Source organism: Malaclemys terrapin, chromosome 6 (genome assembly GCF_027887155.1).
Source record: "Malaclemys terrapin pileata isolate rMalTer1 chromosome 6, rMalTer1.hap1, whole genome shotgun sequence".
Lineage (NCBI taxonomy): Eukaryota > Metazoa > Chordata > Testudines > Emydidae > Malaclemys > Malaclemys terrapin.
In genome coordinates, this window is record NC_071510.1 from 7,355,957 (window position 1) to 7,644,314 (window position 288,358).

Here is a 288,358-nt window from a genome sequence, read left to right on the forward strand (position 1 = left end):
AGAGCCCTTTAGTACCCGGTCACGCTTAGTTCCTATTAGGATTTCCATTCTCCTTATTTCACAGAAGGTAGGCACAGCCTCACCCCTCAGGCCAGTTTAATCCAGTTTTCATGTAAATGAGGCATGTCAGAAACTTCTCTTTAATTGCACATTTTCCTATTTAGCCTAAACTATTCAGTATCCCTAGTTTCATAAAAAAAATCCTATTAATTTCAAAGGGAATGTCGCCTTATAAAGGACGGCTGGATGAGTCACACTGTAGACATATCACTATTTATTTCTTACAACTTTACTGTGCCACTGGGAAATCCCCATGGGGACCTGATCTGCCTCTCACTGGCCCCCGTGTAAATTAAGAGTAACTTGGAGTAAATCCAGTTACACCATGTAAGTGAGTGGAGGCCCATGCACTTTTAGGTTAGATTATCAAAAAAAAATCACTTTTGACTTTCATGCACTGGCTGAAGGTGGAAATATATTTAACTTTCAAATTATTACTGTGGAGGTTTCTATTCTAGATTCAACAAGTTCTCCTGGGATATTAAAGAAACAGGTTCAAAGAAAGTATCACCAATACTCAGTGAATTAATTGTTGATTTTTATTAAAAGCTTGGAAGAGGTCACATGGGGGTAAGAAATTTGGGGGCAGAACAAAGATAGAGTCAAAAAAAGAATATTAGAAAAAATTCATACTCAGTGAATCTTGGAAGGATGAGAAACATTTTATGAACTAATATAATAATGAATAATGTTCATTGTTCAGAGATATGTATCCAAAGTGGGGTAAGATTTAGATGTACAGTTAACAATATATATTTTTAAAAACTAAGTCTAATTCACTGAAGTCCCAACGCTATCATCCATACTCCTAGTGGGTGATACCTTATCCTGTTAGCGGACTCACTGATTTCAGTAGGACTACTGGCAAAGTAAAACTACCATTCAACATGAGTAAGGGGTGGCAGAATCAGATCCTAAAGATATACTGTACCATTACGACAATAGACTTAGTGGAAGCATACAACGATGACACAAATATATGAAAAGATGCTGCATACGAGTAGCTAAGGTTGCAGAAAACCGACTGCATTGCATTATTTATGAAGTAGTGTGTGATTGCACAATTAGAAGCAAATCCTACCTCTCCGCACTGTGCCGTTTTGCTGCATAGGAAGAGGACAGGGTGGATGAGGTCTGTGCAGGAAATGTGCATCCTCGGTATGGAGCAGAGTTCAACTTCAGCTCTTCCCTGCATGCTCTAATCTCAGCTAGGACCGAGCTGACCATTCCACAACCACCTTGGCTGCTGGTTACAGTGTTAATTAAGAACCTGATCCCATTGCAGTTGAGAAGAGTCTTTTCCATCCGTTTTAATAAGTGCTAAATCAGGCCCGGAATGTGCTGAATGTTGCAAGTTTTGTCATATTATTTTCCTTATTTTTTCTTGTTACGCTATAAATCCTTTATTTCTTGCGCTGCCCTCGCTGACTTCTGAAAATAATTGGTCCCTTTCTTTCATCTTTGTAACGGCCTTTTAGATATCTGTAAACAGGGACTTCTCCCCTCCCTTTCCTTTTCAGCAGACTGAACACATCCAGCACTTCCAACCTTTCCCCATTGGTCTTATTTGCCAAACGTCTGTCATGTTACAGCTCCCTCTGAACTGGCTCCAATTGTCTCTCTTTCCTAACAAGTGGTGCCCAATACAGAACTCCAGCTGAGGTTTGACCTGCGTGGGGGATTTGTTCATGTCATCCTCCTGTTGATACCTCCTAAAGCCCCATCTGTCTGTTTTGCAGCATTGTCAGTTCATGTTCCAGTTATTTCCCACTTTGACCCCCACATCCTGCATTGTCCTATTATGCTCAAGACAGCTTTCCCCTAGGCTGTGGGCCTGATTCTGAGGGTACGTTGGCTTGTGGTTCCATGCTGCACTCAGGATCAGGCTGGGTATCAGTGCACGTAACAACTTCTTATGGAGCTTGTGTACAGAACAAAGAATCATCGAATGGAGTGAGACGGGTAGGAAAGGAAATTCCCTGCCTCCGAATTCCTTTTCTAGAGGGCTCCAGCCTCGAACCAGCCACCACCAGCTGTAGCTGCTTGCCAGGAGGTAAGTCAAGGCCTTCTACCCACAACCTGCCCCACAACCACTGACCCAGAGAGACCTGGCACCAGGCCCACCAATGCCCCTTCCTCTTCTCCACATGGAGAACACAACAGGAATCAGAGGGAGCTTGCAGGGACCAATGACATAAATCCTCCAACCTTCACCGCTCCTTGGCCAAAGCTCTCAGCACCAAATCCAACCAAGGACACAGGGGGCAGCGTACCCCCACCACTGGATCCAGGGGGACCCACCCCCAAGTTACTGGGCCCTGTAGCCTTCCCCGCCGTTCTCCGCATGGGAACAGCAGCAGCTGCGAGGAGCAGCTTTCCCAGCCTCCTGACACCATTCGTTCATCACCAAAACCAGGACTCTGGGAACGAAATCCTGGCCCCACTGAAGGCAGGGGCAAAACTTCCATTCACTTCACCCTGAACATTTTCTCAAAGGCTGTTACACCCCTGATTTCTGGCCCTTCCTCCTACCCCAGCAACCCCTCAGCTGCCAATCCCCCTCTCCCTGCCTATGGTGGCTTCACGCTCCCCTTTCCGCCTCCCTCCTTTGTAAGTTCTCTCTCTTTGTATCCACTGCCCTGCCTCCGCCCCCATTTCAACCCCAGCCCTTGGAGAAATGAACGCTGCATGTTTATCCTTTAACTCCGACAAATACACAATCCCCTTTATTTCAACGGATCCAACCAACCACGTACTCGGCACCCTAAGCACTGCTCAGATCTCCTATTTCTTTCCTCTTCTCCCTCTCTGGGTTTTTGCCTTTTTAGATGGCAAGCTTCTCAGGGCAGAATTCTGCCTGTTTATACCGTGAGTAGCAGCCTGGCATAAAATAATATCATAAATAATTAGGAAACAAGTGTTGTGAGAAAGACTCAGGGTCTGAGCCAAAGCCCATCGGACTGAATGAAAACATGGCTTTTGATCAGGTCACTGTTTGATCAGCCCCTCAAAGAGACAGTGTTTCACGTGTCAGTTCAGCCCCCTCTTATTTATCGTCGGGTTTTATAATACTGCCGCCCATTACCATAGGATCTGCCTGCCTGCCAGGCAAAATCAATAGAAATAGCCCAGGCCCTAGTAGACTTCAAGCGGTCTCTAGTTTCTCTCCCCCTTTCCAGAGTCACAACCACTTGGGGTAAGATAGTTTGGTTTAAAGAAGAACAGGAGTACTTGTGGCACCTTAGAGACTAACAAATTTATTAGAGCATAAGCTTTCATGGACTACAGCCCACTTCTTCGGGTTTGTTTCCGATTTTTTAGGGCAGGGCAGTTGAGTAGGTGGGATGTGGCCTTGCTATGGAAGAAAGCTCTTCCAGTCTACAGAGAGAAAAGGTGTGGATTTGACCTTTATGCAACTAGTTGATGCCGTCTTAGAGAAAACAATGGCATGTCTGTAGTGCCTGACTGCTTACACATGGGTACACTACATGACAAACCATGGGGAGAAAACACTCTCCTTTAAAAAAAACAAAAAAAACCCTACACTTCCATTGTTAGGAATCATTGGAGAGGAAAGAACAGCACATATAACATCCGCTATTTAAAAGCCCTCGTGTAGATTGCCCAGCTGGTGAGAGGAATGGGGAAAGTAACCACATGTGACAGATGCTACTTCTACGGGGTTAATTCACTGCTGCAATGTGATCTGGTGCTACAGTGATGGATGTGTTAAAAGAACCAGCGCAGGCTAGAAACACAAACCCGTCTGGGGAGGGGGAAAAGTCTCCAGAGCAAGGCTTATATCAAAGCTAAAGTAATGATCATCCGTTATCTTCAACGCACGGTTTTAGAAAGAGAACAGAGGGCATAGGTACACGTCTGTATTTTTGCTCAAGAGATGGTCAATCTGGCTCTAGGAACACCAGCAGATGCACACATGATCTGAAGAGTGTGTGGATGCCACATCACCAGCAGTGCCAAAATGTAGGAGCACGTTAGCTGCATGAGAAGAAGATCTATAGCGGCAGGTGAAACGTGCCAAAGCTGACCACGATTATCTCCTTTGGCTCAATATGCACCCAGGCCTGAGAGAGCGATTTGGAGGATTACTATGAAGTACTTCTCACGCGAGCATTCAGAGGAGATGTCTGACTCTCAGAGTGTTTTCTCCTCTTTTGCTGCTCAGGTCACAGGGGTGGGCTCAGTTCTGCAACAGTCACGAGCAACAGTTATTTCAAGTTGGGCCTCTCTGCCACGATCATAGGGTTGCCAGGCGTCCGGTTTTCGACCAGAACGCCCAATCGAAATGGGACCCTGGCGGCTCCGCTCAGCATGGCTGTCTGGGCCAGTTAAAAGTCCAGTCAGTAGCACAGTGGGACTAAGGCGGGCTCCCTGGCTGTCCTGGTTCTGTGCAGCTCCCCGGAAGTGGCCAACATGTCCCTGCGGCCCCTAGGCACAGGGGCGACCAGGGAAGCTCCATGTGCTGCTCCTGCCCCCAGCGCCGGCTCCGCAGCTCCCATTAGCCGGGAACTGCACCCTGACCCATACCCCAACCCCCTGCCCCAGGTCAGAACACCCCGCCCCGCACTCAACCCCCTCCCAGACCTCACACCCCCTCCCGCACCCGAACTCCCTCCTGAAGCCCACATCCTGCACCCGCCTCTGCACTCCAATCCCTGCTCCAGCCCTGAGCCGCCTCCCACACTCCAAACCCCTCAGCCCCATCCTGGAGTCCCCTCCTGCACCCCAAACCCCTCAGCCCCAGCCCCACCCCACAGCCCGCACCCCCAGCCAGAGCCCTCGCCCCTCCCGTACCCCACCCCCCTGCGCCAGCCCAGTGAAAGTGAGTGAGGGTTGTGGAGAGCGAGTGACAGAGGGAGGGGGGCAGGAGTGAGTGGGAGCGGGGCCTCAGCGAAGGGGCGAGGCCTTGGGGAAAGGGCAGGGCAGTGGGGGGGAAAGGGTGTTCAGTTTTGTGCAATTAGAAAGTTGAAACCCTACACAATCACCATCACAAATAATACCTATATTACCTGTTCCAGGTATCCCTTGGGATGGCACTTCTGCTTCTACTCCATCCATGGATGGAGTTACATAGACACCCACCGCCCCAAAATGGCTCCAAAAGTCCAGTTACCCCATGTCTGCACAGACCTAAGTAAACAGGTGAGCCATCCTGCCGGTCCAGGGGCGATCGCCCCAGTGACGTCACAGGGCCCGGGGGAACCGAGCCCTCCTGCCGGTCCAGGGGCGATCGCCCCAGTGACGTCACAGGGCCCGGGGGAACCGAGCCCTCCTGCCGGTCCAGGGGCGATCGCCCCAGTGACGTCACAGGGCCCGGGGGAACCGAGCCCTCCTGCCGGTCCAGGGGCGATCGCCCCAGTGACGTCACAGGGCCCGGGGGAACCGAGCCCTCCTGTCGGTCCAGGGGCGATCGCCCCAGTGACGTCACAGGGCCCGGGGGAACCGAGCCCTCCTGCCGGTCCAGGGGCGATCGCCCCAGTGACGTCACAGGGCCCGGGGGAACCGAGCCCTCCTGCCGGTCCAGGGGCGATCGCCCCAGTGACGTCACAGGGCCCGGGGGAACCGAGCCCTCCTGCCGGTCCAGGGGCGATCGCCCCAGTGACGTCACAGGGCCCGGGGGAACCGAGCCCTCCTGCCGGTCCAGGGGCGATCGCCCCAGTGACGTCACAGGGCCCGGGGGAACCGAGCCCTCCTGCCGGTCCAGGGGCGATCGCCCCAGTGACGTCACAGGGCCCGGGGGTACCGAGCCATCCTGCCGGTCCAGGGGCGATCGCCCCAGTGACGTCACAGGGCCCGGGGGAACCGAACCCTCCTGCCGGTACAGGGGCGATCGCCCCAGTGACGTCACAGGGCCCGGGGGAACCGAGCCGTCCTGCCGGTCCAGGGGCGATCGCCCCAGTGACGTCACAGGGCCCGGGGGAACCGAACCCTCCTGCCGGTACAGGGGCGATCGCCCCAGTGATGTCACAGGGCCTGGGGGAACCGAGCCGTCCTGCCGGTACAGGGGTGATCACACCAGCAAACCCCCAAAGGCCATCGTTCCTTGGGAACATATTTCTGTGGCTGGGCAGTTCCCCACACCAGGCTGGATGCTCAGCTCTTGCCATAGCATGGCACATAAGGATTATGACTGAAGTTTAACAGAGTTTTGGACCCAAACAGAATCTATTTTTGCCTGGTCAGTGCAGAGACCACAGAGATTTTCATTCTAGAATCTCTTTCTCTTTTTGCCCACATAAACTTGACTATCTGTTAAAAGATCAGATCCTCGCGTGTACCAGAGCTCTGCTTGACACAGCGGAGGGTCCGTCTGCATTGCAAGTGAAAGTGCACCTGTAGGCACAGGTAGTGTACACCTGGTGGCACAGGCTTTACCCCAAACTAGACCCAGGCTCCCCAGCAGGCTTGTCCTTCACACCTTCGCCTGCAGCACAGACAGGTTATGGGCTGTTCAGGAAGGACAGGCAGGGCAGAAAAGGTGAGGGAGTTGCGTTGTATGTAAGAGAGGTGTATGACTGCTCAGAGCTCCGGTATGAAACTGCAGAAAAACCTGAGAGTCTCTGGATAAAGTTGAGAAGTGGGAGCAACAAGGGTGATGTCGTGGTGGGAATCTGCTATAGACCACCAGACCAGGGGGATGAGGTGGACAAGGCTTTCTTCCGGCAACTAGCAGAAGTTACTAGATCGCAGGCCCTGGTTCTCATGGGAGACTTTAATCACCCTGATATCTGCTGGGAGAGCAATACAGCAGTGCACAGACAATCCAGGAAGTTTTTGGAAAGTGTAGGGGACAATTTCCTGGTGCAAGTGCTGGAGGAACCAACTAGGGCAGAGCTCTTCTAGACCTGCTGCTCACAAACAGGGAAGAATTAGTAGGGGAAGCAAAAGTGGATGGGAACCTGGGAGGCAGTGACCATGAGATGGTCGAGTTCAGGATCCTGACACAAGGAAGAAAGGCGAGCAGCAGAATACAGACCCTGGACTTCAGAAAAGCAGACTCCCTCAGGGAACAGGTGGGCAGGATCCACTGGGAGAATAACATGAGGGGGAAAGGAGTCCAGGAGAGCTGGCTGTATTTTAAAGAATCCTTATTACGGTTGCAGGAACAAACCATCCCGATGTGCAGAAAGAATAGTAAATATGGCAGGCGACCAGCTTGGCTTAACAGTGAAATCCTTGCTGACCTTAAACGCGAAAAAGAAGCTTACCAGAAGTGGAAGACTGGACAAATGACCAGGGAGGAGTATAAAAATATTGCTCAGGCATGCAAGAGTGAAATCAGGAAGGCAAAATCGCACTTGGAGTTGCAGCTAGCAAGAGATGTTAAGAGTAACAAGAAGGGTTTCTTCAGGTATGTTAGCAACAAGAAGAAAGTCTAGGAAAGTGTGGGCCCCTTACTGAATGAGGGAGGCAACCTAGTGACAGAGGATGTGGAAAAAGCTAATGTACTCAATGCTTTTTTTGCCTCTGTCTTCACAAACAAGGTCAGCTCCCAGACTGCTGGACTGGGCAGCACAGTATGGGGAGGAGGTGACCAGCCCACTGTGGAGAAAGAAGTGGTTTGGGACTATTTAGAAAAACTGGATGAGCACAAATCCATGGGGCCGGATGCGCTGCATCCAAGGGTGCTAAAGGAGTTGGCGGTTGTGATTGCGGAGCCATCATCTTTGAAAACTCATGGCGATCGGGGGAGGTCCCAGATGACTGGAAAAAGGCTAATGTAGTGCCCATCTTTAAAAAAGGGAAGAAGGAGGATCCGGGGAACTACAGGCCAGTCGCCTCATTCGACATAGGTGAGGCCTCATCTGGAGTACTGTGTCCAGTTTTGGGCCCCACACTATAAGAAGGATGTGGAAAAATTGGAAAGAGTCCAGCGGAGGGCAACAAAAATGATTAGGGATCTGGAGCACATGACTTATGAGGAGAGGCTGAGGGAACTGGGATTGTTTAGTGTCCAGAAGAGAAGAATGAGGGGGGATTTGATAGCTGCTTTCAACTACCTGAAGGGGGGTTCCAAAGAGGATGGAGCTCGGCTGTTCTCAGTGGTGGCAGATGACAGAACAAGGAGTAATGGTCTCAAGTTGCAGTGGGGGAGGTCTAGGTTGGATATTAGGAAACACTATTTCACTAGGAGGGTGGTGAAGCACTGGAATGCGTTACCTAGGGAGGTGGTGGAATCTCCTTCCTTGGAGGTTTTTAAGGCCCAGCTTGACAAAGCCCTGGCTGGGATGATTTAGTTGGGAATTGGTCCTGCTTTGAGCAGGGGGTTGGACTAGATGACCTCCTGAGGTCCCTTCCAACCCTGATATTCTATGCTTCTATGACTTACCCTGAAAGGGAGGCGAAGGGGGCTTTAAGCCACGTTCGCTGTCCTCAACCCCCAGAACTGACTAGGGCTGACTTTACCCCCAGCAAAACTTGGACCCGCAGATGTAATGGCCCCTAAAGATGGCTGGAGTGAAGTTGTATTCCTCCCCCCGCAGCCCATCCCACGACACACCACCTAGGTGGACATTCTCTCCCCCCATTATGGCTTTACGGCTGCTGTGGGCCACTAACACAGAGCAGCCTGATTTGGGCCCACGACCTGGCCCAATTACGCCTGCCATAGTTAGTATATTACATTTTTCTCACTCTGATCTGCACACGGCACGTGAGTGCATTCATCCATAACACTCGGATGCTCTACGACATACAAGTAAATTAAAACAATAAATAAAAGATGATAAAAGGACTAATTTCGCCACTTTTATTAACGTGCCTAATGTTACTCTTGACTCCCCTTTAGGAAGTCTTCCTTACCCTTCAGCTGTACATTCTCCCCGGCAAAGTCACAAGAGAGGTGACTTTTGCAGATTGCACTGCTAATGAGAAAATTGTTTGTTTTTATGGTAAGATGATTTATATAAATATTCCCCACATGATAAGACTCTTGAAAAAACAAGTCTCGTTTTGAAAAGTGTCCTGGGACACAGCAGGAAACAACAAACAAATTCATTCATAAAAACTTGACATTTAGAAAACATTTGAAGAACGGGGCTTCACTCTTAACACGCCCAGTTCAAAAAGTCCTTGCACTGGTTGGCATTCATTTTATTTCAGAGGGAAATTATTATTAATATTATTTTTTTGCTGTGCCCGTGATGGGCGAGGTATTTTCCATGCATTCAAGGCTATGAATTTAAGGCACAATTTAAAGACACCTAAATGGAGGGGAACAACAGATAGGGAATTTCCATACTACTCAGCTTCATTATAGGCAACCCAACTGAGAAACGGGGCCCTGCAGATGGGCTCGGGGGAGGGGGGCAAGGTTGTACCATGTTTAGAAGACTCTATGGAAGAAGGTACAGCGGGGACTTTTCAAGAACCTGACAAAGACAGACAAGACCCAGGAATGTTAGCAGAGCGAAGGGCACAGAATAATGTGAATCTTGGCAAGGAGGATAACCAGGAAGGGGCAGAGATAGGTACAGCTTTAATTTGATGTGCTGGCAGATAGGGAGTGAGGGTTTCAAAGACAGGAGTGATGTGATCAAATCAAGAGGCACGGAAGATGACTTTATGCACTGAATAGAACCCATTACAGCATATACTGAAGGCAGACAATATCCCATCCCATCTCCTAGAACTGGAAGGGACCTTGAAAGGTCATCGAGTCCAGCCCCCTGCCCTCACTAGCAGGACAAAGTACTGATTTTGCCCCAGATCCCCAAGTGGCCCCCTCAAGGATTGAACTCACAACCCTGGGTTTAGCAGGCCAATGCTCAAACCACTGAGCTATCCCTCCCCCCCCTATTATCTGATATAAAAGCTACCAGCTATATAGACAACATGGGAGGAATACTGGACACATGTTTTTCCAGGATTTGGATGAACATGTCCACAGCAGATTGGCTAAAACTGCTGATGACACAAGGTGCTTTACTTTCTGACAGCTGTTGAGGATTTTCAGACACTCCCAGTAGATCTAAGCAAACTGGGGTATTTAGCAAAGTGAGTAAGGATTACATTTAATTAGGAAAAAGGCAAGGCAATGGCCAAAAATAGTCCCAACTTTTATATAAGCAGATTGGCTGTGAATGAACTTTGAGGACTCACGGAGGGAAAGACCTTTGGGTCAATGTGGATAACTCAGTGGAGCTGTCTGCCCAGTAGCAGATAAAACAGATATTTGTGTGTTAGAAGAACATGGAAATGAAATTTTCTGGAACAACTGTGGGAGCCCAGCTGAAGTGATGTGAACAGCCAACAGCAGTCTCAGACTGGCAATTTGAGCCCCAAATTCCTCCCTACATCAGTGCAGAGCCCGGCACAGGGATGGGGAGGGGCTGCTAGGGACCAGTCTGGACCCTAGTAATATTTAGGGCAGCCCTCAGTGCTACCCTAATTTGGGAGCCAGCTGCCCAAGGCCTCTGTGGCATTTATCAGCAGTGAAAAGGCCCTGCCTACCCCTATGCCCCCCAGGAATAGCCCCTGTGCTAGCAGTTTTCATGACCCAAGACTACTCAATTGTCACATACTTGCCCATGAAAGTCAAGGGTACATTTAGCAAATGGAGCGGGATTTCATGTGATCTCAATTACAGGCAGCATTTTCCAAAGCACTCAGCTTTGGCCCACCTCTGCTCCTACTGAAGTCAAAGGTAGAATTCCCATTGCCTTCAGGAGATGCAGAGTTAGGCCAGGCTGAGCACTTCTGAAAAATCCTGCCTTACGTAGGCGTTAAGCCTTGAACACTTAGGCAAGTGAGCCCCTTTCTGACAGGTGAGTAGTGCTGAGTCAATATTAACCGGGCAGAATTTCTTATTTAAACAAACTATAAAAGCTAAAAGAAATCTCTAAGCTTCATAACTGAATACTGAATGCATGAACACTAATGAGCACAATAAAAAACCTAGGGCCTGTCTGAGCCAAGGCCCATTAAAGTCAATGAGAGTCTTTGATTAGTCCCTGAGAGAGACTACCTCCATGCAGCCTTGTAAAATGAAGGCGTGATATCACTGTTCCATAGGTGTCTGTGGTGGGGCGGCTGCCCCACGCACGGAGAGTGTGGGCTGGGGCAGGCCAGGGTGCCTGCATGTCCCGGCAACCAATAAGGGAAAGGCTTGCTGCGAGCCAATCAGGGCCCAGGTTGGGGACGGTCAATCAGGGCCCAGATTGGGGACGGCCAATCAGGGTCAAGCTCAGCCATATAGAAGACTGCTCAGGGCGAGAGCAGTCAGTCTGTCCCAGCCTTCAGAGGGGAAGGTCTGTCTCCAGAGCTGGGAGGCCAGCACCATGGACAGCACAGTGCAGACCAGCCTTAGGCTAGGTCTACACTACCCGCCTGAATCGGCGGGTAGAAATCGACCTCTCGGGGATTGATTTATTGCGTCCCGTCGGGACGTGACAATCGATCCCTGAATCGACGCTCTTACTCCACCAGCGGAGATGGGAGTAAGCGCCATCGACGGGAAGCAGCAGAGGTCGATTTTGCCGCCGTCCCTACAGCGGGGTAAGTCGGCTGCGATACGTCGAATTCAGCTACGCTATTCGCGTATCTTAAATCGACCCCCCCCCCACTCCGGTAGTGAAGACCTGCCCTTAGAGAGCGGGAGAAGGTCCTACTCCGTAGCCTGCCAGGCGGCAGGCCTGGAAGGAGAAGGCCTAGCGGGGAGAAGGGCTGTTGGGGAAGCGGTCCAGAGGAGTAGTCAGAGGAGGAAGGAGAAGGAGGACAGCAAGGCTGTCGCTAGAGGGCCTCTGAACCATGACTCAGAGTAGTGGGCAGGCCTGGGTCCCCCCCGCTTCCCTCCTTTTTGTTCCCTTTGGCCATACGCTCAGCCATAGGCCGCAGGGAGCGGCCAGCCGGAACCACGCCAGATCCTGGACTGTAGGGAGCGGACTTAAAGGTGTGGGACTGTTGATCACCCCCCTCCCCCGGAAGGGGGTGCAAACGGGCCGAAGGACACTGTCGGAGGGCAGTGTTCCAGGAAGAGAACCCTGTGCGTCGGGAGCACAGCGGGTCCACACGCCAACCCCTGGCAGGACGACAGACAGGACACCATCAGAAGGAGGCGCTCTACTGGATCGAACCGATTCCCCAAGACGACCAGTAGGAGACGCTGTGGTGGTGAGTCCCAACCCTGTCACAGTGTCCAAAAGCTATTTTGCACTGAGCACTACCGCTTTGTTGAAATCATCAAAATACAACACCAAAACCAAATTCAGGAGCAGTGTACTTTCAACACCACTTTATAGTGCAGAATGCTAGGGAATGAGAAAGTATGACACGTCCAAACTGTCTTCATTCCCTACAACCTCCCTCAGAAAAATCCTCCGTATCTTTTGGCCCAGAACAATCTCAAACCGAGATCTATTGACACAGTGCAGCCAAGAGGATCTGAGCACCGTCACTGCCAGGAGGTGTCGGAGATGGATCGGTCATGTGCTTCAGAGGGAAATTGATTCCATCACCAGAGTAGCAATAAGATGGATGCCTGAAGGCAAGTGAAAACGAGGCCTCCCGAAAACAACCTGGCGAAGAGCTGTGGAAGCTGAGCTGAAAAACCTGGGGCACAGCTGGGGAACCATTGAAAGACTCGCCAGAAATAGACAAGAGTGAAGGAGCTTCGTCACTGCCCTAAACGCCAGTGACATAATAGGAACATGATGATGATGACGACTACCGCTTTGTAAACATCAGCATTTCTGCTGCTTATTCTGATTCTACTCTCCATTGTTCATTAACTGGACAAAACAAATTGTTGTTCCAGGGTAAAGCTTACAACATAAACTAGCAGCATTGTCACCTCCTGTTCCTCACTGTGAGACAGTGATTTGAGAGATGAGGTGGCCAGGTTCAACAGGACCAAGAAGAACTGTCAAGCTCTGGGCTAAGCTGAGAAGAGAAACCGGATTCTTTTCAAGGAGATCTGTAATGCCTGGCCCTAAAGACTTCCATGAGACTAGTTAGTGTTCAATCAGTCGCCCATTCCAGCCAAGCTGTATTCGAATCTTTTCCTTGCTGCTAGATCCAGTTTATCTTTCAATCAGTCGCCTTGTTGTAGATAAATCCTGTAACGTGTGGCCCTCAGAGTACTTTTCAATAACAAAAAAATTAAAACAAATACTAAAAGAAAAAGAGGAATTTTTTTTTAAAAAAAAGCATTAGCTAAGATCTTAAATGACCTGAGTGTAGTGGCACTTACTGTGCCCTGTGTTTAGAGACCTGCTTGGTCCTGCCTGTTGAGTAATTAGCAAACCGGGTTGTTTTGACCCCACGGTGCTCGTATGACTCCTTCACATCAAGTTTGTTGTGCAGAGGACAGAGCACATGGATTCTACATTCTCAGTAGGAGGGAACCCTACAGAAGGTGAGTCAATTAGGCAAATAACTGAGCACCAAGTGATTTCATTCAAATGTACAGCACTATTTAAATACACTAGGGGAAACCTGGAAACGGCATGAGTCCGTATATCACTACCCTTCAAACATGAGCTTGTTAATCACAAAGCCTATTTAATCCAGCTTCAAAATATGGCAATGGAAGTGTTGCAAAATTTAATATGGTTAATTTGAGTTAATTATGCCTAATTATACATGTGCCATATTGCAGAGTTATCTAGAAACAAGTGTGTTTACTAGCTACAAACAGTAAGTATAATATTGAGCTCTATGATGAAACTTTAGATGCAAAATATATTCAAATACGCACAAAAGCAAAAACGGTGCCAACTGCTGAAAAGCAGCACTGTCTTGTGAGACCTCTAAGTCAACTCTTGCTATGGGCCACAGGAGACCTTGATTTTCTCTGTGTGTGTGTGTGTGTGTGTGTGTGTGTGTGTTTGCGCAAGCACTTGTCTTTCTACTTCCATCTCAGCCATCTGTCACAGAGACTGCTGCCCCTTTAAGGTCAGGCCCTTGTCCAATACATCCCTGATACAAATTCTGGTCTTTCAAGGATAGGCATTCTGGGAATTGTAGTCTCCCCAGGATCGTGTGACTGCAGGCTACCACAAGGCCATCTGGGCAAGGTGGGGCAGGCTGTCAACAAGAGTCAGACCAGGAAAGAAGTGGGGCCTGATGCAGGGCACTCCACTGAGGGAAAGCTGAAGAAGCAGCAGCAGCTTGCTACTGAAAACTCTTGAGTACCCTGTGTCTGTGGAGAGGGTGTCAGGGAAGGAGCCATGGAGAAGCTTGGTAAGGGAGTGCTGGGAAGAGACCAAAAGCTGGGAATGGGCGACAGGGGATGGATCACTTGATGATTCCCTGTTCTGTTCACTCCCTCTGAAGCACCTGGCACTGGCCACTGTCAGAAGACAGGATACTGGGCTGGATGGACCATTGGTCTGTCCCAGTATGGCTGTTCTTAAGCCAAGGAGAAGGCATAAACGCAGGCCAGCACCATAAGTGGTGGCCCTGGGAAGCACCTTTACTGATGGTGAAGGACTGTGCAGTTTGTTATTATTTGTGGCTTGTTTTCCCTGGAAGAAGGGGAGTCTGGCTTGGCCGGAGAGTCCAGTCACTAAATTCACAGAAGCACCAATTCAAAGCAGCATACATTTTACCCCTGAACAAGTCAGGTCTTTCGAAAGGGTATTTCTGGCTCTTTTTTTATGGATTTCCTTGAATGACACAAAAGTTCTAAGCCCAGAATGCCTCCTGAAGGTAATGACAGAAGAAACAGAATTAGCTAGAGTATGGAAAGCATTCTTACTGCATGCCTGGGTAAGTCTTGTCCCTCTGAAATGGCAGTCTTTGTAGCCTAAAAGTGAAAATAAGGGAGAAAATCAGCTATAATTTGGAGGATCTTATTGTACAGATGGAAGTTGCACCACCTCATCAATGCCGCCTAGTTGGCAATTTTCACAGACAAGGTGGCCAAGGAGTAAGATCTATTTCTCATGTAATATACCATAACTTCTATGGTTTTTAGGTTGGAGAATCATCTTGGAAGACCAACCCATCCTACACCTTTCAGAGGCAGCAGAAAACACCAAGGAAGGATCCCGGACAATAGATATGGACGTGATACACAAGGATTGTTTTCTAAGCTGCAGAGGAATCAAGGGCAGTGTGTTGCCAGATCTCCTCAGCTGGATCCATTATCCCCTCCTTTATTGGTAGGGCCATCTCTCCTTAATCCTTTGTCTCCATGACATCAAATATCTTGTGCATCTTTTCATGAAGTATAGCAACTGGAATGTGAAAGGCCAGAGTTAGTGTCCAGCCATCTCCTGGATGGCCTGACTGTCCTCAAGAGCAGAATGCAACTACAGAGTAATTCTGTGCAATCTTGTAGATGAGTCAGACTCCTTCTTCCTCAGCTGGTCCCCCAGTTAAACAAGACCCACTGCTATGGAAGCATGCCCCTCTCTTCCTCTCTCCTGCCCAAAGCTTTCTATATCTCTCTGAGAGTCCTTCCCGAGTCATCCATCTCTGTGGTTTTGGAAGGCTAGCATCAACACCTTGGTTTCTTGGTTCTGCCACTGGAGATTATCCACTCTCCAAACCCCAGCCCCAGACAGGGAAGTTGGAGAGAACTGGTTTCCCTTAGGATGAAATTACCCTTTTGTTCTCCCCAGGTAAGATCTGTGCAGGCTACTGCTAGTCCTTAACAATCAGCCTGTTGGTGGACAGAAATGTCAGTGCTATCCCCTGTCTCCTTAGTACAAAGAGCATGGGGCAACACATATTAAAAGAGCTTCATAAGACTTAATAGAGACAGTTCATAAGATCAAACTGTAATTCATAAGTTGTATATAGACAGATTCCCCAAATTGTCACAGCAGCTCTGCTAAGGAAGCAGAGATCTGTCTGGGTGCCTTAATAATGGAAACAAAAGGTTGCCACCGAGCTGACTGCCCCCTACCCCAAACAGACAGGCAGGAACTCCACGTACCAGTCCCTCCAAACCAAAGAGGTTGTATACACTGGACCCACCCTAGCCCACAGGCTCTGATGGCATGGGCACAGAAAGAACTGATTTCCCTCCTAAAGAATGAGAAACGGGTTCCATGCCTTTCATATAGGAGCGACGTTTGTTAACCTCTCTTTAAGCGTTGCAGCAACTTGGAATCATCACACAGGACTCCTACTAATTCACCGTGTGCAGAGCCCAGGCACAAAGCCCATATATTACTTAAGTGCCACTCAAGGCCTCCTTTGAAGGGCTAAGTGGAATTTAAGTGGTGCATAAGCCTCTGCACAGGGGTGATGTTCAAGGCTAATGCATTAAATCAAATATTAGTGCAAACAGACACATTGTGAAAACCCGAAGCCCTGAAAGAAAGGATATTGAGAGTTTTATGGGCTTGGTAAGAGGATTCATTAGACATTTATTCATTAACTTGGTACTTTGCCAGAATGTGTAGAATCAACCATTGTCCAGTTCCACCATTAGGATAGCATCAGGCACATTTATGAAATCTGATCATTTTTGAATGGCTTTCTGGGTGACAAGTACAAGAAAGATGTCATGTCTTTTACATAATGTATCAAATAATATCAAGTAACTAATGTTAAACACAAAAGCAAATATCTGATCTTTCCCCATGAGAGTCTGTATCACACTGTATAGTCTTGTAATGTAAAATAAATTCTTATATAATTAGTGATACATTTATAAGCTGAACTGAACAGAGAAGACATCCTTTTTTATTCTAATCCTAAATCATTCTTTAAAATTCTGTTCACAGGTCCCTCCACAACTCCTCACTCCTTGGGGAGTGCATGTTAGCAATGGGGAGAGCGAGGGAAGCTGGTGAAAATGCCGGTACGATCAACAAAAGAGTGAAATCTGCTGCTGCTACAAACGGCATTAAACTCTTGCTGCAGGCTACAGCCTCGCCGTGGAAGGAGAGTAGCTGACGAGTGCCTGAGACAGCCAATGGTAGCATAGCTCTGAGGCTGATAAATATAGATAAATAAGGGCATGGCTATACTACGAAATTAGGTTGATTTTTATAGCAGTTGATCTCTAATAAGCAATTTTATACAGTCCATCTCACATGTCCCCACTAAGTGCAGTAGGTCGGCGGAGTGCATCCTCAATACCGTGGCTAGCATCGACTCACAGAGTGGTGTACTGTGGGTAGCTATCCCACAGTCCCAGCTGCTCATTGGAATTCTGGGTTAAGCTCCCAATGCCTGATGGGGCAAAAATATTGTCGCAGGCGGTTTGGGGTTCATGTCGTCAGTCTCCCCTCCCTCCCTCCTTGAAAGCAACGGCAAACAATCATTTTGCACCCTTTTTCTTGAGTTATCTGTGCAGACGCCATAGCACAGCGGCAAGCATGGAGCCCGGTCAGCTGCACACTGCTTTTGTGAGCATTGTAAACACCTCACACATCATCCCGCAGTATGTGCAGAGCCTGTTTAGGAGACGCCAGCACGAGGAGATTGTGAGGAGGACATGGACACAGACGTTCCTGAAAGCACGGGATGTGGCAATTGGGATGTTATGGTGTCATTGGGGCTGGTTGATACAGTGGAATGCCGATTCTGGGCCTGGCAAACTAGCACAGACTGGTGGGACCGCATAGTGTGGCAGGTATGGGATGATTCCCAGTGGCTGCGAAACTTTCGCATGCGTAAGGCCACTTTCCTTGAACTTTCTGAGTTACTTCCCCCTGTCCTGAAGCACAGGAATACCAAGATGAGAGCTGCCCTGACAGTTGAGAAGCGAGTGGCGATAGTCCTGTGGAAGTTTGCAGTGCCTGACTGCTACCAGTCAGTCAGGAATCACTTCGGAGTGAGGAAATCTACCGTGGGAGCTTCTGTGATTCAAGAAGCCAAGACAATCAATACCCTTCTGTTAAGAAGGGTAGTGACTCTGGGAAATGTGCAGGTCATACTGGATGGCTTTGCTGCAATGGGATTCCCTAACTGTGGGGGGGTGATAGACGGAACGCATATCCCTGGTTGGCACAAGACCACCTTGCCAACCAGTACATAAACTGCAAAGGGTACTTCTCAATGGTGTTGCAGCCACGGGTGGATCACAAGGGCCGTTTCACCGACATCAGCGTGGGATGGTCGGGAAAGGTATATGATGCTCGCATCTTTCGGAACTCTGGGCTGTTCGGAAAGCTGCAAGAAGGGACTTTCTTCCCAGACCAGAAAATTACCATTGGGGATGTTGAAATGCCTTGGGGACCCAGCCTACCCCTTGCTCTCATGTCTCATGAAGCCATACACAGGCAGCCTGGACATCAGTAAGGAGCAGTTCAACTATAGGCTGAGCAAGTGCAGAATGGTGGTAGAATGTGCCTTTGGACGTTTAAAAGGGCGGTGGCACTGTTTGCTGACTAGGTTAGACCTCAGTGAAAGCAATATTCCCATTGTTATTGCTGCTTGCTGTGTGCTCCATAATATCTATGAGAGTACAGGGGAGACGTTTATGGCGGGATGGGAGGTTGAGGCAAATCGCCTGGTGGCCAATTTTGAACAGCCAGACACCGGGGCGATTAGAAGAACACACCGACGTTCGCTGCACATTAGAGAGGCTTTGAAAAACAGTTTCATGACTGACCAGGCTACAGTGTGACAGTTGTGTGTGTTTATCCTTGAGGCAAAGCCACCCCTTTGGTAAATGTACTTCCCTGTAAGCCAATCCTCCTGCCCCCCTTTGACCAGAGCTGGCACAGGAAATAAAGTTCCTATTGTTCTGAATCCATTCATTCTTTATTTATTTAAAAAAAACTTGAGATCACTGACAACGCTGACTAGTAAAAGGTAGCCCGGGTGTACAAAGGGTTTGATAACGGGGTGGGGTGGGGGAGGAGGGAAGGACAAGGCCACATTGCTTATTGTAGCCACACTACAAATCAAAGATGTTTGAATGACAGCCTTCTGTTGCTTGAGCCATCCCCTGAAATTGAGTGGCAGGGTGCCCAGAGCCTCCCCCACTGCATTCTTGGGCGTCTGGGTGAGGAGGATGTGGAACTTGGTGAGGAGGGCAGGCGGTTACACAATGGATGCAGCGGGGGTCTGTACTCTACTTGCCTTTCCTGCAGCTCCACCAGACGCTTCATCATGTCCATTTGCTCCCCCATTAGCCTCAGCATCTCCTCCTGCGTGTTCCGATCATGCTCAGTGTATGCTTTCCTTGCCTCTGCCACCTAATGCCTCCATGCATTCAGCTGTGCCCTATCAGTGCGGGAGGACTGCATGAGCTCTGAAAACATGTCATTGCAAGTGCGTTTTTTTCACCTTCTAATCTGCGATAACCTCAGGGACAGAGTTGATGTGGGGAGCATAGAAATATTTGCAGCTGCGGGGGGGGGGGCGGGGAAAGGAAGAGTAGATTTTAAGAAGATATATTTCTGTGAACAAAAGGGAGACTCTTTCACAGTGAATCAAGCAATTCACAGCAGACAGCACATGTGTTTTAGGTACAAGGTCGCATTTTGCCTTTTATATTGAGCGCCTGCTGGTACGGTGACACATCACACACGGCTGGGCAACAGAATTTAGTTTCCAGGCAGCCATGGTAAGCACAGGGAACGTGGGGTTGGCTTCTTCCGCATTCATAACATGTGGGAATGATTTCAAACTGCAGCGCCCTCCTTTCCCATAGCAACCAATGCCAGTTGGGTTTGCCATTTAAAAGGAGGGGCTGCGGTTTTAGGGTGGATGTGCAGCACACCCCACCCTCACCCCCCACCTGGCTATTCTCCGGGATGATCCCTTTTAGCCAAGTGCAAACAGCCCAGCATGACCGGGGTCTAATGTGTCGTGGATCACCAAACAGAGGGGATTACTGTTCCCTTACAAAAATTCCCCTATTTCAACCAGGTGACCATGAATGATATCACTCTCCTGAGGCTGACACAGAAAGATAAAGACCAAATATTGCATGAATGCAACCAAAACCCAGGACCATTCACTGCCATGCTTTCTGCTGCAATGATTCCAGACCACTTGCTACTGGCTTAGCGTGGTAAAGTGTCCTACCATGGAGGACAAAATAAGGCAGCCCTCCCCAGAAACTTTCTGCAAAGGCTTTCAGAATACCTCCAGGAGAGCTTCATGGAGATGTTCCTGGAGGATTCCTGCTCCATCCCCAGACACATAAAAAGACTTTTCCAGTAGCTGTACTGGCCACGAATGCATCCCAATTGTTCAGGGCAAATCAAACATAAAACACAATTGCTTTTAACCCCTGTAGTGTCGTTACAAATGTGCACTCACCAGAGGTGCCTTCTCTGCCTTCAAGGTCCGGGAACAATATGCCCTGGGAGAGTATTGGCTCCAGGGTGAGGAAAAGGTCCTGGCTGCCGGGGAGAACGGATTCTCCACTTGCCTGCTGCACATTCTCCTCCTCTTCCTCTTCTTCATCCACAAAATCCTCATCCGTGTTGCGTGAGGCTGCCACCTTGCAGGTGTCCATGGAGAGTGTTGGGGTATTGGTAGGGTCCCCCCGCTCCTTAGAATCGCATCCAGCTGATCATAGAAATGGCATGTCTGGGGCTCTGACCCAGAGCGACCGTTTGCCTCCTTTGTCTTGTAGTAGGCTTGCCTGAGCTCCTTAATTTTCATGTGGCACTGCTGTGTGTCCCTGGTGTAGCCTCTGTCCACCATGCCCTGTGCGATTTTGGCATCTATATCAGCATTTTTTTCTGCTGGATCAGAGTTCTGCCTGCACAGATTCTTCTCCCCATACAGCAATCAGATCCAGTGTTTCCAGTTCACTCCATGCTGGAGCTCGTTTGCGATTCTGGGGGGACTGCGTGGTCACCTGTGCTGCTGAGCTCGCCACGCTGACCAAACAGGAAATGAAATTCAAAAGTTCCTGGGGCTTTTCCTGTGTACCTGGCTAGTGCATCGGAGTTGAAAGTGTTGTCCAGAGCAGTCACATTGGAGCAGGGCCGGCTTTAGCAAGAGCGGGGCCCGATTCCTGGGGGCGGGGCTTGCTGCAAGCCCCGCCCCCAGGAATCGAGCCGCACTCCGGCCGTGTTCGCTGGGCTTGGGTCTGGCCCAGAGCCCCTTGGCGGCCGGACCCAAAGCCGCGCCGCGGGGGCCGGGCTGGGGGGCCGGACCCGAAGCCGCGCTGTGGAGGCCAGGCCGGGCGGCCGGATCCAAAGCCGCGCCACGGGGGTCAGGCCAGGGGGCCGAAGCCGCGCCGCGGGGGCCGGAGCCGAAGCCACGCCGTGGGTTGGGCTGGAGCCGCGCCACGGGCCGGCGCACTCGGCCGGAACTGGGGCCGGACTAGGCCGTGCCTCCCCGGAGCCCTTCTCGCGCCCCCCACCATCCCGGGTTATCTGGTGCTGCCTGCCCCCCCCCTGCTTCTTTTCAGACTTCCCGCGAACCTCTGATTCACGGGAAGCAGGGGAGGGGGAGGAGCAGGGGGCGGAGCATTCAGGGGAGGGGAGTGGAGAGCTGTGGCGCGGGGCCCTCTTAGTGCAGGGCCCAATTCAGCTGAATCGGCTGAATCAGCCTAAAGCCGGCCCTGCATTGGAGCACTCTGGGATAGCTCCTGGAGTTACAGATTGTTGTAATTTATTACAAGTGTCTTTATTAAGTCCATGATTTCTGATGTCTAGCAGAATTATGAATTTAAGTTCCCAGGCCTTCAAAGTGCTTAAACACGTGCTTATCTTCAAGCATGTTGTGTAGTCCCACTGCAGCCAATAGGATTTAGCCATGTGCTTACGTGTTTTCATGAATAGGTCTGAACCTGGACCAAAATAACCACAAAAGGTAGAGGGTAGAATACAGGATAAAATCTGTTGTCCTAATAATGTACAGAATCCCCAAAGAAAGTGTGGTATTAAGTCATTTTCCACAGGACAGGAATACATCCCTGTGAGTATTACCTGATGTTCAGCACTTCAACAACAATCAGGGCACAGTCCCTAGATTAATGAAGATCAGCTAAAGCGCATAATGACATCACAGCCATAAATATGGTTCATTTTTATAACTCAGGGCTGCGATAGCATACCTCGAATTAGGAATCATTTTTGCCTGGGATTCCGTGCATATAACCATGTTTTTAAAGGGTAGAAGAGCAGGCAGGCTTCTACCCAGGAGGCTGGAACATGTAAGGGAGAGAGGCCCAGAATGAGAAGCAGTGGGTTCCATTTGCAGAGTTTAAAGAACAAAATGAGCTGTATCATTGATGGATACAAATGGGACATCATAAAACGTTTAATGTTTCTAAGGTGTGCTTAGTCATAGGACATACAAATTGTTTTTAAATAGAAGGTTTTACAGTTAACAATGTCCCTTTTGGAACCAGAAAATAAGAACCAGGAGACAGAGTAAGCTAAGGGCAGTTATATATCCATCATGACTGGAGGTATTCAAAGCTGACACCCATTTATCAGAGATGGCTTAGAAATAATGAGATACATCTTGCTATAATGCAGTGTGTGTGGCGAGGCAGACAATAAAATAATGTAATGCGTCGCACTTAGATGGCATAGTCTGGGGCTCTCAAGATGCATTACACACATCAGTGAGGTTAGTCTCACCACATTGACGTGAAAGAGCATTGTCACGTCCTTTCTGCAGCTGAGTCACAGAGAAACTTAGGGTTTGCCTAGATGGAGAGTTAGTGTGCAGCAAGCCAGGGTGTGCACTAGTGTGCTGTGCACTAATTGGCCATATGGACCCTACTGCTGTGCACCAAAAGTTTCCTTGTGCTCTTTGATCTACACCAGGGGTGGGCAAACATTTTAAGCCATCCCTCAAGCTTCCACTGGGGAGCGTGGTCTGGAGCTTGCCCCCCTCTGGCGCTCCAGCCGGGGAGCAGTCAGGGCCGCTCCAGGTGGCTCCGGGAAGCCGCAGCATGGACCCCCCCCCCAGCACTCCAGCCGGGGAGCAGGGTCAGGGGCCGCTCCAGGTGGCTCCGGGAAGCCGCTGCGTGGCCCCCCTCCAGCGCTCCAGCCGGGGAGCAAGGTCAGGGGCCACTTCATGTGACTTCCAGAAGCAGCGACATGGCCCCCATCCAGCTCCTACGCGCTCCAATGGCCCCATTCCAATGGCCCCCTCCGGCGCTCCCCTGGGAACTGCAGGGGTGGTGCCTGTGGACAGGGCAGTGTGCAGAGCCACCTGGCCGCGCCGCCATGTAGGACCTGGAGAAGGGACATGGCTGCTGCTTCCAGGAGCCGCTTGAGGTAAGCGCCGCCCAGAGCCTGCACCCCTGAGCCTCTCCCCACACCCCAGCCCCCTGCCCCAGACCTGATCCCCCTCCCGCCCTCCGAATCCCACCCAGAGCACCCTCCTGCACCCCAAACCCCTCATCCCCAGCCCCACCCAGAGCCTGCACCCCCAGTCGGTGCCCTCACCCCCCCACACACACACACATATTCCCCTGCCCCAATCCGGAGCCCCTCCCACACCCTGAACTCCTCATTTTTGGCCCCACCCCCAACCCAAGCCCCCACCTCCACCCGCACCCCAACCCCAATTTTGTGAGCAAGGCATCCTTCCTTTGCAAAACTGAATACTGATTCTGCTGCCAGGAACTGGACCTGAAGGGAAAGGTAGGGGCAGAATTTGACCCTAAATAACGTGCCCTATGAGTACATAGAAAACCTGTTGCGTAGCTGGACCAGCACCCATATTTCCTATCTCCAAGTCCTATTTCTAACCACAAGACCATCCTTTCACCAATGGACCTGATCTAAGCCCAATAAAGTCAATGAGAGTTTTTCCATTTACTTTCGTGTACCATCTAGGTACCAGGCCTAGATGATCCAACTGTGGTCCTTCAGTCCCAAAGCAGTCTGTAACTATTCCACCTCCTCCTAGGTTAGTAGCATCCCAGGGTTTGTTTGCTTTCCTAGTGACGCCCAGGAGTAAGAGGGGGCAATGGGCCAATGTAAGGTACCGATTTGGGGGCTATTTGTGCAGTGCTTTGAAAAAGTAAAGTACTAGGTCTTATTGCTAGTATTAATTGAATAATATTATTACTGCATTCCCAGAGATTTAACCCAAAGAGAGTTGAATAGAAGATGGGGAGTACCTATTAATGACCTTACTGTATGTATTATCTCCTCTAGCTGCATGTGTGTTAAACTGTAGAGTGCTAAATAACTAGAAGGGAAACTCTGCTAACACAGAGTGACGCTGAAACCCTAGAGACTGGTGAATAATAAAGTAAGCATTTGTTCTTTTGGTAGGGGAATGCCTAGCCTTGCCTATTGAGTCTGGTGCTTGGAAGGTCCCCAGACATTTCGGAGAGGATTCGACAGGGACCATGTGGGAGAAGGTCAGTAGTAGCCAATTGCCCAGCGGGAAATAGATGCATTACCAACGTTATTAATGCCCATCTTAAACTTGTGCTTGTCAGTCCTGCCTCATGCCCAATTATGATTCTGAAATATGCAATGTGGAATGGGTGCCAGTGGAGATCGGGGCCCCAGTGTGCTAGGCGTAGCACAAACACATAGCGAGAGATTGTCCCTTCCCGGAAAAGTTTACAGTCTAAACCAACACGACAGAAAGGGTGGGATGGCCCAAGAAACACAGGAATTACCAGATCAACTGCCCCTTATCTTGTCTCTGACAGTGGCTAGAACCAGATGCTTTAGAAGGTACAAGAAACGCCAATGTGTCTCTAGTGGCAGGTTCTTCCCTAAGCATAATTTTTGTATTCTATCTACTGTAACTGTGGATTAATATGAACAGCTGACCCTTTACTGAATCTGGTTAAGCTCTTAACAATAAGATACAAATTCTATATTTCTGTCCTATTTAAATAGGAATATTTGTCCATTCTAAGTGTAATTAGTTCATTGGGTGATGAATTCCTACTAGATGCAGTTCCTTTCCCACACACAGAGAGACCAGTTCCAAGGGCCTGTCTGCTGGATGGATGGGGAGTTAAGGCTTCACCGGACACAAGGGCCCAGCTCTTGAAAAGTATTTAGGTCCCTCACTCCTGTTGATTTCAATGGGTGGTAGGCACTCAAATCCCTTTGACAGTCTGGGTAGGGACCTCAGCAGTTGTGTAATATTGTGCAGGTAGTGTGCTTTGCCATTTTAGGAGATGGGAAGATATAGGGTGCGCTTCTCCAAGGTATTTACATGCCTAAGGACGCAGCAGGTGCCTAGAGGGATTTCAGTTGGTTTTAGACACCTCCCTCCCGCTTTTGCAAACCCCACTAGGTACCTTGCTGCTTTTAGGTGCCTAAACCCCTTTGGAAATCTGGCCCTAAGTAATTTAGGAGTACGAGTCCCACTGAAAATTAATTAGGGGCTTTTGGACCACCCCTTCCCCCGCCCCCACTAAAGTGTTGTTAATATTTTAAAGGTAGGGGGCGCTCTCAAAGTGCCATGAGAACAAATCCAAACCCAAACCTTGCACAATCGCTATTCCTGGAAAGTCACCAAAATGAAAAACAAAACGCAAGACAGCAGACCAGGCTAGCTGAGGGCACCCATCAGCCAGGCAAAGCGGTGTATTTTAGCAGCTTGCACCGTGCTGGGGAACACACACACATTTAAAAAAAAATCACACCAATCTTTTGGGGCTCACATGAGGGGCCTGAGGTTGCCTGCAGAACGGCTGACTTCGACCTCCTCCCCTCTCTCTGGTGCGTCTCACTGGAAAGGAGAGGCGCATCGCCACCCCCTGCCTCTGATCACACCGGGCTGGGCAGTCTGTCTGCGCCTGGCAAAGCTGCATGGAGCGACGTGTTTCACTGCCACGGGGCTGGCAAAATGCAGCCTCCGGCTCAGCTGGGGGGCAGCACCGCCCCAACACACCCGGGGCTGCTGGGGAGCCAGAGGGCGAGGCCGTGCGTGTGCCCGGCGGAGAATGGGCACGCAGATGGTTTGCGCATCGCCCGCTGTCCAGTGAGCGCAGCAGGTGCCTCATCCGGCGGCGGGGGCTGGAGCTGGTTAATCCGCAGCGCGATGCGGAGCGCAGCGGGCCGGAGCTGTCGGCGGACAGAACTTTGGCTTCCCAGGCGTGCGCGTGTGAACACCAGGGCAGCCTCGGAAACACACTTCGGTGCAATCGTCCCAAGCGCCGGTCCGGCCCCGGCCCCGCTCCCCTCCCACACCCACTCAGCTCCTCTCCCACGCCTCCTGCCTTGGGGCCCGAGTCCCGAGTCCCACAGGCGCAGCCCGCTGCTGGGAGCGGGCAGGCAGGTCGGGAGCGGCTGGAGGAAGAGGCGTGCAAGCAGCACACATTGCTATTCTCCGCAGCTCCTCAGCCCTCCACCCACCCGCTCGGCACGTCTCCAAGCCAGCGCTCCCGGGCTGTGCCGGACCGGCTGTGGCCAGCTCTTCGGGGAGCGGATCGCTTGACTATGTCGTGGGGAGGGGCGAGTCGTGTAGCCGGGCCCCTGTACTGTAGGACCGCCTAAAATAATCCGCGCTGGTTATAAAACAGGTCTGCGCGTATTTCGCTGGCAGCAGAGCAAAGGCGCGTCCAGCCAAAGGACCAAGCACACCACATCACTCCGAGCGGACCCTGCAGCGCAGGCAATCCGGGTGTCTAACTCCCAGCTGGGTCCCAGGTGCTCAGTTCCTCCGATGCGGAGGGGGGTCCGCAGCAATTACAGACGGGAGCTGGGCGCAGCTTGAAAGCGTGTCTCTCGCCCCCGCAGACGTTGGTCCAGTACAAGCTGGGTCCAAGCAAAACCTCACCCACCTTGACTCACAGAGCTACACCCCACTGCTCCGTGTCAATGGCCGGTGTATCAGCACCACCGGCGCATGAGAGCGGCTCCCCGCTCTGCATTCCCTTTCCCTCGGGGCTGGGTTTGAGTTCATGCCTTCGTCCCCGAAGCCTGTCAGAGGCCGGAGATAGGATGCGCGAGCACGGGCACAGTTAAGTCATGGTACCCCCGTGCTAAACTTTCCAATAATGCAAACCCACCTGGAGTCTCTCCCCACCCCACTCCATCCCTTTAACTACTCTTCGGAGAGGCTTCCATGATCCAACCTCGCTCGTGAAACCCCCTTCCCCTGGTCGTGGATTCTGTACTAAAAATGACAGTGGCGTGTATGAAAATAACGTGCACCATGCAGTGAGATCCCCTGAAACCATCCCGGGGAGCTAATCCCTCCTTCCCCTCCACGAGCAGGTAAGAGGAAGGAATTTAAGGAACCTGCCAATATTAGCAGCAAGGAGGGAGGGATGATAAATCACGGTTGCCAGCTCCTGGGGTTTTCCCCTTCTCTCCGCTTTGCTGCAAGGACCCGTAGGGCCGCCCTCTGGGGCAGGGCAGCCTTGGCACCACCATGGGGGGAGCTAGTCGGGGCACTGCAGCGGGAGCCGCCAGGGCAGAGCAGTGCCACTGCGGGGGTGATGCCCCGTTCCTTCCCCTCTGCAGGTGGCCTCGGCGGCAGAGTGGGGCAGGGCGAGTTGAAGACTAAGCCCCCGCCCTCCCCATCTCATCCCTCCGAGTCCTGCCATTGTCCCTGGCCAGTCCTTCCCCCGTCCCCCTGCTGCCGGTGCCCTGTGCCCGCCGGGCCGGGTCTCGCAGCTCGCCCGGCTGAACAGCAAGAGGTCACCCGCCCGCCCGAGCCCGGCTGCGCTCCTCGCCCCTGCTCCGGCAGCCGGGCTGTTGCCATCAATTATTAATCGGCTCCCAGCAGCCGCGGCGGGGAGCGGGAGCAGCCGCGCTAAGGGAGGGCGGCAGGGAGGGCGGGCAGGAGGAGGGGAGAGTGTGTGCGAGCTGCGCCTGGCTCACTGAGGCCGGCGGCTGCCTGCGGAGCGGAGCCCGGCAGCGGCGGCGCGTTTGGAGAGCTGCGGGTCCCCCTCGCCACCATGTCCCCGCGCTGCGCGGCGGCCGCCTCGCCGGGAAGGGCCGCCGCCCCGGAGGACACGGGAGGATGAGGCGGAGGCGGCGCCGGGAGGAGGAGGAGGAGGAGGCGGAGGAGGCGGCGGCGAGGCAGGCAGGGGGAGGCCGGAGGAGGCGGAGGGGCAGCGGAGGATGAAGTGGAGTGTCCGGGGAGCCTGCGCCGCGCTCTCCAGCTGCCTCCTGCTCGCCTGCGCGCTCAGCGCCGCCGCCGTGGGCCTCAAGTGCTTCTCGCTGGGCTCGGAGCTCAAGGGGGAGCCCTTCCGCCTGGGCACCGCCGCCGGCGCCTTCTACTCGGGGCTGCTGCTGGCCGCCGGCCTCTCGCTGCTGGGCTCGGCGCTGCTCTGCTGCCGCCCGCCGGAGGGGGAGGCGGCGGCCGGGGGGCAGCAGCCCGCGGCGGGGGGCGGCGAGGCGCCGCCCGGGGGCCGGCAGAACTTCCTGCTGCTGGGCGTGCTGGTCTTCATGCTGGGCGTGCTGAGCGCCTTCGCCGGGGCCGTCATCGACGGCGACACGGTGTCGCTGGTGGAGAGGAAGTACTCGCACTACTGCGGCCCGGCCCCGGGCGGCGGCGGGGGCCCGCGGGCGGCGGCGGGCGCGGCGCTGCGCTGTCAGAAGCTGCGGGACTACCAGCGGGGCTTGGTGCTCTCCACCGTCTTCAACGCGCTCGAGTGCCTGCTGGGCCTGCTCAGCCTGCTGCTCGTGCGCAACTACAAGGCGGCCCAGCAGCGCGGGCTCCGCCGGCAGCGCCGCCGCCAGCAGCGGCCGGCCCCGGGCGGGAGGCGGCGGAGGCGGCGGCGGGGCGGCGGCGGAGGAGCGGGCGGGCGGCGGGCGCCGCGGCCGAGCCAGGGCTCCATCTTCTCCAGCGAGGAGCCCGAGCTGTCCCCCGCCGACTGCCCCTTCCAGGCCGTCTCCTACATCAACGTGGGCGTCTTCCACGTGTTCGACGAGGCCGGCGTGGAGGTGCACTGCGGCGGGCACCCCTCGCTGGAGCTGCCCGGCTACTCGCCCATGGACCCCGAGCTCAACCCCTCCTACCCCTACTGCTACCCGCTGCCCCACGAGCAGCCCCCGGCCTACGAAGAGATCTACCCGGGGGAGCCCAGCGCCAACAGCAGCTAGCGAGGGGCCGGCCCCGGGGACCCGCACCTGCGCTGACAATCAGCCGCTAGCACCAGGCGGCCCCTGCCCTAGCTTGGGGGGACATACCCGCTGGCAGCAGCATCCCGTCGGCTCACCGCACCGGCCCGCGCAAAAAGCGCGCAGCCCTGGTCTCGCCGCGCTAGCGCCCGCTGGGGCGAGGCTGAGGCAAAACGCTTGCAAAAGATCAACCTCTGGCTCCATCACCGCACGTGGTGAGACCCCCGCCAGAGCCCCACGGGGGGTGACTGAGTGAGCCCACTAGGACATTTTTCACGATCATGGTTCTGTCTGATGGAGTTTTTCATCTGTCGTGTCTGTTAAATATCAAGATTGAGTTTTAAAAGGCTGGACCAGAACCGTTTAGGAGTTGGTTCTTCCCGCCCTGATGTCTCTTGGGCCAATTTTTTTTTTAAGTGAATCATCATCATAGTCTTTTCTTCAGCTTTAACGGTACAAAAGTATACCATTTATGATAACCAGCCCGGGTAAGGGGAAAAGTGTAATAAAGCTTCTTTACCTCTCAAGCAGAGAAATTTTTAACAACGAAAAGACGTTCCTATAGTGTTTACCACAGCTGTTTGGGGAAATTCTTATGTTTACACTTTCTTGAAGATTTAAATTCTATTTAAAATTTAGTGAGAGTTAAAACCTGTGTTGGGTCTGGTAGGATGCACATTAAACCCCCCTGCACTTTCAGAGAAAAAAGGAAAAGGAAACAGCAACATTTTTGTACACTAATGTGCCTGCTTTTGTTAACTTCTTACTGTAAAAGCTTTGGAACGTCTATAATGAAAAGGTTTGGTAGATTCCTTGCAATCTAAAATTAATCACCAGTTCCTTTACTAAAATAACTGAGTTGTTATTAGGATATAGCAATTAAAAGGCAGTCCAAATGTCACCTACATTCCTTTTTGTAAACAGGTTCTGTGTTTTTAATGCAAGGCAGGGCTCATTTTTGTTTTACACAAGTTTAATTTTGTACAACTCTATAGTTTCTCTTGTAAAGAATCTCATCTTATTGTTATCAATTCATCAATCTGGTAAGCTTGAATATTAAAGTTTATTTTAAAATATATACTTTAAACAGCCTTAATTGATGTAATTGTCACAGTTCTAAAGGAGAAGTTGTACAAACACACCTTCCATACTTAAAATTCCCACTAAACCAGGAGAATAAAAAAGTTGAAAGCGTAATTTAATGCACAGAAAACAAAGAAAAAAATCAGACTGTATTTGCTAACTTTTGTAAATTAGACATATTAAAAAGGATTCCAGCCCAAAGTAAGAAACTATTAATCTTCATTTAGCAGCCTGCTGTGGGATGTCAGTTTATCAGATAGCGTGAGAAAGTAATAATTAAGGGAAACAACTACAGTGTATTTTTATGCTGCACAGAAAAGGTGAAGGTTTAAGTAATGTTGCCCAAAGAGCAAAAAAGCCACACTTCAGAGGGTGGTGGTCCACCTCTTTCTTTAATTAGCATGTATTAAAATGGAATCCTATACAAATAGGAACCCTTCTGTTAATCCTCATTTTGGAACCTACTGTGTAATGTCAGTGTATTAGATAGGAGGAAGAAGAGGTAGTTGTGGGAAATCAGAATTATGGCATATTTTTGTGGGGGACAGAAAATTATTTTTAAATTTTAAGGCGCCAGGAGAAAAAGTAATTTACAGCCTTAGAATCAGTAAAAGAACATTTTAGCCTAAAAACGTTGCTGCCTCTCTGCACTATTTTGTTTTCTAAAGTGTTTTGATTTGCACACTTTGTATAGCCTAAAATGCAGAATGCCTTAGAAGTCTTTTTAAAATAAACTTTATCTATGAAACACATAACAAATCTTTAATCTAGATATGGGATCAAATGCAGTTATTCCAAGTTTGCCAAGTAGTTCCAAATTGTGGAAGTCTAGAGATACAGTGCTGTTTATTTGGCTGAGATTTTATCCTGTGGAGAAGGCCAGCAGAAAGCCCTGTTTAAGTCCTACTTAAGTCTTCAAAATAGGCTTTATGCTGGCCCTCTGCACAAGGGGAAAATTTCACCCTCTTTAAACCCAATCCTGTAGTCTTTACATACAGTGCTGATTTAGGCAAAAAAATCATATTTTATATAATAGAGAGAGCCAAGGTTGTGGGATTTGGTTTTTTGCTTTTGGTGGTGGTTTATTTTTAATTTTTTTTTTCTCAAAATGGGTAACTGAAGGAAGGATGCTAAATCCTTATTTAGGCTCCTGAATAAGTGGCTTGATTAGCAAAAATGCTGAGCCCCCAGCCACTCACTGAATTTAAAGGGGAATTGTTGGGTGCTGAGTACTTTTAAAAGTCAGGCCATTACTTGAAATGGCTAAATAAAGATTTAGAAGGCTAACGACAGGTGTCTATTTTTAAAATCTTGGCTATACAACGGAATTTTTTAAAAACTTTAATAAAGAAATTGATTTTTAACAGGAAATACCAATATTTTAGGGTTCATAAAATTAGATAAGTCTGAAACTCCAGTTGTTCCAAAGACCAGTGCTCAGGGAAATAAATGGAAAGTCAAGAACGCTACCTATTACACTCAAGTTTAAATATAGAATAACTTTAAAGTCAAAATTTTAAAAGATTGTTAAATTCATAGCACTTTTTTGTTGTGTTATTTAAATATCTTTTCAGAATGCCATTATGTTTAAACATTGTTTGTGGATCAGCTAATTCCTAAATTCATATCTTCACTTGGGCTTTTTTTCCCTACTAACAGTTTAATTTAGTGATGGAAAACATGCCGGAAAAACAATCTAAATCCAACTACAACTGAAGTTAATGGGCGTTTTGTCATTGACCTCAGTGGGAGTAGGAGTCAGCACAAATGATTCTAGCTACTATACATAATACATGTGTAAAACAATATATTAGTCTTCTGGCACAACAGATAAGATGCAGCATGAAATATTAGCGCTCAGATATGTATTATTTGTATCACCAGAAGTGTGAAGAAGGTAACATGGTGTCACACACTTTTTAATTGATATAACATTAGGCAGGCAAATTGACCAAACAAGCCATGTTTTCTTAAAGATGGTATACAAATGTTTCAGGTATCAGGTGACTAACTTTTACGGTAAAACGCAAGTGTATTTATTTCTCAGTGAGAAGAAACTTACAAATACAAAGTACAAGAAGAAGCTTCACAAGCGTGATCCAAGTGTCATGGAGCCATTTTTAGTCATTTTGAAAATCGTTACTACATAGATTGAGCAATAATGTTAGAGTGTATATATGGTACTATGCCCAAATTGAAAATAGGCTGGTGTAGTATTAGAATTTTAGGTTAATTACATTGGATAGCATGAGCCCTCTAATCTTTTTTAAATTATATGTCATGTGAGTAAATGCAAAAGCAAATTTGATATAGGTCACGGGGGGGGGGGAGGGGGAGGGCCTAAACTACCTTACAGGATTTTATTCCATAAACATAATAAAACAAGGGGGGAAAACAACGAAAATATTGTTAAGATGTGTATCCCTACATACACACTCATTTAGGTCTCTGTCTTGCTTTAATTGAAGACCACGGCAACACTCCCATTGGGCCTGATCAGCCACCGCTTTGCACTTTGTTTAGTCACATCTGTGCAAAGGTACTATAAAGTGGGTTACCGACCTTGCAGCATTTCACCTCCATTTTCCAATTCCTTTTCACAGCTGTAAGTGACAAGACAGTGGAGAATCAGGCCCATTGTCTTCGGCCAGAGCAGAATTGGACCTCTATGTGGGGGGAAAAAATGCCACCAGCCTATTAGCAATTCAGATGAGTGATTTTCACACACTCCAACATCTTGCTTAATTAAGTTACTATATTTTGCATTGTAATTGACAGACAGGATAAATGTAAATTAAAAAAGAGCATTTGATGCTAAAAGAAAATTGTATTAAACTAGTACAGTTCATACTCTAAGTTTGATTTCACTATAGGACTTCTTTGGTTCACCAAAAAGCACTGTGGTGACTGGTATAACTTAGATATATTTCAAATGTCATGTTTAATCATCAGAAAAGGTTTCTAAAAAAAAAAAAAAAAGTTAATGTGATGAGGGCAATCTGTTTCTGCGTTTGGACTTAGTACATATGAAAACCTTTTCTCCATTTTGCCATTTAATCTGAGATTGATCCTCAACAAAAATGTCAATAATTGATATTGTAATTTTAGGATCAATAAAATATGTTTCAAAGCACAGCATATCCTATGAGAAAAGCCTAATGCTCTTCATTTCATCTTTCCTTCTTGTCTTATAGTTATACCTAACAGTGCTACTCAAAATAAGATTTAGTTGCAATTTCCAGGACAAAAATATGTTTTCAGGGATATATACTAAGCATGAGATGGAAAAGTGGCATTAAATTTATTAGCCCAGCTGTGAATTAAAATCTACTTAAGTAAGTTAAGCAATATTTTTAGTTATAGAGCATTCAGAGGTTTTTGGATGCCTTTTTAGTTATTTAAATACCCAATCGAGTTTTGTTTTGTTTTAATTTTATCTAATGAAATTCTTCAAGCACAATTGAGGTCTCTCTCCTTAATTCAGGCTATTAACTCCTTTTAAATTTAGTATGGGAGAATAAGATTGAATCCTTACTGTAGACTCGCCATTTTAAAACTTTGTTTTTCTAAATGGCCATTTAACCTCAAAAAGCTGCTATTGTACCTGACTAAACACAATCTACAGAATCACTGTGGTACTCATAGTTTAGCAGCTATAAAATGGAGTACAGAAAGACCAGTGCAGTGTTATGTAAAATTCCCCATCTAATGAATATGTTGCAATTTAAACTGAATTGTTGCACTGAGTTCAGAAAGAGCCCCCGAACCAACACACTGTCACCGAGAGGAATAAGAGCACTTCATTCGCTTGCATTGCTTTGGTATCAAGGTGTAAACTGTTGTGTTGCCTAACCATCTACGGATGAAATTGACCAAAGTGCAGAGGGACAAACGCAAGAACCTATGCACAACTTATGCTCTCAAAATAGGGTTTAAGTAGTGCCTGTGGTCCTCTGCGCAGGGATACATTTCACTCTGTGTTCAGACAGAGCAAATCATGTAATGGTGAACTAAGAGGCTATATACAGAGTTCTAATGATGTGATAACCCTGAGACTGAAGCATGAGGGTTTTGGATGCTGTAAGTGCCCTGTAATGGGTGCATCTCTCATTTACAACAGACCAAATCCTGAAGTCCCCTTTTCATTCCCTTCTTCAGGCCAAATCCCCATTGACTTCAATGGGTTTATCCTGGAATAATGATTAAAGACTTAAAGATTTGGCCCAATAGTCCTATGCTGAGTTTCAGATATTTGAAAGATCTCACCAGATTTATAGAAGAAAAATATGTTTCTGTTAAAGTATCACTGGCGGCATGCTGCCTATTTGTAAGCTTATATGTATGATGGTGTAGATGGCCCAAAAGACCGGATTGCCTCAAGGGATTGATCATAGAAATAGCTGGTGTTTCACTTCCAGATTTGATTCTATGGTGATCCAGTCTGGTAATGTCTAGTAGTTGGGTTTTTTTATGTCTGACGGTCTTTGTGAATAAGTCAGTGGTCTTAGTCCTGTTCCTAGGGGACAGATGTCTACTGAACACCATAAAAGTCACCACCGTTGTCAATCTTGTTGCTATTCTTATCGGAGGTCAAGGTTTGAAAGGCATGAAGGCTGAAATAGTCTTATATGTGGTCCCTCTAGAACACAGTTAAGGCATAAGGGTGGGGGTGAAGAGGGGAACTTGTACTGATATTTCTGGATAAAGAGGACTTCATGCCCTAGATCCATCATGGTGTTTAAGTGAGAATCTGCATTAGATATAGGGAAATATATCCAAGAGAGAGATTTTCAGCACACACTTTCGAAATCTTTTCAAAAACCATAATACTTTATTTTAGAGAAGGTGCTAGAAGTCTTTGCATTTTCCCCTTAGCCACCTTTAAATCCTAGTTCAGTTCACTAAAGCCTAATTAAATCCGCAGTAGTTTGAATTATTAAACTTAGGGGAAAGTATTTAAATTTAGGGAAAATATTAGCGTAATCCTGCCAGATACTGAGTGCACTTAATTCCTACGGAGGTCATAGGAGGAACTCAGCACCTTGCAGGATCAGGCCTGATGTGGCCCAAATTGTGGCAGTCACTCCCTCCCTGGGAAGGGAGTAGTGCTGAGCTGCACCACGTGGTGCAAGAGACAGTTCTTTCCAAAGCAGCACGGGCTCCCTGCAGGCATGTCTGAGGTGCATTTAATCATATATTCATGATTAAAATGTATAACCTTACAAAGATGTCCATAGGGGAATGTAGGATTTGAGTAGATGCATGTATTTTCAGCTCATTTATACATATATTTTGAACCAAACTACTACTAAAAAAAAGAGAGAGAGAAAATACTGCAAAAAGGGGATTGTGCTCCCACAAAAAAAAAAAAAAATCCATATGGAATTTCTGCCATGCTGCTGCCGCTCCAAATATCTGACAGTTCCTGGATTACCATGAAGTTGCTAGAACAGACCAAGGATGCTCTAGCTAAAGTCCTGGAGAAGGGATGAAACTGAAGTGCAAATATGTTGAAAGCTGTTAAATGTTTCCAGGATGTTTTGATTATCCCTGAGTGCTCTCACGAGCTGCATATGTGCTAGGAACAGCAAATTCTGTAATTTTCAGAAACAGATCAAGCGGTTGGAAGATCTACTTTTATGATGCTGAGGAGGGGAAATATTTGCAAATGAAGATATACAGGTGCTAAATGGGACAACTTTTCTGAAAGACAAAACTAGAAGATTTAGAGAACCAGAGGTGATTTTCCAATCTGTGTTTCGTGGGCATTCGAAATGAAGAGAAGGCTGTTGAGATGATTGATAGCTCTTGCAACTGACAGTAGAAAAGGTCCGGGCCCAGAAATAGAAAGCACACTTGTTGTTCTTAGGCCCAAGCCGAAGACCAGCTAAAAGTTCTTGCACTTCACCAGCAGAAGTGATTTTGCAAGAAATCCCAGAACTGCAACTTTGGTGGACATTGATCAACAGATTTGCACCAATCCTGATACTAACATTGAAACTAACTCTGAGACATGACTTCTGATTGTTGCTGAGAAATCACATTCTGCCTCTGACATAGTATGTTGCCATCTGAAGGGAACAGAAAGGGATTTCTGCTAACACTGTGAAACTGGATTATTTCATTTAAAAGAGTTTGACTGGAATGGCATCTTCCCCTTCTACATCACCAAGAAATCCCGGATCATTACCCTGAGCAGTCTAGAGATAGTTTGCACTAAGTTTTATCCTGAACATTGCTTTAATGTACAATGATTTCATGTTCCTATACATACTGTATAACATACGGTACTGCTGTGGCTACATACTCATGACATTTATATGCTCGCATCTGGTATGTAAGTACATTGAGCAGGCCAAGCGTAGGGACTGCCTGCTGCTATGCCCATGATGGTTTGGTTTTGCGTATCTAGTAAGTGGTGGTGGGCCAGGAAATAGCACTGCAAATTGGATCAGATCCTGGCCCTGCTTTATGTAACAGTAAGAAGAGTGTTATCCCCTTACTGCCAAGGTTCTACACTTGACTCATCAATCTTGAGGGCAGGTAGACCTGGTGAAGAAGGGAAACTTGTCCTTCTTCCTTGTACTGGGGCCATGGAGATTTCTACAAAACTACTATGTGGGAGTGAGGAAAGGCCCACCCCAAGCCCAATGAACGGTAGATAGGATGGGTGGGTAGGATACTGTCCTCATCTCCCTGTGAGCTAGGTATTCTAACCCCTGTGTTCCTTCCAAACGGACGGCTCTCTTTGAGAGTTATTAGTCAGGAGACCTGTCTTGATCCACAATGTCTATTCAATCTCCCCCAGCCAAGTGACTGCCAGAGCGGAATTCCCTACACATATGGAGTCAAGACAACACGGTGCTTGTGCATTGCCTCTCCTGTGCTCAGGGGGGAGAATGCTATGGTATATTAAATTATTAGATCAGTCGGGGGTACAATAAATAGAAAAGAGGAAGGAGACATGAGAAAGCATTGCTAGTATCCTGCAGTTATACAGGGTTTTTTTGTTTTGTTTTTTAAACAAAAAACCTATCTACAAACATCCATTGTCTCACGTATCCCCCTGAAGTCAGTAGGAGGTTTACCTGCATCAGGTCTGCAAGATCAGACGTTCTCAGTCTGAATAATGCTGTTGAAAAGTCCCACATGCTGGTTTACCTCAAAAGCAGTGCTGGCCTTGTTCCAACAAATGCATCCATGCATGAAAAGCACAAACAGGGCTGAGACTACGGGAGTCCATTACTCTTTTGACAACAGCAGTAAAATAGATAAAAACACTATTTAAAGTAGCAACATCTCAGATTCAAAAATGCTTCATTACAGGGAACATGGACCTGGCCAGAGTGAGAATGGCTTTGGCAAGGCATCTATGCACCACAGGAAAAATGGGTCTTTTCTTCCACAATATTTTCCTGACAACTATTGGGAACATATGCGGAAAGCTAACAGCAGCAGGGGATTTCAACTTACTGTCACATGTACTACCAGAACTGGTTTTCTGTTGTACAATGTTTTCAGGACTTCACCTGATGTCTGATTGACTCTAAACTTGCAATTTTTTCCTGGCAGATATCATATTCATGCACACACATTTTTTAAAAACATATTCAGGGCTAACCTACAGTACTCTCACTCATATGGTGTAGTACGTTGTTCCAAGTGATGTTCCTGTGAACTCAACCCAGCTGTTCACGGAGTAAGGGCTTACCAAACATGAGCAAGCGTATCCCAATCTAGCCCATGGTAAAAGAAGGGTCATAAGCTCTATTGTCATCTCTGACCAGACTCTTGTTCCCTAAAGGTAAGCCAGGCTATTTGTTAGACGGGTCAGTGGAATGTTGCCTCGGGATCCCTTTAGGCTCTATGGAGGGTGTAACTGTGCGGCCAGTGCAGGGGAATAAGGGGGTACAAGGAATCCTCTTCAATGAATGGGCTCCCCACATTGCCGCCACCTGTGCAATCTGGAGCAAGGACTGGGCAGAGGTTTGGCTCCACTCACCGCAATGCAGTTGTATCAGTGTGGGAAAGCGGGAATAAATTATACAAGACAAAGAGCTTGTGCAACTTACTTCTCGCCAGGGCTATCAGGGACTGATTCATGAGTGAGTCACAACTCAGTCCCTATCCTCCTCTGGGGGCAGCACAGCTCTGTGCCGTCCCTAACATGGCCTGGATTGCAAGGTGCCTATGTAGCCCTTGATAATGTCATAAAGTACGAGGCCAGAATTAACTGCAGTCTTCAAAATGACACTCCACAGATAAGGCCTGGGTAAATGATACTTCTCTGGTGGAAATGTCTCAGTTGACGCTTGGTAGATAAAAGAAAGCCTCTGACACCACAATGAATGGTGTGCCACTTCCAAAGAAGCTCATCATAAAAGAAAAATCGGGATACCCAAGCCAACTAGCGGAGATAGTTAAATCAGAAGGGAAGTAAATCCAACCGAGAGCCACAAAACAGAGATCTTTGACCATTTCCTCTTTTTTCATCCTTGACAGTCATTTCAACTTGTTCATGTTTTCAGTGCTAGCTCTCAAAGAGTATAAAAGCGGGTAGAAGTAACACCAGCAAAGCATCCGGTAAAGGAGAACCGTTTTTACATTTCTGCTCTGAACAAGTGTGGACCATATTCTAGCCTGCAAGCTTAGAAAGCAAAAGCAGAAATGATTAATTACTCTAATTAGGGCTCTAAATGGGGAAAAGCCAGCTCCCTCGAGCAAAAGCACACTGAATTTCCTCATTTATGTGCAATTGTATTGCTCAGAGGAAGAAGCCATCAAAGTGCATCTCCAAAACAAACATTTTCCGACTTTAATTTAAAAACACATTCAGGCCCTCAAAACTGAAATAACTAATGCTGAGATGCAAGCGGCTATCTAGCCCCTGGCCAACACCGCTCAGCTGAAGCAAGCTTTTTCCCTGTGGAACTCTTATAAAAACCAGTGCATGGAACAACAATCATCTTTATGTCAGAAGTGTATAACTGAGTCCTGAGAGATGGCAGAGCAGGGGGACTGATTCAGACCTCTGTGATGAGAATCAGAAAGAAACCAGAAACCGTCCCATTGTACCAAAAAGAGAGCAGCCCATGAAAGGAATGTGTATGTTATTGACCACTAGCTCTGCCCAATGCTAAACAGAAAATCCCAGCAAAGTTTCTTGGTGACAGATGTTATGGAAAAAACCTTTTAGTTGGATTCTCAATTTGCTCCACTCAATCCAGTCACAGACCAATGTAGCAATATTCTTTCCTTGTACAGGATTCATTCCTATCCCAGTAGCCTAATAATGAATCATTATGCTAAATTTTGCTCGCGTTTTATAATGGATGCGAACTACACAATAGTCACAAATTGGGGAAACACTGACTCATCTCTAAATGACTGAGCACAAGAAGCGGGGATGCTTTGATCAGGGTGAAATTAACTTGCTCCTTAAACAGTTAATATTGAAGTTAATGAGCTACATGCTTCACATTTCTTAATGAAAATGAAGAAATGAAGGTTACTTACCAGGGACTGCAGCTGTTCGAGATGAGCGTCTGTACATTCACCCCACTGGGGGATGCGTCGGTGATAAGAATTTTCTTCTCACTTGGCTAGAACGCACTGAGGAACTGTGAAATCCCTGCGTATGGAAGATCCTTCCTTCCTTTATTCCCAGGAGAACCACTAATCTCAGCTGAAGGAAAAGGCAACCGTGCATATTCCAACGTTTTACAATCTTATGGTGCACTCTGGAGCATAATCCATAGAGTTAAGCTCACAGTGATTTACACATTCTAAAGAGGCAACATCCAGCAAAGGTGTTACTTGGTCTTACCAGAACAAGTGAGCAGGATGCCTGGACATTCCCAGAAGATGATGCCTGGAATGGGCTGAAGACATCAAGAACCAGATGAGGAAAGGAAGCTTCCCAGGTTTCTCTGGAGATGATATCCCACTTCTGGAGGGTTAGCAGATTGCAAGGCTGACGGCATCAGAAGTAAGGTAGAGCGAGGGCCTGTGGGGAGATAGTGGTTCTAGGGTAAGGGTTTCAGGGTTTGGTGGGGCCAGGTCTTAAAGTTTGGGAAAATTCCAATCAACTTCTGACTTGCTGAGGTTTATTCAGCTGAATCCAAGGGCCTAAACCTTTTTTCAGGCATCGCTAATCTCACATAAAAATAATATTGTAAATTACAGTAATCCCTAGGAATTTAGGCCTCACATTCCCTTCTCTGCTTCTCCCTTGCTCCTGGAGTGTGTGTGTGTGTGTAGTAATTTGCTGTTAGTTTATGCTAATATGTTGGGGACAGATTTAAGGCTCTGCTCACTCCCCATCTATATGCTCTACTGGGGAGTAGTAGATGCACAGCACTCAATACTGCTACACAGGGATATCACCAAAGTCACAATCCAGACCAATGAGACTTCTTGTATAGTAAGGGTGGCAGAACCCAGCTCTTAGATATTAGGTACCACAATTGTTCTTTAAATGGAACATGAGATGTAAAGTCCATTCTGTTACAGTGCATTTTCAGAAAACGTGTATTAGGTGAACAGCTGAACTAATTTCAGATCAAGAGGAAATCAGTGATTTGCGAAGGTCACATTAAAATCAAGCGATAGGGAGATGTACATAAATAAAAATATAAACATTATAAACCTCACATCAGAATCGCAAGGCAGCATTACACATGGAGCCAGTTGTCTCTGAGGTTAGTGGTGTGCCAATCCCTGAGGGCCCTTAAATATAAAAAGACAAATGCATTTAGTACCTGCAATTAGCTTGTCACAGAAGGGCCACATTTTGTCATTATTGCTGTCTGCAAATGAAAGCTTTTCCATCAAGAAAGTGTTGGCCATTTAAGAAAGCCAATCCTCATGGGGCAGACAGGTCATCCTTTTCCATTTTCTCAGAGTGACCCTCTTACCGGAGAGCAGTAAGAGATCCATTTAGAAGCAAACGGAGTGAGATTTAGCCTGTGATCTTCAAAACAGAATACAAAATTCAGCTGATGGAATAATTAAAGGAACATCAAAGAGGGGGAAAGAACCCTGCAGCGTTTGATTCATGGGGGTTGCATGAACTTCACTCATAAGCTCCCTTCGCAGTCATCTTCAGTAGGCGAACGTCTGTAAGTTCACCTGGAGACTGAGATGAACATCCAGATGGAACATTCACAGTCCTCAGTCCACTGCTACTCCCCATTTTTTCTTGGGAACCAGGGACCTTAGCCCCCCCTCCCCCACATTGCTGCAGATGGAGAAAACACCTTCTGTCTGATGACAGTCACTGCTAGACCGAGACACAGGCAGATAGCATCAACATAGGCCATCGCAGCTACACTCTAGGAATTAAGGGGCTTTGTTTCCCTGGTGCAGGGTTGCTAGAGAGCTGCTGAAGTTTCTCTGGATAGCATGAAAGGGATAACGTGGCCCTACCTACCTCTCCCTATGTGGAACAGTGGCTGCAGCCAGAGGGGGAATATTTCCTCTCTTATGCTCCTCTATGAGGGTTCACGCTGCTCTTGCCTCCTGGAGACCCTGATGGATTAGAAGGTGATGGCCCTCACTTAAAGCCCATCCCAAAGCAACAGGATGAGGGAGCCTCTGGACTTCCTTTAACACAGGTTAGTTAGGGGATCTCTAGGCATTACAGGAGCTTCTGGGGGGAAGAGGGACCTGAGATGTACGCTGCGGTAATAGGGTTGCCAACTTTCTAATTGCTGAAAACCGGACACCCCCTGTCCAACCCCTCCCCCCCAGAGGTCCCCCCCCACCTCTTCTCCAGGCCCTGCCCCCCATTCACTCCTCTCCCCATCGCCCTCCATCATTCGCTCCCCCTCCACCCTGTCACTCGCACTCTCCTGTCCCAGGACTCACCTGCCACCTGCAGAGCTGGGTGGGGAGGAGCTGACGGGGAGCCTGCCTGCCTCCCCAATCGGGGCACAGCAGGGTGGAGGAGGGAGTCGGCTCCTGGAGCGAGGGGCTGAGACAGGGGCACAGTAGTGGGCGGGGGGCTGGTCCCCGGAGCAAGGGGCAGGGACAGGAACACAGTGGGGCAGGGGTGGGGTGGACAGGATCCCCCCCTCCCAGGCAGAGGTAGCGCTGGGGCCTACCTCTCTGCCGGAGACGCTGAAGCTGGGTCTGGTAGCCAGACAGCCACTTCTCTCCCTCAGCAACTGAGCAGAAAGCAGCTCCTCCAGGCTCGAGCAGCAACTGCTGCTCTTCCTGCCCTCTTGGCAGGGAGCCTGATGGCGGTTACTCTGGTAACTGCCAGGTCCCCTTTATGACCGAACTTTCCGGTCAAAAACCGAACACTTGGCAACCCTATCCACGGTAACGGCATTATACCAGGCACAACCAACCTTGTGTATCAGAGCTGAGATAGGTGCCGTCACATTAGAACCTCAACTTCATCCTGCTACAGATGGGTTTCAAGGCTCTAATCAAACCTTATTGATTAACATATCCTCATGTTAAAGACTGAGTCAATACTTCTGCAAACTTTCTCAACCTTACACGAGACAGGCTTGCCACATTTCCCTGAATCAGATATCAGAAGCATGACCTGTGCTCCAGGCCTTGTCCACAGCTGACTGAGAAATCTTCCACCAATGTACCAGCATCAGTTGCAGCTTCTCGGATGGTAGCCATGGTATGGGTGTTAGTAGTCAAGGCTTTTTACCACCATTTCTAGACCTGTTTTGAGCAGGATTAGCTAAAAACAGTGGCAAAAGCCCTCCCACCATGGCTACCACCAGAGGAGCTACAGTAATGGAAGTGCAATGGTGAGCGATTTCCCAGAGCAGTTATGCATAGACACAGCTTTGAAGATTTTCAGGTACCCAACAAAACCAGGAGGACGTTATTCTGGAAGAATCTCTAAAGGCACGGAGCAGGCCCATTGCCAGCCAAAATAGGAGAGAATGGAGAAAACTGTGTGGAAACTTTGAAAGAAACTGGGTCTGAGTCTCCTCCCGCAGAACAATTTGGAAAAGATGGTGCATTTCCTGGATAGTTTGTTTCAAGGATCCCATGGGAGTTAGGCAGCCAAATCCTATTTAAAGTCAGTTCTCAGTTCCCTTAGGCTCCTTGGAAATCCCAGCCTAAGACTTTTTTTAAAAATTGCAAGCCAAAAGTGAACCCCCTGGTGTTTATCTGTCTAAGTGAATAACTTGCCTCTTTGCAAAAATTTCCTCCTGTAAAATGCCGCAAAACGAAGCCACAACCTTCAAGACCCACAAAGCTTCCCATCAGTTGCACACAGGAACAGCCCAAGATGATATTCAAAAACCCAGCATCACTGCAAATAGCTCCACAAAACAGCTCAGAAACACCTAGTATGCTCCCATATGTGATACCAGCGCTTCTCTGAAGCTACTATCTTGTTCTCCAGAAGCTCAAGTTTTCATTAACAAAAAATGAAAAGCACAAAAATGTGAATCGAGTAATCAAAGCAGAGACAACTCTGCGGCGAGCCTGGCACAATCGCTCGGAGACGTGTAAACTTCCCCCATGCATCTCACTGAGGGGTTAACTCAGATGCCCAGTGAGGATAGTTTAAAGTATCACTGTTAACTACTTCATCCCTCATGTAAGAAAGCGAGGGAGGGGCTGTAGGGCTGCACCATTTACTGGGAGTGAGGGATAATAGGCTCCTATATAAGAAAAAGCCCCAAATATTGGGACTGTCCCTATAAAATTAGGACATCTGGTCACACTAGACCCTCCTCCTTACACAATCCTGGCACCAGAGGTTCCCTGCTAGCTATAATCTAAGGCCGGGCATGTTTTTAGGTAGCATTTTCATTTCCACCTTTAAAAAAAAAAAAATCTCTTGGGGGAAAAAGCGCAGCCAAGCAGCCCTGGGTTCCGCTTCCCCTTGCAGAGGCACTGGTTTCCATGGCTGGCCACCCCCTTCATTCCTACACAGCGAAGACACCACGGTGAGTAGGTCTAAGTACGTCGACTTCAGCTACGTTATTCGTGTAGCTGAAGTTGCGTAACTTAGATCGATCCCCCCCAGGCCTAGGACAGAGAGTGGAGAATAAGGCCTGGTCTACACTGGGGTGGGGGCGTGTCGATCTAAGTTACACAACTTCAGCTACGTGAATAATGTAGAGTAGCTGAAGTTGACGTACTTAGACCTAGTCACCGTGGTGTCTTCACTGCGGTGAGTTGACGGCTGCCGCTCCCCCGTCGACTCCGCCTGCACCTCTCGCGGCGCTGGAGTACACAAGTCGACATGAGAGCGCTCGGGGGTCGATTTATCGCGTCTAGACTAGATGTGCTAAATCGACCCCCGCTGGATCGATCGCTGCCCGCCGATCCAGCCGGTAGTGTAGACACCCTAAGAAAGCAAGAAAAGGGGCATCCCCTGCCAAGGGCCTGTGTCCCTGAAAGGTGAGGGCAGTTTATACAAGCCCATTCACACACGCATGCTGCCAGCCCCTCAAAAGCAAGTTTTAGTCCGTGGAGGCAGTGCCAGCAACATCCTCACAGCTTCCATCTGGGCCAACCCAGGCAAATCAGGGTGGGGTTAGGGAACAGCAGTGGGAGGAGAGGACTCACAGGGGTCCATGGATGGAGCAGAGTCCAGCCAATCACCCCAAGTAGGTGAGCTGACCAACTCCACCCCCAGCTCATTTAGAGTTCCCTGGCAATCGGGGAAGGCTCACATACATGTGGGACCAATAGCCAGCAGTGAGTGGGGGACAGCCACCCGTATGTAGGCAGTGACAAGGCCCAACCCTTGGAGGGGATTAGCACAGGTACTGCTGGGGTCTCCCTGCTGTGCTGCTGCTCGATGCACAGGGCAGTTCTGCAGATGCCAGGGCAGGGACGTGTCGCTGTTGCCCCCTGTCCTGTGGACACTAACTCCTCCAAGTTCTTAGAAGGTAAGTTGCCCATGCACAAAGCAGCCAGTCCTGGCTGCCTCACAGAGCATTCAAGTTCCCCTCAAGCCTCCCCCAAGAGATAGAGGCTCCTATGGGAACGGGAAGTGGCTGCCGTCTATCGACATGCAGCACTCCTGGGATACCACACAGGCACCAGGGATGTATAAACCCACAGATCTTAAAGGGGGCTCAGTGGGACACCAGGCAGCTTTGTAAGGTCAGAACACAGAGTAAGCCCAAGGTCCCACTCACTGTATCAGATCCAGTTGAGAGGAAGACACCCTAACAGCAATTAATTATTTAATTCGATTTCAATAACAATACAAAGACTCAAACCCAAAGCTCTAAAGAGGCTCTAGCTATCGTATCATTAACACCACACAATCCCAGCAGCATTAAAATAATCATTTCAAACAGGAACTCAGCCAGCTGCCCACCTTTGTGCCCTTTCCTTGTTCCTGGAGCACACCCACCACCCTCTCCAAACACCAAGCAAGTAGACATCCCACTAGATGATGGGAGACACATGGCTTATCCCTGGGGCAGATCCCCACTGTGGAACTGAGTCCCCAGACTCCCAACCGGGGGAGCTGAGCTGCTGTTGGAACTCCTCCCCCTTCTGGAGAGGGATAGCATGACACCTCTTGTACTGGCCGCCCCCGGCCTCTCTTGCACAGTCAGAGTTGGAGAACATGCAGGCCCAAACTGTGCATCCAAAAAATGGAAGAGTGCCAAGTAGGAGGGGCTCAGCATGCAAATGAGCATATTAGCACCTCCTCATCTGCATGCACTTGCAAAAATCTGTGACCTTCACAGGAAAGTCCCCTGAGAGTCTCCACTCCCAGCACATGCAGCCGAGGAACTGACCCAGTATGTTGGCTGGGATTAACACTTGAGCCCAGTCACTGCCTCACAGCACGACTCGGACACACAGCAGCAGCTAGGCCAAAGCACCTGAATCCAACCTTTTAGGAGTTATTAAAAAACAATTCCTCCTGGGCCTGCTCTGGCCATGGCCCCATTTAGAGATGGGACAAGTGTGAAATAAGACGGTTTCCAAACCTTCACACTGACACCATCCCTTTAATAAAAACAACACTAAACAGCTAATGCTCATAGCGGTAACAAGCAGTTAATGGTTATCACTTAACAATGCTAACAGCAGCAATTCTCAACAGCTAATCATAATGGCAACATTAACAAAAACAGTGTCCTTACAAATAAATAATAGTAATCATTAGTTAATAGTAATAATGAGAAGAGTGAAAAACCATTCTAGAATTGAAAGGTCCATCAGGGACTCCTCTGCAGAGAGTTACAAAGGGATCTCACAAAACTGGGTGACTGGGCAACAAAATGGCAGATGAAATTCAATGCTGATAAATGCACAGTAATGCACATTGGAAAATATAATTCCAGCTATATAGACAAAATGATGGGGTCTATGCTAGCAGTTACCACTCAAGAAATATTTTTGAGTCATTGTGGATAGTTTTCTGAGAACATCCGCTCAATATGTAGCAGCAGTCAAAAACACGAACAGAACTTTAGGGACCATTAGGAAAGGGATAGATAAAACAGAAAATATCATAATGGCACTATATAAAACCACAGTACACCCACACCTTGAATACTGCGTGCAGTTCTGGTCGCCCCATCTTAAAAAAAGATACATTAGAATTAGAGAAGGTACAGAGAAGGACAACAAAAATGATTAGGGGTATGGAAGTTGTGTCACATTTTTTGCCTGCCATCTGGTTTTTGAGTTGGTAGTGGAGGCTACGTTGTCCCTTTTTGCTCCCTACATTCCTCTGCACACACCCCTCGGTCTCATCACCCTTCCTAAATTGACTTGGATTGTCAGCATTACTTATTTCGCCCACCATGAGCCCTCTCGCACTGCACTGACTGAACTTCACCCAGCCAAATTAGCCACTTGGGATCCTCCTCCCACCACTGAGGAGGTGTGACACTCTGTACCTCAAAATAGCACCCTGGAACCCTTATGTTCACCACTGTGATACTGTGATACGTTTTGAACAAAGTATGCCTTGTGAGATATCATTGTGTAAGTCTTGATCTGTTGAACAATAATAACCTGTTGGATTGTATGTACTATCATAGTATGTGAAGTTATGAAGTATTACTCTATGTGTTACTGAAATATGTTGTGAGGTTGGGAATGCCCACAACCAGCCTTTCAGTTACAACAAAGGAGTAGCCATCAGTAGCCAGACAGTGTTAATGGCTCATGAACACACCATCCACTATCCCAGAGACTTCTCAGAGAAGGCACGTACGCCAGGGGGCGGACTAACTCACCTCACAGCAAACATCTTTCCAGCAAGCAGGCAGAAAGTATAAACAAGAGACAGTGACATCATTGCTTGGCCTCTCTCCCCTCAAACTCAACACCTGGAGGAACGTCTGGAGGACAAAGACTTTGAACTGGGGAAGTTTGGTCCCAGGCTGCAAGGCAGTGCCAGCCTGTCTACTGAGGAACTGTAACCTGCTTGTACCCTCAGTCAGGGTGAGAAAAGCTGTTTGATTCAACATTTGCTTAGACTAAAAGTTTAGGCTTTAGAATCTGTGTTTCTATTTTTATTTCTTAAGGTAAGTATCTCTGACCTTTATGTCTCCTACTTATAATCACTTAAAATCTATTTTTCTGCAGTTAATAAAGTTATTTTAACATTTTATCCTTCCCAGCGAGTTTGTCTAAAGTGTTTGGGAAATCTCTGGTCAGGTTACAGAAGCTGGTGCATGTCCATATGGAGAAGTGGCAAACTAAGTAATGAAAGTACCCTGGACAGGCTTCTGACCAGTGCAAGACGGTACAGTTCTGGGGTGCAAGACTGAGGAGCTGGGGGGAACTGGCTGGAGCCTCTCTAGTTATGGTTCATGAGTGGCTGGGAGATCATTCATGTAACACTGCTGGGTGTGTCCCTGCCTGTGGATGGCTGTGTAAGTGCAGTGCCTATCAGAGGTTTGTAGCTTGACATCAGCATCACAGTGTGAGAGGCAACCCAGGTTGGTGGGTTTGGAGAGCTCAGCGGTTCCACAGTCCAGGTTGCACCACGCAGACCCTGTCACAGGATTTCCCCTCTTCTAGATCAGAGTCTCTCAACCTTTCCAGACTACTGTACCCCGTTCAGGAGTGTGATTTGTCTTGTGTACCCTCAAGTTCCACCTCACTTCAAAACTTACAAAGGCATAAAAATACAAAAGTGTCACAGCCACACTATTACTGAAAAATTGCTGCCTTTCTCATTTTTACCATGTAATTATAAAATAAATCAATTGGTATATAAATATTGTGCTTACATTTCAGTGTATAGTACACAGAGCAGTATAAAAAAGTCATTGTCTGTATGCAATTTTAGTTTGTACTGACTTCGCTAGTGAATTTTATGTAGCCTGTTGTAAAACTAGGCAAATATCTAGATGAGCTGATGTACCTGTGATGTTGCATTCTATATGATTTTATGAAAATATGCTAATGAGTGTGAATATAATGTAACTGGAATATGCTTCATGGAAAAGGTCTCTTATAAGGTATCATTACAAAGCTTATAATCTACTGAATATGGTCATCCTATTTGTATGTATGTATCATTCTTGTATCTGAAACTAGAAATATGAAATATAACTCTGAGGGCCTATTGTAGTTATACAAGGTGTGGGCCATTAATGGTGGTTTGGAATCTTGATGGCTCCCATCAACCAGGACAATTGACTGTAGATGGCTCTGTTTGCTTGCAGGCCATCCTGTGAGTCAGGCTGGGAAGAATGAAGACTTGGGGTCTCCTGGGACATGTGACTATGTCACCTGGTACTGGAAATCCATCTTAAACCTGGTGCTTTTCCATTTAGAAGGAGGGGTGGGAACCCAGAGACAAAAGATTCCCACCTTGTACCAAAGATATATAAGAGGGTGGAACAGAACAAAGGGGGCTGCAATCATGAGAAATCCCCTAGTTACCACCTAAGCTGGAACAAGGGCTGTATTGGGGAAAGGAATGTGTCCAGACTAGGAAGGCATCCAGTCTTTGATAGAAGCTTATTGAAACATTTGAGGGTGAGATTTTATCTGTATTCAATTTTCTTACTGTACTAGGTTTAGACTTGCATTTTTTATTTTATTTTGCTTGGTAATTCACTTTGTTCTGTCTGTTATTACTTGGAACCACTTAAATCCTACTTTTTGTATTTAATAAAATCACTTTTTACTTATTAATTAACCCAGAGTATGTGGGGGGGGGGACAGCTGTGCATATCTCTCTATCAGTGTTACAGAGGGTGAACAATTTATGAGTTTACCCTGTACACATTTTATACAGGGTAAAACGGATTTATTTGGGGTTTGGACCCCATTGGGAGCTGGGCATCTGAGTGTTGGAGACAGGAACACTTCTTAAGCTGTTTTCAGTTAAGCCTGAAGCTTGTGTGGGACATGGTTCAGACCTGGGTCTATGTTGCAGCAGGCTAGTGTGTCTGGCTCAAACCAGGCAGGGCACTGAAGTCCCAAGCTGACAGGGAAAACAAACTCAAGGGTAGTCAAAGCACATCAGGTGGCAGTCCCAAGGGGTACATTTCTGTGATCCAACCCGTCACAGTACCCCCTGGAAGACCTCTGTGTACCCCCAGGGGTACATGTACCCTTGAGTATCAGAGGGGTAGCCGTGTTAGTCTGAATCTGTAAAAAGCAACAGAGGGTCCTGTGGCACCTTTGAGACTAACAGAACTTCTGTTAGTCTCAAAGGTGCCACAGGACCCTCTGTTGCTATGTACCCTTGAGTGAGAATCACTGTTCTAGAAGTGTAGATGTTTCCCCTTGTGGTATCCTGGAGTGCTGTGGTACCACTCTGTATTGACACAACCTGTGGTAGCACGCCAAATGCACAATGACTGAGGCAAGCACTGTAGGTGCTTCACCTGCTAAGGCGCTTGTCACAACCTTGGATTTCCCATGGCCAAGGCTTGGGTAACTCCTGCCGCCACCAAATTTTGCATTTGGAAATTTTATACTGTCTCACCCCTCTCTCTGCTCCCTTATTGCAAAGGCGCTGGTCCCAGGAGCAGGTGCTCATTGATAAATACAGTAGGCGCTCTTCAAGGGAGACTGCAGGAAAACACAGGCACCACAGCTCCACTCCAGACTGGATTAACAAACGCGTACCTTATTAATTACAAGTAAACCCATGAATAAACTAATTTAGAGTCTCTTCTGGGCACCTCCAGCCTTGCCCCAGAAAAACTCACCTCCAGCTGGCCAGCCTCAAATCCCCTCCCCGGGGTCCTTGCGTGCTGCTGGAATTTGAACTAACACTCCATGGTGACTCTTAGCAACCTGAAAGGATTTGCAGAGTCCTCAATTGTAATGTCCCTGTTCCCTGTCCAACCATAGCTTTTGTTTCCCACCAAGCCCAAATGTAAAATAACATCAACGGAACACATTACCTCACATTCTCCACAGCTGTGAGAAACCACTCGCCTGTTAGTCCCAGAGTCCCAATACGCTTCCCAACTGCCACCACACCACACTCCCCCGTGGCCGCCCGTGTTCATGTAGATGGAATACATGGGCCCAAGAGTCAATGGTGTCCCAGGTCCCCACCCACTCTGTCTTCGCTGACCACCCCCCAAAACCCATCTGCACACCCCAGCACCATGCTCCTCCCATAGACCCAGCTCCCTTGACATCGCCACCACCCAGTGGTTCCCCCAGCACTACACTCCTTCCACAGTCCCAGTCCCACAGCCTCCCTGACAATCCTCCTTCCCAATTGCCCCCCTGCATTACACACTTCCCAGGAGCCCAGGCATTGGCCTCTCTGGTGCACAGACCCTGCATTAAAATACTACCTCTAGTTACACCATCACATGCCCTACGTTATCCTGTGCAAAGAAGAGTAAGTAGTAGAATTCCACTGGTAGCATAAGAATTTTACCCATGAAGGCCTTTGCAACAAGCTTAATCTTATTATACTTGCTCTCTTTCCCCAGTGGGGACATAGCAGCAGAAGAAACCTGTGCCAGTTGGCCTCCCCACACACCCATGCCTCCACCAGAAGCAGCCAGGGAGGAACATCAAGTCACTTTTGGAGATTTGGGAATGAGAAAACGAGAGAAAGAGAGAGTTAGTTTTTCTAAAGTTTGGAAGGCAGGCTGCACCTCCTCTCCCAGGAACATCCCACTGGGGCAAGGTGCCCACAGACTCTGCCTCTCGTGAGGAAGCAGCCCGGCTTCTCCAGTCTTCCCCACCATCTGGAGGTCTGGAGGACATTTTACAGCCATAACACACACTGCTGAAGACTAAGTCCTAACTCCTTTCCTCTCCCCCAGAGCAAGGGAGGGCAGCAGGGGTGCCATGACAAAGTATTTCCATGAAATAAACTGCCTGGCGCCATGAACAGCCTCCTTTTTTGTTGTGCTCAATCCTACCTATTGTTATTGTCGCTGTTATGCCACTGTACTTACAGTACACCCACAATTACACTCCGCCCATTCCTGGGATTCAACCAGGTATAGTGCTAAAAAGGGGCCCAACAGACCTGTCTTGCCCATTGCATTTGGCAAACCAGACAACCGTTCCTCTACTTAGACGATCCCATGACACAAACCCCTACTTCACCGAACACAGTCCAAATGGGGAGGGACTGTCCAAGGAAACTGCAGACATAGGAAGTCAGATACCAGACACCTATTGTGTATGCACTGCACCGGATTATTACCTGGGCACAAGCCTGAAGCAGACAGCTCTAAAGCTACACAAATGAAAACTGGTGCTGATCAATGCAAGATTAATTGCCCACACACTATACATTCCCTTATCAGTTATGAAGCACCCAGAACAGCTTGCATCACAGAGACCTGGCTGGATGCTACCAAAACCCCTGTGCTAGCCCGCTTGTCTCCTCGGGCTACTCTGTCCATCACAGACCCAGACAGGACAAGGCAGCAGACAGCACTGCATTCACCTGCTCATCAATCATCGTGTCCTAGAGAGGTGCCTCGGGTAAGAAAAGTTAATTTGAATTCATTCATCTAATAGAAACCAGAGCCAACGCTGACAGACTTTACGCTTATCTTCAGACTACCACATACTCAAGGGTACATAAAGGACCTCACATGTGTCTTGTCAGCTATGGTGGCAAAATACGCCAGAGATTTATCATCCTGGGAGAAGTATGTGACGCCTTCTCAGAATCTCAGTTCAAGACCTGTGAATCTGACCCATTCCTTTCCTGGCTGGTGAAAGAGTCATGAGTAACTGGGGGCCACTAATGACTAAACTAGCCAATGCCTCATTCAGAGACGGAATCTTTCTTTCCTTCTTCAAGCACACAATTGTCTGATCAAATCTACTCGGGATGCATTGGTTCTAGCCCACTGTCACCCAGTATCAAGCCTCCTGTCCCTGAGAAAGCTCATAGAGAAGCTAGTCAAAAGCTGACAAACAAGCTCATCTAATTGAAATAATATCCTAGGCCAGCACTGTCCAGATTCAGATCAGGACATGGGACAGAAATAGATCGCCCAAAACTCCAGGTTGAGGACCGCAGAACAAACTCCTACAGGAACTAAGAGTCATCACAAACTTCCTCACCTTCTGCTCCAAGTGCAAGGTGCAATTCTTTGACCTGCTTTTTCCAATATAAACTTCCCCCCCACACAAAAAACAAACCAGTATATTGCACACACAATTCTCCCCCTGGACAGAAGATAACAAACCACGCATGACAGATGTCGGCCATACTGCTTAATGCGCATCTGGAAAGTGCTGCAATACTATAGTGATGCGGACAGCATAAGAACCTATAGAAAATAGAATAGAATTTATTTCTTGCCAATGCTCTACTTTTTATGAGTGGCCACACATCTGGGAGGTGGAAACCAGAAGACTTCTGACCTCTTTTCTGGTGGATTTAATGAATAAATTCACAACAGAAAAAAATCTCAATATATCCTCTCGCATCTGAAATCCAAGCTCAATGGAAGAATGAACTCCAAGGTTATCCATAGCCTTGCGGCATATACAAAGTGGGTGTGAAATGACAGTAGCCTTTTACGCCCAGTTGGTGAGGGAGGGGAGAATCAGGCCCAAGTGTCCCTGTCTGTAAAGAACAGGACAAGATCTGGTTCTGTCAAGGGAATGACTAACTTCCTACCAGACCCATCTCCATGGGGAAGCTAGAGGGGCACCACCTGCTCTCCTCACAGACTCTCCATTCCTACCTCCAGCTTCCCACTCCCTCACCCCCCCCATATTCATCTGCTCCTCAGTCGCATTCTTTGCCTACTGACCGCACAGGTCTGGCCCTGCTCTCCAGGCTCATCAGGAAAGCCGTGTCCCTTTCCACCAGCCCCAGTAAAATCATGAGATAACAACCCCCCACAACTTCTGTAATGTGTTCAGTCTTCTGATTGCTTACCCTGTTGCACAGTGTGCAAGATCACATCAGGCTGAACATTCAACCTTAAACGCATATGCAGATGCCTGGCCTTCCCCATGGCTGCTCAGTGGGGCTCTCCACTTACCCTCTTCTCAGGGGTTACAGTAAGGAGTACAGCACCCCTGCTCCGCTAAGAGCAGAGTGAGCTCCTCCCCCGCCCCTGGCTTAGGTAAGCAGCACTTTACCCCACAGCCCCCCTCCCCCATCCTCGTTGGGAGGTGAAGTGAGAGCTCCCCGTTTTGTTTCAAACTGTCTCCCTTAGCTCCTGCAGAGAGTGCTGTTAATGCCCCGCTCTGCCCATCTTCCATCCACAACTTCCCACCCTCTCCCCTCAGTCTCCTGCCTCCATCTGCTCCTTTCTGCCCCAGCCCACCCCTCCTACAGTCTTCCCTTTCGCTGCAGTCTGTTGTCATTGCACACTATACCCTTCCTGCCTCCTTAACCATATTCCCCCCTCCAGTACCCATTCCCACCCCCAGCTCCTCGCCCCCCACCCCGATATTCATCTGCTCCTCAGTCACACTCTTTGCCTAACGACCGCTCAGTGTTCAGCCATTTTCACTGAGGGCAGCCTGGTTTCAGTTCAGTCCAGGCAAGTAACAGCCATCTTTGCTCCTAGTCACCTGCAAACATTAGAAAAATGGTGGCGTTAATTTAACGGAGAGGAATCTGGCTTTCATTCCCCTAAGAGCAGGGGGGGGGGGAAGGGAAATTAGCCATTTTGAAAAAGAGCAACTCTTCACAAGCTTGTCCTGACTGGTTGCCAACTCTCGTGATATTTGGAGTGCTTTTTTCAAGGCATCTCATAGCTTTCATTTTGGGGGAGTTTAAAATGTAGCCTTTTCGGATAAAGGCAACACTAACTCCTGTTCCTACTATCAATGGGACTGAAGCCACAGGCTGCCGTCAGCCAAGAGAGTCACTCTTTCTCTACAGCCTTTGCAGGTGCAAATGAGGAGGTTGCCAGTAAAGATGGTCGCCAGCTCCCATTGTTTCTAAGGAAGCTGAAGCCCGGCTGCCCTCCGAGAAGATGATGGCCCCAGCCATGGTCACCAGGCACAGGCAGGAGCACTGGAACGGGAGAAGAGACCCATGTGAGCGGGGGTCGGGGCCACGGTTCAGGTGCTGGTGGCACCCCCCCTTTTAGGAAGCTTCTGCTGCCGCTGGGCACAGGCAACCTAATTCTGGTATTTTCTGACATCTGAGTGATTGACTTTGCCACTTTATCTGTTTCAAACGTAATACATATGAAAACAATTACCACCATTTTGAGCATATATTCACGGACATTGAAAGAAGTAAGGTCACAGCCTGGTCCTCCTCTGCCAATTGGGCGATTCTCTGAAAAAGAGCACCCCTCACAAGCAAATACAGATTTGCAGAGGCACTGTGATGTCTTGGGACAGATTCTTTTCTCATTTATACTGGTGTACATCTGGAGTTACTTCACTTAAATCCATGGAGGTACTCAGGGGATTGAGACCAACGTAAATGAGATCAGATTTATCTTCATTTTTCACCACGTCTGTATTTAAATGGTTCCTTTTTATTTGCAACGATAACGCACATAACTATAGGAGCTGTTACAGTGGATTAGCCCAGTGGTGATCCAGGCTAGCATCCTGTCCTCAACAGTGGCCAGTGGCAGCTATTGCAGAGGAAGAAGCAAGAAACCCTGCGCTTTAGACGGTTATGAAATAACCTGCCCTCAGAGGAAATTTCTTCTGAACCTCCATTAATTGGTGGTTGGCTTATGCCTCAAGGCATGCACAACACTGGAAAAAGCCATTACTATTTCAGTACAATTAAGCATTTTATGTAACTAAACTGATATGCACTTTTTGGCCCTCATTAAAAGAGTGATTATTTCATGGGCTCACCTATAAGGATTATCTGTGTACTTACATGGTCCCTGTCGCTACAGTATCTGAGCACCTGTACTATCCATCAGTCCGAACTAGAAAATGCCAGGGAAAGCCATACGGAGGTTTCATTGTCTTTAGCATTCCGTAGGTGGAGATTTGTAGGTTAATTCATACCTTCAGGAGCCATTTTTAGTGATGCAGGGAGTCAGGTTCCAAAGCTGGCAGGCAGTTTCTAGAAGCAGAAATGGAGACTCTAATCTATTGATTACTTTCAGGGAGAGGAATGAAGTCTTTAAAAGTTGATGAACAACCAAATGCTTGTCAAAGCAATGCTATGTGAAGACAAATGGCAGGTTCTTATGTTCGTTGCACCCCAGGTAATTCTTCTGAAATCAGTTGAGTTCCTCTGTAATTAAAGTGGTGCAACAGAGATCAGACTCCAGCCAATAGCCATAGTCAGAAATCACTGAAAATCCAATGAGAACCAGGAGTTATTCTGGTCTAAGCGAGAGGTAAATCAGGCCCATTACGGAGAATAGCCATTCTGGAGAGTGCAAAGCAATGAATCTCCCCAGCTTCAGATACCAAAAGCCCCATGGACCACTCAGTACATAGCCACAGAGCCGGCTGAGATGGAAGTGTTATCTTACAGGTGGCTGAGCAATTCTCATCCCTTTCCAGGATCTCCATGCAGTCTGATGGCCATATACAGCATGTGACAAATAATATGGAGTAGTTTCTTCCCTACTCAATGAGGAAGGATTTTTCTGTGTTAATTTAGTGATGGTGAAAAGAGCCAGTAACCAAAATCATGGAGTCCAGTGCCCCCGTTAGATGCAGAACAGGTGCACCATGGATAGTGGCAGATGCGTGTCCCAACATTGCCTCATCCCTGACTGGAGGAAATGCCCTTAGGAATAAGATAATTCACTTTTTGCGTCTCTACTGAGACTGCCAATTAATGCCAGTTGCGACGGTGTTTTTTGTGATATGGGTAACTGTCCATTGGCAACAGGACTAAGATTAAACAGGTAACAGATGGAATCACTTTTGGCCACTGCTGAACTGAATTCACATGGTAACCCAGAGGGGATTCACAAAGGAGAGAAATCCTGAGAATCCAGTTTCCAGCAGCGAAATCAAAAGGCCAAAATAATGGGGTTTCTCCTGGATGGTAGGTACAGTTCAGTGGGCAGCCATGCACAGAGATGACATGGAAGAGAAGTCCTTGCACCCAGAAAAATATCACATCCATCACCCCAAGCTCACTGGAAAGCAAACCAACAGGGAGGGAAAGAAAGACAACCCCCTCCAAAACAAAGGAAATTGGCAGTCTGGTTTTGTTTTGGTTTTTGGTCAAGCTATTGTATTTCTAGGGACTTATCCCGTGATCGGGAAGAGAACTCACGATTGCTCCATTGTCTGAACACAGCAAATCTAAGAATATTTGTGGTGTTCACTAAAGGGCTCCGCTTTGTGATGAGATGTGTGACACGTTTATGATTTCACATGAGCGAAGAGCTGACAGCAGCCTCTTCTGCTTCAGATGTGACTCAGCCACCCTCCCCCACGCCCCAAGACTGTATATCTAAAATCCTGAAGATCCCTTGTGTCTGTAATGTGAGTGCCCTGGAAACAGTTTAAATACAGAGATGTTATATACAAATTCTAGTCACTTACAAACATAGGTCTGGGAAATGGGCTAATGTAAGTTCAGTGGTGGCTGCTGCATAGCTGTGTAGATTTTTAATATAATAGTTTAAGTATGTAAAGCATTTTGGGATCCCTCAGTATAAAAGCTAATATTGGCTAAAGCAGCATTGTAGGTTGTACTCACATCTGCAAGAAGAGTGAGCGAATTACAGGCACTTACATCAGAGCCACCACTTATGGCTTTTCATAAGGACAAAGTAGTAGCATGTCATCCCAAAGTGGTCACAGATTTTCACATTAGTCAGTCAGTAAATCTACCCATTTAGCCATATAAGGGTGAAGCCAAACCGCATATGTTAGATGTAAGGGGAACTTTAGTTTACTATTTAGACAGGGCTAAAGAGTTCTGGCATTCTCCAAATCTGTACAGCTCCTATGCTCATAATAAAAAAGGGGCAGGCTATATCTTCATAGACATTATCCAGATGGTTTAAGCTCTGTATACAAGAGGCCTAAACTTTGGCTGGCATCCTGGTTCCTCTGGATAATCTCCCACTCTACTACAGCTCAGGTGGCCTCAATGGCATGCCTTAAACCAGTGGTCCCCAAACTGGGACATGCTCCATAGGAGGGCATAGAGGAACGTTCGGGGGCACGGGTCAGCCCCCACGGGGGGGTGGGAAGGGAGCGCCACCTAGCCCTGCTCTGCCCCCAGCTCTGCTCTGGCCCCAACCGCGGCCCTGGCCTTGGCCCCTGGCCCAGTCTGGCCATGGCTCCGGCACCAGCCTCAGCCCCTGACCCTTGCCACAGCTCTGGCCACGGCCCTGTTCCCAGCCCAGACTCCCAACCGCAGCTCCTGAGGGTGTGTGTGCAGACAGCGGTAATGGGGGGCATGAGGTAAAAAATTTGGGGATCACTGCTTTAGACACATACTAATTGTAGAAATCTGTAAAGCCCCAAACACACTTTTACAAGATATTACTCTCTGGATCTAGTGTCTGGATCTAGCTGTATGAGAACTAAATTCAGATCCCATGAAGGTATAGGGCAGGGATTTCAAACTCAATTTACCTTAGGGCCAGGGCCAGTCCTCAAACCCTCCCAGCGGGCCAACAATGTCACTGAAGATGGTGGTCTGAAAAGAAAATGTTTATATTGTAATTTTTTATTTTGAATTTCTTAGAAATAATAAAACTGTCATACAACTTTATACAACTCTTCGCCTGCCAGAGCGTTTTTAGTGTTTGCCAGACACCTGGGAACGCTTCAATTCTGTCAGTTTGTTGATGTTTGGCCTCCGTGACTGAGCAGTTGAAACCTTCAGGATTGCAGCAAGGTGTGCGTCAGATAGTTGTGTTCGGGATTTTGACTTGTTTATATTCATTGTGGAAAAAAGTGACCCTGCCTCCATGGCTGACTCTGCCCGGCAACTAATGAGGATCTCTCTGTCCGTCTTCCCCCAGCCAATGGGAGCTGCTGGGGGCGGCGCCTGCAGCAGACATTGCCTGCCGACAGCGGGGCTGCCTGTGTCTCCTCCACGGGCCGCAGTGGGGAGGTTCTCAGGCCGCAGATGGCCCATGGGCCGGGACTTTGAGACCCCTGGTATAAGGCTTCTGATAGGAGAGTAGATACTGAAACCTTCTTGAAATGTTTTAATCATGTCATGGGCACACATTGATTTATTGTTAATGAATGAATGGAAAGCAGATATTGCTGATAGATGAACTTTAATCAATGATGGCAACAGGCCCAAAAGTTTATACTGCAACAAATCCTCAAATATGGAACGGATTGGAGCCGTGGTCGGGTGTATACTGCTGGGATCTGCCCACTTATGAATCTTTTCCATTTTAAATTGTAACACTTCTAAGACATTTTGAACAAGATAGTTCCAACTCCATTAATGAGCTATCACCCCACAGTGGAGTGAAAGGAGTCCAGGCTTGGATAATAAACTTGATCATTTTGAGTGGTTGGTGGATCCCTGCCGAGAGGTGAAGCAAGTTTGGGAACCATTGCTGTGTGCTTAAAATCTTGTCCTGTTTTTTCTTTCTTCTGACCTCCTATATGAGGGAAAGGGAGGAAAAGCATCAAGAAGCCCTTGGCTCCCAGGTTAGGAGGAATGCATCTGAAATAGAATGATTGTCCCTCCCTGCTCTTGAACAAATTTCACATTCTGTTTGGTTGTGAAGAGGTCCTTGTCTGGGTGGCTCCAGCAGCCGAAGATCTCCTTTAGTACTGATGTTTTCAGTGACCACTCATGAATGTCCATCATATTTCTCCTTAATTGGCCTACCAGATTGCTCTCTTTCCCTGCCAGGTTCAAGGCTATTGGATACATATTGTGGAGAATGCACCATTCCCACAGATCTATTGCCTCCCTCCAAAGCTGTATGGAGTGGGCACCTCCCTGTTTGATTATACAAAACATCGCTGTGGTGTTGCCCTGAACAACTTGGTGCTGGAGAGGAGGCAGAAAAGCTTTTAATGGCCAACACGTTGCACTAACCATGCGAAGGCTGATCTATAACTTCATTATTAGGGGAGTCCAAAGTCCCTGCACTGTCAAATTGTTGTGGTGAGTTCCCCAACCTGTGCTGGACGCATCTGTGGTCACAGCTGTAAACCAAGCTGGATAGTTGAAAGCTATCCTTTGAGGCTGTTGTAAGGCTGAGTCCAATACTTCAGAGACAGAAGTACCGTTTTCAGAGTGGTCAGCTTTTGACACATGCTGTCTGTACCATGTCTGTAGTTGCCTGCCAGTCAGTGTTGAAGGGGTCTCATTTTGAGATGTGCATAAGGAATGAAGTAAGGTGCTGAACTGTAAATCCCATCAATCTGACGTAGAGTATGACTGAGGCACTACCAAATTCACGGCCATGAAAAACACGTCACGGTCCATGAAATCTGGACTTTTGTGTGCTTTTACCCTATACTATACGGATTTCAGAGGGGAAATCAGGGTTTCTCAAATTCAGGGTCTGGACCCATAAGGGAGTTGCATGGGGGTCACAAGGTTATTTTAGGGGGGACAGCCAGAGAGCGGCGGCTGTTGGCCGGCCACCCAGCTCTGAAGGCAGAACCACCGCCAGCAGCAGTGCAGAAGTAAGGGTGGCAATACCATACCAGGCCATCCTTACTTCTGCGCTGTGGCCTTCAGAGCTGGGCGGCCGGAGAGTGGCAGCTGCTGACTGAGGGCCCAGCTCTGCAGGCTGCAGCGCAGAAGTAAGGGGGCAATACCATACCAGGCCGTCCTTCTGCTGGCGGCGGCTCTGCCTTCAGAGCTGGGCTCCCGGCCAGCAGCCGCCGCTCTCCAGCTGCCCAGCTCTGAAGACAGCGCTGCCAATCATAGCAGTGCAGAAGTAAGGTAGCAGTACCGCAACCCCCCCCCCCACCCGTACAATAACCTTGCGACCCGCCCATGACTCCTTTTTGGGTCAGGACCCCTACAATTACAACACCATTAAATGTCATATTTAAATAGCTGAAATAATGAAATTTACAATTTTTACAATCCTATGACCGTGAAATTGCACAAAATGGACCATGAATTTGGTAGGGTGCTAAGTCTGACCCTTTGGCAAGGCGATAAGGTGCAGAGTGTCTATTGCTGCCCGGCTCTTCAGAAATCTCTCAAGGACAAAACACTCTGCCCATGTGAGAGTCTAAGATAGCACATGTGAAGGGAACACCCTGAAAGGGTCGCAAAAGAGTTAATTTTTTCAATTTATCACAAGACCTAGCCTCTCAAAGAGAGTGCATGTGCAGGAGATGGTGCAGTAAAGGTCTTCCTCTGATGGTACCTTCATTAACGAATTGTCCAAATAAGAGTAAATGTGTAACCCTTAAGTATCAGAGGGGTAGCCGTGTTAGTCTGGATCTGTAAAAAGGAACAGAGAGTCCTGTGGCACCTTAAAGACTAACAGATGTATTGGAGCATAAGCTTTCATGGGTGAATACCCACTTCGTCAGCCCCTTAAGTGAGCACCTACTGCAGATGTACATTTTGTAAACACTCCTGGGGGAAGTAGAAAGGCCAAAAGGGAGGACCTTGTACTGAAAATGATCCTTCCTCCTAGTGATGTGGAGGTATTTGCGATGAGAGCATCTTATGGAAATAGGTGTCCTAACTCGACAGTTGGAAACAAACCTTTTGGAGAAAGGATGAGTATGATAGAGACTAGGATTAGCATTCCAAAACAGAATCTTCTGATGCAAGTACAGAGCTTTTTGAGGTCCAGTATACAGCACAGATCTCCATCCTTCTTTGGAACCAGGAAGCATTTTGAATAAGATTCTCTGCCTCTGTACCTCTGCTATAGCCCAAGAACCTCTGATCTCAACAGGCTGTCATGAGAGGGGACCCCGAATAGGGATGGGAGAGAAAGCTGGAAGGAGGAATGGTTCAAATTGTATCAGAGACCCATGTGAATGCTTTCTAAAATCCACTTGTCTCTGGTTATAGATACTCAGTACTGGAAGAAGTGACACACACAGTCCATGAGGGGTAAGGAGGGCAAATGGATTAAAATTGGACTGCAGTTCTCAGGCATTATATCAAACTTGGGACGTAAGGCCCAACACAGATGTTGAAGATGATTTACCTCTTTTTCACAATTTGAAACACCTTCTCCTTTGCTGAGAAAGCTATTAAAGGAGGATTTGCAGAAGTTATCATTATCTTCTTTATCAAGTGAGAAATGGAGAAAGATGATGGATTTTGCCATCTCTAGGACTTGAAAACCAGATATTCCAGGTCTTTTCCTGGACTGCTGAGGAACACCCAGTGTGTCTCATCTCCTCTTTTTGAGGACATCTTCCATCATAGTGCTACACCCTCCTACTTCCACAAAGGAGAGATCCTCAAACTTGGATTTAGAACTTCAGAGCTCCCTCCAGAAACCTCAGCCTAGCATATCTTCTGATGGAGATCGCAGAAACAATGGCTTAAACAGAAGCACCTGAAGAAACAAATGTTGCTCTTACAGCATATTTTGCTACCTGCTGCAATGAGGGCATTTGCAACCTTTGTCTGGTCATTTGGCAAAGACTTGGCAAAACACCAACCTTTTCTCCCAGAGCTGGTATTGGTAGTGTGCCACTCTGACTTGATAATTTGCGACACTCTAGCCTAGAGTTGAGGAGATGAGTTTCCTCTTCCAAAAACATCCATTTCCTTTCTATCCCTATCTGAAGGAGTAGAATGCACCTATCCTCTTTTAGATCTTTGAACACCCACCAGGGAGTTTGGGGCCAGGTGTGTGTGGAAATATGAGAAACCCTCTTGGGGAAGCTGATGTAATTTGTCTCCTTTTTTAAACATCACCTGAACAGAAACTGGATTTGACCAGATGAATTTCACACATTTCAAAAGTCTATCTAAGACAGACAGTGAAACTCTACTAAAACAATGGAGAATCAAACTTATTACATTTATGTCATGCTTTTTCATGCCAATCTCATGATTTGGGGGTGGGGGGGAGCTGGCTCATATTTGAACACTTACGACTGGCAATTTCCTAAAAACTGTTTTCCTAAAAATATCCTCAGCTATATTGCTGGTAACACTAAAACTTACATCAGATGGTGATAGTCTGGGCTAGTAAAGATTCTCTACAATGAAAGATACCAGAACATTTAAATTAGCCTGAAAACGTCAAATTGAGATAATTTTCTCCAATTAACTATTCCACTCTATTCCTAAATTAATCCCCCCAGTAACAGCGAGACAGAGTTTCCTTTTTAATTTTGCAAACATGTTATAAAACACAATTCTGTGTGCATTTTTATGCCATATTTTGCTGCTACAGTGAAGCTAATAAATCATTTGACTTCCAGGAAAGGAAAGTTACTTTAAACTTCATAGAAATTCAGTGGGATTTTCAGAAACACTAAGTGTCAGCTTCACTCTCCTCCCACTGAAATCAGTGGCATCGGTGTCAATGGGCATGCAGAGCGCTTCGGAAAATCCCACCCTTTAAAGCACAATTTTTTTCCTGAAAAGCAGAATTGTTTGAAAGGTCAGTTCATCTCCTGAGGGTGGGGCTGGGGCCCAGAAGTGCCTGAATTCTAACCCTGGCTGCTATTCACGGCCATAATAACGAGTAGGTCCATGAGGCGGAGGCCTACGATGCAATGATTTTGGAGGCAATGCTTTGAAGAGCCAGATAAGGGAGATATAATAGTAGCAAATCTGGCTAGGCAAAGGGCCCTAACAAGCAGGTGACCAGCCAGTGTGCATTCAACACTTACTGGACACTGCTTGACAAAATACCAATTCATTTACCTTACTCTAGAAATTCATCCTACTCACGTTCTGCTCAACATTGATCAGCTAAGGGCTAATAAATCTGGTTGTTCCAAAACAATTCACTCACTTGAAATTTTTAGCATCATCAGAGAGCTGGAAAACATTAGGCATAAGGCCTTAGAGCTCACAACCTTTATACCAGAACACGTGGTTGCTTTGTAGTTTGGATCCATTCATTTTCTATACATGTGTGTATCTGTTACTATAGACCTGTCCAATGCCATTATGATTTGGGGGTAGGGGCGGGTGCAGGGAAGAGGGAGGTACTGGTTTTGTCTGACTTTATATAGTTGAGCCTAAAGTTGAGCTGTTAAAAAAACCTTCTGGTGTGGCTTGTGAGGGATCTTAGCTGGATCAACATTGTGAAGACGAACTGGCTCCCAATAAGTTTTTCTGGTGGAAACATTTTAATTATTATTCTGTCTGCTGCACACGCCTTGACCTGGCCCATCCAATCAGAGCTGAAGTCTCCCGCTCTGGCCATCCATTACACCAGAAATCAAGTCTCCTTGCCCATTAATAGAGGGTGCTGTGTGAAGAAGAAAGGAAGCGAGATGGAATCTCTCCTATTTCTTTCCTACTAAGAGATTAGCTATGTGCTCCCCCCTGACCATCCACCCCCATCACTCCTCTCAGGGCACGATCCAAACCCCTTGGAAATCAGCCAGAAAAAAATCTTCTCCCTTGGCTCAAGCCCTCAGCGCTCCTGCTGCCTCATATTCCTAGGAGACGGATTTGCCATTATTGCTAGTCTGAACTAGCGTGGGCTCTGCATTGCCTAGAGGGCCTGTGAAATCAATAAAGGAAAGCGCTACACGTTCCTGGGGACTCACTTTATTAAATCCCTCCTTGACTGCTCATTACACAATGCAGGCGGGGGGAGAACCCAGAGGGAAAGGAAACTGTTCCACAGAGAATGCCCACGGCCAGAAGATAAAAGGAAAAAGGAGAACACAACGGATACGACTAAGCTCCCCAAAGCCCTGGACTTTAGGAACGTGGAAAATATGCAGACTGACATTTTCACTGTCCTTAAAAACCATCAGAAGACAGAAGTCTGTCACTGTTGTTGCCTGATTTAGGAGGTTAATATTTATGAATTTGGATAGTATGGGTTATAGGCTCACCAATCAATTTGATCAGAAGATAAGAAGGTTCTTGTCCCAGAATCAAGCTATAAAGAACATGCAAAAGGTCCCCTGGGGGTATGATAGGATGCTCACACTGATACCAATAGAGTCTTAAAGACTTTTATTGAGATAAATGGAATTATAATCAACTAGTAAAATAATCAGAGTTACAAATGCAATATTATTAGTCTAAAGATACATATGATATTATATACTATGAAGCCTTTCATTAATATACTCACACCCTTCCTTGATGACCTGGTAATAAGAGAGAAAGGACCAGCCTTGCCTTGGGTTCCTCAGTTCTTGAGTGGGAGGTGCAGAGCTTCGAAGAAGCGAGAGAGCTAAGAGCTATTGAAGCTAATTTAGAATTTCACTTAACTAACAGACTAATAAACTAAGAAAGACGCTTGGAGCTTAGAAACGTCGATGCCTAGCTTTTTTAGGTGCTTAGATGCTTAGACGCATCCTTGGTATGGTGGGTCACCCCTCTTATAGGGCATGGGTGCTTGAGCCCTCCCTCTATGTCCCAACTTAGTTTCCTCACCCACCAAAATGTTGAGGTTCACTTACTCCATAGGCTGGTAGGTTTGTACGTATTGATGATATACATACACATGTTCATGACATTAGATCGGGGTTCTCAAACTTCATTGCACCGCGACCTCCTTCTGACAACAAAAATTACGACACTACCCCGAAAGAGGGGGAATGATGCCTGAGCCCCGCTGCCCCAGCTGGGGTGAGAGGCAAAGCCAAAGCCCAAGTCCCACTGCCCCAGACGGGGATGGTCAAACCAAAGCCCAAGGGATTCAGCCCCATGCACGGGGGCCTGTAACGTGAGCCCTGGTGCCCAGGAGTGAAGCCCTCTGGCTTTGGCATTGGCCCGGACAGTGGGGCTTGGGCTTTGTCCCTGGGCCCCAGCAAGTCTAAGCCAGCCCTGGCGACCCCATTAAAATGGGGTCCCGACCCACAGTTTGAGAACCGCAGCATTAGATCATTCTCACATTTGTTATTTTTGTCCTCCCGATTCTTTCCTTGTGTTGTACCTGTTTACAAAGGACATGAGCTTCGGAAAGCCCCCTAAGCCAACCTGCTTCAATGCATCCTTTATCTATCCAAGTTAGGGGTCACTGCCATCTATGGACCTTATGCTTTAACTTATCACTATCTATCTGGGTGAAAGGTCCCAGATATATGTATGCTAACTTTGCCTTAGGTTAACACACAGGATATGGCCTGTAGGTCCCTTGTGTTATAGCCAAACTATTTTAATATAACCCTATAAACCTATTATAATAAAACAATCAATCAAAACCATAAGAAAATAAGAAACCTATATGAAAAGATATATAGGCAAGCAAGGAGGCTAGCCCTAGAGGCTACGCTGTATATCTTGGGGACAACTGGACATACACACACAACCCTGGTCTACACTACGAGTTTAGGTCGAATTTAGCAGCGTTAGATCGATTTAATCCTGCACCCGTCCACACGACGAAGCCATTTTTGTCAACTTAAAGGGCTCTTAAAATCAATTTCTGTACTCCTCCCCGACGAGGGGATTAGCACTGAAATTGACCCTGCTGGGTCGAATTTGGGGTAGTGTGGATGCAATTTGACGGTATTGGCCTCCGGGAACTATCCCAGAGTGCTCCATTGTGACCGCTCTGGACAGCACTCTCAACAGAGGGTGTTGTTTTCAGGCTCTACTGTCTTGGATGCAGCTTCTAGCCCAGGCTGGGTGTGGCCAGGAGGAGGCCAGAGTTAGATAACTCAGGAGCAGCACAACACCATCAAATCTTTAGACAGGCAAGGGTTCCTTTACTGTGAACTGTATCAGGTACCTTAGCAAAGATGCGGGAGAGAAATTGGCTGTGACAGAGGGCACGTCTGATGCATGCTGTTCTCCTCCCTATAAAGGAGCAGAAAGCTGGCATGGTCCAGTTGACTTACCCTCCTTCCCAGCATGCAGGGTGTGTCTCCCATATGGGAATTCAATGTTTCTCCCTGGAGCGCACACTGCAGAGCAACAGAGGGTCCTGTGGCACCTTTAAGACTAACAGAAGTATTGGGAGCATAAGCTTTTGTGGGTAAGAACCTCACTTCTTACTCACGAAAGCTTATGCTCCCGATACTTCTGTTAGTCTTAAAGGTGCCACAGGACCCTCTGTTGCTTTTTACAGATTCAGACTAACACGGCTACCCCTCTGATACTTCACTGCAGAGCAGGCTACCCACCGCCATCTGCAAAGAAGAGAAGCTCTAGGTGGACAGGATGATCCATGTGCCATATGCTTCCCTGCAAAATACAGCAGCCTACAGAAAACGATGATGCTTATTGTCACCAACTAAGATTAAAAGCTGGGTCCTTCGATTAGGGAGTCATACGAGCCCCTGGGAGAAGAGACTGGCTGCTGGGCTAGGGTGTGAGCAGCAAGAGGGACTGACAGAGGTTAGAGGGCCTGAGCTACCTCTCCAGGGTACAATTAAAATCTGTCAGGCTAGCAAACGAACTGAAAAGCACTGCTGAATCCTTCAGCCAGGTCCTGTACTGCTGCGGCAAGAGAATAAAGCAGCAACCGTGGGCTCGCTGTGCCAGGAATAGACAGGCAGATTGGAGGAGCAGCATCTAGGTAGCAGGAAGGGGAAGCATTGAGCTAGAAGCAGAGACTGATTGGAACAGCTGTGAAAGGGATGGGAACAAAGATCACAGCAAAGCAGTGGCTTCCCCTCTGTATTAATAATGCATCCAAACCTGGATGTTCATAGAAAGTTAAGGTTGCAAAGTCGAGCACTCAGCTATTAGGAAATGCCAGAATTAAGGTAGCCTGTGCAGGCCTAATTTAGCCCATTTGTGCCCTTGCTTTATGATGCCATCTCTAATTACATGATCACATACTGTCTGTTCCAGAGGGCCCCGTTTCATTCATATATATATATATATATATATATATATATATATATATATATATATATATATATATATATATTTTTGTGGGGCAGGGAATGGTGAGAGAACAGCAATAGGGATTAGACAACATGCCCAGGCTATGTGATGAATCAGTAGCAGGACCCACCCTACTAATCTACCTCTCCTCTCTTATCTCTTGGATTGTGCGAGTTCAGTGGCACAAAGGGATGGTAAAGGCCAAATTAACCAACTGTCCATGAATGGCTCCAATTTAGGGGGAAGAGTGAACAAAGCAGCGGTATGCCACTCCACGTGCAGTCCCTGGTGTCGGGGGCACGGTGTGGGGGAAAGGGGTATTATGCTCTGGCTAGTCTTGGCTGTTGGCATTGTCCCTTGGAGCTGTTTTCAGCCATACATAGGTCAGAACAACCCTAAGGCTGATGCCACTGACACTGGGATGGTTGACTTTCATAGATTCATAGATTCTAGGACTGGAAGGGACCTCGAGAGGTCATCGAGTCCAGTCCCCTGCCCGCATGGCAGGACCAAATACTGCCTAGACCATCCCTAGTAGACATTTATCTAACCTACCCTTAAATATCTCCAGAGACGGAGATTCCACAACCTCCCTAGGCAATTTGTTCCAGTGTTTAACCACCCTGACAGTTAGGAACTTTTTCCTAATGTCCAATCTAGACCTCCCTTGCTGCAGTTTAAACCCATTGTTTCTGGTTCTATCCTTAGAGGCTAAGGTGAACAAGTTCTCTCCCTCCTCCTTATGACACCCTTTTATATACCTGAAAACTGCTATCATGTCCCCTCTCAGTCTTCTCTTTTCCAAACTAAACAAACCCAATTCTTTCAGCCTTCCTTCATAGGTCATGTTCTCAAGACCTTTAATCATTCTTGTTGCTCTTCTTTGGACCCTTTCCAGTTTCTCCACATCTTTTTTAACCTGACCTCTGCCCACCCAAAACTGGGAGGAAGCCAAATTGCCTCCCCTTCGGGTTCTGTGTTTAATACAGCATGGCTGGATGCAAGAAGCAGGACCCACATGTGACAGTGTTACACAGGGTGTTGGAACAATTTGTATAGTGGAGGTGCTGAGAGCCATTGAACCAAACTGTAAAACCACTTCAAGCCAGGGGGTGCTGCCGTACTCCTAGCTCCAGCACCCCTGGGGCTACATCTGAAAAACTGAGCTGAACACTTGAAACTACTAAAGGATTTTAATCACTTTAATATTTATATTGCTGCTAGCACCCAGAGGCCCCAGGGAGTATCAAGGCCTCAATGCACTAGGCACTGCACAAACAGGAAGGGAAGGTACCTGCCTCAAAGATCTTACACTAGCTTCTTGCACTAAGTTTCTCTTGCTCATCTAGTATTTTAACTATAACTCTTATTTCCAGTGTTTCTTCTTGACTTCCTCACCTGAGCAGTTATAGAGGTTACATTCTGCTTGACTCATTAGTGAATAGAAAGTTCTCTCAAATACATTTGTAGATCTGGGCCAAAAAGCCAATTATTTTTGTGGGAAATTGTAAGTTTTTCTAAATGTTCTGCGGCATTTTTTTTTTATTTTTGAAGACCATTTTTGATAAAAATAACTGGTTTTCAGGAACAGTTATTCATTTGCAAAAACCGAAGAGATGGACTTTTTCTTTCTTAACCAAATTTTTACTTTCTATTTTTTCGTCAAAAACGTGTTTTGATGAAAAAATTCCAGTCAGCGATTCTACTTCTTCTCCTTGGAGAAAGGCCCCCGGCATGTTCCAGGTGACAGTCTGGAGCACAAATGTTTCCAGGTTTCTTTATTTTTAAGCGCCATTCAAATAGGTGTTAATGATAAGATTTTTTTTTTATTAATATGGCTGCCAACTTGACCTTTAACACAATATATAATTTATTCTAACATATCTCAAAGGCTGTATAGCTCTACAATAAGTTAATTGCAGACATTAAAAAAATCTAATACCTCCACCTAATGTACTACTATAAACATGTGAAGAGTGTTTACATTTGATAACTTAATTCTTTAAGAAGCATTGTTGAGACGCTTTGTTGCAGCACACAGGGAAGATTAGAACATGAAGCAACTGATAACACTTAGTAATCTTGTGTCAACATAAAACCCCAAACCAAGATGTTGTTGCAACTTCTAAATCAATTGAACTACAGTATTAGCATACTGCATAATGTTGTAAGCAGTGTTAGTGTAGCCATGTTGGATTTGAGAGAGAAAGTGAGTGATGGACCATCATCTTTTGTGGAGAATGACAAGTTTGGAAGCTTACACAGAGTGTAACACTCTGAGTACATTTCCCAGAGCAGAAGAAGAGCTCCGTGTAAGCTCAAAAGTTTGTCACTCTCACCAACAGAAGGTCCAATAAAAGGTATTACCTCACCCACCTTCTCTAGTATACTGCATAAGGCGGGGGTGGGGTGAGAAATCACTAAACTCTATGGTCTTAGGGTCAGTTCTTAAACTACGACTGAAATTGTGGTGTGAGATCCATATGGGTTTGAACAGCCAGCCAGAGCTACTAGATGGCATAATTCCTGTAGCTATTTACTCCAGTTGCTACTATATAACGCTAATTTTGTGCAAGCAGCAGTCACAAAATGGCAGCGTGAGGACAATTTGGCTTCCCTTTGATTCTTGTCTTTTGGAATAATTTATTTAGACTTTTGCCAACCTCGCAAGTTCAAAAATCATGAGGCAGACAAAAAGAAAGAAATCATGATTTTAAGCCAAACTTTTTTTCTCTCTGTTTTAGGACGTTTGAGCTGCTGCGGGAATAAATTGTTCTGTTGGTGCGTGTTTCAGGAAACTCAGCCAGGACTGGGCCACACTAAAAGCAACAACAGAAAAGAGAAGGTCCGTAGACGTGATGGGAAAATGGGAATGGTCTCTATTGTAGCCTACGGGCCTTCCCCCTTCCATCATAGCCCATTTAATACGTCCCCCAGCCACACACAAAAACACGGCTACTAGTCTGAGGAAGTTGACACATCCCTTTTACATTTGACTGGCCCCTGTCCGCCAGCACTCTCCCTGCTGCATTCTAAACTCTGCCCAGCTCCCTCCCGGGGACTCTGCCCCCACCCCTTGGCTCATGTCCCAGTCCAGCTGCCCTGCCCTCGCTCAGCACCTGTCCCTTTCCCCAGGCCCTCAGCCTGAAGGGGCAGGCCACAACCTAGGCTGCCATGACAGGCATCTGCTGGCTGAAGCGGGAAGAGAAACACCAGCTCCAGCTGAGTTACAAATCCCCGAGTTGCCAGGAGAAGCAAGTAAAAAGTGCTCCCAAAAAAAATCACAAGATTCCTGCGCGGAGCTGGCAACGCTGCCTTCAGTAGAATTGTGTTTGTGCTCAGCTTTCTTTTAGCACTGGACGGCTCTGAGTCCTGTGCTGTCCCCTTCGCAAAGCAAGACGTGAGACACGATTACTTGCCCAGCTGCGTGTGGTAGCACTCACTATTTCTCCAGTTGAGGCGAAGTCTCCTGCTAACTAACAACAGAGAGAGACAATAAAACCAAACAGCTGTACAGTACCAAACCTTATTTTCTTTGAAATCGGTTTAATCCGCAGACAAGTTCGCAGACGACAGAAGCAAGTTCCCAGAATCAATAGCTTTAAAACCAATTATATATGGATGGGAATTAACACTTCAGCAATCTGCTGTGAGAATGCACAGAGAAACACTGGTGCTAATCATTCTTTGCACATACACGGCCAATCCTATCCTTTCGTACTTGATATCTTTCAACTGCAGAAATCCCATTATGATCACTTCAAACCCTAGGTATCTTAATGTGGAAATAATCACTTCAAAAGATGATAAAGCTCTAAGCATCCCACACAGAACTGATTGCACTGAGATCTCTATTCTTTTTAGCACCGTAAATGCATACTTAATATTTTCCAGTAGCTACTAAGAAATTGAAGACAGAAAAGGCTTCTAAAAGAACACATACTATTTTAAGAGGATCCAATTTAAATAAGCACCAACCAAAATGCTCCTAGGTTGAAAAGTTTTCTATAGCAACTTGTGAATGCAAAAGCAACAATCTCCAGCACACTCCTAGGTAGTGTATCTTTCCATCACAAGCCAACACTACAATATAGAAAAATGGGCAGGTGGGGCTGGGTTTCATTGCAAATATTTTAATAAAGTTACAGTAAGTCACAACTTATTGGGAAGGTTGTAAAGAAAAGTAAATTACCCACCAAAACCAAACAAATACTTCCCTGGGTTAAGGCACCAATAATCAGAAACTAGAGGAAATTAATAAGCAATAGAACTGCAATGCCTGGGCTAGCATTTGCTGGCCAGGATCCTTCATGGGTTCAGACTGCAGGAGCAGGGCCCATAGATGTCCACGCAAAATTTCCCTTGGATTTCAATGGCTCAGACTGCAAATCCCAGGCAGCCTGCTGCAGGATTGGGCTCTTAGAGTCACACGTCTCAACTATTGATTTTTTTTGAGATTCCATTTCAGTAAGAGAAGATACAGAAGTTGGGCCAAGATTTTAAAAACACAGGAGCCTAAAGTTAGGTGCCCAAAGCAGACGGCTGGTTTTCAAGAGTGCTGAACACCCAACAGCCCCTGTTGATGCCTTTGGGGACAGCAGTGTTCTCAACATGCTGGAAAGTCAGATGACATATTTATGCAGCTCGCACCAGGCAGCTACTTCTGAAAATACCGGCTGCAGCTCAGCTCTTGACACAAGGCCGCCGCCTTTGTAGTTCACTGAAAGCTGTCAGCAGCATGGCCAACCCCGTCCTTTCAAAAATCATGAATCAGACCTCCAAAAATAATGAGTTCAGGGGGTTATTATAAAAAAAAAATACAACGTGGGGGCTTTTCATTTGCCTTCTGGTTTCTGAGCCTTCAGGACCGAGGCAGGTCACATTGTAAAGCTTTCCTCCACAACCATGAGAGCTAGAATGGTCAGTTTTTCAACAAAAGCGGAAATTCTCATGTAATCACTTGACTCCAGGAGCTAGGGCCATAAGAGAAACAGCAAATATCTTGAGTCTCAATAAAGGCACATGAGCTGGCCACACTCTCAGTAACACAGCCTGGGTCTTACCCACAGCCTGAGTCACCTACTAGGCTGCGGAAGCCCTCACAGCCTCCTGCATAGTGGTGGAGCTAATGAGGGACCAGGGAAGCAACTGCCCCCTCCCCTGGCAGTCTTCAGGTGTATCTGTGGTGCCTTTTGGAGCCAATGGGTATAACTGAATGTGGCCCCGCCAATGACCCATCGACCCTCAGGCTCCACCACTGCTCCCGCACACGTCTTTGTCAGTGGTGAAAGTGCCGCTGCTGAGCTGACCCGGCATTCCGCCTGCCGTTAAATGAGTGTGTCAGCTTGCGGGATTGCTGCCCTTTCATGGACCGCTTGCAATTACTCCGGGAGATGCTGCTTAACTAACCTTGACTTTCTCAATCCATTCACTCCCGGTCTTCTTTGACTGTTCGGCTGCAATTAACTTGCTCCTTAATGTAGCCCTTCCAACTGGCTGAATGTTTGCTGCTGCCTGTAAGTTCATCGCTAGCTCTCTCCTTCTTGCTGCTACTTAATACAAACTCAGCAACTGCTCTAACATTGCCTTTCCTACTCACCGGCTTCTGCCAGGCTCAGCGTCCTTGCTCTCACGGAGCGGTCCCCTCCCCCACACCTTTCCCCTGTCTGCTTTATTTCACTCGGCCTCTTGCCCACTTTGTTCTCCAATGCCCCCTAGTGTATTAAAAAGAACGTGGAAATCCAACCTTGCTGCCAAAGCCACCATGTAATTAAGTGCTAAAATAGAAGGAAACATGATGCTTAGGTGGACAAACAAGAAATCACAAGATCATATTTTTTCCTTTCCCCCCCGCACCTTATCACTTATTTGTATTTGCAGTAGCGCCTAGAGGCTTTTAGCAAAGCTCAGGGCTCCGCTACATCCTGTGCGGTAAATAAGAGTAAAAGACCATGTCTGCCCAACAAAGCTTACGAGGCGCCATTTCTCCCCCCTAGCAGGACATGTCCACTGCTCCCCTCTCTACACGATGCCCAACCACTGCCTCTATCTTCCACCAATCCCAGCCCCAAAGCTTTGGCCGGCCGAGCGTGCCGCACATGGCTACAATACTCACCCATCTTTAAGACTGGCTCTGTATCTACAGGGAAGCAGAGGCCTGATACCAGTTCCAGCCCTGAGATGCCCATCCTGCTCCCTCCCTGGGGGAATACAGGCTCCCAAGTTCTCTACAGCATTGCCTGTCCACAGAGCACAGAATCCAGCACACATGGAGACCTTAACGCCATCAGAAAAGCAAGGAAAATCCAGCAGGGTTTGTTGAATCACAGCAGAGCAGCCCGACAATGAAAGACCAGGGATGCACATGCATACACCAGAATAGATTGCTACTGCCTCTGTTTTCTCCTCAGAGAGAGAGCATTAACCATGGTGCCTGTTCAAACATTGCTGTTTGAAATAGCAGTTATTCCCACTAGTCCACGAACTCAACAGTGAAACACAAGGAGGAAAGTTGTGATAACCTCTAAATCCCAAATTAATTCATTCTGATCACGGCTGTCAAATTATTTTAAGTGGATTAATAGTGACAGATACAGTCGACGGAGTATCAAAACTGTTTGGGAAGGTTTCGTGTTTGACAACACATCTCAAGACAGGCCCCACACAGGGAATTTGAATCTCTATAACCTAAATCATCTTTTACTATATGCTACAAAGATCACTGATCAAGAAAGCTGGGGCCCCAAGTCAGCAAGGTACTTAAACACGTGTCTAACTTTAAGACCACGAGCAGTTCTACTGAGATCAACCCAGTTACTCCTGTGGGGAAGCACCTTTCTGAATCAGGGCCTGAGTGCATAGATTCACTCCTAAGCCCACATTTCCATGAGATTTGTGGGTGGTTCCGCATCTTGGAAAGGCCCATCGTTGTTATTTAGGTATGTAAATATGGACTCTGAAACTTAACTTCAGGTTCCCAGTTGTGGAGAAGTTGGATTCTTTTTTCCAGACACTTATAAACAGGCTGCTCGGTTACTGTATGTTCTGGTTCCAGGTGATGATTCAAAATCTATGAGATAAGTTTGAAAATTGATGTTTGTGAGAAAAAGCCAAAATGCCGATGAGAGGATCCTGTCACCTGGCTTTTACCGTTGCGGTTTGATTTCAGAATCAGTTAGCGCACTGATGTCTTAAAATATTGACAACGAAATGCCTGTGATCAAATTGGAGCTTTTACAGCTTGAAAAATCATTGACAGTTTCCCCCCTTGTATTGCCTCTGCAGCAAAAATCAACCAAAGAACTTCTGAGCTTCCTGACCCAACAGGCCAAGGGTGTTCTTATGATTTATTTTTATTTTGTGTTCCTGCCTTTTCATTCCCTAGTCCTTCAATTCCTTACATTTATCGTCAGCTCCAATTGCCTTCCCAAGTAACTTATTCATCTCCTTAGAACCCTCTTGGTAAAACCCTTCCCCCAGAGCTCCTAATTTAGGCTGTTTCCTCACTGTTAGATCACGTGCCTGAGTTTTTGATCATCTTGCAGCTTGTGTCTTCGAATACAAGTACATCCAATTACAGCTCCATCCTACTCCTCTTTTAGGCCTTTGCTGCTGGAACAGACATCTCCCGGCTGACTGTAAAGTCACGGCTAAGGAAAGATTTTTGTGTTCCCTTTAATGTCTCATAAAAGACTCTTGTTTGAATTCAGTAAAAGGCTCCAAATCACTCACTATACAGTGCAGTGTTGACATAGCATATAGCCGTGGTTCTCAACCAGGGATCTGAGGGCCCCTGGGAGGCCGCGAGCAGGTTTCAGGGGATCCACCAAGCAGGGCCAGCATCAGACTCACTGGGGCCCAGGGCAGAAAGTTGAAGCCCCACCGCCTGGGGCTGAAGCCCAGGACCCTGATCCCCGCCACCCAGGGCTGAAGCCGAAGCCTGAGCAGTGTAGCGGGGGGGGGGGGGGGGCTGTGGCATGGGGCCCCAGGCAATTGCCCTTCTTGCTACCCCTTGGCTTTTATATGCACAAAACCAGTTCTTGTGGCACAGGTGGGCCGTGGAGTTTTTATAGCATGTTGGCGGGAAGGCGGGGACTCAAAGATAAAGGTTGAGAACCTCTAGAATATATGACAAGGGGCAACATTTTCCCTAAGAGCTCAGCTCCCCTTTAGGCATTTACATGACACTGCCGGATTTCCAAAAACGCTCAGTACCCAACTCTGAACTGGAGATGCTGGGTGCTCAGCTCGTTAGGAAGTCTGGCTCTAACTATTCCCTGAATCTGAACTAGCCCTTATTCAAGGCCAGGACGTCCTGCGTAGTGCACCTCTGTGTGTTCTGCTCAAGCTCCCCTGTGGGACTGCTGCTTTCATAGCTTGACACCGTTCACTACAGAATGACGGCCCCTGAAGACGGAATAACCTGTTAGGTTTAACAATCCAAGCTCCAGTCAATGCAGAATTGGTCCCTAAAGTGGTATATTGAGTTTTGTCCAGTCTGTTTTTAAATAATTTGAGCAACTGGGCTTCCACCACTTTCCTGTGGAGACAATATTCCCCACCTACAAAATGGCACACATCACTAGTAGGAATTTCTCCTTAACAAGATATTCGGTTTTCCTTAGCACAATTATATTCCATTGCTCTTCATTATACACTCACCAAACATGCTGAACCATCCCACTCCTGTGGCAGAAATACCTTTAAAATGCTTCTTACTGGTCATCCCATTGAATCACCATTTAGCGGAGTTACACACCCTGCAAAGACATACCCATGAGGCCCCCCACACCCCACATAAAGCTCTGCAGAAGTCAGTGGGGCTCCGTGCTGGCATTGGGGTCCGCCTGCATGCAGCTCTTTGCAGAACAGGGGTCTTACAAGTTAGCATCTTCAGCCCTTTAAACATCGGTCTAGTCAGAATTCTTTCCAGCTTGTCAACACGATGCTGTTGCTGTGGGCAGACCTCAACAGAGTAGCCTATCGCAAGACAAAAAAACTATATTAAAATGGAGTTGCCGTTGAGAGTCCATATTGCTGGCATAAGAGTAAAAATGTTACAGGGGTGTGTAACTATCCCTAAAACAAGCATTACAGCCTCAAGAAATTCAGGGCTAAGGTTACACTTAAAATGAATCAACCATGATAAGATATGGAGACGCACAGTTAAGACACCCACATCAGTGACACCGTGCCATTATGATTAAGATGTTTTAGTGATTTTGTTCCAGGTTAAAGTAATTTTTAAGATGTTTTTCCCCCTGTGACGGGGCGCCTGCCCAACACTGGGCTCTAAGGGGTTAATAGAGCCCTAGAGAGGTTGTGCAGGATGCAGCCGATCAGAGATGGGCTGAGAGGAGCAGCCAATCAGGGCCAGGCAGGCCCATATCAGTAGCTGACTGGAGCTCCAGGGGAGAAGACCAGGCTCCCAGCAGGAGGAAGGAGTGTCAGCACCTTGGACAAAGCAGTGCTGCAAGCAGCGACTGAGGGAGCTACAGCTCCTGGATGGCTGCTCAGGCCTGCAGGCTGAGGTCCTGGGGTAAGGGCAGAGGAGGGCGCTGGAGCTGCGTGGGAAGTGGCCCCGGGACAATGGACGGCAGTTGCCACGGAGGGAGTGGCTGGACAGAGATTGCAGGTCCCCCAGAAGGGGGGAAACACAGAATGTGGCACAGCTGGGGGTCCATGTCACTGAAGAGGATGCCACAGTCCTGGGAGTGGCGCAGGTTCTGGAACAAAAGTGCCGGGGGCGAGACACCACCAGAGGAGGGCGCCCTGGCGAGCAGAGCTAATTCCCATGACAGCCCACAGGAGGCGCCAGAGTGGTGAGTGAACCCTGTCACACCCCCCTAATTCTTGTCACTACATCACACTTCTGACAGTAGCCATGCTCACCCTAGACAGTCCAAAAACCAGAGTGACTTTTTCTAGCCATATCGCATCACAAAATCATTGCTCATTTATTGGCCACTATGAAACCCATGTCTCTTCCAGAACTACTGCTTTCTATATCCCAAACAACAAAAAAACTGTTTCCAAAACCAGCCAAGGCCACTAGATAAGAGTTTACTTACCTGTCACGTGGTTTATGGAATTCAAGCATTTAAAAATTAATAGTTATTAATAGTTAAGTACAAGAACGCTTATGCTGCCAACTTGGCATTCTTATCGGTTACAACAAAAACATGCTCCATTACAACACATTTCATCATAGGCTGGTAGGGTTTTTAAAAAATGAATGGTTACCTCAAATTCAGTATCTAACGATCCTCTTAAAGGACTATCAGTCAAGTGGGCAGTATCAGGTATTATAATTTTGAATTATGTACAAGAGCCATTGTGACAGGTTGGATCCCCCTTCTGGGAAGCCACCTGATGTACTGGGATGTCACTGAGCCTCTCCTGCTCCACCAGCCTGGGTCCCCACTCCGTTTTGCTGAATTAGGCTCTCCTGCCTCTTGTAGCACCCACACAAAGGGAGGGCCACACCCACCTGCAGCCACAGACCGAAATCAGCTCTGTGTGAGAGGAATCCCCCAGCACTCAGGTGCCCACCCCTTTTGGGAGATAAACCCCAAATAATACTGTCTTGCATTGTATAGAAAAATCTGCACAGCACACGCTCATAAAAATCCACCCTCTTCCTCAGTGTGAAGAGAGATGTGCATGACTTCCTCCCTCCTCTTAGAAATTACATAAACTGGGTTTAATAAACAAAATAAATGTATTAACTACATATATATAAAAATCAGGCAGTCCCCTCTCCCCATCCCCTCTGGATTGGAGTCAGGTCTCTTCCTCCCTCCTGCTCCATGGGAACTAATGAGGGGGCATTGATAGCACAGGAGAGAGCCTGTTTCCCTGCTCTCAGTTCTGGTGCCTTGGGTCAGTGTAACCCCTAGCAGCCAGGAGAAGTAATTGCAGAAAGTGTCCGGTTCCAGCCCCTGCAATCCTGGGATGGAGCACGCTCAATTGTTCTGTTGGGAGGGCACATGAACAGGCTGGTCACACGTCGGAGCTGGGAGCCACTGGAGCATGCCCAGTGTGGGTGAAATATTCAGAGAAAAATGCTGCCAACTTCTAACCAATCTCTACTGAGCACATCCAAATCCCAACTTTCCTAAGGCTTAGAACTTGTCTGAATTTGCGCAGATTTTCATGGGGTCAGCAAAAGGCACACACCTGACACCAGGGCAACCTCTTGTCAAATTTAAAGTTCCTGCTCCTAAGTATGGGGGCACTAGAACTGCTCAACAAAACAGTTGTAATTTTAAAAGTTTTATTATGAAACATGGGCTGCTTTTGAGTCATTTTCACTTAGTGCCTTTTATAGCTAGTTTGGGCCTAATCTAGCTTTCATTAATTCAATGGGAGCTGGACTGGATCCTAAAGTAGTTGTTTTTTTCCTGCTTATGTGGGTGTTTTACATAGCAACAGGATTGCAAAAATGTGTTAAAAAAGGAACATGTGAACGAACATGTGCCACAGAAATTGACAAGAGGCTTCAAGGCCGGGAGTAGGACCTGAAACCTCTTAGAACCGGCTACGGCTAGGTTTCAGTTCGACATTAGTCGTCTGAAATAAAGGCAGTGTATGAAAATAGAGGCTTGAGTGTATGCTTTATAAAAAGTTGTGTGCATCCTTGAAAATATATGCAGCATTTATCTACATACAGCTGACTTACATGCAGCTAGGTGATGGAAGGAATTTATAACCTGAGAGGAAAGGCAAGAGAGCTTGGAAGGTGTGTAGGTAAAATTACTTTGGAGCAAGAAATACTGTCAAATGCATATAGTAAATTGGAAAGATGGGGGGGGGGGGAGAACCCTCTAATCTTCCAGTTACGGTAATAACCGGTTACAGTAATGATGTTAGTTCTAGCAATAGTAGCTACATTTTCAAAGAGGGTGTTTTTTTTCATTACTATTCCCTTAAGACAATTTCCCCTCCCCCAAATTTAGCCAAACAGTCTCTTCAAAAAGGATTAGTTCCCTGTCATGTTTAGGCCTTTTGAGTTATCCATTGAAAAAATATTTAAAGAAAAAAGTTATTTTCTCTTCATTCACAAACATCTGAAAGAATTTTGCTCAAAATTTACAGAGAACAAGTATGGAAAATTACAGCCCCAAAGACGAAAGTTTCATAATCTTGGGTATGCGAAAACAGGGGATTATGGAAACTGTTCTGTAATATTTACTAAAGTGATGTGAATTCTAGGCATATGCACACACTGGATTCACAGTTCTTCCCATTATTCTAGCTCTTCAATTGCTCTCTGCTGTGGCACTGATCAGTGTGAAGTATTAACTGTTCTCAGGTCTTGCCATACTAACACGGTTTATCTTCAGGGGGACTGTTCATAGAAAGCACATCATAAGAGGACACAGTGAGGGGTCCCTAAAGAGCAGAAAGTAAAGGGCAGTTTGCTAAAAGCATGAAAGCCTGAATTGATAACACAGTAAAAAATCCACTTTGATCAGTATTGCTGTTACATTGATCTCCTTTCCTGAACCACCACCATCCTGCTTCTTTTTCTCTGCCCAAGCCAGCCTCCCAATCACACCCTTTGGGCTGGTCTACACTGGGGAGGTGGGGGGAGAGAATCAATCTAAGATACGCAACTTCAGCTACGAGAATAGCGTAGCTGAAGTCGACATATCTTAGATCGATTTACCTCGGGTCCTCACGGCACGGGATCAACGGCCGTGGCTCCCCGTCGACTCCCCTTCCACCTCTTGCTCTGGTGGAGTTCCGGAACCAATGGGGAGCATGTTCGGGGAATCGATTTATCATGTCTAGACGAGACGCGATAAATCGATTCCCGATTGATCGATTACTACCCGCCGAGCCGGCGGGTTGTGAAGACGTACCCTTTGTATCCTTCTCCCTTGTTATCTTAATGCTCTTACTCATAGTTGAACTGGGCAAATCAAGCACAGGAAACCTATTTGCAAGTTATTTGTGAACAGACGTCAACCGTCTACTAATTTGGTCATTAGTCAATGACTGCTTTCTGCAAGCAAGCAACAGGCTGAAATGTGCCTATGGGCTTTGATCATTGCTTCAAGCATTAACTGCTCTTGAGTGGCTATTTGCTCTGTGCTTCCCTTGGTCACATGTTTATGTCCCCGGACTGGATAACTCAAAGTGCGTCCAACAAGCCCATGCAGATTCCTGCTGCCCTTCTCCATACTGCCCCTTATGTTTACAATACTGTTCTTATTCCTCTTGGGAACTCATTTGTCTTTGCAAAGACTCTCTCTCTCTCTCTCTGTGTGTGCCATCAGGGATTAGACCTTCCAATATGCTGCAGCTGGATTCAGTCTGCCTAACTGAGGCCCCAACCCTGTGAATGCATACATGTAGATCCTTCACTGGAAGGATCTCCATGTGCCTAAGGGTTTGCAGGGCTGGGGCCTTTGATTTTGGGATCCTTGGGACAGGGAACCTGTTTTCTACTTTGTATGTTCACCACTACTTAGAACAATTGTGCTCTAATTCTATTGTTATTCAACATTTATAAGCTCACATAAATGAGCCCAGCAGTCACATGATCAGATACACCAGCAAATTGCTGCAGCCTTTACTGCAAGGGCTGAAAGAAGTTTTACGCAACACAGTATCAGACAAGAAAAGGACTTTAAGGAGAGGGTTAAGAAGCATGCTTGGTGTCTCGCCGCTCCCACTGACATCACTGGTAAAACTCCTTTGGACCTCGCTGGGAGTGGAATTAGGCCAGAACGCAGTGCTTTAGAACACTCCACTCTAAAAATACACAAATGTTTGGTATTTGTATTTTAGTTGAATGGTGTGTTTCAGAATAAATTAACATGTTTCAAGAAAATTAACTGAACCAATGAAGAGTATTTTAATTTAAACATTCAGCAACATGTAAAACATTAACAGAGAAGCCAAGTTTCCTTTATACTTAACAAGAGCATTTTTCAGTTGCCTACCGAAATGAATTCTATAATGCTTTGCATCAAACAAATAGGAATACTATGTGATCTCAGTGCCTTTGTTTTAGATAATTTACATTTGCTGCACTCCATACAAATGAGCACATTTACTGGAAACTAAGTGATTTCACATTGCTAATCTACAATTGTATTATCAAAATTGTAGTCTTTAAATAACTCGTGTACACTACGCATGTTCCCTAGCTATACCATCTTGTGCTGGGACCACATCAGTTCTTCCAAACACTCCAGCGTCAAGGTGGGTTAGCACTTACGTTGAAGATTTCCAAGTACTTCAAGAAGAAATGCTGGCAGTTCAGCAGTTGGCACTGCTCTTCCTGTATCTGTCCTGATCCCCTCTCTCTGAAAGGTAGTGGCAGGGCACTCTGCTGCTGAAGGTGGATGAAAAGTCTGGACCCTCTCTAGATGGTGTCTATGGGAGGGCTTTGGCTTCCTTGACTATGGGATGCTGCTCTAGGAAGGAGTACTGCAGGGAAGAGATGGGGTCCATGTGACCAAGAACAGGAAGAGTATCTTTGGACACAAACTCACCAAATTAGTGAAGAGGGCTTTAAACTAGGTTCCAAAAGGGTAGGTGACAAAAGCCAATAGGTATGTATAAAAAAAGGTGACATTAATAGAGGACTTTCTGTTGTGGGGGAACGGAAAACTACAATAGGGTCATAGGAGCAACAAGAAGGAAATCATTGGAGAAATCTGCTCAACATAGTTGTCTATATGCAAATGCAAGAAGTATGGGGAAAAACAGGAAGAACTGGAAGTGTTAATACATAAGAGAAATTATGACTCAATTGGGATTACAGACACCAAGAGCATGGGGTTGCGTCCCTGACTATCTTGGCTAATAGCCATTGATGGACCTATCTTCCATGAACTTATCTAATACTTTTCTGAATCCAGTTACTGAAAGGAAGGAGTGAGAGCTACAGAATAAGGACAATGGACTTCGAAAAAGCAGTCTCCAACAAACTCAGAACTGGTAGATATGGTCCCAAGGGAAGAAAATCTAAGGGGAAAAAAGTTTGAGAGTGCTGTTTCTCAGAGACAGTGTAAAGAGTAAAAATGTTACGGGGTGTGTAACTATCCCTAAAATAATGTTAGTTTCTCAGAGACAATATTAAAGGCACAATAACAGAGTATCCTAATGCAAAGGAAAGATAGTATGAGGCCAATATGGCTCCACTAGGAGCTCTTTAGTAACCTGAAAATCAAAAAAAGTGGAAATATGGACAAACTGGCAAGGATGAGTATAAAAGAATAGCACAAGCATGAAGGGACAAAATCAGACAGGCTAAGGCACAAAATGAGTTACACCTAGCAAGGGATATAAAAGGCAATACGAGGTTCTTTAAATACATTAGGAGCAAGAGAAAGGCAAAGAAAAGTGTAAGTCCTCTACTTAGTGGGGAAAAAGAGCTAATAGCTGATGACATCAAGAAGTCTGAGATGTTTAATGCCTATTTTGCTTCAACCTTCATTAAAAAGGTTAATTGTGACTAGATACTCAACATCTAAAATCAACAAAGGTGAAGGAACATAAGCCAAAATCTGGAAAGAGCAGTTTAAAGAATATTTAAGTCAGTGACACATATTCAATTTGGCATTTTCTGATGAAATTCATCCTAGCTACTTAAGGAACTGGCTGAAGCAATCTCTGAATTGTTAGCGATTATCTTCAAGAACTCATGGAGGCTGGGTGAGGTCCCTGAAGACTAGAAAAGGGCAAACATAGTACCTATCTTTAAAAAGGGGAACAAAAAAGATCCAGATTAAACCTAAATTCAATATCTAGAACACCCTAGGGGTCGGCAACCTTTCAGAAGTGGTGTGCTGAGTCTTCATTTATTCACTCCAATTTAAGGTTTCACGTGCCAGTAATACATTTTAATGTTTTTAGGTGGTCTCTTTCTACAAGCCTATAATATACAACTAAACTATTGTTGTATGTAAAGTAAATAAGGTTTTTAAAATGTTTAAGAAGCTTCTTTTAAAATTAAATTAAAATGCAGAGCCCCCTGGACCGGTGGCCAGGAGCCGGGCAGTCTGAGTGCCACTGAAAATCAGCTCGCGTGCCGCCTTCGGCACGCGTGCCATAGGTTGCCTACCCCTGTACTAGAAGAAATGATTAAACAATAAGTTTATAAGCACCTCTTAGAGGATAATATGCTACACCTCTACCTCAATATAATGCGACCTGATATAACACGAATTTGGATAGAACGCGGTAAAGCGGTGCTCCGGGGGGGAGGGGAGGCTGCGCACTCTGGCGGATCAAAGCAAGTTCAATATAACGCGGTTTCACCTATAACACAGTAAGATTTTTTGGCTCCCAAGGACAGCATTATATCGGGATAGAGGTGTAATATATAATAGCTAACATGGTTTTGTCAAGAACAAATCATGCCAAACCAACCTAATTTCCTCCTTTGACAGGATTACTGGCCTAGTGGATGGGGGAAGCTGTAGATGTGGATACATCTTGATTTTAGTAAGGCTTTTGACAGTCCCACATGACATTCTCACAAGCAAACTAGGGAACTGTGGTCTAACTGAAATTACTATAAGGTGGGTGGCACAACTGGTAGAAAGATCATACTCAGATCATCAATGCTTCACTTTCAAACAGAGAGGGCGTATCTACTGGGGTCCTTTAGGGGTCAGTCCTTGGTCAAGTACAAATCAAGCTAGGAGGGGTTGTAAGCACTTTGGAGGACAGGATTAGAATTCAAAACAACCTTGATAATTAGTCTAAAAATCAACAACATGAAATTCAATAAAGAAGTGCTAAGTACATCACTTAGGTATGAAAAATCAAATGCACAAATACAAAATAGGGAACAGCTGGCTAGGTGGCAGTACCACTGAACAGGATCTGGGGGTTAGAGTGGATCGCTAATTGAATACGAGTCAACAACATGATGCAGTTGCAAAAAAGACACATATTCTGGGGTGTATTAAAAGGATTAACTCCTCCTGGACTAACAGGAGTGTTGCATGTAGAAGGGAAGGTAATTATTCCACTCTATTCAGCATTGGGGAGGCCTCAGTTGGAGTCATGTGTTCTGTTTTGGACGCTACACTTTAGGAAATATGTGGACAATTGGAGACAGTCCAGAGGAGAGCAACAAAAATGATAAAAGGTTTGAAAAAACAGACCTTTCAGGGAAAGGTTAAAGAAACTGTTTAGTCTTCAAAAGAAAGACTGAGGGATGACCTGGTAACAGTCTTCAAATATGTTAAGGGAGGTTATAAAAAGGAAATTGATTGATTGTTCTTCATGACCACTGAAGGTAGATCAAGAAATAATCAGCTTAATCTTCAGCAAAGGAGATTTATGTTAGATATTAGGAAAAACTGTCTAACTATAAGTGTAGTTAAACTCTGGAATAGGTTTTCAATCAAGATTGTTTGGGGAAGACACCAGTGAAATATATTGTGTCAGGCTTAAACCAGAAGGGGAAGGCAGCAGAATAATTACATGTAGAAATGTAGGGCTGGAAGGGACCTCAAGAGGTGCTCTATTCCATCCCCTGAGGCAGATTCAAGTAAACCTAGACTATATCTGACAGCAGTTTGTCTAACCTGTTCTTACAAACCTCTAGTGATGGGGATTACACAATCATGTAGTATTGCTGTATGCTGTTAAGCAGAGAAGGGTGAAGTAGCCTCACAATGGTACTTGGAGACCACACCAGTACAACTGCGCAACAAAAGACATTAAGGCAAAGTTAAGGTTTCAGACACTGCCAGTGGTTTGAGTGTGAGAGCTAGAAAATGAAAAATTCAGGAAAAATAGGTTAATATTTCATCTCTCAAACATGGCACTTTAATAACTTCTTTCCGTCCTGTGACAGCCAACAATCATCCCTTCTTTAGGTGCAGAACACTGAAAATGTGCACCACGCAATATTGGTTTTGTAGTTAGCTTCATACATACACACCTCCGATACAATCGATTGGGCCCCCTGTTCGGAAAGTAGATGGTCTGCTGGAAGTAGCACTACCATGTAGGGTACTCTTTGAATAGGTTCTTCTAGAAAAGTTAATAAAATAATTCAGATGAAAACATTAATCCACACGAGTAAGCTTGCCAGATCTCAGCATTCACTTTAAAGCTAATGCTCGTTGTCGGTCTCGTTGAACCTATCTTGAAGAAAATCAACCTGGTAGTCACTGGTTTTGGTTTACCTGTATCTGATGAGGACATCCAGTCTAGATAACTTATTTCTCATACAAGATCATCACAAAATGCTGCCATTTTGTTCAAACTTAATTTTTGCCTACATGCAGCAATGGTTTTTTAAGAGCTCTCTTCTCGGGGCCCTGCCCACTAGGAGAACCAAGATGAAAACCTTCCTGAACAGCAGCCACTTCCCTCCCTACTGCTATTGTTTTCTTGTTTCTCTCTGTCCCTGTTCTTCACCTCACTTTCACCTTCTATAATTTGCTTTCCCCTGTTGCTCCTCTGACAGTTCTTAACATGTATAACACCCGACACCCTTCTGAAGGGTCATCATGCCTCTCACAGCACTTTCCTCAGCTCTCCATCTGCCCAGACTGCATAGAACCTTCTGGCTTACACATTCCATCCTCTTAAAGGGACATCCCTTGAAACATTCTTCTTGCTGGCTGAATAGCAGTATAGAGGACAGTATTGCTTCATTTACAGTGTAGTCCTGTTATCACACTTAACTCACCTGCTGCATGTTTTTTGTAAGCCACACAATTCTGTACCCATCTACCATTGCTCATAGTCAGGAAAGACGCATGTCACCTCAACTACGATCCTATAAAGTGCACTATACTGCACTCTCCCTGCTGGTATGTTCATATTTGCTTGCACTGGTGCTCTGCCACTTGATAGGTTCTGAGCCAGTGGGAAACTTAAGGTTTGTCTTCTTTGCCTGCAGTCTCATGGGTATTGGTAGGAACTGGATTGGGAAACCATGGAAGGGATTTTTTTTTTTTTTTTTTAAACAGACGTACAAAAGAAGGTGGAAATAAACTAGCCAATTTCAGAATGTCATCATTAGAGGCACGAGCAGAAGAATACTGCCTACAATCGAATCTCTTGCTGGGACGTCTTCAATACTCTTGTCCAGTATTTGATTTAATGAGGACATGAATAGCCGGGGGGCAATAACCCTTCCCACCCCTGCATAAAGGTTGCCTGATTGCAACAACACACGGATGACATTTAGTAACTAGAATAATTCTACCAGCAGTATGAAGTTACACAAGAAGTTTTAATTTATAACAGAATTCAGTTACTTCAGTCAATTCACGGTATTGGTTTAATTTTGAACCCACCAATACCTTTAGTCACCTGAACATCGTAATGGCCACCCAGCAGCAGAGCCCAATGAAGGCAATCTGGGGTCCCCAGGCACACCACAGGGTTTCAACCCTTGCACCATGGCCCCAGTTGGTACTTGAAGTGGCAATATCCTGGGTCCCCCCGTTCCTTCCCAGAGAGACAAGGGCAGCTGTATGGGCCCGTCCACCCCGACAGGATTGGCAGTAGGAACTCCCATTGATCAGGAGCAGCAGCGGAGGTCCCTTTCCCCGCTGGAGCAGCAGGGTTGGCAGACATTCAGGCCCATTACATACCTCAGCAGCCAGGGTGTCTCTGCTTGGATGGGGACGCAGGAGCACAGGGCTCTGCCCTTCCTGCCTTGCAGAGACCTGTGCTGGGCAGGACTAGCAAAGACCCCACCGCAGTGGGTCATGGACTTAACATTCCATCAAGGTGCATGGGGCTGTTCACACATCTCCAGTCTACGGTTCCAGGTTCTCTGCAGACTTGGTTACTTCACTGTGTTGGTTACACTTGAGTCATGTTTTCAAGCATTACTCAAAAGCATACAAGGTAGGAACTTTGTTTTTAAAGCAGGCGGAGATAGGCACGAGCCTGCTGTGTCCGTGCCTTAATCCAGCCACATTAACAAGTTGTGAGTAAACGGAGCTCACTAACAGCATTGAACTAAGGGTAACAAATCAGATTTGCCAAACCAGTAAGTCTAATGCCTTCCCATCCCATTACCACATCTGGGAATAGACCCTCAACCTTCTCCAAACACCCTACCAAATAAATGGCTTTTGCAGCCTGCCTAGGTTATCAAGTTTGGTCTACTTCAGATCAAAGAGGGGACCCAAGACCCTCAGTGAGTATCCTGCCAGCAGCCCCCTCCCTTTTTTAATTAAAAAGGGGGTCCACTTTGAGCACTCCCACTCACCTCAGCTGTTGCAGTATGGTAGGGAAAGTGCTCTCAAGTTGGCAGTGCCATGCTGTTTAGAGCTTTTTAGGGAAAACATCCCCTTAAATTCCACCTGGAGACCAATAAGGAGCCAGCACAGACCCTAGCATCATGTGTTGTCGGGGAGATGCTCTACTCACTAAGAGCTGCGTCACTTTCTGCACCAGCTTTTGTCTCCAAAAATGGCAGTCAGGTTCACTCCAGGTAGACCATATTGCAATAGTTTAACCTTGAGGCGCTAAAGGGGTGAACAACAGTGGCAAGGTCACATCTGAACAGAAGGTCACAACCTCGGGGCCAAGTGCAGATGATAAAAAGGATGACAGGGTTATAGCTGTAATATCATCCAGTAGCACAGCTGAGGTCCAAAAAGCACTACAATGGCTATGTCTACACTATCGCGGTAAGTTGATCTACACGATGCAACTCGACATACCTTAGGTCAGGTTACCGCGGGATCTACAGCGCAGGGGAGCAACGGGAGAAAATCTCCCATTGACTTACCTTACTCTTCTCATCGGGGGAGGGGAGGTAGAGTACAGGGGTCGACTGGAGAGCGATCTGCAGTCGATTTGGTGGGTCTTTACTAGACCCGCTAAATCGACTGCTGGTGGATTGATCTCAGAGCGTCAATCCCGGCTGTAGTGTAGACCTGCTTTAAGTTGCAAACTCTGGTGACCAATGGCAGACACTCCTTCAGAACAAGTGAGATTATCTTGGCTATCTCCTCAGGCTGTTTTCCCCAACATCCCCTCCATCTTGTCTGGGTTGAGCTCTAGCCAGCACACTCGCATCCAGGCCCCAATCTCAATTTGAGATTGGCTGAGGTGTTGAGCTGCATCCTTCTCCAAGCTGGATGAGCGGATGAGACGCACACATTTGGGTGTCGTCAGCATACCAAAACACACCATAACCAATACCTCCTTACGAATCCTCCTCAGGACCCCATGTGCATGTTGAACAGGAGAGTAACAGAATAACACCGTTAGGTCCCACACCAGAGAGCTTTTCAGGAAGAGAAGCTATTGCACACAGCTACCCAGTGTTCTCTCAAAGGAAAGAACAAAACCACCCAAAAGCAGTCAAGGTCAGCAGGTGAGTCAACAAAACTTCACGATCAACAATATTTAAGGGATTGTACAGATCTTATACCAGTATAAATGGGCTGTAGTAGTTTTGGGCCGAGGTTCGGCCCTCAGCAGGGCTGTGGGGTATCCCACCATCTTGCTCTGGTCCGGCGGCAGTCGGGAACCGCAGACCCACAGTTAGGGGCTCAGGCCCGTGAGCAGGGGCTGAACCAAGAGGTCCGAACACAGGCCCTTAAGCAAGGGCTGAGGCAAAGTCTATAGCAGCCCAGGCCCTAGGTCAGGGACTGGGTCAGTAGCAAATAGTTAATCAGAGGCCCAGGCCCTTAAGCAAGGGCTGGGTCAGTTTGTGGCAGCCCAGGCCCTAGGTCAGGACGGGGCAGCAAGCAAATAGTCACCTAGGTACCCAGCCTCTCTAGGCCAGGGGAAAAGGGGAGTCTGCCCCCCAAGGAGTGGGTGGCAGGGGGGACGCAGGCCTTCCCACTCCACTGCGTCCCAGCCCGGGGCCCTAGCAGCAGCGGAAACTCGCTGCTGTCAGTGGGGATCCTGGCCGCAACACACTGACATTGGCTCTGGCAGTGCAGCAGCCAGACTGGGGTCGGCTGCCCCCGGGCTACTTCCACACTCCCCCTCGTATGGTACCTGGGCCGTCTTAGTGTCGTCGGTGCTCTCCACCAGCATCGGCTCCTCGGGGTAGCTGGCACGGGGCAGGCTCGGCTCCTCCTTGGGGTAGCTGGCATGGGGCAGGCTTGGCCAGTCCTCCTTGGGGTACCTGGCATGGGGCAGGCTTGGCCAGTCCTCCTCAGGGTACCGGGCGAGAGGTAGGCTCGACAGGCCTGATAAGTCAGCAGGCCGGTCGCGGCCTGCGGTTGTCTCCCACGCGGGAGCTCGGCCACGGACATCTGCTCTCTCCGCCGGCATGGGCTCCACTGAGCTCTGCAGGTGGGCTTTTATACTTCCAGGTCAGGGCCGTGACCTCGGAGGGGTGGGGGCTGGACCCGGTGGCTCCGCCCACGTTGGTATTAGGGGAGGTTCGGCCCTCAGCGTGGCTGTGGGGTATCCCACCGCCTCGCTACATGGGCCAATTGAGACTCTCTACTGACGCTAGACTTATATTCACATTGACAAGGGTCAAGGACATCAGAAGCATCTAGAAACAGTGAGTTGTCCTGTTACAGCTTCTCTACAATCACATCCATTCCCCCTCTAACAAAGGGCAGGCTTGCCTACGGATAGCGAAGATTTAGTGCAGTCTGTGCTCAAGAAGACATTGCTTGATTTTGACACTCTCCACCAGCTAAGGACCCATCACTTCCCCACTTGCTTTCACCAGCTAGGAGAGGAGGTAGATCCAAAGCACTGGTTGTGGGATGAAGTTCTCACACCTGCAGTACCTCAGGAAGCTGGCTGAAAGCGTAGCAGACTCGTTAAGGCCTTTTTCCCCTCAAGACCTTGTTTTGCCACAATAGAAGCAGACAACTCACGTTAATCAGGTTGACCTTGTCTGTAAAATATGACATTTCCTTGGGGATGGTGAGGACTCTGTCCAGCTACCGAGGGGAGAAAATCCAGATTGACCAGACTCTCTATAACCTAAAACACCCGCTGGCCAAGATTTTATGAATATTATGCGGGGAAGACACTTTTTTTTTGGCTTCCTGCATAACCACGATGCCAAATACAATAACTTCCTATGCCTCAACCAATCAGCCGCAGTGTGAGATTTCCAGCCCCTACCCCTCTAGCCATCTTCCTCTTGCTCCAGAAGTCACGTATCATCTGTAAGCCAGGGGGACCTGTGACAGCAAAGCCTCTGAAGAGAGCACCCGGTGGCCACCTCCTCAATGGGGGCAGGCAAAAGTCTCTCTCAAGTCCTCCCAAACCACCGAAGAAACATCCTGTTAGTGGAACCTTTTCTTTGAGGGTGGACCATCAACATAGGTCCTTCACACTGAAAGGAGAAACAGACCCCAACCCCAAAGTGCAGGGGGCAACGGTCACAGGTTTTAGACCCAATTGCCTAATCTCCAATTGCGATCTAAAACCCAGTTCCAGAGGAAATTCACATCCCCTAGTTAGCTTTCTATATATGGCTTCCACTGGGTCAACTCCACCCTGATACGGACTTTAGAAACACGTTTTCTGTGTACATACATAACGCCTTACCTGGTATCTGAACATACATTTCACAAGAATATTAAAGACCAGTCTGAGCCTGGCTTTCATTTAAGACCTCCCATGACATTCTTTGGTAACCAGAATGTACGTACTAGGATCAGGATATTTTTGTAACCCCCTTGCCAGGTGGCACTGAGGGATTCTTAGGGTCACACCCCATTTTACAAAATTGTCACTTAGTGATTACCCATCTTCAGTGGTAGCATGTCGAAATTAGGACTCCTGTGTCAATGTCTCATGCTGTTTCAATGTCAATCAGTGAGCCAGATGCCATATGATATTAAGTAGAACTCCCCACTGAAATGAAGGGGGAATTTGGTTTTAAAAACTGACAGCCTGATTTACCTTAGAGTACACAAGCAAGTGAAATGAAAGAGGACATTGCACAACATTGTTTTTAAAATTTATCTAGCAAGTATCAAGAACTGTCAAATTAAAAAGGAGTATTGACCTAATGTGCCACTTCTCCAACAGGAACCGAGAAAAGCTTGACAAAAATCAGCTATTTGCTTATAGTACTGGCAAGAAGAAAAAAAAAAAAAGTCTTGTGGTCAGAACACTATTAGATTTCCTGAAGTTGGTTCAACAAAGTCTGCTTAATAATCATTCCAATACATTTGCCTCAGTATATCTGAACAAGCAGCTGTGCTATTTTCCACTCTCCAAAGGCATTTCTCTGTAAAATGACGAGAAAAGGATTCCAGGCTGCTCCACTGATATCCTGACAGTTGCTCTCCAAACCTCTGTGAGTTCTGTGCGTTTGAACTGCAACAAATCTCATGAACTTCAAGGTGCCAGTTCAAAAGCATCTCATGTCATTTTTCAAGCTGCTTTTTCTTTAAAAGAACCTCGCCTTCTCTCGCTGAAGTGCTGCTATTATTCTTGTTCAGACCCTTCTGAACAAGTGCAGCAAAAAGTGGTGGAGCTGGAAAAACGTTCATTATAAAGTAGATTTGAGATAGGAAAAGTATACATAAAGCTGTATGCACTCTGAGTCTGCCCATTCATCTCTCCTATAGAATGAATCTACTTCGGGAGCCCAGTTTTTTCCTTACCAGCTAGAAGCCATAGTACCAGAACTCAGGAAAAAGAAGGGTACCACCATTTACCTATGTTTGATCCTTTCTGAATTCCTTTGCAGCGCCTCTTCCCCTTGTTTAAACTCAAGCTTTGGGCCTAACTCCTCATTTCACCACACCAGCTCCATGCGGGTGGAACTCAATTCCAAGCACAGCAGCAACAATATTTCATTTTAAAAACGTTGCGAGAGTGAGAACCACAGCTCAAAAACTGAAGCCACCACGTTTTCTTGCCATACAGCCAAAAATGAAGAGTTCGGGCCTGTGGATGGGTGATCAAAATGCCTCCGCTCACAGCTCAGGTCTGACAAGCCCAAACACCCTACTGCAACATGTAGAATAGTTGTCCATCTGCTTCCCCTCAGTGTGATCTGCACACACTCCCATGTTGTGCGGAAGTAATGCAACTGTGGGAGTTAGTGCTGGTCCAATCAAAATTTCTATTTGCAAACTGCTGTTGACTATCAGATCCTTCCAAGCCGAGCATGCTATATTACAGCAGTGTCATCTCTCATCTCTCCTCCCACAAGGCCAAATGAAGAGTTCCCAACATATGAGGATAAATTGCTTAGATTAGTATCTTCAGGCCAGAAGGGACTACTACGATCGTTCAATCTGACCTCCTGCAGAACAATCCATACAATTTCAACCAATAATTCCTGTAGCGGAGGATTATAAATTGATTTGCTGGACCCCAGAGGCAGCTTCCCCTCTAGTTCTCTTCCCATATCTTTATGTGTTAGCATTTCTCCCTCAACCCATCAGGCTCTAGGCCCCTGTAATTACATTCTATACTAAAATTAGGAAGTGTTGCTCAGGAATTTACCAAGTATAGAAGATGGCAATAATCCCTACGCTGTTGCCAAGCAACAAATAACCAGAAAAATATTCGACCTGAGTATAAGGAGAATTCTCATTGTGCTGTGAGAGAGACATTTTAGCAAATACAAAATATTTCCAATATTCAACACTTCGTAGTTAAAGCGTTTTTATTTAAGAAAGAGTATCTAGAAAATGAAAGTTTGCCCTAACACAGGTCACAATTAATGATGTTCAAGAGCCATCAGTCTCTTATGTAGTTTTCTCCAGCTGAACACCAGTTATAGAAGGCCAACATTTTGAGATTGCCCATTCACAGAATTCGCATTATAGTGATTAAAATAGGTTGTTGGCTCCTTTTGGTAACAGAGATGCCATATACCAGAATAGACGTGGCCTCTTTCTGAAACTCACTGTGTCTGAAAGTTGAGATGAAGGTTATAAGCAACCCTAACAGCCTCAGGAGTGAATTAGAGGTCTCAAAAGCATTTATTTTCAAACTGATGCAGTACAAGAGGGTACATCATCTGTTAAACCCATCAATATACCTCTAATACATTTAACTGCGATACTGATTGTGCTTATGTTACTACACAGGCCAGAGTGAGAGTTAAAAAAAATATATATGGAAAGAATATTTAAATCTAGTATAGTTAAGACTGATTTGTTTTCTTGATGATAACTTGGAAAATGGCAAGATGTGCATTCCCTGGGGGCACATTGTGAGGTTTCAGGCTAACAGACAAGTGCATCCAGAGCATAAGTAGGGAATCTGACATCATAACACACCTTAGTGCTTGAAACTGAATCTATTAGCCCTTCCAATGCTCAAAGCTCTAATGCTTCTGTAATGTGTGAAAATCAAACAGGTTAAAATCTAATTATACATACTTAGTAATAAGCAGCAACACATTCTAGAACTGAGCATTCAGACTCTGTAAAAGATTCATTACTTTGTCAGCCCTTAATGCTTCTTATTCATTGTGTGACGCTCAGGAGAAAGGAATACAGAAGTCTCACACACTTAATCATGGTATTCCTCTACGGGAGGGAATACTGCATTTATAGGGAAAAATGCACACATTAAGAAAACTGCTAGAAAAACTGACACTGAATTACTATACATAACCCATCCACTATTTTGATGAAAAGGTTAAATATATACGGGGAAAAACACAATATCAGTTAAAGAATATAATATCTTGTAAGTTTCACCAAGAAATCCTGCATTATCTTGCAATGACAATCTAAAAGGAAGGAAACTGTCATTACACATTATGGTGACTGCCAAGTTAATACCATACATTTACAGCATGTAAAATACATATTTCTCGTTTTATAAAAGCCTGTTAGGCACTGGCATACATATTTACACAAATCTGCAATTTCAACAAACTCATGTTTATAGAATTACATATGTTTTAATAGAATTGAAAATATTTCATATCACAGTGATTTGTCAGGTTTCAACTATCAAAATATCTATCAATGTAGGCTTGGCATTACATATGGCCGTTACCTAGTAACCTTCTCATTAACAACCTCAAATATACATAAACAAGTAAGATTTGACCATTATTTGTTCCACACAATAGAAAAATAATATTCTTCAATTTACAAACACACCTCAATCTTATGACTAAAAACCACAAGGTTACTTCAAAATAATGTTATTCCAATTTATAATGGCTTTTGGGACTTGGTTTTTAATGAATTACCTTTAATATTTTATTGTCTAGCTAAAAGTAGCTATATAAAGATTGTGCCCCAAACCAGCAATTTTAGAATAACTGAAGAAATCTAAACTTAATGAGCACAGTTTTTACCTAGTTGAATGAGGACAGTCAAGCACATCCTATTTAAGGCCCGATACATCTCCCATTGATCGGGACCAGGCCCTTAACATTGAAGGCAATAAGTTGCAAGTCTATGAGTAACAGTGACAAAACACCAATAAGACTTCATTACTAAGGAAGTTTTTAATATTTGATGCCTCATTAATGGTAATGATGGTAATGGCTGCCATGGTGAAGATGATAAAGTTCTGAGTTCTGAAATAACCGATACAGAATAAGGGAGCTGTAACTAATGATGAAAAGGTGGGTTTACTCTGATTAAACATTCTGAAACACAAACCCATTTAAATAAAACAAGCCTTTTATAACATACATGTTTTCCAACAAACAAAAGAATTACGTTTCACAGGATAATTTAAAACCATTATTTTCATTATACGACTCCAGTCTAGTCAACTGGTACTGTGATGACAGCCTTTGGAACAATACATTCACTTTCAGTCATGGATTTTCTGAGATGGGTTCTGATCCATGGCTGTAAAGAACATGCAAACAGCAGCTGTGATGAACACACGCACTCCCTCATAAAGAAGTTTAGGTGAGAACACACTCCATATGAACAAGTGGTACCGCAGACCTGTTACCAAAATGATGTAGACTGTGACTGGAACCGAACATATCAGTGCATAGCAGAAACAGCCATGACCCATTGCTGCCGAATTCCTGTTAAAAGAAAAAAAAAAGTTAATGTTCACGTATTATAGATTCCAAGGTCGGAGGGATCATTTTAGCCATCTGGTATGACCTCCTTGTATGACACAAGCCATAGAACATCCCCGCTCCAACTGCAAACTCATAGAGCATATCCTTTAGTGATTTAAAAATTGTCAGTGATGGAGAGTCCACCATGACCTTTGGTAAACTGTTCCAATGGTTAATTACCATCACTGTCAAAAATTTACACATTATTTCCTGTCTGAATTGGCCTAGCTTCAACTTCCAGCCACTGGATCATGTTATACCTCTCTCTGTTGGACAGAAGAGACCATTATTAAATATCTGTTCCCCCATATATACTTGGACTGTACTCAAGTCACCCCATAACCTTCTCTTTGTTTATCTGAATAGATTGAGCTCCTTGAATCTATCACTATAAGGCATGTTTTCTAATTCTTTAATCATTCTTGTGGCTCTTCTCTGAACCCTCTCCAATTTATCAACATCCTTCTTGAATTGCAGGCACCAGAACTAGAAATAGTATACCAGCAGCGGTTGTACCAGTGCCAAATACAGAAGTAAAATAACCTCTTTACTGCTATTTCAGATCCTGTTTATACATCCAAGTATCATATTAGCTCTTTTGGCCACAGCATCACATTGGGAGCTCATGTTCTCTGATTATCCATCATGACCCACAAATCTTTTTCAGAGTCCTCCATCCTGTAAGTATGGCCCAGAGTCTTTATTCCTTGACGTATACATTTACATTTAGTTGTATTAAAACACAGATTGTTTGCTTGTGCCCAGCTTACCAAGTTGTGTGTCAGTTGCAAACTTTATCAGTGATGATTTTATGGTTATTTTCCAGGTCACTGCTAAAAGTGTTAAATAGCGTAGGGTCAAGAACTTATCCCTGCAGGACCCCCCTGAAAACACACCTGCTGAATTTTTTTTATTATTTATTAATTAATGGAGATATCCTATCTCCTAGAACTGGAAGGGACCTTGAAAGGTCATGAGTCCAGCCCCCTGCCTTCACTAGCAGGACCAAGTACTGATTTTGCCCCAGATCCCTAAGTGGCCCCCTCAAGGATTGAACTCACAACCCTGGGTTTAGCAGGCCAATGCTCAAACCACTGAGCTATCCCCCCCACCCTGAAGATTCCCTATTTACAATTGTGTTTTGAGACCTATCAGTTAACCAGATTTTAATCCATTTAATATCATTCTACTCTTTTTTAATAAACATATCGTGGCCCAAGTCAAATGCCTTACAAAAGTCTTAGTAACAGATGTCAACACTATTACTTTTACCAACCAAACTTGTAATCTCATCAAACAAAAAGATATCTAAGTTAGTTTGACAGGGTCTGTTTTCCATAAACCCATGTTGATTTGCATTGATTACATTACCCTCCTTTAATTCTTGATTAATTGAGTCTCATATCAGCCACCCCATTATCTTGCCCGGGATCAATGCCAGGCTGACAGACCTATAATTATTCAGGTAATCCCAGTTACCCTTTTTAAAAACTGGCAGAACATTAACTTTCTTCTGGAACCTCCCCATTGCTTCAAAACTTATTGAAAATAAACATGAATGGTCCAGCAAGCACCGCAGCCAGCTCTTTTAAAACTCTGGGATGCAAGTTATCTGAACCTGCTGATTTTAAAAATGTTGAACCTGAGCAGCTTCTGTTTAACATCCTTCAGAGATACTAGTGGAATGGAAAGTGTTATCACCATGCAATGAGATGTCATCTGGTTTTCCCCCAAATACAGAACTGAAATATTTACTGAACACTTCTGCCTTTGCTGCATTATTATTGATAATTCCATCATTTCCATCTAGTAACAGCCCAGTACCAATGTCAGACTTCTCCCCACCCCCCCCCCCAAAAATGAACAAACACCTGTTATATAGATCTCTCAACTTTTCATATCTAACATTGCTTTATTATAAAGGCACCTCTTACATGATCATCTTTATTTAGAAGACTAATGTCATATTTATTATTCAACGGCAATAATGTAACTAAAAAAAGGTTTCTCTATTGCCTTATATATCCTTGTCCTCTTCTGGACAGCCTCTGAAGCATCTGTCACTGTAGCAGCTGAACGCCACAATAAAGGTGCCTGATACTATGGTGATGGGAGTCATCTGTGTACAGCGATAGATATCCAGATGTCTACTTTCAGTATTTTTTCTACGTAAAGACTCCATAAAAGAGTTATGTTGGCAACTTTTAACAAAAAGGGGTGTGTCTTTTGCACTGTTCACCTTCTGATGCACAAGTCCCACCTTTCTGCAAAACCATTCTATATGAAGAGGTGATGACAATTTTCCCAGGACTAGTTTTCCCCTCTTTGCTGGATGGTACAGAACAGAAAAGGATTATTTATGTCTTAGTGAGCGCTCTCTAACATTAGTAAAGGGTAATTGGGCAGTGCACAAAACTTGGCACTCTCAAAATGAACTGCTGCCAAGAAGCGATGATACTGTATTAAAGCAATGTAAAAATTAGAGTATTAGAAAAGTTAACAAGCATGGTTTTATATATGCCCTCCAGAAAAATATTGTATTTCAAAGTGTGAGAGAGCAGTCAATTAAATCCATGTCATAAAGGCTGACAGCTTAGCATGATCCTAACCATAAATTAGTCTTCTCATAAAATACAGACCTGTCAATCCAGTGAAATATTAGGAGTCTGATGGAAGTAGTATATTCTGTTCAAAACTATTTCGAAAAATGAGATCTCCCTCATGACCCAAATCCATTGGTAAAACTGCAACTATCCCTTTTCCTTCTCTTCTGCAACTCTGAACTTCTGCAACTTTTATCCCCCTCTCCCCCCGAATTCTCATTTGCCCCCTTTTCTCCCCTCCCTTTAGCTAGCAGGATCCTGCCTCACTGGAGAGCTCAGCTAGATGTTCCTCTGACAGAGTGGTCTAGCCTAGGTGTTTTGCCCAATGTGTCACAACAAGCTTCTTCCCAACTCAATCTGTGTGGTCCGAATCCTGGTACCCACATGATAGGAGTCAGAAGACACCCAAATGAGGCAGTGTGGAGATGGAAGGCTCTGTAGAAAGTACCCAAGTCTGCAAGTTATGCAGACTCACTGCTTCTACTACTCAGAGGCACTTCCTCTATAGTAGTGATGCCACGGTGTTGCATACCCTCCTTGCCTTCCACATGGGTGTGTCTTGACTTATCTCAGCAGAGATTGCTCAACCACTCCAAATTATGGGCACCTGGTCAGGTTGGTACATGGAACAAAGCTCAGTGAATGGGGGGAATAACATGCATAAGAAAGTTTCTTTCCACAAAGATATTTTTATTTTGTTAGTAACCAAGCCCATCAACAGAATCCATAGATTATAGTTTGTATAGACTCAGATTCTGAGTGGACAGTGAATGACATTCCTCTCAGTTTTTAATTACATGGATCTTATTATTCTTCTGAACAGAAAATCATTTAAGATGGCTAGGTAGCTCTAAGATACGCAGTCTTTTTATATTGGTGACAAAATATCAAGCCCTCAAATTTTCATGGTTTATATGGGCCACTAAATACATGAATGTACTATTCTTTAAGTCCAGTTAGTAACTTCAGACCATGTCCTGCTCCCATTGAAATCAACAGCAAAACTCCTACTGATTTCAGGGGGGAAAAGAATGGGCCACTGAAACGTATTTCCACTCTGGCAATTGATTAAAAATGACAGGTGCCGTATTCATTGTTACTCAGCAACTCCAGAACAAATATGCTCAGTTTATAAATAAATGTCATTCCCTAACTGCCAAGCCAAGGAAACTCAGCTAAGATAGAAGAATAAGCTAGGTTTCTCCCTTCTTACACATAACCAATAGAATATTCTGTAGGCAAAATTAGACCTCAGTTACACCAGTACATTTCTACTGTCTTCACTGGCTTGTGCAAATGTAACGGATTCTAATTTAATACGGTATTTTGTTAATACATAGACTGAACAGAATCTGCAGCTCACTCAATCCTAGCTGTTTGTGCTAATTGAAGTAAAAAGTAGCAGAAATTTGTCACTAAACATATGGCATGTCTACACTTACTGGGGATCGAAGCGCCAATCGATGCACTGGGGATCAATTTAGCAGGTCTAGTGAAGACCTGCTAAATCGACTCCAGATCACCCTCCCGTCGACTCCAGGAACTCCACCGGAATGAAAAGCATAAGGTAAGTCGACAGGAGAGTGTCTCCCATCGACCCAGTGCGGTGTAGACCCACAGTAAGTCGACCTAAGCTACGTTATTCACATAGCTGGAGTTGCGTAAATTAGGTAGATTTACCCCCACAGTGTAGACAAGGCGTTAGCTAATCTGACTGAATAAGCAAAAGACAAAACCTGTTCAGTAAGAAGATAATTGTTGTTTCTTGTTTATTGGTTTTGTTTTACAGTCAATTCTCAGAGTCACACACTTTGAGGACGGATGTGACCGGGTGAAGATTATTTATGGCTGAATGCTTCTGATGTCTGTTAAACACTAAAAGGTATGAATGAGATTGTCAAAGGAATCTACATGAGTTAGGTGACCAACTCAATGGTAATTATGCATTTAACTGCTTTAGGCCCCTTTGAAAAAGCCCAGCCTTTATTTTTTAAAACAGAGGCGTTTTCTGTTCCCAATGTTCTCCTGCCAATACATTTGATATAGCCTTATGTTAAGTGAAAGTTTTCACACTCTCAAAAATTAATCAGTTGGAAGGGCTAAAAATGGCATTTCCCTTGATTAGAAATAAATTGATTAAGAGCAACTTTTAATGGACGGGGTGGTATTTATGCATGTACTGACTGACAAAAATAGACAAATGCTGATTTTGATATCCCATACTATAAACTGAAAAACATAGGAAAATAGAGTTTTCTATCAAATAAAGATGAACCTTTCCAATACTTTTTCCATCAAGACTAGAAAAACAGTATCTAAGCTCAATAGTAATATAGAAAGCACAGAACTACTCAGACACAGTAATATCAGATTGCCTTCTATTTGTATAATACTTAAAATTCAAGAAGATCTCACCACAATTTCAAAGTAGGATTCACCTTGCCTCTAAATGAAATACAGCCAATGTGGGGGATGAACTGTTTCATCGCTCATAGCAACACAGCACTACACTTTATGGAAGTATGACAGAATGTGAGTAGCCTAGAGCTGACTCACCACTCTGTACAACTTGCAAGCATCCCACATGGGCCAAACAGAAGAGAGAAATGGTTAAGGACTGGATGATTAAACTACTAACAAGGTGATTCAGCTTATCAACTGGGGACACTTAAAAGATGAGGGGGAGGGACAGGGCCAATAAGGGGGGGAAGCCGGTACAATTACCGGGGCCCGGCAGTCCAGGGCCCAGCTTCCCCCCACCTCGTCGGCCCTGTTTAACCAGTGCAGTCCAGAAGGGGGCCCGGCTTCCCCCCGCCAGCCCTGTTTAGCCAGTCCGCCCTTGCTGGGGGGCCCGAATCCGCTCTCGACAGCCCAGGGGAGGGAGGGGAAGGCTGGGCCAGAGAAGCCCAAGGTCTAAGAGATGAGATTCCCCGTCCCCATCCTGTTGTGGGGGACAAGTGTAACCCACAAACCTAATAGGGAGAGATCTTTAAGAATCTAAAGGGAAGAATGGGGGAGGAATGAGTTGTGTCTGGGTCACTGCTCTGCAGATGCACAATTAACATTTAACCCCTAGAAATGTCTGGAATTGGGTGTGGTAGTTTTGGGCATGCTGTATAGCAGGGGTTCACAATCTTTTCTTTCTGAGGCTCCTCCTACGTGCCATAAAAACTCCAGGGCCCAGCAGGGGCGAGGGGCACTCGGGGCTATGGGCCAGTGGGTCCCTCAGGCATAGGCATAGTCTGACTTCTATTTTGGGGGATCAGGGGCCAGTGGGGCTCAGGCCAACACTGCCCGGCGGGATCCAGGGAGGGAACGCCACTCCACCCCGTGACTCACCTCAGCAGGCACCCAGCCTGTCTGGGTTGTGGGGTGGGGGCACAACCAAAAATTATCACTCAAAGGGGCAGGGTGCTCATCTCAAAAAGTTTGAAAACCGTTCAGGGTGCAGACATAGGGTAGCTAAGGGCTGTGTGCAGGCAGGGGGGTAGCTCAGGCTACCAGGAGGGGGTAGCTAGGGCTGTATTCCGGGAGGGCCCCCACCTGCAGTCCCTGCTCCCCAACAGCTCTGCCGGGAAACAGGCTGCTTCCATCTAACTCTGAAGCATTGTGCAGTAGGTCAGTGATATTGTTAGCTTTCTGCCGGGGAAGCAGGGGCAGTGTTAGTTACATAAAGGGGAAATTGACTCACAGACTGTATAGAGCTGAGAAACAAAGACTTCAGTGAACTAAACTTAAAGCTTTGGGAACTCTGAGTTACTACTTCTTCTGTTTCTGTGGGGACTACCTCATTTAGATTTAACGTGGGTTTTTATATTTATGTACAATTGTGAAGATAATGTATGTGGATTATGAAGTAGCCTTGTTATTTAGTAGAAATTAAGTTATTTTATTATGTTTCTTTATCATTCTAAAATTGTATTAAGTTGGCACCTAAATATTAAGTTAATTCCTCTTGTTCTTTTTGGACTTGACTGTGAGGAGACTGACCCTCTGCAATCCTTGCTGACAATCCTCAGTGATTGAATTCTGAATCTCCATGTGCTTTGCTAGGAGTTGGGTAGAGCACTAGGAGAGGGGTGGTAAAGTAAACTCTAGCCCACCCAAAGGTTTCAAACCCTTGTATAGCACATTGTAAATAAAGCACACAGTGTTGAACCTATGCAGGAGTGTAAGAAGACTGTTTGCAGCGAGGAATCCAGGCTGAGGTAGTTTAGTGCTGACAGGAAGGGATTTCAATAAGCAGAACGTAGTTCTCTTTAATAGATTTTAGATAGGGTATAAGAGCTAATCCCCTAACTCATGAAGAAAGGGTCATGAAATGTGTAGCGGGCATAAGTGATTACAATGGTTTTAATATCATATTCCTAAAAAGCTCCTTCAGCAGCACAACAGTCCATAAAAATGCTGGCTTTCTGGTCTGCTAATGGCTTCAAGAACAACTACTGTCCTTAGTAAAGTAGGGTTACCATATTTCAGCAAGCAAAAAAGAGGACGGGAGGAGCCCCGCCCTAGCCCCGCCCCTGCCCCTCCCACTTCCCGCCCCTCCAGAACCCCCAACCCTCCCCCCGTTCCTTGTCCCCTGACTGCCCCCTCCTGGGACCCCTGCCCCTAACTGCCCCCAGGACTCCACTCCCTATCTAAGCCTCCCTGCCTCTTGTCCCCTGACTGCCCCAACCCTTATCCACACCCCCACCCCCAGACAGACCCCTGGGACTCCCACGCCCCATCCAACCACTCCCCACCCCCTGACAGCCCCCCCCAGAACTCCCAACCCATCTAAACCCCTCTGCTCCCTGTCCCCTGACTGCTCCGATCCCTCTCCGCACTCCTGCCCCCTGACAGCCCCCCCCAGAACTCCCAACCCATCTAAACCCCTCTGCTACCTGTCCCGATTGCTCCAATCCCTCTCCCCACTCCTGCCCCCTGACAGCTCCCCCCACAGAACTCTCAGCCCCCCACCCCGCTCCTTGTCCCCTGACTGCCCCCTCCTGGGACCCTTGCTCCTAACTGCCCTCCAGAACCCCACCCCCTACCTAAGACTCCCTGTTCCTTGTCCCCTAACTGCCCCCTCCTAAGACCCCCCCAACTGCCCCCCAGGACCTTACCCCCTACCTGTACCCTGACTGCCCAAAACTTTCTCCACTCCCCCCAAAAAGCCCCCCCCCCGTTTCTTGACTGCCACCTCCAGAACCTTCCTGCCCCCTGGCCCCCCTTACCCTGCTGCTCAGAACAGGGTGTTGGGCTCTGTGCGAGCCGGACACGTGGCTGAGCTCCCCAGCACAACAAAACCCGGTCCCTGGCCCTGCACAACAAAACCCGGTCCCTCGCCCGGACCGGGCTGCAGGGGAGAGCTGCCCTTGTATCAGCACAAAGTGCTCTCGCTCCCGTTTTGCTACGCTGCATGGCAGAAACCGCTCCCAGTTGCAAAAGGGGAGGGCTGCACTTTGTGCTGATACACTTGCTCAGAATGCAGGGCGGATCCGGCTCCTCTACAGCTGCTCCGGAGTCCAGCCCGGGACTTTCCTGCAGCCCTCCCAGCCGCTCGGTCTGCTCTGCCGGGGGAGGGGGGAAATCCCGGACATTGTGAGTGCTTTACAAATTCCCCCCGGACGCTATTTTTAGTACAAAAAGGAGGACATGTCCGGGTAAATCCGGACGAATGGTAACCCTAAGTAAAGCATGAAGACTATTCCATAGTAGATTGATTTTCTTTGAATGTCTCCAAACCCAATAGAACTCAGACCCAGTTGGCTTAACTGATGAAATCACAATCTTTGGGTAGTTGGGTTAAAGTTTTTGAGTAATAAAAAAAATACACCTTCCATTTCAGCATTTAATACTAATACCAGCAAACCCTTCAGTGGGGCTGCTACAGTATTTGATCACTCAGAGGCGCTACCATGAGAACACCCCCTTGACTCAGTAAATGAGATTTACCATCATCCCAATTGTGTGATTTACCATCATCCCATTTAAAACTTTTAACTTGACAGATGAGTTCAGCTAGGTGAAGGATTCCTATGAGATAGCTGTTCCACTGCCCTCGTCTAGATAGCGCACATTTTGGTAGGGATTTTAAAGCATCAGCCAGTTGTGTTCATTAACAGCCTGGCAGCCACAGAGTGCCCTTAAAAATGAGCATATGCAGGACTAAGGCAAGTTATAGGCCCCATCTAAAGTTCTGATCTATGGCTGCTTTCCTAGCATACGGACTCTGCAACAATTTCCTCCTTTGTTGGTGAGGTAAGGGATAAGGGACAGAAAGAGGGAGAAGTAGTCAACATACTGTGGATAAAGTCCCACTAGAAACACGTCTGTTGATATTTATTCATGTTTTAGTGTTGTTCAGGAGGTTGCATCCATTTAAAAGTTCAGCTCATTTCCTAGATTAACTTCCGACTCTACTGAGTACTCAAAGTGCATTAAGTGGAGAAATACAAATCAGAATTTGCTCACTTAAATGTATGCTGAAGATAACTAGAACCAGAAAAATCAAAGGCTTATCAGACTCTTGCGCAGTAAATTGCTGCACTGAATGATGCAATTACAGCAAATTCCCTATTCTGAGTACTAAATATAGTCCAGCTCAGGCAGGGGCTTTAAAAAGAAATCTTTCTGCTAAATTAATATTTAATGACATACAAGGAGGCAAAGTCGGGAACTCCCACACTATTTATGGATTTTCCGCTCGCCTTGCTCTTACAAATCCCAACAGTTAACATTCTTCACCAAATCTTTCACCCTACAATGCCTCGCTCGTCTATTTCCACTGAAAATAGGGTATGTAGTATGGAGGTGAACTTAAAAAATAAAAAAATTTGCTGGCAAAAAATGTGAAAAGAAAACCACTTTTTTCTTATAAACCATTTACACTGAATACTTGTGTGACCAGGTGCCTGGATGCACCACACTGAGAATGCTATATTCAGGGCAGACTGCAAGGAATAGGGCAGACAAATCCCAAAACTGGTGGTTTATTCTATAATTAGATTCACCAAGCCAGTAAAAAAAACAGCTTCTGTAATACCACACCAGTTACCAAGAAGCCAAATACAGTCTCCTTTAAGCATTCCAGCCCACGACTCCCATCTAGACAGACAAGTCTAATATAGTGAGAGGTTATTGAAAACCTGATTCACCACATATGAGGTTCACCAGTCCCAAAGGACCAGACACTGATCACCAGGTCAATACGAGTCTCAGATCTTACCCAATAATCACGCAGATGCCAATCCTTTAGTAACTAAAACACTAAAAGTTTAATAATAAAAAAGAAAAAGAAAGAAGAAAGTTGCTGTAGTTAAAAGATCAATATACATACAGATAAGTGTAAAGGCCTTAGGTCAGTTTCATAGCAGAGATGGTGAGGCTGCTGATTTGTAAAAGTCTTTTTGGAATCAATTTTAAAGGTTATAGTCCAATAAACAGTTCAGGTATAGAGTCTGTTCAAGTTCTTCCGTGAGAATTTCAGGGTAATCCAGGTTAAACCTGGAAACCTCAGTCTTTAAGGCTTAGACCTTCCCTGTTAAAGTTTAAGCAGACGGGAGATAAAAAGGATCAGTCCTGAAGCTTTCTTTATAGTTCCTCTAGCCAGCTGATAAGTCTTTTGACAGCAATTGTCACAGCAGGACCTTCCCCCCACCACCGATGAAGAATGGACAGTGCAGATTGTTTTGAAACTAATCCGTTTCCTATGCATACACAGGTAGACTACCTGCATCCATTCACATAAGGCAATTAGCTTTGCAAACTATCGAGATAGTTCCCGGGTGGTTTACTATGTGGAATTACAACTTTCAAAAAGATTAGGACAATAATATTATTATACCACAAGTCCCATCTAAATGAGACTATCCCCCTTTCGATCTCTAATAGAATAGAGTAATGAAGCATTGTGAGACAGGAGCAGGATTAGTATCTACAAGCTAATTAGATCACACTGTTAAGCTTATAACAAGATTCAGGTGAACACAGACAAATACCCTTAGCACCGACCCTTGATTTCTATTCCTACATATAAATGGGTTAATGATTGCTGGTCTAGGACAGCTCTTTGAAATTCACATACATGTAGATTGTCTTGATGACTCAAGAAGAGGCATTGAAATGTAATGAGTCACTCCCAAATTGACCAGTCTGTCAGTATCACAACATGCAGACCCCAGGTCACATTTCATTTTTTAAAATAAAAGACAGCTGGCACTACACATATTGCCATATGAATTGTAAAAATTCATAGTTTGCATTAATATAGGTCTTGAGCACAAGATAAAAAGATGCTGTAGAACAATGTAAACTTACTGAAGCAAGAACGTGCACTTCTCCTCTGAACGATTTTACTGTGAAATAGAGGATGCGAGGCAAACAACTAACGGAAAACAACAATTGCTAGTTTGTGTCTATTTTATCATCTTCCTTTCATCACTGGTTCTCTTTTGACATTTCTGTTCTCCTGGTTTCTCTCCGCACTGAATATCAGTGTTTACGAGATTACTTTTTCCTTGGTGTACTGAATTGCATTTTTCAAAACTGAGTCTTATTTTATTTCCTGCTCTTCTCTGGATAGGTCCAGTTTTATTTGTCTACAACGCCTTCCAGTTAGTACTATCTGAAAACAGTCAGTGTACTGTTAACCTGTTCCTCACAGATTAGTGAAAGCCTGGACCAATCCCTGTGGCCTCCCTCCTGTAACACACATGACATTCCTGCAATCCATATGACATTGTTCAGATTCGATTAACCACAGTTAATTTTACAATGAGAAATACTGAGAAACACTATCTGGTATCTAAACCTCAGCTGATTTACCTTTACTGCATGCCTTTCATCCACTATTTGGATAGTAATTGTAAGGAATAATCCTGCATTGACAGGCAGATGGACTGGATGCCTTCATTAGGTCTTTTCCATCTCCAAACTGCTGGTGTGGATACTTTGGTACTGGTGATGAATCAGCCCAGATTTTGTATAATTTATTTTGAATTCATGTCATAGGATCATAGTAGATCCTGGCAGCAGGGGTTTCAAGCCCTCTCCCCAAACCACAGAGGTCAGAAGGTTTTGGGGAAGGCTTTCCCCAGTGCATTAGGCCTCACATGTTTCTTATGAAAATGGGTTAGCTTTTGAGGGAGCTTAAGCCATTTTACAAGTTCAAGGGCTCTCCCAGGCTATGATATGGCTTGGAGTAATGCAGTCTCTGATATGGTTTTAAGGGGCTGTTAATCCTTGGGACTTCATTGCTAAGGATTTCAGCATCAAAAGAGGGAAGGCAAGTGAGAGCAGAGCAGAGAGCCTGGTCCATTTTCACAGTGGGCAGGACAGGTGGCCCTGAGAAGCTACCTTGCTGTGGATTTAATAAAGTTTCACGCACTGGTCAAAAAATCTAGATATCTGTCCCTGCCATTAGCAAAGCTGCCTTGAAATAACCCAATTTTGAACCCAAGGTCCATTTAGTACAAGTAATTGCTTCCAGAAGGCATTTTAATGCTCTGTGAATCCCATATACCCCTCTCTATACCATTTGTGCATGTAACGATTGGCTTCCTGACTTTTCATTCAAATTTGGCACTGGAAGGCAAAAAGCTGTTCCACATGGCTTTCCAAAGGAATTCCATAAGGGATTCCCTAAGGCGATTTTCAGTTTGCTGTGAGATTCTGACTAGCTGTTCAAGTAGATAATTCCCTGGATATCCTTTGGTGATTGACACCTGACTTGGCAAGCTGGCAGCAAACCCTATGCCTTCTTAGATGCTGTGGCCATATTGGCTGACTCCAACCTCAGATCCAATCCCGGATCCAACGCTGAAGCCATTGGTGAAGCCCATGATGTAGGAATTCTAAAAACAGAAGACAGGAAAAAGATCTCCCCTGGTGACCCTGTCAGGGCCTGTGGTGGAAGTGGAAATAAAGCCAAGGAATTTGGCCGATTGGAGGAGCTGCTGGAGGCAAGCTTAATCACTCTCTTCCTCAAAGCCAAGGCAAATGTTCCAGGTGTGTCATGTGGATCTCTATGATGCTTGTCCGGATTCAGGACTGATGCAGACTGCAATACTGTCGAGGTTGGTTCAGACGACCTGATCACTGGGGCCCCTCAGCTGACTCTGAACAGGAACCTGACACTGAAGATCTTGTCATTGATCTGGATGACTTTTTGGATCTAGAAGTAGATGAAGCTGACTCTGGTCACCTGCTTTTATAGCCAGATCCTTTTGAGCTTTCAGATCCTGCAGGCTTAACAGAAGAATGTGAAATCTATTTTGTCTGTCCTTCCTGGCTCAGGGGGTGAATGTGCTGTATATCTGACACCGTTCTGGCAAGTGATTTTTGCCTAAACATTTTAAGCACCAGAAACATGTCGGAGGAAGGAAAGACTGCCAGGCACAATGCACATTTTTTGAAGTTGAGCTTCTTCGTGTCACCCATCATGATCGTCAAATTAACTACGTTATTTTAATTTAATTTTTAATCTAATTTTAATCTTTTTACCAACAAGTTAACTACGTTATTTTAATTTAATTTTTAATCTAATTTTAATCTTTTTACCAACAAGTTATAAAATATACTGTCTAACTACTAAAATACTACAACTGTTACTATGTCTTTATAGTCAGGCAGGCAGGCAATGGAACTAACTACAGACAGAAACAGAACTAAGGTGGTTCACATCTTAACTCAGTGACAGTTGGAAGGAACTAAGGCAGCAGTGGTGCCAATACCCTCCTATCGCCACACATCCCTAGACTGATGCAGGCTCGGGGCAGAAGAGGGGAGATATGAGATGCTTTTAACAGGCACTGCTACTAGAAAATTCCACCATCCTAGCTGCACCAGGCTGGCACATCCAAGAGTGGAAATACGCAGAGGGCACTCGAAGAAGCAGACTGCTTATCCCAGTTCTCTTTATTATGTCTGTAAGACATTTGCCAAATAAACAAAGTGGGAAAGCCTCTGAACATGTAGGTGCATCTAACAAATAATTTTCTAAAGCAGCCAAGAGTAGTGAACTGTGTAAAAATGGGGGTCTAGCAGGCCCACCACAACTGTGAGCTCAAATGCTGGAAAGCAGATGAAAGTTCACACTGTTATAATACCAATAACAATGAATGTTGACAAAAAGGTGACAGACTTGATTGGTATAAGCAAAAGGGCTAAAGATATGACCCAGAGACTAAGTTATGGTTGCAAATTGAAAGAGAGAGAGATGGGAACCTGAAAATAATTGACTAAAATTGGTGTCAGAAGTTAGATAATGCCCAGAGAATGGTCAATACTGCCCATCACGCCCTCTTAGGACACCTTATGGAAAGACTTTTGGGAGGAAAAAAACAGACTTCTGTAGGGCCTAGTCTTCACTTACCGGCTGGTCCGGCGGCACGCCATCGATGTTCTGGGATCGATTTATCGCGTCTGGTTAAGACGCGATAAATCGATCCCGGAAGTGCTCACAGTCGGCGCCGGTACTCCAGCTCGCCGAGAGGAGTACGCGGCATCGACGGGGGGAGACTTCCTGCCGCGTCTGGACCGCGGTAAGTTCGGACTAAGGTACTTCGAATTCAGCTACGTTATTAACGTAGCTGAATTTGTGTACCTTAGTCCGATTTGGGGACTTAGTGGGGACCAGGCCTAGGATTCCCTCCAATTGTTCTTCATTTTTGTCTTACTGTTAAAGGAAGCTCCATGCCAAAACACCCTACCTTAATTGTAACATGAACATGTCATGCTCTCAAAAATTTCCACATATTTATATGCCTTACAATACTGTCTCTATTCAATGTACATAGTATTACTGCCTTGCAAAACGGTCATGCAAACGTAGCAGTGCTGGCACGGAATCTACCTGCCTAGCCTTTACCATGAGGATTGACAGGTAGCATAAAAACGAATGATAAAACAAGAGGACTTATTCAAACGAGGCAGTATTTAGCAAGGGTGTATTTTTCAACTAAAATAGTGCAAACTGAAATGTCATATACAGCTTTATATACCGTACACATGCTATACCATGCATTAATACAAGACTTTACCCAACACCTACAAGGTGAAAAATAGCTTTGCTACTATACCTCCTCCCACACATTGGTGTATATAGAGGTCACAGCCCTATGAAACCACGTGTTATGGGAATAACCTATAGAAACCCTGGTCTGGAACGGGGTCCTAATGATAGTTAATTTTGTTTATAATTGATTTATCTTGTGGTAGACAAGGTCAGTGAGAGAATATCTTTTACTGGACCAATTTCTCTTGGCGAGAGACACAAACTTTCAAGCTTACACAGAGCTCTGTGCATCTTGTGTTACAACAGATTCCTGTTTATACAATCCTCTCTTCTGGGACAAAGTGTTTTTTTAGGGGCCGCGATAGCAGCAAAATGGCTAATTTTAACAAGATGGAAAGCAAAAGTGACACCAAAGTTCAACCAATGCATTAATTCTCTCCTTTTGAAGGCTTGAGAAAATAACTTGGTATGAATAAACTAAATGCATACAATATAATAGAGTTCTCATTCCCAGATTTATATGTCCATGTTTTATGGCTAGGTGACAGACAGATCAGAAATAAAAAATGATCCCAATGCCCATCTGAACTCACTTGGCCTTCAGCTCTTTCACTTATCCAGTGGCAGTAGTTTCAGTACACATATTAACAGCTTTGTCTACGTGTTTCAAACCAAGCGGTACTTGAATAGAGGCACTATTCTTGTTATAATTTTGTTACATACCTATCCTTTACTTCGGTGGAGGTCAACGTGCATTTGCGCACTGTTTGCCATTCTTTTGTCTTTAATATAATTTATACAAATTAAGATGTTATCATTGCTTCAAACATGTACTATAAAATACTTTTCACATTAATTTTGTGGATGCAACACAACGGGCCAGATCCGCAGCTGGTGGAAATCGGCTTATCTCCAATGAAATCAATATAATTATGCCAGTTTACACCAACTGACGAACTGGCCCAGAGTTTAAATCACTAAGATATAACCACCAAATCATTAAAATTCCCAACGAGTGAAACACAAAATATTTCACACTACAGCATTAGTAAAATGTCTAACTCCTCTTCCAAAATCCAGTTAGAAATTCTAAAGAATTTCACTAGAATAAAAGCCTGAGGCATTTCACATCAGCACCACAGGTAGGAATTAGTCTAGTTTTAGTGTGTGTGCGCGTGCGTGCGCATGCCTTCCTCCTCTCCCCTTTTCTGAATGAATGACTATTTTACATCCTCTTAACCAGAGATTCACAGATTCCAAGACAGAAAGAACCATTGTGATCATATAGTCTGACCTTCTGTATCGCACAGGCCCTAGAGCATGGGTTCTCAAACTGGGGGTCGGGACTCCTCAGGAGGTCATGAGGCTATTACATGTGGGGTCGCGAGCTGTCAGCCTCCACCCCAAGCCCTGCTTTGCCTCCAGCATTTATAATGGTATTAAATACATTAAAAAGTGTTTTTAATTGATAAGGGGGGGGTCGCACTCAGAGGCTTGCTATGTGAAAGGGGTCACCAGTACAAAAGTTGAGAACCCCTTCCCTACAACTTTCCCAAAATAATTCCCAGAGCACACTTTTTAGACAAATATCCAACACTGATTTTAAAAGTATCAGTGATGGAGAATCCTCCACAACCCTTGGTAAATTTTTCCAGTGGTTAATTTTTCTCGCCGTTAAAAATTTATACCTTATTTCCAGTCTGAATTTGTCTAGCTTCAACTTCCAGCCATTATATCATGTTATACCTTTCTTTGCTAGACTGCAGAGCCCATTATTAAATATTTGTTCCCCATGGTAGGTACTTATACACTGTAATCAAGTCACCCTTTAATCTTCTCTTTGTTAAGCTAAATAGCTCCTTGAGTGTAACACTGAGGCATGTTTGCTAATCCTTTAATCATTCTTGTAGCTCTTCTCTGAACCCTCTCCAATTCATGGACATCTTTCTCGAATTGTGGACACCAGAACTGGACACAGTATTACAGCATCAGTCACACCTGTGCCAAATACAGAGGTAAAATAACCGCTCTACTTCCCCTGCTTATGCAACTCAGGATTGCATTCGCCCTTTTGGCAACAGAGTCACACTGGGAGCCCATCTTCAGTTAACTATTCTCTATGACCCCCAAATCTTTTTCAGAGTCACTACTTCCCAGGACTGTAATTATAGCCTACATTTTAAAACTCTTGGAGACAAGTTATCTGGACCTGCTGATTTAAAAATGGCTAACTTCAGTAGCTTCTGTTTAACTACTCCAGAGAGATTAGTGGAATGGAGGAAGTGTTATTTCCACAATAAGACTATATCATCTGTTTTTTTCCCCAAATACAGAACAGAAATATTTATTGAACACTTCTTCCTTTTCTGCATCATTATTGATCATTCTACCATTTCCATCTAGTAATGGACCAATACCATTGTCAGGATTCTTTTTGTTCCTAATATATTTTTAAAAACTCCTCCTTATTGTCCTTAACTCTGCTGGCCATGGATTTTTCCTGGTGTTCCTTTGCTTCTCTTACCAATTTTCTACAATTCCCATCTTCTGATTTACATTCATGAATATCAAATTCTCCTTTCTTCCACTTGTTAAATTGTTTTTTATAGCTGCCTTCACTTTCCCTCTTAACCAGGTCAGTTTTTTAACCAGCACAGCCTTTTTCCTCAATTGTGGTTTTTAGGGCATCTAGTAAGGTGTTCTTAAATGATTTCTAATTATCATTCACATTTTTCTGATTAAATTCCTCCTCCCAGCTGAAGCTCATAGTTGTTTTCAGCTTTGTGAAATTGGCCCTATTAAAGCACTATATATAAACTGTTTTTGGCTTTATTCTTCTTGCACATTATAAATGTGATCAAGTCATGACCACTTTTACCTAAGCTATCCATTTTTAGTTCTGTGATCAGCTTCTCTTTATCTTTCAGGACAAGGTCTAATAAAGAATTCCCCCTTGCTGGCTGCAACACTTTTTGAGTTAGGAAATTGTCATTTATAATGTTGAGAAATTCTAAGGATGTTAAAGAAAAATTGCAGCTGAAGATCATTTTGTGCAAGGTGACCTTGAAGAGACTTTAAAAAATAGTGGTTTACTTGTTACTTAGTTGTTAAAATGAGATTGACCAGCCTATAATGTAACAATAAAGAAGGTAACAGGACAAGCCAGCAAGAGAATGAGGATCTTCCATGGAGATACTGTTAAATTAGTTTACATAGCTGGCAGATTTTTAGGTAGTGCTTTCCCCTTTGGGCTGGGAAAAACTCATTTCGTGTACATCTGATTCCCTCCAACACAAGCTGTTCAGTCTACTTTCAGGCACCAATTACTTTGAATACTGATTTATTTTAATTAAGGACCACTCTTGCCTTCCCAAAATATGACAATAAACAGTAGTTTCAAAGTTACGCATTCCAAGAGATAGCTTGCCAGAGTAGCATGGGGAAGGAAGATACCCAAGCCTTACATAACAATGGACGGTATCCCAATACAGTATTTAATCTTATATACAGCTAAGTGATTAAAAATGTCAGTTTATCTTGGGTACAGTTCAGAGAAAGATTAAAGTTCATTCAAAGGTGAAAAACAAGAAACCAGAGACGTTTGAACTTAAAAGGATTCTTGCCTAGATTTGTGGACTGTTAACCCTTTTCACCTGTTTGCATGGCTGAACATGTCATCAGGAAGCTAAAGAAAACACTGCTTATGGCTAGCCATGCAAGATTAAAAGAGAACTAAAGATCACACTAACAAGCAGTGTGTGCTGCATTGGACCAGACTGGCAAGCTGGTACTCCCCTCCTCTCCCAAAGCTGCTATTTGGCATTCCAGAATTTGAGTTTTCATTAAAAAAAAAAAAAAAAAAAAAACTTAAACCTCTAGCCATTAGGGTTGTAAAGAAAACCTTCAAAATATGAACAGAGTGTGAACTAATGCAGGGACAACTACCTGTTTGCAGACAATGTAAAGGTATGAATTACCCCCACTCATCTCGATGAGGTGTTAACTCAATTCCAGTAACTTAAATTTCACCTATTTTATTGCTGATCAGAGCATTAAAAGAAAGGAACAATAATAAAAAAAGACCTGCACAATCTCCTATAACCAGACAGTCTCTATGTAAAAGGCTAAATGGACACAAATCAGATATCAGGAATGGTAACATACAAAAGCCAGTAGAAGAACACTTCAGTCTCCCTGGATATTCAGTAACAGATTTAAAAGTAACAAGGAGTCCGGTGGCACCTTATGCCCAAATAAATCTGTTAGTCTTTAAGGTGCCACCGGACTCCTCATTGTTTTTGTGAATACAGACTAACACAGTTACCCGTCTGAGATTTAAAAGTAGCCATTCTTCACCAAAAAGCTTCAAAAACAGACTTCAAAGAGAAACTGCAGAGCTACAATTCATTTGCAAACTTAACACCATCAATTTGGGCTTGAATAGGGACTGGCTGGCTCACTACAAAAGCAGTTTTCCCTCTCTTGGTATTGACACCTCCTCATCAATTAGGAGTGGACCACATCCACCCTGACTGAATTGGCCTTCAGCATTGGTTCTCCACTTGTAAGGTAACTCCCTTCTCTTCATGTGCCAATATATATTTATGCCTGTATCTGTAATTTTCACTCCATGCATTTGAAGAAGTGGATTTTTTACCCACGAAAGCTTATGCCTAAATAAATCTGTTAGTCTTTAAGGTGCCACCGGACTCCTCGTTATCTCTTCCGCCCACTTCTCAATGAGTGATGCTGCCAACAAGCCAAAGAAGAGGAGAGGACCCAGATGGGACATCCAAACCCCACCAGAGAGGAACCAAGCTGAGCCTACCCACACAATCCCCCAGCTCCCAAAACCTTGCATCGCTGGATCCAGACTTATTGGCTCTTACATGCCACTTCCTGTACTACTTATAGCACACATAACTGCACAACCAGGCCAGGCACATGCGAATGCTCCCATTTGGTTCCCAACACATTTCACTTTCATCTAAACTTTGATGAACTCTAGCCATAACTAGTAATACACACCAGTGATTATAGTTTTAAGCTATGTTTTCTATATTTGATTTTATCTTGGGTTTATCAAGGTAAGTTTTAAATCTCACCTTTGTATATTGAAATTTGTTTCACAGCATTAGGTTTGAAAGTTCTTTCTGAACAAGGTGCTGGCCAATGTACTTACTTAAAAGATGAACCCATCTTTTTCCATATTTTATCTTTTGCCTCTTTTTATTAATATGTAGCATTTTATCCTGTATACTTGAGAATCAATCAAAACAGATTTGAGAACAAAGTGGTTCAGTTATCATAGAAGAGTAGGGTTGGAAGAGAACTCAGGAGGTCATCTAGTCCAGCCCCCTGCTCAAAATAGGACCAACACCAACTAAATCATCCCAGCCAGGGCTTTGTCAAGCCTGACCTTAAAAACCTCTAAGGCTGGAGATTCCACCACTTCCCTGGGTAACCCATTCCAGTGCTTCACCACCCTCCTAGTGAAATAGTGTTTCCTAATATCCAACCTAGATCTCCCCCACTGCAACTTGAGACCATTGCTCCTTGCAATGAAGATAAATAATTTCTCAGCACATTAGATACACTAAATACAAAAGAAGCCCTTAAAATTAAGGTTTCAGAGTAGCAGCCATTAGTCTGTACAGTATCCGCAAAAAGAACAGGAGTACTTGTGGCACCTTGGAGACTACGGTCAAATACATTTGTTAGTCTCTAAGGTGCCACAAGTATTCCTGTTCTTTTTTCTTAAAATTAAGGTGACGACCGAATAGGAGAAAAAAGTCAGAGGAAGACAATGAACTACCATCTATACTACATTTTATAGTAGAATCAGGGGAATCTTGTTACAGTCAAAATTAGTAACAGACAGGACCAAATGGTATCCTTTAAATTGAGATGAAGCCTTGGGTACCCAACTAGCTAATCTCCCCTGTGTCCCAACCTCTGAAACTAGTATTTATCAATGCAATGTTCCGTTCACCTTTATGGCCAGTTACCCACAACTATCATTTTTATTAACTTTTCTAAAATACCTTTATTATATTCAGACATGCCAAATAGCCTCTAAATCTACTTCTAAATCATGCTTTAATCCCCTGTAAAACCTTGCAAGTGCTGGAGTTTTAATAACTGCTCTTGTCCTTTAGTCCAGTCTGTTGTCTAGAAAGTCATTGCTTTGTGCCTACTTATTTTGGTACCCATGCACTGGGCAGCAGGTAGGTGAGCAAAAGCATATTGACGGTCAGGAAACTGAACCAAGTGGGAAAAGACTGCACCAATCATGCAGGTGTCAGTAGCCCATCCATACCATTATGTGAACGAGGCAATGCACAAATGATGTTTGGCCAGAAGTGGGTCTTCTGTGGAAGGGGAAGCAATGTATCAACCTTTTTACGGCATGATGTCATTCAATACCAGAAGTGAATTGTGTATGCCAGTGGTTTTCATCCTATTTTCATTTGTGGACTCCTAAAAAGTTTTGAATGGAGGTGCAGACCACTCTGGAAATCTTAGATAGAATCTGCAGACCTCTAGGGGTCTGGGGAGCACAGGTTGAAAACTAGGGGTGTATGCTGTGAGCCTCACTGGAGGGATACGGTGTGAGCTGATAGCCGGAGGGCATTTTCAAAAGACTCGTTCATTTGATGATACACACAAAACTTCACAATCTTTCCTTGATAATTAGCTAGGCTGTGGCTTGCATTCTTCATTCAGCATTTCCCAAAAGGGTACTTAAGGGGATTTGAATATTACCAATGTGACCTAGAGAAAGAGGCACAAAAGCCATCTAGAAATTGTAATCACAGAATATTCTGATTAAACAACATTTCTAAAGTCAGAGGATGTCTGATCCAAAGCCGTGCAGAGACACACACAGTACAATATGCTGTAGAGCCCTGCAGCGGGACTGGGACCCCGTGGGTCCCGCAGGACCCGCTGCCATAATAGTGGGAGTGGGATTAAAGACTAGTTCCACGCAGGGCTCTAGCATGCTTCTCTAATAGCGCAGGAACCCACACTGGTAAGAGCTCAGTATCAGCATGTAGCTTTTACTGTGCACAAAGGAGAGAGAGAAAGGAAGGGCAAAGTTGCTGCTCGATTTCATTTTGCCAAAGGTTTTTCTGCTTCCTAGGGGGCGAAGATACAGGACAATTACAAGGAATGAAGAATGGCAAGAAGGAATGTGCAAAGTGATAAAGAGCCAAGGGGGAAGTAATTACAGGAGTATACCTGTTTTTCAATGCTCTCCATTGTGGTGAATTGTTTTCCGCTTTTCTGACAGCTTAATTCTGTGTTGCAGTATGTGATGAATTGCTTACATAAGAACGGCCATACTGGGTCAGACTAATGGTCCATCTAGCCCAGAATCCTGTCTTGTCACAGTGGCCAGTGCCAGGTGCTTCAGAGGGAATGAACAGAACAGGCAAACATCCCCTATCTTCTACTCCTACTCCTGGCAATCAGAGTTAGGGACACCCAGAACATGGGGTTGCATCCCTGACCATCTTGGCTAATAGCCAATGATGGACTTATCTTCCATGTATTTATCTAGTTCTTTTTTGAGCCCAATTATAATTTTGGCTTTCACATCCCCTGGCAATGAGTTCCACAGGTTAAGTTCCTTCCTGACAGGATTTCCTGAGAGGAGTGAATGGATGAGCTGGAGCCCTGACTTCGAGTAACCAACGCTTCTCTCTCTCTTATACCCACTTGTCTGTGGTCGAGAGATCATTCCTCTGAGAAATGGGATATTTTGTCCACTAATCTTAAACTGGGCTAAAATGAACCAATATTTTATTATCCAGCTTTTTGATACATTGCTGGTACCACTGGCCTTGCTATCCAAGTAGGAATTCCAAGGTTTCTTCTGGAATAACTTTTATCCCTTCTTTTGCAGTTCTAGCCAGAGAATGAGCGAAGGGAATGTTTCAGTCTGTTGGCCTTCTAGTCCGAGTTCTGTTTGATGAACAAAGGGCCAGCTTTAGTTTAGATGCATTATCTCCACTATCTCATCCAATTTTCCCCACAAAGGAGAGTGCCTGGGAACTTTGAGGTCCCCAGGATTTATTGAAATGGTCTCTGCTACCCAGGGACATAAATAGATTTGGGACCTGGCTACTAAGTTAGACGTCATAGTTTGGGCTGCAAGTCACATAACGTTCATGCAGGCATCTGTAACAGAAGTGAATGCTAGGGATATTTTCTTAAAGATGGACAGGTAGTCAGGATGGTCCTTCCTGTCTTGAGACTTTAGGTATTCTAGCCAGACCTCAATAGCTCTGGGGAAGCAGGTAGGGCCAAAGAGTCTCTTACAGCTGCTAAAGAAGCCTCGAAGTCTCTCCATAGGGTGGCTTCCACCTTTCTGTCCTTTGCATCCTGGGCGGGAAGGTCACCTTCTGATGGTATAACTATCACAGTTTCAGGGTTAACTGTAATTTTGACCCCCGCCTCCCCCTTCTACCTCAAGGGCACCCACTTAAAGTTTCAGGCTCCCAGCTGTCACTGCTGTCCCTTAACACTATGCAACTTTTAGAAAACATTCTACATAATTCATTAATTTTTGTTAATCTGTTCTACAACCCTGGGTTTGTTTTTTCATTATGTAGTTTACACAGCCTGTTCCACTAACGATAGAAATAACTTAGAACTATCATAAGTAATCTTTTCTAGGGCTTTTCTGGGAGGCCTTTCAAGTCTCCCTAGAGTTCTGCTAACAGTTCCTGTCCAAACTCTTAATTTTCCATGGAAAAATACTGAACATTAGAACCAAAGTCAGTGAAGGAAGCAGCTCCTTCCTACCCATGCCTAATGTCAGTTAACAGTATTATGACTATAAACTGGTGCCAAGTATCAGAGGGGTCGCCGTGTTAGTCTGTATCCACAGAAACAACGAGGAGTCTGTTGGCACCGTAAAGACTAACATTATTTGGGCATAAGATTTTGTGGGTAAAAAAACGCACTTCTTCAGATGCATAGAGTGAAAATTACAGATACAGGCATAAATATACTAGCACAAGAAGAGAAGGGAGTTACCTTACAAGTGGAGAACAGGTGTTGACAAGGCCAATTAAGTCAGGGTATATGTGGTCCACTTCCAATAATAACTGGATTGACTCCTCCTGACGGTCAAATGACAGACTGGACTTCTACATAGAGTGCTTCCACAGACATGCACAGGCTGAAATTGTGAACAAACAGCATCACTTGCTCCATAACCTCAGCCGTACAGAACACAATGCCATCCACAGCCTCAGAAACAACTCTGACATTATAATCAAAGGGGCTGACAAAGGAGTTGCTATAGTCATCATGAACAGGTCGGATTAAGAACAGGAGGCTCCCAGGGAACTCTCCAACACCACATTCTTCAGGCCACTATCCTCTGATTCCACTGAGGAGTACCAAAAGAAACTACACCATCTGCTCAAGAAACACCCTGCTATAGCACAGGAACAAATCTACACAGACACACCCCTAAAGCCCTGACCAGGGATATTCTGCTACCCAAGATTCATAAACCTGGAAATCCTGGACGCCCCATCATCTCAGGCATTGGCATTCTTACAGCAGAATTTATCTGGCTAAATGGACTCTCTCCTCAGACCCTATGCTATCAGCACTCCTAGCTATCTTCGAGACACCACCAACTTCCTGAGGAAACTACAATGCATTGGTGATCTTCCTGAAAACACCATTCTGGCCACCATGGATGTAGAAACTCTTTACACCAATATTCCACACGAGGTTGGACTACAAGCTGTCGGGAACAGTATCCTTGATGAGGCCACAGCACACTTGGTAGCTGGGCTTTGTTACTTTGTCCTCACCCACAACCATTTCAGATTTGGGGATACCTTTAAGTCAGCAGCACTGCTATGGGTACCTGCATGGCCCCACAATCTGCCAACATTTTATGGCTGACTTAGAACAACGCTTCCTCAGTTTTGTCCCCTAGCGCCCCTCCTCTACTTGCGCTACATTGATGACATCTTCATCATATGGACCAACAGGAAGGAGGCCCTTGAAGAATTCCACCTGAATGTCAACAATTTCCACCCCACCATCAACCTCAGCCTGAACCAGTCCACACAAGAGATCCACTTCCTGGACTCTACAGTGCAAATAAGTGATGGTCACAAATACCACCTTATACTGGAAACCTACTGACCGCTATACTTACCTACATGCCTCCAGCTTCCATCCAGGACAATCACATGATCCATTGTCTACAGCCAAGCCCTAAGATACAATCGCATTTGCTCCAATCCCTCAGACAGAGACAAACACCTACAAGATCTCTATCAAGCATTCTTAAAACTACAATAACCCACCTGGGGAAGTGAGGAAACAAATTGACGGAGCAAGACAGGTACCCAGAAGTCACCTACTACAGGACAGGCCCAACAAGGAAAACAACAGAACACCACTGGGCATCACATACAGCACCCAGCTAAAACCTCTCCAGTGCATCATCAACAATCTACAACCTATCCTGGAAAATGATCCCTCACTCTCACAGACCTTGGGAGGCAGGCCAATCCTCGCTTACAGACAGCCCCCCAACCTGAAGCAAATACTCACCAGCAACTACACACCACACCACAGAAACACTAACTCAGGAACCGATCCCTGTAACAAACCCCGTTGTCTTCTCTGTTCCCCATATCTACTCTAGCAACACCATCTTAGGACCCAACCACATCAGCCACACCATCAGAGGCTCATTCACCTGCACATCTACTAATGTGATATATGCCATCCTGTGCTAGCAATGCCCCTCTGCCATGTACATTGGTCAAAGCAGACAGTCTCTACGTAAAAAGATAAATGGACACAAATCAGACATCAGGAATAGTAACATACAAAAGCCAGTAGGAGAACACTTCAATCTCCCTGGACACTCAATAACAGATTTAAAAGTAGCCATTCTTCAGCAACAAAAACTTCAAAAACAGACTTCAAAGAGAAACTGTAGAGCTACAATTCATTTGCAAACTTAACACCATCAACTTGGGCTTGAATAGAGACTGAGTAGCTGGCTCACTACAAAAGCAATTTTCCCTCTCTTGGTACTGACACCTCCTCATCAATGCACCACATCCACCCTGATTGAATTGGCCTTGTCAATACTGGTTCTCCACTTGTAAGGTAACTCCCTTCTCTTCATGTGCCAGTATATTTATGCCTGTATCTGTAATTTTCACTCCAGGCATCTGAAGAAGTGCGTTTTTTACCCACAAAAGCTTATGCCCAAATAAATCGGTTAGTCTTTAAGGTGCCACCGGACTCCTCGTTGTTTTTGTGGATACAGACTAACATGGCGACCCCTCTGATGCTTCTTTTTATGACTATAAACTGTTAGTATTGCAGTTGGCTCCGCTATGGGACCTCATCAGTACCTGTATTTATTCTTGAACAGAACCACTTCATCCTATGAGAATTAATTTCTGCAGCCTTTGCAACTGGAGTTGGAAATGCTGGTCACATAAAATAGCTTATGAAATTTAATAAAGGATCAGATACTGATGTTTTTGTAATAGAACCACACTACACAGGCAATCTCTCGGAAGCACAATAAACAACAGGCAGTAGGTCTGTAGAGACGGTGGAAATTGCTTGGCAAAATAAACCATTCACTACTGAACATACTTCCTAGAAGAGGAAAAAAAAACCAGGAGACGAGATACTGTAAAGTCTAAGATCAGAAGCCAGTAATCCATAGGCACTCTGCTTTTGACTGAAAATCACATTCAACGAAAGAGAACAGTTACAACAGTCAAATATTGAACACCAGCTTCTGCCACCCTTATTCCTGTCAAGTAGTACCTCTCTCAACAAATAGTTCTCTTGGTTCCGGTGGAAATATTCACATAATAAGATGCTACTCAGCATGATTGGGAGTGGCACTCCGGACCCAAGTATTTAAGGCAGTGACCATCTGTTATGCGTAAGTACAGGATCTAGCACAAGGAGGACCTGTCTTACAATTGAGTCCTTAGACACTACACAGTACAAAACTTATTTCTGACACGCAGGACTACGTTTCTTGAATATTTTAAATCCCAATCCCCTTAGAATACGCACATCCTGTATCTGTTAGTAAAACTTTTAAAACAGATATTTATAAATTCAGGGCTCACTTCTACCCACTGCCAATTGCAGTGTGTTTCATCTCCTGAAGTTTGGCTGCATAGTTGGCCCACAGGGGGAGAAGATGACATTTATGTTTCAGTCAACTTTGAAGCAACTTGTCACGTATTTGTGACACAAGTGATGGTAGGCAACCCTGGTTGGCTGCATAGTTCTCACTTAGAAACAGATGACCAAATCCTGCCTTAACATACAGACTGTGTAATAATATTGGTAGCAATGGGTCACATGGGCCAAGAGCGAGGGCAGAACTAGGCTCGTAGGGGTATGTCTACGCAGTGTTTTGGAGCCCACAGTAGTGAGCCTTCCAGCCGCAGTCAACAGACTCAGGGTAGTGCTGTATAGCCAGCACTTTTAAGGTGCAGCCCAGGCTAGAGCTCAGGCTCTGAAGCCCAAACCGCTCCCTAGGCTTCAGAGCCCGAGCTCTAGCCCAAGCCACAACTTCAAACAGGGAACTAGCAGGACCTTTGCTAGTCCAAGTCTTTCGACTCTGGCTGGAAGGCTCGTTCCCCTGAGTTCCAAAACACAGTGTAGACGCACCCTAGGAGACTTCATTGGAAATGTCAAAATCGCAGCTCACTGGAATGACCAAAAGGGTGTCACTTGTGCAATGTTAGCTTCAAAGGAAATTCACCTGCCTCTCCTGTAGTCATAATGTGTTGTGAGAGATCAAAGAAAACAAGATATTTTGTAGTTCTTTCCCATATTGTTAACACTTATTCCTAGTCTCAAGCTATTTCCAGGCATGCATATGCTCTATACAAGAGAGACATGTAGATGTTTCTGGTGTAGGTTTTAGAACTGGCCAGGCTTACTGCAGGAGGTAGGACCTGGATGAGCCCCATGGATTCCTCCTTCGCTATAACGTTATTACATTAACATGGTGGGAACAATTCTTTAGATTCTTCCTCCCGAGGCTGATGGACATGAGCAGCGGTAACCGCATTTTAAAAAGCGGTATCATTACTGCAATTCAGAGCAAATTCTTGCTTTGCCTCTTTATAGCTAAGAAAAATTGACTTTGAAATGGGTTGTATGAGCATTGCATGTCATTGAATTTATACAGGGGGTAAAAGGATTACTTTAGATAAGGTGCAAGCTAGGGATAAAACTGTCAGAAGGTTAAATGGGGAAGGAGCTGTCTTGCGCTACAGTATTTCCTCTAGCCAACATATCCTAGTTTTATTTTGTCAGCACTGTAATACTTTTACAGTAACTTAAGTAATAAGTCCCTTAATTTATTTTGGCATGTCTATTAGACTAGCAACAAACTTAGTTTATTGAATGACATTACTGTTAAAAACATTAAACATTTTATAGTTATTAGCATGCTATTGTTCTGTGCAATTTCCATTTACAATATCTGAAAAGGCACTCATATTCAACTAAATGTCTACTGTGCCAATATAAGTACAAAAGATTTATTAAAATCTAAGATGATGAAGGTTGTAAAACCATTTTTTCATTTCCGGGTTCCAGGAGATATTCAGCAGTACACACTGAAATCAAGCTCATCAGGCCAATTAAAATATTGATTCAAACTTTTTAAAGAATTTGAAAATCAGTGAGTGGCACAACAGGAAATTGGAAAGGCAGTAGCAACTTTACTGCTCCTCTAGGCATATTTAAAAATGCCTCACAAAATATTTAACGAGAGGTCTATATAAAGAATGTTTAGAACATAAAAAGATTTTTAACAGCTAGAGTTGCAATATGTTTAAGTAGCGATTCAGACCCGTTGACCCCCTTTCCCCTCTCCAGTGTTCCAGCCTTAATTCCAAGGAAAGTGGAATCTGAGCAAAGGACATAGCCATTGAATTGCTAAATTACAAAACCCTGGGTTAAAAGGAAAAAATACAGGGTATGTCCACATTGTAATTAAAAACCTGCAGCAGGCCCATGCCAGCTGACTTGGGCTAAGTGGCTGTTTAATTGCAATGCAGACGTTCGGGCTCGGGTTGGAGCTAAGGCTCCAGGACCCTGCAAGGTGGGAGGGTCCCAGAGCTTGGGCTGCAGCCCAAGCCCGAATGTCTACATCACAATTAAACAGCCCCACAGCCTATCCCCCATGAGCACAAGTCTGCTGGCATAGGTCAGCTGCAGGTGTCTACCTGTAGTGCAGACAGACCCAACCTGACAGTATCTGCAGCACCCAGATTCAAACAAACCCTGAAAGGCTAAAGATGCTGCAAGTTCTACCTAATATATTCAGCTGAAACATTGGTCTGCTGCATTTGACCTTAACCAATCAATGACAACAAACAATGGCCATATATCTAAGTGAGCTATAGAGCTGTCCAAGGGAAAACAGCTCAACCAAGTGATGTCACAGTTCAGAACTAAGCATTGGCAGAGCTGTTTAACAGACGCGTAAGCCAGCACAACGCCTGGCTCAAACCAATGCTATTAGTCTAACTTTCATCCGCAAAACACAGACATTAGAAGAAACACTTAGAGACGTTTGACTTGGAAGTGCTAAACATCAAGACATCTCTTACTTATGTGCTGAGGTTAGGATTCTGGTTTCTGTGACAACAGTAAAGGAGATCTCAGTTTCCTACAGCAGAAACTTTAAGTGTGTTTCCCACACTGTTTGTACATGTGTGATATCAGCTGCTACAGAAGCAAACTGAACTTTGCATCTGGGCCTTGGCAAGTAAATGAAGTTGATTTTCAAATATTTTATTTTAAAATGTATTTGCATTTTAAATGTATAAATATATTCCAGAATTGGAGATTTATCCTTCCCAAATTTTCAACAGTCCAAAAATGATTATGTTAAATGCTTTGCTAACTTCTGAGTGTAAAGTGTTCCTAATTTATACAAAATCATTAGGCCTAAAACATCAATCCCTTTGACAGAATTTAAAATTTCTAAAAATAAATAGTTACAGAAAACATGCAACATTTTCTTTAATGAATTCTTTAAACTCTGAATGGATTACTCAGTGGGCCATTGCTATGGTTACACTGATAAAGGAAGGAAAAATTTGTTCAGTCTCCAAAAATCTAACCTAAAACTGAGAAATATTTATGCTGCTCCAGAAGCACATTATTCAACCAATTCAATACGAGCTTCCATTTAAGAGGCCACCTCAAAAACATTGTTACAAAATTTTAGTTTTCATCTTTGTTATAAAAGCATTCTAAAAACATGCTGTACAAGCCATTCTCCCTTTGGAAAATCACTAGAAGATGGATACCCATCTGCATGAACACTGTACATGGCCAAATGTAAAGTTTTCAAAATGTTCTTAAAACCTCAAATTTTAAACCTGAAACTGAAGTAAAAAAATTACAGGAGCATTGTCTTACTTCTCTCCGTCACGGTACTACAGTGACCCAAACGCAGTTTTACCTCACTGTGCTGGGCACTGTATAGATTGACACAGATGAAGAGAGGGAGTCTCTGCTCCAGGGAGCTCACAATCTAAGTGACAGGTGAACGAATGGGGATGGGGATATAAGACCACACATACGAACATGGAGATGATTAACAAACCTGTGCCAGATCCATTTTTTTCTTTTTGAAAACATGGGAATAAAAATAGGGTGAGGAATAAGGGAGTCAGTAAGAGTAGTGAACGATAAAAAGGCAGGAAGAGCGACAAAGGGCTAAGGTTAGCGGGGGAAAGGCATATGAGCTCCAGTTTCTTAAATGGGTTTACATCATGTGGATGCTTTTCTGTATCTGTGATAATCATTTATTACTTTTAATTTTATCAGATTTTAGTACCTGCTAACTTCAGAACTCAAGTAGCACAGCAAGTGAATGGCCCAAAGCAAAGGTCCTGCATACGTTGCAAACCCTGTAAGAAAAATTGCTGGTATTTCCACATAGTTGTCTAATCCCACAAAACCAGCTGAAATATCCACTGAAGCGATACTATTTGAGTTTCCCTGAAAATAAAACAAAGATATCACTTAGATGTCTGAAAGGCAAAATGAAACAGTACATATCAAAGAGTTTAATTAACATGTAGGTTTAAAGGCTTAATAGGTCTTTGAGCCCTCAATCACTATTCTGGATTTAACTAAAACTTACGAGAAAGAGGTTCTACTTTAAGTACATGAATGAGGAACACAAACAAATAAAAAGTGACTATTTGCTTGTCCTATTTTGTTTTCTTCAAATACATCTACCTCTCGTTTAATGAATCAACACAAAAAAATTTTTACCCAAGCAACACAGTGAACTGTATCTGGTGATTTTAGTCTTAGTCCTGAGGAGAATGTCATCCATATCAAACTGCCATCATGCATAATTCAAAAAGAAAGAAAGTCCGACAGTTAGCATTCTCAGGACTAAATTCACAGAGAGATTTTTCCTCTTTCCCCAAGAGAAGATGGTGCTTCCAATTTAGAGTTCTAGTGGACGAAGGAACAATATATGCAACTTACCACATCTATCTAACTGGACTGTCACAAATACCTTTGTTAAATTATTCATTAAGTCTTACATGTTTCCTCATTGTTGAATAAGTCACAGTCAGCCGTTTGATCACTATTGTACAACACTGTAGTAATTCTTTAAGGGAGTGTAAGAGACTAGGTGAGGGTGCTATAACTTCATACCACTTTTGTTGACAGGGTGCAACTTACCGTAAGTTGTCTATGTTTATGAATAGAGACATGCATAAGAAATAGTAGTCAATGGTCTGAATTAGGGTCCATTACAGTGTAATTTCTCATAGCACCACAAAGATGTTCTAAGAAGGACATGCATACTCTAATCTCCCAGTCTTGGGAGAGGTGTAACATTAATGGTCGGCAATAAGATGAGGGGGGAAGGGAAGAACAGTAAAGGATGGACTACAGATAAGTAGTAATGAAGGAAACATTCTGCTTGTACTCTGATGCCAACGAGATAAGATGGGGGGGGGGAGGAGGAACAGTAGAAGATAAAATACTTCATACCATATATATTATATTATTTCATGGTACTGAATTGGATTTCCAAAGCTTACAATTTCTAATTCTCTACAGAATACATAAATAACTTGACAATTCACAGCATGTCAGCTTTTATTCAAAAATATTACTGAAATCTTTCAAACACTATTAGTTTACTAGATTATTATGGCATGGCAATATGGTAGAAATGGCTAGAGATAATTCATTGTTGCAGAAAAACATTCAGTGGTAATCCATCATGCCCTGGAACCCTTGAAGCATGAAGCTTTGCTCACAAGCAAGAATTAAAACAAATCTTTGGCAAATGCAAAACTACATTAATATAGCATATATGCTGTGGAGAATAACTCCTTTATGTTCAAAAGTCTGACGGAAGGGAGGCAAGCATATGCCTCTGAAAGCAGCACTCATTTTGCTCAAAACATGAAATTTCATATGGTCAGAAGCACCTCTCACTATTTGGAAGCTATCAGTTGCATTGCCTTGATGACATTTTGTGACACTGGCAGTATGTCAGACTAACGAGTTTCCAATCTGCTTTAACACTAGTTTAATGACACAGAATGTTAGTGTTCTTCTGTTTGCTTTTCCTCAAGACCTGCCTTAAACGCATGCCTGGCTTTAGTAACTAAAGCATCATGCAGACTAAATAGCTGTACAAGCAGGTTGTGCAAGAAAAATCTCAAGAGTTATTTTAAATAATTATTTGAATCCAATCATTAATTTAATATGAAATAAAAGAAGAAAGGCAAGAACAATATTCAAGGTTTTAGCCTACAATTTCCTTCCTCCTTCTTGTAGGCACATTGTTTCAAAGACAGGTAAAGTAGCCAAGTCTGACCAATGCAATCAAATGGAAGCCTCATCTGCCAATGGTCATCCATTCCTGACAATTTTACATTGTAAGTGCTTTTGAATAAAGTTTTACTAATATCAACCTCTCCAGATATTTTCAATTGCTATTTTCTTAATTATGAAGCCGACCGTGGAATACTAACTGAAACCTCAACTTTTGAGCTGGTTTTGGAGACTTTTTAAAGACATTATTTACTTTAAGTTGTCACTGCTTGTAAACATCAGGTTTCAGCATGAAGACAATGGTCTACACTTTTTAGGGCTCTCTATAATTAATGAAGACTAAAGTAACCTTTACTTTTATTGTCACTGTATGCTCTGAATTAAACAGCAATGATAAAGCCACAGGGCACTTCCAGGGAATTAATGATCCGATGGAAGGAGTGGATGGCTTGAGGCTCAGGAAAATAATGATAATCAGTCAAGGTTGCTGAAAATTCATTGAGGTTCATAAGCTATTGACTTACAGTAACAACCTGACACATAAAAAAGATGCTGATTTAACCGCATTAAATTTGTTACAGTTGATTAATAAGCTTGATTTTTTTATTTATTTTTTCTTCATCTTCTAACACAATGTAGCAATTAAAGCGAAAAAGCAACACGAGTCAAATTAAGCCGGCTTTCGCATCTTCGTCTCAATAACCCCCCTTAATTATACGGATCCACCCACTGGCAAATTAACGTCTTTCCTCTAAAGACAACGATTTCCCCAATTTTACAATAAAAATATCATGTATAAAAGTTAAGAAAGAGTGTCCATGAGAATTTCCCTGACAAAAAGCACGGCCAGCAACCCTCACACCTCATATAGAATATATTCCCATATAGCAGGAGAAAAAGGCACAGCAATTCCTTATGACTGACCGCCCCCTTCTCCCCACAATGTGTCTCTCATTCAGAAGGAAGCCAATGCAATCCACATCTCCCTTCCACAGGGATGGAAATGCTGGTTGAGGTAGCCAGGGACCAGCACAAAAAGGAAAAAGAGGGAAAAATGTCACCCTCCCAAATCAATGTCTATATACACCTCTACCCCAATATAACGCTGTCCTCGGGAGCCAAAAAATCTTACCGCGTTATAGGTGAAACCGCGTTATATCGAACTTGCTTCGATCCGCCGGAGTGCGCAGCCCTCCCCCCCCCGGAGCACTGCTTTACTGCGTTATATTCGAATTCGTGTTATTTTGGGTCGCGTTATATCGAGGTAGAGGTGTATAATAGAATATCCTTATATTCTAGATCCCCAATATTACCCTGAGAGTTAGATTTGCCACCCTTACTCACAATGGAGCAGCTCTACTCATTGAAATCAATGAGACTCCTCAGGGAGTAAGGTACAGTTCAATGTATTGATTGAGGATGGCAGAATTTGGCCCTTCTTCAGATTCCCGACTGAAATTACTCTTAAAATAGTTTTCATCTCACCTAAACTACATCCAAGTTTCATACAGTTCCAGTTCAGAGGCGTTGTATACCTCATGTCAGGGACAGAACTAGATTTGTCTGTTGCTATTTTAAATATTAATCAAGTCAGTTAACATTCTTATATTAATTATTTGTATTTCAGTAGCACCTAGGACTCCATATTAAAGTGGAATATTTTATACAAACCAGCATGATCCAAGCAGGGTGAATGAACATGATTTTACATGCCAGTGTTTTTGCCAATGTTACAGTCCACAATGAAGACGTTTACTGGAGTTACCTGATCTTTTTCCATTTTGAAAAAAATCAGTGGCGGTAAATATTTATACTATGGCAGGAAATCAAAGCACTTCTGAGAATTTGGTGAAACATCATCTCAAATTATTTATTAAACACCTTAATTAACATGGACCATAGACGTTTTTCAAAAGCTTTTAAAATTTTCATGCTAGTCCACTTAACCCTTGAGTTTTCCCATTGCCCACTGAAACTACCACTATTAATACCTCCTGCTCCACAAATGAACTTTACATATTTCCTTTTGTATATACTTTATTTCTGAAGCTCTATTCCTTCACGAAATTAGTTGGTGTTCTAATATTAAGAATAAAACATTCTGAAAGTTTTCACACTATTTTCAGAAGCTATCCTTCCCCATATGTGCCTGGATAGATTTTACCATATTATATTTTATTAGTAGTAACCTTTAGAGAGAGACTAAAATAGACCAGAAAAGTTATAAATTGACTGCAATTTTATATTAGCTCAGTTCATGTTCTTGCCAACAGCACTGTACATATATATATATATATATATATATGCGCGCGCAAGTTAGCACTATTTATTTGTTTTCTGTATGTATGTGCAAATATTATTCCATACTAGGTTGGTGGAGAATAAAGTAAACTGAAACCTAGGGGCCTCATCCTGCATGAGTAGTTCCACTGACTTGAGTCTTTGCAGGATCAGGCCTTATGGTGCAATTTAACACAACACATGGTAGAATAACTACACACATTATTTTCATTGATGCCATATTATGAGCTTACCTGAAAATAGAAGAAAGCTTGGCCAAACCAATAATGCATAATAGTAATTTGAGCTGCATCAAATTTTAGTGGCTTCCAGATGCATCGTGTCATTATCATTTGAATCAGCAGGCAAAACACCAAAACTGGCAGGTTATGGGGTCTAAATAGCAGGGCTGCTAGCAGAACCAATCCACTATATACTTCCCATAAACCAATGCTCTTGGTCTTGCAGTCTGCAGATATAACCTGTGATTTGAGTAAATCTTTGGTTCCAGTGAAGATTATGCCAAGAACAAAGACATAAACAAAACGAGCTTCAATAATTCCCCTAAAAAGGAAAACCAGAAAGATAAATTAATTAGTATCTATTTTCACAAGTCAATTTTTTTTTTTTTTTTTTTTTTTTTTTTTTTAAAGAGAGGTATGAGACAAAGATGATTCTGAGAAATGCATCAAAATTCAAGTGTGATCACTGGCCAAGTGTGTCATAAAATGTATTTCAAATAGAATAGCTTTACAATATTTCAAATTTAAACCATGCTACCCCAATGCAATAGCTTTGGCAAAGAACACCTTAGTTTTTTTAATTGCTAAGTCAGCTAAAGTCACTGCAATGATTTGTTACTCCTATCCGGTTCCATCTAAACTTATTGGTGTCCAGATGGTTTGTCAGTTTAACACATCATGAATTTTATCTTGAAATTTAAAATCCTAAATCTGAAAAGATGTTGAAAGTTTCTTTCAACAACTAATTGTTTGGGTTGTGTCAGCTCTTTCAAGTGACAGGCATTAAGGGTATATCAAAATATTACTCAGTCATGTTTTTATTTCAGCCAAACAGAGAACCAGGATCTCTAGTTCCCTTAGAAAATCCAGCACAGTGGGCATGGATGGACTTTTCACAATAACCTCCCAATTTTAAACAGTATACACCTGACTAGAATCACTGGATGCATAGTACTACATCACCTTCAACTCTGGTAACATGTGCAAACTGCAAATTAGTAGCAGGTGAAGAGAGGTTAACATTAAGCTTGAGATTTTAAGCACATCAGATTTAGGAAACTGAAAAGTTCATACAACAGGAACTTGACTGGGTTATACTTTTGACAAAGTAATTAGATCACTTTATTCAGTTAAATGTATAATCAACCTTGAATATACACGAAAGCAGCAATATGACTTACTGTTTTATGAATATTAACTTGTGTATTTAATTTCTCAACCTTCATATTTCATTAAGAGAATTTGGGTGGTGTTTTTTGTTAACATATAATTTTTCTTTCTCCCTCCCCCCCCCCAGTACTATTGTACAAATTCACCTCTGCTTGCGTATACATTTCTGCATGTGATACCTTACTGAAAATAAAGTACATGTGCAAAGAGTGGTTAAGATTTTAAAAAATGGTTATTTAAAATCAGGTTCTGAAATTTGTATTTAGGCACAAAGTGGCATGACTTATCAATTTTCATGTTTCAAGGCACAAGGAAACCACTAAAAATGAGGCTAGGAAGCTTCTCTGGTCAGGTTTTTATGTAACTTTCTGATATAGGGTTTCCTGTACCATCCTCTGAAGCATACAATACCATCTGCTGTCGAGGACGGGATACTGGTGGGTACAAATGGTAGAAAAGGAAAAGAATTAAGAAAACCAGGAAAAACTAACCTTTTCAAAATCATCATAAAGTTCATGAATAAATGTTGCTGACCTGTAACACGTGACCTGATTTTAGGGAGCAATATTAAAATGTATATCATGTGCTAAGGCATATTAACATGCTTTAAGATAGTAAAATAGAAGTTAGAGCTGTAACAGTAGTAGGAAAACAAAAAATTAATATTTGAGATAGGCTTTGCAATAAGTTGAGGCCTAGTAAAGTCTGTTAGTTTAAGTATTGTTAGCTTAAGCAGCAGATAGTTAGCAGAAGGCCTAACATTTAGCATAAGAGTAAGTGCTTAACCTAGAGTTATACAATTTAGCAATTTATAATAAACAAGTTAACAACAAAAGAACAAACCAAATTTAATATTGGGGAGATTTTTAGTATGTGAAACCATGAGATTAACCTCACTCCCATATTGGAAACCATGGAAAGTGTATTAATGCAGTATTGATGCGAACAGCTATGTTAGCAATTGGAACTCCAGCTATGGTTTTCCAGACAGCCAGACATGGATGGGGGTCAGGATTCAGTCAGATATGGTCACCAGACATGTGAGTGTGTCCAGGGGAAGGAGGCATAAATACAACAGGACATCGGAATCAACAAAGTAGGTGGCAGCCCAAATGTTATTTCTGCTCATGATGAACTTCCCCAAAATGATTCCTAGAGTTTATATTTTGGAAAAACATCCAATCTTGATTTAAAGATGGTCAGTGATGGAGAATCCACCATGAGCCTTGGTAAGTTGTTCCAATGGTTAATTACTCTCACCGTTCACTAATTATGCTTTCAATTTGTCTAGCTTCAACTTCCAGCCATTGGATCATGTTATACTTTTTTCTGATAGATTGAAGAGCCTATTATTAAATATTTGTTCCCCGTGTTGGTACTTATAGATTGTAATCAAGTCACCCATTAACCTTCTCTTCATTAAGCTAAATTAATTAAGCTCATTAAGTCTAACACTATAAGGCATGTTTTCTAATCTGTTAATTATTCTTGGGGTTCTTCTCTGAACCTTCTCCAATTTATCAACATTCTTCTTTAGGATTGCAGCCATTCTCTTGGTTTTACCGTTGCTAGTACTAAAAACATTTTACCAATTTTCTGTTTTAGAATATCAGAACACACCACATTTCACCGCTTCTCAAGCAAAACCAGTATTTTAGCTAATGTATGCTAAGCACTTCCTACAACTGATATTTTAGTACACCCATAAATTGATCTTTGTTCTCCATTTCCATCACAGCCACAGTATCATGCTTGAAAGCATTTGAGAGGGGAGCAAAAGTTTTTGAAAAAACCTGAAGTGATCACTGGGCTCCAGAATTTTGAGAACTGCTGTTCTAGAAGAAGAGAGCATGAGACAAGGCAAAGCAGAACTGGGAGGAAGAGAAGGTGTCTAGATGCACACTAAAAATTAATGGGTGCATCTCTGTTCATTGGGCAACTGGACCAAAGTCAACATTCACTGTGGACTACTCAGCCACTCAATAGTACAATGGGGTCCTAGTCCACAACCAGGGCTCCTCTGTGCTATGTAATACAAATACATGAAAAATGCTCAAAAATAATATTTTTAGGAAACCAAATACAAAAGAGTTTCCCCATTGCCACAATTAATTACTTTATATGTTCTGAGTGGAGTGCAAACATGCCCTGCTCTATAGATACCAGAATCAATTCAGAGCTTAAAGTAAACTGATTCAGGAGCTCTCAGGTACTCAAGATGTGGTAGTCTGGACCCAACTTTGGACAAATCTGATTTCAGCCAGGAAAGCATTCACAAGTTTAGCCAGAACCTCCTGGAAAAAGTCAAAGCAAAACTTTTCCCTTTCAAATGCATATGTTTCAACTCTTTGTGAAACCAATTTGCACTAGCATCCCGAACAACTCTTAGCAGGCAACCTTGACCAAAAAACTACATTTTCATATCAGAGAGACTAGAAATGTAAAAGGGTTAGGGGTGGGGAACTGGGCAGATTATCTGGGGCTCCAGTTCTTTTCAGTAGCACCAACATTAATAATTTGTGGTCCTATGTTGTTCTATCAACCCAATAAAGGCTGAAGAAACCTGACACTAATAATGTGGACTTCCTAAATATAAAGACAAAAAAAAACCACAGCTACCATTAAGCCTTCAAAGCAATTTTTTAGAAGGCTGAGACACAAACGAAACCTAACACTACAAGCTAGTGTTCGCTTACACATTGGTGTACCGTATTTAAGTGTTTTCCACTTAACGTCCTGTTCATATGAAAGTCAGAACTTCCTTGCATTGATTTTTTCTTGTCTGCAAAGCAATTAGCCAGAAGCTATTAAACAGTGTTGCCCGCCAAGAGATTTTTTTCCATGTGATCATGATATATACCCTACTGACAATTTCTATTTTTGGAAATGAGTTCTCTCCACTCCACTTCCCCACCCCCTAAAAATTCAGCTGAAAATGTCTGTCGTCCTTTAAAGGCTTTTTCTCTCCCTTGCTTATGTAGTAAATATACAGTTCTTGCCTCAGAATTTAAAATCTAGTTTAATGACAAGATGCAACAGGCGGGGAAAGGTAAATTAACAATATGTGCATGTATTTCTACAAGAAAGCTGTCTTCACAACATAGCTCACCACCTGGCAGGTCTCTACAGGCATCATGGCAGAGTGTCTTAAAGGATTTGAAGGAGAGTGTTTTGGACTGACCTGAGTTCAAATAGGGCACAAAGTTGGAGAAGAAAACAGGGTGGATTTGATTGAAATCACTAGTCAGGAAGACTATTTAATCATGGATTTCTACATAAAAGTGCATTCTTGTTGGTTCTTATAACCTTAATGCATATTCTTCACAACTCAGAGATAGATGTAGGTTTCATTTTTAAAAGGTACACACTATACATTTTAAACTGAGGTTCCTTTCATCATCTTCAATGCAGCTTCCTCCTGAAAAGAAACACTTCTCATGATGTTTTCGCACAACCAGGCCTTGCATTTCTTTGTTGCACTGTTTGCATTTTGCATGCATGCCTGTCTTACCCACAAGTAGAGGAACTTCATTAAAATATTCCCAAACTGGGTCTCTTTTATAGCTTGCTGCCATTATAGGTTTTCCTTCTAGTGAGAGACTGCTATGGTAGATCTCAAATCAATGAAGGCTACAGTCAGAAAGATCTCAAGACTTCTGGAATATGCTGTTCAAACAGTTTCACTTTTGTTTCTATTGCCTGTCCCTCTCTTCTCACATTTATCTCCAAACCTCTTCTCCTTGTCCAGATCTATTCCGCCCCCAAAATCTTCTATTCATTGAACTTTTTGAAACTTTGCACTTTTAGAGAGGGGTCAGGGATTGACTCTGTGTACACAAATTTGCAGAGGGACAATAGGGTTGAGGTCTATTATTTCTCTCCTCTATATATTATTTATTTAAAAAACATTTTTGCTGTTAAAAAGCATGTTATCGCTGGAGAGACAAATCCATAGTTTGAGAACTGAAAAACTAAGCATCTCTGATGGTATCTTCTAGACTGAGCACTGAGTCCCATTGGGTAGATAGAAAGATTAACCTATACAGAAGCCCCTGGAACCCCATAAAATTGGATCCCTAATCCATTAACTATTGGAATTCATTTACAAAACTTTTCTTAAACATTATATAAACATATTGTCTCATACTATAGAATTAGAATTTATAATCCCTATTCCATGATGAGATATCTTTGAGCTATAATGTATCTATCTTTACATAGGTTTTTTCTTCAAAAAGCATTTTATCAAAAAAATCCATTTTTGTGTGTTTTTTTAAATCATCCATTTTTATCCACCCTGGAAGAAAACGGTCTTTTCAAATTGACAGTACCCTTTTTAAGGCAAGGAATTGCATCTTTTTGACACAATTTTCAAATAATTTTTCAGCTTGGAAGCACTTATACAAACATCAACTGGGTTGAATAGTCTCAGTAAGAAAACCAATTGTTACTGTGCAATACATGTTCCATGCAAATGTCCAATTAAAAAAGTCTTAAAAAGCGACCAACTGAAAATTAACTGGAAAATAGTACGTCTGAAGTAAAAGAATTTCACTCTTAATTAGAAGCGAAAATCTAATACAAAGTACTGTGTGGAACTAGATCAAGGAGCATATGTAACTCGGCATCACAGAAGCACCACCTTAAGAGCAAACATTCAAGATGACGATATCACATTAACCGAGTCAAATCAAGCAATAGGCAGGGCAATGAGGCAATTTTAGCACAAATCATGAATTTACCCAGGTACTTCCAAACATCTGAAAACACCGTGTCCAGTATTAAAAACACCTTTCATAACTGTACATTAAAAATAAGGCTAGGATGTCTTTGGAAATTATATTTAAAATCTTCAAATTAAAAAATATGGCCCAAAAGGTAGATAATGTGTCAAGTTTGTCACAGATTACTAAGGCCAACTGGCTCCCTTTCCACAGTAAAATGTACAGGATGGGGGAAAAGACATCCTGCAAACTCCATATTGTTTCTGGACAGAGAACCTTATTTCATTCATGATGCCTCATGAAAGGAAAGAATCAGAGGTGTGGCAACCCTGTTCAGCAAAAAACGGATCCAGCAGAATCTATCCCAAATTACTTTCCAGAAAGCTTAATCCTCTTTAAAAGCGCTCCAGTCTCACATCATGCTGACATTGACTAGTTCACCCATGGCTTGACAGTACAGTAAAAGCTTTTTTCTCCAGCATGTCAGGGAAATGGGGGTTGCCAGTGAGTGAAAAATGCCGGTTAATTAAGAGGGAGGGAGTTTGGGTGTGGGAGGGGGCGTGGGGCTGGAGATATGGGACAAGGTGCAGACAGCAGGCTCTGTGAGGGAGCTTGGGGCACGGGAGGGGGCTCAAGGCAGGGGGTTAGGGCACAAGAGGGGGCTCCGGGTGCTGGATCTGGGGGGCGCTTACCTTGGGCGGCTCCCTGCAAGCAGCAACCAATCCCAGCTGCTCCTAGGCAGAGGTGCAGCAGGCAGCTCTGCGCCCTGTCCCCGCCCCAAGTGCTGGCTCCGCAGCTCCCATGGGCTAGGAACCACGGCCAATAGGAGCAGAGGGGGTGGCGCCTACGAGTGGAGGCAGCGCACAGAGCCACCTAACCAAGCCTATACCTAGGAAGCAGCAGGGACAGGTTGCTGCTTGCTGGGAGCTGCCCGAGGTAAGCACCCCCCAGATCCAGCACCCCAAACTCCCTCCCGCACCCTAACCTCCTGCCACAAGCCCTCTCCCTCACCCAAACTCCCTCCCTCTTAGTTAACCGGCATTTTTCACTTACCGGCAACCCCCATTCCCCAAACATGCCGGATAAAACAGCTTTTACCGTATCAAGTTATTTCGCTAATTATCCTCACAGGAGTCATTTAAATATATTGAGACAAGTTACAAGAAAAAAAAAAATCTTTAGAGAACAGCAACCAGGTGTTTCCCTTAATTAACATCTTAGATAAAAGCTCTGACTTATTTGGCCAATGAAGTTTCAAACTTGAAATTCTCCCAAACAACCACATACATTAAGATGATGGAACATCGTCTTACTTTCTTCACACTACTATTTTTTAAATTATTTTTTCCACTGTCCACATTTTATCTTTTTAAATAGGCAATTAAAGGGAAAGAGAAGGTCCAAATTATTCTTCAATGGTTTTTAATGTAAAGACTATCTTAGCACAAGCCATGGAAGAGTGTGCATATTTTAATTACCTTTTTCCTCATCCACCTTGAGCAGCAGCCACAACTGGAAACAAACTAGTTTTATCTTCAGTGGAGGGGGAGAGAGGGAAATTTCAGACCAGAGATTCTTTCCCGCAGAGAGTCCAAGGGCAGGAGAAAGCTACTGGGCTGTTTATTCTTCTTCCTCTTGTAATAACCGTCATCAAATGAGGCACCTGCACTTTGCAGTCAAGCATAGAGGAGACTGCCTCTGATCCATGCCTGGACACATTGGGGCCACCTCTGCTGTCCAGTGGGATATTTGAGAAGTGCAGAGGCAGAAAGTGCAAGATTTTGTTGCTGCTGTTTTTAATAGAGCTATTTTTCTTCCACTGATCACATAAGAAGTGAGATCAGACCATTACTGCCTCCAGTGTCAAATATGTTCTAAGTAGTGCACGTCAGAATCTAGATATGAATTCTATTTTTCTTCATGTAAGCAAGGATTAACTGTGGGATTTCTTAAAAAGCTTCCAAAAATATTTCTATTATAGGCAAAACTGGCAGCAATGGCTTTAACTAAGGTTGCCTAACACTTAATTTCAGTGGTTTACAACTCTGCCAAATTTCCATGCTAGTCTCTGCCTTTGGCTAATTTTTTTGAGAGAGAGACAGAGAGAGAGAGACGCAGCAAACAGCTCAGCTAAGGATTTTCAAGGATTAGGTTAGGGAAATATTTTTTTCCAATGTGAAAACATTCTCCTAACATTTCATTGAGAAGCTCTAGCATTTCCATACTTTGAAGCAGCTTTGAAATTCAGCAAGGTGGTGGTACTTGGATCAGAGGGATGCCTTTTGTCGTCCTTGTGAAAAATGTATTCCAACTTGTCTGAATGTTAAATTTCTGACAACTGTCGTTTGTCCATGTTCAACAGAGAAAGTTTGGCAGCAAATTTCTCCAAAGATTCCATTTGTACTGAGCATGCTCAATCCCACAGATCAAGTTCAAGGGGCTGAAAGAGAGAAACAGCATCCAGGAGGAGCAGTTGCTGGGGGATGCTTTAGTGCTGGGTACTAGAACAGGGCAGGGACAGTCTCCCCTATACCTTCAGTGCTCCCCCTTGGTGGTGCCCAGGCTAAATTGGAGAAGGAAGAATCCACCTGACTGGAATGCAGATGGATGACATGCAGCAAGGACACAGTGACATGCTAGGGGACAGGAGGCAGAAGGGTCTGAAACCACTTGAGGACATTCCTTTCCAGACCATGGATTGAAGCCAAGAGTCCTGAGTCAACATTCTTCTGTTTTCAGCCAGTGTCTGAAACTCACTGGCAAAATGTGTCTCTCTTTAGTGACTGGCCAATAGAGAGTTTAAGAGCCTATGCTTTCTACCAATTATCCCATTACCTCAAATAGCAGAGGTCTGGGCTGCAGATCTAAAGGTTCCTATCCTGTTGACAAACCACATGTGGGCTTAATATGGTTCCAAATAGCAGATTTTTTTTTTTAAGTTTGCTTTTTAAAAATGAGGAAATTACACACAAAAAGCTATGTTCAAATAATATTAGGATTGCAAAGTCAAGCACTTAAACTTTAGGAAATGGCAGAATTAAGGATTCCTGTGCAATCCTAATTCATCCTCCTTGTGCATGTACACAATACAGTCTGTAATTGCATGATCGCACACTTTTCTCACAGAACCTCTGCTTCATTTAGCATAAATTCAAAGGTTGTATAGTGGATGAGGCTTTTGTCTGGAGGGACCTGTGTCATTTGTTGCAGAAACTGGGAAGTGTGAGGTAAATACAGGCAGTCCTCAGACTTATGACACAATTGGTTCCTTACATTGTATCGTAAGTCGGAACTGCAATCTACTCCATGTTGGACAGAGCGTCGTAAACTCAAAACCTATAGTCATAAATTGAATCAGGGTGTCAATGTAGAAGTGTCATAAGTGCCGTTCGTCGTAACTCGAACATCGTAAAGTCGAGGACTGCCTGTAATGTAGGGGACTGCAGGAACTGAAAGGATGACCTCATGATTCGGGAAATACATTGACACCCTGAAGATCTGAGTTCTATTCATGCCTCTGCCACCAAGCTCCTAACTGATGCTGGGCAAGTCACAAATCAAACTTTTCACAAGTGGCCACTCTGTTTCTCACTTTCTTAGTGCTCAGCTTGAGAAACTTGGGGCTTCATTTGCAGACACACTGGGCACTCAAGTGCAACTGAAGTCAATGGAAGCTGTGCTATTAATGTATGTGCTATAAAAAGTAACATCTCTGTCAAGAGCATCCACTAGGGCCCAATTTTCAATATTGGCTTTAATCTCTGTGCATCTTAGTTCCTCATCTGTAAAATGGGAATATCATCATCTCACAAGGGATCCTCTGAATCAATTCATTAATGTCTGTGTAGCACTCAGCAGCTATGGTGAGGAGCTCCTGAGAAAATCCCATGAGGAAATAATTCTGTATGGAATTCAGGGTTTGGATGGTGTGCAGTAAATAAGGCACAAGTAAAGAGAAATATTCAACAGCTACCCCGTTCAGTGACCACCATTCATTTTGTGCACTGAATGACGCAGGGAGTCCTGATGTAAAAATAGTAAGTGATCATGAAGTTACATGAAGTTTAGGTGCTTGACTTTGCAACCTTTTAATGTAGCTTTTATATGTAACCTAATACACAACATATATTTCTCACATTATGGTCAAGTTACAAAATGAGGAAAAGCATAACTCGCGAAGATCACATAATGAATTACAAATAAAACACCCAGATTTCCTGATCTGCAGTCCAGTATTGGACTATGTTGCCTTTCCAGATATTTCTACCAGACTGAATCAGAGTTCAGGCACATTTGCAAGGCAAGGTAGAAAGATCTATATTACTGCAGCCCATACTGTATGTATTCTGCACTTCAGTCTCTATGGCAGTCTTTATCTTAAAAGGTAAAGGTAGTAGACAGTTTTAAAGTAGCTGTCCTGTCAAAGCAAGTAACAGGGAAGCCCTGATACATAATGCTAAGGATGGCGTAAAGACAAGGTTGAAGTGTATTGGCAGAGTTGTGCACCAAAGCTTGTAGTGTACCTGCTCTCATTTTCAAAAAGCACTAAAATTCTCCAATTTAAAAAGCCTTGTGCCATTTCTACATCTAAATAGTCATTTAATGTTAACATGCGAGTCTCACTCTTAAACGTGAGACTCAGTCAGCCACCACTGTAACTGATCGTGAAGTTTGGTTTTATTAATCCAAAGAACTTTTAAGCCACTGCATAATCAAAGCTATAAATGAAAAGTCTGACATAGCAGTTTAAGCAAATCACCATATTCACATTTAAAATTAAGCTGAGAGAGTATAAAAGCCCTGTATTTGCTTAGTCAATTCTAATTGCAATTAAGATGCTGACTATAGTGTAAATCAGCTGTCAGTGAAAGCTTTGGTCCGAAGAAGTGAGGTTTTTACTCACGAAAGCTTATGCCCAAATAAATCTGTTAGTCTTTAAGGTGCCACCAGACTCCTTGTTGTTTTGGTCACTTTGTAAATTTAAGAACTCCACTTATTACTGTAACTATTCTTTTAATTTGCAGCTCAGCTGATGCAGTTAACATTCTGTTCCACATTGCAGTATTTTTCCTCTCACTGAAGGAATCGCATTCTACCCTAAGGAATTGTAGTCAAACATAAAACTAAAGATCATATTTAGCAATCAGATGAATTTCCAGACACACACATTCAAGCACGTAGCCAGATTCTGTAGTCCAAGTAAAAGCCAATGGAGATTTTTGTATGCAGAAGATCAAATACCTTAATACTAATTAAGGAAGTGAAGTTCTCTTCAAATATCTCTACTGCATATAAAATAAATATATGTACCACTGGTAAATTTGGCCTTAGTTCGTCTGAAAATCTTTTCCTAGGATGCTTTCCAAGGTAATTCCCAATCTCTACTTCTTACAGAGGGTGTGGCCTCTGATCCCAAATCCTGAACCCAAGCTACCCAGACTCAGGTCAAATTCTAAGTGATCTCTGCACAATTTATTCTAGCCACAAGCCAATCATCTTTCTAGAATTTCCCCCAGACGACTACAGGAATGCATCCTGGGGATTTCCCATAATTCTGATGCTCCCTTTAGAGCATATTGGAGCTGCAGATGCAGGTATATCACAACAAAAAGTGAAAAATATCAGACAGGCTATAAAAGAATCAAAGATGCTCTCATGCCCTCCAAAAGCAGCTAATGCTGAGTATGAGAAAAAAAGCCCTCATGAATTAGAAGCATCATTGGGTTGTTTCCTCTCACATGGTAAACAACATATCACCTGCTGACAGTCGTGGTGGGAAAGGAGACTCAAAACTCTTAGCTTCGAAAGTTCTCAGTCTGTATAATGCTGCAAGCTTTAGACCCCAAAAGCAGACATCTATTACAGCTTGAAAGGATAGGTTATACAACTCTCAGCTGTAAGAAACAGAAAGGCACAGGGAAACCGTTTCCTAAATGCATTTTTAGCCTTGTAGTCGAATAGTAAACCATTTCATTGTTATAAATAAGTCAGTTTGGCATTGTTCTGTACTAAAAACACAATAGTAAATAAAACAGCAAAGGTAGTAATCTTTAAAAGACAGATTCAATAATGGAAATAGAAAAAAATGGTAACTGGCTAGATCAATAAGCTATGCCTCAAGGTAGTCAGTGTGTGTGTCAGCCTTTGACAGGTTTCCAATTTGAGATACAGTACAGTAACATACCACTTTATTGTACTCAAAAATTATCTAAAGACATAACACGAAACTTGTTAGTGCACATCCTTAAAAGAACCGTCCCTTCGCTCATAACAGCCTGATTCTAACAGAGATAACTGTGCTATTTTTCAGTATCCAAGGTGTTACGACTGTTCTAGAAGTTGATTTACATATCTGCTGATGAACTTACTTTGAGATATCTTTGCTGTCTTGTTGCCATGGAAATACAACATTTCCAATGGCTGCCTGGTAACTGTAGACTCCCAAGAGCCCAAGTGCCATCGCTATTTTCGAAACCAGGGAGCATCTCCTCTGAACCAGAATAAAGATCATAACTAAGGAGATAGCTGCCAGAAGGGACAGTACAGCTTTATGTTCAGAACTGTAAAAGAAAAAAAAAATCTATGATTACTGCTAAAATACATTTAACATCGCTCCAGCTACTGTACTGAATTTCCAAATTAATCACTGCACTGACATCTGTTACTAGCTCTCTCAGAGATGTGGTCAAATATTTTAGTATCTTTAGAAAAACTATTTTCTTAATGAGGTTTTCTATTCAAGCATGCATGTTTAAAAGTAATCATGTCTCACCATATGTTAGCTGGTCTGTTTTAACTGGATAAAACAAAGTTTCATATGATATAATAAAAAATTCTAATGATTTAAAACCAAAATTTTGGTTATATACATTACATATATGTGGAAAATTCACTATCACTTCTACTACAGCATTCTAGTTTCTCCAACTAATATAAGGCAACAAGGATTGTTACAGTACTTCACATGCATCTCTTTAAACGATAACTCAGCATATATATCCATTTTATTTAATTTTAGATGTATAAAGTGTATAAAATGTTCCCTAGCCATCACGTCTAAGGACACACAAACACTGTAGAACACACTTTTTCTTCCAATAGCAAAATAAGAACAATCACCAAAACAAAACAAACCTATTAGTACAAAGGGGGTCTTGGTCCATGACTATGAATCCTAGTGTTATGGTAATACAATAAATAGAAAACAAGACAGACGTGGGCCTTGCATCATGCCCTAAAGGTGCACAGAAGTTCTCTCTTTTAGACCAGCAGGTGGAGTGCATTCCATAGGCAAGTGCTATACACTGAATACCCTGCCCATTGCCAAATACTGAAACATAGGGAGTGCTGGCACACAGACACTATAGAAAAATCACATTAGACAGAGTACTTCATCTGACCTCAGCTATCCTGATAGTAAATGGTGAGATATGAAGTTTCCAGTACTGGGATCTAGGCATTTTTTTTTTTTTTTTTTTTTTTTTTTTTTAAATAGGAAACTCGACATCTGCAACTGAACCCAAAAGCCAAGCAGGAAACCAGCAGCTGAATGTCTATCTCCGTATGTTAATGTATGTTAATATTTTTTATTTGTTCCAAATGCCATGACTTTGGCCTGGTCTACACTAGGCGTTTATGTCGAAGTTAGCGCCGTTACATCGAATTAACCCTGCACCCGTCCACACCGCGAAGGTATTTAGTTCGATATAGAGGTCTCTTTAATTCGACTTCTGTACTCCTCCCCGACGAGGGGAGTAGCGCTAAATTCGACATGGCCATGTCGAATTAGGCTAGGTGTGGATGGAAATCGACGCTAATAGCTCCGGGAGCTATCCCACAGTGCACCACTCTGTTGACGCTCTGGACAGCAGTACGAGCTCGGATGCTCTGAACAGCCACACAGGAAAAGCCCCGGGAAAATTTGAATTTGAATTCCTTTTCCTGTCTGGCCAGTTTGAATCTCATTTCCTGTCTGGACATTGTGGCGAGCTCAGCAGCACTGGCAATGATGCAGAGCTCTCCAGCAGTGATGGCCGTGCAATCTCAGAATAGAAAGAGGGCCCCAGCATGGACTGATCGGGAAGTCTTGGATCTCATCGCTGTGTGGGGTGATGAGTCCGTGCTTTCCGAGCTGCGCTCCAAGAAACGGAATGCAAAGATCTACGAGAAGATCTCTAAAGACATGTCAGAGAGAGGATACAGCCGGGATGCAACGCAGTGCCGCATGAAAATCAAGGAGCTGAGACAAGGCTACCAGAAGACCAAAGAGGCAAACGGACGCTCCGGATCCCATCCCCAGACATCCCGTTTCTACGAGGCACTGCATTCCATCCTAGGTGCGGCCGCCACCACTACCCCACCAGTGACCGTGGACTCTGAGGATGGGATATTGTCCACGGCCGGATCCTCGGACATGTTAGCGGACGGGGAAGATGAGGAAGGAGAAGAGGTGGACGAGGCAGTCGACAGCACTCACAACGCTGGTTTCCCCGACAGCCAGGATCTCTTCATCATCCTTACAGAGATCCCCTACCAACCGTCCCCAGCCGTTACCCCGGACACAGAATCTGGGGAAGGATCAGCCAGTAAGTGTTGTAAACATCTAAACATTTATTTTTAACAGAACAGGAATATTAACAATTAAAAAAATGGGTTTCTCATGATTAGTTTGCCCTAGGCGCTTAACGGTTCAGTCATGGGCAGTGCAACTATTGAAAAAAAAATCTAGCAATGTCCAGTTTTGCATGATTGTCCTGCCCAAGCCGCTCTACTGTTTAGTCACTGCTACAGCAGCTACAGTAAAATGCGGTCTATATGTCCGGGGATGGAGCAGAAATCCTCCTGTGACATCTCGAGGAAGCTCTCCTGGAGGTAATTGGAAATCCGTTGCATTAGGTTCCTGGGGAGAGCGGCCTTATTGGGTCCTCTGTAGTACGACACGTTGCCGCGCCACGAGACAAGCAAGTACTCGGGAATCATTGCTCTGCACAGCAGGGCGGCATACGGCCCTGGTCTTTGGAGGCTTTCCCGGAGCATTCTCTCTTTCTCACTGTCAGAGATCCTCATGAGGGTGATGTCGCTCATGGTGACCTGCTTTGAATGAGGTAGGGGAATGTTAGTGTTGGGACTGCTTTACCGTTCCTTTACAGAACTGTAACCGCTGGTTTGCAGCCACGCGGTGGAGGCGGGAGAGGGGCAGCCGAAAGGGATCGTTCCCGGGGACAGCCGCGAGGGTGTGGGACAGGAGCAGAGTTCCTGCTTGCCGGATTGCTGGCAGCAGGGACCGACATTGATTTCAATGTGAAATGAGGCCATTGCTAATATTAAAGTTTTAAGCTGCCACGAGTCTACGGCTTACCATGTCTGCCTGCAACAGAAATTCCGTTGTCCTGACACGGTTCTCAAATGTGCTGTGCAAGACCCCAGGCACTGAATGCGAAGGCCGAGAATTCGACCTTGTGCTGAGTGCGCATGTGATAGGTGCTGTGCATGGTCTTGTTCACAGAGAAAGACTATGTTCTTTGTTCACAACTACATTTATCTTTCTGAGGAATTCACTCCCTTTTTCCCATTCCCACAGCCCCATCTGCGACTGTCTCACAACCTAGCCTGGCATCACACTCCCAGAGGCTAGCGAGGATTAGGCATAGGAAGAAGAGGACACGGGAGGACATGTTCTCAGAGCTTATGGCCTGCTCCCGAGCCCAGGCAGCACAGCAGACCCAGTGGCGGGAGAACTTGTCCCAAATGCAGCAAGCAAACATGGATCGGGAGGAGAGGTGGCGGCAGGAAGACCAGCAGGCGACTCAAACCCTGCTTGGACTACTGAGGGAGCAAACGGACACGCTCCGGCGCCTTGTGGATGTTCTGCAGGAGGACAGAGCCCCACTGCAGTCCATCTCTAACCGCCCTCCCCCGCCACCAAGTCCCATACCCCCCTCACCCAGAAGGAGAGGCGGCAGAGTCCACGCCAACTCTCACTCCACCCCTGCAGAGAGCTCTAGTAGCAGAAGGCTCTCATTCCCCAAAATTTGACAAGTTCTTTCCTTCCCGCCTGACACAAGCCCCCGTCCAAGTTTCACCTCCCAGTTCCATGTGTAGTTGATAATAAAAAATATGTTTCTGTTAACTAATGTTTCCATCATGTTCTTTTGGAGGAGGGGGGGAAAGGGGGATGGTAATTGGACAGGACAGTCACCTTTGGCAGGGTACATAGGCGGGGGCAGGTACAGCAGCAGGGCACATACACAGTGCAGTGACTAGTTGCCCTGGTCAGTCTGGGAGGTGGTTTTCATGTTCTGTAGTGGGGGGTGGGTTGCTCTGTGACTTTGTGGCGGGGGAGGGCAGTTACAGATCTTAAGCGGCGGTCCTTATGCAGGATCACAGAGCCACACAGCAGGAGATCTGTAACCGTCCTCCCCCTGCCACAAAGTCACATAGCCCCCCCATACACACAGTCCCGATCAGGAGGGGTGACAGGCTCCGTTGAAAGAACCAGACCACCACAGCGGAGCCTGTCAATCCTTGAGTTTAGAAGCTTTCTTTGCGTCACTACACTACACCCGCTCCGCACCACAATCCGCGTCCCAGTTTTAAAAAATTCCCGCGAAAACAGTAGTAAAGAAAACGGTGTTCATTAACAAAGTAGAACTGATTTTATTTTGAAACGTGTGTTGGAAGGGGGGGAGAAGGGGGTATGTAACTGGAGAGGATAGTCAACATAAACTGGGTAAAGAAACGGGGGCAGGTTCGGCTTCTCTGTACACAAACTTTACAGTCACAGGTTACCCTGCTCACTCAGGAACTTAGCTTTCAAAGCCTCCCGGATGCACAGCGCGTCCCGCTGGTCTCTTCTAATCGCCCGGCTGTCTGGCTGTGCGTAATCAGAAGCCAGGCTATTTTCCTCAACCTCCCACCCCGCCATGAAGGTCTCCCCCTTGCTCTCACAGAGATTGTGGAGCACACAGCAAGCTGCTATAACAATGGGGATATTGGTTTCGCTGAGATCACAGCGAGTCAGCAAGCTTCTCCATCTCCCCTTGAGACGGCCAAAAGCACACTCCACCACCATTCTGCACTTGCTCAGCCGGTAGTTGAAGAGTTCTTTTTCACTGTCCAGGGCGCCAGTATAGGGCTTCATGAGCCAGGGCATTAGCGGGTAGGCTGGGTCCCCGAGGATGACTATAGGCATCTCCACATCCCCAACAGTTATTTTGTGGTCCGGGAAGTAAATACCTTGCTGCAGCCGTCTAAACAGACCAGAGTTCCTGAAAACACGAGCGTCATGAACCTTGCCCGGCCATCCCACGTAGATGTTTGTAAAACGTCCCCTGTGGTCCACCAGTGCTTGCAGCACCATGGAAAAGTAGCCCTTTCTGTTAATGTACTGGCTGGCCTGGTGGTCCGGTGCCAGGATAGGGATGTGAGTTCCATCTATGGCCCCACCGCAGTTTGGGAATCCCATCGCTGCGAAGCCATCTATGATCGCCTCCACGTTTCCCAGGGTCACTACCTTTGGCAGCAGTACATCAACGATTGCCTTGGCTACTTGCATCACAACAACCCCCACAGTAGATTTGCCCACCCCAAACTGGTTCGCGACTGACCGGTAGCTGTCTGGCGTTGCAAGCTTCCAGAGGGCTATGGCCACTCGCTTCTGGACAGTCAGGGCTACTCGCATCCGGGTGTCATTGCGCTTCAGGGCAGGGGACAGCAACTCACAAAGTTCCAGGAAAGTTCCCTTCCGCATGCGAAAGTTTCGCAGCCACTGGGATTCATCCCAGACCTGCAGCACTATGCGGTCCCACCACTCAGTGCTTGTTTCCCGTGCCCAGAATCGCCGTTCCACGGCATCAACATGACCCATTGCGACCGTGATGTCCTCGGCGCTGGGTCCCCTGCTTTCTGAGAGGTCTGTGCTACTCTCGGACTTCAGGCCATCACCGCGGTGACGTAGCCTCCTCGCCTGACTTATCTGCATCTGCCTCAGGGAAAGGTGTATGATAAGCTGCGAGGCGTTGAGAGCGGCCACAACTGCAGCGATGGTCGCAGTGTGCTCCAGGCTCGCAGTGCTGGGGCGTCCGCGCTGTCACTGACTAGAAAAGTGCGCGAACTGATTTCCCGCCGGCGCTTTCAGGGAGGGAGGGCGGGAGTGATGGACGGATGACGACAGTTACCCAAAAGCACCCTGGACACCTTTTTTTTACCCAGAAGGCATTTGCGGCTCCACCCAGAATTCCAATGGGCAGCGGGGACTCCGGGAACTGTGGGATAGCTGCCCACAGTGCACAGCTTCCAATGTCGACGCTTTCCCCGTTAGTGTGGACTCACAAAGTCGAATTACTGTCCTTAGTGTGGACACACACGTTCGACTTTGCAATATCGATTCCAAAAATTCGATTTAAGTAAAATCGAACTACTCTCGTAGTGTAGACAAGGCCTTTGATTGCACAGGCCAGTCATTACCTAAAGTCATTACCAATAAATGACCTCAGATTTCTAATGTAATGCCCTATTGTGTTAGATTGAAGAAAAATTCTCTCCCCTTCCCCCCACACCCATAGCCCATGTGACCAATCAGAAAGCACTCCAAGCACCGTTATTCTCCATTATAAGAACATAAAAATGGCCCTATTGGGTCAGACCAAAGGTCCATCTAGCCCAGTTTCCTGTCTACCGACAGTGACCAATGCCAGGTGCCCCAGAGGGAATGAACAAAACAGGCAATCATCAAGTGATCCATCCCGTCGCTCATTCCAGAGGCTAGGGACACCCATTCCTGCCCATCCTGGCTAATAGCCATTGACGGACCTATCCTCCATGAATTTATCTAGCTCTTTTTTTGAACCCTGTTATGGGCTTGGCCTTCACAACATTCTCTGGCAAGGAGTTCCACAGGTTGACTATGTGTTGTTTGAAGAAATAATTCCTTTTATTTGTTTTAAACCTGCTGTCTATTAATTTCATTTGGTGACCCCTAGTTCTTGTGTTATGAGAAGTAGTAAACACTTCCTTATTTACTTTCTCTACACCAGTCATGATTTTAAAGACCTCAATCATATCTCCCCTTAGCCATCTCTTTTCCAAGATGAAAAGTCCCAGTCTTAGTAATCTCTCCTCATACGGAAGCTGTTCCATACCACTAATCATTTTTGTTGCCCTTTTCTGAACCTTTTCCAATTCCAATATATCTTTTTTGAGAGGGGTGACCACATCTGCACACGGTATTCAAGATGTGGGCCTACCATGGATTTATATAGAGGCAACATGATATTTCTGTCCTATTATCTATCCCTTTCTTAATTATTCCCAGCATTCTGTTCACTTTTTTGACTGCTGCTGCACACTGAGTGGATGTTTTCAGCGAACTATCCACAATGATTCCAAGATCTCTTTCTTGAGTGGTAACAGCTAATTTCGACCCCATCATTTTATATATATAGTTGGGATTATGCTTTCCAATGTGCATTACTTTGCATTTATCAACATTAAATTTCATCTGCCATTTTGTAGCCCAGTTACTCAGTTTTGAGAGACCCTTTTGTAGCTCATCGCAGTCTGCCTGGGTCTTAACTATCTTTAGTAATTTTGTATCATCTGCAAAATTTGCCACCTCACTTTTTATCCCTTTCTCCAGATCATTTATGAATATGTTGAATAGGACTGGTCCCAGAACAGACCCTTGAGGAACACCAACCACTATTTACCTCTCTCCATTCTAAGAACCGACCATTTATACCTACCCTTTGTTTCCTATCTTTTAATCAGTTACCAGTCCATGAGATCATCTTCCCTCTTATCCCGTGGCAGCTTACTTTGCGAAAGAGCCTTTGGTGAGGGACCCTGTCAAATGCTTTCTGAAAATCTAAGTATGCTATATCCACTGGATCCCCTTGGTCCACATGCTTGTTGACCCCTCAAAGAATTCTAGTAGATTGGTGAGGCATGATTTCCCTTTACTAAAACCATGTTGACTCTTCCTCAACAAATTATGTTCATCTATATATCTGACAATATTGTTCTCTATTATAGTTTCAACCAGTTTGCCCGGTACTGAAGTCAGGATTACAGGCCTGTTATTGCCGGGATCACCTCTCGAGCCCTTTTTAAAGATTGGCATCACATTAACTATCCTCCAGTCATCTGGTACAGAAGTTGATATAAATGATAGGTTACATACCACAGTTAGTAGTTCTGCAATTTCACATTTGAGTTCCTTCAGAACTCTTGGGTGAATACCATCTGGTCCTGGAGACTTATTGAGGTTTAATTTATCAATTTGTTCCCAAACCTCCTCTAATGATACCTCAATCTGGGACAGTTCTTCAGATCTGTCACCTAAAAAGAATGGCTCAGGTTTGGGAATCTCCCTCATCCTCAGCTGTGAAGACCTACGCAAAGAATTCATTCAGTTTCTCCGCTATGGCTTTGTCGTCTTTGAGTGCTCCTTTAGCACCTCAATCGTCCAGTGGCCCCATTGGTTGTTTAGCAGCTTCCTGCTTCTGATGTACTTAAAAAAACAGTTACTATTACTTTTTGAGTCTTTGGCTAACTGTTCCTCAAATTCTTTTTTGGCCTTCCTAATTGTATTTTTATGCTTTATTTGCCAGTGTTTATGCTCCTCTCTCTTTTCCTCACCAGGATTTAACTTCCACTTTTTAAAGGATGCCTTTTTGCCTCTCACTGCTTATTTCCTATTATTTTACCATTTTCCATCCTCTCATCCTCACTAGGACCTAGGGATTCTCTATTAATAGATCCTCCCCTAAGGGATGTCCAAACCACATGCTCCTCCGCACCTGTTGGCTTTCCCTCAGCCCTTAGTTTAAAAAATGCTCTACGACCTTTTTAATGTTAAGTGCCAGCAATCTGGTTCCATTTTGGTTTAGGTGGAGCCCATCCTTCCTGTATAGTCTCCCCCTTTCCCAAAAGTTTCCCCAGTTCCTAATAAATCTAAACCCCTCCTCCCTACACCATTGTCTCATCCACGCATTGAGACTCTGCAGTTCTGCCTGGCCCTGCATGTGGAACTTGGAGCATCTCAGAGAATGCTACCATGGAGGTTCTGGACTTCAATCTCTTACCTAGCAGCCTAAATTTGGCTTCCAGGACCTCTCTCTTATACTTCCCTATGTCATTGGTACCTACATGTACCACTTTACTAACTTAGTAAAGTTAGGAATTACGCCTTGAATGTTCTGCTTTAATATACATTAATTCTACTACACGAGTCTCTATATACTATGCCAGCCACTGTTGACTTAGTTATTGAAGAACATTAAATCACTGATAAAAAAACATGTTTCAACTTTTCAAGGATTAGATTATAAATTTTGATTACTGCTAAGGACAGTAGCCTAGTGGTGGTAAATACATTGCACAGGACAACTACTCCAACAGAATATTAAATCATTATCCCCTTAGCTAAACACAAAGACAGACATGACATTTTAATGTAGTAACTATCATCCAACTCAGATACCCACCTTGTCAACCAATGTCCAAAGTCGGGTCGATGAGCCCACTGAACTCCCGTCTGATTTAATGAACGAAGTAACCGACAGCAAATAAGGATGATCCATGGACTTGCTAAACCCATCCACTTTTCTGAGCCTTTTAGAAATTCACCTGAAGAGGTGACTTTGCCCAATTTTGAGTCACACGATGGTATATCAACATTCCTGCACTGGGAGGTTTCCTCAATATCTTCAAAATTTTGCTTCGCAGCAGTACTAAGCTGAAGATCACATTCTTTCACAAGAAAGTAGTGTCTACAAATTTCCTGGCACAGTGCCAGGCAAAGAGAACTGATAAGAAAATACCAGGTTTGGTGCTCCTCTTCAACGAAGCTGCTTGCTCCCAGGCTCACAGCATGGCCAACCGTTCCTGCCAACATGAGTACATCTAGTTCTGACCAGCTGGAATTGGAGACAGCTGGGTTCTGTGAACAGAAAATGTGTCATTGGTGAAATAATCTGGAAAACATATCATTACTTCAGTGTGTGTTTAAAATGTGCTTACAGCGACTTGTTCAGTGACAACAAATCCTAAGCAAAAAAGACAAATTATGTAATTTTTCTCAATGGCATTTTCTGCACTTTTTACTCTTAAATAAGGTTAATTTTAGTGTAATCCACTGAGTAAGCATCATAACACATTTAATTGTACTATTTTAAATCATTTTATATCTCCTCAAGGTAACGAACGTCTCTCTGAATAATCACCAATGCACACTTCAGCTTCAGGTTCTCTACAATCTTGTGACAGAAGGCGTGGAGCAGCCCTTTCTTGTTGCACATCAATAGATCTAAAAATAGAACTCTTGCAGCAATCAAAAACTGAGTCGAGATACCACTAACAAGCACCGCTCTAGTGCTCTAGCCATTCTTGGCTTGATAAAGTGAAAAAAATCATCTCAAATTACCAGCAGCTATTTCAGACATCTTACCGCCTATTGTTACCTTGCAAACGGGAGTGTGTATTTATTTCATGATAAAGAGTCTGTTAAATAGTGGGTGTTTAAATATGTATTTCACGTGTTCTATGTGGCTACAATAATACTCTTGGCCTGATTTCTTCATTATTTCAATTTTCTGCTCACTGCAGCTACACGGACCCATCCTCAATGCCCACGGCTGGGAAGAGAGGGCTATATACTTGCGAAGCATGCCAATGAGCACTTTGAGAGAAGTGCTGCCCGAACAATCCTTTATTTTCATTTTAAGTAATTTTCTCGGTTGGGAAACTAAAGAAACAATACATCGCAAATAAGAACTACTGATACTTTTCAGTACAGAGACCATTTTAAAGCCAAATCCCAAACATGGTAAATTATTTATATTTAAAAACAAAGTTCTCTGAATGTATATTCTGTAGATTCATTTTCTTAGCTATGTGCTCCTACACTTGACCTTGTGAGCGGACTTTAAAAAAGCACTGAATATCCAGGAACTTTATACAGACTAGTCAAATGTACTTTCCCCAAAACTGTGTATACTGCACTATGATTTCTAAGCTTTAGTTCTTTTTTAGACCTCTCTCCCTTACAACAGACAACCAAGGAAAGGAAAGTGATATTCTATTAAACATGTAAAATCATGAAGTCTGAAGACCACTGGTGTAGCTCACTTCAGAATGGATTTAATTTCCTAAGCAACAGGCCACAGCTGTGAGGGTAAGAGAAAGGCAGTATGTATGGAAAGCACACACTACAGTTTACTGTGCTATTTGACATGGTTGAAAATTAACATAATGGTCAAGTCATTATATCTAAAGATGGTGACTAGCTGCAGTGGCCCAGGACGTAATATTTTGTTGCATAGAGTACCTTGCTAAAAGCACTGGCTGTGGTGTGTGGAAAACCGGGCACCCTGTGAAGAGAGTTACATGTCAGCCTAGCTAAGCAATCAAGTTTTTCTACTCTAAGCAGCTGTTATTAAATTTAAAAAGTGTTCGCCCAGGAACAAGCACCTCCAACAGTTAATTTGACAGTTCTGATTACATGGAGGACACACAGTTCAACCCTGAGATGCTTACAAGAAAACTAGTTTGTGCTCAGCACGTTTGGTTTTGCATGGTCAGTGATTTCACCTTAAATAGCTTGTCCTAGTAACCACTGCAGGGTTTAATCGCTATCAGAAAAACATTTGCCAACAATTAAACATTATACTGTATGTGAGAGATCACAATTTTTTCCTGTACTCACAAAGTATCTTCATTATCTCAGATACTGCTGTGTGGTAACTATTGGACATAGTTATTATTTATGTGCCATTAAGTACTGACTTCAGAAGTAGACCATGTATATCAGATTTTTAACTCTCATAATGTTGACTATCTCCATGTTTTCCAATACAGACTCCAAAATGTTGGCTTACTTTGTAAGATTTGCTAACAAGTTATGAATTTTCACCCAAAAATTAAACCTATATCTAACGAGGTAGCAGGTAATAAACAAGTTTAGCCTCAGCATCTAATTAAGACTAATCTGGAGTTTTGATTTGTGGGAACCAAGCTGTGCAAAGTCTAAATGTAGTCTTTGTTATTCACCGCCTGGAGTTCATGAGCGGAGTGAACAGGGCAGGTGATGTACCTGAAGTACGTATTAGACATTATTAATTCATACTAACAGCATGGACCGCGTGTGTGTATGGTTGGGGGGTTAGGGAGCACATTACACCAAAACTTCTGCATTTACAAATTAAAATTACAGATGATGATACAGAATTCAAATTTCAACTGAATGAGATTTTCCAGCTGAAATACATCCCAAGTCAGTGATCTAAATTTACTATCATCTGAAGCCTGTTTGGTGGATTATGTACAACACTTACTCATTCCAGTTAACAGACTAGGTTATGTCACAGCAACCACCAGCATTAGCACTAACCTCTTGTTTAACAGTCTCAGCAGAGAGACCCAAAGAGTGAAAATGCTTTGAGACCAAATTGTGCGTAAGCATGTCATTAGACCACAGGAGATTTAAGTCACAGCAACGCCAATGCATTCAGTTCTGTATTTAAGGGACCAATGTCGCCAACCCGTGCCCCCAGAAGCTACAGGAATCTCAGATCCCTTCACCCTCCTATCAGACAATTTGTGTGTCTTCTTTTATAGATTTAACACTCCTTTTACAGAAATATATATATATATATATATATATGTATTTATGTCTCGTACCTTATGGTTATCAGCACCAACCCAGGTGCCCTTGACACAACAGTAAGCTACATTTCAGTTGCTTCCAATTTATGAAAGTCACTGCGGAATCATAAAACAACTTTATGGGAGCAATCAAATTAAGGGGAAAGTTTCTGGTGTTTCTCCAAACTTGCTCCATTTCTATGCCCACGTGAATACAGTTTCAGTGCAGCAGCTTAGTGTGACAAAATACCCCTGTTGCAGCGCCAATTACTTCAGCAGAATTACACTAGTAACCAAACAAGCCCCCTGCACATCAGCACGTCTCATGCACTCTCAAGGTCTAGGAAACAGTAAGAAAAATAGATTCATCAGGACTGATATGAATCCTGATTGCATTGTTGTGGCTTTTCTGACTATTAATAAACATTATGGTAGTGCTTCAAGACGCCAATCAGGACTGGAGCCCCATTGCGCTGGGCACTGTACAGATTTAGGTAAGATAATTCCTGTTCTCGAAGGCTTACAACCTAGAAGTCAAAATGGGGTAGAGGATAGGAACATAATATATAAATAAATATGGTGAATTAACAAAGCTTTGGTATACGTTTTGTTGTTTAAATGGCAGGAATGGTTAAATGGGAAGCTAATGGCACTAACTGAGTACAACAGAAGTTCACCTACCTCACCAGGACCAGCAAACAGGGTTCTTTACACATCACTATCAAATGGACCTGTTCCCCTAAGGGCATATCCTCCTGACCTCCATAACAATAACCCTGTTTTCTCCTTCTGCTCCCGCAGACAGTTGCCCCATACACACACAACTCTACTGTTCCTGAGAGAGGGACACATTCAGTGATCAACCCCACACTCCCTCACACAGAAAGCACGTACAAAATAAATCTCTGCCTCATTACTGAATGTCATCATTAAAGGTTAGCTATGCCTTGACTCATGGAATACTAAATTTAGATTTCTGTGTCAGTAGCTGACAATAAAAACTACCCTGAAATGGATTTTGTAAAAGCATTGTGGGGTACCACGATTAGGGCTCAATCCTTCAAACTCTTGAGCATCTTCAACCCCCATTAATTTTCTAGTCATTGCTGGTACACAACACCATAAAGGTCTGACACCCTCATTATATCAAGCAAACTGTATATGGAATCCTTAATTTATAAATATGGATTTTCTAAGCAGCAGGCTTGCAAAGCCAACCTAGTATCTGCAAGTCAAGTTGGGTTCTTTCTACTTTGTGCGTCACCACGAGTAGTAAAAATTTTGCAGCCCAAATAAGTTATCGGTGCAATTCTCTTGCCACCATTGAGTTAATCAGTGTAACAAGGACATAATTAGACAATGGGAATGCACAGGCCCTTGCAATTGAAATTAACATTTCTGTTAACGTGGGGCAGAAAAATACAGTTCACTCTCAAAGCTGTGCAGCTTCTGGAGGGCTGATAGTACAATAGAGAGTTATTTTTTACTAAAGTAAATATCAGTGACTAAATGAGTACGTAATTTTTACACAGTCACTTTTCAGACTAGAAATTATAAGGTTTGGGGGATGTTAGTAAAGAGTCTAACATTCCGGAAGGCATGTTCTTGGATTCTGCTCATTTGGACACAAAGTGAGCTAATCTGTATTTCCAACTGTGCTACCTTCCACGGAACAGCATTGATTACAACTGTTCCCAATAAGGTTTTTCAGGAATGCTGGGATCACAGCAAAATCACTGCACCATCTCATTCATACTTTTTTTTTTTTTTTTTTTTTTTTTTTTTAAGGTAGTAAGAATGAAAGAAAAGGTCTTAACATGAACTGCAGTTTGGTGCTTTGGTAATTAAACAGGAGATAAAAAAATATATGGGGGAAACCAATAAAAATTAAGCAGAAGGCAAAAATTCAATGAAATAGAATTTATTTGAATTGCACCAACATTTACCAATACAAATCTAATCCTTCCAAGAACCTTCCGGCAAACCAACCACAGGGATGGGAGAAGTATCAGAGAGGTAGCCGTGTTAGTCTGGATCTGTAAAAAGCAACAGAGAGTCCTGTGGCACCTTTAAGACTAACAGATGTATTGGAGCATAAGAACCAGGCACTTTCAAAATGTCCCTTACTTAGGCTGGCCCCAATTTTTAAGAGAAATAGCAAAACATGACCACAAACAGGAAAACTACATACAGCGGACCCTCGCTAGAACGCGCCTCTATAAAGCACGAATTCGCTTATAGCGCGGGACTGCCCATGGATCCCAAATTTAATTACCTTCATTGGAACCCATAGTAACGCGGTCCCCGCGTTAATGCGGGTCCGCGCATGGATCTTAAACCCCGCGTTCTAGAGAGGGTCCGGTGTATTATACTTCAAGACAATCCAGTAACTTTGAATTGAGGCACTACACAAATAAGTTAACATTTTGAAGATTTGCTAGGATTTATAAAGGACTGCAGCACTATTTAAAGCTTTACATGTCACTGAGGGAGCAAGTGATTGTGAAAAGATGTACTAATCAAAAGTTATTTATAGCACCCAGGAAGCAGATGTTAACACTGCCTAGAGCATTATGGTCTCCAGAAAATTCATGAACCTGAAATCAGCTCCTACATTCAAGCACAGGAAAAAAGCCACACTGAAGGACATGTACTTCAGAGACTGTCTTCAGAGATATGAACTAAAATGCTTTATTTAAAATATATAAATAAATAAATAAATAAAATAAAAGCTCTGAAGCCATTAACAGATGGTCTTGAATACATTTTTGAAGTATATATTTGTATTGTAAAGCATACATTTGGAAGAGGGATTTATTCAACTAACAAGATGCATGTTCTAGGCTCAACACTGGCAACATCAAATTCTGAAACTGGAAAAGAACAGCCTTCCTTGCCCTCTCTGTATTTGAGATGTCATCTCAGTTCCTGCAGAATCCTGAGATCAGATATTGCAGTGGATCTCAAACTTACTTGATCACGCCCCACACTTGTGTGTGTCTGTAGTATGGATGCCCCTCACTCCCGGCACACAAGTACATATACCAATTAAAAAAACCATGCAAGTTTCACTAAATATTAAAAACAGTAAGGTACCGCCACACCCCTACTTCTGTGCTGTTGGCGGCAGTGCTTCCCTCAGATATGGGCGCCCAGCCAGCAGCTGCCGCTCTCCAGCCACCCTGCTCTGAAGGCAGAGTGGAGACAGGCAGCTGCTGGCCAGGCGCCCAGCTCTGAAGGCAGTACAGCCCTCAGCACAGAAGTAAGAGTGGCATGGAATATATAACTGTATGAACTCATCCAAGAAATTTGCTCTTTATGCCCTAACCAACCCACAAAAAATGTGTGATTTCACTGTGATTTAAGTAGACCCCTATTGATATGTGTGGAGGAATCAACTTTGCTAGTTATTCATTGCTGTGGATAAAATGGGGGCAGTAAGCTTTATTTTCCCCAAAAAAAGCTTCTCATGCCCCCCCCCCGAATATACTCTGCACCCTGCTCCCTAGTTTGAGAACCTCTGTGATACCGTAATGCAAGGAAGAAAGGAAATGATTTTATAGTACTATTTGTAATTCATGTCTACTCGTGTACACCTCTAGCAATCCAGCTTTATAGATTTCAATTAAAAGCATCTGTAACTGGAGATGGGAATGAAGCATGTGTAGACATACCTGAGCTAGCTTTAATGCAGCGTGAATATCAATAGCACCAAAGCTGCTGCAAGCCCACCCAGTCCCCTGGGTGCTATTACACGGGGAGCCAGCCTGTGCTGAAGTTTGTGCTGCCACAGTGTCACTGCTATTGAGCTCACGCTAGCTAAATGAAAGCCAGCTCAGGTAGATGTACATATGCGTCAATCACACCTCCAAGTGCAGTGTAGACAAACCTTCAGCATTTCTTTACAAAACAAGATATACAAAAATTTCCCTTGGATTGACAGTCTCAAAAACGTCCCTATCCAACAGACACTGCTGCACCTCAACCTGCGAAATCCACTCCCCCATTTAACCCAGGCCCTTAGGCAACGCATGGGAAAACATGCAAGTCTTCCAGCATGACTTGAAAGTCAAACATCTGGAAACTGTTGAACAACTTCCATTTTAATGCGACAAAGAGTCCTGTGGCACCTTATAGACTAACAGAAGTATTGGAGCATAAGCTTTCGTGGGTGAATACCCACTTCGCCAGACGTATTCCATTTTAATGTTTATTTTTCAGTTTTTTCTGGTATGACTACACTGCAGCAGGGAGAAAGCCTCCCAAAAGACGCAGACTCATGCAAGCGGGGATCCAGCTAGCACTCTAAACACAGCAGTGTGGACGTTGTGGCTCCAGCAGAGACTTTGTCTAGCCACCCAAGCTCAGACCCAGTTGGAGGGAAGAAGCGGGGGAGGTTTGAGAGCCCAAACTGCTGCCCAAGCCACAATGCTCGCCTGGCTAGTGTGAGAGCCTGTCTACTCGGGCTGGAAGGCTCACTTCCAGGTCAAGTGTTGACAAGTGGCAGCTGGTCAACCTTGGCACAAGTGAGGTATAGTAGAAACGCCTGGGGCTCTCCACACCATAACTCTCCCCTTAGCCCCAGCTCTCTAGGAGCTCTTCCCCCCCCCCCAATTCTCACCCCGCTTGGCCCTGGCCCCTGAAGTCTCCCTCCTCTCTTTACCCTAATTCCTCCCTTCTCCCCAGACCCTGGTGCTTACTCACTGCCCTGCCTGCCCCCCGAAAGTTCACCATTAGCCACAAGTCCTTTGGGCTCCCTCTTCCCTAGGCCGGGAGCAACAGATTTACCAGCTCGGAAGGGTGGCTCTTCTGCCCATTTGGCCTTTCTTCCTGATTCCTTAGCTCCTGGTCAACTTCTCCTCCAGCTTCTTCTCCCCCCACAGATTGCGCAGTGAAGGATTTTGAGTGGGGTCAGAGATGTTGGATTCACTGCCCAACCCACAGGCTGCAGTGATTATACAGCACTGTAAAATGTTACACTCAAATTGCCCCCATTCAAAATCCCGGTGGCTCGCCTCCTGTCAGACTTTCACCACACAGTCTGCATACGTACCACGGGGGCGATGGAGGAGGACACCTGGAGGCTCTTATTAAATACAAATTGATAACAGTTGCTGTGTTCTCAATTCATATTTAGTGACACAAACGTATTTGTGTGGACTTTTACAGGAGGGGCGGTGCCCAAGTGCCCTCTATACATACATAAGCCACCACTGGTGTAGACATACACCTCCAAAGTTATTAGCATCCTCTAAAAACCACCAAGGAAGGCTGGCATCATGGACCATTCAGCGATGGGGGTTGACATCCCAATAGTGAATGAGAAATGATAGGTAGGGCGTGGACTGACTGTGATGAACCCTGAAAGTGAAGACAAACTGCTTATGTTCGATGCTATAGAAAAGAGCAAGCATGTGGAGGGATGACATGGACAAAGCAACAGGCTAGTAAAATGATATTTGAAGCAGCATTCTGAATGGATATGAGCAGCACAAGATTTGCCAAGGCCAGAGAAAGGGATGTTGCAGCAATCGAGACACAAGATGACAGAGCTTGGACAATAATTTTAAGCTGTAACTTATATTATGCTGAAAGAATCTGCAAGATTGAGATGTTCCTGGGTATGAGGACCTACAGAAATGCCCAAGTTGAACATGTCACCCAGGTTATTGCCTGAGTGACAGGTAGGAATGGTGGTGTTGTCCGTAGCAATCAAGAAAAGAGGCGAGGGAAGATTAGGAGCAGACTAGCATGACCAGTGTTTCCTGATTAAGTGTTGACAGATTTGTCACAATGCTTTTGTGCAAGGAGTAAGGACTCTCACACAAAGCTTAACTCAATTTTCTGGTCAGCATGGGATTAACATCTTAACCTTATTGCCTAATTTCTTTGCTATGCATTTTAGGATATTTTCAAGGAAACATCTTCAGTCACACATAAAACTCGAGACAGCAAAAGAAGAACTTCTGCAGCCCTAAAGCTACATGAATTTGTGTTGTGCTTGTAAGTGAAGTGACTCATTGGCTCAAGAAAAAAAAAAGTTCCCTTTAACCTGACTTTGAGCAGATCAGTACAAATGCACACTTTTGAGTATATGCCTAGGTTTGGCAGAATTTGATTTCTTTTAATAAATTCAATGACAGTAGATGCCGAGATTCGAAAAGTTAAACCTACCTAAATGTGCCACTGCTCCTGCTCCACTAATGCCAGCATTATAACACATTGTACATACATTCAGGTGGGACTCTAATTTAAAGTTCTCAAGCAGCATTTTTCTTACTTTGCCTATTATAAATTTTGATCATCATCAGCGGAAATTGCGTGTCTGTGTGTGTACACCAACATTTACCAATACAAATCTAATCCTTCCAAGAACCTTCCGGCAAACTAACCACAGGGATGGAAGAAGCATCAGAGAGGTAGCCGTGTTAGTCTGGATCTGTAAAAAGCAATAGAGAGTCCTGTGGCACCTTTAAGACTAACAGATGTATTGGAGCATAAGCTTTCGTGGGTGAATACCCACTTCATCAGATGCATGACATGCGTCTGACGAAGTGGGTATTCACCCACGAAAGTTTATGCTCCAATACATCTGTTAGTCTTAAAGGTGCCACAGGACTCTCTGTTGCTTTTTAGGGATGGGAGAGGCATTCTTGCCTTGAGTAACGGAACGCTTAATGCAATGCTATATAAAGGAACATGGCTCTCTGCTTATCCTCAGCCCCTTCCACCTGTTGGAGTGTGGGGATCTTCACTGATAATCTGTACGAACTCAAGTTACAGGTAAGCAACTTTCTCCAAGTACTAACCATTATTTTTTGGCTTGTTGCTATTTATAAAATTGGGGGGGAGGGGGAGGGAGGAATTGGGACTATGAAAAAAATGTAGAAAACTGTAGAAAGAAAAAGAGTACCCAGCACTGCTCACCATGAGTAAACGTTTCCATCTCAGCAGAGACTATTAAGGCACTATGAAATGTTAGCAGTGTCAAGGTCAGACTACTTTTAGTTAAAGCAACATTCATCTAAGCAATACATTTCCTTATTTTATAGTAAATAAAATAAAAGCTAAAAGTCAAAGCTTAAGTAAGAAAATTCAGAGATGACTGAAGTGTGTATAGGCCATTTTGAGATCAACATTCCTTTTCAAGAGGAGACTGTACAATCGGGGGTCTCGCTCAGCAGATCTGTCCATTCGTTGATTAGTTCATTACTTTACCAAGTATTTGCTGTCAGCCAGCTATCAGACCACAAAACCAATGATTCTTTTTGCAATCAAGACAGTAAGGGAAACCATACAGCTTCTGTATTTAAATATTAATTGATTTTTCCATTATTACCACCTGCTGAGGAGGGGCAGTCAGTTTCATATAGCTGATGTGGTTTTAAAACCCCTGAATTTGTTTTATGAAACTAAAAAACTAACGATGCCTGTTGTCTTACTCAAAATGTTGTCATGTTCCACGTATCTGGAAAATACAACCAGTTATCTTCAGTGTGCAGTATTTTGACATCACCCAAACTGCTTTAGTTGTATATGCAAGTGTCATAGCATACGAGGCATGTAACTAGTGTGCTGCATAAATTGTTTCTAATCTAGTAAATCAAATGCAAAATTACACTCATCAGAACATTTCTTAAAGTAATGTGAAAATGAACACTCTTTACAATCTTCATTATAGTAATCAGTATGATGCCATAGTGACTGTCACATTTCAATGTTACTCTCTTTAAGTGGGTTCAAATTATACTATACCCTTAGCATACACCAGGAACTTCAGATAAGACTTTGCTCGAGGATACATCATAAACAGCAAAAGGCTTCAACTATATTTCTTAAAGAGTGGTCTCACCTTAGCTGGAAGTTTGGGATTCTCAAGCATCTTTCCAAAGGCGGATAAAATTACACACATAAGTGCAGAAATCAGCATCATCACTCCAACTGCCATTAACCAGGATAGACTGCAGAAATAGCACAAGCTTTCCGCTGATGTGCATACAATTACATGAACTGCACAGAGCATCAGGCACATCAAGGAAAACAGCAGAGAAAACAGCGGAGGGGAGAGTGGCACTTCAAATTCAGCCCTGCTGCTCAGTGCTTTTGGCATGCTGAGCAAAAGCAGAAGCAGAACCTAGAAAAGAGCAAAAATATTGGGATGGTCACCAGATAGATTCAAAACTACAGATAGAGTATAGAGCAAACATTCAAAGGAAAACAGTGTTGTTGTTTTCCATACTGCACTGCTAGTAAATATATTTTGCAACAGGGTTGTGTGTGATGGAAGGTACATGCCAGACTGGGCAGCTTTATGCCAATTGTAACTGAAGAATAATATTATAGTGTTTTTAAAGTGATATACAAACTGTTGCACAGAAATCCTGCAAGTCCCTCAATATACAAAACTCCCACTGATTTCAATGGCATCCATGAACAGGGAGGGCTTGCAGAATATGGTTTCTAGTATGAAGAAATGATTGCTCACCCTATGCAGTAACTGCAGTTTTTTGAGATGTGTCCGCCTATGGGAGCGCCACTCCAGGTTCATTGGCGCCCCCTCTGTTGGGTTGCCAACTTTCTAATTCCAGAAAACCAAACATCCTTGCCCCGCCCACTGCCCCACCCCTTCCAAGGCCCCGCCCTTGCCCCACCCCTTCCTGAGGCCCCACTTCCCTGCTCACTCCATCCTCTCTCCCTCTGTTGCTTGCTCTCCCCCACCCTGTCTCACATGCTCATTTTCACTGCAAGGACCAAACAGGCATATTACTGTTTTGACAGATGTGTTATGCTAAGTTCAACTTTTAATTGTTAAAGGACACTAGAGCTGGCAGCAAAATAGTCAAAAAAGGTAATTTAAAAAAAAAAAACAAATTTCACAAAGGTTTTCATGATTCTTTCCCTGCCCTCTTCTCATTTTTTGTAACCAGCTCCATGTTTTTCGTTCACTAAAGTTATTGTAATTTTGTGTGTGGAATTAGGACCACACATTAACACAGCTGCAATGGGTCTATTAAAGACCCACTCCTGAAGCCCAAATACAAATCCATAGAGCAAAACCACAGAAATGCACCTGTCCAGATACCTGTATAAATAAATCTATAGAAATGGACTCCCACACCTACATGCAGACACACACATGTATTCATGTGTACACCTCTAGCATGCACTAACACATAGACTTCCACATTATTTAATATTACAATTGTTGTTTAGTGCCTAGAGACCCCAACTAAGATCAGGGCTCCAGGGTGATGGGTGCTGGACATACACATAAACAGAGAGAGTCTGCAACAAAGAGTTTATAATGTAGCCCAACAAAGGTGGGGAGAAATGTATGATCCATCGGCTCTTCTGAAATTAACGCTTGGAAAATATATCACTCATCTAGTTATGAGCTAAAACTGCCATTATGGACAAAAGAACTAAGATATCTGCCGAAATTGACCCAAACCCGTAACGCCACAGTGACCCTCCATTTTCTCCTCTATAGTTAGAGAGGAGCAGATTTATAGAGAGCAGGTTATTATAAAGTGTCAATGTAGTTAATCGCACAATCAACTACTTGCCTGGTGTTTTCCATTCTAAGACCTTGTTTTACCCAGCCCTTTCCATTCTAATGCCCTATTTTCAGTTTCTTGTAACCTCACCAAACTAATGGTTTAGGCTGAAATTTTCCATGTTCGCTGTTTGCCTCAGGATGAATTTTCTTTTTTTAAAGTCTCAGCAAAATCACAGCTGTTTCTCACATTGATATTTTGCCCATGTTAAAAAACTTCTTAACCATTTTGTTGAGAAGCTCTAGTGCCTCCATACTTTGGATCAGAAACTTGAAATTTGGCCAGGGTCCCCCTAGTGACAGGGATGTGCTTTTCGCCATCTTTGTGAAAATTCATTCAGATTTGGACAAGTCCTGATCCTCAAAACCTCAGTTCACACATGCTCAGTAGAGATTTAGTAGAGTACAACAGCTACATTCTCGGAAGATTTCATCTGTACTGAGCATGCTCCAACCCCTCACAGTTCCTACATGCTGACCGCACAACGCATGTGCTACCCCACAGATCAACAGTGCACAGACTTCATCTCAGGACTGCAAGGGCTAAGCAGGACTATCTTTGCAATTGGTCCTCTTGGCAATCAGGGACTGTTGTAGCACCAAGCAGAAGAATTAAAAACAGGGAGACTCTATCCTGGGCTCTCAATACTCCCCAGTATTGGTAATAGAAGAGGAAGCCACCTGACTAATACAGAGGCATGAAGCGCTGAGGAGGGAGACGGACAAGGACAGGCTGGAAGGGGCAGGGGAGGCCAGGGGCACAAGGGTCTGTATAAACATTAGATTATGTGCCACTATGGAACCTGGCATAAAATCTAGTATTTCCTGAGCCTCCGCATTCCTCTGTCAGCAAATAGTGTGAAACCCAAATGTTGCCTCATCTCCCTATAGCGGCTAATCCAATACCATTACCACCAGTTGTTCCATTAACTCAAGTGCTGTGGATCTACGGGTTTTAACACTGTGATGACCTATGTGGGTGTCAATGTGATCCGACACGATGGAATTTTTTTAAACCTAGGAGGTAAGGCTGTCGCGCAATTAAAAAGATTAATCCTGCCGTTAAATAATAATAGAATACCATTGATTTACATATTTTTGGATTCTTTTTACATTTCAAATATATTGATTTCAATTACAACACAAAATACGAAGTGTACACTGCTCACTTTATATTTATTTTTGATTACAAATATTTGCACTGTAAAAAAGAAACACAGTATTTTTCAATTCACCTAACACAAATACTGTAGTGCTATCCCTTTATCGTGAAAGTTGAACTTACAAATGTAGAATTATGTACAAAAAAATAACTGCACTCAAAAATAAAATGTAAAACTTTAGAGCCTACAAGTCCACTCAGTGCTACACCTCTACCCCAATAGAACGCGACCCGATAGAACACGAATTCGGATAGAACGTGGTAAAGCAGCGGGGAGCCCCGGGCCCTTTAAAGCACCACCCGAGCCCTGCTGCCGTAGCTCTGGTGGTGATTTAAAGGGCACAGGGCTCCCCACAGCAGCTGGAGCACCGGGCCCTTTAAATCACCGCCGGGGAAGCCGGTCCAGTCCAGCATGGCGTATCGGCTCTTGCTGGTACACCCTACCGGACCAAACCCGATATAACGCGGTCTCACCTAGAAGGCGGTGAGATTTTTTAGCTCCCGAGGACCGTGTTATATCAGGGTAGAGGTGTACCTCCTGTTCAGCCAATCGCTCAAACAAGTTTGTTTACATTTGCAAAAGACAATGCTGCCCGCTTCTTGTTGACAACATCACCTAAAAGTAAGAACAGGCATTCACATGGCACTGTTGTAGCCGGAGTCGCAAGACATTTACGTGCCAAATGCGGTGAAGATTTGTATATCCCTTCTTGCTTTAACCACCATTTCAGAGGACATGCATCCATACTGATGTTGAGTTCTGCTCGATAACTATCTCCAGCAGTGCGGATCGACACATGCTCATTTTCATCATCTGAGTCAGATGCCACCAGCAGAAGGCTTATTTTCTTTTTTGGTGGTTCGGATTCTGTAGTTTCCACATCGGAGTGTTGCTCTTTTAAGACCTCTGAAAGCATGCTCCACACCTCGTCCCTCTCAGATTTTGGAAGGCACTTCAGATTCTTAAACCTTGGGTCAACTGCTGTAGCGATCTTTAGAAATTTCACATTGGTACCTTCTTTGCATTTTGTCAAATGTGCAGTGAAAGCATTCTTAAAATGAACAACATGTGCTGGGTCACCATCTGAGACTGCTATAACATGAAATATATGGCAGAATGCGGGTAAAACAGAGCAGGAGACATACAATTCTCCCCTGAGGAGTTCAGTCAAAATTTAATTGACACATTTTTTTAATGAGCGTCACCAGCATAGAAGCATGTCCTCTGGAACATACCTTGCAATGCTGGCTACAAAAGTGCCATGCGAATGCCTGTTCTCACTTTCAGGAGACATTGTAAATAAGAAGCAGGCAGCATTATCTCCCATAAATGTAAACAAACTTGTTTGTCTTAGCAATTGGGTGAACAAGGAGGAGGACTTGTAGGCTTTGAAGTTTTACACTGTTTTGTTTATTAATGCAGCTATGCAACAAAAAAAATCTGCATTTGTAAGTTGCACTTTCATGATAAAGAGATTGCACTTCAGTACTTGTATGAGGCGCATTGAAAAAAACTATTTCTTGTTTATCATTTTTACAGTGCAAATATCTGGAATAAAAAATAGTATAAAGTGAGCACTGTACACTTTGTATTGTGTGTTGCAACTGAAATCAACGTATTTGAAAATGTAGAAAACCATCCAAAAATATTTAATAAATTTCAATTGGTATTCTATTATTTAACAGTGTGATTAAAACTGCAATAAATTTTTTTAATCGCAATTAATTTTTTGAGTTAATCATGTGAGTTAACTGCGATTAATCGACAGCCCTAATAATTATCCACATTAAAAAAAACACCTACAAATAGCCTGTTCCAGGCTCCATACCAAAGATGGTATTTGCTATTTTTAGGGCCCAGTCCTGTGAGCTGCTGAGTACTCTCAGCTCCTACAGAAGCTATTAAGCAGGAGTTGAGGGCACTGAGCTCCTTGCAGGAAGCACTCCTTTCCCAAGATTACACCTTTAAGTACAAAGAATAAATGTTCCTACATCTGAGAATTTGACCCTGACTCCTGAAATGTGAACTTTACATCATCATTAGGCACAAACAGAACGTTGGCATAGCTGCTCTATGCTTTTATAGAGAGCAGCTCTGTTCATGAAGCAATATAGGGTAGTGGATACAAGAGCAGTTAAAGTTGGAGCACATCTGCACATTTACTGGAAATATCAAAGCATAGAAAGAGTAAACCGAAGAGATTATACCAAAAGCTTCCTACACTTATCCCATAAAATAATTTTGGTGTGTTAAAAAGTTATACTTCATCTTTCAATGGGAAAGAGTTAACACTGTGAAACAGTTCCCAGTTTCCGGCAATAATCATTACTAAGACCATACTATGTAGTCAAAAGAGCAAATTGAAAGTTTCTGTTCTTAGCCGCTTCATAACGAGATGTGAATTCACAAGAACATAAATTGGGAAGGGACCTCCTGGGTCAAGTCCATTCTCCCCTAGCACAGGCCATGCCACCATATAACCTCCTTCCTAAACTTATCAATTCATACCTCCAGGACTATCACAGTCCCCACCGTCATTGAATACATGTCGTATTGTGCCACTTGCTTGCTTAGTGAAGAACTCAGGATCTTCAGAGCCTCTAAATATTGCTTAAGGACCTTTTTGCCAAGGTTTAAGAGGACTTCTGAATTATTTCCCTCTAGGTAGAGCTTGATCCAATTCCCATGGGATTTTTCTGCTATCTTAAAATGCTCAAATCCAGGATCTAGTAAGAAACAAACAGGTAAAAGGATCAGTAAGTAAATTAGTAATTATCAGAGTCTTGATTATATTTTTACACTTCCCAGGAAAACGTTGCTTCAGGACCTAAAACAATTGTAATTTCACACCGAGAAAGATATAAATCCTAAATAGGCAATCAAGTCTATAATGAGATAGTTACCCCAGAATAAGACTGATTAATCCCCAAACAATGAAACAGTAAAGCCCTCAAAGTTGAAAATAAGTAAACCTACTGAAAATGAAAAACCTACAAAAAATTAGAAGAACTTTCCAAACTGACACTCACTTATATACTTATGCATTTAAGGCCTGTCATAACTCATATGTTATCCATAATCAGTATAGGCCAAGCTGGATATCATCTGTTTGTGGTTCTCTAGAGGGAACCTCAGTTCCTTCCTTCAACTTGTGTGGGCAAAGCAGCAGGAATTTGTATATAATGTGATATGGACTATTTTATTTTAGTTTTAAACAGTAACACTGCCAACAATGCCTTTTCTGATTCAAATGTGAAGTTTTCCATATTTGTCTCACTGTCCAATAAGACACGGCTTGTTTTCTGGGTTCTATGCAGCATATTCGAAATGTATTTTTGCAATATGGAGCATGGACCTTACACTATTGATGGTAAAGAACGAGTTTGTTAGAGCTCTAATCAGTGGATAAAGCATACAGGTAAAGCCAATCTCTTTCATTTAGAAGTGGACATAGGTACTGTGAGACTAAAATTAGACTGCATCCCTGAAAAGAAATCCTTTTAAAATGTTTTTTTCAAACACTTTTTATTAGTATCAATAAAAACGTGAAATTGTTGAATTCATAGATTCATAGATTCTAGGACTGGAAGGGACCTCGAGAGGTCATCGAGTCCAGTCCCCTGCCCGCATGGCAGGACCAAATACTGTCTAGACCATCCCTGATAGATATTTATCTAACCTACTCTTAAATATCTCCAGAGATGGAGATTCCACAACCTCCCTAGGCAATTTATTCCAGTGTTTAATCACCCTGACAGTTAGGAACTTTTTCCTAATGTCCAACCTAGACCTCCCTTGCTGCAGTTTAAACCCATTGCTTCTGGTTCTATCCTTAGAGGCTAAGGTGAACAAGTTTTCTCCCTCCTCCTTATGACACCCTTTTAAATACCTGAAAACTGCTATCATGTCCCCTCTCAGTCTTCTCTTTTCCAAACTAAACAAACCCAATTCTTTCAGCCTTCCTTCATAGGTCATGTTCTCAAGACCTTTAATCATTCTTGTTGCTCTTCTCTGGACCCGCTCCAATTTCTCCACATCTTTTTTTAAAATGCGGTGCCCAGAACTGGACACAATACTCCAGCTGAGGCCTAACCAGAGCAGAGTAGAGCGGAAGAATGACTTCTCGTGTCTTGCTCACAACACACCTGTTAATACATCCCAGAATCATGTTTGCTTTTTTTGCAACAGCATCACACTGTTGACTCATATTTAGCTTGTGGTCCACTATAACCCCTAGATCCCTTTCTGCCGTACTCCTTCCTAGACAGTCTCTTCCCATTCTGTATGTGTGAAACTGATTTTTTCTTCCTAGGTGGAGCACTTTGCATTTGTCTTTGTTAAACTTCATCCTGTTTACCTCAGCCCATTTCTCCAATTTGTCCAGATCATTTTGAATTATGACCCTGTCCTCCAAAGCAGTTGCAATCCCTCCCAGTTTAGTATCATCCGCAAACTTAATAAGCGTACTTTCTATGCCAATATCTAAGTCGTTGATGAAGATATTGAACAGCACCGGTCCCAAAACAGACCCCTGCGGTACCCCACTCGTTACGCCTTTCCAGCAGGATTGGGAACCATTAATAACAACTCTCTGAGTACGGTTATTCAGCCAGTTATGCACTCACCTTATAGTAGCCCCATCTAAATTGTATTTGCCTAGTTTATCGATAAGAATGTCATGCGAGACTGTATCAAATGCCTTACTAAAGTCTAGGTATACCATATCCACAGCTTCACCCTTATCCACAAGGCTCGTTATCCTATCAAAGAAAGCTATCAGATTGGTTTGACATGATTTGTTCTTCACAAATCCATGCTGGCTGTTCCCTATCACCTTACCACCTTCCAAGTGTTTGCAGATGATTTCCTTAATTACTTGCTCCATTATCTTCCCTGGCACAGAAGTTAAACTAACAGGTCTGTAGTTTCCTAGGTTGTATTTATTTCCCTTTTTATAGATGGGCACTATATTTGCTCAATAGATTCAGATTTGCCAGCAATACAGGAACACACAACCATTCAATCTTTTTTCACTGAGTATCATTCCCTGATCTCTGCAATCAAGTCCCCAACATACACATTTGTGTAATTTCACCTGATAGAGCCAAATAAAATTAGTAGAAACATGAATTGTTACATCATGCAGTCAATTTCAGAAGTGATTTTGCATGCCTCATTTTTAGGGTGTCCAACCTGAAACACTGCAAGTGGCCTGATTTGTCAGATTACCTACCATCTGAGAATCAGGTCCCTTTCAAGACAGATTCCCAAAATCCTAGACTTCTGACAATCTTGGTACTGTATGTTTGCAAGTTCCCAAGGTTCTCTACTGGAATTAATCCCTTTTAAAGGTTATAGTTTCACAGAAAAGTCCTGTTTCTTAGGAGCATACTAATAAGGAAGCTACGATAGCCAAGATATTTCCAAGACATGGAGACTTCAGCCTGATCGTCAAGCCTTTTAAAACTGAGTGTGTGAAAAGTGAAGGGATTATGATCAGCTAGTCCGACCTTGTGCGCAACACAGGCCATAGAATTTCACTAAATGGTTTGGTTCCTGCATCCAATCCATCACTTCTTGTTGAGCTAGGGTACATCTTTTGGAGAGAGATTTCATCTGGATTTAAAGACTTCAAGTGACAGAAGCTACCACATCCCTAGGTAAATTGCTCCAATGGTTCATTACCTTATTTTAGTCTCAGTTTTCTTAGCTTCAGCTTCCAGCAACTGAATCTTATGTCTGTCTGATAAATTAAAGAACCCTCTATCAAGTCTTCTATCCTTGTAGGTACTTGCAATCTGTAGTCAAGTTATCTCCTAAATGTCTCTTGGATAAACTAAATAAGCTAAACTTCTTTAGTCTCTTAGCTAGGGTCAATCGAATTTCTAGTATCAAGAAAAACAAATTTCAGCAAATCAAAGTTTTGAAAGGAACAACTTGAGAAACAACCCCCAACAAAATTGTTTTAGGGGCGGTTTTCAGAGTCACTGGCTTTGCCCCAGCGATGGCCATGAAAACATGCATTTTCAAGGCCTTAAAGAGTTAACGTACCCTCGGGAAAGTAGGAGGCTTTATCAGGCAAGTACCAACATCTTCTGTAGAATCTAAGTTTTCATTTTAAAAATGAAGTTTCTAACGCTTATGGTTGCAAAGATAAGTTTCCAAATGTGAATTGTGAATTGAGGAACTGAAATCCTCCCAAGGCTGCACGCAGAGCTGGTGCCCCTGCTCCTGCTGGTTTGTCAAGCGGCAGAAGAGAAAACTGCTGCTATTCAGAAACCTGTAAGCAAACGTAAAACTGACTGCTAATCTAGGAGCAGTAGCAAACGCAAGAGCTGGAGTGAAAGACTCAAACTGAAGCTGCAGGAAAAATCCTATCAGAGAAACTGCCACCCCGCTCAGAAGGTAGAAATTTCAGGAACAAGGAGGGTGACAGAGATGCACCTACACAGCTGCCAAGCTGTTGAAGGAAAAGAATGTGCCCTCTTCCTTCAAGAAGTCAGAGGGTGTTGCTTTAAGGGTGTCACGCACTAATTAGTGAAAGTCTGATATGGAAGATGGAGGCCTCAAACATTTTGGTAGGAAACTATGCACGCTGTCCCTTCCAGCAGCCTGCAAAAGATTGTTTTTCAACTGGTCATTGTCTCTGGACAGTGGCCATCCCATATTTTCTATCAGTGCCCATGGCCAGCAACGTGTTGGAATACCCTGGCCATGCCCCCTTTCCTCTAGCCCAGCCCTTTACCCCTGGGCCAGGTGGGGGAGTGACTTAAGAGCTACAGCAACCCTAGACCAGAGGATTCATCTCATGCTGGGAGAATACTCCACTGACCCTGTAAGTCAAGCTAAAAGGTACTTTTTTCTTTGGCCAGAGTCGCACAAAGCAGCCTTTCGCAGGCCATCAATATGATCCAGAAAATACAGCAGCTCTGGAACTACGTAGGAAGAGGGACATAAAGGGCAGAGAAAGAAAAAACTAACACTGAAGACAAAACAGGAACGATATGCCATGTTCTTGTAGGGTAGGACACTGAACTGGAACACAAGAGACCTGGGTTTAATTCCTGGATCCACAGACTTGATGTGTAACCTTGGGCAAGTCATTTAATCTGTGCTTCAAAACCCCATCCTCCATCCCGTCTTGTTCATTAGGTTTATAAGCACTTGGGCCTGGAGCTATTTGGGACAGAACTGTATAATCTGTTGGAACCTCCAGACACTATTGTAAAACACATTTTCTGTTACAGGAAAATATAAAGTGAAGTAAAGACAGGAAGAGTAAAAAGTTACTACTTTTCTTATTTCTGTTATGCTTTCAGAGTATTTATAATATAAAGTTGATTGACAATAAGTTCAGTACAGGGTGAGCAGTACAGAAGGAAAATACATCTTAGCCATTCGCGGGGAGTTTTGAATTGTGTGGCAAGACAATTTTTTCCATACTGGCTAGTAACACCTTAAACTTCAGGCTGTTAAGTGTATGGTTCTCAAGTTCCCTGTAGTTTCTTCTCTTCAAACAGACTGTGCTGTTAAGCCTAACAATAGCTATCTCAAACCATAATTTAAAATAAAACAGAGTTGAACTACCTACCAATACTGCAAAGGTTAATGTGACTGAAAGAAGAAATATTTGATATTTGCAAAGACAAAATGGACTTTCTCAGAGAGAATGGGAGATCTGTTATTCCAAGACCCATCTTCCTCGGTGCTCTCAGGAAAATTTGAGACTCAGAAGATAACTGCTAGTTTTTCCATTGTAGAAACTCATTTACCCTCTATAAACATCTGAATAAGAGTTTTAGTACTCTCCCCCCCGAGACAGGAGTGCCACCATCTTTACCGCTGGATTTTAACCAACTCCCTACAAATTCAGTTTTTCTCCACACTCTAGGATGGAAAGCATCTCGTTTATTAAGTTACATCAAATTTTGTTTCAAGAAAGTTACAGACACAACATGGTGTCAAAGAAACATCCACTCAATATTTCAGTTGAGATAAGCAGCAGAAGTATTTGTTGCATTAATAGTAAATGAATAAGGGCTCCTCTATACAAACAATTAGTGTACGGCAACCTGGAGTGCAAGTCTATTCCATGCTAGCCTGCCGTAAACTAACTGTCCACATGGCCCCTGCTACCAAGCACTAAAATTGCCTAGTACTCTCGGATATATTCCCATTTCAAAGCAGAGTTCCTGCAAAGTTTGCAATAATGACTGTTAGACTTGAAGGTATTTTCCTTACTCTCACCAACTACCTTCTAAAGTAGCCTCCAACAGTTATGAAATTAAGAATTCCATCCATGAATTTTTCGTGCATAATCTTCTAAGATTACAGATGATTTCAGCTAAATTTATTCCAGCAGTTACAATTCAAACCAGTACTTCCAGCACAAAGATTGAAGGCGCTGGAATAAAAGGGCTTTTCAACTCTGAAGAGTGACTGGGTAAAAATGGCACTCACTCACTCGGGCCCATCTGCTCCTTGTATATATTCAGTTACAGCTGCCTACTTTAGGGACAGGGATTCTTTGCTTTTTTTAATACAACCTTTTACTCCCATTAGCCCGGCAGAGCCGCAGCTAGAAGAGTGAGCCAAATTCTTTTTCTTCTGCAGCAACAAAACTCTTTAGTGAGTTTGTCAGTTACAGCTGTGCAATCCTATTGAAGACAATGTTGCACAAGTGTAACTGACTGCACTCATTTGGCCTGCAGAATCGTTTGAGGAATAATACATGAGAACAGAAGAGCCCAGATTCAATTTACATGACTGGCTGAACTTAGAAACTTTACTTAAAATTGAATCTTGAATGACAAATGGAACATCACGATGCCCTTTTTACAGTCATTTTTCAGTGTAGACTACTGAGACTTTATTTTGCCATCCAAAATCCCCTTATTGTTGTGATCACTGTCAGCCATTTTATTATGTGGTGTGTACAGCCACTTCTACCCTGAAACAAATCTCCATTTATATACATTGCCTGGTTTGAGACTTAATACTACAAAGATATTAAACTTTTCCTCTGATAATTTTTCCTTCTGTACCATTTTCACTTATGGCAGCATTTCGCAGACTGGGGTCCAGGGACCCCTGGGGGTCCGCAGGCCCTGCTGATCAACTCCTCCCACTGCTTCCCAGCGCCTCCTGCACACCGGGGAACAGCTATTCCCTGGCGTGCAGGAGGCACTGGGAGGGAGGGGGAGGAACGGGGCGCGCTCGGGGAAGGGGCTGGAATCATGTCCGGGGCTGCTGGCCCCACTGATCAACTCCTCCTCCTCCTTCCCAGCACCTCCTGCATGCTGGCATGGGGGGAGGGAAGAGGAGGGGTAGGGGTGGGACTTGGGGGAAGGGGTGGAGTGGGGGCGGGGTCTGGGGCTGAGCGGAGTCCATGGCAAATTTTTAAATCAAAATGGAGGTCCTCGGGTTACTAAAGTTTGAGAACCGTGAGGCTTGGCAAGATACCTAAATGTTCCTTCTTTGGAACCTCCTCTCTCCCTCTACTGAATCTCTGCCCACACCATTCCAGAACAGCATCAGCAGGAAATGGACGTGATTCTTCACCGTTGCATTGCGGCCCAAATGTGTCTTATCAGCAATGCCATGAACCAGTGTGCGTGAACAGCCCAGGAGTGGGGATTCTCACGGCAGAGCAAGGTAAGTCTGGCTCCCAGAGTCAAGGATTGGAATGACCTAGCACATCACCGGTCCAGATAACACCAGAGGGGAACGTAACAATGCTTAAGAGCAATATTGTTTATATTTTTGCACTGGATTTTTTTAACATGTCAACATTAATTCTCCAGCTTTGTTATTCCAAATAAATTTATTTTTAAAAACAGTTGAATCTAACCACAATTTGACAACTGCAAATAATCCAGTTCTAAGGAAGCTATATAAGAAACTAATATATAGGTTAATGTCCTTGTGGCCCTGTAACTCCTACCTTCTCAAGCAAAGATAGAAGAAAATGCTTAAATTCAATGCATTAGTAACAGCACTATGGTGGACATATCTGGGTCATGGAGACTTAAGAATTCTGGTTGGATTTTATTCCTGACTGCTATATAATGGATTGGATACAGCAGATTTACAAGGAAAAAAAATGATTACCAAACGTAAGACAATTTGTTCATTTCACTTTTTTGAGGTAATTCAAACATTTACATTTTCAATCATGGTATGGTTATAACCTTAAAAAACTCTGGGCTAACTTTTCTTCAGATGAAGTTATTTTTTCCACGCCACTTAATCACTTATCTTTTAGGTCCTCCTGCTGAATTCGGTTTGTTGTAGATCACTGAGCATGTCAAGTTCTATTTTACTAGATTTCGTAACATGCACTCCCAATGCGCAGCTTATGCTGTCTCAATGTCTTGCCGATCCCCTGGTTAAGAGCAGGATTCAAGCAATAGGTAGCTCTTTAATGTGGCTGTAATTACGCATGTTAATTCAGAATTATGTACTTCCATTCACACACACCACACAAGCTCCCTAGGACATTTCATTTTCTGACAGTAGGAAGATTGCTCTCCTAGAGTAACTGAAGTAACATTACGTAATGCATTTGTATTTCCACTGAAACATCGAGGACCTCAAAGAATAATATAAAACAAGCTTTTGACCAAGTTCCATGAGATAATTATGTAAGACACTATTTTATGGTATAAATGATAGTAAAGAGTTTCAACGTCTTATTTAACTTAAAAAGGGGGAGGATTAATCTTTAGCTCTCATTTCTTCCCACTCTCTCCACCCTGAGCCTCCTTTCTCATCATGCTCTTTTCTTCCATTCTCCTCTTCCTTTTCCATGTTATTGCTTATGTCTTTAGATCCATCCTGCCCCTGGAGTGAGGCCTGCTCACTCAACACAAATCCACACTTAAAACTCACTTCAGTGACACACGCTAATGGAAATCCATGTAAAACCTCAGCCAAAAATGGGAGGAAGGGGCTAGTGAATTTCCCTGGACAAAGCTTGAATTATCTGTCCCCCAGGGAAGTTCATAAGCTGTCAGTTGGGAGGGAGGGGCTGACAGCTGGGCCTCATTCAGGACACAAGCCTTTTAGCCTCTGAGTTGAAGAAAAGAGGCCTTTTGATTCAGGGAGGAACAAAGTCTTCCTGGAATCTAGGCCAAGATGATCTCTGCATACCGGGTATATGTGGCCACTCAATAACCACATCTTCCATTACATTAGGTGGCTTTGTACTACTCCAATGGTCAAAAGCTGCCTCAAAACCAGCTGCCCCAGTGACAAGAGTCTTCATACAAGATGGGAAAGGACTGCCTAGGAAGGAGTACTGCGGAAAGGGATCTGGGAGTCATAGTAGATCACAAGCTAAATACGAGTCAGCAGTGTAACTTTGTTGTAAAAAAAGCAAACATTCTGGGATGTATTAGCAGGAGTGTTGAAAGCAAGACACCAAAGGTAATTCATCTGCTCTACTTCATGCTGATTAGGCCTCAACTGGAGTAGTGTGTCAATTCTGGGTGCCAAATTTCAGGAAAGATGTAAACAAATTGGAGAAAATCCAGAGAAGAGCAACAAAAATGATTAAAGGGCTAGAAAACATGACCTCTGAGAGAAGACTGAAAAAACAGGGTTTGATTTGTTTGGAGAAGAGAAGATCAAGAGGAGACACGATAACAGTTTTCAAGTACATGAAAGGTTGTTACAAGGAGGAGGGAGGTAAATTGTTCTTGTTAACCTCTGAGGATAGGACAAGAAGCAATGTGTTTAAATTGCAGCAAGGGACGTTTAGGCTGGACATTAGGAAAAACTTCCTAACTGTCAGGGTGGTTAAGCACTAGGATAAATTGCCTAGGGAGATTGTGGAATCTCTGTCATTGGAGATTTTTAAGAGCACATTAGACAAACACCTGTCAGGGATGGTCTAGACAATACTTAGTCTGCCATGAGTGCAGGGACTGGACTAGATGACCTCTCGGGGTCTCTTGATTCTATGGATTCCCCAAGCACAAGGGAATATTTTGTCGGCATAGAGCTATGTTAGCATCCTTTACACCTGGCTTCCGCTCAGACTACAACACAAGAATGGCTGGGCTTCCCTGGCATCTGGCTGATATCAAACTACCAAAACTCCTCCTTGGGCCCAGTGACAACCAGCACCAATTGTAAACCGGACAGATCTAAGAAGGGGATCGGAGAATAAAAAGTGGCTTCAATTTCACCATTGTTTGACTCCATTAGGAATCATAAAATCATAAATATCAAGGTTGGAAGGGACCTCAGGAGGTCATCTAGTCCAACCCCCTGCTCAGAGCAGGACCAATCCCCAGACAGATTTTTGCCCCAGATCCCTAAGTGGCCCCCTCAAGGACTGAACTCACAACCCTGGGTTTCGCAGGCCAATGCTCAAACCACTGAGCTATCCCTCCCCCCCTACTTGTGTTTTCATTTAATCCACATACCTAAAACAAAGTCAATATTAGACATTAACTGAAGAGTTTCATTTTAGTTTTAGGCCTAAAATGTAACTCATCACTGCAGCAAATGCAATCGTGCTTTAAGCAAGCTAGTATTTTTGCAAAATAGTTCACTCCCCCACAGTTATTTACATTGTACAGAAACAACCAACTTGCATGTCATTCGTAACATGCACACTTTGGGAAGTGAGCATTCATGTGTACCATCAACCCACAGCTGTCATCTTTCAGTTCAGGAAGTCACTCACTCCAAACCACATGTTTATGTCTAGCTAAATTCCTTCCAGGCTCTCCTCTTTCTTCCCATCTTGACACTGCATTTTCAGAGTCCTCTATCAACTGTCTGGGCTCCCCTCTTCCAAAAGAAGCCACTCCATTGCTCCTATGTCAGTTTCTATTAACTCTTCCCCTCAAAGTGATGAACTCCCCAGTTCAGTTTCAGAATTTTCATTTAACGTTTAACTTTAATGTACCTGAAAATTGATTTTTAGTTTGAAGATTCCTTTGTCCTTCAACAAGTTATTCAGATACCTATGCTCTTACAACAAAGTTGAGCTGTCAGAATGTTTTCTGTGCCACCTTTCAATATAATTTTATGAGGAAAGTAAGTTCCTAATCTACTTTCCCTATATTGTTCATTAAATTTGTATGATGTAATATAGATGAAGATAGATAACACTTGTGTACTCTTCCTGTTAGTGCAAGACTGGCTATGTCTCTGTACCCCTACCCCCACAGCCATCTCACTATGGCTTCTTCCAAAGAAAATGTGAAGACGACACACTTTTCGTTTTCATTCGTCTTTAAGATGAAATAACCAACATAGAACACAGTACTGCAGCTGACGGCATATTATTCTACAAACAGATCATAAACAAGACCTTTTGTGTCTGGCAGAACAGCAGCAACTCTGTGCAAAAGAAGTCAGCTCACCAACAAGCAAAGGTAGAGTTCCAAAAAAATTAATGACATGAAGAACAGATGGTGGCTGGATAAATCAAATGAGCTTCAACTTCTCGCTGAAACCCATGATATGCATGGCTTCTTTAATGCTGTTTAAACCATTTATGGCCCATGCATCCGAGGCCAACCCCCCTGAGATCTAAAGATGGAGGGGAGTTGATCAAAAAAATGGAAGCCATCAACACACACTGGAAGCAACACTTCAAAGATCTCCTCAATCAGGATTCTGCTGTTGATGACAGTGTCTTCATCTTTATCCCACAACACCCGATCAGAGATGAATTTGGAATACCTCCAACCCTGGAAGAAGTGTGCAGAGCTATTAAGCAGATGAAGAACAACAAGCCACCTGGAGTTGATGGAATCGCTACAGAAATTTACAAGCAGGGGGAGAGGAACTCAGCTCACAGCTACACAATCTTGCTTTGAAAATCTGGAACCATGAGAAAATCCCATTTGCATTTAGAGATGCTATGATTGTGACAATTTTCAAAAAAGGAGATGAATCTGACTGTGGAAATTATAGATGAATTTCTCTGTTAGCAACTGCAGGAAAGACTCACAAGACTTCTCCTGAACCGACCTCTTCTCTCTTGCAGAAGACATTCTTCCTGAATCTCAGTGTGGGTTTAGACCATTTAGAGGCACTATTGACATGATCCTCACAGCTTGCCAGCTGCAGGAAAAATGTAGAGACCACCACAGACCACTATCCCAGGCGTTCATTGACCTGACAAAAGCCTTTGACTCCATTAACAGAGAAGTGTCGTGGAAAAGCCTTCTGAAGTATGGATGTCCACCAAAATTTGTCACCATTCTTCGGCTCCTTCATGATGACACACAAACGGTCATCCTCTGTAATGCATCTACTATGGCTTCCTTTTAAGGTTAAGACAGGCGTTTATCAGGGCTGTGTCACTGCCCCGACGTTCTTCTCCATCTTCCTTGCTGCAATGCTTTATTTGATCACTGATAAGATACTGGTAGGAGTGCAGCTAATCTACTGAATGGATGGCAAACTGTTGAACTTTGGCTGCTTCTAATCCAGAATCAAAACATCGCCAACTTCACTCATCGAGCTTCAGTATGCTGACAACACGTAGTGTGTGCTCACTCGGAAACAGATCTTCAAGCCATCATCAACATCTTTGCTGAAGCATATCAGAAAATGGGACTGGCACTTAATGTCCAGAAGACAAAGGTCCTCCATCAGCAAGCTTCTGGTGCACAATTCCCAGCACCAGCAATACAGATCCCCAATAACCCTCTAGAGAATGCTGCACACTTCCCATATCTTGGAATCCATCTCTCACAGACATTGGTATGATATTGATGAAGAAATCCAGTATCATCTCAAATGTGCAAGCCAAGTTCTTGGTCATCTGAGAAAGAAGGTGTTTGAAGATTGCGACATCAGAACCAAAGCCAAACTCATGGTCTGTAAAATGGTTGTGATCCCCACCCTACAGTATGGGGCTGAAAGGTGGACAACATACATGACACATCTTAAGGCGCTGGAGAAGTATCAATGCTGTATGCATAACATTCTGCAATCAAATTGGATGATAGACACACTAACATCAGTGTCCTCTCGCAAGCTAATATTACGAGCATTGAGGCCATTATTATTTATCATCAACTTCGCTGTGCAAGCCACATTGTCAGGATGCCTGATTCCAGACTGCCAAAACAAGTCTTCTACTCTCAACTCAGCCAAGGCAGAAAAACCTCAGAGGAGGGCAGAAAAAATGTTACAGGGATGTCCTCAAGGCTAATAGGAGGAAATTCAACATTAACATCAACTTGTGGGAATTTATAACCCAACAACAATGGAGGAACTGCTTGAGACAGGGAACTCAGCACTTTGAAAATCAGATGTGACTACATGTAACGGAAGAACAGAAGTGAGAAAGTGCATGGTATGGCCCGAACTAATACCCCAAGGTCACCCGCCCTGTTCGGAAACACGTCTGCAATGTGGCAGAGTCTACAGCTCCAGAATAGGCCTTATCAGTCATCAACGGATCCACAGATCATTTGAAATGGACAATCCATGAACGACAATCATCCTCAACTTCGAGGGATTCCCGATGATATACGTACATATATACACACACACCTACCTTTTTTCAGGCACCCAAGCATCATATTTAATACATTTATTGCTGACTCTACACACTGGACAGATTTTTTTTCAGTTCACTACCTTAGCCTCAGTTACTCCTTGATCATTTTCTCCTTCAAAAGATCCTACTGCTTTTGGACTCAAGGGACAAGAAAAGTTCAGACTACTTTTAGAAAAATGTGTTACTTTATATTTATATCCATCATAGAATCATAGAATCATAGAATATCAGGGTTGGAAGGGACCTCAAGAGGTCATCTAGTCCAACCCCCGGCTCAAAGCAGGACCAATTCCCAACTAAATCATCCCAGCCAGGGCGTTGTCAAGCCGGGCCTTAAAAACCTCCAAGGAAGGAGACTCCACCACCTCCCTAGGTAACGCATTCCAGGGTTTCACCACCCTCCTAGTGAAATAGTGTTTCCTAATATCCAACCTGGACCTCCTCCACTGCAACTTGAGACCATTGCTCCTTGTTCTGTCACCTGCCACCACTGAGAACAGCCGAGCTCCATCCTCTTTGGAACCGCCCTTCAGGTAGTTGAAGGCTGCTATCAAATCCCCCCTCATTCTTCTCTTCTGGACACTAAACAATCCCAGTTCCCTCAGCCTCTCCTCATAAGTCATGTGCTCCAGACCCCTAATCATTTTTGTTGCCCTCCGCGGGACTCTTTCCAGTTTTTCTACATCCTTCTTGTAGTGTGGAGCCCAAAACTGGACACACTACTCCAGATGACCCTCACCAATGATGAATAGAGGGGAATGATCACATCCCTCGATCTGCTGGCAATGCCCCTACTTATACAGCCCAAAATGCCGTTAGCCTTCTTGGCAACAAGAGCACACTGTTGACTCATATCCAGCTTCTCGTCCACTGTGACCCCTAGGTCCTTTTCTGCAGAACTGCTACCTAGCCATTCGGTCCCTAGTCTGTAACAGTGCATGGGATTCTTCCATCCTAAGTGCAGGACTCTGCACTTGTCCTTGTTGAACCTCATCAGGTTTTTTTTGGCCCAATCCTCTAATTTGTCTAGGTCCCTCTGTATCCGATCCCTACCCTCTAGTGTATCTACCACGCCTCCTAGTTTAGTGTCATCTGCAAACTTGCTGAGAGTGCAGTCCACACCATCCTCCAGATCATTAATAAAGACATTAAACAAAACCGGCCCCAGGACCGACCCCTTGGGGCACTCCGCTTGAAACCGGCTGCCAACTACACATGGAGTCACTGATCACTACCCGTTGAGCCCGACGATCTAGCCAGCTTTCTATCCACCTTACAGTCCATTCATCCAGCCCATACTTCTTTAACTTGGCGGCAAGAATACAGTGGGAGACCGTATCAAAAGCTTTGCTAAAGTTAAGGAATAACACATCCACTGCTTTTCCCTCATCCACAGAGCCAGTTATCTCATCATGGAAGGCAATTAGGTTAGTCAGGCACGACTTCCCCTTCGTGAATCCATGCTGACTGTTCCTGATCACTTTCCTCTCCTCTAAATGTTTCATAATTGATTCCTTGAGGACCTGCTCCATGATTTTTCCAGGGACTGTATCATCTGAAATTACTCAAGGCATCATAGTTTTTAACTGGCCAAAACACAGTGTTTGCAAACTTCAACTCACAACCAATCTCCTCCTTGAATAAAAAGTTTCTTATCCCTACTAATTTTTGGTTAGCAGCTTCTCCATCACAAATAAGTAATGCATCTCCTCTGTAGAATTCAGAGGTGATCCAACTGGTACTCAAGGCTCCAGTGGCCAGAAGCTGGGAATGAGAGACAGGGGATGGATCACTTGATGCTGACCTGTTCTGTTCATTCCCTCTGGGGCACCCTGCACTGACCACTGTCGGAAGACAGGATACTGGGCTAGATGGACCTGACCCAGTAGGGCCGTTCTTATGATCTAAGCCCTGCTGTTCAACTCAGGCCACTAGAAGAATTTTTTAAAACCTGTAGAAGCCCTCCAGCAACCTATTAGCATTCAAACAACTTGAAATTACATTAACTAACCTAAATATATAAATTGCCTTCAAGTCTCTCTTTAGAGAAAAAAATTATTTTGTATTCCAGCCATTTACCAGACTACCATAGTGGGCTGAATGAGAAGAGAATCTGCTAAGAGAAAGAAAATTAGCAGGCAAGAAATTTCTCATTCTGCTGCACAGCTTCTCTTCTCATTCATCATCACAAGTGGGAAGTAGTGAGCAGTGATTCACAGACATAGGGATAAAGGATAAAGCAGACTTCGTTATTATGGTAGAATTATCAGCAGAAACAGAAGTTGCCCCTAAAAAGCAAATCCTTGTAATTTTAAAAAAGTATGTGAGATCCAATACAGTCACACCTTTTTCTACCAAAGGAGGCTTGTATAGAGGAATGGAAGCCTAAATTGCAAGACTTCCTCTGATGAGCTTCAGATTTGTCTCCTACACTGTCAGGTATCTTGAAAACCTCCATGAATGGTATCCCAGATACTTAGCATGTAAACTGGCGCAAGATTTTACATCTTGCCTGGTGCAACTTTGAGGCCTTAAGGCCTGGCATTTTGGTTGGAATGAGATGAACAAGGAACAATTGGTGTGTCCACTTCATATGCTTGAGATTTTTTTATTGCTCTTGGAGTGCCCATTTATGCCACCCGCTTCTAAAGGTGTGCTAAGGATTGAAACAAAATGGGATAACTGTTTTCCAGGAATTATGGAAAGAAGAATTTACCTTGAGCATAAAGGTTTCTCAAGCTCTAATAGCAGCAAGGGCAGCTACCCACTTTGTTATGGTGCTTAGTTGTAGGACCCATTGCTGTACAACAAACAGCACTGTACAAATATACAGGCTGTTAATGATAGGTGGTCCAGGTCCTAATGAAATGGGATCCCTGCTATAAAAAGTCTAGTCTTTCCTGGAGGGGTCACGGGCGGTCTATGAAGTTCACAGAAATGCCTTCTGGACCAGTGGAGAAGTAGGAGAAAGACTAATTCTTTTCTATATCCTGTACGAATGGTCCTGAAACACATTACATCTTTCTCTGCCTGGGGCATAATATCCATTGCCACAGAGAAGCTTTGACCCCTGGTTACTCCCAGGTTTGGGAGGAAGAGATACTTGTGCTTCAGCTCAGAAGCCAACCTCTAACAGGAGGTAGGAGGAAACTTGCCCAAAGGGAATGTTATGTCATAACTGCTCACTACAGGGTCTCTTGCACCTTTACTGGCCACTGTCAGACACAATACTGGACTATGAACCACTGGTCTGACCCCACATGGCCATGTCTACGTTTTCTTTTTCCAAAACATGCAACTAATAGAGCTGTCCAGGTAAGCTGAAGGGATAAGTACTTCGATTTGGGGAATTCACCCTCTAGGTATGCTCTCCTCTCTTCAGGATGTTTCCATAGTGAGTGTGCTTGATTGGCTGAGAGTGAAAACTGGACTAGCTTTCAGCACATTTGTACTTGCCTGCCCACAAAGACCCGTTTGGATGTGATCCACGAATGACACTTAATTTTGCATTGCCTCTGGAGGAATTTCTGCAAGCACATGGAGAAATCCCATTCAGGAGATTGCATAGCACCAGCTATTCACTGGGGATAACTGGTTACAGATGATCATTGATACTAAGAGGTTTTTGTTCTTTGCAAATCTTTACCATGATGGTATAATTATGGCCAGAGTCATGCCTGTTTTGACCCAAGTCAGCAATTCTCTGCAGTAGATTCAAAAAGTTCTGGATTTTGAACTGCTGTGTTTGAATCCTTTCCAATAGCTAGCAAGTTATGCATGGGGTCTGTTTCTCCGTACTGGGCACTGACTACCTTTTTGTCCATGAACGAGTATATATACACATAACTTGTGACCATCTGCCATTTCTTAAGACTGAGTGCAGAGGGTAGACCAAAAGGAGACATCTTGTACAAAAATTATAATGTCTCTTACACAAATGCTCCTTTTGCCTTTGATATGCTGGGGATTTTGTTGGTGGGAGGAGTGGAAATCAAATTTCTTTGACAGCTTTAGTTTTCTCCCTTCTGCTAGGAGAACAGTCTCTTCTTAAATAACCCTAGGTGCTGGTAGCAAGCAACAGATTTCTATGCTGGCTTTGACAGTGATGAATGAGGCCTCTATATATTCTGAGCTACTAACTTATTTAATGTTTCTCCATTGAGAAACATGTGCTCTCATAACACTAAAGTCATAAAGTTTGGTATTATTTCTTTAACTACATGGAAGTCAGTAGCCCCCGCACAGAGTGCCTCATTCGTGGATTTACATATAGAACTTCAGTCACATCTGAATTTACGTGAGATGCCTACTTTATTTGATCATGTCTCTTGCCCTTTGGTTAGCAGCTTGACCCCATATCTATGAACCTTAATTTAAAACAGCATGCAATAACAAAGACTAATATGCTTAATTTAGCAGGTACTATTCTCAGAACTCACCTCGACTGACCTATCAGTTTGTACTGGTGAGTTGTGTTCTTGTTTCTAAAAACCCCAAATTGAAGTTTAAGTGTCTCCTGCTGACAGAGAAACAGGACACTGCTGGATACCAGAAAAATAACTTTAATTGACTTACCTTTTTCATATGTAGGCATGTTCTCCTGAAGTAGTCTACTAAGCTGGAACCCATTTAAATGCAAGAACCTTAGTTGTTCTCTCATTGTTTTCCCTTCTATAATGGAGAGTATAATATTCCCAACACTGTTTCTTGAAATTGGCAGGCCAAGACCTATTGCCAACGTAGCAGCTAAGTCCGTCTGTTGCACAAGTTCTGGCTGTTTTAAAGGGCCTAGAAGAAGAAGGAGAATACTTATATTACAAAATTATTCTGATTTGGAAGGTGGAGCTGCAAGCTTGGGTAGTCTCCGAATGTGCTCATGTACTAGATCAGATGTGTTCCCAAATCAGGGTCTGCTTAAAAAAAAAAAGCGTTGGTCACAGTCTAGCTCCTCTTCCTTTCCAGCTGCTGCACCGCAACAGAGGACAGCAAAAGTGTTATTAAATTCTTACGTAACGTTACTCTTCCACATTAGTAATTATTGTAGTTTTAGCAAGCATGCATGTAATTATGAATAGGACAGGGTGGTCCATGAAACCATCTTTGAACTAAGTTGTGGTCCACATTATGAAAGTGCATGACAATCCCTGTACTATATAAAACTCTAACGAAGTTGGAGGTGACATTCACTGACGTGTACGTGGGAACTATTCTCGGATTTAAAAAATTCTGTGACTAATAATTTGAAATAATGTATATTCATCGTTTTCTTGAAACTTATCTGTATTGAGATGACACCCAAAGACTGACTTAATATCTGGGCTCCAACATGCTAGGCAAAAAGCACAAGAGATTTAAACAGGAGGAACTAAGGCTGCAATTCTGCTATTCCACATAAGCAGGCCTAATGATTTCAATGAGGCTTTGCACAGGGGACCATCACATGCTGCAGCTTGCAGGATTAGGGCCTCAAGGCCAATCCCACAGACCTTTCAACACATGAATAACTTCACTCACGTAAGTGCTACTGTGTGCGTACATATGAGCTTAAACGCTTGCTGTGTCAGGCTCTGACTTTTTGGAAAACTATCAGTGTTTTCTTGTGTGCGCCTTGCAAGCTACACGACAGCATTTTAAAAGATACCTGAAGTGCTTGTGTATACAAGAATAGCCAAGATGGGTCTTGCTATAAATAAATACACTTCCTGAAAAAAGATCACTACAGTATCTATTACTCTGATAGCTCCTTGTAAGAGCATTAGAAGTTCTCATCTCATTTTTAGTCTTGCTTTGATGGCGTGACCCTAAGAGCCCCTTAACGCCAACTGGCAGAGGGTCCACCATACTGCAACTTATATCAGGCCTGACACACACACACTGTCCCCAACACACTGTTGCCATAATATGTATCTAAAGCAGAGGAGGGCAAACTACGGCTCACAGGACTGTCTTTCGCGGCCCTTGAGCTCCCAGCCGGGGAGGCTAGCTCCCAGCCGGGGAGGCTAGCCCCCGGCTCCTCCCGGCTCCTCTCCCTCACAGCCTCAGCCCGCTGTGCTGCCAGCGCTCTGGGTGCTGGGGCTGCGAGCTCCCGCCGAGCAGCATGGCGATGAGGCTGGCTCCGGCCCAGGGTGACCAGATGGGATGAAGAAAATATCGGGACACATGGCGGGGAGGGGGAGAGTGGGAAGAATCCCGCCGGGACGTGGGACAAACGGCTAAATATCGGGACGTCTGGTCACCCTACTACGGCCAGGCTCTGAGCGGCATGGTAAGGGGGGCAGGGAGCAGGGGGATTGGATAAGGGGCAGAAGGTCCCGGGGGGCAGTCAGGGGATGGGGAGCGGTTGGATGGGGTGGAGGTTCAGGGAGTGGGGGGGACAGCAAGGATTGGATAGGCATGGGAGTCCTGGGGGCGGCAGGGGTGTAGATAGGGGTCACGGCAGTCAGGGGAAATGGGAGCAGGAGGGGTTGGATAGGGGGTGGGGTCCCAGAGGGGCGGTCAGGGGACAAGGAACGGGGGGGTTAGATGGGTTGGAGGTTCTGAGGGGGGCAGTCGGGGAGGGGAAATGGGAGGGGGCAGATAGGGGGCGGGGGCCAGGCTGTTCGGGGAGGCACAGCCTTCCCTACCCGGCACTCCATACAATTTCAGAACCCCGATGTGGCCCTCAGGCCAAAAAGTTTTCCCACTCCTAATCTAAAGGGTGCCATGTAAGGTATCATATGTAAACCAGTGAAACGCTGGTCCTGGAAATCATTGTGGGTTGCATACAAAGAGTCATAGGCATGCACTGGAAACAGGTTCTTAAAACGTGTTTGGAAAGCAATCCATAAACCCAGCCTGCCCTAGACAGAGGGACTTTGACCAGAGGGTTTACAGGCAGAGAACAATGAAAGGACAATTACACAGAAGGTAAACAAAGTAATCAAACCTAGAAGAGGAGCAAATTATGAGGAGGATGTGAAATCAGTTTAGTTCGCACACTTGGGGACCCCAGAGTCTGAATCCTGCTTCCCAACAGATCACCCTGACTCTAAAGACAAAGACAATGGACTTTGGAAAATACAAGGGAGCAAAAAGCCATTGGAGTTAGCTACGACTTAGAAGACATAGGGAACCGAACCCTCTGAGCATATGAACAGGGGATTCTCTTGGCCTGAAAGGCAGGAGCTGCTGGTAACTTGATTTAAGTGAGAAACCTGCTTGTGTAAAGATTGTAACTGGCTAAAATTAAGTTTTAGTGACTGAAAACATGTTTTGTTTGTAACCATAACTGTCTCTTATTCTTGCTTAGAATCACTTAAATCTCTGGTCATGTCTACACTAGCAAGTTTACAGCAGCACAGCTGTACTGATAAGAGTTGTGCCACTGTAAAGCCGCTCGTGTAGCTGCACTATGCCTACAGGAGAGAGCTCTCCCGTCGACATAATAAAACCACCTAAATGAGAGGTGGTAGCTAAGTAGGCAGGAAAGCGTCTCCAACCAACATAATGCTGTGCATACGAGCACTTATGCTAGCAAAGCGTATGTTGCTGGGGGGGGTGCTTTTCTCACACCCGAGCAACATAGGTTTGCTGAAGACTCTCACGTACTTCAATATAACAGCGCTGAGATGGTTTGTAGTAAAACTAAAAAAAAAAGTTTATTAATGAGGAACAGAGGCCATGTCTACACTTCCACTTACGTCGGCAAAATCTAACAGACTGATGTGTCTGGAGGCAGGAAACAATTTCTGTGGGTGTCCAACGAGAGAGAACGGAAACTGCAGGGAGACATCTCTGGGGAACTCATGTTATAATAATAATAATAATAATAATAATGGAGATATCCCATCTCCTAGAACTGGAAGGGACCTTGAAAGGTCATCGAGTCCAGCCCCCTGCCTTCACTAGCAGGACCAAGTACTGATTTTGCCCCAGATCCCCAAGTGGCCCCCTCAAGGATTGAACTCACAACCCTGGGTTTAGCAGGCCAATGCTCAAACCACTGAGCTATCCCCACCCCCCACCCCCAATTGTTACCTGTAAGGCAAGATTTAAACTGGCAAAGCCTTGAGGAGTTTGCTGGCAAGGCAGACAGGCTGCTGGGTAGGGGCCTGATGCATAGTTTAGCAGCAACAAAGCTCTCATTTGCTGAGACAGAGGGATAACAGTGGCTTACAGTGCTGGGAGTCCTAAGCAGAATGTCACAGACGGTTCCTATTTATTCCCATGCTCATTCAAAATGCCACCTACAATCCTTAAATCTTCTTTCATGTAATCCTTGCACACTAGTCTCAGCAACTTTCAGAATGTCATTAAAGACAAAAAGTTACCCACTGGTATACTTGATTGGTAACAACTGGTTGCTATGTAGATTATACCAAACTTATTTAGTAACAATTGGGATTTGCATCTCCCTAATAGGTTACACAAGTAATACTTGACCAGCACACTAATTCAAAGATAACTGCCAGTAGGATTACCCCATTTGCATAAACCAGATCTACCAAATTAAACATAGCCTGAATTATTTGCTCGTTTGCAAGAGTAAGACCATTTAAAAAGAGTGACTAAAATTCCAACTCGAGAGGGAACGGATAGCAAGGGAAAGCTACATACGAGTTGCAAAGCTCACTATTAGTAACACAAATATCAAGGGACAAAATGCCATAATTTCACAAGACTCTTCAAAGTGCCATGCCGCTGACATTGATCAAATGTAACTGGGAGCAACAATCAGCTCTTGATTTGGTTAGTTCAATATCTGAAAGCAACCCAACTGCCCTTGTTGACACCGTGTTGAGTGCATCAGCTGGACTCCAGCTCTGCAGATGGAAGTGCATCAGCTGTGCTGAAGTAACCTCCAGCAAGAGAACTAAGCCAAGTATCTGATGGCAAGATTTAAAAGCAAGAAAGTCAGTTGTCATAGCAAATGGGTGGCGGGAGGCCAGGGAGCAAGGGACAGAATGATATGGAAGAGCAAATTTATCTCACTGTAACTTATCTTAATTGATTATTTGGACAAAGTGTTTGAAGGTAATTAAAAGTTATGCAAACCGTAGAATAAATATCTTTATAAACACAAACAAGCCACTGTGACATTCCCTCCCTTTTCCTCTTCCTATGGATCAATGCACTTTTCACAATGGAATGGGGTGTCAATCAGAAAAACCTTTAGTGCTGTACAATTAGAAATGTGACCAATAGAATGACTACACTCATGCTCAGCATTCTGCATTCGGGGATTGGAGCCAAGCATCCACATTGTCAGTATTTCAACCTCTTGCCCCTCTACAGCAAGAGCTCCACTTCTCTCCCTAACACCACCACTCCAGTCTTTAATCTTCCCACTCAGACCGGGAATGGACATTTACTCCCCCACCACTGATCTGGGGCACAAGAGAAGGGCAGGAAAAAGTTCTTCTCAGGGAAAGGCAAGGTTAGGCAGAACTCACTTCAAGCAGGAATTCAGTTCCAATCTTGTCTCCTAGTGGCCAATAATCAGCCTACCTCTTCAGAAAAGACCCCTTTAATAGACTCCTGAATCCTTTAGGAAGTTAGCCAGTCCTAAAGTGATGGCCACATGGAAAACAGATTGTTTCTTAAGAGGCTAAAACACAGAGGTCATGTTTTAGCAGGACATCAATGCACACCAAGGATAGTAAACACACATGGCCAATGTGTTACAGTTTATTTCTCTACTAACGCAAAACCTTGTTAAACTGTCTGTAAAGAGAAAGTGTCTTATGTAACTTAACGCTCTACACCAATGTATAACAAAGCTTTGAACCTGAAAGTTTAGAGCCATTATGAACTAAACTAGAGATGAAAGCATATTCTAAAAGACTGTTTAAAAATCACCTACAATCGTACAGTTCTGAATAGGTTTTTTTAATACAATAAGAGACTGAAATTCTTCAATCCTTACTGTGACAAAGTGGGGGTTCTGTCTGTACCACTTCTGAAGTGTGGATATTTTATGAAATTGTATCATGAAGTTACCGTGTCAAGGAAAGCCTACATAAATTAGCATGATTGCGTCATGTCTTCACCAGGCCAGAGATAATGGTAAGTGATCTGCACTCAACAATTGTCTATTCAGAGTAAAGCATCTTGGGACAATGGGTTTGTTCTAGATGGAAGACACTTCTTCCCCTTGTCGAAAGGGAAGGGGGTTTGAGAGCTGTGGAAAATTACATAAAGGCACAACAAAAGAAGCAGGCGACCCCAGCAGGAGTCTATAAAGGGACTCAGAGGATGAACTGGAGCTGGGGAAACTGAGCACCCAGCCAACAGCTGCTGTTCTCCAGTTGCCCAGCTCTGAAGGCAGTGCCGCCACCAGCAGCAGTGCGGAAGTAAGGGTGGTAAACCAGTAAACACGCACGCTATTAGGGCACATCAGGAATTGCAGTTCTACCAGAATCAATGTTGGAAAAAGAATGAGCAAGAAGAAATTATGGACACTTGTTCACATTTCAAAAATCCACTTGGCCAGAGATCAGAGGACCAAAAGAAGAGGTAGGTCATATCTGGGAAAACCCGGACATATGGTGACCTTACTCACAGCAGTCCTAGTGGGTAGCCAGAAAGGAGGACTCGCTAGGATCTGTGACACTTACCATTTCTCTTTTCAAAAGCAGAGCTGATAAATAGCAGAGGTGTCTGAACTTCTTCCTCTGAGGAACCTCCATGACTGCCTGTTTCGGACATCCCATGATCACCACACACAATAAGTAAGTTGGGCAAAGAAGATTCTTCTTCCTGCAACTCGCAGAAAAAAAAGGCTTCAGTAATATCAGACATGCACATGCTTCAGAAGAATTTTATTATTTTTACCATTTTAATAAAAATATTTCCTCTAATAATTTGTTTTTAAAATGGCTCTGCTTCCAGAGCAGATTAGCAGAGATGCACTCAGCAACTGCTGCCTGCAGTACAGGTACACTGCCAGCATGCCGGATTTTGACACTGCTTCCACTCTTCTCCTTCATTTTGAAGTTTTAAAGCAAGGATAGCAGAGGAAAAACCCCAAAGTTTTTTTTTTTTTTTTTTTTCCCCAAAAGAGAAAAACTGATCAAGGTCTAGTCAGCCTCTTGACGATGTTGCTAGAAAATCAAGGAGTACCACCATCAAGATTTAAGAGTTCATAAAGGAATTAAAAGATGATATAATCTAGTCTGTATCTCCTGGTAAGAAAAAAAAAAAAAACAGGATTTAAATAGATTCGAAGGACACACAGACTGAATTACCAGAACAAGTAATCGTCAATATTAATCACGTATTGTATATTAGGACAAGAACCTAAAATCAAGGTGAAGTCTAATGAACTTTTAGAAGGTATTTACATTCCAATATCCTCTTTCAATTCACTCATGACTCAGATGTCTTCAGGCAGATATCTGACACGATTTATTTTTGTTGTGGGAGGGGAGAAGCAGAGGGAGTTTAAGTGAAACCCTCCAATGAGTTAAGCTAATAAATTAAAATAAAAACTGAAGAAAAGTTATTTTGTCTTTAATGTAAAAATCAGACATGGTATATTTGTAGTCTCCAATGATAAATGCAATACTTGTTCTGTTTGAGTAAGTGGTTTTATAAGTTTTATATTTTTCAAAATGTCCTAAAGCTTTTAGGGTTATATTTGCATATTAACAACTCTATTGATTATCTATTAATGAATTATGCCAGGCCATTCCAATACCATATGGAAGGTCGTGTTCTAACTTGCACTGAAAATAGGAGTTCAAGCTCTGATGAAAATGTGGGGCAGATACTTTCACACCAAAAACTAAACTAAGCTTGAATTTTGATAAACCTTAGAGAAAATCAATATGCTTGAGTTCTAACCAATTAAAAATTGATCTTAAGAAGTCTGTTTTGAGTCTCAGGATTTTTTGGGTCCTTCTAGCTTAAAATATTGTACATACGGAGTTTGGGAGTCTTTCTGGGGTTATACTATTTACCAAAAAAAACCTTATAACTGAATCCTTAAGTGCTAACAGAAAACTTGATTTACAATAGCTACTTCTCTTTGATGCTGTATGCAGAAATCTTTATAACAATTAAAGAGTGTAACACTACTTTATTTTATGCTCTCAGTAACTTTTCCTGCATCCAAAGTTGAAGGCTAAAGCAGTGCACACAAACTGCATATTACTAGTTCAGGGGCACTTGTGAGCATTAGAAGACTTTCAACAAAGGATTAACTACTGCATTGAGAAGTTATGTTCTTCATGAAACCATACTTCAAGTTCAGCAACTCCATTCCTGAATAAACTCCGTTTCATGGAAATAATGATCTTCCTGAAAACAACTAGGGTGACCAGATGGGAAGAAGAAAATATCGGGACACATGGGGGGCGGCGGAGTCCCAGCGGCGGAGCAAAAAAAAACAACAACGGAGTCCCACCGGCAGAGGGGTGGAAAAAAAAAAAAAAACACACCAGGAGTGCGAAATATCGGGACAAATTGCGTCCCCACCAAACGTCCGTCAGGACGTGGGACAAACGCCTAAATATCGGGACGTCTGGTCACCCTAAAAACAACAGCTACCATGCTGATGATTCTGGATTTCATTAAACTGGTCGGCCAAATCAAGTGTGGAGCTCTTGAGCCAAATGAATGGTTTCAAAAGAGAAAAGGATCCGAGACAAAACAATAGCTACTCTAACAAATACAAGGATTTTCAGAGTAATCAGCTAGCTCAGGAGTTAGTCCTGTTCTTTGTGAACGGAGGCGTTGCTGTGGAGGAGAGCCTTTCCGAAACTACTAGCCTTGGAGTCAACCAAAAAAACACAACAACAAAAAACCACCTAAGTAGAACACACAACTTTCGTTTTCAGAAAAAAATCAGCTGCACTTTTGAACATTAGGATTGCAGTAGAATATTGGCTTTTGTCACATGCTTCCAGCTGTGCCCTCTGCCTAAAACAGGGGCCTTATAGAGTGGAAGGAAATTGTTTTTCTAGTCCATGAGCATTTGTGCTGTGTTACAGAGGAAAATCTTCAAAGCAGCAGCTACTTTCATGATGAAGGGATTCTTTGTGAAAGTGTCTCTTTTATTTTAGTGGAGCTCCTGAGCCAACTAGGTAGCTTTGAGGATTTTGACTTTTTTGCTGGGCACTTGCACAAAAATCCTGGGCTTCGTGAAAGTAGACACTGTTTTGGCTAGAGATTCTCTCAATCTTAAGACTAGAAAATACATAAACTGTCAGTTCAAATTTCATTACACATCATACCAACAAAAGCATAAGAGCAAGGAAATGAAGTCAAGTCATTCAATCGTTTATACTCTCGGTTCCTCCACCTAGAAACAAACTTCACCACAGACAATACACCACCATAACTCTGCCCCAGTAAGGGTAACAGCTTTCCAGGACCCACTTTCCCTTCCCACGCCATATATTAAGGAGTGTGATTCCCCAGAAAGGATAGAGGTGATGAAGGCAGAGCTATTTGTGGTGGTGCTGGTGTTGAAGTGCTGGGAAACTGGCATTCCTGCTGGGACAGAGTTAAGGTTGCAGTATGTCTACAGTAACGTACTACTGGGGGAATTCTGCGCCACTACACAAGCGCAGAATTAATGTTCCCCACAGATTTCCTCCTCCCCCTGCTGAATAATTGATTCTGAAAGGAAGGCAAAGGGAAGCTGCAAGAGGGATCATGCTGTAGTTACACCTTTTGCCTACCAGGGGCTGCTGCAACACCAGAAGAGAAGGCAGCTGGCTCTCAGGCCAGAGCAGTTGCGGAGAGGGAGGCTGCCTTCCTCACAGCGCCCTGCCTGCGGAGCCAGGTGAGGAGGCACAACATGTGGGGTGGACTGACAGAGCAGGGCACACAAGGCTGCTGGGGGTGGGTCACACAGATGGGCTAGTGGGGAGACAGACTGGGGCAGGAGCACAGGAGCTAGTGAGGGGCTAACCTTGAGCTGGGGCTGAATGGGTGTGAGGATGCAGGACCACAAGGGGGCAGAGGCAGCTATGTCTGGCTGAATGGGGAGTGGAGATGCAGGGACACATGGGGACAGGGGCAGATGTGCCTGACTGAATGGGAGAGGCTAGGAGTCAACCAGGGTCTGCATGGAGGAGGCCCCCCAACTCTAGAACAATCCCTCCTCACCCCCCTCCCAAAAAAAACCCAAGCTGTTCCACACTTCTCCCACCCACACCGAACCACCCTCCAAGTTCACTCCCAGGTTCCTTCCCAAGCAATTATTTTCCTCTCCCTCAGCTCCTCCATTACCCCTGACTCCCCCAAGCCTTTTCACTGCTTCCAAAGGGTGCAGGAAACACATTTCTGTATTGTGGATTAAATGAATTATTACTCAAAATTTTGTATTAAGATGCCTAGTAAGGAATCTATTTGTCAAAAAACATTTCCTGAATCTTTTTTGTTGTCTATATTGTTACAGACATACTTGCTGACAGGGATTTTGAAATCAATTACCAAAATGAGTGAAACTGGCATGAAGATAGTGTTATTTTGACAAATAAAATATGGTACGCAGAATTTTTAACTTTTTGGCACAAAATAACCCCAGGAGTCCAAGCACATGATGGTTCTAGTAGCAAAATAGCAGCTTTCAGTGGAATTCTGTTAGATGCTTTAACTTCATTTCCTCATTTTTGTAGCTTTGTGTTAGTTATAGCTGAACTTTCACTGAGTGTTCTTGTGTGTTAACATTGATCTGAAACATACGCACAATTGCTAGCATCGCAGAATGGAAATACATTGCACCCAAATTCAAGTTATTTAGGTCGATACTCCTTATCACATTTGATTGGTTGTGCTTGTATAGTATTGTAATCGCTTGAACATTTTAAAATAGGACCTGATCCTGCAGAGTTTTGACAGTCTTTTCTTCCTATGACTTCAATAGCAGCTCCTGGGTGCTCACCACCACTTTTGAAAAGCAGGTTATATTTAGGAGCCTAAATATGCCTTTAGGCACCTAACTTTAGGCATCTGCTTTTCAAAGTCTTGGCCAGTGTACTCAAGAACATCTGTTGTTAAAAGTTGTGAAAGTAAAATCTTTAAAAACAGAAAACATTGCTACAGCATTACATACTTCCTGGAGAGTAAGACACTCCAATTTGAAGTATACTGAAATAACTATCACCTTAGTCTTCTGGGAATATTACAGCAGTGTTAGTCTATCACTATTAGATTTGTGTCCAGAAGTAAGTGTTTCACCTTTGAGAGGAGTGAAGTATGAATCTTCTTGAGGATGTTATCCATTTCATAAAGCTTTGGTCCCACCAAAGGGCTGTTTGGTCCAGTCAGATGACCAATATGGTCCAATCCTAGGTAGTGAAGTATTAGTATATCCCAGTCTTCTCTTTTTAAGACACTATCCAAATGCCTGGTAACGTTATCATCGACCTTGTAGATGAAAGCAAAACATTTTAGAAAAATCACATCTTCCTATTCTACTACAAGTAAAGGAAAATTAAGTTGCTTCATTTGGCACCACACGTTCAAGTTCCATAGAAGTTAAGTGAGAACTGCAGGGTGCTCACCAATTTTGAAAATCATATTTGCTGTGTAAATCAGCTTGAAGCCCGGAACCTAACTGTAGGTACACAGTTTTAAAAGTCTTGGCCACCGCTTCACCCCTTTCAGCTGAAGAGACCCCAAAACAGATAAGAATGTATATATAAAAATCAAAGAAAACAGGGCTGTCAAGCCACTAAAGGGCATTCCTTTTCTTAAAAAAAGAACAGTTTAACCTTTTAACTAATTTTCCTCCCTTACTCCCCTGTCCTTCACCTCTATCTCCTTCCCTACTGGTCAGTAGGGAGTACTGTCTAATATTAACTCTTTTGTGCTTCTACTGGTTTTCATTGGAGGAGCCCAGCCCCTCCCTTCCTATTCACTCTCGATACAATTTCAAGTTTTTAAACTTTCTATTCAATTTGACAGCCTATTTTGAGTTTTACATTCATTCTAAGTTCTTCTCATTTCAAAAGTTCAATACTAACTTGTCTATTGAGCAATCAAGGCCTTGTAACAATGGAATAATACACACTGAAAACTTCAGATCATGTCAACGTTTCTAGAGGAGCAATGTGTATCTAATGTAGTTAAGTGGTGAAAGAACAATTTCCACTAACTCCTGTAGGCCTAACAAAAAAGAAGAGAGTTAGCTTTTCACACATGGAAATAGAAAATACGTATGGCAGCAGCCACCTAACGGTCTCACGGTTTACTGGAAGAAGGAATCACAACTTCCAAATATTAACTGAAATTGTGGAAGTTTTTCCAGTGTAACATTCAACACACGAAAACAAGTGACTTCAAAACTTGATTACTTCCCTCCTCCCTTTTTGCTAAAATAATCGCACGAACCACAGGAGCTATATAAAATCAATGCTTTCTAATACTATCAATACAATGGGATTAAAAATTTGGCATGGCAGATAGCACTGGTTCTAGCTTTGGTAGTCCTTTAAGCCACTAAAATCATGTCAGAAATGAAGTGGGGGAACAGAACACAGTAATTAGACTTACATGATTTTTAAGATGCAAAGAGACAACTGGCCAGGAGAGGACAATGTGTGGGGGGGGGAGGTGATAGGTGTGTGGCAGGAGACCCTGTTTTCTAATGTTCAACTGCATTAATTTCTGTTGTTGGTGATGCGTGAGAAATCAAACCTTCAACACTGACTGCACTTTTGCCACTGGTCCCAGACTTCCAACCCCGAAATCGTTCAATCCCTGCAACTGTAATATGATCCTTTAGAACAAGATGGAGAGTTTAGCACAAACAGGCTTATGTAAAAGGAACAAACCAGTGCAGTATCCTGCTTACATCTGCCACTGCACTGCCCCATAGGAGCACAAAGAGGCATTTTGTTTAAGAACCACAGTTCCTCCCAGGGCTTCTGCATTGCAATGGAATGGGTGCAGGGAAAAATAGTTTGCAGCACTCTCATGTAGGAGCTGTACATTTCCCCCATGCAGCCAGCTGGCTACCACACCCCTGGCCTTCTGCAACCAGTTGCTCAGAGGAGGGAGCCCCTGGGCTTGCTTAAGCACCCAAAGCTGCAACATGGGTAGCCTTTACAGGACTGCACAAGTGGAGGGAACCCTTCATCCCTCCTATGCCAGTACACAGCCCTGTTAGAGCACATGACAATCTAGACAAAACTGGATATTTTTGATAGTATAGCTAGGATCTCTGATCATGCAGCTAACAGACTTTTTAATATTGGTTTGTACTATGGGATAGGTGAGTGGATTGAAAACATGTCTAGCTTTGTTTAAAATTCCACAAAATGATCTAGTCTCCCACCACGACAAAGCTTTGTGGGTAAATCACATGAATATTAAAGAGGAGTTATTCACAGACCTCCTGCACATTAATGAACAAACGAAATGGCATATGTTTACTCTTTTCAAGTTAATTAGGCCTGGAAAAACTGTTTTTTTAAATGAACATCAGCTATACTAAGGGTTTTCTATTGCTCCCCCATGATTATAGTATCCAAGCACCTTCCACATGAAATTCATGGGAACAGCAAAATCCCTAGTTTCATACTGTGAATACTTTTTAAAAATAGGGTATATCAGTCCAGTTTTCAATTAGTAGCCAATGTCTTGCATACTCCAAAACATGGCCAATGGTTTTTGAGAAGAAAGTATTCACTAAAGGTTTGAAAAATGTGTGCGCTCAATATATAATTTGACTTTGTAAAAGCGTCTTACCTCAGTATAATCTGACACAAAAAATGATGTTGTTCCATCATATTCCACAAAATGCTTTGGAAACAGTTTAACCCAAGTGTCGTCACCATAAAAGATTATTCTTTTCCCAGCTGTTTTTGCCTGCCATATCAGGTTGTCTTCCAAGAGTGCTGGAGAATTAAGGTTCATGATAACATCAATGAAGCCAGGTATGCTACCAGTCATCAAGGCCTAGATAAATAAAGAAAGTAAAGTAAACAGCAGAAGCTAAGGAAACATTTGATACTTGTGTGAAAAAATAATGAGGTAAAATTAACAGTGGCCAGGTTGGGGGGGGGGGGGGGAGAAGAATCAGGCTTACAATGTCAAAGCCTAATAAATGAATTAACCCATGAATTGCCATACCAGAGTCCAGTATCCTGTCTCTGACTGTGGTCGCTGGAGTGGCTATACTGAGAATGCTCATTCAGGGCAAACTGCAAAGAATAGGGCAGATGATCCCCACAACTGGTGGTTTAATCTATAATTAGGTTTCACCAAGCTAGTAACTAAACAACTTCTGTAATGCCCTCCTGATTACCAAGAAGCCAGGACACAGTTCTCTTTAAGCAATCCAGCCTCTGGCTCCCACCCAGACAGCCAAGTCTAATATAGTGAGGGTTAAACCTTATTATATATAAAGATCGACCAACCCCAAGAGACCCGGACACATTACCCATCAGGTCAATGAATATTTCAGATCTTACCCAAATACACACTTATTGCCAGTCCTTATTAACTAAATCTAAGATTTATTAATAAAGAAAAAAAAAGTTTCTCTGGTTAAAGATCATTATACACACAGATATGAGTAAAGTCCTTAGGTCAGTTTCATAGCAGAGATGGTGAGACTGCTGATTTGTAAAAATCATTTTGAATCAATTTAAAAGGTTATAGTCCAATAGCCAGTCCATGTGCAGAGTTTGTTCAAATTCTTCCATGAAAATTGCAGAGCAGACTGGAGACCTCAGTCTTACGGGTTTAGACTTTCCAAGTCAAAGGTTAAGCAGATCTGAGATAGCAAGGAACAGGCCGGAAACTTCCTTTATAGCTTGAAGCTCAGTGGATGAGCCTCTTGGCAGCAAATGATCACAGCAGGCCTTCCTTGGATGAAGAATAGGTAATGTACACTGATGCTCTGAAGCTAACCTTTGTTTCCTAGGCATACACTGGTAACTAGTTGCATTCATTAGCATAAGGCAATTAATCATTCAGACAGTTCACAGGTAGTTTTACTATGCAGAATCACAAATTTCAAAGAGAAATTAAGGCAATAATATTACACCACCAGTATCATTTAAATGATATCCCCTTTTGATCTCTGAATCAATGGAATACAGCAATGCAACCTTATAGGCAGGAACAGGAATTTAGCACCTATAAGCTAATTAGATCATGTTAAAATTTTAACAAGATATAGGTAAACAGACAAATACAATTACTATCTACTTTTAAACCTCTAACAATACAGACCTACATACCTAGGACTCTAGTCTATGTAACATGGCCCCTACAAGCAGTGGCCCTGTTTACCATTTCAATACTCTTCTAATATGTCCTCCTAAGGGTTGCTTTCAGGTCAACCAGCCTCCTGGTTCCTTAGCTGCTAGTTCAGCATCATAACAAATTGCCATACCAGAGGGCATCTAGTCCTGTACCCTGTCTCTAACATTAGCTACATGAAGGTACAAGAAATCCCATAATAGATCATTTTCCCCTAGGGGAAAGCCCAGGCAATAGTTGTGTTTAAGCCCACACGGACACAGCCCATAGTAAAAGTTTCTACACTTGCATCACGTAAGGATAAAAAAAATTTACAATTCATAACAATGTCATTTAAAAAAAATCCTACTTAGCTCTCGGCCTCAATTAGGGACAGGAACATTCATATACTATGCTCTGAGTAGCAACAAAAAAGATTCCTGATTTAACCGATTTTGTGGAACCTTGCCAAATGTTAAGGATGAGTCAATTAAAAAAAAAAAGTTCTAATACATTCAAAAGAGGGAACAAAATTTAGGAATAAGGGAAAGGTGTATTAATCATGGATGGCAAGAGTTTCTAAAGAACAGTCTAAAAATAAATATTTGAGGGGGCACAGAAGTTTTCAAACATCAGCCCACAGACAGCTGCCAAAAAACATTTGCAAAGTGAGAAAGTTTCAGCCCAAGGAAGCAGAAGCCGCCTTGTTTTCATGGAAGTAAGTGTTTACAGTGATAAAGTATTGTTTATGCCTCTGCTGGTCTACAAATATCAGACTGTTAGCCAAAGCAGAGAAAAGTACAGCCCTCCCCAAGGATTCCAATATAGGTACAGAAGACTATTTATGTATTGAATTATTTTATTGCATTTAATTTTTTATTCTAAGAACAGAAATAATGGTCTACAATTGACAACGCACGTTTGGCTAGGAAGTTGCTGTATCTTGCAATGTTGTTTTCTTTATGTTTGCATCTTTTATAAAGCTACAGTTATCTGGGCAGAAGCAGTGGGATTCTTTGATGTTAAGTGTACTCAAACTTTTTATCTGACATGAAATAATTTAAGACAGCCTCCAGGTTTGTGTACAAATAGCATGAATCAGGAGGGAAAAATTCAAGTGATTAAGAGTTTTACTATGAATGAAATGCTAGGATCCTACCATTTTCTTTATATTACAGTCTATAATATTGTTGGGTAGTTTTGCAGACTTACTGGTCTGCTGAGCACAGCAACACCGAACACAAGTTATTCTCTGCAAATTTCCATTTTAGAGTAAAAAGTGTATGCAAAGCACCACGGTTACCAACAGTCAAATTATCTACCCTAAAAATGAATCATCACTACGCAGTTGAAACTGAACAAGTTTGAGACCCAGCTAGAATATACCGATGCTAAATCCACCTGTATGGGCTTCAGATCCAGATAACTAATGCTGCTATGATCATCACTGGTTCCAAAAAAAAGAGCCAAGCAGCCCTGGATTTCTGTTAACTTAACCATCATTGAACAACATCACATTGCTTCTTTGAGAAGAGATATGGTCATATCGTATCCCAAACTGTGGTCGCAACTTTGACCAGAGTCCCAGGGGAGACAACTGAGGTCACTCAATTAGGGTGAACTGCAAAGAATGGAGGAGACAATCCCCAAAGCTGGTGGATATTCCAATACTTAGATTTACCAAGCCAGCACAAAACAGCTTCTGTAATACCTCACTGGTTACCCAGAAGCCAACAACACAGTCCCCTTAAAGTAACCCAGCCTTAGGCCTCCACCCAGACACCCAACTCAAATCATATAAAAAAGTTCTACCAATCCCAAAGGATCAGACACATTACCTCCCAGATTAATGGATATTTCAGATCTTACCCAAATACACGCTGACACCCAATTCTTATTAACTAAACTAAAATGTATTAAAAAAGAAAAGAGTGTTGGTTAAAAGATCAATATACATACAGACATGAGTACAGTTCTTGAGATTAGATCCATAGTGGAGATGGTGAGCTTTGTAGTTGCAAAGAGTTATTTCAGAAATAGTCCATAGGTTATAGTCCAATGTTCACATTCAGGGCGATTCCAGATTAGGACTGGAGATCTCAGTCTTGGGTTTAAGTTTCCCCTGCATGAAGCATCAAGCAGATCTGAGATAAAAAGGATTGGGACCCAAGGCACAGCTTGGAGTCCATAGGCGAACAATAGGCACTCATGGGCCCTCTGAAAAGGACCCATTTCCTAAGCATCACCAAAAATTATCTACACAGATTAACATAAAGCAATTGCCCATTTTCCATCAGTCTCAGGTGATTCGCTATACATTTCAAAGAGACGAACACAGCGATAGCCTAGATTTACAGTTCATTTAAACAATATTCCCTTTTGATCTCTGAATCAATAGCTATAGTGAGACAGAAACTGTCTGTTTATATGGGGGGGCAAACAGCTGTGCATATCTCTCTATCAGTGTTATAGAGGGTGAACAATTTATGAGTTTACCCTGTATAAGCTTTATACAGGGTAAAAAGAATTTATTTGGGGTTTGGACCCCATTGAGAGTTGGGCATCTGAGTGTTGAAGACAGGAACACTTCTTAAGCTGTTTTCAGTTAAGCCTGCAGTTTGTGGGACATTGTTCAGACCTCGGTCAGGGTTTGTAGCAGGGCACTGAAGTCCCAAGTTGGCAGGGAAAGCGGGCTCAGAGGTAGTCTCAACACGTCAGGTGGCAGTCCCCAAAGGGGTTTCTGTGACCCAACCCGCCACATATACGCATACAATTAGTATCACCTCCAATTCTCTAACAATACAGGGTTGCATTTCAAAGTTCTAACTTATCTAGCATGGAGTGGCCTTAATTACCATTCACACACTTTTCTAACATCTCTAATGGTTGACTCTGGGTCAATTAGCCTGCAAGCTGTTTAACCCTTTCTGGCTATGTATCACAGCAACAAAGCCACACACACTGACTGCAAAGCTTTTATGGAAGCCAAGGCTATCGCTCTCGAGAAGTTTCAGCCAGGAACAACATTGCTTCCTTATATAAACATTTGCACAACCTTACCTATGAGAAAGGTCATTCATTCAGAGTTTGTAGCAATGATGTTACAGAGTGCTGGCTTCTAAAATCTCTGGTAACTTCTAAAAGATGGGAAGGTCCTCAGGTCATACTCAATATGCTCTTTTCAGTTATAAATCCACAGGCCAGAGCATGAAACAGGCAAGATGGAGATATTTCCAGGGTCTTTCATAGCCTTTGTCATGTGGATGGTGGGACGTTACACCCCATATTCTTATGGAAATATGCTTATGATAAAAATGTGGCATAACATATTTTATACAAGATGGGTCTTGTAAGGTATAATTGGAAAGGTTATAATTTACTGAATGTGATTATCCAATTTGTATGCATGTATCATTTCTGTATCTAAAGTTAGGAATATTGACTATGTAACAATTACAATTGGGTGTGTTCTTGTTTTTGTTTATTATTAAACTCAGTTTGTGCAATTTATAACCGGGGGGAGGGGCGGGGGGGCGCACGGGAGGGTAAGAAGTTGAGCGTATCTTCCTCCACATTGAGAGAGGGGGGAAATTTATGAGCTTATGTTGTATAAATTTCTCTACAGTGCAAGACAATATAATTTTGGGTGTACTTTCCAGAGGGGAGCTGCACTTGAATGCTGGGCCATTTCCTAGCTGAATCTTCTCAGAGAGAGCTGTTTCCAGACTCTGAGATTCTACAGCTGGTGCATCCCTACCAGTTTGTGTGTGCTGCCAGAGGCCGGAGAGCCTAATTCAGCAAAACAGAGAGAGGGAGCACAGGCTAGTGGAGCAGGCAGGCTCAGTGACCTCCCAGTACATCAGGTGACATTCCAGGAAGGGCGTCTAACCCATCACAGATGGAATTTTACTGTCCCAAACAAAGCTCACAGTTTCAGTTTGTGGTAAATTATTGGCACAAGATGGAGTCCAGGGTCATGCGAGCAAGTCACATTCCCTTACATGGCTTGCTGACTCTCAGGGGCAGCCAACCCATATTCTGGCTGGGGCATCCACAGGAAGGCTCCCCAGGCAGGATGAGCTTCTTCTATGGCCCACTGTGAGAGTTAATTGCCCTTGAAGGGCCATCAACATAAAGCTGTCTGGTTTCAATGTAGATTTTATCTGGTGAGTGTTACCCCCACAAACATACATCTGGGATGCAGATATATATAGCCAATATTCATAACTTCAGACACAGTGATGATACATGAATTTAAACAGGATAATCATTTTTAGCACACCATAACTTTTCCATTGACACCTTACATCAGGAATGGGCAAACTACGGCCTGTGGGCCGAATCCGGCCCATGAGCCATTTTAAGCCGGCCCGCGAGCTCCCGCTGGGGAGCGGGATCTGGGTGTTCCCCCGCTCCGGTGCTCCAGCCGGGGCACAGGGTCGGGGGCTGCACCAGACGGCTCCTGGAAGACACAGCATGGCCCCGCTCCGGCTCCTATGAGCTCCAATGGCCCCCTCCAGCGCTCCAATGGGAACTGTGCCTGCGGACAAGGCAGAGTGCAGAGCCGCCTGGCTGCACCTCACCTAGGAGCCCGAGAAGGGACATCCCGCTGCTTCCGGGAGCCGCTTGAGGTAAGCACCGCTCGGAGCCTGCACCCCTGAGCCTCTCGCCTCAACCCCCTGCCCCAGCCCTGATCCCCCTACTGCCCTCTAAACTCCTCAATCCCAGTCCAGAGCACCCTCCTGCACCCTAAACCCCTCATCCCCAGTCCCACCCCAGAGCTCTCACCCCCTCCCACACCCCAACCTCAATTTTGTGAGTACTCATGGCCCGCCATACAATTTCTATTCCCAAATCTAGTCCTCGGGCCAAAAGGTTTGCCCACCCCTGCCTCACGATATACTTTGTACAAAAGTTTTGTTTCAATTGTCTAACGGTGACAATTATCAATGATACACATGGTCATATTTCAATCAGACAGCATCACAATCCATAACAAAGGTTAATGGAAATAGGGCAGCAGGAATCTGTGGAATTCCTGCGGAACTGTTAAAAAGCCCAGGGCCAGCTGTTCTTTTGTGCCTCCAGATGCCATCCAATGTTATCTGGGGGCCAGCGTCAGTCCTGTCCAACGGGCAAAAAGGCATTATTTTATCGCTGTGGAAAGATTGTTTTAACTATTGTGGCATAACTAGCCGTCGCTGGGAAAGTTTTTACTTTGGTCTTGTTGGCCCAAGCTGCTGATATATTAAGGAGCAAGAGAAGACCACAACAAGCTGGCTTTACTCTTGGCTGTTCCATGACGGAACAAATTTGACAGCTTGTTGAGAAAACAAGAGAATTCAAGCACCCCATTCACATTGTATTTGTGGATATCAAGGCAGAGTTTGACTCTGACAGGGAATCACTCTGGCTGACCTTGAAACTCGCAGGCCTCTCTGACAAGTACTGTAGAACATTCCAGCTCTTAAATGACAACTCCTCAGGCTGTGTTCTTGTAAACAGGAAAAGAATCGCCTTCTTGCAAATTAGGTCAGATGCTCAACAAGGATGTCTCGCTGCCCCAGAACTCTTCAATGCCATCATAGACCATGAGCTTGACCACACACTAAGTAAATGTCATTCAGGCATACGCATTGTAAGGAGACTGGAATAGCCCTGAAACAGGCCATACCCTGAGACACTCCTTTTTCCCTGCGGTGAGGACCTTTACCCTTTCTTGTTTTTAATGTTATCTTTTTAGTATGTGTTTCAGGTTTTCCAGCAATAGGGGGAGCCATGATTAGGGCATGCCTGTCATAGGGCGCATGTGTTGCCTATAGTATATAAAGTGTGTTAAAAGCTTCTCTGTGGGGTGTAGTGAAGTGGTGACAGACTCTAGACAGAGAAACAGATTCATCTGACTGCAGCCAGTATGCCTCACCAGGCCACCCGGCAGGAAGTGAGATTTTACTTACTCACTATAATTGTAGCCTATGATCATGTATTTAGGTCTCACTGTAGTATTCAACAAATTGTTAAAGCCACCTGGTCTCTCTCGAACTTGAATGAATTGCTCTGGGGGAAGGGCAGTTCGTAACAGCCTAAAATACAAAGAACCTCACTGACGCTGATTTTGCCAGCAACACAGCACTAGTCGTTGAATCAATGGACAAGCTGACTGCAGTACCTTAACCCCTGGAAAGTTCACTTGCAAAAGTCGGCCTGAAAATTAATTGGGGCAAAACCAAAATTATTCTAGTTGGCAACTTTGAACAGGCTGTGGGCTCTAGCATTTAGTGGATGACCACCCAGTACAGATTGTCAGCAATTTCACCTATCTGGTCTCTGTTTTGGATAACATGGGCAGCAAAAGAACTTGAAGCTTACACTGCAAAAGTGTTGTCACTAATGGGGCGCTTCATCAAGAACGTCTTGCAAACCAAACATCTTGATCAGTAGAGACAAGATGGGGACGAGGATATACAATGCTTCGATGGCCTGAATCCTGACCTATGGGACTGAAACATGGCCCCTCACTGTTTAGATTGAAGAGACATTTGGACGCCACTCAAATGAAGCATCTCTGAGGACTGAAAACATAAAATGGTTCAAATTCAAGTCAAATGAAGAGAGACATCTTCTAACTAATTAGGTCCCGCTCTCTCAAACGGTCGCTCAATGCTCTCTAAGGTAGTATGGTCATTTTCTCTGAATGCCTACCAATCTTCCCTGTGAGAATCATCTTTGACTTGAATCCAATGAAAGCAGGATGGAAAAGACACACACAGGCATCCCCAGAAGACCTAAAATATGGTGGTTGGACAGCATCAGACACCTGTCCGTAGCAGGCATTCTACCTTGTAATTCACCAGGTTTGGTTCAGGACAGAACATAATGGAGGCCTGTAATGCATTCTGTGGCGTCTATGCTGCATAGACAGCATGAGAACTAACTACCTAGCTATGCAACTAGAAGGGATGCAAGCTTTTTAATTTTTTAAACAAACATTTGATTCTGCAGAAGAATAAAGACCCTAATTCCACAATTGCCATGGAATTTTGAGGACAAGGAATTTCAACAACCCAGCTGGAAAAGAAATTTGAGAAGTTAGTTCCCTCCTCATGTAATATTTATTCTGTTTAATTTTAACTTTTGTTCTTTGAAACAAAGCTTCTATACAGCATACATTCCAATACTTTGGTTGCCTGATTGGAGAGACATTTTAAAGTCATATTATTAAAAAAAAATAATAATAATCTTGGTTTCAAAAGACAGTTATGGTTGCTAAGTGACTATAGAGTTTCTTACCAAATTATTTACATAATTTAAGCACTAAAAGCAAAAGAATGAATAGTTAAGTACATAAAGCTTACACAACTCACAAACATTTTTATCTAATACAAAGAAATGCTTGAACTCTGACTTAAAGATTTCAACATCTTGATTTCTGCATCTTTTAACAGCTACTGTTCGGACAATATATTTAAACAATTGATTACATTTGTCATGAAGTACTCACAATTGCTGTTTGAGACTTTGGGAGTTTAATTACAGTGAGTATGACAGTGAGCCTGGGCACCCCTAGATAACAACTGGCAGATGGCACACCATACTATAACTCACATCAGGCCTGACACACATTGCCCCAACACACGGTTGTCGTAATCTGTATTTAAAAGGTGTCACGTGAAGGATCATATGCAACCTGGTAACATGCTGGTTCCAAAAATCACTATGTGGTGTAGGTACAAAGTGTACAGAAAGAGTTTGAGACGTGCACTGGAAATAGGTTCCTAATATATGTTTCGCACGAAGCACATAAGCCCAGCCTGCCCTAGACCAAGGAATGTGCACTTATCTAATCAGTGTAATCACAGGCAGAGGACAATGCATTCACCTTTATATATAAAGGTAAACAAAGCCATCAAGCTAAACAAGCAGGGGAGAAGACCGCTTAACAATCACACCATGGGACCCAATCTGCACCCCAGGAAATCTTCATGGCTCTTTAAACAGAGACAATTAACTAATATAAGTGGGAACAGAGATGTTTTAGTTATCCATCATTGAAGGGACTCAGGGTTCAGTGCCCTGTGAGCCTATGAAAGCTGAATCCTCTTGACCTGGAAGAAAAGAATAGCAGGAAACTGACCCAGACTTTAAAGTGAGAAGGGACCATCATGATCATCTAGTCTGGCATCTTGCACATCGCAGGCCCTAGAACCTCACCCACCCACTCCTGTCATAAACCCTTAACCTCTGGCTGAGTTACTGAAGTCCTAAAATCTTGATTTAAAAAAACTTCAAGTTACAGAGAATCCACCATTTATTCTAGTTCAAATCAGCAAGTGACCCATGTCCCATGTTGCAGAGGAAGGCAAAAAAACCCAGAGTTTCTGCCAATCTGACCTGGGGGAGAATCTGACTCCAAATATGGCGATCAGTTAGACACCAAGCATCTGGGCCAGACACCTGGGAAAGAATTTTCAGATGCAAGTCAGAGCCCTCCCCATCCAGTGTCCCATCACCAAGGGTTGGAGATATTTTCTAATAGTCATCATGGATGGGCCATAGGTCATTGTAGGCACTTGATCATACCATCCCCTCCATAAACTTATCAAGCTCAGTCTTGAAACAAGTTAGATTTTTTTGCCACTACTACCCTTGGAAGACTGTTCCAGAATTTCACTCCTCTGCTGGCTAGAAAGCTTCATCTAATTTAAAGCCTAAACTTGTTGATGGCCAGTTTATAGCTATTTGTACCAGTGCCAACATTGGCCCTTAACTTAAATAATTGCTCTCCTTCCCTGGTATTTATCCCTCTTTATTTAATCGACACCAACCATATCTCCCCCTCAACCTTCATTTTGTTAAGACTAAACAAGCCAAGCTCCTTAAGTCTCCTGCACAGAGGTTCTCCATTCCTCTGATCATCCTAGTAGCCCCTCTCTGCACCTATTCCAGTTTGAATTCGTCTTTCTTAAACATGGGAGACCAGAACTGCACCCATAATTCCACAGGAGGTCTCACCAGCGTCTTGTATATTGGTAATAACGCTTCCTTATCTCTACTGATGCATCCGAGGATTACATTAGCCTTTTTCACAGCCGCATCACATTGGCAGCTCAGAGTTATCCTGTGATCAACCAATACACCCAGGTCTTTCTCCTCCGTTGTTTCCAACTGATATCTCCCCAGCTTATAGCAAAAATTCTTGTTGGTCCCTAAATGCATGACTTTGCACTATTAAATTTCATCCCATTTCTATTACTCCAGTTTTCAAGATCATACAAGAGGACTTTCTGACCTCCAGGAGGGAGCATTCCATGCTGAACCATCCCTTTAAATCCTTGTAAGATTTTTGCTTTCTCTTAAGGCTAGTCTACACTACCCGCCCGGATCGGTGAGTAGAAATCAAGCTCTCGGGGATCAATTTATCGCATCTCATCTAGCCGGATAATCGATCCCGGAATCGACACGCGTACTCCCACCTCGTCAGGATGAGTAAGCGCTGTCGACGGGGGAGCCGCGGCGGTCGATTTGCCACCGTCCTCACAGCGGGGTGAGTAGAATAGGATACGTCGAATTCAGCTATGCTATTCACATAGCTGAATTTGCATATCTTAAATCGATTCCTCCCCCCCAGTGTAGACCTAGCCTTAGTAACTTGTCTGACATGCTTGTTCATCCACTTTGATCTGCAACCCTTCCCTACAATTTTTTTCCCCTAGCTTGGGATGTAGGCTCCAGATAGTTTCTGCAGCTATGACTTAAAGTAATTCCAAGCCTGCTCCACATTCAGATCTTCGAGTTCTTCAGTTCAGTCCACTTCCCTAAGTAATACCCTTAATTTTTTTAAATTGCCCTTTTGAAATCAAGGACCCCAGTTACTGACCTGCTTTGTTTATCCTTCCATTTAGCTGAAACTAAACTAACTCATGATCACTCCAATCAAGGTTGTCCTCTACAAGTTCTTCTGTGAGGTTCATGCTACTTACCAAAACAAAATTACCTCTTCTTGGCTTGGTGACTATTTGGTGAAGAATCTGTCAGCTACCACATCCAGGAATATCTGGGCCCTACCATTATTAGTAGCACTTGTCCTCCAATCTATATCTGAGAAATTAACATCTTCCATAATCACACAATTCCCAGAAGTATTTATTTCATTAAAAATATTAAAAAGGTCTCTATGCATATCGAATCCTGGGAGTCTGAAGCAGACCAAGTAATATAGGCCAGAAATCTGTTTAAACAAAGATAGTAACTTGCTGAAATTAAGTTTTAGTCACCAGAAAACTTATTTTGTTTTACTTGTAACCACACTTGTTTCTTTTATTCTTATTTATCACTTAAATCTCTGTTCTTTGTAAATAAGCTTATACGGGTTTTATTATAAAAAAATCTCTGTCGTACATTACAGTGAATTTTGAGTCTTCAACTAAACTAGTAAGCTGCTGTGCGCGCTCTCTCTTTGGAGGCAGTGAACTTAACTTCTAACAGTGGCCAGTGAGAGGGACTGGACACTGCAGAGAGATGTCTCTGGGGAACTTGTGAATTGGAGTTTGTTGATTGTTACCTGCAAGGAAAGATTTGGACTGACAAGCTAGATGAAGTGGCGTGTCAAAGCAGCAGCAAAAGGTCTCTCCTGCTGAGGTTGATTGGGGGAAATGCTAACTTGCATCCCTGGCTGGGTAGGGCACAATGATACTTGGGAGCAACCAGGATCAATGACTAAGAAATTACAACACATTAAGATAACCAAAATGGGACTGCTTACCTTAATTCGAGGCATGGTGACAGTGGGTGGCTTCGCTTCAGCAATGAAACTGTGGCATGTTCCTTTTTCAACAAGTTGTGTAGTGTAGGGCATGAACTGTTTACCCTTTGATCCAAACACAAAATCATCTCTCAAAGCATCTATCAACACAACGACCGCTTTTTTGAAAAGGGGTGATGGAATCTTGGTCCAATTAGAAGTCACTCCTAAAATAAATGTAAACATAAAATGTGTAGAGCATCAATGCAAGTTAAGGGTCCACAACAAAAATGATCAGCACTTCACATAAGACTTCTGCAATAGTTGTAATTGCCAGTGACTGCAATTTAAAGTTAGAAAGTCAGCCCACGTTTTCAAGATTTGAAATTCCAGTCTAGTACATCGCTACCTCGATATAACACGGATTCAGATATAACGCGGTAAAGCAGTGCTCCAGGGGGGCGGGGCTGCACACTCCGGGGGACCAAAGCAAGTTCAATATAACTCCATTTCACCTATAACGCAGTAAGATTTTTTGGCTCCCGAGGACAGCGTTATACCGAGGTAGAGGTGTACCAGTATTTGACTGTGCATGTTCTGGTTTTCACTGTAAACAAGACAGGACTGTACTGTTTTTAGTTCACCTGCAGCTGGAATCTATGTCTATCCATATCCACCTTGGCTTCATGAAATCAAAAGATTCAGTCCACGTGGTCTTTAGTCTGACTTAGGTCCCGATAATGCACTGACCAGTAGTGGTGCCCATCGTTGAGGGGAAGTGCTAGATGTAGTAAGTAGAAATTGGGTAAAACGCCTTGTGAGCCCTCTAGTGGCTGCCACTGCATTTCATGTTTTAGAAGCCAGCTTGTAGTTTTTATATACAACTTCCTTGTATGTTGTGTATATTTAGAAAATATGGTTATCTGGAATCCTATTGTGCCTGTGCTTTTATATATGGTTATGTAAAGAACAAAATAGATAGGGATTCAACTGAAACAAGTACTAATCATATGGTCTTACACTTCACAGACAGGGGCAATGTAACAAGAGCAGTCAAGTTTCACAGAAGCAAAAAGCTGTGGCAACAGCCCCACTTCCACCTCCTTGTGGGGAGCTAGTGGTCCAGTCCCATTCCAGAGAGGCACAGGGAGGAGGTGAGCCTGTCCTATCCCCTGGGGAATAGGGGGGTTGGTGGGCTAAGGTGTGTGTGTGGGGGGTCTCACTGATGGCTGGCCCAGAGCAGACATTTGAGCCCAGTTTGCTCCATGCTCAGCTCTGGCCCAGGCTACCACTGCTGCTCCTTGTCCAGCTGATAGGAAGACAAAGGACCAGTCAAATTAAACTTTATTTTCTTTCCTCTGCCAATGCCTCAGCTCCTGCTGGGTTTATTCTCTCTCATGAATCATAAAACCAAATAAACCAAAAAAACCCCAAACACTTGGGCTCCTGGATCTTGTTTTCCTGCTTCCAGCCCAAAGCAAACTTTTAAAGCCAAATTCTAACCACCTGTAAAAGGGATTAATAATGGAATTGCTGTCAAGCTGTTAATTAGAACAATATGAATGAAGCTGTTATAATAAAAGGTACGGGGACTATGGCAAACATAGGTGACCTGTGATGGAAAGGAATTAATGTCTCAAATGAACATGGATGAGTGTGATCCATGTACAAAAATAGTGCAAGGAGCGAGGGCAGACTCTCCATGTGCACGTACTAATGATGCACCCAAGGATTTTCAATAATTAGATCTGACAAGGTTGGTTAAGAAGGAAAAAAAAGTGAGCAAGGGCCCAGGAAGGCAGGGGATGGGGGCACGATTACCTACGCAGGTTACCTGGGCCGAGCAGGGGATTGGAAGCAGAAGAGGGGCTGGTTACCTGGGCCAAGCTGGGGTAGGGGAAGTGGAAGAGGAGCTGACTACCTAGGCAAGGCCAGGAGGAAAAAGAAGGGTTGAGGGGAATTGGTCACTTGGACCGGACCAGACCAGGGAAAGGAGGGGGGACAGGCTGCTTACCTAGACAGGGCAGTGGAAGGAGTGAACAGGGAGGACGGTGGCAGGAGAGATGATTATACCTAAGTAGGGCGATTAACTGAGCCAGGCAGCAGAAGGAGGGACCGAGGGTTGCCCCAGCCGAGCAGGGGGGTTGGGGGAGGGGCGGGAGGTCTTGGTATTTAGGCCAGCCGAGGGAAGGGGCGGGCCGGATAACCGGGCCAGGTGGGGGATAGGCGGGCCAATTACCTGACCCAGACATGGGAAGGAGAGAACAGTGGGGGGTGGTTACCTGGACCAGGCGGATTACCCGGGCTAGGGAAGGAGAGGACGACGGGAACGGGTTACCTGGGCCAGGCGGGGGAAGGGGAGAACGATGGGGGCAGGTTACCCGGGCCAGGCGAGGAAAGGGGCAGGTTACCCGGGCCAGGGAAGGAGAAGACGGCGGGGGCAGGTTACCCGGGCCGGGCGGGGGAAGGGGCAGGTTACCCGGGCCGGGCGGGGGAAGGGGCAGGTTACCCGGGCCGGGCGGGGGAAGGGGCAGGTTACCCGGGCCGGGCGGGGGAAGGGGCAGGTTACCCGGGCCGGGCGGGGGAAGGGGCAGGTTACCCGGGCCGGGCGGGGGAAGGGGCAGGTTACCCGGGCCGGGCGGGGGAAGGGGCAGGTTACCCGGGCCGGGCGGGGGAAGGGGCAGGTTACCCGGGCCGGGCGGGGGAAGGGGCAGGTTACCCGGGCCGGGCGGGGGAAGGGGCAGGTTACCCGGGCCGGGCGGGGGAAGGGGCAGGTTACCCGGGCCGGGCGGGGGAAGGGGCAGGTTACCCGGGCCGGGCGGGGGAAGGGGCAGGTTACCCGGGCCGGGCGGGGGAAGGGGCAGGTTACCCGGGCCGGGCGGGGGAAGGGGCAGGTTACCCGGGCCGGGCGGGGGAAGGGGCAGGTTACCCGGGCCGGGGCTGGTTACCCGGGCCGGGCGGGGGACGGGGCTGGTTACCTGGGCCGGGCGGGGGACGGGGCTGGTTGGCGGGGGACGGGGCAGGTTACCCGGGCCGGGCGGGGGACGGGGCAGGTTACCCGGGCCGGGCGGGGGACGGGGCAGGTTACCCGGGCCGGGCGGGGGACGGGGCAGGTTACCCGGGCCGGGCGGGGGACGGGGCAGGTTACCCGGGCCGGGCGGGGGAAGGAGAGGACGGCGGGGGACGGGGTTACCCAGGGCGGGCGGGGGAAGGGGAGGACGGCGGGGGACGGGGCTGGTTACCCGGGCCGGGCGGGGGAAGGGGAGGACGGCGGGGGCCGGGGCAGGTTACCTGGGCCGGGCGGGGGAAGGAGAGGCCGGGCGGGGGCCGGGGCAGGTTACCTGGGCCGGGCGGGGGAAGGGGAGGACGGCGGGGGACGGGGCAGGTTACCCGGGCCGGGCGGGGGAAGGAGAGGACGGCGGGGGACGGGGCAGGTTACCCGGGCCGGGCGGGGGAAGGAGAGGACGGCGGGGGACGGGGTTACCTGGGCCGGGGCGGGCGGGGGACGGGGTTACCTGGGCCGGGCCGGGCGGGGGACAGGGCTGGTTACCCGGGCCGGGCGGGGGAAGGGGAGGACGGCGGGGGCCGGGGCAGGTTTCCCGGGCCGGGCGGGGGAAGGAGAGGACGGCGGGGGACGGGGCAGGTTACCCGGGCCGGGGCAGGTTACCTGGGCCGGGCGGGGGCGGCTCAGCGGGCGGGGCCCCGCGGGCCTCTCTCCGGGGCAGGGATCGCGCGGGCAGCGGGAAGAAGCCCCGGAGGAACAGCCCCACCCCGAGCGCCTGCAGCAGGAGGCAGCCGGCGGCGAAGACCCCCGAGCGCAGCCGCATCCTCGGCGCTGGGGCGGCCCCGGCCCAGCCGCGCTCCCGGCCCGTCCGGCTCAGGTGAAGGGGGCGGGGCGGCCCCGGCGCGGCTCGGCTCAGCCAGCCCTGCGATTGGCTCGCGACTAACCAACCGGCAGCCTCCGCCTGCAAAACAAACCGAACCTCCGCGCTCCACCGGCCCGAGCCCGGAAGAGCCCCTCAGAAAACTACAGCTCCCAGCAGCCCCTTCCACCGTCCCCTGCTCTATGGAGCGGTGCAGGGTTCAATCCGCGTTGCCCCTTCCCCCAACCTTGCCCAGCCGTCTTGTAGGGACTGGGAGGAGTCACTGGTGTTGCCTCCTGGTCCTTGCAGCCCCACAGCGGCGGCTGACATTTGCCTCCCGCCGGGGCCGGGGGCAGTGAGCGGCTGCGTGGCCAAAGGCACTGGCCATGCGTGTGACTGTCTACGCTAGGGCCAGCCAGCTACACGCACGTGCCTTCCGGGGCCTGGCAGTAGGTCCTGACACGTGCCCAGCACGTGTTAGTGAACAAGGGCAAGCGAGGGAGAGGGTTGTGCTGGGCACGCAGCAGCAAGGGGCAAGGGCAGAGAAATCTGGGCAAGCGACAGCCCAGCTGCGCTCCAGTCTGAAAGGAACCAAGCAGCACCCAGTTCCCTGGACACTACCCGGCCTGCGGGGAACGGGATTGGGAAAGAAGAGGCTAGAGGACATAGCCAGCAGTGTCAGCCCACCACCCTGGAATCTTCTTTCAAAGGGGATTTTGCTCACTGCGAACTGAATTAGTTTTGTGTATTGTTCATGTGCACGCAATGCTGCCATGCACTGCTTTAGCAGTCCTCCAGCTGCCACATGTTAATGACCTGTCTGAATCTGCTGCTCTGGCATCAAGTCGACCAGATATTCCCCCGCTCATTTAAAAACTGACACGAAGCCAGAATTTGCCCATTTGCTCCTGGATTTAGCTATATCTCCATTGCTGTGATATTACTCCAAAAGTCCTACACCAGGCATCAAGCAGTTGCTTGCAGTCATGCTGAGATCCTGGATCTCGTTGCCACCTGAGGAGGAGTGGGGGTGCAACCAGGGCCGGCTTTAGCAAGAGCGGGGCCCGATTCCTGGGGGCAGGGCTTGCTGCAAGCCCCGCCCCCAGGACCCAAGCCACGCCGCGGGGGGGACGGGGGACGGGATGACCCGAGCCGCGGGGAGGGGACGGGACGGGGGGACCCGAGCCGCGCCGCGGGGGGGATGGGGGGACCCACGCCGCCCCCAGGACCCGAGCCGCGCCGCGGGGACGACCCAAGCCGTGCCGCAGGGGGGGACGGGGACGGGGGGACCCGAGCCGCGGGCGGGGACGGGGGACCGAGCCGCGCCGCGGGGTGGGACCCGCGCCGCGCCGCGGGACAGGACGGGGAACCCGAGCCGCGCCGCGGGGGGGGACATGGGGGACCCGCGCCGCGCCGCGGGGGGGGACACGGGGGACCCGCGCCGCGCCGCGGGGGGGACGGGGACGGGGGGGGAGCCGAGCCGCGCCACGGGGACGGGGAGGGGAGCCGAGCCGCGCCGCGGGGACGGGGGGGGACCCGAGCCGCGCCGCAGGGGCTGCGCCGGGGGGGGGGGGGGGGGGGATCCGAGCCGCAGGGACCGGGCCGGAGCCGGGCCCTGGGCTGGAGCCAAGCCGGGCCAGAGCCGCTGGGGCCTGCAGGAACGGGCCGCGCCTCCCCGGAGCCCTTCTCCCGCCCCCACCCCAGCTTACCTCGTGCTGCCGGCCCGCCCCTGCTTCGTCTCAGACTTCCCGCGAATCTCTGATTCGCGGGAAGCAGGGTAGGGGGCGGGGCGTGCAGGGGAGGGGCGGAGGGGGAAGTGAGCTGGGGGCTGGGCGGACAGCTCCAGCGCGGGGCCCTCTTGGCGCGGGGCCCAATTCAGCTGAATCGGCCTAAAGCCGGCCCTGATCTTCAGTGTCGAGGATGAGCCGAGCGGGTACCCGCTGAGGCTGGGCAGGTACTCTGGGGACGGCGAGGACTATCTCACCACCTACCACTCCGGCCTGGGGGGCATACACGACAACATGAAGTTCAGCACGACTAGGGTTACCATACGTCCGGATTTTGCCGGACATGTCCGGCTTTTGGGGGCTCAAATCCCCGTCCGGGGGGAAATCCCCAAAAGCCGGGCATGTCCGGGAAAATCAGGAGGGCTCTTTGGCCGGGGCCGCGGGGCCGGGGGCATGGTGCCGAGCCCGGCCGGGCGCGCGGTGCCGGGCCGGGGTGGGCGCGGGGCCGGGCGGGGAGCCGGGGGTGCAGTGCCGGTCCGGGGTCCGGGAGCCGGAGGGTCCGGGGGGTCCGCGAGGTCCGCGGGGCCGGGAGCCAGTCCGGGCCCACGGGGCCGCGAGCCGGGGGGGCCGGGGGCTCCGCGGGGCCGGGGGGTCCGCGGGGCCGCGAGCCGGGGGGTCCGCGGGGCCGGGAGCCGGGAGGTCCGCGGGGCCCGCGGGGCCGCGAGCCGGGGGGTCGGCGGGGCCCACGGGGCCGCGAGCCGGGGGGTCCGCGGGGCCGCGAGCCGGGGGGTCCGCTGGGCCGGGAGGTCCGCGGGGCCGCGAGCCGGAGGGTCCGCTGGGCCGCGGGGTCCGCTGGGCCGGGAGGTCCGCGGGGCCGCGAGCCGGAGGGGTCCGGGGGGCCGCGGGGTCCGCTGGGCCGCGAGCCGGGGGGGTCCGGGGGGCCGGCAGTGCTGGGCGGGCCAGGGGTGGTGGGCCGGGGCCGGCACCCCAGGGCCCGAGCCGACCCAGGCTGGAGCCACCGGGGGGCCAGCCTGGGCCGCGCCTCCTCCCCCCACACCGCCCCTTACCTGCTACAGGCTTCCCGCGACTCAAATGTTCGCGGGAAGCAGGGGAGGGGGCGGAGACTTTGGGAGGGGGCGGAGTTGGGGCGGGGGCGTGGGCGGGGCTGGGGGCGGGGGCGGGGCCCCTGGGGGGTGTCCTCCATTTGGAGGCACAAAATATGGTAACCCTAAGCACGACTGACAAGGATCAGGACCAGACCAGTGGGAATTGCACAAGTAGCTATGGAGGCTAGTGGTACGACAAGTGTCAGAACGTCCTGCTCAATGGGAAAGGCTACATCTACTGGGCAGGGTTCTGTAAGAGTGGGAATTGCAAGTCTTCCCTCATCCTGGTTAAGCCAACAGACGTGTGCTGGGTCTGGCAGGAGGAGCCCATCGTCCTTGGGAGCCCGCGCCGCTGAGAAGGGGAGACAATATTAGATCAGACACGGAGCGCCATCCCCCACCTAATCAGTGCAGTCCCTGCAATGCCTCCACTCTGCTCACTCCCTTCCTGTTGGCTTCTGCATGGTAAATCCCCTGGAATAAATGCTGAGATCTGACCCCGCCGGTGCGTTCGAATGACACGAAGAGTGTGATTGGTGTGTATAACTGGAGCCCCGCTTCCACTCTGCCTCGCTGGAAGCCATGTCACTCACTACAACTTTAGACCCACATTTACCTCTGCTTCTCCCAGCCCTGCCACTGCCCCTTGGCATTAGTGATCAATGAATCATGACACTGGATTTCTAGCAACTGTAATTGAGCATTTAAATGGGGAATGACTCAAAGCCAGGACTTTACATCTGAATCCTGCATGTATTAGCAGTGGTGAGTTTGGGTTCAAAAACCTGGCCTCTGTGTTTTTAATAAATATGGTTATTACATGAGAAAACATTGCAACAGTATTTAATTGCTGATAAACCACTGAGATTAGATAGACGTGCAACGAAACCACACAATAAAGATATTGGTGTCCCTCTTCAACCCAAGGGGCTAGTCAAAGTTTTGGGCCCATGGGGATGTTCCAGTGGGGAGCAGAAATTGGCAATGGAGTCTGGTAATTTTTTGATGTCTTGTTTATTTACAAGGAACATACATAGTCCTGCTTCTCCAAACACAGCAGGAACCAACAGCAGGGATTAGCCTCCCTGCTCTCAGCTCCAAGCCTCTTTAGCCAGCACCTGGCCCAAAAGCTCTCTATGCTCCTCCCAAGATGTAGTCCTGGCTGGTCCACTGGCAGGGGTGAAGATGGGGGGGAATGTGAAGGGGCATTGCCCCCCCCAAAACTGCATCTTTCCATTCCCCTCCTGACCATGGCCCTTCAGTGCATCCCCAGGACACAAGGCCCTGTCCAATTGGCCTTCCTGACAGAGCCTGCATGGAGAGCGTGCGTAGGGGGGAGTTTGGGTGGCAGGTTTGGAAAGAGGGTTTTTTTCAGGGGGAGGGAAGCTGGGAGCCCTACCGGTGCTGAATTTCCATAGTGCAGAGGTTCAGCTGGGACAGGCGTCCAAACTGTTGGTACTTGTCTCAAGATAAGTAGGATGTGGGTGGTCTGGAAATCTTATCATAGAATATCAGGATTGGAAGGGACCTCAGGAGGTCATCTAGTCCCACCCCCTGCTCAAAGCAGGGCCAATCCCCAGACAGATTTTTGCCCCAGATCCCTAAATGGCTCCCTCAAGGATTCAACTCACAACCCTGGGTTTAGCAGGCCAATGTTCAAACCACTGAGCTATCCCTCTCCCCTTGTAAAGTCAGCCCTTCTCACCAATTACGGACGTATCTGGGGTTTGGCCTTAATGGAAATCCTGGGAGAAAGCCTCATGCTACTGCTGCTTCTGGGTCCGATACAAACCAGGAAATACAGGACCACGGTTAATAAGAGCAGCTCAAAAGATCATTTTCGCTGAGCCCAGCCCTGCACAGATTTCCAGCTTAGGTTTGCATTTTCAGCAAAAGTTCTTGTTGATTATTTTCTCCCAACCCCTTTGTGCCTCCATAATAGCCAGCCACCCCGTCAGTCGCATCCTGGGGCGCTCCAGGGGCAGGGGTGAGGGATAGAGGAGCAGATACACGACACACCTGTCTTCAGTTCCTTTGGGTGGAAGTTCCTGATTGCATGGATGAATCCCGTTCAGATGGGCGGGTTTCGTGGGGCTGTGGTGAGAAGTGGGGCTGTCAGGGCCAGCAGGCAGGTGAGGACAGGGCCGGTGCAACCCATTAGGCAACCTAGTTGGTCGCCTAGGGCGCTAACATTTGGGGGGCAGCGACTGCGGCAGCCGGATCTTTGGCCGTGTGATGTTTTTTATATAATCTGGGACCATATAGAACATGGTTGCAACCAAGGTCCGGTAGTGACACCAAATCTTCTATAAAGGTGGTCAAATGAGGTGTCTATGACAAGGTTATGGTTTATTAGTTATGATTATGTTGTCTATATGTGTGTGTTGAGTCTGAACTTTTGATGAGCTTAAACTTAACCCAGACTTGATGTCTCTGTCTGAACTTTTAACCAAAGCTCTGACCTGCGAACTACTCATGACACCCCCCTCCCCTTAAGTAGCCATCTCCCCTTTTCTCTTTCTGAATTTACATTTTAACCTGTTTTATCCTGTAGAATCTTGATTGATTATGCATGACCATTATGATCTGTTAATCACTTTGTTTACTTCTGTGTATAAATATTGATGCTCACCCTTAATAAACTTGCCACACTTACTCTGAAGCCTTTCAAGCTAAGGATAGTGTGAGCCCGTTGATCAACGAATTGGTGTCTGGTCTCTGACAGATTGTGAGCCCCATACCAACTCCGCACGAACTCGGGTGCTGGAGAGGTGAGTGAGGACTTGCTTTTTTACCTAACATGTGTATCAATTTTGTAGTTGAAGTTATGAATATTGGCTCTGTACTGTCTGTATTTCAAACTTACGCTATGCTTCTGGGAAACATCCCAGACAAGTTGGTGTTAGCTCTGCCTGGCCTGCTTGATGGCCCATTAAGGACCATCAGCTATACAACTGACCCATGGAGAGAAGGCAGTTACGCCTTGTAACTCAGCGAAGTATGCAGGAACATGCCCATGTGACTCCAGACTCCATTTTGCTGTAATTTTCCACAGTAAGAACAAAGAGGTGTTCTTACACCTGGAAAAGACTATAAAAGGGCCGATGCCTCATCTCCATTTTGTCTTCAATCCTGCTTCTTACCTCTGGAGGGACTTTGCTACAAACTGAAGCTCTGAACAAAGGACTGATGACCCACCCCAGCTGGGGATGTTCCAGAGACCTGATTTGAACCTGCAGTTTATTCTATCGCTGCTGCAAGCCTGAACCAAGAACTTTGCCATTACTGTATGTAATTGATTCCATTTAACCAATTCTAACTCTCATCTATATCTTTTTCCTTTTATGAATAAACCTTTAGATTCTAAAGGATTGGCAACAGCTTGATTTGTGGGTAAGATCTAATTTGTATATTGACCTGGGTCTGGGGCTTGGTCCTTCGGGATCGAAAGAACCTTCTTTTCCCTTTTACTGGGGTATTGGTTTTCATAACCATTTGTCCCCATATCGAGTGGCACTGGTGGTGATACTGGGAAACTGGAGTGTCTAAGGGAATTGCTTGTGTGACTTGTGGTTAGCCAGTGGGGTGAGACCCAAGACTTCACTGTCTGGCTGGTTTGGTTTGCCTTAGAGGTGGAAAACCCCCAGCCTTGGGCTGTAACTGCCCTGTTTGAGCAATTTGTCCTGAATTAGCACTCTCAGTTGGGTCCCACCAGAACCAGCATCGTTACAGGCCGCCCCGGTCGTCGGCAGTATTTCGGGGGCGAGACTTTCCGCCGCCTCTGTCGGGGGTGGCATTTAGGGGGCGGGACCTTCCGCCGCCTAGGGCGGCAAAAAAGCTGGCGGCGCTCCTGGGTGAGGAGCAGGAGATGAGCGCACGGGGCAGCTGAAAAGGGATGAGCCGGAGTGAAGCTTGAAACACAAATGCAGGGGCCAAGAATCCCAATTCATCCATCCCGGACAGAGGGAGTCAAATACTCGCTGATGGATAATTGGTTCAGATTCTGGGACTGGTTCCTTGTGCAGCAAGTGAAGTTAACTGCACCTCAGAGCCGTGACAGAGCACTGTATAACCAGTGTCTAGTGACTCTCACCCTGGGCTCTCCCCAGTATAGACTCTTGTTCACACTAGTCGAATGATGTTCAAATGCTGAGAAGGAGCAGGGAAGAGGCACAGAAATGACTTGTGGCCTGGCCAGCACACCTTCGAGCAGGCAACCCGAGGGGCTGCAGCTAGTCAGCTTGACTAAGCAGTTCCGAGGTCTGTCATTAAGGTCTATAGTCACCCAGCAGGAGGAGGTAGCTGCATTTCAGGTTTTTGCTCTAGCAGACAAAGGTGTAAGGAGAGCTGGCAAAGCTGATGTTAGAAACATTGACACTGGAAATCCATGTAAGTGTAGAAGAGTGACGGAACCAATCGTGCGGGGACGTGGGAATTCACTCTCACCTGGCCTCTGGGGATGGAGGCAGCACGTGGCTGGCACTTCTCGCTCCTGCCGTACGAGGGGCAGGTGCTGCTACCGACTGCTTCCCCTAACCCCCGCCCTGCTGCGCTCTGGGGATGCTGCCCTGCTGTGGAGCTCTCAGGTGTCTTGAACTGGAATTTGTTTGGAGAGAAACTGCTAAGGAGCCTTATCAGCCCCGAGCAGAGAGTACCTGGGAGCCTGCCTGGGTCGGGCGGGTCTGGTACAGCCTCCCCCAGATAAGGCTCTTCCCTGGACCTGCCACTCATTGGAATCTGGAACAATTCCCTCCGAGGTAACACCCGGGGCAGCCAGGGCAGGGCAGGGCACGGCCTGCTCCCCTGGAGCGTTAGGGCTTTCAGGAGTCAGAGGTGTCAGCAGAGCAGGTTGTACGTTAAAGCAGCGAAGGCAGTTGGGGGGCAGAGGAATTGGGTGCTTTGCCATTGCACTTGATCAGCTCAGTTTGAAAATTCTTTCAAAGGAAATCCAGATGTATACATCTGACTGGGGTACGTGTACACACATACACACGCATACTCACATGTGCACACACTCATATGCACATACACGTACACACATACATACGCACATGTACACATACATATATATACAGACGTACACATACACGCACACACGCTGTCCCTGGAGCGCCCCAGGATGCTGGCTATTATGGAGGCACAAAGGGGTTGGGAGAAAATAATCAAGAAGAACCTTTGCTGAAAATGCAAACCTAAGCTGGAAATCTGTGCAGGGCTGGGCTCAGCGAAAATGATCTTTTGAGCTGCTCTTATTAACCGTGGTCCTGTACTTCCTGGTTTGCGTCGGACCCAGGCAGGAGACTGGGCTGCTCTCAGCTGTAGAAGCCATTGGAATGAGCCAGGTCGGAATGAGCCAGGCCCTCAGAGCCTTCTGCCACCAATCGCCCCAGCAGTCACTGATCCACACCAAACCACGTCCTTCCAGTCAGGCAGTTTCATATGCATACGTCAAACCCTTGGTTTGCCACTCAGACACCACGGTGATGGGCACAGTAAGGACCGAGAGACGCTAAACAGGCAGACAGACAAGGAAATAGTGGCCCTGCCTACAGTGTGTGTGTGGAGCAAACGGATGAACACCAGTTGCTGGCTGAAGGCACAACCTTAATTCCTGCATCTCCTGTCTGTCAGCTATCGTTCGCTTGGCAGCTTGAACTCCGATTTCTAACACAGCATTTTGCTCTGGCCTATTGTGGTTCTCATGTCCGGGGGCGCCTTGGCCCCTGGTATCAGGAGCGGTGCTAAGGAGGCTGCTTTTCAAAGGTCCTTAAGTAGAGTTGCCAACTTTCTACTTGCACAAAACCAAACGCCCTTGACCCAACCCCTTTCATGCCCTTCCCCAAGGCCCCACCCCCACTCACTCCAGCCCAGCCCACCTCCCTCAGTCACTCGCTCTCACACCCTCACTCACTTTCACTGGCTGGGGCTGGGGGTTGGAGTGCAGGGAGGGGTGAGGGCTCCGGTGGGGATGTGGGCTCTGCGATTGGGCTGGAGATTAGGGGTTTGGGATGCCAGAGGGGGATCCGGGCTGGGGCAGAGGGTTGGGGTGCGGACTCTAGGAGGGAGTTTGGGTGCGGGAGGGGGCTCAGGGCTGGGGTAGGGGATTGGGGTGCGGGTGGGGGTGTGGGGTCTGGGAGGGATTAGGGTACAGGGGGGGGTTCCGACCTGGGGCTGGGGGTTGGGGTGCCGGGTGTGAGGTCTGGGCGGGAATTTGGGTGTGGGAGGGGGTTCCGACCTGGGGCAGGGTTTCTGGGTGCGAGCTCCGGCCAGGCGGCGCTTACCTCAGCCGGCTCCTGGTCAATGGCACACCGGTGCTAATGCAGGCTCCTGACCCCTGGTCTCCCTCCGCTGGCAGGCTCTGAGCAAGGCCTGCCCAGAGAACATAGATGACGAGCTCTCGATCCTGCTGACAGCACCCCCCAGCACAGACAAACTCCAGCACATCTTGGAGGTGAGCAGAATGGGGAGGGGCAGCAGGGGTTTTACCTTAGCCCTGGGGACTCCTAGAAAGAAGAGACTGGAAAATCCATGTTTCTATTGGATACTTCCGACTATGCATTTGTGATATAAACTCACTGGGTTACCTTGGGGTAACTCACTTCCCCCTTACGGCATCAGTCTTCTCCACTATCAAATCTACACTGGGGAAGAAGGACAGAAGCCCCGACAATCACCTTCACCTCTGGGTGTCTGGTCCTGGGAGCCGAAACCAACTGGACTATCTGCCCCATCTCCTAAACTGCCCTGTCTTTCCCTCCTAGGGCCTTGTCCTTAGTGCTCAGCCTGGCCCCTTCCCAGCTTGTCCCTGACCTTTAAAGGACTCTCCAAGCCCCTCCCATGCCTGCTTCCCTTGGGGTCTCTCTCCTGGCTGAGCACAGGCTGCCCTTCTATCTCTCAGCAGGCCTGGGTCCTAGTCACAGGCTGCGTCTTGTCACGTGACCCCCACACTTATTTCCATCCCCCTAGGGAGCTGCATCACCTGGGCCAGGTGCAGTTGAGCTCCAACCCCTTTCCTGGCCATCTCACCTTGGGACAGGTTGAAACTGGAAACCTGTGGGTAACAGTAACTGGTTGCTCACAAAGGTGCTGAAGACACAATGGAAGAGGAAATCCTTTGGCCTGGATTGAAATTATTCCGACTGAAAGTGAATGAGAGAAAATAGGTCCAGAGTTCTCTTCCTAGCAGCAGAAAATGTAGCGATTGATAGAGGTTCAGGTCAGAAAGGACCATTATGTGCATCTAGTCGCCCCTCCTGTGTAACTCAGGGCCTAGAATGTCACCAAGTGGTTCCTTCAGCCAACCATAGCATGGGACTGAGCCAGAGCATGTCTTTTGGAACGACGTCCACATGCAGGAGAGCCAGCTGGCTACCAGAAAATCTCTCTTCTGCAGTGACGTGGGGTTAAGGGACACGGGGGAAAAGACATGGAGGCTATGACTAAACTTAGAGCAGCAAGGCCAGGAAAACCAGGGTTAGGTCCCAGGCCTGGCTATCAGATCTGCTGTTTTCTATTCCTGGCTTTGGGACCATGAACGAGTCTCTGCACCGCTGGGTGCCTCGGTTTCCCCAGCTATCAAATGGAGCTAATCAAGGTTTTGTTTGTTCTCCCCATTTTACAGGGTGGGAAACCAAGACACAGTTGGGACCTGTCTACACTACAGGTCTGTCGTGCGTTTGTAATCTGCTGACCCCCACATGTTGTTCAGAGCCTATGGACAACACAGCTCCTAAAGGTACGTTTGTTCTGTGCTTATCCCCTATGTACCAGCAGGGCTGGACAGCATTTCTCACTGTGATGTGGGGAGCAGGTCCTGGGTACTCAGGGTACATCTACACTACAGCGGGGAGTCGATTTAAGATACGCAAATTCAGCTACGTGAATAGCGTAGCTGAATTCGACGTATTGCAGCCGACTTACCCCGTTGTGAGGACGGCGGCAAAATCGACTTCTGCCGCTTTTTGTCGGCGGCGCTTACTACCACCTCTGCTGGTGGAGTTAGAGCGCCGATTCGGGGATCGATTGTCGCGTCCCGACGGGACGCGATAAATCGATCCCCGAGAGGTCGATTTCTACCCGCCGATTCAGGCGGGTAGTATAGACCAGACCTAAGGGTCTGAAGAAGCTCTCAAGGACTAATTTTTAAAAATAATTGTTATCAATGAATTGGGAGAAAACATACAATCACTGCGGATAAGATTGGGGGGTGACAAAATACAGGCAGAGTGGTAATTACTGATGGGGAGAGGGCAGTGATACAGAGCGATCTGGCTCATTCAGCCAGCTGGACCCATTCAAAGAAAACAAGTTTGAGCAGAGCCCAATGCAAGGTCCTATGTGTGGCAACAAGGCACGCCGGCCACACCTCCAGAATGGGGACGTGTATCCAGGAAAGCAGTGACTCTGAAATGGATTTAGGGGCCAGAGTGGAAAAGCCACTCAACATGAGCTCCCAGTGTGATGCTGTGGTGAACAGGGCTAAAGCCATCATTAGACGTAGGAGCAGAGCCGTGAGTAGGATAGGGAGGTGACACAGCAGCAGTGAGACTGCTATTGGAATACTGCCTCCAGTCTTGGTGTCCTCCTTTGAAAAAGATGGTCCTAGAAATTGGAGCTGGGGCAGCAAAGAGCCACCAAATGTTCTGAGGGCTGGAGAAAAATGCCTTCTAGTGAGCTACTGAAAGAGCTCAACCTGTTTAGCTTATCAAAAGAAGATTGAAAGGTGACTTCACTGAAGTGTTGAAGTGCCTTAATGGAGAGAAAATATTGGGTATTAAAGGGCTCTTTAATCGAGCAGAGAAAGGCAGAACAAGACCCAATGGCTGGAAGGTGAAAAGAGACAAATTCCTATGACAAATAAGGCACAGATATTCAACAGCGAGGATGATTGAACACAGGAAGAAGCTACCAAGGAAAGTGGTGGATTCTCCATCTCTTGATGTCATTAATAAAGACTAGATGCCTTTCCGGAATGTGTTTGCCCCAAAAGTAGCTATTGTGGTAGACAGGAGGCCTGTGATATGCAGGGGGTCAGATTAGATGCTCTAACTGTCTCTTCTGCCCATAAAGTCTACTCATTTCTGAGAAACCGAGTGTAGCATTGGGAGCAGCTTGTGATGTTTTACTGTCTAGCCGGCTTGCTTACTAGAATGAACACTCATTGAGCGGGGTGATCCACAGGGAGTAGCTCAAACCTCCAAAGTGTCTGGCCTGCGGCAGAACATTAGCACTGCAGGGGAGGGGTGGATGTGGCAGTGACATCACAAAGGCCTTTTGCAGGACCTCAGCCTATTGGCCAAAGGTGTAGGGGAGGTGGTGACCTCACAGAGAGATGCTGACATCAGCCAGGCAGGACAGGGGCGCAGGGCCAGGGAAACCTCAGAGACCCCTGTGGCTTTGCTTCAGCAAGTCTCCTTCTCGAGGTCTCTCTTTGAGGTCTGAGAGAGTATTAGGGGTCACGTACGGGAGCACCAGGAGGAACCTCTTTTGAGTTTTCTCCTTTCTTTTTCCTGATTTGACTAGAAAACTGACGTCCCTGTTTAGAAGGTAAGAGCCTCTGAGAGGTTTGGAACCTGTTCAGTCTGATGCATCTGGCGCCATCTGAATTTTAGGCATGGAAAACACTAGCTTAAGGGGGCCAAATTTTATTCCCCACCTGGGATTTTGTCCCTTAGAATCTCTGGGGACATTAAGGTTTGTCCTTTTTCTTTTACCTTTTCCTCCATCCCTCCCTCCTTTCTCTTCATCTCTTACTTCTTTTGTCTGTTTCCCTGTTCCCCTCCCACCACCAGGAGGGGTGTGTGTGTGTCGTGGGGGTTGCTCTACAACTCCCATTGTGGGAGGTCCACCGAAAAATGTGGGGTTGAAATAGTGCTCAGACAGTGATCCCCAGCGGTGACCTGGGCCATCCTTTGGGCTCTCTGGTGAGAACCCTCATCCTCCCGCCCCTCGGTCTCTACCCTGATTGGCTGAGCAGGGCGTTATTGACAGGGAGGAGACTCAGGTCCCTGTTGTTTTCTTTTAAGACCAAGTAAATAGTCATAACCAGTCATATGTTCGACAAATTTTGCTGCTTCTCTGCAGTTCATTATTTTCTCTACCATTCCAGTTCTCCTAAAATACTTGCTGAATAATTACTATGAACCCTTGCTGGTCTGGAACTCACTTGAGAGCACTTTATTCAGGTCATTCAATGTCTGAAATTCAAGATCCGATGATTAGTTTGAAAATCAGGGCTCTTGGGTCCTATTCCCAACTCTGCCACGGACTGGCTGTGTGACCTAAGACAAGTCAATTCTCCTTTCTCAGCCTTAGCTTCTCCCTCTTTCAAGTAGGGATAACAATCCGCTCCTACCTACCTCCCGACAGGTGGAGGATGGGGATCTATTGGAGAGTGTCACTAGGAGCAGTGCATAAGATGAGGTGTCCTATCATGTTTACTCAGATCAGATTATGACATAATAGAATGGCTGAAATAGTCTATTTTATTTGTATTTTATTATGTTGCAATTGTTAAGAGCAGCAACTACTTAGCTCAGACTGAAACATCTTATCTAATTTTTGAGATCTAAGTGTCTCCTCTTTGTGTGCGACGAGACAAACACGTACTCCTGTTCTTTTTGTGACACAGAAGATGCTTTTGTTTTGCAACAAAATATTTTTGCAAAGAATTTTCATGCCACTTGATATGATTTCAAGAAAGAAACTGGTTTAGTTTGAATGGGATTTTCGGACAGAAACGATTTCAATGAAATTTCCCCACCATCTCGATTCCTGGGCTCTATCCCTGTCTTTGGGGGGTTTGCTGTCTGTTAGAACAGGAGTCTGATTTGGATAGGGATAGAGACCTCTTTAATGTTTTTAATGAAGTAAATACTAATGGGAATTGTGTGATCATGGGAGACTTTAACTTCCCAGATATAGACTGGAGGACAAGTGCTAGTAATATAATAGGGCTCAGATTTTCCTAGTTGTGATAGCTGATGGATTCCTTCACCAAGTAGTTGAAGAACCAACAAGAGGGGATGCCATTTTAGATTTGGTGTGGGTAGTGAGGATCTCTTAGAAGAAATGGTTGTAGGGGACAGCCTTGGTTTGAGCGATCATGAGCTAATTCAGTTTAAACTAAATGGAAGGGTAAACAAAAATAGATCTGTGACTAGGGTTTTTGATTTCAAAAGGGCTAACTTTAAAAAATTAAGGAAATTAGATAGGGAAGTGGATTGGACTGAAGGACTTGTGGATCTAAAGGCGGAGAAGGCCTGGAATTACTTCAAGTCAAAGTTGCAGAAACTATCAGAAGCCTGCATCCCAAGAAAGGGGGAAAATTCATAGGCAGGAGTTGTAGACCAAGTTGGATGAGCAAGCATTTCAGAGAGATGATTAAGAAAAAGCAGAAAGCCTACAAGGAGTGGAAGATGGGAGTGATCAGCAAGGAAAGCTACCTTACTGAGGTCAGAACATGTAGGGATAAAGTGAGAAAGGCCAAAAGCCATATAGAGTTGGACCTTGCAAAGGGAATTCAAACCAATAGTAAAAGGTTTTATAGCCATATAAATCAGAAGAAAATAAAGAAAGAAGAAGTGGGACCACTAAACACTGAGGATGGAGTGGAGGTTAAGGATAATCTAGGCATGGCCCAATGTCTAAACAAATACTTTGCCTCAGTCTTTCAGAGGCTAATGAGGAGCTTAGGGATAATGGTAGGATGACAAATGGGAATGAGGATATGGAGGTAGATATTACCACATCTGAGTTAGAAGCCAAACTCGAACAGCTTAATGGGACTAAATCGGGGGGCCCAGATAATCTTCATCCAAGAATATTAAAAGAACTGGCACATGAAATTGCAAACCCATTAGCAAGAATTTTTAATGAATCTGTAAACTCAGGGGTTGTACCGTATGACTGGAGAATTGCTAACATAGTTCCTAGCTTTAAGAAAGGGAAAAAACGTGATCCGGGTAACTACAGGCCTGTTAGTTTGACATCTGTAGTATGCAAGGTCTCAGAAAATGTTTTGAAGGAGAAAGTAGTTAAGGACATTGAGGTCAATGGTAATTGGGACAAAATACAACATGGCTTTACAAAAGGTAGATCGTGCCAAACCAACCTGATCTCCTTCTTTGAGAAGGTAACAGATTTTTTAGACAAAGGAAACGCAGTGGATCTAATTTACCTCGATTTCAGTAAGGCATTTGATACGGTTCCACATGGGGAATTATTAGCTAAATTGGAAAAGATGAGGATCAATATGAAAATTGAAAGGTGGATAAGGAACTGGTTAAAGGGGAGACTACAACGGGTCGTACTGAAAGGTGAACTGTCAGGCTGGAGGGAGGTTACTAGTGGAGTTCTTATATTATGGGAACAAGTAAATAACTTTTCCTTATTCACTTTCTCCACATCACTCATGATTTCATATACCTCTATCATATCCCCCCATAGTGTCCTCTTTTCCAAGCTGAAAAGTCCTAGCCTCTTTAATCTCTCCTCATATGGGACCCCTTCCAAACCTCTAATCATTTTAATTGCCCTTCTCTGAACCTTTTCTAATGCCAGTATATCTTTTTTGAGATGAGGAGACCACATCTGTACACAGTATTCAAGATGTGGGTGTACCATGGATTTATATAAGGGCAATAAGATATTCTCCGTCTTATTCTCTATCCCCTTTTTAATGATTCCTAACATCCTGTTTGCTTTTTTGACTGCCGCTGCACACTGCGTAGAAGTCTTCAGAGAACTATCCACGATGACTCCAAGATCTTTTTCCTGATTCGTTGTAGCTAAATTAGCCCCCATCATATTGTATGTATAGTTGGGGTTATTTTTCCCAATGTGCATTACTTTACGTTGTCCACATTAAATTTCATTTGCCATTTTGTTGCCCAATCACTTAGTTTTGTGAGATCTTTTTGAAGTTCTTCACAGTCTGCTTTGGTCTTAACTATCTTGAGCACTTTAGTATCATCTGCAAAATTTGCCACCTCACTTTTTACCCCTTTCTCCAGATCATTTATGAATAAGTTGAATAGCATTGGTCCTAGGACTGACCCTTGGGGAACACCACTAGTTACCCCTCTCCATTCTGAAAATTTACCATTTATTCCTACCCTTTGTTCTCTGTCTTTTAACCAGTTCTCAATCCATGAAAAGATCTTCCCTCTTATCCCATGACAACTTAATTTACATAAGACCCTTTGGTGAGGGACCTTGTCAAATGCTTTCTGGAAATCTAAGTACACTATGTCCACTGGATCCCCCTTGTCCACATGTTTGTTGACCCCTTCAAAGAACTCTAATAGATTTGTAAGACACGATTTCCCTTTACCTAAACTATGTTGACTTTTGCCCAACAATTTATGTTCTTCTATGTGTCTGACAATTTTATTCTTTACAATTGTTTCAACTAATTTGCCCGGTACTGACATTAGACTTACTGGTCCGTAATTGCCGGGATCACCAATAGTGCCCTTTTTAAATATTGGCGTTACATTAGCTATCTTCCAGTCATGGATACAGAAGCTGATCTAAAGGACAAGTTACAAACCATAATTAGTAGTTCCGCAATTTCACATCTGAGTTCTTTCAGAACTCTTGGGTGAATGCCATCTGGTCCCAGTGACTTATCAGTTAATTCCAAAACCTCCTCTAGTAACACCGCAATCTGTGACAATTCATGAGATTTGTCACCTACAAATACTGGCTGAGGTTTGGGAATGGCTGGAAGGTGAAAAGAGACAAATTCCTATGACAAATAAGGCACAAATATTCAACAGCGAGGATGATTGAACACAGGAAGAAGCTACCAAGGAAAGTGGTGGATTCTCCGTCTCTTGATGTCATTTAATAAAGACTAGATGCCTTTCTGGAATGTGTTTACCCCAACAGTAGCTATTGTGGTAGCCAGGAGGCCTGTGATATGCAGGGGGTCAGATTAGATGCTCTAACTGTCTCTTCTGCCCATAAAGTCTACTCATTTCTGAGAAACCGAGTGTAGTATTGGGAGCAGCTTGTGATGTTTTACTGTCTAGCCGGCTTGCTTCCTAGAATGAACACTCATTGAGCGGGGTGATCCACAGGGAGTAGCTCAAACCTCCAAAGTGTCTGGCCTGCGGCAGAACATTAGCACTGCAGGGGAGGGGTGGGTGTGGCAGTGACATCACAAAGGCCTTTTGCAGGACCTCAGCCTATTGGTCAAAGGTGCTGGGGAGGTGGTGACCTCACAGAGAGATGCTGACATCAGCCAGGCAGGACAGGGGCGCAGGGCCATGGAAACCTCAGAGTCCCCTGTAGCTTTGCTTCAGCAAGTCTCCTTCTCGAGGTCTCTCTCTTTGAGGTCTGAGAGAGTATTTGGGTTCATGTATGTGACCACCAGGAGGAACCTCTTTTGAGTTTTCTCTTTTGTTTTTCCTGATTTTACTAGAAAACAGACGTCCCTGTTTAGAAGGTAAGAGCCTCCGAGAGGTTTGGAACCTGTTCAGTCTTATGCATCTGGCGCCAGCTGAATTCTAGGCATGGAAAACACTAGCTTAAGGTGGTCGAATTTTATTCCCCACCTAGGATTTTGTCCCTTAGAATCACTGGGGACATTAGGGTTTGTCCTTTTTGTTTTACCTTTTCCTCCATCCCTCCCTCCTTTCTCTTCATCTCTTACATCTTCTGTCCTTTCCTCTGTTCCCCTCCCACCACCAGGAGGACTCTGTGTGTGTGTCGTGGGGGGTGCTCTGCAATGGGAACAGGGACAATTCTCCAACTTTGGGCAGTCGAGAGCCTGGGTGAGATAAGGGGCGTTAAAGCCCTTTGTGAAGGAGAAAGGGGAGTTTCACGGTGTTGAGACCAAGGAATTCTAAACTTTGCTAAAAAAGAAGAACAGGAGTTCTTGTGGCACCTTAGAGACTAACAAATTTATTAGAGCATAAGCTTTCGTAGACTACAGCCCACTTCTTCGGATTTGTTAGTCTCTAAGGTGCCACAAGTACTCCTGTTCTTCTTTTTGAGGATACAGACTAACACGGCTGTTACTCTGAAACTTTGCTAAAACATCTAGTCTGCAGAAACCAGAAATGGTCGGGGCCACATTGTAACCATTGTCTTTTTTAAAGCCCATTGAGGGATGTGAGTCCCACCTTTTTAGGTATCTGGGGTGCTGGGAGGAGAGAAGAGGTGCCTGTCTCCATTTTATGGCCTCAACAAACTAAGTGCTGTGCCCCAGTTCTCGTCAGAGATCCCTGAAAAAGAACGTCTTCCCATCCATTAACATACCTGGAAAGATACTGGAACTCCTTATTAAACAATCAGTTTGTCAGCACCTACAGGACAATTTGGTTCTTAGGACTAGTGAGCATGGACTTGTCAAGAACAAATCATTCCAAACCAATCCTAGCTCCTTCTTTGGCAGGGTTACGGGCCTAGTGGAGGTGGGTAAACAGTAGATGTGATCCATCTTGGTGTTAATAAGGACATTCTCACAAACAAACTAGGGAGATGTGGTCTAGATGCAATTAGTATAATATCTGTGCACAGATGGTTGCAAGCCCGTACTCAAACAGCCCAGAACCAAACAGCAGGAAGCAGATCATGCAATGAACTCCTGCCAGTGCGTGTAGATTGCATTACATGCACCCCTGTGGGGGAGGAGGAGCTGCTCTGGCTGGGGCAGGGATGGGGAGGGACCAAACAGGCTGGTTAGTGAGAGGCTGCCTTGACCCCAGACTCACACCCGCTCCCCGCTCGGTTCCAGGATGGCCAGGCTCCTGAGGAGGTTCAGGAAGAAGGCTCTGCAGGTGGCCCCAGAGCCTGAGGGAAGCAGCTGCCATCTTCCCCAGGAGCAGAGCGGCTCCTCCGTCCCCACTGGCGGGGAAGGAGCTCCCGGCCAGGCCAGGAGGTGGAAGTGCCCAGCCTTCTGGCGGAGAAAACCCGCTCCCAGCGCAGGCGCCGAGGTGGGAGAGGCCAGGTCGAAATGGAGCTGGGCCAGGCTGCGGCTGGGCAGGCAGGACCCGGCGCAGGAGGGGAGCCGGGCAGGGTGACTCTGGGGCTTGTTGTGTGGGCAGCAGCGGCCCCAGGAGCCCAGCCCTGATTCCCAGCAGGAGGCATCGCCCTGCCCGGTCAGTGAGGACCTTCCAGCCTCCCCAGGGCAGGAGGTGGAGGATCCCTGTCCCACCACCAGCAGCTCGGCCCGCTCCCCATGGGACAGCAGCAGTGCCTGGGACTCGGGCAGCAGCAAGGCCGATGGGCGCCGCAGCTTTGTTCCAGGTGAGGAGTCAGGCTGAGCTCAGGGAGAGGTGAGGGCGGGGCAGTGAACACCCTGGGCCCAGGCCCTCGATCAGTGCTATGGGGGCGGGTCCCCAGCCCAGGGGTCTGGCTTGAGCCACATGAACCCCACTGACACTAGATGGAGATATCCTATCCTATCTCCTAGAACTGGAAGGGACCTTGAAAGGTCATTGAGTCCAGCCCCCTGCCTTCACTTGCAGGACCAAGTACTGATTTTGCCCCAGATCCCCAAGTGGCCCCCTCAAGGACTGAACTCACAACCCTGGGTTTAGCAGGCCAATGCTCAAACCACTGAGCTATCCCTCCCCCCCACTTTGGTCCTTGGTGCTCCAGTTGGGGGGAGGCACCTCCCAGGGAGTCCAGGATAGCGTGGGGGGGTCTCTTTGCTATGGGCTCCTGAAGGAGTTGGGGGCTGAAGGCATCACTCAGAGGGGGGAGTGTGGGGCCCGATCTGCCCTGGGTCCCGGAGGTGGGAAGGGGACACATTGCCCCACCGTGCCCCTGTCCTTCCCCCGAGTGGCAGCAGGCGTCACCCTGTCCCCTTCTCTCCCTGGTGCAGGGACCGCCAGGGACTCAGGGGACGAGGAGGAGGAATGGGTGGACGTGGCCACAGAGGAGGCTGCTCTCAATAACAGCCGAGAGCAGCTCCAAGGAGGAGAAAAGGTACAAACGTACCCCAGCTGTGCTGGAACCGAGACTGTCCTGCCCCTTCCCAGCACCTGACCCCCTGCAGAGGGTCTTGTCCCTGATGATCCACCAGCCCTAATGGGGACCTTTCTCCTCCATGATCTGGGACCCCAGAGGTGGGGGTGTCTGTCACACACCAGCCGGGTCTCCTCCCCCCACAGGCACTGTCCCAGTTCCTGACCCTGCTTGTGGTGGAGTGGTGGGTGATTTGGACAATGGGCGGGTCCCCACTATCCCCTATTCAGGCCTGAGTCCTGCAGCTGCTGTGTGGGGCAAGGAGGTCCCTGGCTAACTGGCTCTCTCTCCCCTAACCCCACTCCTGGTGGGTGCAGGAGGAGACCCAGCAGCTCGTGTTCCTGCCCGCCATCCACCCCGCGTCTCGCTGCACAGCAGAGAGGGCAGGGCACAGTGGAGCCGCACTGCTGCAAGGCGGCTGTGGCGGAGAGGATTGTGGTGAGCGAGACACGATGCCCAGCAGCTGGAGGAAAGACAGAGACATGGGAGGGGCAGGGGTCTCCCCAGGCCAATGGATGGGGGATTGTTGGTGCTGGAGGGGCACCAGAGGGCAGGGATTGCTGGGGCTGAAGACTGGGGAGAAGAGACGGGAGAAATTCGGAGAGTGGTCACTATTGGGCAGGAATCGGAGGAGCGGGAGGTAGGTTGGAGGATCCTGCTGGCTGTGTGGGGCCCTGGCTGTGTAATCTCCTCACTGAGAAGTGTCAGTGTGGCCCGAATCTCACACGCTCCTTTGTCTCCTTTGGGTCTCACAGGAGCTCATTGAGGAGCTGCCTGATAACTCTCCACCCGGCGCCGTCCTCGCTAACTCCCTGATTGCTGTGGGCAACCCCAGGTACCGAGACCCTCCGGCCCAGTTCCCCTAACCCCAGTGCTGCTCAGGCCCAGGGCTGGGAGTCACTGCCCCTCCCACTCCCAGGTCACTGCCCAAGGGTGGCTCCTCTGGCAGAGGTGCGGGGAAGGTTCACTCTCTCCTGGCTGGGCTGTTCTTTTCACTCCAGTAACATTACAATGGCTTTGGGGAGAAGCTCACACCCAGGATCAGATACAGGAGGGGCAGCAGGGTCCAGGGAACAGGTGCTATTCCTGCCCTGTCACTGTCTGTCTGAGAAACCTTGGCCTTGTCATTCCCTGGCTCGGTGCCTCAGTTTCCATTCTCACCAGCCTGTGCCTATTTCCCTGCAGTTTCACCTGCATGTTGGTGCCAGTCCCATCCCCGCACTGCACAGTCTAATACCGGCTCCTCTCTCTTGCCAGCACCATGACACCTGCCCTGGAGCCAGAGCTGGAGACCCACCTCCTCCGAGCTGCCCTGCACGCCATCTTCACCCTGGGCATGGAGAAGGACACCACCCAAGTGCAGGTAGATCAGCTAAAGTCATGGATTGAAGAGCCAGCTGTCATCCTGCCATGAATCCTTGCTAATTGCCTGCAGTGGGATGTGAATGAGAGAGGCCAGGATATGTGTTTGGGGGTCTCACCAGTGCTTCCCAGAGACCCCATTTCCCATCCTGTGGCAGGTGTAGCCCCAGTTTCCCTAACTCTGACCCATGGCTCTCCCTTGCTTTCAGGATCTGCCTAGGGTCTTGCCAGACCTCCTGGACACCATGCTGGGGAACCTGCTGGCAGAGTCCCCAGACACCGACAGGCTCCAGTACATCTTGGAGGTGAGCCCGATGAGAGGGGTGGGGGCAATTTTACCTTCACTCTTAGATCCATTTTCCAGTCTGTCCTCCTAGCTGAGCCCCCAGTGGGCATCCTTGGTCAGGGCAGTCAGTGCAATGCAGTGTCAGGCCCTTCCTCCTTAAAGGACAGAGGAAGGAGCTGGGACTTCAAGCCAGAGCTCTGCCTGGTTGTGTTGAGCACTAACCACAGGGCCCCTGGCTGGCTTGGGGAGTGAGAGTCTGAACCCCTCCTGGGAGATCCAGAAGAGGGTCCTCAGAGAAGAGTCACAGGCTCCTTCCTAGAGAAACAGGAGGGCCCCAGAGAATCAGCCCGTCTCTCCGACGGGCCCTGAGATTTCTGAGGGGATTGTTCAGGAATCAGGAGTGCAGGGAGGATGGGACCAGCCCCGACACTGAACGTTGTTCCAGTCTAGAGAGACAATGACAAGTTGTGACCTGCAGGGTTCAAGAATCGTCCTGCGGGCAACAATCCCCTTCCAAAGCTCTGCAATCAATGAATCAGATATTCCACCCTGCGCACAATGTCTCAGCCCCCTGGGGATGGGTGTGTGTCTGTGTCTCATTTCCACAATACGTGCACCTGCCCATTGATCCTGATCTGCCTCCTTTCCCCACAGCACATTAACTACTGGATCGTGTCCAGGGTGCCGCGAGAGAGAGCCAGGGCCGTTAAGAGCAGCACGGCCCTGCTCAGATTCACCATCACCCTCCCTGAGTTTGACATAAGTGACCTCTGACCCCAGCTTCCTGACTCCAGGCGTAGGTGATCTGGCTCCGACGGGCTGTAGGATCTGCTGCTGCAGGGGCTGTGGGTTAGGAGTGTTCCTCTTGGGGAGGCAGAGTCAGAGCAGAGAGTGAGCCTGGCTTGAGTCAAGTTCTTCTTGTCCTAGTTAAGTGGTGACTCTGGGCTTTTAAGGGGACTGTGCTCCAGGTTCATGCCTCCCTGTCATCCTGGAGCAGCTGGGGAAGCAAGTCCTCATGGAGGGCCCTGCCCACAGCCCTGTGCTCCAAGCTTCCTTGGGGGCAGAGGAAATTAAGGGTCTGGCTCTAGCATCTCCTGCAGAGGGGCTGAGGGGAAGGAGAGTCCTGGCCCGGGGGGGACTGGGAGCTGACAGGAAAATGCTGATGGAGTCCCCTCTCCCTCTCCCGTCCATTAGAACTCAGCGGAATTCCCCAGGATGGGTCACCACATGGCACAGCTAGCTCTGTCCATCAGTGACCCAGCCAAGGACATCAGCCGGCAGGCCAGGGAGGGGGTTTACCGGCTCTACCAGCTGCTGCTGCACCAGAGGGGTAAGGAACCCAGCTGGGAAATGGCACCCGCTAGAAGAGTGAGACTGGGACCCCAGCCAATTTCTCTCAGACTGACCCCGGCTGGAGGATGAGTCTCTCTATCTCTTTCTGTGTTCCACACCACGCCCTGCAATTCTGTTGGGCCGGGCACGCAGCGAGGACTCTGCCCACTGTGCAGCCACCAATGGGATTGGAAGGACACAAGCCCTGCAACCAGAAGGACAAATGTGTGTGTCTCTCTCTCCCTCTCACCTACTCCCTCCTGGGGGAAACCCAGCAGCTGATGGGGGACAAGGTGAGCAGCTGCATTAGACTCAGGAGATTGGGGCGGGGCCCAGGCCTCATTCCCATCCTGTGGCCATTCGCTGGCCTGGCACAAGGAGCCTGGTGGGGAATGAAAGGGAGAGCAGGTGCTCCTGGGAAGGGAGATGAATTCACCTCCATGAGCAGGAGCGAGCCAGCTTGTCCCCGGAGCAACTCCACCCAGCTATTTAGCCAGGCTAATTAATGACAAGCTTTGCCTCATCCCAGACTTATGTTCTTAGGACAGGGTGCTATTGCTCTTGGGAAGGGCAGGAGAGTCCCCCAAGTGCCCTCTGCGAGACTCTCCTGTCCCACAGGGCCGCACCCAATTCCTAGTGGTCTGGTGTCTGTGTCACCCGAGCCACCACCCAGAGTTGCTCCCATCACTGGCAGCCTGGGAGGCCAAAGACTGACGGGTGATGGCGTCTGACCAGGCAGGGCTGAGGCACATGGGAAGGGGACGCTTGTCCTGCTGCTGGCAAGGCTGGACCCGATCTGGAGAGAACAGGAGGATTCAGTCAGCAGTAGGGTTACCATGTCTAATAAATAAAAAAAGAGGACCCTCCACGGGCCCTGGCCCTGCCCATTTCCCCTCCCCTAGCCCCGTCCAACTCCACCCCTTCCCCCGCCCTAACTCCGCCCCCTCCTCCCCACTCCCAGCTATGGGGAAAGGGCTGCCCCAGCGCTACTGGCTTCATGGTTTGCCGGGCAGCCCCCAGACCCTGCGCCCCCGGCCGGTGCTTCCCCCAAGCCGCCAGAGCAGAGCAGCTGGAACCGGGAAGGGAAGTGCCTGGCCCGTGGCTCGGGGTCCGGAGGCAGGGGGGGGGCTGCCCGAAGCCGGTAGCGCTGGCTCGGGCAGCTCGGCTCTTAAAGTCTGAGAAGGGAGGAGCGGAGCAGCTCAGCTGGAGCCCGGGAAGGGAAGTGTCTGGCCGGCGGCTCGGGGTCTGGAGGCAGGGGGGGGCTGCCCGAAGCCAGTAGCGCTGGCTCGGGCAGCTCGGCTCTTAAAGTCTGAGAGGGGAGGAGCGGAGCAGAGCAGCCGCGGGAGGGGAAGTGCCCGGCCGGCATTTTCCTGGACATGTTTGGCTTTTCGGCAATTCCCCCCGGACGGGGGTTTGATTGCCGAAAAACAGGACATGTCCGGGAAAAAACGGACGTATGGTAACCCTAGTCAGCAGGGGCTGCCGATCCGTCCCATTCACCAGGGCTGCCATCCTGCGGCTTCAGCATTAGTGGCTGGGGTGACTTGGGGAAAGGCCTCAACCTCCCCACATCCCACTTCACTGCTGCCAGAATCCCTCCTGCCCCCCCCGCTACAGTCCCCTCCCTACCCAACCTGGGTGGGGGTGGAGGAGAGGGGTCTGAGAACTTGAGCTGTGGAGTGGAGGTGGAACAGCTGCCAGGGGCACTGAGGGGGACGTGGCAGGAGCTCCCCGTACAAGGAGGGGGGTTGCCACTGGAGGTCACTAGGAAGGACAACAAGATTCCATCCTGGGGGTCAGGAGGGGAAATACATCCCTCAGAGGTGGGCAGGGGCTGGGTGGAAATGCTGCTGGTTCCAGGGGCCGTTAATCCCCCCTGATTCCTCGGAGGCATCTGAGTCTCAGACAGGTTCTCGTTCCCTTGCAGCAGGAGGACGTCACGGCCAATGTGATGCGCCAGCTCCGTATCATGCGGCACTTGCGCCAGGTGCCCGAGGCGCTGCAGGGCCTGTTCCTCTGAGGCCACCAGCAACTCCCGCTCTCTGCTGCAGGTACTGCTCTGGCTCTCTGTAAATGGGGAGCTAGTGGAAGGGGAAATGGAGCCCCCTGGCACTCACAGAAACCCTCTCCCCTCTCTGTGGAGCAGGGTCCTTTCCTCTGCCCCCAAATTCCTTCATCTGGGACAGGAGCTCTTTCCCTCACACCCATTCTCCTCCCCCCTTTCCTTGATTTACCCCCATCCCATTCCCCCTGCGCCCAGGCAGAGCTCTGCCTGCCCCATATGGTGCAGAAAGGCCTGTGATATGCAGGGGGTCAGATTAGATGCTCTAACTGTCTCTTCTGCCCATAAAGTCTACTCATTTCTGAGAAACCGAGTGAAGCATTGGGAGCAGCCTCTGCTGTTTTACTGTCTAGCCGGCTTGCTTCCTAGAATGAACACTCATTGAGTGGGGTGATCCACAGAGAGTAGCTCAAACCTCCAAAGGGTCTGGCCTGCGGCAGGACATTAGCACTGCAGGGGAGGGGTGGGTGTGACAGTGACATCACAAAGGCCTTTTGCAGGACCTCAGCCTATTGGCCAAAGGTGTAGGGGAGGTGGTGACCTCACAGAGAGATGCTGACATCAGCCAGGCAGGACAGGGGCACAGGGCCAGGGAAACCTCAGAGTCCCCTGTAGCTTTGCTTCAGCAAGTCTCCTTCTCGAGGTCTCTCTTTGAGGACTGAGAGAGTATTAGGGTTCACGTACGTGAGCGCCAGGAGGAACCTCTTTTGAGTTTTCTCCTTTCTTTTTCCTGATTTTACTAGAAAACAGACGTCCCTGTTTAGAAGGTAAGAGCCTCCGAGAGGTTTGGAACCTGTTCAGTCTGATCCATCTGTTCCACAAGTCCTTCAGTCCAATCCACTTCCCTAACTAATTTCCTTAATTTTTTAAAGTTAGCCCTTCTGAAAAAAAAACCCTAGTCACAGATCTATTTTTGTTTACCCTTCCATTTAGTTTAAACTGAATTAGCTCATGATCGCTCAAACCAAGGCTGTCCCTACAACCATTTCTTCTAAGAGATCCTCACTACTCACCAAAACCAAATCTAAAATGACATCCCCTCTTGTTGGTTCAGCAACTACTTGGTGAAGGAATCCATCAGCTATCACATCTAGGAAAATCTGAGCCCTATTATATTAATAGCACTTGTCCTCCAGTCTATATCTGTTAAAGTCTCCCATGATCACACAATTCCCATTAGTATTTACTTCATTAAAAACATTGAAGAGGTCTCTATCCCTATCCAAATCAGACTCCTGTTCTAACAGACAGCAACCTCCCCACCCCCCCGAAAGGCAGAGATAGAGCACAGGAATCGAGATGGTGGGGAAATTTCATTGAAACCGTTTCTGACCGAAAATCCTATTCAAACTAAACCAGTTTGTTTCTTGAAATCATAACAAGTGGCAATGAAAATTCTTTGTCACAATGTGTTAAATTGTCTCGTCGCACTCAAAGAGGAGACACTTAGATCTCAAAAATTAGATAAGATGCTTCAGTCTGAGCTAAGTAGTTGCTGCTCTTAACAATTGCAAAATAATACAATACAAATAAAATAAACTATTTCAGCCATTCTATTATGTCCTAATCTGATCTGAGTAAACATGATAGGACACCTCATCCTTATTTCCAGACCCTTTCACTAACCACTGCTGCACACTCCCTCCCACAGCTGGCAATTACAACCAGGCCCTCATGTCCGGTCCCCCTGCTTTGAGAGGGAGTGTGCTCCACTGGAGTGGAGCAGGGAACTGGGAGTCAGGACTCCTGGGTTCCATTGCTGGTTTCCTATTGACCTGTGGGACTTCGGGTAAGTTGCTGCCCCCTCTAGGCTCTGTCCCCAGCAGTCAAATGGGGATTTCATACTTTCCCACTATTGGAAAGTGCTGGGAGAATCCCCCAGCAAAAGCTGCTCTGACAGTGCTAAGCAGCATCTGTTTGCTTGTGAGAATATCCTATGGGACTGTGTCAAAAGCCTTATTAACACCAAGATAGATCACATCTACTGTTTACGCACCTCCACTAGGCCCCTAACCCTGCCAAAGAAGGAGCTAGGATTGGTCTGGAATGATTTGTTCTTGACAAGTCCATGCTCACTAGTCCTAAGAACCAAATTGTCCTGCAGGTGCTGACAAACTGATTGTTTAATAAGCAGAGGCTGCTCCCAATGCTACACTCGGTTTCTCAGAAATGAGTAGACTTTATGGTCAGCAGAGACCGTTAGAGCATCTAATCTGACCCCCTGCATATCACAGGCCTCCTGTCTACCACAATAGCTACTTTTGGGGCAAACACATTCCGGAAAGGCATCTAGTCTTTATTAAATGACATCAAGAGATGGAGAATCCACCACTTTCCATGGTAGCTTCTTCCTGTGGTCAATCATCCTCGCTGTTGAATATTTGTGCCTTATTTGTCATAGGAATTTGTCTCTTTTCACTTTCCAGCCATTGGGTCTTGTTCTGCCTTTCTCTGCTCGATTAAAGAGCCCGTTGTCGCGGAGTATCGGGGGACTCTGGGCCCTGCATCCCCGGCTTCCTGCGATTCACCATGACTCTCAGCCAGCCAGTAAAGCAGAAGGTTTATTTGGATGACAGGAATACAGTCCAAGATAGGTCTTGCAGGCACAGACAACAGGGCCCCCCTCAGTTAGGTCCATCTGGGGGTCCCAGGCATCCCAGCCCCCCTTAGGAGGTCAGAGCAATCTCTGCCTCCCAGCCATCTCTCCAGCCCGCTTCCAGCACTCTCCCTTCAGCGACCCCTCCCACAGCCTTTTGTTCAGTTTCCCCGGCCAAGGAGTCACCTGGCCTCCAACCCCTTCCTGGGCTCCCATGCTACACGCCCAGGTATTCGCCCTCGGGCAGACTCAGACTCCCATCCCCCAATGCAGACTATCCAGCCACACTCCCCTGTCAGCATTCACACACCACAGTAAGAACAGGCCCAGTTCGTCACATCTCCCCCCTTCAAGACTGAACTGAGCAGGGTCACTTTAGCCAGTGACCCGGGGAAGTTCGAACCTACCCCCGTTCCCATGGATGCCCCCGCATCCCTCCCATTCCTTGGTGAGAATTACACCAGGCCCCTCCAGTTTCATGCCCCCCCTTAGGTCGGGGGTGCTTGATGGCACTCGCAGTTCGCATGTGGGAAGGTTTATGCGGCCTGTGCCCTTTTCCCACCCCAATACCCCTGGGGTTCCAACTGGGTTGTGGTCTTCTCCCAGCGCTCCAGTCTGGAGGTCTGTGCTTTGGGCTCTCTTGGTTTAGAGCCGCCCTTTTAACCTTGGCCACCCTCTGGAAAGGATCCTTTATGCTGGGCAAGGGTCCTAAAGCTGTTTTCCCCTTGTCCCAGGCCTTCCTCCCCCTCTGACAGGGGTCACAGGATCCGCAGTACTGTCGGACAGTAACAAAGACCCCAGGCCAGTAAAAGCTCCGTAGCAGCCTCTGCTGGGTATGCCAGGTTCCCTGGTGCCCTGAGAGGGGAATGTCATGGGCCCGGCACAGCAGCTGGCGGCGATACTTCTGGGGTACCACCAGCTGCCTCCTGATCCCCCCTGACTCCATTTTCCCTGGGGGAGCCCATTCTCGGTACAGGAACCCCTTCTCCCACAGGAACCTTTTCCGGCCATCTCGTCCCATGGTCTGTACCGCATTGAGGTCGGCCAGGTCCCTTATCTTCCGCAAGGAGGGATCTCTTTGTAACTCGGCCTGGAACTCAGCAGCTGGGACAGGGATGGCCACCTGCTCTTTCTCGCCCACTGGGTCTGAAGCTGCAGCCTCCCTGAGCCGTGTCCCTGGGCGTTCCCTCCCCACCAGGTTAGGGTCCTGCGCCTCAGGCAAGGCACCCCCCCCAAGGCCAGGGCGCAGTGCCCCTCGCCGGCTCTGACTGCGGGTCACAACCAGTGCCTTTTGGGGGTTGCTTGGCCAGTTCTCCAGGTCCCCCCCCATCAATTCCTCAGTGGGCAAATACGGGTGTACCCCCACATCCTTGGGGCCCTCCTTGGCCCCCCACTTCAAGTGTACCCTTGCCACGGGCACTTTGACTGGTGTTCCGCCCACCCCCGTCAGGGTCAGGTAGGTGTTGGGCACCACCTGATCTGGGGCCACCACCTCGGGCCGGGCCAGCGTCACCTCTGCGCCCGTATCCCAGTATCCATTGACCTTCCTCCCATCCACCTCCAGGGGAACAAGGTACTCTCTCCGGAGGGACAGCCCCGCGCCTACCATATAAACCAAAAACCCTGAGTCTGGAGCATCCAGCCCCCTAGAGGAGCTGGCCTGGAGATCTCCTCCCTCCTTAGCAGGTGGTACTCTGCCAGCCCCCCTTCCCTGGGAATGCTGCCTTTCGCCGGGCTGGGTCTCTACCCAGTCAACCCTCTGTGGGTTCGGTCTGCTCAGTCTGTCCCTGAGCCTAGGGCACTGGGCCCGTATGTGGCCCTTTTGGCCACAGTGGTAGCAGCCCATGTCCCATGGGTCCCCTTGAGTAGGTCGGATGGTCCTGATGCCAGCAGCTCCCCTCTGATGGGTTTTTTCTGTATTTTCCCACGGGGAGGTCCCATGGTGACTCTCTCTCTGTGTTGTGGTGGGACTGTTCCTTTGGGACTCCTCCCTTTTATCTCCTGACCGGCTCTTTACAAACTCATCGGCCAGCCGGCCTGCCTGTCGCGGGTTCTCTGGCTTTCTGTCCACCAACCACAGCCTCAGGTCGGATGGGCACCGCTCATACAGTTGCTCCAGTACCAGCAGTTTGACCAGGTCCTCCTTCGTCTGGGCCCCATCAGCCCACTTGCTGGCGTATCCTTCCATGCGGACGGCTAGTTGCAGATATGAGATCTCAGGGGTTTTATCCTGACTCCGGAACCTTTCCCGGTACATCTCAGGAGTCAGCCCAAACTCACGTAGCAGGGCCTTTTTGAATAGTTCGTAGTCCCCTTTCTCTGCCTCTTCCAGTTGGCGGTACAATGCCACGGCTTTGGGGTCCAGTAAGGGGGTAAGGACCCGGAGTCTGTCCGCGGGATCAACCCGGTGCAGCTCGCAGGCCGTCTCAAAGGCCTCCAGGAAGTCATCCATGTCCTCCCCCTCCTTGCATGGGGCCAGGATGCACTTATCAAAGCTCCGTGCAGTCCTGGGTCCCCCCTCACTCACCGCAGCCGGGGGTTCGCTGCCCTTCAATCTCGCCAGTTCCAGTTCATGCTGATGCTGTCTCTCATTCTCCTGTCTCTGTCTCTCTTCATGCTGACGCTGTCTCTCATTCTCCTGTCTCTGTCTCTCTTTCTCCTCCCGTTCATGCTGTCTCTGTTGTTCACGATCCTCCAGCTCTCTCAGTTTTAGCTCTTTCTCCCATTCCAGCCAATTCCGCTCCACGGATGCCGAACGTCGCCGGGAGGATCCTCTGCTGGCCGGCGAGCTTCGCCGGGAGGGTCCCTTGCTGGCCGGGGGGGTCATGGCGCCTTCGGTATTTGCTGGGCTCCTCCCCACCCTTCCCCTAGGCATAGGAAGGAGGGGTCTCGGGAAGCCCTCAGCAGCTGGCTGACCACTCCCAGCTGGGACAGACACTGGTGCCTGCGCTGCATTTGCCAGGCTGCTTCCCTGAGACACAGGGATCAGTTCATTCGCGCGATCTTCCGCCTCCAGCCGGGCAATGAACTGTGCTTTGGTGAGCCTCCCAATGCACAGCCCCCTCTGCTTGCACAGCTCCACCAGGTCGCTCTTAAGCCGCTTGGCATACATCTTCCTGCTGGCCACTCACCGGCCTGTGTGCTCACAGCTCCCCACAGTTCCCAGGGGGCCCCCTAGTGTGCCAGCCCTTCTCGAGGTCACCACCTCTCTGCCAGGGTCGAGCTGCAGACTCCTCCGCCCCTGGGACCACCCGCTGCGATCCCCCCGGGGGACCCTGTTACTGCAAAAGTCCTTCTCGCTGGTCACACACTCCCAGGGGTAATAACCGTCTCTCTCTCACTCTTCAGCACGCCTGGTCCCCGTCAATCCCCCTTCGTTTTACTGCTCCCCAGTCACTTACTGCAGGAAGCGCCGTCCACGGGGTGCAGTAGATCCCGCCGCTGCCACCAGTTGTCGCGGAGTATCGGGGGACTCTGGGCCCTGCATCCCCGGCTTCCTGCGATTCACCATGACTCTCAGCCAGCCAGTAAAGCAGAAGGTTTATTTGGATGACAGGAATACAGTCCAAGATAGGTCTTGCAGGCACAGACAACAGGGCCCCCCTCAGTTAGGTCCATCTGGGGGTCCCAGGCATCCCAGCCCCCCTTGGGAGGTCAGAGCAATCTCTGCCTCCCAGCCATCTCTCCAGCCCGCTTCCAGCACTCTCCCTTCAGCGACCCCTCCCACAGCCTTTTGTTCAGTTTCCCCGGCCAAGGAGTCACCTGGCCTCCAACCCCTTCCTGGGCTCCCATGCTACACGCCCAGGTATTCGCCCTCGGGCAGACTCAGACTCCCATCCCCCAATGCAGACTATCCAGCCACACTCCCCTGTCAGCATTCACACACCACAGTAAGAACAGGCCCAGTTCGTCACACCCTTTAATACCCAATATTTTCTCTCCATTAAGGCATTTCAACACTTCAGTGAAGTCACCTTTCAATCTTCTTTTGATAAGCTAAACAGGTTGAGCTCTTTCAATAGCTCACTAGAAGGCATTTTTCTCCAGCCCTCAGAACATTTGGTGGCTCTTTGCTGCCCCAGCTCCAATTTCTAGGACCATCTTTTTCAAAGGAGGACACCAAGACTGGAGGCAGTATTCCAATAGCAGTCTCACTGCTGCTGTGTCACCTCCCTATCCTACTCACGGCTCTGCTCCTACGTCTAATGATGGCTTTAGCCCTGTTCACCACAGCATCACACTGGGAGCTCATGTTGAGTGGCTTCTCCACTATGGCCCTTAAATCCATTTCAGAGTCACTGCTTTCCTGGATACACGTCCCCATTCTGGAGGTGTGGCCGGCGTGCCTTGTGGCTACGTATAGGAACTTGCATTGGGCTCTGCTCAAACTTGTTTTCTTTGAATGGGTCCAGCTGGCCGAATGAGCCACATCGCTGTATATCACTGCCCTCTCCCCATCAGGAATTACCACTCTGCCTGTATTTTGTCACCCCCCAATCTTATCCGCAGTGATTGTATGTTTTCTCCCAATTCATTGATAACAATTATTTTAAAAAATTCGTCCTTGAGAGCTTCTTCAGACCCTTAGTACCCAGGACCTGCTCCCCACAGCACAGTGAAAAAGGCTGTCCAGCCCTGCTGGTACATACCGGATAAGCACAGAACAAACACACTTTAGGAGCTGAACAACATGTGGGGGTCAGCAGCTTACAAATGCACGACAGACCTGTAGTGTAGACAGGTCCCAACTGTGTCTCGGTTTCCCACCCTGCTCTAAGTTTAGTCACAGCCTCCATGTCTTTTCCGCCATGTCCCTTAACCCCACGTCACTGCAGAAGAGAGATTTTCTGGTAGCCAGCTGGCTCTCCTGCATGTGGATGTCGTTCCGAAAGACAGGCTCTGGCTCAGTCCCATGCTATGGTTGGCTGAAGGAACCACTTGGTGACATTCTAGGCCCTGAGTTATACAGGAGGGGCGACTAGATGCACATAATGGTCCTTTCTGACCTGAACCTCTATCAATCGCTACATTTTCTGCTGCTAGGAAGAGAACTCTGAACCTATTTTCTCTCATTCACTTTCAGTCGGAATAATTTCAATCCAGGCCAAAGGATTTCCTCTTCCATTGTGTCTTCAGCACCTTTGCGAGCAACCAGTTACTGTTACCCACAGGTTTCCAGTTTCAACCTGTCCCAGGGTGAGATGGCCAGGAAAGGGGTTGGAGCTCAACTGCACCTGGCCCAGGTGATGCAGCTCCCTAGGGGGATGGGAATAAGTGTGGGGGTCACGTGACAAGACGCAGCCTGTGACTAGGACCCAGGCCTGCTGAGAGATAGAAGGGCAGCCTGTGCTCAGCCAGGAGAGAGACCCCAAGGGAAGCAGGCATGGGAGGGGCTTGGAGAGTCCTTTAAAGGTCAGGGACAAGCTGGGAAGGGGCCAGGCTGAGCACTAAGGACAAGGCCCTAGGAGGGAAAGACAGGGCAGTTTAGGAGATGGGGCAGATAGTCCAGTTGGTTTCGGCTCCCAGGACCAGACACCCAGAGGTGAAGGTGATTGTTGGGGCTTCTGTCCTTCTTCCCCAGTGTAGATTTGATAGTGGAGAAGACTGATGCCGTAAGGGGGAAGTGAGTTACCCCAAGGTCACCCTGTGAGTTTATATCACGAATGCATACTCGGAAGGATCCAATAGAAACATGGATTTTCCAGTCTCTTCTTTCTAGGAGTCCCCAGGGCTAAGGTAAAACCCCTGCGGCCCCTCCCCATTCTGCTCACCTCCAAGATGTGCTGGAGTTTGTCTGTGCTGGGGGGTGCTGTCAGCAGGATCGAGAGCTCGTCATCCATGTTCTCTGGGCAGGCCTTGCTCAGAGCCTGCCAGCGGAGGGAGACCAGGGGTCAGGATTATGGAACCTGTTGTGACACCTGCCAGGATGACAGCAGGCCCTGTAGTCCTTGCCCAAAGCAGCTCTCTGCAGAGGGCCTGGTGCGCAGCAGTGTAGGGAACAGCCAAGCAGCTAGGGATGGGAGCTGGGCTTCCTGGCAGAGTCAAGCACCCAAAGCCCAGCATCTGCAAGGAAGGGATTCCCCATAGAGGGGCAACATCATCTCCCACACACAGGGAGTCTCCCCCTGACACTTGATTCATCCTATGGCCTGTTCCCATCTCTGCCCACCACACTCCCAACTCAGCAGCTCCAGCTACCGAAAGGAGCACGAACCAGAGGCCTTCCTGCTCCTGGGACAGAGGAGTAGGTTGATGATCTACCTGGATGTGAGCGTTGGCCTTCTCCATGTCCAGGGTCTAGACTCCATTCAGGGCAGTTGCGGGGGTGACACAGGCACTAACATGTGCATGGGAGTTTGAGCAACAGGGCAGAGGCCTGTGTGGGGCAAGGAGGGCAGGGATTTGGGAAGCAAGAGCAGAGGATCAAACCCTTTCTTAATGTGGGTCGGGATGATCCCCATTTCAAAGATAGAGAAAGTGAGGCACCAGGTGGGAGAGTGACCTGGCCAGGATCACGTTACCGCTCAGTGGCAGGACTGCAAACAACCCGTTCCCTGATCTCCTCACTGGACGCTGCTGCCCCTCCTGTATGACCCCTCCAGCCATCCTCGCCCACAGGCCATCCCCACCACTCTCCAATACCAGGCTGTTTCCACAATGGAAGCAGGCTTGTAACAGAGTTCACTCACCGATAGGTGCCCCTTCCTTCAAGGCCTGGGGTCATAGATTTCTTGGACTAGCACGCCCGCCAGCAGGTTTTTGGCTGGGAACTCAGCCCTTCGGCCAGGCGACCATCTTTTAGTCCCACTCCTTCCTGGGTCGCGCTCATCCCAAACTAAAAGTCAAAAAATGTCTTTAACTGAAACAAGATCCTCAGTCCCTTGGGGGCTTTTCCTCAGCCTGACTTTGGCTCGGCCTGCCCTTGCTGGCCTTGGTAGCCCTTTCTATGGCCCTGTACATCCCCTTCCTTAGAGACAGTGGGAGAACCAGTCCTACCCTGGATTCTAGGTTCTGCCCCAAGGCCCTGTACCAAACAGCTAGGCCTGCTCCTGTACCTTTGTTGCGGTTTCCCCTGGTTTCCCCTCAGCTGGAGCTCACTCTGTAATCCATTTGGCCTAGCTCCAGGCTTTATAGCCCACAGGCCAAGCCCCCCGTTATATACCCTCCTCCTTAGAACCTGGCCCACGCGGGGGCAAGTTCTATTCTTCTCCAAGCTTCATCCCTCGTCATCTCATCGCTGTCACCGGCTGCGCGCTTGTACAGCCTGTGCGCAGTGTCTGCAGCTCCACTGCCAGCTCGCTCGGGGCAAACCTTCTCTTCTGCAGTATCCCGACGCTCTTCCTGCAGCCACTCAGTCTCATGAACAGCTGCTTGCAGAGCCTGTTCTGAAGCCTTTAGCGTCTTCTGTTGCCTTTTTGCTACTGCCGCTGCATATGCCAAAACCTTTGCGGTCAGGGTCTGAGAACCCACCATGGACTGCTCCACCCTTGTGTTTGTCCCTCCTCCAGTCTGCTTCATCTCTGGGCCAATCATTTCGTCCTTCATCTCCCTGCAGCACCCGACAGGGTGTGTTGGTGGAGGGTCTGCAAGGTCCATGGCCACCCCAGCCACCTCCACCTTGCCTGCCTCATGGGGGTTTGTGTCAGAGGACACCTTCTCCTTTCTTTCTAACTTCTTAGGGCCCTGGCCCCTCGTTCAGCCACTCAGCAATTTCCTAAGCAGGCCGTGTCTTTTGATATGGCCTGCTTCTCTGCCCCCAAAACAAAGAACTCTTGCTCCCATCTTGGCATTAGGCCACGCTTGTACACTTTCTCATGCCCTTCTCCCTGGGCTAACCTTCTCAGCACAGCCCAGGCATGCTCTCCTTCTCTGCTCTTTTTGTCCATGGGCATAGCAGACCCTGGGTTGATTTCCCTTTGCAGGATCTCTCACAGGTATTGCTGCTGTGCGTCTGTAGCTCCACCTTCTGCGTCTGTTGGTTTTCTAGGAGCTGCTGGAGAAACCCCTAGATCTGCTTTGGCTGCTTAGCCAGTCCCTGGAACTGAAGTGGGAAATCCAGCGACCAGCTTGGTCCCTTGATACACCTGCTGGGGGGAGGGATAGCTCAGTGGTTTGAGCATTGGCCTGCTAAACCCGGGGTTGTGAGCTCAATCCTTGAGGGGGCCATTTAGGGATCAGGGCAAAAAACTGTCTGGGGATTGGTCCTGCTTTCAGCAGGGGGTTGGACTAGATGACCTCCGGAGGTCCCTTCCAACCCTGATATTCTATGATTCCTTCAGCAACCAAGACTTCCCTCACGGATCACAGGGGGAACTCAATCCTGCCAACTATGCCAATCATAAATGAATCTACTCATCGTTAGGTGCCCCCCGGCAGCCAAACATGGCATCACAGCCCTCTCGCTGGGCTAGCGTCCCCCATCCATGGTCGCTCCAGCACCACGGCAGTTTCTCTGCCTGGTAACTCTGGCCAGGTCACCACCTTTAGTCCACCCTTCTGGGGCCCAGCTTGCCTCACACTAAAATTCCAAAGAGGTCTTTCCACAGACAGAAGTCCTTCTGCCATCGCTGGGGCACTTGCTCAGCCTGTAGCCCCCTTGTTGGGCTTGGGAACCCTCTCCAGGTGCGTGTACGCCGCCTCCTCTGGGGCCGGTAGGGGAACCCAGTCCCACTCTGACACTGATAGCAGCTCAGGGCCCTGGACCCAACAGCTAGGTCTGCACCTTTCTCTTTGCTGCACTTTTCCAACCTCTCTTCTCAAGTTCCCCTCCAGGCTTTCCTTGCTGCTCTGAACTTCCTACCTCGTTCTCAATCCTGTTGCTACCCCAGCTGGGCTGTATCACCACTGAAGTCTGGCTCTTTAGGGGGGCGGATATGGTGCCTCTCAGTTCGGGCTCATTCTGTAATCAGCTTTCTGTGAGTGCCAGGGGGCTCCATTTCCCCTTCCACTAGCTCCCCATTTACAGAGAGCCAGAGCAGTACCTGCAGCAGGGAGCAGGAGTTGCAGGTGGCCTCAGAGGCACAGGCCCTGCAGCGCCTCGGGCACCTGGCGCAAGTGCCGCATGATACGGAGCTGCCGCATCACATTGGCCGTGACGTCCTCATGCTGCAAGGGAACGAGAACCTGTCTGAGACTCAGACGCCTCCGAGGAATCAGGGGGGATTAACGGCCCCTGGAACCAGCAGCATTTCCACCCAGCCCCTGCCCACCTCTGAGGGATGGATTCCCCCTCCTGACCCCCAGGATGGAGTCTTGTTGTCCTTCCTAGTGACCTCCAGTGGCAACCCCCCTCCTTGTACAGTGCCCCTGACAGCTGTTCTACCTCCAATCCACAGCTCAAGTTCTCAGACCCCTCTCCTCCAGCCCCACCCAGGTTGGGTAGGGAGGGGACTGTAGCGGGGGGGCAGGAGGGATTCTGGCAGCAGTGAAGTGGGATGTGGGGAGGTTGAGGCCTTTCCCCAAGTCACCCCAGCCACTAATGCTGAAGCCGCAGGATGGCAGCCCTGGTGAATGGGACGGATCGGCAGCCCCTGCTGACTGAATCCTCCTGTTCTCTCCAGCAGGGCCGGCTTTAGGAAGGGCGGGGCCCAATTCGAACATTTTTGGCGGGGCCCCGGCAGGGATGACTAACAAAAAAAATAATGTAAAAAAAAGCCTTTCATTTCTTCCATGTATTATTTACTTTCCATAACTATATAAATAATAAAATTATATATTATGTACATTGCATCATATATGCTGTTGATCGGTTATTAATGAGCTCCGTTTCACGTGTGTGGGTCCCCGCCACTCCCTAGGGGTGTGCTAGGGTGACCAGATGTCCTGATTTTATAGGGACAGTCCCGATTTTTGGGTCTTTTTCTTATAGGATCCTATTATCCCCCACCCCCGTCCCGATTTTTCACACTTGCTGTCTGGTCACCCTAGTGGTGTGCACATGTGTGGGTCCCAGCTGCTCCCTGCCCCCCTCATTGAAGCAGGTGTGCAGGGTTACTGCCCTGGGAACTGCAGGGCACCAGTGGACATGGGGCTGGCTGCAGGCAGGGCAGGGGCTCACTGGAGGTAGGGTCTGGCTGCAGGCAGGGCAAGGGGTGCGGGGCTGGCTGGAGACAGGGGTGTGTGGGGCTGGCTGGCTTTGGGCAGGGCTGCAGGGGGGTGCGGCAGGGGTTGCCTGGAGACAGGGCAGGGGGTGCGGCAGAGGCTGGCTGTGGGCAGGGGGTGCAGGGCTGGCTGCAGGCAGGGCAGGGGGGCGGGGCTGGTGCGGGCAGAACAGGGGGGCGGGACTGGAGGTAGGGCAGGGGTGCAGCAGGGGCTGGCTGCGGACAGGGGGTGCAGGGCTGGCTGGAGACGGGGCTGGCTGCGGGCAGGGGGTGCGGGGCTGGTGCGGGGACGGGGTGCAGCAGAGGCAGCTGGAGCCCCGGCCCTTTAAATAGCCCCCGAGTCCCCCACTATCCCAGGGCTCTGGGGGTATTTAAAGGGCCCAGGGGTCCCCTGCTTCTACCACCCCGGCCCTTTAAATAGCCGCGGGAGCCCTGGGGAAGCAGCGGGGCTCCAGTGGCTATTTAAAGGGCCGGGGCGGTAGAGGCAGCGGGAGTCCCGGACTTTTTAAATAGCCCCCAGAGCCCCGCAGCCCTACCCCAGGGCTCCAGCAGTGGGGGTCTGGTAGCAATTTAAAGGGCCTGGGGCTCCTGCTGGGAGCCCTAGGTCCTTTAAATTGCCCCCTGGGGAAGCCGGGCCACCCTGGTACAGCGCACTGGCTCTTGCCGGTACACCGTACCAGGGCTTGGGCCCGGGGCCCGATTCGGGGGAATTGGTGGAATTGGCCTAAAGCCGGCCCTGGGTGCAACAAGATCTTGTGGACAGCCCTGTAGAATAAAGATCTTTTTGGTGACCATTGTTAAGGAGATGTCTGCCAGGGGTCACAACTGGGACACTGTCCAGTGCTGGATACAGAGCAAAGAACTCAGGAGGATTTATGTTAAAACCAGGGAATGGTGTGGAAGTGAAAGTGTAATCTCTCCCTTAAGCATTGGCTTGTTAAACCCAGGGTTGTGAGTTCAATCCTTGAGGGGGGATCTGGGGCAAAATCAGTACTTGGTCCTGCTAGTGAAGACAGGGGGCTGGACTTGATGACCTTTCAAGGTCCCTTCCAGTTCTAGGAGATAGGATATCTCCATTAATTTATTTATTTTTGAGGAGATGGACAGGATTTTGAACAATTACACTGCCACCAAGTGTTATGGACCTTGTTGCCCCCTCACTACCTTCCAACCCCCCGAGGATGAGTAGCAAGAGGCACAGGAGGAGGAACACAAGGAAGACAGCGAAGAGCTCTCTCTGAAGGTAGCCATGTAGGAAGCAAGTCCAATCTCCAGCCAAAACCCAGGCCAGGACTGAGAAGGCAGATTGGGTGGAGAGAATGTCTGTATATTAAGTATTTATCTTTACAATTTATTATACTGTGCTGCTGTGCTAACTTCTGTTCTGGGTGCCACATGCTCCATACAAGCTAGGAGCTTTTCTGAGTCCTGAGCCCCCACCTCTCTCCGGCAGTCCGCCCATGAATACCCTCAGAATGCCCACCCCATACACTTTTTCAGAATGGCGTCTGTCCTGGCCAGGCAGTTGACTTCTGACTCATGCTAAAGCCCTGACTCTTGACTCTTTTCAAGCCCACGCCATGGAGGGCATATACCAATCTACCTAATTCCTTTCTTCTCCCTGCATCTCTCCAGCCTGGTGAACATCCCCAAACCCCATTCACCTGCTTAAAATAACTGTCAGCAGTATAGAACAGCTGCAACTTGTACCCCACTACCCCTCCCCTTCCTCAGCATATTTGAATAATGAAAACATTCAATTGTGCAAAATTCAGCAGTTTGAGACAGTGGTTCTAGGAAAAGAAGTTTGGTTAGTGTTCTTAGTTTATAGGACGTAGGTATGGGCATTGCATGTCATACAGCTGCCATTTGAGGCATAAATGGCCTGTAATAGGCATTCATACAGGAAAACCTTAGGGATAGCCAAGCTGAACAACTCTGAATAGCTATTTGCAGGCTTACATAGCGACAGAATAGGAGCAGTTCATGCATCAAACTGTCAGTGCAGAAACCAATCTTGCCGCCAAATTAAAGAAGTATGGGCTGGATGAAGGGACTGTAAGGTGGATAGAAAGCTGGCTAGATCGTCGGGCTCAATGGGTAGTGATCAATGGCTCCATGTCTAGTTGGCAGCCGGTTTCGAGTGGAGTGCCCCAGGGGTCAGTCCTGGGGCCGGTTTTGTTTAATGTCTTTATTAATGATCTGGAGGATGGTGTGGACTGCACTCTCAGCAAGTTTGCAGATGACACTAAACTGGGAGGCGTGGTAGATACACTAGAGGGTAGGGATTGGATACAGAGGGACCTAGCCAAATTAGAGGATTGGGCCAAAAAAAACCTGATGAGGTTCAACAAGGACAAGTGCAGAGTCCTGCACTTAGGACGGAAGAATCCCATGCACTGTTACAGACTAGGGACCGAATGGCTAGGTAGCAGTTCTGCAGAAAAGGACCTAGGGGTCACAGTGGACGAGAAGCTGGATATGAGTCAACAGTGTGCCCTTGTTGCCAAGAAGGCTAACGGCATTTTGGGCTGTATAAGTAGGGGCATTGCCAGCAGATCAAGGAACGTGATCATTCCCCTCTATTCGACATTGGTGAGGCCTCATCTGGAGTACTGTGTCCAGTTTTGGGCCCCACACTACAAGAAGGATGTGGAAAAATTGGAAAGAGTCTAGCGGAGGGCAACAAAAATGATTAGGGGTCTGGAGCACATGACTTATGAGGAGAGGCTGAGGGAACTGGGATTGTTTAGTCTCCAGAAGAGAAGAATGAGGGGGATTTAATAGCTGCTTTCAACTACCTGAAGGGGGGCTCCAAAGAGGATGGAGCTCGGCTGTTCTCAGTGTTGGCAGATGACAGAACAAGGAGTAATGGTCTCAAGTTGCAGTGGGGGAGGTCTAGGTTGGATATTAGGAAACTATTTCACTAGGAGGGTGGTGAAGCACTGGAATGGGTTACCTAGGGAGGTGGTGGAATCTCCTTCCTTAGAGGTTTTTAAGGTCAGGCGTGACAAAACCCTGGCTGGGATGATTTAGTTGGGAATTGGTCCTGCTTTGAGCAGGGGGTTGGACTAGATGACCTCCTGAGGTCCCTTCCAACCCTGATATTCTATGATTCTATGATTCTCCCTGCAGTTTCAGTATATCTGCAGTGGAGATAAAGCAGCATCTAAGATGGAGAAATTGCTCAATTTAGGTCTGATGCTGTGAGGTCATTGTCCTCGTTAGGGCTCGCAATTCCCTTCCACTCCTGCTGCACTTCCGGGGGAACCATCAGGCTGTGAAGTTATTCACCAAGTCTCGCTGGTCTGCCCTTTGCCTTTTTGAATAAGGCCACTGGCTGCCTCCTAGGCACCCACCTCCGTGTAACACCATGGAGTGCCAGGGCAGCTTGAAGCAATGAAGAGGGGATTACTATCCAGTTCATCCCCAGATGCCCCCCACTAACCTATCCTGTACCACATAAGCATCTCCAAGGCACAGCAAAACCAAACTGGGAACATAATTCCCAACCCCCACAGCCTCCAAGGCACAACGGCCTGTGACGTACAAGGAGGTTGTGGGGAGGGTAGCCTGGGCCCTCCCACTCCACCAGGCTCCGACCCAGGGCCCTTTGAGAGCTGTCAATGCTCTGACAACCGGGATTGCCCAAGGTGGCCCACTCTGAGCCACTTTCTAGCACATCCCCCACCCCCCATGATTGTCCCAAAATCACTGTCTGGGTTTAGCAAAAAGAACAGGAGTACTTGTGGCACCTTAGAGACTAACAAATTGATTTGAGCATAAGCTTTCGTGGGCTAAAACCCACTTCATTGGATGCATGTAGTGGAAAATACAGTAGGAAGATATAGATATAGATATAGATATAGATATAGATATACACACACAGAGAACATGAAACAATGGGTGTTACCATACACACTATAATGAGAGTGATCTCTTAAGGTGAGCCCACGAAAGCTTATGCTCAAGTAAATTTGTTAGTCTCTAAGGTGCCACAAGGATTCCTGTTCTTTTTGTGGATACAGACTAACACGGCTGCTACTCTGAAACCTGTCTGGGTTTAGGTGGTGTGAGTGAGGGATGTCTGCTCACCAAAAGGCCCCCTCTCGGGCAGTAACTGCCTCCTCTGGCGGTATGGCCCAGCCTCCTGGGCCAGCTTAGGCCAAGGGCTTTCCCCTGCTGGGGTAGTTTGAACAAAAATAAAGGGGGATTAACCACATCCAGAGTTCGTATGAAAGGGAGAGGAGAATGCTTCCCTCTCAGGCTGTCTCTGCAGCAGGTCCTCCCTTCACCTCAGGGAGGGACCACTAGGCAGTTGTTTAGGGAGGGATTCTGCCTTTCCTCAGCTCTTCGCTTCTGGAGTTGCAGGTTGCAGGTCTGCTCTCTTCCCTGAGCAGACATCAAATGACCTGCTCCCCTGCCTTTTAACTCCTCCTCCAGTTGTGCATTTGCTACAGTGGGGTGGGGCTGGCAGGGCCCAGAGCAATTCCTTAACCCCTTATTGTCCAGTGTTGGGTTTGTACATCCCATCACAGCTGGGAAGAATATCAGGGATAGGAAGTCATAAATGCTTGTTTAAAAAAATTCTATTGTAGCCTCTCTGGAATGTGAACAATAACCGCTTGTAATTTTGTCCTGGTCCCACAGCCACGGCACCTGCAATGTCCGGACAGGGCTTTTACCAATGGCTGAGCGGCTGGCTAATCTGAAGGGGAAGAAACAGAAATGCACATAGCTCAGCAGCAAAGCAAAGGACCATGGGATACTCTCCAATAATGCCCCCTGCATAGTACACAGTAAGCCCCCACTGTGTGTACCCAATGATGTGAACTGAAAGAGGGCACAGCCGTCCTGTGTGCATACTATTAGTGTGGTTTACATATTGTGCATTAACTGTGCACTTCATGCTGTGAATTAAACCCCTCATGTAGACAAGCCCTCCCCTTCTAGTCTCACATGCCCTTGCCTAATATTATGCTTTGCTGATGTCTCTCCTTTTTGTCAATTTCTTGCTCTGCATTTCCCTTCCAGAGCATAGTCTCTTTGGAAACTCCTGTTTAGTTTTCCTCTCAGATCTTTACACCGGCTGTTGAGTTAATAACTTGTCAGGATCTACTCTATACCATCTTGCTCTTTGAACACCCCGAGGATCTGCTCTATAGCATTTCACTCCCACAGGAATTCTCTGTCTTCAGTCCCAACAGAAAAGTTGACGTCTCCTATGCTGCTGGTAGAACAAACATCCTCTCTCTCTAACCAAAGTGCTACTTGCAAAGTTGTCACTAGGAAATTAGACAATGTACTTGGAGAGGCGATAGGGGTGGAGGGAGGAGACCACTTGCTCTGTGCACAAGCCTCTGAATAAAATCAAGTATGAACAGGAGATCCATCCTCCTTTTATACACAGGGCATATACTGTATCAGTTGAGAGACACATTTATGAAATAATACTCTTGGCAGTATTTAGCCGTTACAATAAATCCCCAAGAATTACTGTTTCATCAGAAAATCCAAAAGGACATAAGGTAACTTTTACCATCTTTCCATTCTTTAGTACCTGGCAAATTGTATGTATGTCAAGTCTCTGCTGGTTTAAACAGAACCAGAGCATCAAAAGGGTTATCTAAGGCAGTCCACTGAAGTGCGAATCTCTACTTCATGGTACTGCAGTGGAAGTCTCAAAGGCTTTGTAGTGATTGAGGTGAAAGATGAGGCGCACGGCTTGTCATTTTAAACCCCACTACAAAGGGGACATTTTAATCCCATAAGTGAAGGAGGCAGCAGAATTATACAGTAGCTTTACCCACAAACAAAGGGTGAGTTCCCCTCACACCCCACGTTCAGTTTCAGATACTAAGGCGAGTGGCCCCACATAAGCGTAATAGGATTTGGAATTGAGTGCTTCAGAGGCAATCAAAGGCTGTGAAAGCCTCTAACAACCACCGGCAGGAAGTGAGAGCCATTTGGTTTGTGTCCTGCAGGCTAAAGACTAATGGGTGAAAAGACATAGTTCCTGAGCTTGCGGTTAGAATGATTTTTTAAAAAAAAAGAAAGGAAAGCAAACCTGTAGATTAAACAAATTGAAAGAACTACATGGTGCAGCAGGTAAACTCATCAGTTGTCACAGGAGTCAAAATGACAAGGGAAAGGTCGCTTGGTAGCATCATCTTGGTCCCTATTTGTACGCGCTGAATTGTACTGAGGTGTGACTATCAGTCTGTGCTTACGAGGGTCCCTGTCTGTGTTAGAATAGCAGTGGTACAGCAGGTTCACATGGAGATACGTTGGCAGAACGGAAAGAATCATCTATATGCTTGTACTCTACCTGATCTTAGCAAGTGCGTTTCAGGTCAGATGAGGTCAATGTCAGTCTTTTCATTGGCTCTAATGAACTTCAAATAAAGCCCTTAGGACAACAGGTTAAAAACATGGGTGCCTAAGGTTATGCACCGAATCCACATCTAGGCCCTTTAATAAGTGACCTGATTTTGAAGAGTGCGGAGCACCCAGCAGCTCTCCTATCCATTACTAGCATTATTCCAGTCATGTAGCCTTTAGGATGGAAACTGCAGGGAAGAGCCACCCAGAGTCAGAGGGCCAGCTGAGCTGCTGCAGGGGCAACATGAGTAAACAGACAGCCACGGATAACCTCTCCTACAGTGTTGGCATGGTCCTGCTCTGCCTTGGGCTGACTACTGGCTGTTTGCTCCAAACCCCTTCCTACTCCTTCCCCGGTCTCTTAGCTTAAGCCTCAGTCCACAGCTGCCCCTTAGCTTCCTCCCCTCCCCTGCTGTCCTCCTTACCTGTTACCCCTCCCCCGTCCTTTGTTCTTCTGTTTAGTTAATCACCTCCTGACTAACACCCACACTGCAATAAAATCGTGGCACATATTTGCCCCCATCTCGGTGATTACTCTTCTGGTATGTTATATCCCTTTCCCCGGCCCTTTTTCTGTCTTGCCTGTTTCAGTTGCAAGCTCTACATGGCAGGGGCTGTCTGTACAGCACCTGGCACCCCGGAGCCCTATGCACTACTCTAATAAACTCAATTAAGATGCTGTAGTTAGAAATTTAAATAAATGAATTACTGAAATAGAAATTCATCAGAATTATAGTCCCAGGTAATAACGCACAGACAAATATTTTCCCCATCACACATGCACCTTTCTCTTACCTCAACTGTTCATTTAAGACTTCTAGTTTCTTTTGAAATTCACAAGGAGATACAAGAACAGCCAAGTACTCAATAACCCTGATCTTGATTGACTTAAAGCCCTGACTTTAAACGGCTAACTCTAGCTTAAAAATATTAAGACACTTATCTTGTCTTAGAAGCTGTTGATTTCTGTGATACCATAATCATGTAGTATTTCTAAGATATGAATGCAGGAAACGTATTGATTTTTAGCATACAGGTTTTTTTCTCAGCTCCTTTTTCACTGTGTATAAACACAGTACGATTTCTAGCATAAGAAGTTTATTCATCTTAACACACACTCTCTTATTTGGTCTATTTTTAGGTATTCAGATTGAAAATTGGAATGAGGCTAGTACACATTAAATATGCAACTTGTTTACAGGATTCTTAACTAAAGTATGCACTTTGGGAATCATATTTTACATATAATAACCACATCACCACTTAGGGAAAAGAAATACACCTATAAGACTCTTTCCTGCGGTTTGTCAATGATTGCAGCAGTGAGTCAGGAGGTCGTACTCCAGTGGTTCCCAAACTATAGGTCCTCTAGTATACGGGCAAGGTCATGCTGGATGGAGGACACCATTTTGTAGAGCACATATTTCTGGTGGGGGTCTGCGAAGGCCCATATAGGGTCGTGGGACTCAATATGTTTCAGAATGGGGTCATGCAGGCAAAAAGTTTGGGAACTGCAGTCCTACTCATTACTGCCCTGCTTCAGGAAAGGAAAACATACACGGGGTGGATAAAAACAAAAATGTTCATTGCAAGAAAAGACAGTAATTTACCTATATTCCAGTTCCCTAAGATGCTTAATGAGCCAAAGACTTGGCAATCACAGCATTAATTTGCTCATCAACAAGGACCTTCAAGCCTTTACCTATTTATTCTCAGAACGCTCGTCTTTCAAAGTCATTCAGACAGCACTTACTGCCTCGATGCTACTCTCAGAAATACAGATTATGGCCGAACCACCTCCATTATAAAAATAAAATAAATAAAATAAAAATAAAATAAAAAAAATAAAAAGGAGTCATATAAAAAATGGAAACTAGGACGGATTACAAAGGATGAATATAGGCAAACAACACAGGAATGCAGGGGCAAGATTAGAAAGGCAAAGGCACAAAATGAGCTCAAACTAGCTACGGGAATAAAAGGAAACAAGACGACTTTTTATCAATACATTAGAAGCAAGAGGAAGACCAAAGACAGGGTAGGCCCACTGCTTAGTGAAGAGGGAGAAACAGTAACAGGAAACTTGGAAATGGCAGAGATGCTTAATGACTTCTTTGTTTCGGTCTTCACCGAGAAGTCTGAAGCAATGCCTAACATAGTGAATGCTAATGGGAAGGGGGTAGGTTTAGCGGATAAAATAAAAAAAGAACAAGTTAAAAATCACTTAGAAAAGTTAGATGCCTGCAAGTCACCCGGGCCTGATGAAATGCATCCTAGAATACTCAAGGAGCTAATAGAGGAGGTATCTGAGCCTCTAGCTATTATCTTTGGAAAGTCATGGGAGACGGGAGAGATTCCAGAAGACTGGAAAAGGGCAAATATAGTGCCCATCTATAAAAAGGGAAATAAAAACAACCCAGGTAACTACAGACCAGTTAGTTTAACTTCTGTGCCAGGGAAGATAATGGAGCAAGTAATTAAGGAAATCATCTGCAAACACTTGGAAGGTGGTAAGGTGATAGGGAACAGCCAGCATGGATTTGTGAAGAACAAATCGTGTCAAACCAATCTGATAGCTTTCTTTGATAGGATAACGAGCCTTGTGGATAAGGGTGAAGCGGTGGATGTGGTATACCTAGACTTTAGTAAGGCATTTGATACGGTCTCGCATGATATTCTTATCGATAAACTAGGCAAATACAAATTAGATGGGGCTACTATAAGGTGGGTGCATAACTGGCTGGATAACCGTACTCAGAGAGTTGTTATTAATGGTTCCCAATCCTGCTGGAAAGGCGTAACGAGTGGGGTTCCGCAGGGGTCTGTTTTGGGACCGGCTCTGTTCAATATCTTCATCAACGACTTAGATATTGGCATAGAAAGTACGCTTATTAAGTTTGCGGATGATACCAAACTGGGAGGGATTGCAACTACTTTGGAGGACAGGGTCATAATTCAAAATGATCTGGACAAATTGGAGAAATGGTCTGAGTTAAACAGGATGAAGTTTAACAAAGACAAATGCAAAGTGCTCCACTTAGGAAGGAAAAATCAATTTCACACATACAGAATGGGAAAAGACTGTCTAGGAAGGAGTACGGCAGAAAGGGATCTAGGGGTTATAGTGGACCACAAGCTAAATATGAGTCAACAGTGTGATGCTGTTGCAAAAAAAGCAAACATGATTCTGGGATGCATTAACAGGTGTGTTGTGAGCAAGACACGAGAAGTCATTCTTCCGCTCTACTCTGCTCTGGTTAGGCCTCAGCTGGAGTATTGTGTCCAGTTCTGGGCACCGCATTTTAAAAAAGATGTGGAGAAATTGGAAAGGGTCCAAAGAAGAGCAACAAGAATGATTAAAGATCTTGAGAACATGACCTATGAAGGAAGGCTGAAAGAACTGGGTTTGTTTAGTTTGGAGAAGAGAAGACTGAGAGGGGACATGATAGCAGTTTTCAGGTATCTAAAAGGGTGTCATGAGGAGGAGGGAGAGAACTTGTTCACCTTAGCCTCTAAGGATAGAACCAGAAACAATGGGTTTAAACTGCAGCAAGGGAGGTCTAGGTTGGACATTAGGAAAAAGTTCCTAACTGTCAGGGTGGTTAAACACTGGAACAAATTGCCTAGGGAGGTTGTGGAATCTCCGTCTCTGGAGATATTTAAGAGTAGGTTAGATAAATGTCTATCAGGGATGGTCTAGACAGTATTTGGTCCTGCCATGCGGGCAGGGGACTGGACTCGATGACCTCTCGAGGTCCCTTCCAGTCCTATAATCTATAATCTATGATTATATAGGGTTTCTAAGCTCTGCCCCTTTCCCATAATGCTTTGTTTAAAGGAGACTGACAGGAAAGCTTCTTTCCCCCTACTTTTTCTGTAGCGCAAGCTAGGAATTGCACTAACATTCCGTTTGTTGTCCAAGTAAGAAGTAATACTCTTGTGATATTCATTAAACACCTGTATATCAGGAGCGATGAATCAGTTTTCCTGAATCATGAGAGTAGCTCTAAAATTGTGGTATTAAAAAAAAAATCACGTTTGTCCACTTTGGGATTTTTGAGCTTTTAGGTAGAAACAGTTTGCACTCACTTGAGGTTCAAAATTCAACCTTAAATGCAAAAAATAAGCATTTTTGTGCTTTGCTGCCCATCCTCTCTCTGTCTTACCCAGTCTTCTGCTCCACACTCATTCTCCATTCAGTGTGCCACTAATCTAAGTATTTTGCAATGGAATGGACATTATTGAGATATTCAGAACTATGTTGTTGAAAATGTGCAGAAAACAAACTTCAAGGCTAGAATACTTCGCTTTCGGAACCGATGAAGTGTTCAATTATTGTTAATCATTTAATCAGCAAGAATAGTTTTGTTGGATATATAATTATTTTCTGTTAAACCGTAATAGGCTGGCATTTTGACAATACCAAATCTTTTAATCTGATAATCAATTTATATAGCAATTATATATTCTAAAAGTAAGAAGAATAGTCAGTGGATATGTAAAAAAACATTCACGTGGAAGAGAGTAAGATGTATGATAAATAATCCAAATTCAAGAATATTAGCAAAAGAATAGTGATATTATATCTCTAAATGTCAAACAATCACATTTCTGATATACCGGTACCAGGAAACTGTGGTGTTAGAACTGTCACAAAAGACACTGATATTATCTGAGACTGGTATGAAGGTGTTGGCCGTGACGCCAGAGTTGCTGTTCCATTCTGAAATGGGCTTAAAATGGAGCATAAATTCCTGTTTTAATACTATGTGTAGGCGACTTACAAGTTTGAGTCTTCAATGTTCGTTTTTATGTCCTTTGAACGTTCTATATGTTTTGATTTGGTTTCTTTCAATAGATTTTTAATATGAATTGTTTTAAATTAGTCTCGGGCTGAAACTTGTCGGGATTTCACCTGTTTCCTTGTCAATGTGTGTCTTTAAAACTGTGGACAGCTACACCAGTTTTAGCAGAGGGAGTGAGTCTTGAGAAAAGCTGGTGCACTAGCTGTTTAATAGATTTAGGATTCAATCTGTTTTGCCATCATGCTTCATAATGAAAGCTCAACCTTCAGCAGAGGCTGGCACACAAAAATTTCCTTACGGAAGAACTCACACATTGCCCTTCTTAAAAACTGCTGCTATCTCCTATTGTTCTCACTGGAGCTGAGGCCACAAACCACCATCAGTTAAGATAGCTGCCATTCCCTTACAGCACATCTAGGAAGAAGTTACAGGCTACAGTTAACAAAGATGGCCATCATCTCCCATTGTCCCAAAGAATGAAGGCAGCCTGTCCACCCCTGGAAAAATGGCAGCACCGTAAACAGTCTGGAGGAACTGTGAGGTGTAGGTGAACATGAAGGGCAGTGGAATCAAAAGGGAAAGATAGTGATGTGGGGGGTGAGGGAGTGTGTAGGGGAAAATGGACTGACAGGGAGGGAAGCTCGTGGGAGCATGGGCACAGAATCATAGAAATGTAGGACTGGAAGGGACCTTGATAGGTCATCTAGTCCAGCCCCCTGCGCTGAGGCAGCACTGAGTATTATCTAGAACATCCCTGACAGGTGTTTGTCCAACCTGTTCTTAAAAACTTCCAATGACAGGGATTTCACAACCTCCCTAAACAATTTGTGCCGGGACATGCACAGAAGGGAAAGGGAGGGGGCTACAGAAGAGCAATGTTCTTTCAATATTTCTCCATAAATTTCTAAGGATGTTTACACTACATGACCCGAGAACCTTTTAAGGACAACTGGCCAGGGGGTTATCGGAATGTCCTGATTCTGGTGTGTGGTGTGTGCTGTCTGGTTCACCAAAAAGTGTGTCATGTGAGTTCTCACATGGAAGCCAGGCACAATGGTCATTAATGTCATTGTGAAATGAATGTACAGATACTATTTAAGGGAGTTATGTGTATACACTGAAAACATGTCTTAAAGTCTGTATCATGTCAGAGTTGACAAACGGGATTTCTGTCCAAGAGATGTTTATTCACCTGACTTTCTGTTGAAGTGTACATTAAGTATTGTCTCATTCACAGTGAGTGTCCCATCATCTATTTAAGCTGAATGCCAGTGAAGGATTGTAAGAATTTCAGAAAAGGAACCTTATCTGGAGACAAGTAACAGAGGGGTAGCCGTGTTAGTCTGAATCTGTAAAAAGCAACAGAGGGTCCTGTGGTACCTTTAAGACTAACAGAAGTATTGGAGCATAAGCTTTCGTGGGTGAATGCCCACTTCATCAGACGCAAGTCTTACCCACAAAAGCTTATGCTCCAATACTTCTGTTAGTCTTAAAGGTACCACAGGACCCTCTGTTGCTTCTTATCTGGAGAAACACTTCAAAGGTTTGCTGGGCTATATTCGGGGAACAAAGATGACATCCCATCATCCTGCACCTAGGAAGTAAACGGGCAGTGTGTTGACATTCATGAAAACGGGATCGCAACCAGCCTTGGTTGAGATACTTCAGAGGACTTTTGGGGCGAGATAAATTTCTTTAGACAAGAGTAACTTCTTAGTTGAGTTTAGTCTCTAGAAAGCTTGCTACAATTTTGTTTTATATGTAATCTTTTATTTCCATTATCCTTACTCATTCTCTCTTTAATCTTTGGTAATAAAAATGTATCCTCGTTTTCACTATAAATATATCTCAGTACTGTGACCCTGAGCAAGGTGCTGATCCAGAGCTGATGTGTGCCCTGTCCCCTTGGGGACAGCAGACCTGGTATTTATGTGACTGTTCTGTGGCTAAGGGACTGGAAGCTCCAAAAGACCTGGGGTGCACCTATTGTTATTGCAAAGCAACGTAAGGGCTGGCACAGCACAGAGGAGAGCGCGTGGGTGGCTAACGAGCTGACACCCAGTGAAGCACATCCAAGTCTCCCTCACACTGGAAGCAGGGGGTAACTAGGTGACTCACAGTCCTGAGTCCCTCGAGAACCATCGCACACTGATATCACTGAGTGTGTTAATATTTCAGCAACTTCTCACTATGTACGATTAAACTGACTTTCTTGGACACCGAGCGGAAGCATGTTTAGTCTGTTGTGGATTTTTTTAAATCAGTTAATTTATCTTATATTAATACCTCCTAAGGCTCCCTATTGAGACCCTTCTAAATTAGTGTTGATGCCAGTGTATAGATTGTGAATCAGAAGGTTTATTATGTAACCCTTCTGCCTGTCTGAGTTGGCAGCAACAAGGGCCAGGTTCAGTGTCTAGGGGTTCCGTTTCAATAACACAATGCAAAATCGGCTCGAGCCCCCACCTAGTGACCTAGAACAATTACACACCATCCCCCGGGCGCCTCTAAGAGGCAATACTTCCCCCTCTCGCAAGCACGGAGTCTGAGTGTAGCAAAATCCTTTTAATAAAGGAGGGAAACAATGCAGCATTATGTTGGGGAAACACCACAAACAGGATTCATAACACAAATCATGAGCAAAAGACCCACCCCCAAGTAAGTCTGTCAGTGTCCTTTTCCCCTCAGGGTCTTAAGTCCAACAACCCAAAAGATCACCCCAAAGTCCCAAAAGTCCAACACCCCAAAAGTCTCTGTCCCTGGTCGGTGCAGCCCCAGAGTTTAAAAGTTTATCTGCAGAATTTTACCTCCCAGCCTGGGTGAAAATGCCCCCCCCCAGGGGTGTTAAGGGGCACCTTACATGGTCCAAGGTCGACTGCCCCACCTCTACGTGGAGTTCTGCGGCTTCTTCACCGTGAGCCACTCCGCTCCACCAGCTGTCCCATAAGCCGCTCCAGCCATCCCACCAACTGCGCCACTCCACCAGCTGCTCTGCTCCACCAGCTGTCCCGCCAACTGCACCGCTCCGCCAGCTGCTCAGCCATATATCTTTAGCCCCCTCCCCACTACTTAACACAGCACTCAGTGAATTCAGCGTGTAGTAGGGGGAGCCCCAGTGCTAGTGCACCACTGGCCTAAGGTGAATTCAGCTCAGCAGCCTGTAACTAGACTCCTAATAGAATCAAGATTAGCTCTGATATTCTACAGTGGGGGTGGGGAAAAGAAAAGAAAAGAAAAGAGAGAGAGAGAGAGAGAGAAGGAGGTGTAATTGGTGTCTCAGGCCCTCAAAAGGGGCTCATACCATCAGGTACAAAGACCTCTCTCCAGCCTCTCTCAATTCTCTGGGTTTTGGAACCCATGTCCCTTGTCTAGCAAGTGCTACTTAGTTGATGGCGAGTCCCTCCATCATAAAATGCCAAGTACAGTTCTACTGCCCTTGATTCACATAATCAGGGTGACAACACTTTATTCTTCCTGCCCCAATAACAGAGAAACTGGGGATCCCACAGCAGTCAAAGTGACCATTTGGGCTGCCGTGGGCTCAGGCTAGGCGGGGTGGGTGTGCCTATGCAAACAAGATCAGCCCCTGAAGTTCTTTTCCACAACTCACCACAATTCACCACCAGATGTCAGGGTAGAGCTCATCCTGACTCTGCTTACATCTACCTGTGATTCAAACTTGCTTATTTAGCATATAATTTATGCAATGTAATTTAAATGGCACCTCTTTCTCTGATCTGAACAGCCCTAGATGTTAAAACATTTGTAAGGTTAACCCTGAACAAAAAGCAAGCACTTATTCAAATGCAGAGTGCATGAGCAAGCCAGCGGAGAGCGGGCCTGCAGGGAGAAAGGAGGGGAAGGAGGACCCCAGTACAGTGCCGCTAGAGAAAACTCAGCTGAGCTGGGCTACCCGGCGTACATCAAAGGGTTGCAGCACTCTGGGCCAGTCCCAAAGCCTAGGCTCTCACCGATTTCAGTGGAACTTGAACAAAAATTCCTGTGTAAACCGGTGGGGTGCCTGATAGGCATTTATCAACCTGGCCACAGTTAGATTCACCCCTGCCACTGCAGATATCCATGCACAAAACACACATGGACATAGAAGCATCAGGAGGTCTTCTCCACATCACTCCTCTCCAAGGCTGCTGATTCGTCTTCACATTCCACAAGCATTTCATCAGTGGCTTTACTAACGTGTGGATAGTCTTATTAAGAAACAGGACAGGTGTCCTCAAGCCCCACAGAATTCTGGTACTGGGGAGACATATAGATGCAGCAGAGTTCCAAGCAAAACAATATTTGTTTAACATAGCATTAAACAGAACCAGGAGTGAAATCTGAGTTCACCCATTCAAATACCACTAAATGCTTTCTGCTGAATAGTTACAGAATTCAGGGCCCTGCCGTGCAGGTCAGTTTCTCATTGCAGGTGAAATAAGCGATGCAGAATGTGGGTATCTTTGTACAAATAAACTAGTTGCACTATATACATCAGTCCTTAGACAGAGATGGTCAGAAATGACACACAACCAATCCCCTCTTCCAGAAAACTCAGCCCAAACACCTACACCTGGTTCCCAAGAAGCAACTCTGCCTTTATGTTTTTAATTTGTCAATTCTTGGCGCAGTGAGTCAACACTTATTGTTTGAAACAGCTCCCTCAAGAAGAACTGCATCTTCAAATGAATAATACAGCATATCTTCAATGACCATACACTGTTGCAAGCAAAAAAGACAACACACAAGAAAAACCTTGTAAGGCTGTCACAATGGCATCAGAAAAGGAGCAATAAAACTCAGACAGATTTTGCCGCTCTTACTCACACTGAATAGAACCTTATTCTGTGAGTGTTCTTATTGGAGCAAGGTACTAATCAGCATGAACACAGGTTGCGGTATCTGGCTTTGAATTAACAATCAAAACTGCTCCGAAAGAAAGCAACATGCATCTAACCACAGCTGATGTTCCTTACTGTCAGCAGCGATTCTATTTTGCTTCTGGTGGAAATAATTTTCAGCAATAAAAGGCAGGGGGACACCATATTTGTACGGAACACAGGGAACTTCAGCACTAAAGGGAGTGACTTCACAAGGTTACAGCTACACTACAGAGCTTACAGCTGCACAGCGACACCGTTGCAGTTCCACCACCGTAGCACTGCTAGTGCAGACACTCTGAGCCGACGGGAGAGAGCTCTCCTGTTGACTTAATTACTCCAGCCCCCGTGAGCAGCGGTAGCTATGACAGCGGGAGAAGCTCTCCTGCCGACACTGTCCACACGTGAGCTTTGGCCGGTGTAACTTACGTCGCTCGGGGGGGGGGGGTTATTTACACCCCTAAGCAACATAAGTTATACCAAGCTAAACTGTAGTGTGTTACAAAGCCCTCCAGAGCATTGTTTTCCTGTGCTTGTACGGAACACTTCAAAGTGCCTCCCAGTGGGAGTTTTGCATGGGGACTGCTATGGAATGGCACCAGTTAGCATGCAATACCATTTACATTTATTTTCATGTGTACCTTCTCCACGTCTTCAATAGCACTGATGGAAGCTGGAGTATAGACAGGGCCCAGGTATTTTTACTATTGTCCTCTCACCTGTCAGTGATAAAAAACACTCCGCAGCCATAACGACACTGCTGCAGCTTCCAAAAGTGGAGAATTACGGGTCCAAATTTCCCCCAGGTGCATACACCCATTAAGAGGCCATCAGAGTAAGTCACAAGAAAAGAAAAGAAAGTTACATTGTGTTCTTCAATGTGCAAGGTCTGTTAACATAAGAACACTCCCCTCTCACTACCAGGTGAAGCCTAATTATTAGGATTTAGGATTTTTTTTTTTCCAGTTGAAAACAATGGATTTCCTCCTCCTCTTCTTTTTTTTTTTAAACTAAAATACTGAAAAAATTTAACGCTTTAAAAGCTAAACTGTTTTCCTCAGCTGTGGTCTGAACCTAGCAATGCTTTCTCATGCAAGTCATGCTACTAAAGTCAATGAAACTATTTGAAAGAGGCGGGTTGCATAATAATTTGTACCATACTCTCTGCATGATCTTGAGCAACCTGTCCCCTGAAGCATAGGAAATATACAGCTAGGGAGCTAATAAGAATGTGCAGCTGCCCCTCATTTGAACATTCCACATAGCTGGATCATTTCGATTCAAATAAAGACACCAAAGACTGATTCTGCTACATTAACAGACAATGTTCACAATACAGACCTTTCCACTTGGGCCTGAAATCTGTCATTCTCATGGCATCTAATTTCATCGTTCAATAAACAGCAAGGGTGAAAATATAAATGGGGGTTTGATTTTCAGGTTGGTGTGCCTGGCACGAGGACAACGTGTAGATCTCTTTGAAAGAGACAGACTGGTTGTCTCTGAATTGGGGATAAGCTAGAGGAGAGTTTCAGGAGTATCTTCAACCTGATTGTAATCCCAGGTTTTGATATTGCAAGCAAAGCTCAAGTCAGTCTGTTTCCTGAGGGATGAGGCAAAGAGAGAGAGAATCTGTACTCCCTAGCATCTTCTGAGCCATGTAAGCTGCTTTGTGGCTCCACTCCCCTGACCCCCACTGTGGAAACTCACTGCTTTAGTTTCTCTAGGATACAACAATTGCTTGAGTCTCCCCCTAAAGTTTCCATTGCTTTGCTACTTTCCTCATTCTGTGCAAGCATATCTATAGCTCTGAGGATGCTTTTGAACCATAATGCACGTTACTAGGTTTGAATTTAAATAATAAACCAAATGCAGCCTCATAGACGGAAGTATAAGGAATAGAATTCACATCACATCAAGCGTCTGGTAATCAGTAATGTCGATTACTGATTCAAGTAAATGCCAGCCCTTTAGGACAACCAACGACACGGTGGGAATGAGAACTACACAAAAAGTACAGGCGTTCAATGGTCTGAACTCTAGGGAGGCAATTACTGGGCAGTGAAGGATGCCAGTCTAAAGCTGCAGCAATTTAATAAATTAAAAGATGTGCTGAGGCCTTCCATAGACGCGTCATCAGGAGCTGAGAGAATGAAATACAGCTGGATGTGCTAGTTATATTGGACGTACTAGAGGGGGATCTGGCAGTGACAATGCCTAACACTTGCCACTAGAAAGGATTCTTGTGATCTTTTCTTAACACGCCCGCTCTTTGCGGCAGGCCTTTGCTATTCAGCAAAGGGACACACCTCAGGCTACAGAAGTGTCTTTTTTCCTCCTCCCATGCAATTCCATTCAGATATAGCTGAGGGCAGGTCTACACAGTTCAATACGCAAAGGAAGCTATGTGAGCAGACGCCCTTTTTGCCAGTGTAACTGCATCTCCACGAGGACTTTTGCTGGCATAGCTTTATCTTACCGGTGTGTGGGTTCCGCTCCCTGCCTCCTCCCCCTGCCAACACACGACGTTGGCAAAAACCCTAATCATGATTCAGTTATACCATGCCCTGAACCTGGTAAATGGCCTCTGTGTCTTACTACCCCCAAGGCAGAAGCACTTCCAACAACAGAGAGCACGCCAAGCCAGGCTCCCTCAAGCACCAGCAAACCATCCTTCTTACCCCTTTCTTGCTGTTGCCTGGGTGCTAATAGGAAGGAGCACTGGGAGTAGGGTGACCAGATAGCAACTGTGAAAAAACGGGACAGCCCCTGCAGCCCTGGGTTAGCGCATGCTTAGTGCAGACAGGATCATCAGAGGAAATTAGCTGCAAAGTTCTAAATCTCCACACAGCATGTGCGAACAGATTCTTTCCTAAGGGTGACAACCTAGCCAGATTTGGGTGGATTATTACTAGGACGGCAAAGGGACTGTCCCTGATATAAAGGCCACTCTTGGTCAAATGTCAAGTCCCTGCTGCAGAGCATGGAGGTCCTGAAGCTTCTCAAAGAAGAGGTCACCATATTTTTTTTTTAAACATGGGCAAAACGTATTTCTCCCTAATCATGTTCTCAGAAGGCTTAACCATTTTATCTGAAATTTTCCACACACAAAAATTCAGCCAGAGGCAGACATCTAGCATGGGAAGTGTCACCCTGAACAGTTAGTTTTGCAAAATTGTAAAGAACTTAGTCTTATAATGTAAAGTGTCAGGCACCCTTAAGCATAAGTGGAAGTGGTAGCACCAGGGGGAGGGATAGCTCAGTGGTTTGAGCATTGGCCTGCTAAACCCAGGGTTGTAAGCTCAATCTTTGAGGGGACCACTTAGGGATCTGAGGCAGAAATCAGCACTTGGTCCTGCTAGTGAAGGCAGGGGGCTGGACTCAATGACCTTTCAGGGTTCCTTCCAGTTCTATGAGATAGGTGTGTATATATATATCACCAATATAGACAGGACCAGGTCAACAGCTCAGATGGTAAATAGTCATTGGGACCAAGGTAACTCAGTCAATCACCTTTATTCTTCTCCAGTTAATTTGCATGGTACAACTCTATTAATTGAAATGAGTGAGTTAGTTGGGGGGGGAACTGTACACATGTCAAAAACAGGGCTGGTTGAAAAATGTCCACCAAAACTATTTGATGGAGATTTGAGTTTTTGATGGACTAAAATATTTTAGTCACAGTGCTTCATGGGAAATGTAGTTTATTTGCCTTATGGCCCCATTTTCTGTGGTCTGTGCTCTCTGGCTGGACTATCTCCCATTAGGCAACTGTTCCCTTGTCCAAGAGGGGAGACCATGGTGCATCATGAGAGACTGTAATCTGACCAGGGAGTCCAGCCTATAGGTGGGAATAGAAGCTTGAGGCATCAGATGTATAATTCCCATGAGGCACCACAGTAGCATTTCTGAATTGAAATATTTTGTGTTTTGGATTTTTGGCACAAATCAAAATTTTCTTTGGAAAATTTAGGCTAATTAGTTTTGTTTACATCAAAAATTTCTTGGAGAGGAGAAGGAACCTATTTTAACCACCTGGAGTCAAGAATTCTCACAGACTTCACTATGCAGAAAAGGCAAAAGTAATCCATAAATGGATCTGTTCTGTATTTGGAAAGAAACAGGATGATTTATCTTTTACTGATAAAGAAACACTTTCCATTCCATCAGTAACGAGGAGATCGTTAAACAGCAGTTATTAAAGTTATTTTTTTTTTAAATCAGCAAGGCTGGATAACTTGCACTCAAGAGTACTAAAAGAATTAGCCAGGAAGCAATCTAAACCATTAATGTTGATTTTTAACAAATCTTGGAACACTGGGGAAATTCCAGACATTGGGGGATAAACTAATGTCATGACCATATTTTAAAAGGGCAAACAGGATAACCTGGGTAGCTAAAGGCGATTAGCATGACATCGATCCTGGACAAAAATCACAGAAAGATGGATATGGAATGCAATTGGTAAAGAATTCATAAATGTAGTATAATTAATTCCAATCAATGTTGTTTTCTGGAAAATACATCTTGTCAGACAAATTTGATATGGCATTTTGACGAGATTACAAGTTTAGTAGATGACTTGATATAGTATTTTTAGACCTCTGTATGATATTTGGCTTGGTACCTCATGTTTGCAGTGTTGTTGAAACTGTGCTGGTCCCAGGATATTAGAGAGACAAGTGGGTGAGGTCATATCTTTTACTGAACCAACTTCTCTTGGTGAAAGAGACGAGCTGTCAAGTTCCACAGAGCTATTCTTCTTCAGCTTGTCTCTTTCACCAAGAGAAGCTGGGCCAGTAAAATATTACCTCACCCGCCTTGTCTCTCTCAGTTCCTCATGATATTCTGATAAGGAGTTTGCACTATACAAAATGAATAGAGCCTATATTAAGTGGATTAAAAACTGATTCTCTAAATCACATGGGGAATTGGCATCCAATTGGGGTGTTTCTTGTGGGGTCCCACAGGGATCTGTTCTTGACCAAATGCTATTCAATATCTTTATTAATGGTGGGGAAGAAAATATAACATCAGTGCTGGTATAATTTGCAGCTAACAGCAATTGGTGGAGTAGGGACAGGTCAGCTTTGCCGGTAGATCTGAAACACTTGATAAGGTGGGACATGCATAGTCATACGACTAGGAGCAAAGAATACTGGTCGCACATACAAGATGGGGAGAGAGTATCGTGCAACGTACTGGCACTAAAAGGAACTAGGGAGTAACAGTAGGTAACTGACTGAACGCGAGCTCCCAGTGGAATGTTATATCTAAAAGGACAAATACAATCCTCAGATGCATAAGCAGGGAAATTATCAAGTAGAAACAGGGAGGTGACATTAGCTTTGTATTAAGCATCTAAAAACGTCATTAACATAGAATTAAGATTGCCCAGGCATGCCTCAAACCTTTCCAGAAAATTGAGTTCAGCTACATTCAAACCTCTCAAAACCAGGAAACGAGAAGTGAAGGTAACACAAAGTTCTGAAAAAAATCACAAAATACAAAGCTACAGTACACACTGCCCCCACCATGCCAATCACACATGTTAACACTTTGCCTATCCAGATGCTACAGAACACTCTGGGAACAGAACACACGAGCAGAGATCTTCCAGGGGGCACATCAACTCATCTAGATATTAGCCTAGTTTTACAACAAGCTACCTAAAAAGCACTTGCAAAGTCAGTACAAACTAAAATGTCATAAATGTCTTGTATTGGGGGGTAGCCGTGTTAGTCTGTATCCACAGAAACAACAAGGAGTCCGGTGGCACCTTAAAGACTAACAGATTTATTTGGGCATAAGCTTTCATGGATAAAAAACCTCACTTTTCGATGCATCTGAAGAAGTGAGGTTTTTACCCACGAAAGCTTATGCCCAAATAAATCTGTTAGTCTTTAAGGTGCCACCGGACTCCTTGTTGTTTTTATACAATGTTTTGTTTATCCTGCTCTATATACTATACATTGACATGTAAGTACAATATTTATATTTCAACTGATTTATAATTATATGGTAAAAATGAGAAAATCAGCAATTTTACAGTGATAGCGTGCTGGGACACTTTTGAATGTTTATATCTGATTTTATAAGCAAGTAGTTTTGAAGTGAGGTGAAACTTGGGGGTACACAAGACAAATCAGACTCCTGAAAGGGGTACAGTACTCTGGAAAAGTTGAGAGCCACTGGTCTGACACACCTTCTCTTTGCAAAGGCAAAACTCACATTTAGGTCAGGCATAGTGAACAGCAGCTACCTACTCTTGGCCTACATTCAGACAAACACAACCCACCCCAGACTTGCAAAACGTTACCATCCCTTCCTCCTGGCCCTGAGAATTTCATCTGAGACATGGCCTTCACTTACCCCTCACTAAGTCCCAGAGACCAATCATATACCACCAAAGTGCTGACGATCCCGAGACAAGACAACCCCATGCACTGCTACTGACACAACCTACAGAATTCAGGGCTGAAAGGAGGGATGCTTGATTTCTCAAGGTACATGTGCGCCTGTCCTCACATCACAGTGACAACTGCTCCAACCTGCTCCAATCACTCCCCCCTCAACATTCAGTACAGCCCCACCTAACACAGTGAATGCAACCGGTAAATGCTGCAGTTCAACCATAGGGAATGCAACACAAACAATGGCAGATTCTTAGTCTTTCATGTCTACTTATGACGGCACCACCTTTACTGACCCACACCCAGTGACTAGTGCCAGCTCCATGGGGCAGACATAAGTTTGCATTGAAGGAGGGCGTGTACTTTAACTCTTCGCTTCCTGGTTTTCAGAGGTTTGAGTGTCACTGAACCTGATGCTCTGGAAAGGCACAAGGCACCACTGGGCAACCCTGTTAAGATTTTAAGCATTAATTTCCCTATTTTTTCTTATCTTATCTTTACTGTGTTTTATTTTTAAATGCATTTTTTATACATGATTCTACATTTGTAAATTCAATTTCCATGCTAATGAGATTGCACTACAGTACTTGTATTTGGTGAATTGAAAAATACTATTGCTTTTGTTTTTTACAGTGCAAATACTTGTAACCAAAAATAAATATAAAGTGAGCACTGCACACTTTGTATTCTGTGTTGTAATTGAAATCAATATATCTGAAAATGTGGAAAACATCCAAAAATATTTAAATAAATGGTATCCTATTATTGATTAACAGTGTGATTAATCAGAATTAATCTTTTTAATCATAGAAAAATGAGGTCATCTAGTCCAACCCCCTGCTCAAAGCAGGACCAATCCCCAGACAGATTTTTGCCACAGATCTCTAAATGGCCCCCTCAAAGATTGAACCCACAACCCTGGGCTTAGCAGGCCAATGCTCAAACCTCCCCCCCTAAATAATATATGGAGATAGACCTATCTCACAGAGCTGGAAGAGACCCTGAAAGTCCAGCCCCCTGCCTTCACTAGCAGGACCAAGTACTGATTTTGCCCCAGATCCCTAAGTGGCTCCCTCAAGGATTAGAGCTCACAACCCTGGGTTTAGCAGGCCAATGCTCAAACCACTGAGCTATCCCTCCCTCCTTGCCAACCCTCATCTAAAGTAAAATAAGTCTGCATGTGGATTTCAGAGGACTTTAAAATATCAAACTAGAAACTTTGGTCCCAAGGCAAAGTGTCCAAAAGGAGCCCCCGCAGAATGCAAACAGAGCAATTAATGTGCACAACACACATTCTCTGAAAGCTGCCAAGAATAGGACTTGAGCTCCCAATATGCGAATATAGCCCAGGTTCAGCGGCCACAGCAAGTCACCTTGAACCACAGTTACTGTAACAAGAGCCTGGCTACAAACCCTATATGGCATTAGCAGAGCCATAGACTTGCTGCACATGGGCATTTCACCCTCTGGCAAGTCAGTTTGGCTCAAACCAACCTGGCGTTCTAAATTTAACTGTCAATAACTTTTGCTTCCCCACAGAGGCTGGAGCCGCCATCCTAGTTGAGCTCAATCCTGAGTGGGTGAAACCCGTTTGAGGCCGATCAGAGCCTTAGAGCCCCAGACAGGCGCACCCACAAAAGAAAGCTAAGAAACAGACATGTAAAGACATGATTGGGGGTCTGTATTTTGGGAACCCCTTGCTCAAATGATCCTAAATTTGGGCCACCAGCTCTACTCTGCATTCCCATGAGGCACAGCAATTTTCAGGGCAATCCGAGTCAGCATATGAATTTCAGAGCATTTCTAATTGGTCTTCCTTTAACCAGTAAGCGAGGCTCAACCTTGAGTGGCAGCTCTGCTATCACATGGCATTAGCGAGCAGGGCCGGCGCAACCCATTAGGCGACCTAGGCGGTCACCTAGGGCGCTACAATTTGGGGGGCGGTGACCGTGGCGGTATTTCGGCAGCTGGACCTTCCGCCGCCTCTGTGGGGGGCAGCATTTCGGGGCAGGACCTTCCGCCGGCTAGGGCGGAAGAAAAGCTGGCGGCACTCCTGTTAGCGAGCCCGTTACTGGAACACCGTGTTCAGCTCTGGTAGTCACACTTCAACAAGGGTGTAAAATGGGAAGGGGTGTTTAGGAAGGGGTGACAAGAATGATTCATGAGCTGGAAAACTCGCCTCACAGTGAGAGACTAAAGAATCTCAGTGTAAGAGACGGTTGAGGTATTTTGATCAGTCTACAAGTTCCCTCGGGGGATAGAGATTTCTGATATTAGAGGGCTCTTGAATCGAACAGAAAAAAGTAGACTGAGATCCAGTGGTTGGAAGCTAAAGTTAAGCTATTCAGACTAGAAATAAGATGCAAATATTCAATAATGAGGAACAACTATGGATCTAACAATAAATCCACCATTTACTATAGACTGCAACTTTAACTCTTCAGTGATGGAATGCTGATGGAGTCTAAGCTACAGCTAAGAGATGTCCTCCCCTGGTAAACACTCTCTGCACCGACTTTGGAGTAAATCATCACCATCCTTACTGAAGAATAAAGGTGGAAGAAACATACCAGACAATATAGTTTTGAGTCGAGGTCAAAGAAAAACCTTGCACATTTCTAAATGACCTTCTCACTTCAGTGATATAGTTGGTTGCTGTCTAGACAGCTACAGAATCCGTCAGTCTCACACTCAAGGTCTGACTCGTCCAGCTGTACTTAATGACTTCCTGAACACCGAAGACCAAATTCAGATTGGAGTTTAAGCCCTTGTAGTTTATGCCTTCCAGCCTCTTGGCATTTAAATTACATCAAATTAGGCTGCCTTACATACATTTAAAACCACTTAACAACATGTGACTTACTACATTTCTGCCAGATGTGAACAAGAGCTCTCAAAAATGCGTAGCAAAAAGGCCCACAGTTGCACCGGGTTTTCTCCAGGGGCAGTGCAGACCTGCACCATCCCTGTGGGAGCTCAAGGAGGCAAAATGCCTGAGCTTGCTGGCGAAGAAGGTGAACACATCAGCTGCTGCCTCCCTTCAGAGGTCACGGCCTACTTCCTTTGCTATCTCAATCCCCTTCAGGACACTGGTGTTGGGTGGAAAGGGCATTGCTATTGTGCCATCCCCTCTGGGTGCTATATGTACCCCCAGGGGTGAAGGAAGGGAGAAGTCCCTGTTTTCCCCTGATACAGGCCCTCCGACAGCAATTCTGAGCCCCAGGGCAGAACAGTCAATGGGCCCCCACGCACACACAAGCCGCGCCCACGGTCCACCTAACATTTGGGCGGTGCTGTGCCTGCGCTGGCTAGTACCCAGCGAGCTGCCGACTGCACTGATGGGCACCCTCTTCCGGCACGGCCACGGCTCCCTCGTGCCCGCCCCGTAGGGTTGCCAACTAATTGCGCAAATCCAAGGACCCTTGCCCCACCCCTTTCCTGAGACCACACCCCTGACCCACCCTTTCTCCAAGGCCCCACCTCCTGTTCACGCCCTCCCCCCTCCCTCTGTCGCTCTCCGCTACCCTCACTCACTTTCACCAGGCTGGGGTAGGGGGTTGGGATGCGGGAGGGGGTGCAGGGTGCAGGCTCTGGGAGGGAGTTTGGGTGTGGGAGGGGGTGAGGGGTCGGACTATGGGAGGGTGTTTGGTTGCGGGGGGGTGCAGGCTCTGGGGGGGAGTTTGGGTGCAGGCTCTAGGCTGGGGCAGGGGGTTGGGGTGCAGGAGGAGGTCAGGGAGTTGGCACTTACCTCAGGTGGCTCCCGAAAGTGACCGGCACACGCCTCTGGCAGCGGCTACTAGGTGGGGGATTCAGGGGGTCTCCGCACACCGCTGCCCACAGGCACCACCCCCGCAGCTCCCATTGTCTGCAGTTTCTGGCCAATGAGAGCTGCGGAGTCAGCGCTGGAGGCGGGGGCAGTGCGCGGAGACTCCCTGTCCCGCCCGAGGCCATAGGGCCGTTCCGGCCGCTTCCGGGAATGGCGTGGAGTGAGGGCAGGCAGGAAACCTGGCTTAGCCCCACTGCACTGACAACGGTGGCAGCTCCTGGGCCCTTTTAAATCATCTGGGCCCCTGGGCCATTGCCCCCTTTGCCCCCTGTCAGCGGGCCTGCCCTGATCACAGGGACATCTCTTATGTGGGCTACCCAAGGTGTGGGGTGAGATAAGAGAGCTGCTTGTGGACACGTCCACACTGCAATACAATCTTAAAGGCCAGGCTCAATCTTAGTGATGTGCTTACTGCCAATCCCGGCTCTATGCAGCCAGGAGACTTGGCACCTCATTCCCAGGCCTGTAATTAACTAAGGAGAGATTGGGAGGCTGTAAGAAATTGTGGGGAGACTCAAAAAAAAAAAAAAGTCAGTTGGCTCCAGGGTTCCTCCTCTAGAAAAATCTGAAAATAGCAGAGAAATTTCCTGCACTTATAAGACTTAAAATATTTTCAGGATAAAAGGGCTCAAATTCTGTACTCGGGAAAACTTCACAGTGGGGCAAGCAACCCAATCAGAGCAACACACGCTCATGGAGATCAGCAGGGCCCCAAGCGCTTTCATTTCTCGTTAGATGCATAGAGGAGAAAGAGCGCGCCTGGGGCAAGAGCTGATGCCTGAACCCGAGGCTGTGAACCAAAGTTGGGCTGTGTATTAAAGCAGATGTTTACAAGTTCACTACATGATCTTGGCAAAGGTACTGCTAGCACGGCTGAAACACGGGCAGTCCGAAGAAGCGACGGATACTGGGTATGCGTGAGAACATACTCCAAAAGATTAGCCCAGGGACATTCTGGCCTAGTGCCAGATAAGAGGGTCTACTAGAAGTAATGAATAGGGATGTTGTGCCAGAGATACCTGGAGCATGATACAAGGGAAGGTCACAAGCAGTTGTCTTGAAACATGTAAGATGGCATGAGAGTTGTTTATCTCAGTCTATAAATATTAGGATGCCTCGCCTTTACCATTTGTGCAGCCTTGGGAACAGCAGAAATTCCTACCGCTGATGAGATGTTCCTTGCCACTGGAGACTCTTGTGTTAGTGTAGCCATAACCATGGAGCCAGTATCTTGTGGGCAATAAATCTGGCTGAGCGCCTTTATCACTGAACCATGCCAGTGGACATTCTTTCCGAGTAGTACTGTCAAGGTCTGCTGAATCTTTGCAGGGTTTGGACAGCACACAGAGAGAGCACACACGCACCTACCTGACAGCAGTGCACATAGAAAGGGGCCTGGAGTTTCAAAGATGCATATGCACAGCCTCTTTTTGTGCACAAATATGTGGCTCTTGCAAGCCACTAAACCCCAGTACAACAGAGCTAACCATGTAAATTAATTGCCTAGATTTCAAGGCCAGGAGGGACCATTTTGATGGTGTAGGCTGACCTCCTGCATCACAGGACCCAGAATTTCACTCAGTGATTCCTGCACCAAGCCCAATAGCTCATGGCTGAACTGCAGCATCTTTTTTAGAAAAACATCCAATCTCGATTTAAAGACTAAGCGATGGAGAATCTACCACATGCCAGTCTGCTACAATGGTTAATTACTTTCATATATTTCTCTTCACCGTTTTAAACTTTGAGCGGCTGGATTTTATGCCATTGCTGGACTGAAGTGCGTTGTGGTATCAGACTAGATCAATTTATGCAGCAAGGTTATTAGCAACCAGTAGAGAGACCTTATAAGCACGTATACAACACTTTTCCTCTGTAGATCTCAAAGTGCTCTGCAAAGAAAGGTAAGCATTGTCACCTCCATTTTCCAAACAGGGAACTTGAAATAGACACCTCACCCAAGACCACGGAAGCAAGCTACACTTAAAAAAATACCCAAGGGGTCTTTTAGCACTGAAAGCCAAGCTGCTATCCTGTGCCACAACACACAACCTGCTCATATGAGGCATGGAACATATAGGTAGGGTCCTTCGTTTTCAGTTTTTATTTTATTTAATTTTCCCCAGGAATTTATAGGTGTTTATTATTACAATAATGAAAATCGGAGCAAAAAAACTATTAGTTTTTCTGGGTAAATCTTGGGTTTTATATTGGTGGACGAAAGGATGGGGGGGGAAGTATTCCGTAGATTAATAACTTGATGAATGGAATTCAATGTGCTTTGCTGCAGAACTAAAATAGAACTCAAAACACAATGCCAACTCTGAGTTTAAGAAAACAATATATCTCTAATCCCCAAATCACACTTTTCATTTGAATCAACAATTTACTGTTGTAGACTTCAAACTATTAGCCTATAAATATTTACATTTAATAATTGGGCCATACTATTTGCAGTGCGTACACTCAACTTCATCCTCTTCTCCCGTTTTTGTTTTTTTCAAACTTTCGAATACTTCCTTGTGTTCTGAAACGTATTCTGACACAGATTTCGTTTTCTTCCCATTTTAGTGTGTCAGATCTTTAAACAGTTATCTGCTAACAGCTTGAAACGTGTACGTGGTGGGCGTGAGATTCATCAGTACGTTCAGATGCGCGCACTCTTCAGAGCTTGCATGCTGCCTGTTTGATTATTGGGTGTATCTTCTAGACTAACACAGAGCCTGACTTCAACAGGCGGCTTTGCACATACCCACAGACTAATGTATCATAACACATATTTCTCATGCAATTAATTGTATTTTCCCAATAAAACAAGTTATTTTTTATATATTTGAATGATACAAAAGTAGGGTGAAAAATCGGAAAAAAACGAATAATACTTTTTGTAAAATCCAGGATTTTTTCGGTAAAAATTGGTTTAAACTGAAAACGAAAGGACTTACATATAGGCCAAGAATCTCTCGATAGGAAGTGCCCTGCAGGAATGATTTCCTGTTCTTTAGCCACTAGCCAATTAGAAGTAAGACATGGGCCTATCTTAATACATTTTATTTAAGGAGGGCACTGGGTCTGGGCTCTGAGAATAACCAAATGAGCCAGAATGCTGCCGACAATCTGCAGAGCCCAATTCCCCAAGCTCGAGGCGGCATAGTTTTAGAATATTAGAAGCAGTGCGATTTTGTGAATCCTGGAACACAGAGCGTGAGGAGAATAATTGTGGGAGTGAACGGCTCCAATTACCTAGGAGCAGTTCCCGAAGCACTGGCTGCGATGACATCGCTCTGCGATAATAATGAAGAGGAGTCTTTTTGTACATCAAGTTATTTGAAATATTTGCTAGCTTGTTCTAGCACTTCCATGACAAGTTAACATCAGCTAGTCTCATTTCTTACAGCTGGGTTCCTGTTAGCTTGGTGCTGTAACACTGGTAACCAAGTGATATTTAAAGCAACTTTCCCCTTGTTATTTTTCAAGGAATCAAAACTTTGATCTCTGCTTTCACTTAACCCACTCAAGATAAGAATCCAGACGCCAGAAAGGCTCAGACAGCAACAAGGGCAGACTCCTTGCTGATAGTGGGACTACTTTTCCATAAAAAGCAACCTGGTAAATTGAGAAACTAGGTTGGAAGTTTCAATCTTGCCAAATTGTCGTCTTCTTGTTTGTTTTTTAATTTGCAAAAAGATAAATCGGGGTTTCATTCACTGAAATGACTGATCCCTTTGGCAACTCTGCAAACATTTCTATCTGACAGGTTTCAGAGTAGCAGCCGTGTTAGTCTGTATCCGCAAAAAGAACAGGAGTACTTGGGGCACCTTAGAGACTAACAAATTTATTAGAGCATAAGCTTTTGTGGACTTCAGCCCTGAGTGAGACAAAGTAATGAAAATACCTGCACCTTAATTACACTCATACCACTACCTAATCCCACACTCTCATAATGCTGTATTTCTTAAAGGGCAATGAACACTATTTTCAGGTTTGCAAGCTAAGAAAAATGAATGCTCACGAGGTTACTAAATGAATAGAGCATCTAGCCTCATTCATTGCACCCATGTAAGTACCAGCCATCTTGAGCACAAATACTAACGGCAGATTTATTAGCGTTTTGGCATCATGTTTACCTCATTTTAGTTTACACAATTGTGTAAACAGACAATATTGTACACAGTGTGGGAGAATAACAGTGTCTTCGCTCTTAGGTTGGTTGCAAGATGTCAGAGGCAGTTTATTCTCAAGCAATATTGCAAGGGGGAGAGTGCACAATGGCAGGTCTCCCAAAAGATAAACAATGAAGGCAAGCATTTATACCTTTTGTTACACACAGTAATGATCAACAACTGCATTTTGTTTATACCTATTCCTTCCTGATAGCTTACTTTTCTCAGCAGTTCTTGCTATAGTCTGCGTTCCATTCTTATCTAACACAAGGTCAAAACACCCTCTCTTACAGTTCTTTTCCACTCACCCAGGCCCTGCCTGGACATCTCGTGTTATTAGCTGTTAGAGTTAGCCTGATTCTTGCTCTTCCTAGAAGACTAAGATATCTGTGCTTTTTTTTGTGGAAGTGCGGTGTGTTAAACAGAGTGGTGATCCTGTTCCTTTGGGAGGAGCGAACCCAAGAGTTCTGGGAGTGCTCAATGGATCAAGGACCGGGCACTACAGGGAACGTGTGGAGGACTCTGGGGGTGGTGTAGGCCAATCGCTAACCTCTACAGAGAGCGTGAGGCCTGGAAGGCAGAGCCTGTGTGGCCAGAGGCTGGTGGATTCAGGGAGCTGATCCACCGCAGGCACAGACAAGACAATCAGAAAACAAGAAAAGTCAGATTTCCACACAGTGGTTTTTTGCTGCAGACCAGGGCCTGTGCAACCCATTAGGCGACCTAGGCGGTCGCCTAGGGTGCTACAATTTCGGGGGCGGCAACATTTCGGCGGCAGGACCTTCCACCGCCTCTGTGGGGGGGGGGCATTTCGGGGCGGGTCCTTCCACCGCCTAGGGCAGCAGAAAAGCTGGTGGCACTCCTGCTGTAGACAGATAAGCATTGTGATGTCAGGGGTCGCTCAGCCAGTCATAATTTGCTGTCTCCTGTTCATTTGCATACTTTCATCCCATTGGTTGAAGTGAGTCAGCAAATGAAAATGCAGGTGACTTTCACAGAGTCAGTGGGTGAGGGTGGTTCAGGACGAGTAACCGGGGCTGCTTCAGGTCAGGGGCTGAATTGGCCAAGTAGGCGCGAGGCTGGAGATTTGTGTTGTGGCTCCAAATAAATAGGGTTTATGGGGGCTGCAGAACTTGTAGGAACATGGCTCTGCAGGACCTGTGTCTCCACAGCAGCTGGGAGGTAGAATGGGTCACACAGCCACCATCGGGATGGTTGGACCTCTGCTGGATCGGCTGAGATGATCACATTTGGGGAGGTGTAGGGGGTAGCCAGAGGTTTCCAGGTCAATCTAGTTCTCCAGGGGAAATCGCTAACCTCCGAAGCAGCTGAAAGAATCAGGGGGCAATTCAGCGTCCACTCTTGAATGTGAGCATTTTACACACGCAGGAGACAATATGACCCTCTCCCTTCAACAGCATTAGAATGCAATTCAATCTGCTACTGTCAGAATAGCGGCTAAGCCTGCCTGTTTTTCCATAAATGTTAGTGCGGTTTAAGTGCCATCTGTGCCTAAGCAATCTGCCATCCGTTTATAAACCATGTGCAGGGAACTGGGGAGTTCTCTAATTTATATGCTTTTCTCCCAAGTCCTCTCAACATGTTAAGCATGTCAAATATTTTTAATGATTGAAACCGTTCATTTCAATAAAACGCCGGCTAAGTACTTTAAAAAAAATTTTTTTAAACCCTCACACTGTTAAATCAAAATGTCAAGAAAGTTAAAACATGAAGGGAAATGCTGGCAAAACTCTGACAAGAAACTAAAAGAGCAAGTGACCAAAGTCAAATTGCTCTCAAGTAGATGCCATTTGATGCTAAGAGAATATTACAAAGCCTCTGCTTAGATCAGAAAGTGAATTCAACGCTAGCAAAATAAGCACCTCTTTAAATCAGCCTCCACCTATTCCTATTTCCACTAAGAGTTGTCTGAAGTCCCCTTAACGTAATCATCCCTTGAGGGAAATTTCCTTTTGCATCTTTGTACAAATTGCTCTTACTGACTAGGTGATCATTTCGCTCTGGGAGATGTGAGAATGCCTCTTCCTATCTGGCTCAATTCAAACGTCTTTTTCCAAAAACATAACCCCTCATTTTCTGCACATCTTGTGTTTCCAGTCTTGTGTCTGAAATTAGGACACACTTGGAAACACTAATTACTTCATGATCTAACAGCCGATTTAATCTAGCTGTATCTCTTATTCAGAGTAACAAACCCCTTCCTTTGGATCCAACCCCCAACTTTCCCCAGATGCTAATGTACACGTGTTGCATTTATTGCATTTCACAGCAATGGAAACCTTCCGAGCCATAAAACTAGCAATACCTCTGCAACACAGTCTGACAAGTCTGTTAGGGAATTATCCTCCGTATTGCCAGATAGGAGAAGCTGTTTCCGGAAAGGAAGAGAAGGGGTGGATGATAATCAGCATGTGCTAATGATAGAGATGAGGCTGCATCAGCTGGGTTTGACAGACAGGATTTTGCAGATTGGCAAGAGGCATCTACCCTAGCGAATCCTATCATTAGTAACTGACCAAGGATTGCACTAGCAATGTCCCATCTCTGGGCTAGGCCACAGGCTAACCAGTAAATACATTCTTGTACGACTAATACCTATACCACAGGTGTTAGCTAAGAACTGAGCAGTTCAGAGCTGGAACCCAGCCCAGATCACCTGGATGTTAGTTTTGTTCAAAATAGGTATTAGTCGTACAAGAATGTATTTCCTGGTTAGACCAGGGGCGGGCAAACTTTTTGGCCAGAGGGCTGCATTGGGTTTCGTAAATTGTATGGAGGACCGGTTAGGGGAGGGGGTCATGGCCCGGCCCCCACCTCCTATCTGCCCCCCCCCCCAGGACTCCTGCCCCATCCAACCCCACCTGTTCCCTGACAGCCCTTCTGGGACCCCTGCCCCATACACACATCCCTGTTCTCTGTCCCCTGACTGCTCCCGTACCCCCGCCGCCCCATCCAACCCCTCCTCTCATTCCTGACACGCCCCCTCCCCCCAGGACCCCTGCCTCTGACTGCCCCCTGCCGCCCCATCCAACCCCCCCTCTCCTTCCTGACTCCAGGACCCCGACCTCCATTCAACCCTCTGTTCCCCCCCGACCACTCCAACCTCTATCCACACCCCCTGCCCACCACCTCGAACTCCTCTGCCCTCTATCCAACCCCCCCTGCTCCCTTACCACAGTGCCTGGAGCACCGGTGGCTGACGGCACTACAGCTGTGCCGCCCGGCTGGAGCACTGGGCCTGGCCGCCGCCACCGCACAGCACAGAGACCGAGTCAGGCCGGGCTCTGCAGCTGCGCTGCCCCAGGAGCTCACAGCCCGGCCGCCCAGAGCATTGCACCGGGGGCGGAGCGAGCGAGATGAGGCTGCGGGGGAGGGGGAACAACGGGGGAGGGGCCGGGGTAGCCTCCCAGGCCAGGAGCTCAGGGGCTGGGCAGGACGGTCCCATGGGCCGTAGTTTGCCCACCTCTGGTTTAAGCAATGACTGAATGACTTCTACTTAGAGCAGCAACTTCTGCCCGCTGGAGTGAAGGGATTAAAATAGCCAGAGTACTAAGATATACATTTTCACAGATGGCTCAAAAACCGTGCCGTGATCATGCAAAGCCCTGTAATTTGACTGGGTAATAGTGACGGTGAGCAAATCAGAGGACAGGGATTTGCATAATCACTGATTATGCAAATTAGGCCCTCAAAACCAGAGTGCAGGGAATTGAATAACTTGTGGGGGGCTGGGGCAGAGAACTGGGGGAGTACTGTGACTGACTAGCAGCCTTCATTGGCTGTCACTTCCAGTTCCGTGTGATATTAGACATTAAGAAATAAATACATGGATGTAAGAAACTACATGTTGGGAGGGTGAAAGATGCCCTGAGTGCAGGGTTCATTCTCAGCTTGAACGCTTCTGCTTAGCTTTGGGGTTACACCAACTATGGCATATGGTACTTTCCAACGGTATGGTTTTGGCTGGGACTGAGAATGTACTGTCCCGGGGCTATGCAGCAGGCAGGGGGCCACTCACTGAGCTGAGAACTCCTCCAGAGGCAGGTGAGATGGAGGGTGTCATAACTATAAAGGGAAGGGTAATAGCTGTCCTGTGTACAGTACTATAAATCCCTCCTGGCCAGAGACTCCAAAATCCTTTTCCCTGTAAAGAAGCTCAGGTAAACTGGCTGGCATCTGACCTAAAGGACCAATAAGGGGACAAGATATTTTCAAATCTTGGGGGGGGAAGGCTTTTGTTTGTGTTCTTTGTTTGGGAGTGTGTTCGTTCTCGGGGACTGAGAGGGACCAGACATCAATCCAGGTTCTCCACATCTTTCTAAACAAGCCTCTCCTATTTCAAACTTGTAAGTAAATAGCCAGGCAAGGCGTGTTAGTTTTCCTTTGTTTTTCTCAACTTGTAAATGTACCTTTTACTAAAGTGTTTATCTTTGTTTGCTGTACTTTGAACCTGAGACTAGAGGGGAGTCCTCTGAGCTCTTTAAGTTTGATTACCCTGTAAGGTTAATTTCCATACTGATTTTACAGAGATGATTTTTACCTTTTTCTTTAATTAAAAACCTTCTTTTTAAGAACCTGATTGATTTTTCCTTGTTTTAGATCCAAAGGGGTTTTGGATCTTGATTCACCAGGAGTTGGTGGGAGGAAGGAGGGGGGATGGTTAATTTCTCCCTGTTGTAGATCCCAGGGGGGGGTTGGAACTGATTCACCAGGAGTTGGTGGGAGGAAGGAGGGGAATGGTTAATTTCTCCTTGTTTTAAGATCCAAGGGGTTTTGAATTTGTTTTCACCAGGGATTTGGTGAGGGTTTTTCAAGGCTTCCCAGGGAGGGAATCCATTGATGGTGGCAGCCGAACCAGAGCTAAGCTGGTAGTTAAGCTTAGAAGTTTTTCACGCAGGCCCCTACATTTGTACCCTAAAGTTCAAAGTGGGGATCTCAGTCCTGACATGGTGGATAGCGGTGGGATTATTTTAAACCCAAAAGCCAGTGAGATTTTTTTTTTCTCCTTCTAGCTGCTTGGAAAGCCGAGCTGGAGGTAGATAGATGCATATCTTATCTCTCCTTGCCTGAAGGCAGAGGTGTTAAGTTTTTTTTAACAGGTCCTTGGTTAAGAGAAGTGTTCAAATGAGCAAACAAAGCTAAAGGAAATTTACAAGCTGAATTGTTTTTTTTTTTTCTTTTTACATCCTCGGGAGTAGCTAGTTAGAAAGTTTCTGTTAACTCAGCAGCAGCCAGAGCTGAGAGCTTCCCAGTTTCAGACAACTGCAGAGGGGGTTACCCAGCACAAGAAAACAGGAAAATGACTACCAAAGAAGTAGCTAACAAAATAGAACTGGCCAAACTAGAAGCAGAAGAAAATAAAAGAAAACATCAGAAACTGCTTCAATTAACAAAACTCGAGACAGAGCAGAGAGAAAGAGAAGAAAAAGCCAAAGAGGAGGCCCACAAGAGAGAGATGGAGCTGAAAAAAAAAGAGATGAAGATAAAAGAAAAA

General features: G+C 45.8%; 2 protein-coding genes across 3 annotated transcripts; one reads left to right on the forward strand and one right to left on the reverse strand.

The window, feature by feature from the left end:
* Positions 1-27,962: 27,962 nt before the first annotated feature.
* On the forward strand, positions 27,963-33,185 carry TMEM271 (transmembrane protein 271). Its single transcript, XM_054032994.1, has one exon. The coding sequence runs from the start codon at positions 27,963-27,965 to the stop codon at positions 28,944-28,946; it is 984 nt and encodes a 327-aa protein (XP_053888969.1). The 3' UTR covers positions 28,947-33,185.
* A 60,524-nt stretch (positions 33,186-93,709) lies between these two features.
* On the reverse strand, positions 93,710-214,930 carry PIGG (phosphatidylinositol glycan anchor biosynthesis class G). 2 transcript variants are annotated; one of them, XM_054031688.1, is made up of 13 exons: positions 214,629-214,930; positions 210,983-211,188; positions 198,721-198,930; positions 196,207-196,395; positions 191,634-191,775; positions 185,614-185,826; positions 168,012-168,229; positions 162,637-162,918; positions 151,628-152,082; positions 142,511-142,702; positions 130,261-130,570; positions 125,751-125,914; positions 93,710-95,209 (listed from the first exon to the last, which is right to left on the reverse strand). In XM_054031688.1, exons 1-13 carry the CDS (start codon positions 214,786-214,788, stop codon positions 94,984-94,986), a joined length of 2,967 nt encoding a protein of 988 aa, XP_053887663.1. In that variant the 5' UTR covers positions 214,789-214,930; the 3' UTR covers positions 93,710-94,983. The 2 variants fall into 2 exon arrangements, with proteins under 2 accessions (XP_053887663.1, XP_053887665.1); XM_054031690.1 differs by lacking the exon at positions 214,629-214,930 and adding an exon at positions 213,940-213,949.
* Between the last annotated feature and the right edge of the window lie 73,428 nt (positions 214,931-288,358).

Coding starts and splice junctions, on each gene's coding strand:
- TMEM271 (XM_054032994.1), top strand. CDS start 27,963: ATGAAGTGGAGTGTCCGGGGAGCCTGCGCCGCGCTCTCCAGCTGCCTC.
- PIGG (XM_054031688.1), bottom strand. CDS start 214,788: ATGCGGCTGCGCTCGGGGGTCTTCGCCGCCGGCTGCCTCCTGCTGCAG. Junction 198,931..210,982: donor TCACCATGCCTCGAATTAAG/GTAAGCAGTCCC, acceptor TTATTTATCTAG/GCCTTGATGACTGGTAGCAT. Junction 142,703..151,627: donor TTTGGACATTGGTTGACAAG/GTGGGTATCTGA, acceptor TTTCTTTTACAG/TTCTGAACATAAAGCTGTAC.